At 36.6% G+C, this 211,221-nt stretch overlaps 11 protein-coding genes across 23 annotated transcripts; 7 read left to right on the top strand and 4 right to left on the bottom strand.

Moving 5' to 3' along the window:
- Positions 1–6,458: 6,458 nt before the first annotated feature.
- On the bottom strand, positions 6,459–13,118 carry LOC131942228 (uncharacterized). Of its 2 annotated transcripts, none has more exons than XM_059301976.1 (3): positions 13,064–13,118; positions 11,055–11,390; positions 6,459–8,938 (listed from the first exon to the last, which is right to left on the bottom strand). In XM_059301976.1, the coding sequence occupies exons 2-3, from the start codon at positions 11,222–11,224 to the stop codon at positions 7,132–7,134; spliced, it is 1,977 nt and encodes a 658-aa protein (XP_059157959.1). In that variant the 5' UTR covers positions 11,225–11,390; positions 13,064–13,118; the 3' UTR covers positions 6,459–7,131. The 2 variants fall into 2 exon arrangements, with proteins under 2 accessions (XP_059157959.1, XP_059157967.1); XM_059301984.1 differs by having other exon boundaries at positions 13,054–13,110.
- Positions 13,119–22,119: 9,001 nt separating this feature from the next.
- LOC131942201 (protein arginine N-methyltransferase 1) lies at positions 22,120–32,239 on the top strand. The gene is made up of 10 exons (XM_059301933.1): positions 22,120–22,233; positions 28,827–28,982; positions 29,083–29,238; positions 29,445–29,508; positions 29,659–29,807; positions 29,910–29,997; positions 30,289–30,404; positions 30,623–30,773; positions 30,858–30,982; positions 31,079–32,239. The coding sequence occupies exons 1-10, from the start codon at positions 22,216–22,218 to the stop codon at positions 31,160–31,162; spliced, it is 1,107 nt and encodes a 368-aa protein (XP_059157916.1). The 5' UTR covers positions 22,120–22,215; the 3' UTR covers positions 31,163–32,239.
- A 1,397-nt stretch (positions 32,240–33,636) lies between these two features.
- LOC131942178 (CD82 antigen) lies at positions 33,637–68,588 on the top strand. 3 transcript variants are annotated; one of them, XM_059301909.1, is made up of 9 exons: positions 33,637–33,742; positions 58,354–58,441; positions 59,957–60,169; positions 60,970–61,044; positions 61,427–61,519; positions 61,798–61,866; positions 64,144–64,239; positions 64,597–64,680; positions 65,189–68,588. In XM_059301909.1, the coding sequence occupies exons 2-9, from the start codon at positions 58,382–58,384 to the stop codon at positions 65,255–65,257; spliced, it is 759 nt and encodes a 252-aa protein (XP_059157892.1). In that variant the 5' UTR covers positions 33,637–33,742; positions 58,354–58,381; the 3' UTR covers positions 65,258–68,588. The 3 variants fall into 3 exon arrangements, with proteins under 3 accessions (XP_059157892.1, XP_059157900.1, XP_059157908.1); XM_059301917.1 differs by lacking the exon at positions 33,637–33,742 and adding an exon at positions 56,820–56,838; XM_059301925.1 differs by lacking the exon at positions 33,637–33,742 and adding an exon at positions 58,202–58,221.
- Positions 68,589–77,022: 8,434 nt separating this feature from the next.
- On the top strand, positions 77,023–78,210 carry LOC131942243 (golgin subfamily A member 6-like protein 22). Its single transcript, XM_059301997.1, has one exon. It carries the CDS (start codon positions 77,023–77,025, stop codon positions 78,208–78,210), a length of 1,188 nt encoding a protein of 395 aa, XP_059157980.1.
- Positions 78,211–93,396: 15,186 nt separating this feature from the next.
- LOC131942165 (ferredoxin-fold anticodon-binding domain-containing protein 1 homolog) lies at positions 93,397–99,161 on the bottom strand. Its single transcript, XM_059301901.1, has 6 exons — positions 99,110–99,161; positions 96,703–96,923; positions 96,245–96,398; positions 95,927–96,130; positions 95,099–95,257; positions 93,397–94,873 (listed from the first exon to the last, which is right to left on the bottom strand). Exons 2-6 carry the CDS (start codon positions 96,896–96,898, stop codon positions 93,454–93,456), a joined length of 2,133 nt encoding a protein of 710 aa, XP_059157884.1. The 5' UTR covers positions 96,899–96,923; positions 99,110–99,161; the 3' UTR covers positions 93,397–93,453.
- Positions 99,162–99,252: 91 nt separating this feature from the next.
- Positions 99,253–106,712, top strand: LOC131942149 (peptide chain release factor 1-like, mitochondrial). 2 transcript variants are annotated; one of them, XM_059301885.1, is made up of 8 exons: positions 99,253–99,409; positions 102,023–102,646; positions 102,864–102,946; positions 103,622–103,805; positions 104,121–104,284; positions 104,367–104,484; positions 105,515–105,590; positions 106,321–106,712. In XM_059301885.1, exons 2-8 carry the CDS (start codon positions 102,088–102,090, stop codon positions 106,613–106,615), a joined length of 1,479 nt encoding a protein of 492 aa, XP_059157868.1. In that variant the 5' UTR covers positions 99,253–99,409; positions 102,023–102,087; the 3' UTR covers positions 106,616–106,712. The 2 variants fall into 2 exon arrangements, with proteins under 2 accessions (XP_059157868.1, XP_059157876.1); XM_059301893.1 differs by having other exon boundaries at positions 99,268–99,413.
- A 6,457-nt stretch (positions 106,713–113,169) lies between these two features.
- LOC131942091 (tetratricopeptide repeat protein 17) lies at positions 113,170–135,078 on the top strand. 3 transcript variants are annotated; one of them, XM_059301807.1, is made up of 30 exons: positions 113,170–113,351; positions 115,718–115,862; positions 115,988–116,102; positions 116,264–116,375; positions 116,605–116,721; positions 116,856–116,965; positions 117,149–117,296; positions 117,431–117,570; positions 117,853–118,019; positions 118,755–118,882; positions 119,037–119,138; positions 119,265–119,395; positions 119,717–119,912; positions 120,022–120,099; positions 120,237–120,461; positions 121,055–121,309; positions 121,395–121,539; positions 121,867–121,896; positions 123,347–123,406; positions 124,196–124,293; positions 124,841–124,942; positions 126,733–126,804; positions 127,576–127,674; positions 131,301–131,637; positions 131,869–131,995; positions 132,382–132,541; positions 132,885–132,959; positions 133,384–133,503; positions 133,896–134,039; positions 134,631–135,078. In XM_059301807.1, exons 1-30 carry the CDS (start codon positions 113,238–113,240, stop codon positions 134,766–134,768), a joined length of 3,990 nt encoding a protein of 1,329 aa, XP_059157790.1. In that variant the 5' UTR covers positions 113,170–113,237; the 3' UTR covers positions 134,769–135,078. The 3 variants fall into 3 exon arrangements, with proteins under 3 accessions (XP_059157790.1, XP_059157800.1, XP_059157806.1); XM_059301817.1 differs by lacking the exon at positions 121,867–121,896 and having other exon boundaries at positions 113,171–113,351; XM_059301823.1 differs by lacking the exon at positions 124,841–124,942 and having other exon boundaries at positions 113,171–113,351.
- A 31-nt stretch (positions 135,079–135,109) lies between these two features.
- LOC131942136 (lipase maturation factor 2) lies at positions 135,110–181,083 on the bottom strand. Of its 2 annotated transcripts, none has more exons than XM_059301863.1 (16): positions 180,904–181,083; positions 178,597–178,647; positions 177,781–177,989; positions 177,129–177,157; positions 176,580–176,782; positions 176,121–176,146; positions 175,480–175,632; positions 147,200–147,320; positions 146,213–146,371; positions 145,565–145,670; positions 141,142–141,241; positions 140,004–140,119; positions 137,433–137,566; positions 136,694–136,922; positions 136,097–136,196; positions 135,110–135,867 (listed from the first exon to the last, which is right to left on the bottom strand). In XM_059301863.1, the coding sequence occupies exons 1-16, from the start codon at positions 180,995–180,997 to the stop codon at positions 135,709–135,711; spliced, it is 1,989 nt and encodes a 662-aa protein (XP_059157846.1). In that variant the 5' UTR covers positions 180,998–181,083; the 3' UTR covers positions 135,110–135,708. The 2 variants fall into 2 exon arrangements, with proteins under 2 accessions (XP_059157846.1, XP_059157855.1); XM_059301872.1 differs by lacking the exon at positions 140,004–140,119 and adding an exon at positions 138,639–138,754.
- LOC131942108 (malignant fibrous histiocytoma-amplified sequence 1 homolog) lies at positions 150,086–175,251 on the top strand. 4 transcript variants are annotated; one of them, XM_059301851.1, is made up of 8 exons: positions 150,086–150,210; positions 156,966–157,182; positions 160,217–160,348; positions 160,735–161,003; positions 161,171–161,373; positions 163,376–163,577; positions 164,717–164,945; positions 172,606–175,251. In XM_059301851.1, the coding sequence occupies exons 2-8, from the start codon at positions 156,984–156,986 to the stop codon at positions 174,783–174,785; spliced, it is 3,414 nt and encodes a 1,137-aa protein (XP_059157834.1). In that variant the 5' UTR covers positions 150,086–150,210; positions 156,966–156,983; the 3' UTR covers positions 174,786–175,251. The 4 variants fall into 4 exon arrangements, with proteins under 4 accessions (XP_059157834.1, XP_059157841.1, XP_059157826.1 ...); XM_059301858.1 differs by lacking the exon at positions 150,086–150,210 and adding an exon at positions 151,259–151,564; XM_059301843.1 differs by lacking the exon at positions 150,086–150,210 and adding an exon at positions 155,237–155,326.
- Positions 181,084–187,521: 6,438 nt separating the features above from the next.
- LOC131942063 (di-N-acetylchitobiase) lies at positions 187,522–198,854 on the bottom strand. 2 transcript variants are annotated; one of them, XM_059301769.1, is made up of 10 exons: positions 198,724–198,854; positions 192,397–192,555; positions 191,877–192,033; positions 191,237–191,466; positions 190,795–190,972; positions 190,450–190,544; positions 190,205–190,357; positions 189,661–189,748; positions 189,085–189,228; positions 187,522–188,598 (listed from the first exon to the last, which is right to left on the bottom strand). In XM_059301769.1, exons 2-10 carry the CDS (start codon positions 192,538–192,540, stop codon positions 188,432–188,434), a joined length of 1,356 nt encoding a protein of 451 aa, XP_059157752.1. In that variant the 5' UTR covers positions 192,541–192,555; positions 198,724–198,854; the 3' UTR covers positions 187,522–188,431. The 2 variants fall into 2 exon arrangements, with proteins under 2 accessions (XP_059157752.1, XP_059157760.1); XM_059301777.1 differs by having other exon boundaries at positions 198,776–198,853.
- A 294-nt stretch (positions 198,855–199,148) lies between these two features.
- LOC131942076 (elongator complex protein 4) lies at positions 199,149–206,427 on the top strand. 2 transcript variants are annotated; one of them, XM_059301795.1, is made up of 12 exons: positions 199,149–199,316; positions 202,789–202,824; positions 203,204–203,325; positions 203,680–203,781; positions 203,964–204,023; positions 204,324–204,451; positions 204,615–204,736; positions 204,996–205,159; positions 205,315–205,423; positions 205,560–205,666; positions 205,844–205,977; positions 206,194–206,427. In XM_059301795.1, exons 1-11 carry the CDS (start codon positions 199,160–199,162, stop codon positions 205,949–205,951), a joined length of 1,215 nt encoding a protein of 404 aa, XP_059157778.1. In that variant the 5' UTR covers positions 199,149–199,159; the 3' UTR covers positions 205,952–205,977; positions 206,194–206,427. The 2 variants fall into 2 exon arrangements, with proteins under 2 accessions (XP_059157778.1, XP_059157770.1); XM_059301787.1 differs by having other exon boundaries at positions 205,844–206,427.
- Positions 206,428–211,221: the final 4,794 nt, after the last annotated feature.

Below are 211,221 nucleotides of genomic sequence, written 5' to 3'. Positions count from 1 at the left end.
GAAAAAAAAACTTGTGATCAATAATTTAAAATAATTTGTTTTCGTTATTGGCCAGTAAAATTAATTGTGATGAATAATTAAACAATCGTCGTCGGCTAGTAAGACAACGTGTGGTTAATTAATTATAATCAAAGATAATTTTTTTTTCTCGTTATTTAGAGAACTAATTGTGATTGAATGTACATCGCCAACATAAGACAAATGTCTTGTAAATATAAAGGTATGACTTTCAAATAAAACGTATAAAATAAGATTGAAATATTGGAGGTTTTATTTATTTTTTTGTAAACTTGATGAGTACGCGACTGGATGAGTGTGAGACTGGATGAGTATGTGACTGGATTAGTGAGCAACTGGATCAGTGCGCGACTGGATCAGTGTGTGACTGGATTAGTGAGCAACTGGATCAGTGAGTGACTGGATGAGTGTGCGACTGGATGAGTGTGTGACTGGATGAGTGTGGGACTGGATCAATGCGCGACTGGATGAGTGTGCGACTGGATCAGTGTGCGACTGGATCAGTGTGCGACTGGATCAGTGTGCGACTGGATCAGTGTGCGACTGGATCAGTGTGCGACTGGATGAGTGTGGGACTGGATGAGTATGTGACTGGATTAGTGAGCAACTGGATCAGTGCGCGACTGGATCAGTGTGTGACTGGATTAGTGAGCAACTGGATCAGTTAGTGACTGGATCAGTGTGCGACTGGATCAGTGTGCGACTGGATCAGTATGTGACTGGATCAGTGTGCGACTGGATGAGTGTGCGACTGGATCAGTGTGTGACTGGATCAGTGTGCGACTGGATGAGTGTGCGACTGGATCAGTGTGCGACTGGATGAGTGTGCGACTGGATCAGTGTGCGACTGGATCAGTGTGCGACTGGATCAGTGTGCGACTGGATCAGTATGTGACTGGATCAGTGTGCGACTGGATGAGTGTGCGACTGGATCAGTGTGCGACTGGATCAGTGTGCGACTGGATCAGTGCGCGACTGGATCAGTGTGCGACTGGATCAGTGTGCGACTGGATCAGTGTGCGACTGGATGACTGTGTGACTGGATGACTGTGCGACTGGATCAGTGTGCGACTGGATCAGTGTGTGACTGGATGAGTGTGCGACTGGATGAGTGTGCGACTGGATGAGTGTGCGACTGGATCAGTGTGCGACTGGATCAGTGTGCGACTGGATCAGTGTGTGACTGGATGACTGTGCGACTGGATCAGTGTGCGACTGGATCAGTGTGCGACTGGATCAGTGTGTGACTGGATGACTGTGCGACTGGATCAGTGTGCGACTGGATCAGTGTGCGACTGGATGACTGTGTGACTGGATGACTGTGCGACTGGATCAGTGTGCGACTGGATGACTGTGTGACTGGATCAGTGCGTGTCTGGATGAGTGTGCGACTGGATCAGTGTGCGACTGGATGACTGTGTGACTGGATGACTGTGCGACTGGATCAGTGTGCGACTGGATCAGTGTGCGACTGGATGAGTGTGCGACTGGATGAGTGTGCGACTGGATGAGTGTGCGACTGGATCAGTGTGCGACTGGATCAGTGTGTGACTGGATGAGTGTGTGACTGGATGAGTGTGCGACTGGATCAGTGTGCGACTGGATCAGTGTGCGACTGGATGAGTGTGCGACTGGATGAGTGTGCGACTGGATCAGTGTGCGACTGGATCAGTGTGCGACTGGATCAGTGCGCGACTGGATCAGTGTGCGACTGGATCAGTGTGCGACTGGATCAGTGTGCGACTGGATGACTGTGTGACTGGATGACTGTGCGACTGGATCAGTGTGCGACTGGATCAGTGTGTGACTGGATGAGTGTGCGACTGGATGAGTGTGCGACTGGATGAGTGTGCGACTGGATCAGTGTGCGACTGGATCAGTGTGCGACTGGATCAGTGTGTGACTGGATGACTGTGCGACTGGATCAGTGTGCGACTGGATCAGTGTGCGACTGGATCAGTGCGCGACTGGATGACTGTGTGACTGGATGAGTGTGCGACTGGATCAGTGTGCGACTGGATCAGTGTGCGACTGGATCAGTGTGTGACTGGATGACTGTGCGACTGGATCAGTGTGCGACTGGATCAGTGTGCGACTGGATGAGTGTGCGACTGGATGACTGTGCGACTGGATCAGTGTGCGACTGGATCAGTGTGCGACTGGATCAGTGTGCGACTGGATGACTGTGTGACTGGATGACTGTGCGACTGGATCAGTGTGCGACTGGATCAGTGTGCGACTGGATCAGTGTGCGACTGGATCAGTGTGTGACTGGATGAATGTGCGACTGGATGAGTGTGCGACTGGATCAGTGTGCGACTGGATGACTGTGTGACTGGATGAGTGTGTGACTGGATCAGTGCGCGACTGGATCAGTGTGCGACTGGATCAGTGTGTGACTGGATGAATGTGCGACTGGATGAGTGTGCGACTGGATCAGTGTGCGACTGGATGACTGTGTGACTGGATGAGTGTGTGACTGGATCAGTGCGCGACTGGATCAGTGTGAGAGAACGTAGGTATGGGGTGCTTGCGTGCGTTGAATAGCTTTTTAAAATGTAAAGTACTCTTTCGAACCATATGGTTAATTTGGGCAGGAAAAGTAGAGTTCACCTGTTTCAGTGACATCGGAACACGTAGTGATACACACAGACAAACACACGGACAAGATTGCAAAAAAAAAATTCCGACCCAGTAAGGTGTTGTCCGTCCAGATTTCTCAAAATCTGGATTTTAATTTTTCGCACAATATTTTTTTAACAATTCTTCATACAAGAAGGTAAAACTTCATCTCTCCATATATTAGTTTATAATCTATTGTCGCTGCCTTATGATCAGTTTGACATTTAAAATGGCGTACTGCACCATGTGGCACAACACATCACAAAGAAGTGTTGACATGCTATAGAGTATAGCAGGGGTCTCCAAACTACGGCCCGCGGGCCGGATGCGGCCCGTGAGGTCCTCTCATCCGGCCAGCGGAGATCTTTTTGTCCACAGAAAAATCGTTTGTTGGTGATGGCTGAGGAACTTTGCCCAGAAAAATCGCGACATGCCTGGAAGAAACTGGCCCCTGAACTGAAATTTGATAGTTAATGCGGCCCTCGGACTGAAAAGTTTGGACACCCCTGGAGTATAGAGTGACGCTGCACTCGACGCCAAGGTCGGGTCAAGGTGGCTGGTCTTAACGTCAACAGTTTTTATTTCCCCTGCAGAATGAATCATGAAGTGCTTGAATTTCTGAGTTGCTAAACATATCCATCGCCGAAATAAGTCTATACAAGTTTAACCAGAGGCGTAGCGATGGGGGTGGGGGGGCAGGGGGGTACATATGTTCCCGGGCGCCGACCTTAGGGGCGCCAAAATGGGTTGTAAAGACAAATTAAAATGTCATTTTAGCTTCATTTTTGCATTATAAATAGTTTGAGGGGAGTTGCAAATCGAAAGTTTGCTCTCGAGGGGGGCGCCAAATTAAAAGTTTGTCCCCGGGCGCCGGGAAGGGTCGCTACGCCTCTGAGTTCAACTAGAAAACTTGTTTTTTTGTGCTTTATGGTGTTGTCGATATCTTAAAATCTGACGTCTATGGCGAGAGGGATTTGAAAAAAATTGATAAGCCATACATGATATCCGCAGAGTTGATTCCATTATTAGCCTAAACACAAGATTGCATTGTACATGACTGACATAGATCAACCTGCTAGATTGCTATACACGTCGATATAAGCGAAGACAGAGAAATATTAAACATTGATTCTCTTTGTTCTTAATTCCACACAAAAATAGAACGGTCAGATGAATGAGAAGACACCGCTGTTGTTACGTTATACGGATCAGGGGTGGATCAGACATGTCCTGCTTTTGGCTTATGTATGTAATTAATTTACATATACATTTACATGTGTTATATGACTCAGTGAGATGGTGTTACACATGTGACCTCTAAGCTATACTATGAGATCATCGCAACAGCACACCTGCGTGTCACAAACAGTTTATCACGTGATCCAAGTTTGCACTTACAAGACCTTCAGCTGATACCGGTACAAACAAAAAATTACGTAAAAAAATATAAATAGAACATCTCGACAAAGATTTGGATTTAACCGGTAAACCACTAGAGCGTGAAACTGTTCTTGCATAACATAGCTTTGCTTTACCCAATGATTCTTCCAGACTTTTTTCTCCGGGTGGGGGCACTTTATATTTTCGGGGGGGGGGGGGGGGGGGGGACAACATTTTCCGGGGGAGGACACTGGTAAAAGTATATGTTTTCTATATAAATTACATTTCTTTCGGGGACGGTAGACTTTCTTCGGGGGGGGGGGGGGGGCGGACCACCGAAGAGATGCCTGGAAGAAACTCTGGCTTTACCTGCAAACACGCATTAACGGGGTTATGCACTGGACTACGTGCGACGTGCAGTTCCGGCAGGTGACCACTGGTCACGTGAGACAACAAACTTTCAATAGTTAAATGTGTTAACCGGCGATTGCTGCTGTCAAGTTGTACGGGTACCTACTCTTCAGCCCTACAGTAATAATAAAACACGTATAAAACCCTTTGTCATTACAAGCTTTTTAATGCACTGAAAACAAGAAAATATAAAACTGTCATTACAAGCTTTTAAATGCACTGAAAACAAGAAATAAAACTTTTTTTACGGAATAACTGATGTATTGTAAACATTTCATTAACGATCAACGCTTTGGGGTACTTTCAAGTAATTTGTTTTATTTTGTTATGGTTTTTTTTTTTCAAGTTTTTAAAAACATTTTTCTAATCGAATAATATTACTAACATATATAAACTAACCATTTCAATACGATGTGCGGGCCAGTAACTAACGGTAGTTGCTGTTTATCCGGTGTCCTTGACACGGGTTACACCTGACTGGGTACAGCTACAACACTGCCATCTGTCACGTGCTTCGCGCTCTACTTAATTTAAAAATGTACGCCCTCTCTCCCCCTACTGATCTACACATATATATATATATATATATATATATATATATATATATATATATATATATATATATATATATATATATATATATATACACTCACTCATACATACACACACACACACACTCAAAGAAGTTTTTGAGGTAAACGAAACCAAGTACTTGATTACTTAAGCATATCGAATTGCGAGGTGTCTTGCGCAAGGTTAAACTTGATCTCAGAATTATGTCAGGCACTGCCCCCCCCCCCACCCTCCTTGTACGAAATAGATTTTAAAAATATACATTTATATAGTAAATATTCACATTAACCAGTGTCCACCCCCCCCCCCCCCCAACTCGAAAATTTTAGTGCGCTCTTTACCGTAAACTTTCAAATTTCAACCCACTCCCTGGAAAAATAATGCCTGAAAGAAGCACTGTGGCTTTTTACATGCATATGGGGCACTTTCAAAACTAATCTAACAGTGATTTAAAAGTTAATGTATCCAATTATCACCAGCGGGTTTAATGCTAGATAACGCATTTAGTGTATGATATAATCCACATACATGTTCAACTGAGCTTACTCACAAACAGTACAATACAAACACAACTAACGCCTTTAGTGTATGATATAATTCAGATACTCATACAACTGAGCTTACGCTCCAACAGTACAATACAAACACAACTAACGCCTTTAGTGTATGATATAATCCAGATACTCGTACAACTGAGCTTACACTCCAACAGTACAATACAAACACAACTAACGCCTTTAGTGTATGATATAATCTAAATGAGCTTACTGTCAAACAGTACAATACAAACACAACTAACGCCTTTAGTGTATGATATAATCTAAATGAGCTTACTGTCAAACAGTACAATACAAACACAACTACCGCCATTAGTGTATGATATAATCCAGGTAATCATACAAATGAGCTTACTCTCAAACAGAAAAAACAACTGAATATGAAGTCGAGTGTGTAACAGTAATGTACACGCAACACCATAACACAACACACAATAAAGATTTTACAAACGATAAAATACAGTTACAGAATTTAGAATTAGGAATATCACACTGAAAATAAATAAATGTCACTCAAACTATTGCGTCACAGTAGAAACTATTAGCATAAGAGTATATGTACAAGAATAGGCTTACTTACAACGAGCCGGCCCGCGGCATAACATACGCCGCTATTTAGTTGTTTCTAATTTTCAATAATTCATAATTTGTGAATTCGACAGTACCAACGCTGACACTGAAAATATTTCTTTAAAACACTATAAGTAGCTCGTTAAGGACCATAACCCCCCCCCTTCCCCCCCCCCCCCCCCCCTACGTTTAAAATCGTTGGTTCTGCTTGTAAACATTTAGAGTGAACACAGCTCACTAAAACCATGTAGGGGTGGGGAGGTAGGGAGAGCGTTTGCAGCTTGTTTTCTAACGGCTCGAAGAGGAGAATTATATATATAGATATTTTAATATGGCGTCACAATAGCAGCTATCAGCATATAGAGCCACAAGTACACTATTTTAACGATACACTGCAGACAGCCAACACTATAAACAGACCAATTACCCGAGTTTAGTCCTCCCAAGTTTGAACTAAATATCTGAAGTCCTTCTTCCTCTTAAAAATTGTCTTTCTTCTATGTTCAATATTTTGGTTGGAAAAATCCAAAATGAAATACCCTTGCCGAGCTATTATTAGCTTTGTCTCATATGCAGGGAAGCCACTCTAAATGTCTTAATTTGTTTACATTATATACAAGCAATTTGGTCATCACTAGGGGGAGTCTCTTTAATTATTTCATAGGATAATATGATAAAATATTGATGACATTCTGGTTTACTTATTTATACATTTTAGCAACATCAGTAGACAGGCACTAGACTGGAAAGTAGGTAGGCCAAAAACCATGAAAAATGTCAGTTGTCAGTGAAACAGAAGCTGCCGGAATGACGTGGGTCCAACTTTAGAGAATCGTCATGAACCGAGTAGGATGGAAAGGTGTGGTTGCGTCCCTTTGCTCCACAAGCACTGACGATGATGTTGATATTTACATATTTACACATTTACATGTATACACATTTACATATTTACAGACTTAAATTGTGTAGTGTCAAATACACAGTCATACCGCTATTTCCTTCAGAACTCGATTTGTTGAGGCCAGTCACTAGTCCTTACTGTCACCTCATCAGAAGACCCATCTGACCCGGGGTCATACTTGCGGCCTTTAGCAAAGCCCCATGTCTGCTTACCGTCACTACTGCTGTCAGTAACGACTGACAATGGCGTTATGTACACGTCATCCTTGGAAAAGTCTGATCTAACTGATAGTGGGATCGAATCCTTGCTCCATCCAGCCTGGGCCGATTCTTTGAAGCTGTAATCTAAAGGCGGCCTCTGATTAAAAAATGTATTTGGAGTTAGAGAACTGTTGGGGTCTGTGAGTGACCCGTGGGGGACCCGACTTGACCTTGAGGGAACTCTGGGAACCAGGTACCCAGACTCGTCCACATCAGACCGCCCTCGTCTGGCAGACGACTCTCTCATAGCACACGCCGGCGTGAACACAACCTCTCTCGTCGTCATGCGGTCAAGGTCGTCCACCGTCTCGTAGATATGGCTGGAGGAGCTCACGTGCACCTGGACCCGCCCGCGTGAGTACTTGGTTAACCTCCTAACCACCAGAGAAAAGATGAGCACCAAGATGACGTTGATGAGAACGATCCCGAGCACCGTGGCCACTGTAACAAATGACGCGTCCATGCTGACACTGGAACTGGTCATTGTGGTTCCAGACACTCGGTCAGCAGACACCATGATGGTCAGTGTTGTGTTTAGGTACACGCACATTGATGCATACCCTGCTGAACATGTGCAGGTGGAGCCGTTGAAAATTAACGAACCGTTGACGGGTACCGCAATTGAGCTGAACCCGGAGGATGAGCTGAGAATAAGGGCGTCACTCGACCAGCAGATGACTTGTAGTGTAGTGATGGTAGGGTTATCTCCCATACATGTCACGGTGGTTACCTCCCCATACATTAGGTTTAAAACGTCATTTATGACAGAATTCCTCGCGTTTCTATACTTGGGTGACGCAGGTACACTGACTCTCATTGACTCCTCGATCGAATTCTTTCCAACCAGACATTTGACTTCTGCCATGGTGTTTCCTTTAGTTCGGTCGATGAAAAATTTAAAAGCTGACGTCACATCCGCTAATCCATCATTTTGTTTGACGTCATACTTACCTTCTTTAACCATATCGCCATTTAAAAACCAGACTAAGTCTGGTTTGGTTTTGAACCCGTGTGTTTTACAAACCATCACGACTGAGAAGCTATCGTTTCTGTCCGTACAATTCCTCTGCATCACATTAAGAGAGATGTATAAAGGGGGCATCACTTCGAATGTTTTGTTATGAGTTATATTAAATTGTAATGTAATTATCTCAGCGTATATAGATTGGATCCCAACCGTGAGATTTTTTAACACCGTATTACAGGTCGAATTTAGGAGTGAAATATTCCTGTAAACAAACCCAATTACATTTTTCGTTTCGGCGTTGTTTATCCAGTTATTGTTTTTATACTTGACTCTACATTCCTTGATAGACTGCAAAACCCAGCAAGTTAGGTTGACGCCCCCGTATCCTAGAATCTCCATTGAGCATCCGGACTGAGGCTGCCGTTGTACCTCACCTACCCGCGACACGCAAACGACTTCCTGCCTGCCTGACTTGATAAAGCTGAGCACACACTGCACCTGCCAGTGTGAGTAGCGTGGTGCCATGTTCTCGAACACCAGCCAGCTGTCGAAGTGGGATTCTGTCTCGTTTATCTCAGCGTGGATCTCCCCTCCACACTGTGACGTGTCGTAGTCCGTGCAGGGCTTGTAGTAGCTTCTCTCCCCTGTAGGCCGCACCAGGATCCAGCGCACGTTGCTTCTGAAACACGAACAGAGATAAGGGGAGTTACAACAGGGTGCGGACAAGACCGGGTAACACACCGCCTAGAGACGCCATTCAGCGTCACACGAACAAAGCAAATCGATAAACGCGTTATAAAGGGGTGCGGACAACACCAGGTAAAGCACCACCTAGAGACGCCAATAACTGTTATACGAACGACGCAAATCAATAACGTTACGAAATGACATAGGCGCAAACTAATGAGAGGTCGTTAAAAAACCAACCCAGACATATCACCCTCTAGTGTAGCAGTGGGTCTGGGTAGTGTACGATTACTGGACGTGTGTATATTAAGAGTACGTATCACACTGAAAAAATGTGACATTTTTTTCACTACACAGTGTGCTACAACTGCATTACAGAGGGGTGGAACAAGGGTATATGTTAACACAGGGATTGAGGAGCCTTGTGACTGAAGTGGCTTTGTATTGGGGTCTTATAATAGCGTTAAGAAACAAGAAGTATAAATCAGTCAAGGTCATCGTGAAACAAAAAAAAACAGGTTCAAGGTTGTCACAAGACAACTGGTAGTTATATTTTTTGGTTGTTTATCTCCACTGTACACGGGAAAACCAACTTAGTGGGAACATTTTTAAACAGTACTAAAACAATGCTAAGGCCTAGTATCTTGAATAAACTTTTCAACTAATATCTATAAAAGTATAAAGTTTCTTCACTATAATAAAGTCACATCAATATATCTTTAATTTTTTTATAAATTTGTAATGCAAATTTAACACAATAAGAGTTTCTTCCAGGCATCTTCCTCCCCCCCCCCCCCCCCCCCCCCCCCCGAACGAAATGAAATTTATATAATTTATATAGAAAATATATACTTTTAACAGTGTCCGCCCTCCCCCCCCCCCCCGAAAAAAGTCTACCGCCCCCCCCCCCCCCCCGAAAATTTCAAGTGCCCCCCCCCCCCCGGAGAAAAAAGTCTGGAAGAAACACTGAACACAATTCCTAATTTGCTCATTGATTAAACATCAAAACATGTTCCATCACGAAAAAAACAAACTTTTTTTTATATTTGTTTTTAAATTATTACTTTTTAAATACACTGAAAAAAAATTAAAAATATTTTGATTTGGTTTATAAAAGCATTGCGTTTTAAAATATGTGAAAGATCTCATGCGCGACCAATGCTTAAATTAAGAAAGCAAATTAGCTTTTTTTATTATTTTTTTCAGCGCATTAGAAAGCTCATTATTTTAAAAGTTTTTATATTTGTTTTGTTTTCCACTTTTTGCAATTCGTTCTAAATGAAGGAACCTTAGTATTTAATCCTGTTATCTCCCTGTTTATTGTTGAATTTAGTAATTTTCTAATCTAAATTTAATCACTAACCAAAGCTGTAATTAAGGGACGGGGTATTCTAATGGTTAAGCATTTGAATCCGGTTTCAGTAGAGTTCACCCAGCTCTGGTGGGTACCCAACTTATATTAGGGAAAGTAAAGACGACTGGGCATAGTGCTGACCACACTGTCCCTTCATATGCCGAGGTCACAGAAACAGGTGAACTCTACTTAATTTGCCTCTTGGGCTATCAGGTTCGAAATGGAAATTAACTTACTTTAAATGTTTAATTAAATTTAAAAGATATATATTCTAGTAGTGTCCCTGAGATGAATATATCTGGAAGTTTTGACGAAATTGCTGCAATAGATGTGGGTCAAAATTAAGTTATAACATTTGTCACATCTCACAAACAAACAAACAAAAAACAGACATTTTAACTAAATAAAAGCTTATATAAACAGCAAAATCTACAGGACAACAACAAAAATATGTTTATATCCAGGGGGACAGCAAAAACTAGTGGCGTAGCGAGGTCGGGTGTCACCCGGTGCGGCACCTGATGGTGTCACCCCCCCCCCCCCCGTAAGAATATATATATATATATATATATATATATATATATATATATATATATATATATATATATATATATATATATATATTATATATATATATTCCATATACACTTGTAAGTATGTGTATATCATGTGTATATGTATTCAATTTTTTTTTCTGCTGGATGTATTTAATATATTCAGTAAGACAACAAGAACAAAAACCAGTTCTACTCACTGTGAATTGTCCCCAGAACACATGTAGCTGTATCTCCCACCCTCAACCAAGCCGTACCCGACACCCATACTCGGCGAGCCACAGTCGGGGTAGGTACCTCCACTCCTTAACAACGTTAATTGAAAACAAACAAAAGTGAGCGAGAAAATCCTCAATTTGTCCTGTGCCATATTTTTACAGTTTCCAGCAAAATTCTTACTCCGAATGAAAATCACCAAATACTACTCCAATGGAAAATGGCGCCGTATTGAATGTGAATCAGAAATATGTTAATCTATTCATTGATCTTATTAAGTCTAATGATACATGTTTAAGAATTAAAAAAATTCACATATTCTGTATTCATAATAATATATAATGTAAAAATAGTAGCTTTTTTAATTGGTGTAGTGAATATTTTTTTTCAACTTGGTCTTTACAAAGAAATAAATGCTCAATCGATCAGACGCTGTCTCACTTGAGTAGCTAGAGATAGCTGTCGCAAAAATAACTTCCCGGAAATGTATGAATATCAAATTTTTTTCGCATTATTTCAGTTTCAGTTCTTGAGTAATTTCTCGGTAAACAGATTCAAAGAGAGGGGTGTGTGTGTTTGGAGGGGGGGGGGGGGGGGTTAACACCAGATACTAATTTTAAATTTTCTTGCACTAGTTCTTATTCTTGATCTATGCATAATTCTTGATGTGGTGCCTTGTTTACTTGTGTTGTTATAAATACAAGTAACAGAGCAGGCCTAATTTAAAGTTTATCGACAGTCTACGTCATGTTTTACCCGAATAACACAAGAAATATTGATGGATTTTCTTTCAATCGCGCACTTTCTATTTCAGGATTCACTGAACGATTTCTAATTCATTTTTCTTTTGACACAACCAAGAACACCGGATGGCGACAATATCGAATACTCTAGGCGATGTATTGTGATTGGTATCGGAGAGATGAAATCGGTCGATGTTTGGATACAAGTTGTGGGCTGGGGCGTTCTAAACTCGGGGAGTACCACACCTCCTACATGGGGGGGGCACTACCTTTATATTTACACACACATACACACATTCGTCGGGTGTTACTATGAGTAACATCGACCTAGTGCGATTCAGCCTTATATGGCGAGAGAGCTATACGTACAGTGGGTATAGGTAATAGACAGGTAAGAATCATATAGGTATATACTGCTATTTTACAGCTACACAGTTATCTGTAATGTCATCCTTAAATACCAACGTCCACTAACACACTCTAAATGTAAACACTACACACTCTAAATGTAAACACTACACACATCAAAATGTAAACACTAAACATCCTAAATGTAAACACTACACCAGAGGCGTAGCGACCCTTCCCGGCGCCCGGGGACAAACTTTAAATTTGGCGCCCACTTGGGAGCAAATTCTCAATTAGCACCCCCCCCCCGCCTCAAACTTTCGATTTGCACCCCCCCCCCTTAAACTTTCGATTTGCAACCCCCCCCCCCCCCATCTATAATGCAAAAATGCAGCTCAAATAACAATTTAATTTATTTTTACAACCTATTTTGGCATCCCCTAAGGTCGGCACCAGGGGACATATGTACCCCCCTGCCCACCCCCCCCCCCCCCCCCATCGCTACGTCTCTGCATTACACATCGAAATGTAAACAAAACACATCTTAAATGTAAACACTACACATCAAAATGTAAACACCGCACGTCCTAAATGAAAAAACTACACATCAAAATGTAAACACTACCCATCCAAAATGTAAACACTACACATCACAATGTAAACACTTCACATCAAAATGTAAACACTACACCACACAGTATGAGATGTCAACAAAGTCGATTGTATGGCTAATGTAAAGAATATCTGACTGCTTTACATCAAGTCGTCAAAGAAAAACAACCCAATAGTACACCAGGTTACAAAACATTACACATCTCCACAACAAATTGAAAAACTAGTAAGCACTCTAGTCAGCTGTATCTGTTTAGTGGAATCAAACGGAAAAACAAACCGAAAGTCACCTTTACTACAGTTGTAACGAGTATGTGGCTATAAACACGGCCATTTTGTTCTGTAACTAGGTCACCAATGGTAAACAAACATGTTACATAACCTTCTAGCTAAGGCATAGAAACGAACCCAAAAAAATTGTTTTAAAGCAGCGGTTCTAAAAATGTAAGTGTCTACATCACGCTTACATTTTTAAATAGTAATAACAAAATAAAGACATTAACTATTAACAAGTCGTTTTTTTTTTTGTAAAAAAAATACGATTTGATAAAAAAGAATTGTAGTGTGAATGTCATAGTATTAAAGCGGTAATGTTGGTATCCTCAACAATTAATTTATAGACCATTACAGGTAACTCGGTCTTTAATTTGTTAGGATAACAACAAGGTTAGTTTTTGAGGGGTATTTTTTAAAGTTGTTTTTTTTTTTACTATTTGCATAAACCTCACTGCTACTAATACTATACTGTCACCTTCATTTTGTGTGATGGTGACACTCAGGGGAACCTATTCAGGTATAATCACATAAATTTTACAGATTCATTATTGAGTTACCCACCATTACTCTCATCTTAGCATGCGGTTAAGTTTTTCAACATTTTAAGAATATCATCATATTAGTTGATCACACCGGACTAGTGTATTCTTAATTTTTCCATAAACACTGTCTAGAATAGTGTTCTCACTCCTCAGACTATAAAACTTTGTCTCCGAAGCTTCATTCTGCTTTAAGTATAACCAAACACGCAACTCATATACGTGTTAATTGATGTAGTAGAAAAAGTGTGTATATTATTCCTTGTGATATTCCACCGTAGTAACAGGAACAAAAGGGTTAAAGTTAAATGCGGTTCACAAATTATTTTGAGCAAAAGAAAAAGCCTTCATAAAATAATATTTTACTTCTAAAAGGTTGTATGTCATGATATGTCTCAAATATTTGATAACATTTTCTTTTTCTTTTTTTTATAAAAAGTATAGGTTTTTTATTTTATCATTTGAGTCAATGGAGGGACAAAGACAAAGGAAAATTGCGATATTTGTCCTTAACATATAAACCTAATTTAACATAACACATGAGGTTATTTATTTATTCAACTACGGTAACAATAGTAGGCACGAAGGCCTTTTTTTCACATTGGCCGTTTTAAAATAAACAAATAAATAGATAAAAAAAGAATATAATAGATGAATGAGAAATGTTTCAATGAGTCAGTTAGAGAGTTCTTTACCTGAATAACTCTTGCACTATAAAAGTAAAGTTCCCCTTCCAAACCTGACGGTCTATGGGGCAAGTGAAGTAGAGTTCGCCTGGTTCTGCGACCTCGGATTATTAAGGGATAGTGTGGTCAGCACTCTGCCCAGCCTCTTTTACTTTTCCTAACGTGTTGGGTGGATTCAAGGACGATCCAAATTATAAGCAATTTAATCTCTTAAATAAATCAAATTAAATAAACCAAATAAACCTCTTTTTAACACGGATCCCTTTTAAAGAATCACTAATGTAAATCTGCTAAGTGTAGAAAAAACACAAAGTGACTCAGATGATATGGGTATATCACTTGGGCCAACGGCCAATCAAAAACAATGATGCAGGGCAATGTGCCAGGAGGGAGATGACGGGGAAGGCGAGGACATTGGATGGGGGACATCAAGGCTAGGACATTGGATGGGGGACATCAAGGCGAGGACATTGGATGGGGGACATCAAGGCGAGGACATTGGATGGGGGACATCAAGGCGAGGACATTGGATGGGGGACATCAAGGCTAGGACATTGGATGGGGGACATCAAGGCTAGGACATTGGATGGGGGACATCAAGGCGAGGACATTGGATGGGGGACATCAAGGCGAGGACATTGGATGGGGGACATCAAGGCTAGGACATTGGATGGGGGGGGACATCAAGTCGAGGACATTGGATGGGGGACATCAAGTCGAGGACATTCGAATGGGGGACATCAAGGCTAGGACATTGGATGGGGGGACATCAAGGCTAGGACATTGGATGGGGGACATCAAGGCTAGGACATTGGATGGGGGACATCAAGTCGAGGACATTGGATGGGGGACATCAAGTCGAGGACATTCGAATGGGGGACATCAAGGCTAGGACATTGGATGGGGGACATCAAGGCTAGGACATTGGATGGGGGACATCAAGGCTAGGACATTGGATGGGGGACATCAAGGCGAGGACGTTGGATGGGGGACATCAAGGCTAGGACATTGGATGGGGGGGGGGACATCAAGGCTAGGACATTGGATGGGGGACATCAAGGCTAGGACATTGGATGGGGGACATCAAGGCGAGGACATTGGATGGGGGGGACATCAAGGCTAGGACATTGGATGGGGGACATCAAGGCTAGGACATTGGATGGGGGACATTAAGGCGAGGACATTGGATGGGGGACATCAAGGCTAGGACATTGGATGGGGGACATCAAGTCGAGGACATTGGATGGGGGACATTAAGGCGAGGACATTGGATGGGGGACATCAAGACAAGGACTTCTGGGATGCACGGTTACAGCAGCAGAATAGTGGCGAGTTGGCAACAAATACAGAGGGAGGGGGGGATAACTGTAGTGCTTCAAAGACCTCCCCTCTCCCCGGGGAGATGGGATGATTTATTGATTGATTTTAACAAAATTTTGTTTTGACCAACGCAGGGTTGAAATTATTTAAAATGTTCTGACTTCTAATTCTAAAACTTCAGTAAGATCAATATCATTGTTTAATATAATATGTTTTACACTGGCTTTAGTGTCTGTATTAAAATTATTCCACCTTGGCGAAATAAAGCCTAAAACTAAGAAAGATAATCAGATTAATTTTTTGCTGAGGTATTCCTATACAGTGTTGTCTGCCCTGAAAGTCATCAGTGTCACATTAAAATTATATTGAAAAACAAATTTAACCTTTATAATCAATTATGAGTCTTAACTCAATTTTTTAAAGAATGTTTTAAATTAAATTATATGCGCTCAATTAAAGTAGTGAATCAATAGAGCCCTGACATTAGATAGGAACGAATCTGTATGGTCGGAAATGGCTCTGCCTCATAAAATAAAATATCTTAATAAACAGCAATATAAAAATATCACACACACCCCTTCCATTCCCCCCCCCCCCCCCCCCCCCCGGTGTTCGAAATCAAACTATTAAAAATCAATACTTCTACTGGACGAGACCCGATGACAATACAATGTGATTTACCTTTTGACTTAATTAGATGTTCAATTAATTATTTTTTAATTAATTAAAGCTAATTTACCCGCATTGTTTGCGTTCATTTAAAGTGCACAATTCTTTTTAGCTATGCAATTATTTTACATCTTGAATTATTTGTCTAAAATGTCAGTCAACTTTCTATGTCCACACAAGCATTTCTACTTGTGCCGATGTTATTCCCTATTTCATGATAGCGTCTTACAACATGCCTTTGTCACTCTCACCTGTATAAACTTGTTTCTGCCTTCTAAAGCACCTCTAGATGTCTTCTAGTGAAAGGTCATCTGATCTATCATAATTTTTTGCTATCACAATCACAGCATTCAATTCACAGATTAAATTGTAATTGTACAAAATTGTTTTTTTTTTTAAATACAAATCTTATACCAGCTTTTCATGGCTACATGTAAAACAAATAAAGGTCCTGAAATTAGCAACAGTCTTTCATGCTATCAATTATTTTTTAGCAGAGACCATTCCAACAACTTTTTTCATATGTGTTTGTTACTTCTCATTTAAAATCAAATTTCTACTCCACAAGCTGGATATCTTGACTGAACAAAGAATTTTTGTACCAGTCCTATTCAGTCTTCTGTTTTTTAAATACAGAATTTTCAGGTAATTTTTTTTTTTTATCAAACATTCTTAAAAATAGGATATTTTGTTTTTAAGTATGAAGGAAGTCTGAAGGAAGTCAATTTTACAAAAAAATCAATCTAAACTGTTGTAATAAAAATGCATGTAGGCCTACGAAGCTTGAATTATTTGGGATGTTTTATAAAGTAAGGTATTTGTTTTCTTGAATATCTGTGTATAGGATTTATTATTTGTTTCATTTGGTGATGGCCTCTCTACTGGATGTGTTTATAATTTTTAATTAATCCAGCTGACTCTTTGAGTTATGTTTCTAGCAAGATTTCCTTTCTTACGTTTCAAATATTCAATGCATAGAAGGAAGCAGTTTAGGTGTATTGTTTCTACATTTTTAGACAAAATATTGTTTAAAAGTATGCTTGTATACAGTGGCGTAGCCAGGAATCGATCATGGGACGGGTTCAAGATGTTTCCATACGTATATAATCATATTTGTAAATGTATATATATATATATATATATATATATATATATATATATATATATATAATATATATATATATATATATATATATATATATATATATATATATGACTACCAGTACATATATATATATATATATATATATATATAACTATATATAACTATTATATATATATATATAACTATATATATAACTATAACTATATGACTACCAGTATATATATATATATATATATATATATATATATATATATATATATATATATATATATATATATATATATATATATATATATATATAACTATATATCTATATATCTATATATATACATATATATATATATATAACTATTGTATATAGTTTATATATATATATATATATATATATATATAACTATATATATATAACTATATATCTATATATCTATATATATACATATATATATATATATAACTATATATATATATATATATATATATATATATATATATATATATATATATATATATATATATAACTATATATATAAAACTATAAATATATATAACTATATATTTATATATATAGATATGACTATATATATATATAGGCTCAGGGTCCATGGGAGGGGTTATAACCCCCCCCCCCCCCCCTTGCCTACACCATTGCTTGTATATGTTCACAAGTTGGTGTAAATATATGTCTTGTGGTCCCTGGTTCAGATATTATTTATTATCTATGTCAGAAACTTGCTTGTTTTTTTTTAAATTGGTATTTTCACCTGCAACAAACATGCATGAGGAAATGCATCCTATGAGAATAAAAAAACCAATGAATTTTTTGGGGAATTTGACCAAAATTAATTTTCCTCACTATTTGTTTCTTAATAATGTGATATTTTTGTGAAAAATGGAGAAATTTTCAATTCAAGAAAACATTACCAGGATCTATATTTTTGCTGAAATTATTTTGTATTGATATAATTATAATAATTTGTTTTAAATCTACAGTAGTAAAATATTAAATACTCTTTCTCTCCTACTAAATTATTTCTGATAAGTTGTTTCCCTTTACTTTATTAAAGGGAAGATGCAATGAAATAAAACTAGGCAGAGAACTAAATGTTTGGTTATCTCCCTTCTAAGTAACAAAGGAGCTGTTTTTATACATTGTAAATTTGTTCACTTAAACCCTCTGTAAAGTTAAAAATTTGCAGCTTTAAAAACAACAAATTAGTTTTGTAAACTATGTTATGGAATTATTTTATGTTAACAATTTTAATAACCACATTTCAAAATCCATTTAGACAAATTTAGGTGTTTATTTTCCTTCAACAAATCAAGATGTAAAGTTTTAAGTACTATAAATAGATGAACTAACACATCAATTCAACTCTGCTCAAAACCAGCATGTAAGAACTTCACTGGCCAACACAGAGAAAAAGTTACAGTAAAACCCATGTTTTTTACAGGTTTTTTTATATGCAGAGTTTTTTCCAGGCATCTCTTCGGCCCCCCGAAAATTTTTACCACCCCCCCCCCCCCCGAACGGAATGAAATTTATATAATTTATATAGAAAATATATACTTTTATCAGTGTCCGCCCCCCCCCCTCCACCCGAAGAAAGTTTGCCGCCCCCCTGAAAATATCAAGTGCCCCCCCCCCCCCCCCGGAGAAAAAAGTCGGAAAGAAACACTGTTGATATGTCCCCATCAGAAGGTAGATTATTGGACACAGCTGGTATTGGTTGGCTTGTTTTAGTTATACTATGTTCATTCTTCATATGATTTTCTGGGGACATGGCCTCTGCCCTGCGATAGTCTAGGCCACACCGATCCACTGCCCTGCGATAGTCTAGACCACACCGATCCTCTGCCCTGCGATAGTCTAGGCCACCGATCAACAGCCCTGCGATAGTCTAGGCCACACCGATCCTATGCCCTGCGATAGTCTAGGCCACATCGATCCACAGCCCTGCGATAGTCTAGACCACACCGATCCTCTGCCCTGCGATAGTCTAGGCCACACCGATCCACTGCCCTGCGATAGTCTAGGCCACCGATCAACAGCCCTGCGATAGTCTAGGCCAAACTGATCTACAGCCCTGCAATAGTCTAGGCCACACCGATCCACTGCCCTGCGATAGTCTAGGCCACACCGATCCACTGCCCTGCGATAGTCTAGGCCACCGATCAACAGCCCTGCGATAGTCTAGGCCACACCGATCCTATGCCCTGCGATAGTCTAGGCCAAACTGATCTACAGCCCTGCAATAGTCTAGGCCACACCGATCCACAGCCCTGCGATAGTCTGGGCCACACCGATCCACTGCCCTGCGATAGTCTAGGCCACACCGATCCACAGCCCTGCGATAGTCTAGGCCACCGATCAACAGCCCTGCGATAGTCTAGGCCACACCGATCCTATGCCCTGCGATAGTCTAGGCCAAACTGATCTACAGCCCTGCAATAGTCTAGGCCACACCGATCCACAGCCCTGCGATAGTCTGGGCCACACCGATCCACTGCCCTGCGATAGTCTAGGCCACACCGATCCACTGCCCTGCGATAGTCTAGGCCACACCGATCCACTGCCCTGCGATAGTCTAGACCACACCGATCCTCTGCCCTGCGATAGTCTAGGCCACACCGATCCACTGCCCTGCGATAGTCTAGGCCACACCGATCCACTGCCCTGCGATAGTCTAGGCCACACCGATCCACTGCCCTGCGATAGTCTAGACCACACCGATCCTCTGCCCTGCGATAGTCTAGGCCACCGATCAACAGCCCTGCGATAGTCTAGGCCACACCGATCCTATGCCCTGCGATAGTCTAGGCCAAACTGTTCTACAGCCCTGCAATAGTCTAGGCCACACCGATCCACAGCCCTGCAATAGTCTAGGCCACACCGATCCACAGCCCTGCGATAGTCTAGGTGACACCGATCCACAGCCCTGCGATAGTCTAGGCCACACCGATCCACTGCCCTGCGATAGTCTAGACCACACCAATCCTCTGCCCTGCGATAGTCTAGACCACACCGATCCTCTGCCCTGCGATAGTCTAGGCCACACCGATCCACAGCCCTGCGATAGTCTAGGCCACACCGATCCTCTGCCCTGCGATAGTCTAGGCCACACCAATCCACAGCCCTGCGATAGTCTAGGCCACACCGATCCTCTGCCCTGCGATAGTCTAGGCCACACCAATCCACAGCCCTGCGATAGTCTAGGCCACACCGATCCTCTGCCCTGCGATAGTCTAGGCCACACCGATCCACAGCCCTGCGATAGTCTAGGCCACCGCTAGAGCTATGCTGCGTCAGACCAGACGACCCCGTCCACCACTAAGCCAGACCAGTAGACCCCGTCCACCACTAAGCCGGACCAGACGACCCCTTCCACCACTAAGCCGGACCAGTTTGAGTATTTAAAAAATGGATTAAAAATCATGTCTATATCTCGAGTTGCCATCCCCCGTAGTGTTATGTAGAGCAGGGGTCTCCAAACTACGGCCAGCGGGCCGGATGCGGCCCGCGAAGTCCTCTCATCCGGCCCGCGGAGATCTTTTTGTCAAAGGAAAAATCGTTTGTTGGTGATGGCTGAGGAAGTTCGCCCAGAAAAATCAAAGACATGCCTGGAAGAAACTGGCCCCCGAACGGAAATTTGATAGTTAATGCGGCCCTCGGACTGAAAAGTTTGGAGACCCCTGTTGTAGAGGATACGCGTATCGTGTTTTAAACGTTCTATGATGCGACAAAATCACTCTACTTCGATAATTGCGAAAGTGAAGCAGAAATCAGTTAGTAGTTAAACTTGGTAAACGAGCAGAAGCGTAGCGAGGGCGGGGCGTGGGGTGCGGACCGCACTGGGTGACACCATTTAGGGGGTGACACCAAGGGAAAAAATTGCAAAATTTACAGAAGAAAAATGCTTTTAGCCAGTTCCATTAACGATTACTTACAATAAAAAGTCTTTTAAATACAAATCGAAAATTATTACAAGAGAGTGGGGTGACACCATGACGTAAACGTGCTATTTATAGAGAAAACAGTGCTACACCCAACAGACTATAGATAAAATTGTTATGCAGTGATTAAAGCTTATACACACATACATGTACGCTTATATTTGAATTATAGGTCTATTTAGGCCGACACAACACACACAAACACACACACACACCCACACATACATACACACACACATATATTATATATATATATATATATATATATATATATATATATATATACATACATACATACATATTCCGCCACTTTCAACTGTATGGGCTGTATGGGCAATTAAATGTCCAGGCTAATTATAAGAATAGATATACCAGAATTACATACTAGAGCTTACGTTTATTCGTGGTGGGTGCAGTTTTTAGTTCATATTCCTCCCGGTGGAGGTGGTGGGCCACTTGAAACTTTCCGGAGCAATTCCAGAAGCTCTGTTGGGGGGGGGGGGGGTCTGCCTTGATCAAGAACGATCGGAATCAATGGAATATATAAATTGTAGGGCCTAGATCTATATGAAAGCCTGACTTACTATTACATTATTTAGTCTATATTTTTATTACAATTTCTAGATGCTTAAAAGTAGATTTTAAAAACGTGTAGCACAACCCTACCCCATGTTATACAACAGAATGTAAGAAAAAGAGAAACAAAGCAACACTTCTGTTCTAATAATATAATAATAATATTATTATTATATTTTTTAAAACACGAAATCTTCAAATATTGATTTTTCAATGCTAGTAGTAGGCCTAGTGTGTAAATAGCTTCTTCCGCTAAAATTAGGAACAGGCGCCGATAACTTGCGCAGTTCACTTCCCATGTGCATTGGACAAAGATAAAGATGGCTGACCAAATGGAGGTAAAAAGTGTTGCGTTAAAAATATTTAATTTTACAAATGCACCCTTTTCTGTTTTGTTATTTAAAAGACTAATACTTAATTAAGAAACTCCATACTAAGAGTGATGGATGAAAATACTAGACTACATATTACAGGAAGAATGATTTAAAAGAAACTAAGAATTAAAAACCAAATTATTAACACGACCAACGCTTTTAAATTTGGGTAACCTAAATTTGTTGGGGGGGGGGGGGGGAAGCTCACGTGGATAGATCTGCTTTAACTTTTACTCTTTTAAACACGATATAAATCTAGGTAAAATCTTAGTTTAGCGTCGTAAATTCGGCCAAAACTAGTAATGTGGGAGAGAGTGAATTAATGAATATGTCATTAAATATGAGTATATTTTCGTATATTTTGATAAAGTATTATAGATAATTGAATAATAGATCACCATTTATGGTTAAATCAATTTAAATATCCTGAAATTAATTTTTATCAACCCTGTTCGAGATAGTAAATTTGCTATTAAAAACAGCAGCCATCTTAAGAAAATGTTATTGAGAGTAGCTTCCCTTTCATTTCTATTCGTATGAAAATGTATTAAAATATGATTGTCTTGTTGTATAGTCCGTATTACAAAGCATTTTTTTTTTAAAATGTGAATTTCCTAACAAACAACTTTATTAATTCTAGAAGCATTGTGAGATGCAACTTGTATCCATGTATTAAATCACGTTTTTTTACTAATGTTTATTTGATCTTACTATTACTATATAATTTGAGTTTTTTCTTATTGTTTGAATGTTCACTATTTTCATTTCAGGTTTTTCTTTTCATCAATTAGTAATTCTATTGTAACTTATGACATTTTTTTACTTCTCTTTACCTTAATTAAACCCCAACCTCCGTCATATTTTTGTCGTAAATGTCACAACAAGTCATAATGTAAAAAAAATTACGCTTTCCTCTGCCTTATCTAAGATCTCTAGACATAATTTTGACAACAATAAATGTTTGTCATCATTTATATATACAGAGAGACAAAATGTATTATCCACCAGCTTCCCTCGTAAAACATCATCTAAAACAATGAGCCAGTCCACCCCTTAAGTGAGTGTTGTCATTATGGTCGATCGCAAGTCTCAACCTGCCAGACACATTTTGGTTATCCTTTGTTGTCAAAATGTCAATATCAAGTACCCAAGTGAGTGATATGGGGTTGTCCCTAAATGATGTCACATATGATTTGCTACGGAAGTGAGTGAAGATTTGTGACGTCAACTCAGGCGGGTCCACAATTTATGACGTGTCGGTCTCATGAAAGGAGGTGAACGGGGTAAAATACCTAGGTGGTTGATGGAGAACCTCTGTAATGCTTTGTTCAATCAAAATAACGATATAAGCATAAGTATAAGTAAGCATAAATAAGCATTAGTATATGTATACCTTGCTTAAACGAATCATCACAAATGTTGCAAGCCTGCTAGTTTAAGACATTTGGCAAAACGGCCGCAACACATTATCCCCGTCAAAAAGTCTTTCCACCAAATGCCTGCCGACGAATAAGCCGCGTCTAATGCGGGGCGTTAGGAATACGGCCATTAGCATGGGCCGCGTTGGAGCACCAGTAGGCTATCGCGCTGTATAAGATGACGTAAATACTTAAATTCAACTTCGCTATACTGCGGCGAACATTTAGTAATGTTCCATCGTTTGAGGAAATTTATTTTCTTGGACTTAAATTGAAATATCATGTTGACTGTCTGGCTCTTAATTTCCGAATATCACTTTTAAAGTATCAAGATTCAGAACTATAATTTACTTTAATATAAGTGTCATCTTATAGTTTATTGTGCTTTTTATAAAGCGCAGAGCAGCTTCAAAATCGGACGCCCATCCTGTTTTCACCCAGCTTCTTTTGGAGCTTAATATGGGTAGTCTAGTTCTACACGGTGAGAGCTTAATACATTTTTAAAGGGCCGAAAGTCTCAAGACAGCAAGCTTGCTGAAATAATGTTTAATGAACACCAACTTATGTAATCAAATTAAACGTCGCAAAAGCGTCAAAAAGCCAGTGTTTGTTGTTTTTTTTTTTTCTATAAAATTAGCCTAACGGTCGGCGGTACCGGTACATGACGTCACGTGCGAGCGTTAACTCGTTGACGATGTGCTAAGTGGGGGAATGAAAAAGGTGGGGTTCAAGAAATGCGACTAGGCAAGCTTTTTACATTTCTTGACCCTTCTTAATAGTTCTATCGTCCCCACCGAGAAAATGGATCACCAATGAATGACGCGTCATACTTCTACAGCTGGTCTTTCTCCCACAAACCATCCCCTGTTTTCACGAGAAAAAAAACCCTGACCCGTCTCCAAAATCACATCGCTGAGTTCTACTCAACCTCTCCCCGCCACAAATCACAATTTCTATCTGAAACAATATGTTCATATGTTTGCTCTGTAATAATTCACGCTGTCATTAATATCATAAGAGCGACGTCATTTATGTGCGATCTAATATTGATTTGATTACTGCAAATAAAGTGTTCAAAAGTTCGACCTCCCAACAATTGTTGTGGTCTTGGATGCACACTATTAAGTCTGAAAAAGTCTATTAGTCATTCATGTCAACTATATTTAAAAAAAAGAAAAATTACTATACAGGGGGTCATCCATAAATGACGTCACGCTTTTTTGACGATTTTTACCCCCCCCCCCCCCCCCCCCCCCACCCCCCCCCCCCCCACACGTCGTCACAAAAAGCCAGACCCCCCACCCCCCTAAAGTGACGTCACACCTCAGCCTACAACCCCCCTCAAAATTGCAGTTGAATTGTTTTTTAAACAGCTATATTTTTCCAAAATCTTGTCTGAAACTCTGTCAAAATAGAGTATTTTAATCAATTGTTATTACAATGTATTAAAACAGTTTTCTAAAACGCAAAATTACGTCTAAAATTCGTCACACCATGTGAACCCCCCTCCCCCTCATCACACAACGTCACAAAATTACGGACCCCCCTCCCCCCTACGAGTGTGACGTCATTTATGGACGACCCCCAGGCATGTATTAAAACAATACAAAGCAATCATATTAAACCACAAAATCAACACAAAAGACATGCGAATAGACAATTTATTGTTTTTGAAACATGGCCGCTGCTTGAATTTACTCATTGTTGTCTCGAACGGGGTAGTTTTAAGTTTATTCCAGGATATTTATGACTGGTTTGGTCTTGGATTGTGATTTGTTATTCAATTATCTGTTATATTATGTAAAATATGACATAAATATGGCCAAATGAAAGAAATATTCATTAGTTACCTTCATCGCACATTACTAGCTACGTTGGAATTTACGACGCTAAACTAAGATTTTACCTAAATCTAGTAGTTTTTCTTACTAAATCTAGAATTTACTCAAATTTCAAATTAAACATGACTACTGAATGATAGACATCCATATTTAATCCATTAGGCACTAATTTTGAAGTTTTTAGTTCATTTTAAACTAAATTACTTAATTTAATATTTATTGACACTCACTGCCATGGCCAACACACCTCTCCATGACAACTCTACTTAAGCTTGAACGTAAAGAAAACCACAAATAGGTTAGACTTTTTAAGTGGCCATGTACCCAGAGTTCCCCACTAGTGATCATCAAATAGCGGTCACGTGGTTTAAAAAAATAAATAAATTTGGTTGTCATTCAAAAGTCGTGTCTTATTTTAAAACGTGCATGCAATATTTGATTTATTTCTTCATATAATGATAAAACTAATAATTCTACAACCTCCAATTCATTTTTGTGACCTCCGGGCTGATATTTTAGAAGTTCTATTAATTTGAATGAGACCGACTTTTGAATTTAGCCTCCGTTCTCCAAACCAAATTTTAAAATGCTTTTCTGGCATATCTAACCCTGCCACTTATGGTTTGTTGTTATGACACGGAATCCCCGCCATTTTGCGCGTGGTAAACATTTTTAAATGTAATTAGTTGAAGGTCTCTGGAATTTGGCCGTAAAATCGCCGGAAATCAAACGTCCGGTCCGGGCGCCATATTGTTGTTAGCAACCGACCACGCTTCCAAGTTAGCGAGAAATACTAAAATCTAGATCTAGTTTGTTCTGCATTGCATATATAAGCCTATGCTTATTTCGTTGTGTATTTATCTAGATATGATAGGCCTGGACATAATTTAATTTAGCAAAGTTGAAGCACTGCATGGTTAGGTCAACCAGATCCTTTTAAAATAAGGGGGGGGGGGGGAAAAGAACTGGTTGCATGGACCAGTAATACCATTCATACTGTCCAATAACGCCTACTTTAAAAAGGGTGCTATTGGTCCAAATAGATTGGATTTTCTTACAAAATTTAAAATTTACTCAATTCTCAACATGACCACTGAATGATAGACATCCATTAAATCTTGAAATGACCTAAATTATCCTAAAAAGTTCAACATTTGTGGGGGAAAGACATGCATCTAAAAGAAAATGCATTGCTATTTACCAGTAACGCCTTGTTTAGGCCTCGCATTTTGCCTCCTCTTTGTTTTGCGTATCGCATTTTGCCTCCTCTTTGTTTTGCGTATCGCATTTTGCCTCCTCTTTGTTTTGCGTATCGCATTTTGCCTCCTCTTTGTTTTGCGTATCGCATTTTACAAAGTCCTGCCGTAGCTCTAACCATAATTGCTGACTCTTAAACTAAACCTGAGGTTACAATACTGCTTACACACCTATTTTAGAGTAGTTGTTGTCCACATTTGTAATAGTAATACCAAAGCCCATAAAGCTGGAGGAGTGGAAATGTCCCCTGACCCACATATGTCATACACATTTTTCCTTAATGTTTTTCTTGTCTAGGGAAATGGTTTCTTAACTGAACTAAATGAAAATCCTGCTAGTCTCACAAAATCTCATTATTTAAATGTGAGGCCATTGAGAAAAATGGTCCACATTGCACCACAAAAGGTGCAACTTTTGGGTTTTTTAAACAGATGTCTGCCTCCTGATTACTGAAAAGCCATCTGGTATTAGAGTAACTAATCAATATCTTCTAGTTAGGATGTAAGCCAAGCCTTGTATCCATCAAACAAAGCCTTTATTAGTTTTGTCAATAAAAAATTTAATGATAAAAATGTCTCATTATGTTTTGGCATGCCCAATCATTGCACGAAAGACATAATCAACGAACTAACACTACTTAACCATAGCCACAAATATGTTGGTATCTGTATATACAAATTTATTTAGGCTACAGATTTTAATTAAAATTAAAGATCTAATTCATATGTAAAAGCACTTTAAATTAAAAGACGACGTGTTAGGCCTAACACACACTTTATTTTTAGTAGGCTACATAGATTGAAAAGTTTAACGCATTATAAAACTAGATTTACTGTCTGCTATAGCTTTCATATGTCTGCATATTTTTCGTACGTTCCAACACAGTCATCATATTTTACTAAATATGTCTTCTAGTTTGAGAATAAATTGATTTTAATTCATATAATCTGGGACTAAGGTCACTGATTTGTCTGAGAAATGTAAATTCATTTTTAAAAATGTATAAACTGTGGAAAAAAGATAATTTAGGTGGGTTTTTTTTACTAGACTATTTCAGGCCGTAAAAATATCAATTTTTTGTTTCTAAGCAATGGAATAGTGAATAGGTAGGCTTAATAAAATTAAATTAAAATATTTTGCATAGTTTTACTTCATTGTTTGGGGTGCTCTTAGCTGAGAGTATGTAAAATAATTTCCCCTAAATGGCTGACTTGCTGGCTGAGATGATAGTGAATTAGCTATCCTGTCAAGTGGTATTGACTCGACATACATGCAGTGTTGTTGTTTTTTTCCAACATGGGGGAAATCTCAATGCCCGTGAATGGTTCTAATTCATTATTATTTTGACATTAGCTTTTATAATTTATTCATTCGTTATTCAGACTAGGTTTGAGCTTAGATAACATGGACTAAAATTGATGTTTTGAAAAGTAAAAGCATATGAAGGGATGGTGTGGTCAGCACCATGCTCAGCCAAAATCAGTGTTTTTGAAAGACAAAAATACATGTTAGTTTAGGTGTGACGTCTTTTTTGATGTGGGGTGATCTGGCTTTTTGTAGCAATGTTGGGGAGATAAGTCATCTCAAACAAGTGTGATGCCATTTTTGAATTACCTCTAAACCAACAGTTATTTCAAAGATAATGGGTGGTCCACTTAATAACCAAATCAATAAGGACTGAGTTGGCTTGTTGCAGCACATGAATACTACATCTTTTTTTCTAGTAAAGTAGAAAAAGTACATGTACAGAGAAACAGTTACAATTTTTCTTCAGCTACTATAACTTAATTAACAAAAGACTGATTTCTTGCTGTCTGTTATTTTTTATCTACGCATTTTTAGTAGGTCTGATCTTAATATAACACTTCACTTACAGAAAATTTTTGTTATTTTAGATGCCACAACTAAAAGTTTCAACAATACATTAGGGAGTTTATCGTTTAGCTTAGTCTAAATTTGTATTGTGGATATGGTCTACTGTGGGTTTTGTTGTTGTTGTTTTTTTTTAAATAATTTTACTAATGATCGTATTTATTTTCAGTCTGTACCTACTAGCAGTAGTGGTGATATCAACACAAATGCTCAGGCAGAATCAAATTCAACTGCTGAGCCAAACAGCAATGGACACCTAGCTCCTGATGAGATGACATCAAAGGACTACTACTTTGATTCTTATGCACACTTTGGTATTCATGAGGTAAATTAGCCTTGTCATTTTTTAAGCATGCAGCTTATTTCTTTGATGTTTCATGTGGGTTTTTTTTTCAATTAACAATTTTAATTCCTGTACATTTTAGGAAATGTTGAAGGATGAAGTTCGAACCCTGACGTACAGGAATTCCATGTATTACAACAAACATTTGTTTAAAGACAAGGTTGTTTTGGATGTTGGTTGTGGAACTGGTATTTTGTGCATGTTTGCTGCCAAAGCAGGAGCACGTCGAGTTGTTGGGGTATGTAGTTTTGTAACTTGTCCTTTGACTGCCATGTTTTATGCAGTAATGTCTAGTGAGTTTATCTCTCAAATTATTGTGCTAACTTTTTGTGTGTGTGGAGTTATTTATGTCACTTCCAAGTAAGTATAACACCTCTATAAAAGCATTCTGTTTTAACTAATTTTTTTTGCAAAATTTAATATTTAACTGTTTTTAAATTCTAGATTGAGTGTTCCAGCATTATTGATTATGCTGAAAAGATTGTGGCTGCTAACAGATTGGACAAAGGTATTTATAATACAAGTCATGTTTTTAACTTATCTCAGTTTTAACAATTCTCAAAGCAGTCACAATAATCTAGGTTAATGTTATATGCAAAATTATTTTCCAGAATATTTTTATTTTTGGTGCTAACTTGTGTTATTATTTTTGATTCAGTTATTTCCCTTGTGCGCGGCAAGGTTGAGGAAGTTTGTTTGCCACCAGACATTGATAAGGTTGACATTATTATATCTGAGTGGATGGGCTACTGTCTTTTTTATGAATCAATGTTAAACACAGTTATCTTTGCCAGAGATAAATGGCTGGTAAGTTTGTTTTGTATTTTTATATGATTTGATTCAAACAAGAACTTATTCTACTAATAAATTTTATCAAACATGGTTACACTTGTCAATTTTTCCCCTCAGAAACCAGATGGTCTCATTTTCCCTGACAGAGCCACTTTATATGTGACTGCCATTGAAGACAGACAGTACAAGGATGAGAAAATTAACTGTGAGTATTTTAAAATATTCTAATAAGTTATAAAATGACACAATAGTAGTCTAAAGGTTAAATCAAAGTCCACCCAGTTCTTATGGGGAACCTGCCATAGTGCTGACTATCCTCGTGTACTGTGGTCAGAGAGACCTATGGTATCTGCCCCATAAAGAGTTGGATTTTAATATTTATTACTGTATTCCATATAATAAAAACTTGATACCATATCTTTGTAAAATGTTAATATAATTGATCTTTAATAATGTTTAGTTTTTTATTTATATTTATTCTCATCTATTCTGATAGGGTGGGATAGTGTTTATGGCTTTGATATGAGCTGTATACGTGATGTTGCCATAAGGGAACCACTTGTTGATGTTGTTGACCCGAAACAAGTTGTCACTAATTCCTTTTTGGTCAAGGTAATGCTTTTTGTACTGAGTGTTTGATTTTTTTATGCCTATGCAGAGGGACTTGTCATTGTTTTCTTTGTTCTCTATGTATTATACTCCCTGAATTATTAAATTGGTGCTAGCTAGTGTTAGGGATTATTTGAGTACTTTGTAGTACATCTATTAAAAATTTACTCTCTTGGATTCTTGTTTGACTTGAAATTGATTGAAATGTTTTTCTTTTTTAGGAAGTTGATATTTACACAGTAAAGGAAGGTGATATTGCATTTACTGCCCCTTTCCGTTTGACCTGTAGACGTAATGACTATCTCCATGCATTGGTTACATTCTTCAATATTGAGTTCACAAAATGTCACAAGCGCACTGGATTTTCCACATGTAAATATATTTTTTTATCACTTTTTTTTTTCATATCCTTACTTTATGTTTATCTGTTTGAATATAATGTGTTTGTGTTATTAGCTCCTGATGCACCTTACACACACTGGAAACAGACAGTCTTCTATCTGGGTGATAATGACCTGACAATCAAGAAAGGAGAGGAAGTGGATGGAGTCCTTACCATGACACCAAATAAACAGAACAATGTATGTGTACTTTTAAAAAATAACGTATCATTATACCTGAAGTGTATTTTAGAGTAAAATAGGTTACTAATACATTGCTTTTTTTTTTTGCTTCAGAGAGATCTGGATTTCACAGTGAGCATTGACTTCCATGGAGAGCTGTCAGAAGCATCTTGTTCACTCAATTATAAGATGAGATAAAGATTGTCTTACCCTACCATTGTCCAGGAGAATGGTCTCTTTTTTTCTCTAAATATAATGCTTGCTGAGTGTATTAGGTTTACTATTACTACCAGTAGTTAACTTTCTGAGTTATGTTATTTTTTAATGTAGTAGTAACTAATATGTGGTCATTTCAGTTTATTAGTGTACTACATTAGAATTGAGTTCAAAAAGCTTAGTAACTAATAATGTTGTAGGTTAATCTCCATGAAAATGCTTAACCTCTGAATGGTGTTTCATCTAAGTTAAGGCAGCTTTTTATTTTCTTTTATATTCTTGTGAACTGTTGTGTAACCTATCTTCTGGACATGGTCTTTTTAAACTGAGTTGTAAATTGTTGCCAGTTTTATAAACCTACAAATGGGTAATCAATATTGAGTTTCTTGCAAGATCAATTACATTTCTGCAATACCTTAAAAGGAAGAGACTACAGACTGTGAATGTATTAATGGAGCTAAACAAGATTTGGTGGGGTTGGTCCCTAGTTGGATATCTCTAGCTTGTTAATTGTTAGGACTCTTTAAGATTGTATAGTATAATTTTTAACTTGTTACGTCTCATGGCTGCACATCTATATTTTTTCTTGCTGGGTTTTTACAGTGAATGCAAGCTTTGGTCTTTGTTTCTGCCATTATGATCAAGGTGTCAGTTCCACATTTAGCCTAAGACAGTAATTGCATTGTCTACATTTTTTATTTATGAGATTAAACAGCCAGCTTATTTAGATAGTTGGAGAACTGTGTATGCTGGAATAATTTACTTACAAGCATAAGCTTGGACTAGTCAATATTTTCTAGCACCGCACTATCAAAAAATATTTTAGATCTGACAATTTTATCTCTAGGTGTTGCAACCCAAATTTACATAACTTAAAAGCTGACTGACTGTTCTATTTTATAATGTGCTCCATGCTAATGGTTTCATGTTGATTTTTATTGAGCTTAATTTGATGCTGTTGTTTATGCATCCTTACATGTCTTGTAAAGAGAAAAAAAAAGTTCATTATCATGTTTTGTTGCATACGCATCATCATTAAACATTTGTATTCATTTGTAAGATGAATTGTTTTTAAGTGTTGGTAAATCTTAATTTAAAAAATTGTGCTTAGTTATTGAAAGCTTTTTTCTTAACACTTTTTGTGCTCCAGGTATTAGAGCTGTGATAATGCTTTGGCTTGTCTACAGTACAAATATATAGGCCTTTTTAGCACACATATGACTAAAATTTCAAATATTTTTTAAATTTAAAAAATATATTAAAATAAAATTATTTTATTGGACCAGAGCTATATAATATGACAGCTTTATAAAAAATAAGAATTAGCTAAGACAATTTTCCCATGGTTTAGGTTATTTTATTACATGGGAAGCATTTGTAAATACCTATGACTTTTCTTCGGTGGAGTGACGGGCTCTTAGTACAATGTGAAAATCATATTTCAAATGCTTTTGGCCTAAGTATTGGACAGGGTAAAAAGTGAGTGCAGTTTCAAGTCCCCGTGTGATGTGCTTTTGAAATTAAAATCATGATCGCTATTCATAGACAACTGTTGCATGGAGCCCTGGTTATTGAGCGTTATACTTAAAATACATTAATGATTAAAAGTCGTTATGAACTAGTCTGCTGTAAATAAACGAATGTTTCAAGTAGTGTAGTATCACCATGAATTTTAAGCTAAAATTTGCAGGAGGGTTAAATAATGCTTCCTGTAGTGTTTATCGTCTCTGTTAAATCAAGAGAGAAGGATTGTCATACGATGTAGGTGAAGTAACTCATGTTGTCTCTTTACCTCCCCTACCATTAGTAATAAAACAGATACTCAGTCAGATAGTGTTAGTCTGTTAGTTACCTCACACGTTTAAGAGTTACAAGTACTATGGACGTTTCGACCCAAGGTCTTCGTCAGCACACAACAGAGTGGTTACAGATTGGACAAATAAAGACAAACAGTAACACATTTTTTTACTTAGCTCGACAGTGAAAACACGTCTTGTCTGCTAGCCACGATATCCAAAAGAAGATACGTGTGAGAAGAGAAGGACGCTTGGACACCGTATAGGGGTGGGGTTGGGGGCGAGGTGTATGCGGGAGGGGGGTTGGTTAGGTGAAAGATACCTGTTCATTCAAACCATCGGGAAAAATGGGTCAAAATCAAGTTTTTAGACCACCATACGTTATATAATAATAACCTACTGTAACACGAATAGTACTTGCCTTCTTGATTTATGTATTTATTTCTATAAAATCATTGTTCTAATAGTCCATTTCATCTAAACCAGAAGGATAGGATTACATTTTTGTGCTAAAAGTGAGTTGCCTTCCCCCTCCTCTTATGGGGGGAATTCTCAAACCAAAAATAGATTGAGACTAAAAATAAATATCCACAACCAATGAGAGCAGTTGTTTTTTTCATCCAGCCAATGAATGGTTTGTTAGGGGGCGCTACTGGAATGTTTTTAGTCTGGCGATCAACATCGCGTATATTCGTATTCTACCAACAAGTTGTTGAGCATTCGATAATAACTAAATCTAGAATAAGACATCTTCGACTGATTTCCTGTAAGTTGTCATTCTCACATTCTTTTTACTTAGATCTATTATTAATAACGCCTTCTATTTTTAAATAATTTAAAAATAGTTCGATACATAGGCTACCACTCTGTACGCAGCAGACAGTTGAGTCAGAGTGTGCATGAGTGAGTTTGATTTGAGAACTAGAAATCTAAACCTAGATTCTGGATCTAAATCTAGATCTAGATCTAAATCTAGATTCTATATCTAGTTAGTTACAGTCTAGTAGATAAATCAATCATCTATCTAGAATCTAGTAGTTATCTAGATCTAGACTTATTTAATCTATTATATTATTCTATTTCTGGTGTACACACCTCAGTTTCAGAGTGCCATCGAGTTTCATTGACTGATGGCACACTCACTCAAAAGTCTAAATGTAGATCTAGATCTAGACTCTAGTAGTGTTGTTGTTGACTAGTAGACAATAAAGTCTACCGCCCCCCGAACGAGATGGAATTTTTATAGTAAACATACACTACACTTTTACTAGTGTCCGTTCCCCCGAAAAATGTTGACCGCCCCCCCCCCCCCCCCCCGAAAATATCAAGTGCCCCTCACCCCCACCCTGAGAAAAAAGTCTGGAAGAAACTCCGATTATTAAGTAAACTACATAAGAAAGAAGCATAGGCACTCGAGTGCCCTTAAGACTTTAGCTAGGGCTAGGCTTATTTAGGGTTAGAAATATCTCACTTAGTTTATTACTATTAATTTAAATATACAATTGTTAGTAACATTACCAATGAAGGCCTCCCAGTTAGGTATTAAATTACTATTTTATGTATGCCTATATGTGTTATATAGTATGTAATTGTAATTTAAGTATAGGCCCTAGAGGCCTATGGCAAACTGAAAATGAAAAGTAAAAAAAAACAGCTTTTTGAAGTAACCTACTATAAACTATCTATGAGAAGACCTACTCTTTTTTAATATAGATCTAGTTGTAAATCTAAGGATGATGACAGGCCTTCTATGTATTAGGGTTTATATAGAAAATATTTTACGGTGCTTATTTATTTATTATTAAGTTAGGTCAGCGATTTCCTTATATTTTTGTTGTTCTTTTGAAATCACTTTTTTTCAAATCGGTATTGTATCTGTACTACCCTTGTATGTAGAACTTTTATTATCATCACGTTTATGCATCTACTACCCACCCCCAGTCTCTTTCTATCCTCTCCCACCCCCTTTCCCCTATTGCTTCCCTTATTCCCTCCTTAGCACTGTTTTCTAAACCTAGCAGAGTGCTTCGCATCTTCTCCCCGTTGGGCTGACAACGCGATCAATAATCCAGCCGCGCCAACAAGCCCCTGCACGTCTGCATCTATGTTTTCATCCGACCTTTGAGATGGCCATTTTGTTTTTACAGATTTAATTTAATTAAATTAAACCCGTAACTCCATTAGCGAAGGCAAAGTTTCTTTATAATTTCCAAGAAAACGTTAACATTTATAAACATTTGGCCCAAATGTATAATAACGTATGTGGCCTTCATGTTTTTCAAAATAGTAATTAACCGTAATTGTTTGTAGTACCACAAGCGGCTATCAATCGATGGCCTTGAAGCAGCCATCCGCGAAGTAACCAATCGTCTACCACTAACCCGCTACGTCACATTGGGTGCCATTTGAATTTCGATGACAAGCTTCATTCTTGTAAAGATTGTTCCTTATGAACAAGTATTCTACACACTAATATGTGTGTAGTCTTAAGCAGCCAATTTTCACCCCGCTTACCATTACTCCGCAAATAGTATATATCAACCTCAGACTGAATTCTAATCCTAAAGGCTAAAGCCTGAACTATCGTGAAAAAATATATAACAACAAACTATACCCGGTTAATTTATTAGAATCAAAATATATGTGTGGTAGTAACGTCTCTGTCCACACTCCCCAAGAGAACCTCTCTATTCCAGTATACAAAGATCACGTTGTTTAAAATGGAATGCTTCTATTGATCGGTTTAAACAGGGTGGAAACCTCGTCTCTACCCTAGTTGTACATACATTCGTACGATCATATACAGATCTCCCGCGTGCATCTGGGTAATGATGTTAGACGGGCACGTGATTTGTTTAATTACTGGGCGCCGCAGGCCTACCGACTGGCTGTATTGTTTGTTTTGGTACATGACGTTTTAGTGTGAGTACCGGCTCATCTCTGATTATCTCCCCGTCTGTGTGGTACCATACGCGCGTATGTTAACAGGATGAGTACAAGGGTAGGTTTTGGTACACATACATCTAGTATGTACACATGCATTTAATACAAGGGTAGATTGTACATTCAAAGGTAGGGTTCATACACACGCATAGCTTGCATGCATACGCACTAGTAAAGCTGGTACCGTCTCTCTCTCACGAAGATCAGACGCATATACACACACGAAGATCACACGCAAACACACTCACACACACACACGAACATCACACGCATACACATACAGGAAAATCACTCACACACACTTGCATATACACACGCGAACATCATACGCACACACACACACATACATATACCGTCTCACAAATTGCCTACCCATCTCACCTCATATCTACCTGTGCCGTGCATATACCTAACCTAACTACAGGAAATGCAGAAACGTGTCTGGTAGAGACTTTTACCCCCCCCCCCCCCCCCCCCCATCATCCATTACCCAAACTCTAAACATAATTGTATCTTGAAAAGAATAACATGCCAGGTGTTTGTAAAAAAAAAAAATAATTTCACCTCAAGAAAATGTAATTTCGCCTGAAGTCTAATGTGCTGATGTAAAATGTACAGGTAAATATTTGCAGAAAATGTGTTATTATTGTTATTATTTTTGCTAGAATTCAGAACTTTTAAGTTAAATATGCAGACTTCTGTTTTCTCTCTTTGCTGTCATTTCGTTATGTTTTTCATCATTTCCGGTGATTGTTTCGTGATTCTATAGCATTTCCGTTCTTCTGTTTTACTTTCTTCTTCCTTTTACCTCTCTATTGTTGCTTTGGGTTTCCTCTAATATTGCCCCCCCCCCCCACACCCACCCACAGCATTGTTCTGGTTGTGTTGTCGTCTTGGTGCCGCATGGGAATAATTGGTCAACAGACACCGTACGGTGTCTACCTTACGGTGTCTACACACATAGCATCTGATTTAGTTTTACATGGTATTTAGACACCCGCATTGTAAAGTGTGTTATTTCAGCAGACAAACCTACGTAGCCTACTTAGAAGATTAAAAGACGCAGTGGCTGATTATGGTAGGACCTCTAGCTACACACGCCGTTAAATTTCGTGTCCATTTGTTTTTCTTAATACAAATCAGCCTACTGATACCATGAAAGTCACACAAGTTAAAAGTTTTTATTTGTCAATTATTGAACCAGGTCATTTTTTTTTCTTTATATAAAGATAAACAGCTAGATTTTAACATTTGTGAAAGATCTGGACATTTATTTTAAGGGTCGTTTGGACAAGTAATCGACCACATGTAGTGTGATAAACTTTACTGAAAATATTAAGAAAAACTTTTGCTAGAAATAATTCCAGTGTGCAATATAAAACATCTAACTCTCTACAAAATTCACTTTTTTACTATGGCGACACCACACCGTAGGTAATTAATCAAGATGAAGATACACACGTTTTAAACATTACGCACAAAAAAAATTATTTAAATTGCTCTACTACGCCTGCTAAAACGTTAAAAACCTGTTTCTAGAATGCATCTGTCTATGTGACATCTTTATGGCATGACATGTGTCAGGTGCCATATGGCAATAACATACACGAGAAACAATGGGAAACGTTTACAATTGTCACTTTTATTACACAAAATTAATAGGATAATTTGTTATACAAAATACAAGGTCACTCGTTTTACATAATACAAGGACACTTTGTTACACAGTACAGTTCCACACCACTATAGCTTCACACCGCATCACCACACCACAGTACAACTATACACTAGAGCTACAGCACACAAATACGCACCACAGCTACAGGACACAACTACACACCACAGCTACACACCACAGCTACACACCACAGCTACACACCACAGCTACACACCACAGCAACAGGACACAGCTACACACCACAGCTACACACCACAGCTACACACCACAGCTACACACCACAACTACACACCACAGCTACACACCACAGCAACAGGACACAGCTACACACCACGGCTACACACCAGCTACTGGACACAGCTACACACCATAACTACACATCACAGCAACAGGACACAGCTACACACCACAGCCACACACGTTAGCCTTGAGTCATCTTGCCCTTTGTAATGTGACTCTCGATGTAATGTGACTCTGGATGTAATGTGAATCTAGATGTAATGTGACTCTCGACCGATGCCTAACATTAACCTATAACTTTTTTTTTAACGATAACTTTTTCTGTACATATCTTGCTATAGCAATAAGGCTCACATGTCTAACTATTTTTATAGAGAAAAATCTGTCACCACGCCTACGTGTGAAGTTTTGTAATTCAATTTTACGCCGGATTGGCAATCTGTATAGTTTAGCTCCAGGTTAGCGGGTCTATGGCCATCTGTATAGTTTAGCCCCAGGTTAGCGGGTCTATGGCCATCTGTATAGTTTAGCCCCAGGTTAGCGGGTCTATGGCCATCTGTATAGTTTAGCCCCAGGTTAGCGGGTCTATGGCCATCTGTATAGTTTAGCCCCAGGTTAGCGGGTCTATGGCCATCTGTATAGTTTAGCCCCAGGTTAGCGGGTCTATGGCCATCTGTATAGTTTAGCCCCAGGTTAGCGGGTCTATGGCCATCTGTATAGCTTAGCCCCAGGTTAGCGGGTCTATGGCCATCTGTATAGTTTAGCTCCAGGTTAGCGGGTCTATGGCCATCTGTATAGTTTAGTCCCAGGTTAGCGGGTCTATGGCCATCTGTATAGTTTAGTCCCAGGTTAGCGGGTCTATGGCCATCTGTATAGTTTAGTCCCAGGTTAGCGGGTCTATGGCCATCTGTATAGTTTAGCGGGTCTATGGGCATCTGTATAGTTTAGTCCCAGGTTAGCGGGTCTATGGCCATCTGTATAGTTTAGCCCCAGGTTAGCGGGTCTATGGCCATCTGTATAGTTTAGCGGGTCTATGGCCATCTGTATAGCTTAGCTCCAGGTTAGCGGGTCTATGGCCATCTGTATAGCTTAGCTCCAGGTTAGCGGGTCTATGGCCATCTGTATAGCTTAGCTCCAGGTTAGCGGGTCTATGGCCATCTGTATAGCTTAGCTCCAGGTTAGCGGGTCTATGGCCATCTGTATAGTTTAGCGGGTCTATGGGCATCTGTATAGTTTAGTCCCATGGTAGCGGGTCTATGGCCATCTGTATAGTTTAGTCCCAGGTTAGCGGGTCTATGGCCATCTGTATAGTTTAGTCCCAGGTTAGCGGGTCTATGGCCATCTGTATAGCTTAGCTCCAGGTTAGCGGGTCTATGGCCATCTGTATAGTTTAGCGGGTCTATGGGCATCTGTATAGTTTAGTCCCAGGTTAGCGGGTCTATGGCCATCTGTATAGTTTAGCTCCAGGTTAGCGGGTCTATGGCCATCTGTATAGTTTAGCGGGTCTATGGGCATCTGTATAGTTTAGTCCCAGGTTAGCGGGTCTATGGCCATCTGTATAGTTTAGCTCCAGGTTAGCGGGTCTATGGCCATCTGTATAGTTTAGCGGGTCTATGGCCATCTGTATAGCTTAGCTCCAGGTTAGCGGGTCTATGGCCATCTGTATAGTTTAGTCCCAGGTTAGCGGGTCTATGGCCATCTGTATAGTTTAGCGGGTCTATGGGCATCTGTATAGTTTAGTCCCAGGTTAGCGGGTCTATGGCCATCTGTATAGTTTAGCCCCAGGTTAGCGGGTCTATGGCCATCTGTATAGTTTAGCGGGTCTATGGCCATCTGTATAGCTTAGCTCCAGGTTAGCGGGTCTATGGCCATCTGTATAGTTTAGCCCCAGGTTAGCGGGTCTATGTCCATCTGTATAGTTTAGTCCCAGGTTAGCGGGTCTATGGCCATCTGTATAGTTTAGCGGGTCTATGGCCATCTGTATAGCTTAGCTCCAGGTTAGCGGGTCTATGGCCATCTGTATAGTTTAGTCCCAGGTTAGCGGGTCTATGGCCATCTGTATAGTTTAGCGGGTCTATGGCCATCTGTATAGTTTAGTCCCAGGTTAGCGGGTCTATGGGCATCTGTATAGTTTAGTCCCAGGTTAGCGGGTCTATGGCCATCTGTATAGTTTAGCTCCAGGTTAGCGGGTCTATGGCCATCTGTATAGTTTAGCTCCAGGTTAGCGGGTCTATGGCCATCTGTATAGTTTAGCGGGTCTATGGCCATCTGTATAGCTTAGCTCCAGGTTAGCGGGTCTATGGCCATCTGTATAGTTTAGCCCCAGGTTAGCGGGTCTATGGCCATCTGTATAGTTTAGCGGGTCTATGGCCATCTGTATAGCTTAGCTCCAGGTTAGCGGGTCTATGGCCATCTGTATAGTTTAGCCCCAGGTTAGCGGGTCTATGTCCATCTGTATAGTTTAGTCCCAGGTTAGCGGGTCTATGGCCATCTGTATAGTTTAGCGGGTCTATGGCCATCTGTATAGCTTAGCTCCAGGTTAGCGGGTCTATGGCCATCTGTATAGTTTAGTCCCAGGTTAGCGGGTCTATGGCCATCTGTATAGTTTAGCGGGTCTATGGCCATCTGTATAGTTTAGTCCCAGGTTAGCGGGTCTATGGGCATCTGTATAGTTTAGTCCCAGGTTAGTGGGTCTATGGCCATCTGTATAGTTTAGTCCCAGGTTAGCGGGTCTATGGCCATCTGTATAGTTTAGCGGGTCTATGGGCATCTGTATAGTTTAGTCCCAGGTTAGCGGGTCTATGGCCATCTGTATAGTTTAGCGGGTCTATGGCCATCTGTATAGTTTAGTCCCAGGTTAGCAGAGTTTCTTTTAGGCATCTCTTGGGGTTGAGTGGGGGGGGGGGTGAGACAAAATAGACATTATATACAAAGTACATACTACAACCAGTGGTTTCTTGTTCACATATGCCCAGCCACTTGCAAAAAATGCACGCGTGAAAAGTTAAGCCCCGCCACTTTTTGCCAGCTCCAATGTTTAATTTAATGCACGCATGCAACATTGAGGGTTTATAGGGTTAAAGGTACCAAAATACACACCTTTTCATACAAATTATTAATGACATCCCAAATTCACCCTAAAGCCTCCCCCCTCCCTTCAAAAAAATAAAATGTTTCAAGTGCCCCCATCACCGGAGAAAAAAATGAAAGAAACACCTGTTGTCAGACATAGTGCAAACCCTCGTCTAATCATGCCATACGAGCACAATATACGCACGGCTGTCCCAAAAGTATACAGTGTTTCAGTGTAAAAACAACAAGTGCAACACGGCCTTAGGTCAGTATGTCTCGCCTTACACAATACACAAGCCCAGGTCACCAACACCAGACACGACACACAATGGGACTGTAAACCGTTATTTTTAAAGCCAGTAAATGTGTCAGTGTTTGTTTCATTCTGGGTCACCGTGACATACACCCCCCCCCCTAAGTAAAATTGCGTTACGTTCAACCATTCTACCATTCCGTAAAGAAGAATGACTTCCCCCCCCCCTCCCTTAAGCCTCAAGTTGAATGACATTTATTTCAATGAGCCCTCCTACACACAACACACCGACCACCTTGTGTACGCGATCGCCTAACACCAGTGGCGTAGGCAGACCCCTCGGTATATATAAAAAGTATGAGGGGGGGTGCAAATCGAAAGTTTGAGGGGGGGGGGGGTGCAAATCGAAAGTTTGAGGGGGGGTGCAAATCGAAAGTTTGAGGGGGGGGTGCAAATCGAAAGTTTGATGGGGGGGGGGGGGGTGCAAATCGAAAGTTTGTCCCCGGGTAAAAATTGGAACCCCCCCCCCCCCTTGAGACGATCCTGGCTACGCCACTGCCTAACACGTTCAAGTTTTTAAACAAACTCAGCCTAGGCCTAATGTAACGTGGTCTTTACAACGGTGTTTAGCTTACGTCACGTTTTAAATGGTATCGACCAGGAATCGGGCGTGAAGCCGGCCTGTTAGTAAGAAGAAGAATATGTATGTATGTATGTGTGTGGAACAGACGGTTCTCAAGACGCAGAACACAGAGGGGGTCGTCACACAGTAAAGATATAATGAATAGAAATATTGCCTTAAACTATTACTTTCATATATGTTCAGCTGCAGATATAATTTCTACACAAGGCCCAGCTGCAGTTGTTAATCTGGCAGCTGGCCCAGCTACTAGTCATTAAATAACTCTTGAGAACTGTGCGTGAAGACAGCCTCGTTTCATTGGAACGGTGTACCCGGAAATATAAGACATTGGTCTGACTCAAGCTAGCAATGGTACCCGGAAATATAAGACACTGGTCTGACTCGAGCTAGCAATGGTACCCGGAAATATAAGAATGGTACCCGAAAATATAAGAATGGTACCCGGAAATATAAGATACTGGTCTGACTCGAGCTAGCAATGGTACCTGGAAATATAAGACACTGGTCTGACACGAGCTAGCAATGGTACCCGGAAATATAAGAATGGTACCCGGAAATATAAGAATGGTACCCGGAAATATAAGAATGGTACCCGGAAATATAAAAATGGTACCCGGAAATATAAAACATTGGTCTGACTCGAGCTAGCAATGGTACCCGGAAATATAAGAATGGTACCCGGAAATATAAGACTGGTACCCGGAAATATAAAAATGGTACCCGGAGATATAAAACATTGGTCTGACTCGAGCTAGCAATGGTACCCGGAAATATAAGAATGGTACCCGGAAATATAAAACATTGGTCTGACTCTAGCTAGCAATGGTACCCGAAGATATAAGCGAGCTAGCAATGGTACCCGGAGAAAAAGACTTCGATCAGGTTCCAACAGAAGTCTCGAGCTAGCCGCTGTACCCGGAAATATAAGACATTGGTCTGACTCGAGCTAGCAATGGTACCCGGAAATATAAGACATTGGTCTGACTCGAGCTAGCAATGGTACCTGGAAATATAAGACACTGGTCTGACACGAGCTAGCAATGGTACCCGAAAATATAAGACATTAGTCTGACTCGAGCTAGCAGTGGTACCCGGAAATATAAGACATTGGTCTGACTCGAGCTAGCAATGGTACCCGGAAATATAAGAATGGTACCCGGAAATATAAGAATGGTACCCGAAAATATAAGAATGGTACCCGGAAATATAAGATACTGGTCTGACTCGAGCTAGCAATGGTACCCGGAAATATAAGATACTGGTCTGACTCGAGCTAGCAATGGTACCCGGAAATATAAGAATGGTACCCGGAAATATAAGAATGGTACCCGGAAATATAAGAATGGTACCCGGAAATATAAAAATGGTACCCGGAAATATAAAACATTGGTCTGACTCGAGCTAGCAATGGTACCCGGAAATATAAGAATGGTACCCGGAAATATAAGACTGGTACCCGGAAATATAAAAATGGTACCCGGAGATATAAAACATTGGTCTGACTCGAGCTAGCAATGGTACCCGGAAATATAAGAATGGTACCCGGAAATATAAAACATTGGTCTGACTCTAGCTAGCAATGGTACCCGAAGATATAAGCGAGCTAGCAATGGTACCCGGAGAAAAAGACTTCGATCAGGTTCCAACAGAAGTCTCGAGCTAGCCGCTGTACCCGGAAATAGCCCATTAATAGCTCGGGGAAGAGCGCTAATTTTTTTTTACAACCTATTGTGGATGGGGTTGTGTCGGTGTTGATGACGTTTATCTGTTGTTTTCCTGAGGTTATCGATAAACGATAAAGTGTGTGTGTGGGGGGGGGGGGAATCTGTCACGATTTGATATGGTGCAATGGCAAGAGTGGAAGGCCCGGGGGTGGGGAGGGGGATGCTATGACATACCGTGTTTGTTGAAGCAATCAGCAGATAATAGCCACGATCCCAGCTTTGTTGGAGAGCCGTGAAGTCGGCGCTGATATCAAACAAAACACTGGTCGTGTTTGCTGCCCACTGCATAAATATTGGGCCGCTGCCGCGTCGGGGGGATTCCACGTCACTTCCGGAGAACCGGTGGCGGCGGCGAGTTTTACGCAACAGGGCAGAAGGTTGGGGGGGGGGGGGGTGAGTGAGGGTGGGGGACCATTTTGTCCAGTGCTTCGCCTCAAAGAGCGGTCCCTGCGTTGTTTTACGCAACAGGGCAGAAGGTTGGGGGGGGGGGGGTGAGTGAGGGTGGGGGACCATTTTGTCCAGTGCTTCGCCTCAAAGAGCGGTCCCTGCGTTGTTTTACGCAACAGGGCAGAAGGTGGGGGGGGGGGTGAGTGAGGGTGGGGGACCATTTTGTCCAGTGCTTCGCCTCAAAGAGCGGTCCCTGCGTTGTTTTACGCAACAGGGCAGAAGGTGGGGGGGGGGGGTGAGTGAGGGTGGGGGACCATTTTGTCCAGTGCTTCGCCTCAAAGAGCGGTCCCTGCGTTGTTTTACGCAACAGGGCAGGGGGGGGGGGTGAGACTGAGGCTGGGGGACCATTATGTCCAGTGCTTCTCCTCAAAGAGCGGTCCCTGCGTTGCGTTTAGCCAGCCGACCATAAGCGTCGTGTTTGCTGAAACTAGCAGTACTAAAACCTTTTAACCCATCAGCGCTTTGGTGTAATCTGCTGATTAGCAATAGATCAATACCCTAGACAGCGCGTTCATACAATCTACTGATTAGCAACAGATCAATGCATTCAGCGATCTGCTTTCGTTTGATGTCGGGGTCGGTGCCTTGATCGTCCCAACACCGTCACGCTATTCCGTTGATCCGGTGTAATCCGACATCGCTGAAGTTTTATCTGCTGATAATCCGGCTTCATCCTCCGTTGTTTCAATGTTTATAACGTGGCCAAAACATACATTTAATTTAGTAATGGAATGCGGTATACACTAATTGAATTAAGGGTATGCTGGGCTCATTAATAAAATAGTGTGTGGTGGAAAGTTAAATGCGTGAGGCGAGATTAATTAGGGTTGTAATGATTTATCGACCACTATAAAGCGGCTCGCGTGTAGATATTTAAATTTTCAATCGTGTGCAGCGTGTGTGTGTAGCTGTATTGTTCTCCTACACACACGACGTGCAGATATTTAAATTTTCAATGGTGTGCAGTGTGTGTGTGTGTAGCTGTAATGTTCTCCTACACACACGACGTGTAGATATTTAAATTTTCAATCGTGTGCAGCGTGTGTGTGTGTAGCTGTAATGTTCTCCTACACACACGACGTGCAGATATTTAAATTTTCAATGGTGTGATGTGTGTGTGTAGCTGTAATGTTCTCTTACACACACGACGTGCAGATATTTAAATTTTCAATGGTGTGCAGTGTGTGTGTGTGTAGCTGTAATGTTCTCCTACTCTCACGACGTGCAGATATTTAAAATTTTCAATGGTGTGCAGTGTGTGTGTAGCTGTAATGTTCTCCTACTCTCACGACGTGTAGATATTTAAATTTTCAATGGTGTGCAGTGTGTGTGTAGCTGTAATGTTCTCCTACTCTCACGACGTGTAGATATTTAAATTTTCAATGGTGTGCAGTGTGTGTGTAGCTGTAATGTTCTCCTACTCTCACAACGTGTAGATATTTAAATTTTCAATGGTGTGCAGTGTGTGTGTAGCTGTAATGTTCTCCTACTCTCACGACGTGTAGATATTTAAATTTTCAATGGTGTGCAGTGTGTGTGTAGCTGTAATGTTCTCCTACTCTCACGACGTGTAGATATTTAAATTTTCAATGGTGTGCAGTGTGTGTGTAGCTGTAATGTTCTCCTACTCTCACGACGTGTAGATATTTAAATTTTCAATGGTGTGCAGTGTGTGTGTAGCTGTAATGTTCTCCTACTCTCACGACGTGTAGATATTTAAATTTTCAATGGTGTGCAGTGTGTGTGTAGCTGTAATGTTCTCCTACTCTCACGACGTGTAGATATTTAAATTTTCAATGGTGTGCAGTGTGTGTGTAGCTGTAATGTTCTCCTACTCTCACGACGTGTAGATATTTAAATTTTCAATGGTGTGCAGTGTGTGTGTGTAGCTGTAATGTTCTCCTACTCTCACGACGTGTAGATATTTAAATTTTCAATGGTGTGCAGTGTGTGTGTAGCTGTAATGTTCTCCTACTCTCACGACGTGCAGATATTTAAATTTTCAATGGTGTGCAGTGTGTGTGTAGCTGTAATGTTCTCCTACACACACGACGTGTGGTTGACGACAGGTGCAACAGTTGTAGGACGTGCTGATTCAACTGGCTGTATTCAGCTGCTCAGTCTTCAACCGCACAGGTGTCATTGGCACGGCAACAAAATCTGGGGGGGGGGGGGGGGGGGGAATCAAATGTCTGCCCATAATTATCTACCCACATGTAACATATCTGTCATAAAGGTATAAAGCCTTTATTCTCTATAGTTTCTTAAGTGTATATCTTGGGGGGATGGGGGGGCAGTCCCCTAAAACGAAATAGAATTCATCCACAAAATATATACTCCAATAAGTTTCCGCCCCGCCACATCCCCCCCCCCTCCCTGAAAATGAATGCCCCCCCCCCCCTCTTCTTCCCCCCCCCCCCCCCCCCCCCCCCCCGGAGAAACATGTGGGAAAGAAACACAGATCTTCTAGCACCTCCCTCCACCGATCACGCCCCCAACCTTTGTTGTTGTTGTTGAAGGGTTGCTACTCATCACTTGACCATCAGATAATCCAGCCATTAACTGACGCCGCCACAGAGCCTGACTAAACCAACACTCGCTACTTCAGCTAATCCCTGCTGTTGTTCCCAGGTCTCGTGGCGGTGGTAGCCGGGGTGTGGTAGGACGGGCTCGCACCCCACCCACAACCTATGCGGTATTTAATACACTGGACAAACATTTAGTTTATAACTAGACGCCTTACAAAAGTGTGAGTGTAGCTTACTGCATAACTTACACGCACTGTCAATTAGAGCACCGCAGGTAGGTGTTTGAGAAATTAGCGCACGTTTTTTTACCTACCTAACGCCGTGCGCTGATCAATAGTAAACCCACCTTCAGCACCTGTTACATTGCTGGCCCGGGGTAGCTCAGGGTGTCTAGTGTAACTGTCAGGTCGAGATGTTTAGTGCTGAAAGTTGTGTGGATAGTGGCTTGTGTGACTGTAAAGTTGTGTGGATAGTGGCTTGTCTGACTGTAAACTTGTGTGGATAGTGGCTTATCTGACTGTAAAGTTGTGTGGATAGTGGCTTGTCTGGCTGTAAAGTTGTGTGAATAGTGGCTTGTCTGACTGTAAAGTTGTGTGAATAGTAGCTTGTCTGACCGTAAAGTTGTGTGGATAGTGGCTTATCTTACTGTAAAGTTGTGTGGATAGTGGCTTGTCTGTCTGTAAAGTTGTGTGGATAGTGGCTTGTCTGTCTGTAAAGTTGTGTGGATAGTGACTTGCCTAGCTAAAAATTTGTGTGTATAGTGGTTTGCCTGACTAAAATGTTGTGTGGATAGTGGTATGCCTAGCTAAAAATTTGTGTGTATAGTGGTTTGCCTGACTAAAATGTTGTGTGGATAGTGGTATGCCTGGCTAAAATGTTGTGTGGATAGTGGTATGCCCGTCTAAAAGTTGTGTGGATAGTGGTATGCCTGGCTAAAATGTGTGTATAGTGGTATGACCAGATAAAAGTTGATGCCTGGAACGATGCGAATGCGAGCTTGCTGGCGTGTATATAAGTGTGCGAGCGAGTGAGCGACTGTGTGTGTTAAAGAAAGCGTTTTAGTTTGTAATTATATATACATAATACATATATATTATATAAGCGCGTGTGTGTGTAGTTTGTGTACAAGAATGTGTTCGGATATATGTGTATGTGGCCGTGTTTAAGTGGGTGCGCGACTGTTTTTGCCTCTGTAAGCCACTGTTTATTTCTGCGAGTGTATATGCGATTGCGTGTATATATAGACGTCTGTGTGCGTGCACTGTGTATGTTTACGTGAGCAGAATAACACGTGTTGTGATAACGTAGACGGGTGTCTACAGCCCCATCTCATGGCTTGATTGTTGACAGGACGGCATCGATCGTCCAGGCTTAGACGGCTATCTTATGTCAGGACCAGCATAATGTCCACTCTTACAGGATACCCGATGTTATAACTGGTCTAGGCTTACAAGGGTACCCGATGTTATAACTGGTCCAGGCTTACAAGGGTACCCGATGTTATATCTGGCCCCGCTTAGACGGGTATCCGATGTTATATCTATCTGTCCCAGGCTTACAACTTACAAAGGTACCCGATGTTATTTCTGGCATAATGTACAAACAATAACATACTACTCTTGTACCCGCGGTTATTACCAGCACACTGCCCAAGATTACATACCAGAGTTTTTTGGGAAGGACACTGAACCTCCCCCCCCCCAACCTTCCCCCGCTCCGAACAAAATAGAAAAAAAAAATATAATTTATATAGGAAATATTTATTTTAACCAGTGTTCGTCGTCCGTCCCCCCTCGGGTAATAATTTAAGTCTGTTCCGTAAGTTTCAAGTGCCCCCAGGATGTGCCCCAGAAAAATGTCTGAAACACCGTAAGGTTGTAAATGTGTAACGATTCTTCCCGAGTGGTCAATACAAAGCTGTAGCCCGTTTCTCTTGTGTTTTAAACAGTCTGTTCCAAGATCTGATACCTACAATCTCACTTGCCTATAGCAATCTCCTTTCATGGCATTTAACTGCCGTTGGTAATCTACCATCATGGCATTTAACCGTCGTTTGTAATCTACCTTCATGGCATTTAACTGCCGTTGGTAATCTACCATCATGGCATTTAACTGCCGTTGGTAATCTACCATCATGGCATTTAATTGCCGTTGTAATCTACCTTCATGGCATTTAACTGCCGTTGGTAATCTACCATCATGGCATTTAACCGTCGTTTGTAATCTACCTTCATGGCATTTAACCGCCGTTGGTAATCTACCTTCATGGCATTTAACTGCCGTTGGTAATCTACCATCATGGCATTTAACTGCCGTTGTAATCTACCTTCATGGCATTTAACCGCCGTTGGTAATCTACCTTCATGGCATTTAACTGCCGTTGGTAATCTACCATCATGGCATTTAACTGCCGTTGGTAATCTACCATCATGGCATTTAACTGCCGTTGTAATCTACCTTCATGGCATTTAACTGCCGTTGGTAATCTACCATCATGGCATTTAACCGTCGTTAGTAATCTACCTTCATGGCATTTAACTGCCGTTTGTAATCTACCTTCATGGCATTTAACTGCCGTTGGTAATCTACCATCATGGCATTTAACTGCCGTTGGTAATCTACCATCATGGTATTTAACCGTCGTTGGTAATCTACCTTCATGGTATTTAACTGCCGTTGGTAATCTACCATCATGGCATTTAACCGTCGTTGGTAATCTACCATCATGGCATTTAACCGTCGTTGGTAATCTACCTTCATGGTATTTAACTGCCGTTGGTAATCTACCTTCATGGCATTTAACTGCCGTTTGTAATCTACCTTCACAGTCGTTAGCTCCCGTTAAAAATAACTGCAATTCTTTATGATCCTGTTTGTCATTGTGTGTTCAATATCTGAAGACTTCCCGAGTCTCTAATAGCCAGATTGCCGACAGTGTCAATATTTCTTGTATCGATCCCTTATGTTTAAACCTGGCTCTGTTTCTTATGTATCGCATACATCTAGCCCTAGATCTTACACACAGTGATTATCGCATACATCTAGCCCTAGATCTTCAACACAGCGAACTTCCAGCAGTAAACTAAGTCCTCGATAGTTTAAGCTAATTCTCTAGGTACCAAATTACTAATCCAGTTTTTTAATCACCTGCAATGAAATGGTCAAGTTTATCACTCAAATGTGTTTTTCAAGAGAGGTGATTGTTCCTATGGCAGTCTGAAAACATGTGATGTTGCCAACGTTTTGAGAACCTCTGGGATAAAAAAAAAAACGATGAGAAGCCGCCATTGAATACATCCCAAAATGCCATTTCCCCGTAGCATTGGTGATTTGACAGTTGCTATCCCGGGGGATTGGCTATTTGTATATACAGGCCTGTGGGGGGGGGGGGGTGGATATAGATGATGGATCTTTCTAGAAGATCCGTCCTGCTGGAGGTCTGTGATTATATTTTAGTTATATTTTGTCAGTCACGTGATTCTCTTCAAGTTGTTTTAGTTGGTCATGTGATTCTGTTTTAGTTGGTCATGTGATTCTGTTTTAGTTGGTCATGTGATTCTGTTTTAGTTGGTCATGTGATTCTGTTTTAGTTGGTCATATGATTCTGTTTTAGTTGGTCACGTGATTCTGTTTTAGTTGGTCATGTGATTCTGTTTTAGTTAGTCACGTGAATCTAGCTAGTCATTGCCGATTCTGTAAGCTCATTTTTTAAAATAGATTTGTATATGAAACAATTTTAGCATCAAACATTAGAAGTGTCTCAAGAAAGGCAGGGATGGGCTGCAGTAGCTGTGGTACCTGCCCGCCATTTCCCAGCACCTTGAAGCGAGATGTTTAGACTGATGAGTTAGCTACCTAACTACAGTTACGGTTCGAGTCCTAGCTGCTCGACCCCAGGCATGTATCCCGTAGCGGCAGTTAGGGTTAGGGTTAACCTAGGAACGTGCCAGGGGCTAATCACGGGCTGGGCATCAAACCTCGCGGCACTTAGGTCGTCCGGTGCAGTCAGACCAGGCAGTCTGTGCAGGAGCTGATTGGAAAAGTTGACTCGGTTATTTACTTTTTCAAACTAATTTGACCGTGTACAGCGGTGTACCTTTGCGCGTATTTAAAAGGAAAAAATTAAAGAGCTTTTAACACTAGTTCTGGCCTAGCTGCTCACTCTACACGTGAGTTAACTAATCCTAGGCTAGCTGCTCACTCTACACGTGAGTTAACTAATCCTGGTCTACCTGCTCAATCTACACGTGAGTTAACTAATCCTAGGCTAGCTGCTCACTCTACACGTGAGTTAACTAATCCTAGGCTAGCTTCTCACTCTACACGTGAGTTAACTAATCCTAGGCTAGCTGCTCACTCTACACGTGAGTTAACTAATCCTAGCCTAGCTGCTCACTCTACACGTGAGTTAACTAATCCTAGGCTAGCTGCTCACTCTACACGTGAGTTAACTAATCCTAGGCTAGCTGCTCACTCTACACGTGAGTTAACTAATCCTAGGCTAGCTGTTCACTCTACACGTGAGTTAACTAGTCGTGGCCTAGCTGCTCACTCTACACGTGAGTTAACTAATCCTAGGCTAGCTGCTCACTCTACACGTGAGTTAACTAATCCTAGGCTAGCTGCTCACTCTACACGTGAGTTAACTAATCCTAGCCTAGCTGCTCACTCTACACGTGAGTTAACTAGTCCTGGCCCAGCTGCTCACTCTACGCGTGAGTTAACTAATCCTAGGCTAGCTTCTCATTCTGCACGTGAGTTAACTAATCCTAGGCTAGCTGCTCACTCTACACGTGAGTTAACTAATCCTAGGCTAGCTGCTCACTCTACACCTGAGTTAACTAATCCTAGGCTAGCTGCTCACTCTACACGTGAGTTAACTAATCCTAGGCTAGCTGCTCACTCTACACTCTACACGTGAGTTAACTAATCCTAGGCTAGCTGCTCACTCTACACCTGAGTTAACTAATCCTAGGCTAGCTGCTCACTCTACACCTGAGTTAACTAATCCTAGACTAGCTGCTCACTCTACACGTGAGTTAACTAATCCTAGGCTAGCTGCTCACTCTACACCTGAGTTAACTAATCCTAGGCTAGCTGCTCACTCTACACGTGAGTTAACTAATCCTAGGCTAGCTGCTCACTCTACACTCTACACGTGAGTTAACTAATCCTAGGCTAGCTGCTCACTCTACACCTGAGTTAACTAATCCTAGGCTAGCTGCTCACTCTACACCTGAGTTAACTAATCCTAGACTAGCTGCTCACTCTACACGTGAGTTAACTAATCCTAGACTAGCTGCTCACTCTTCACCTCAGTTAACTAATCCTAGGCTAGCTGCTCACTCTACACGTGAGTTAACTAATCCTAGGCTAGCTGCTCACTCTACACCTAAGTTAACTAATCCTAGACTAGCTGCTCACTCTTCACCTGAGTTAACTAATCCTAGGCTAGCTGCTCACTCTACACGTGAGTTAACTAGTCCTAGGCTAGCTGCTCACTCTACACGTGAGTTAACTAATCCTAGGCTAGCTGCTCACTCTACACTTGAGTTAACTAGTCCTAGGCTAGCTGCTCACACTACACGTGAGTTAACTAATCCTAGGCTAGCTGCTCACTCTACATGTGAGTTAACTAATCCTAGGCTAGCTGCTCACTCTACATGTGAGTTAACTAATCCTAGGCTAGCTGCTCACTCTACACGTGAGTTAACTAATCCTAGGCTAGCTGCTCACTCCACACTCTACACGTGAGTTAACTAATCCTAGCCTATCTGCTCACTCTAAACGTGAGTTAACTAATCCTGGCCTAGCTAATAACTCTACACGTGAGTTAACTAATCCTAGGCTAGCTGCTCACTCTACACGTGAGTTAACTAGTCCTAGGCTAGCTGCTCACTCTACACGTGAGTTAACTAATCCTAGGCTAGCTGCTCACTCCACACTCTACACGTGAGTTAACTAATCCTAGGCTAGCTGCTCACTCCACACTCTACACGTGAGTTAACTAATCCTAGGCTAGCTGCTCACTCTACACGTGAGTTAACTAATCCTAGGCTAGCTGTTGCTACATTGCCTGAGTTAGCTGTACTGCCCTGGATAACACAAAAACGTCTCGTTAATTTACGACATTTGGCTGTTCTCACGACCCCGCCCCCTTATTTCTGTAATCCATCTCCAAGGTAATTTGAATGTATGCCAAGGTAAGGCCGTTATGGCGGCACTCAGGTAGAGAGCTGGCTCATAGGACCAAATTCTTTGAAATCTTCAAAAATACTTAGATCTGCGTACATCTGCAGTATTTCAGCTGTCTGCTTGTTCTCCGTGTGATCTCGTGAGAGCCGTGATGTCTCGTGTGATCTGTTTAACTGTGGTGTCTTGACGGTAACTCCTATAGTCGGGAGGGTTTGGTCATGGATATTTAGTACTTTTTGGAATATGTGGGTTGGATTTGTCATGGATATTTAGCACTTTTTGGAATATGTGGGTTGGATTTGTCATGGATATTTAGCACTTTTTGGAATATGTGGGTTGGATTTGTCATGGATATTTAGTACTTTTTGGAATATGTGGGTTGGATTTGTCATGGATATTTAGTACTTTTTGGAATATGTGGGTTGGATTTGTCATGGATATTTAGTACTTTTTAGAATATGTGGTTTGGATTTGTCATGGATATTTAGCACTTGTTAGAAAGCCTAGTATGAGTAATTGCCAATTAAGTTTTCAATGTTATTGTAAATGAGCTGTGTTTTATTTTGTTTTCAAACTTTGAGCCATCTAAAATAATATATCTCTGCTCCCCCAAACACCCCAACACTATTTCACCATTATCTGACCCCCCCCCAACACCCTAACACTATTTAACATTTTCTACACACATTAATTACATGTACACAAAGCTACACAAAAGCGGGATAGGCCCATTAGACTTGCATACATAATCAACCAGCTAGGCAACTAAAAGCCATTACGCTGCAGACAACATGTAGACCAAGGCCGACTAAAATCAGACCATTGAAATTGTTTATTTTAAATTGCATGATTATATAAGCATGTTGGCGCATAGTGTTCTTTCAGACATATTTTCCAGTGAGGTGGTAGGGGGGGGGGGGACACTTGAAACTTTAGTGAGGGGAACAAACACTGATTAAAGTAAATATTTTCTCTATATATCAATTATCTATTTTTTTTTTATTTCCTTCGGGTAACAAACTAGGTTCAGTTCTCTACCCACCCCCCATACCCCACCCACACCTTTCCTGTTGGTCTGCCCAACAATCATACACTAACCATGCCCAGGCCAAAAGTGTGTGATTGTTGGACGTGGTCAGTGTGTGATTGTTGGACATGGTCAGTGTGTGATTGTTGGACGTGGTCAGTGTGTGATTTTTGGACGTGGTCAGTGTGTGATTGTTGGACGTGGTCAGTGTGTGATTGTTGGGCGTGGTCAGTGTGTGATTGTTGGGCGTGGTCAGTGTGTGATTGTTGGACGTGGTCAGTGTGTGATTGTTGGGCGTGGTCAGTGTGTGATTGTTGGGCGTGGTCAGTGTGTGATTGTTGGACATGGTCAGTGTGTGATTGTTGGACGTGGTCAGTGTGTGATTTTTGGACGTGGTCAGTGTGTGATTGTTGGACGTGGTCAGTGTGTGATTGTTGGGCGTGGTCAGTGTGTGATTGTTGGGCGTGGTCAGTGTGTGATTGTTGGACGTGGTCAGTGTGTGATTGTTGGACGTGGTCAGTGTGTGATTTTTGGACGTGGTCAGTGTGTGATTGTTGGACGTGGTCAGTGTGTGATTGTTGGGCGTGGTCAGTGTGTGATTGTTGGACGTGGTCAGTGTGTGATTGTTGGACGTGGTCAATGTGTGATTATGGTCAATGTGTGATTGTTGGACGTGGTCAGTGTGTGATTGTTGGACGTGGTCAGTGTGTGATTGTTGGTCAGTGTGTGATTGTTGGACGTGGTCAGTGTGTGATTGTTGGACGTGGTCAGTGTGTGATTGTTGGACGTGGTGAGTGTGTGATTGTTGGACGTGGTCAGTGTGTGATTGTTGGACCTGGTCAGTGTGTGATTGTTGGACGTGGTCAGTGTGTGATTGTTGGACGTGGTCAGTGTGTGATTGTTGGACGTGCTCAGTGTGTGATTGTTGGACGTGCTCAATGTGTGATTGTTGGACGTGGTCAGTGTGTGATTGTTGGACGTGCTCAGTGTGTGATTGTTGGCCTGTCGTCACATGTTTATGATTGTATTCCTTCACTGCCCTCCCCCGTTAATCACAGTGTGGCCTAAACAAATGTTGGCTATGCTAATCACCTCCCTTGACGGTACTATGTCGCAATACTAACTCGCACCCCGCCCCTCCCCTAGACTACACAACTTGATTCTACCGTCGTTCAGATCATCCCTGGTCTCTCACGGCCTTGTGACCTCACCAATTTGACGTCATCCTGACACCGGACCTGTACTTACCCAGCACGTTTATCTACATCAACACACTCACAACTTCCGGATACGAAATGGTTGTGACGTCATTATCATCCCCCCCCCCCTGTAGCGTCAAGTGGCTTGCTCATCCCAGTCGGTTTCTTTCTTGTGGTGGCGATACACTACAGTAGGAGTGTCTTACAATAGGTAGTCGTGTCACACACCTCTAAAGTAGCACCCCTTCCAAAGGTAAACATCTCTCTTACTAGAGCCAGTGTGTCACCCACAACCTCTAGTGCCTAATCTATACTTAGATACACATACCCTTCCCTCTCCTAGACATTTACATTTTACAATCAGGGTTTCTTTTAGACATTGTTCTCCTTTGCACTTAGAGATGAGGAAGAGTGTCAGACATTGGTTAAAGCATCTATTTTCTACATAAACTATATGATTTTTTCTATTGGTCCAGTGGGAGGGGAACTGCTCCCCAGAGAGATGCATGAAAGAAACGGCTTAAAATACAATCAGTTGAATCCACAAAACTTAATTTCTTTTAGACACTTCAAGACAGCAATCCCTAGACAACTTAAAGCTACCCTAAGATAGCTTTTGATTGCATCTACACCTTACATGACCTTACTCCATAGCACATCTAGACCTTACATGACCTTACCCCATAGCACATCTAGACCTACATGGCCTCACTCCATAGCACATCTAGACCTTACATGACCTTACTCCATAGCACATCTAGACCTACATGACCTTACACCATAGCACATCTAGACCTACATGACCTTACTCCATAGCACATCTAGACCTACATGACCTAACTCCATAGCACATCTACACCTACATGACCTTACACCATAGCACATCTAGACCTACATGACCTTACCTCTATAGCACTATACCTACATGACCTTACTCCATAGCACATCTAGACCTACATGACCTTACTCTATAGCACATCTAGACCTACATGACCTTACTCCATAGCACATCTAGACTTACATGGCCAACCAAATCAACTTACCAACCAACTCACCATCAATCACTTTAAAGAACTTATCAACAATGAAAATACACACAGTTGCTTCATAAATCTTGATCCACCCTAAGAATAGCCTGAACCTTCTACCTTTCAAATCTTGTTCTAAAAATAAACAGCCCAAAAATAAACTCAACAAAGTTTAACAGGGTCAAAAACTTGTGTCTGATTCAATTCATTTTTTATTCTAATTTTTAATTAGAGAACAGAAGCTCAAAGTAGACTTTGTAGATCTTAGGGCAGGTTGTGATTGTGTTTAACTAGGTGTTTAAAAGTGTTCAGGAGCTAGGTGTTTAAAAGTGTTCAGGAAATAGGTGTTTGAAAGTGTTTACAAACCTGTAATGTGAGAGTTTTTGTATCTCATTATAGATTTGGTCTCTGGTTATCTATGTTAATGTAGGCTTTAATTTCTATGAAGGATTGTAATTGTATCCTATGATACAATAGCAGGCTGGTGTCAGATAAGTATTGGATAAGTCCACTAGCCCTGGTCAAAGTTTTTAAATCCAATCAGTTGATTTACCACAAGCAGCTCTTGTGCTGTGCTCAATGATTTGTGTCATGTGACCACATGTTACCTCACCATGTTACCTCACCACCTGGGATGTAAATGAGGTGGACCTGGTTCATTACATTCTGCTGGTATGTGGGTTGTAACAACTCTCTCCAGGGTGGGGACTGTTTCAGGCACAGCTTTAGCTGGGGGGTGGGGACTGTTGCATTGTTGGGTTTCAGGCACAGCTTTAGCTGGGGGGTGGGGACTGTTGCATTGTTGGGTTTCAGGCACACGTTTAGCTAGGTTTACTCTCTCATTTGTCAGTTTTTGACATCAGGACATTCTAGTTTTGTGGACAGGTGGTTTCCTTTTTTAAACCGTTGTAGTATTTAGTTTGTTAGAGTGCTACTTTCTTTAGAGTGTTAAAACATATTAATATATTAAATTCTAAACCTAAAAGTTGTTAATGTGCTACGTTGTTTAAAGTATTAAAACATTTAGATAAATTAAAATCTAAACTAAAGGTTGCTGTTTACTCTATGAGATCATTAAACTTTTTTTCTGAAAACAATTTTCCACTTAGTGTAGCATGTGCAATCTCTTTGCACACATGTTTTAGACATATGTTGTATCCTGTGATATAGTCACGTGTTGTATCCTGTGATTTAGTCATGTGTTGTATCCTGTGATTTAGTCATGTGTTGTATCCTGTGATTTAGTCACGTGTTGTATCCTGTGATTTAGTCATGTATCCTGTGATTTAGTCATGTTGTATCCTGTGTTTTAATCATGTAGTGTCTGCCGTGATTTAGTCACGTGTTGTATCCTGTGATTTAGACATGTGTTGTATCCTGTGATTTAGTCACGTGTTGTATCCTGTGTTTTAGTCATGTGTTGTATCCTGTGTTTTAGTCATGTGTTGTATCCTGTGATTTAGTCATGTGTTGTATCCTGTGATTTAGTCACGTGTTGTATCCTGTGATTTAGTCATGTATCCTGTGATTTAGTCATGTTGTATCCTGTGTTTTAATCATGTAGTGTCTGCCGTGATTTAGTCACGTGTTGTATCCTGTGATTTAGACATGTGTTGTATCCTGTGATTTAGACATGTGTTGTATCCTGTGATTTAGTCACGTGTTGTATCCTGTGATTTAGTCACGTGTTGTATCCTGTGATTTAGTCATGTGTTGTATCCTGTGATTTAGTCACGTGTTGTATCCTGTGATTTAGTCACGTGTTGTATCCTGTGATTTAGTCATGTGTTGTATCCTGTGATTTAGTCATGTGTTGTATCCTGTGATTTAGTCATGTGTTGTATCCTGTGATTTAGTCATGTTGTATCCTGTGTTTTAATCATGTAGTGTCTGCCGTGATTTAGTCATGTGTTGTACCCTGTGATTTAGTCATGTGTTGTACCCTGCTATTTAGTCATGTGATTTAGTCATGTGTTGTACCCTGTGATTTAGTCATATGTGGTCAGCTGTTGTTTTTGTCCTTATTGTGGGAATATCCTGTTATGGAAAGTGTGAACTTTGTCACTAGCATTGGGCTATTTTTAGACTTGTTAATGAGATGTGTAACTTAGCTGGAGACATGAGTCACTCAGTTTTCTAATATAGGTCATTTACCTTTTTACTTGGGTCACTTGCATTTAAACTTGGGTCACTCACCTTTTTACTTGCCTCTCTACAGGGTTACAGGTGTTTTGATTGTGTTAAAATATTTCAACAAAGATGTTGGATGTATTGAATTATTATAACAAATATCATATAACAAAGATATTGTTGTTATAAGTTTTGTAACAAAGGTGTTGGTTAACGTTAAAAAAAAAAAGATGTGTATGAAGCCTGATGAATTCTGTCTTGTAATTTCAGAGCTTAGCAAGCAGGTGAACAAATCAAAATGGGTTTCTTCTCAGGGTGCGCGCGCATGCTGTTGATTATCTTCAACTTAATCTTCTGGGTGAGTACTGTCTTGTGACCCTGTTTAGATATTCACACGAACCTGTTTAGATATTCACACAACTGTTTAGATATTCACACAACTGTTTAGATATTCACACAACTGTTTAGATATTCACACGACCCTGTTTAGATATTCACACAACGACACTGTTTAGATATTCACACGACCCCGTTTAGATATTCACACGACCCTGTTTAGATATTCACACAACGACACTGTTTAGATATTCACACGACCCTGTTTAGATATTCACACGACCCTGTATAGATATTCACACAACTCTGTTTAGATATTCACACAACAACTCTATTTATATATTCACACAACTCAGCTTAGATATTCACACAATTACCCTGTTTAGATATTCACACAACTGGCTGATTAGTTTATTTGCAGCATCCTGATAACGTTACACTTTTTAACTGTGCTATGAACGCTGTGGTACACATAGGATGTGTGATTCATTTGCTTATAGAGTGGATTGGAAACAGTTGAAACAAATTATTCCCAGTGTGATCCAATCACTTAGGCATCCCTGCTTCAGTTGCTTGTGACCTCTGAACTTGAAGTTGGCTTGTGATTTGGGTTGTGTCTAGTCTGATTATCTCCCCTCGTGATAGTCTATGAGCTCATTTGAAAGCTGCATATTTGAAAGATAACGCTGAAACATCATCACTTTACAAGAAAATTTAGGAGCTAACACTGAAACATCATCACATTACAAGAAAATTGAGGAGCTAACACTGAAACATCACATTACAAGAAAATTTAGGGGCTAACAATAAAACATCACATTACAAGAAAATGTAGGAGCTAACACTGAAACATCATCACATTACAAGAAAATTTAGGAGCTAACACTGAAACATCAGTTAAATAGAGAAAAGTAATAGGTGCAAGCCCTAAATAAAACACATTCATGCAAAGCCTTAATACAACACTCATACAGAGCCGTAATACAACACTCATACAAAGCTGTAATACAACATTCATACAAAGCCGTAATACAACACTCATACGAAGCCGTAATACAACACATCCATCCCACCCATCAAACAATATGACAGCTAAAGCTACCCTGCCCATCAAACATAACACCAGCCTGTATTTTACAGCTCTAACTGAGCTTAACCCTTTTGTTACATATTCATACAATTTCACTTCAAAAACCATCAGGATGGTAAAAATTACCTATAAAAAAATATTTATATTGCATTACTAATTTCTTAAATAGTTTAGTTGACACAAAAATTGTTTGACTAATCTCCCCCCCCCCCCCGCCCCGTGACAGCTGGTACACTGAGGGATGTAGGTGTTCTAGTTCTAAGGTGTACCTTACACTGGACCTTATTTTTTATATCTATTGAAATAAATAAATGCCAAAGAAATGTATACATATAGGATTAATTGAAGCAAAAAATAACATCAATAATTTTAGATAATGCTACCCTGAGTAGTTGTCTAATGCTAATTACAATACCCCCCCCCCCCCCACCCCTCTTATCTCACCAGCTGTCTGGAGCAGCCATCTTGGGTGTTGGGATATGGATCCTGGTGGATCCAAACTTCAAGGACTACATGAAAGTCATCACTGACGGCACCAACGACACGGAGTTTCTCAAGGTGTCCGCGTACATTCTCATAGGCTTTGGGGCCTTCATCTTCCTGGTGGGATTCTGTGGCTGCTGTGGTGCCATCAGGGCCAGTAAATGCCTGCTGGGATTTGTAAGTAGGAGTTGTTGCTCTTTGTGTATATCAGGGGAAGTAAATGCCTGCTGGGATTTGTAAGTAGGAGTTGTTGTTCTTTGTGTATATCAGGGGAAGTAAATGACTGCTGGGTTTTGTGGGATTAGCCTGACAAAACTGGAATACTGAAATTATTCTTTTAATTTTAGTGGTGCTCATACTGGCGAAATTCTTTTTTGTGTTAAAAAAAAATTTATTATTGAATAGAGTTAGGGTTACGTTTAAGGTTAGACTTAGAGCTATGGTTTGAATTAGGTTTAAAATCAATATTTGAGTTTTTTAAAACACAAAAAAATACCAGAAATGTGTAAATAAGAGTTATTACATACATACATATATATATATATATATATATATATATATATATATATTTATATATATATATATGTATGTATATGTATGTGTATATATATATCTATATACCAAAAGAAGAAGGGAGGTAAATCTCTATTGAGTTTTGCAAGATTCAAATTATTATTAATTGCGATTGTATCAGGGGATGTAAATCTGCTATTTTTTGTATGTAGGAGTAGTTTTTCTTTGATTGTTGATGTTTTAGGTTTGAAAATAAAAGTAGTTTTTTTTGTTCATTGTTAAATTTTATTTTTTAGTACATTTTTTTCCAGGTGGCTGTGTTAGTTAAATGTTATAAAATCTGATGCACCATAATGAAATCAACCACTACACTATTTCAGTACATTTTCTTCCTGGTGGTTGTGTTAGTGAAATGTTATAAAATCTAATGCACCATAATGAAATCAACCACTACACTATTTCAGTACATTTTCTTCCTGGTGGTTGTCTTTGCTGGAGAGCTTGCAGCTGGTATCTATGTGGCTGTCTTCAGAAATGATGTAAGTGTCTCTAAATGTTATCTTTTTTTTTTCAAGAATTTAAAATGCTATGTTTTAAATTAATTAGAATTATCTTTTTTTCAAGAATTTAAAATGCTATGTTGTAAATTAATTAGAATTATCTTTTTTTCAAAAATTTAAAATGCTGTTTTAAATTAATTAGAATTAATTTTTTTAAAGAATTTAAAATGCTGTTTTAAATTAATTAAAAAATATATTTTTTTCAAAAATTTAACATATATTTTCAATGAATTTGAATCTTGCAACTACTGTATTAATTTTGTAGCGTAAGACTTTTTAAAAGATCACATTACTGGTTCAAAGTAATTTTTTTTAAATAAAAAAATGTGTGTAAATACAAGTTTAACCATGACTTTAACAGATTGACAACAAGCTTAAAACTGGCCTCAAGACCTCCATTGAGAAGAATTACATCGACAAAATGAAACAAACCTGGGACTCCTTACAAAAAGAGGTTTCCTTTTTTTCCTTCTTTTATTTATGACACAGTTGAACTATACCTGATGTAATTTGTATATGCAAAAATTCAGGAGATTTTAATTTTTTTTTAAATTATTTTTGGGTTAGCTGTTTTTCACTGCACATTTAATTTACTCTCAAAAAGACCATTGATGCTGTTATGTTTCCATGTGTGGGATAGAAGATAAATCGATGACATGCACTTACAGTTTGACCAATTCTGTGTAAGAGTTGAAGGTTTGTGTTTAACAAGAGATTTCACTTTTCCCTCAGCTCAAATGCTGTGGAGGCAACAACTACACAGATTACGAGAACAGTACCTGGAGACAGAACCAGACTGCGGTGAGTGGTGCATGAGATTTTCTACGTGTACAGTACTGTACTTGTGTACAGGAGTGTACTTGTGTATAGGAATCTACTTGTGTACATGAGATTTTCTACATATACAGGACTGTACTTGTGTATAGGAATCTACTTGTGTACATGAGATTTTCTACGTGTACAGGACTGTACTTGTGTACAGGAGTGTACATGTGTATAGGAATCTACTTGTGTACATGAGATTTTCTACATATACAGGACTGTACTTGTGTATAGGAATCTACTTGTGTACATGAGATTTTCTACATATACAGGACTACCTGTGTGTAGGAATCTGCTTGTGTATATGAGATTTTCTACGTGTACAGGAGTGTACTTGTGTACAGGAGTGTAGTTGTGTACATGACTGTACTTGTGTACAGGAATCTACTTGTGTACAGGAGTGTACATGACTTGACTGGCACAGCTTAAATAAAATCCCAAATGTCAACTTTAGCCCAGGAAAATAACCTGAAAAAAATATGTTTCCTCCTGATGTATGTAAAATATACATTCCCACCACTAAGTACAAAAAGACTACCACATTGTAAAAAGGAACACTTGGTGTTATTTTCTCAGTAATTGACTTTAATAACTATTTTTTATTATTGTATGTTATTAAGCAAAACTAATAAATGGGAATAGAAGGTTACTTAAATCTTTATTTTAGCAAGTCTTGCATTCAATTAACATATGGTTTTTACATTAATACATACAATATGGGTATCTAATTAAAATATAAAAAGTTCAGTTTTATTTTCATCAGAAGTTCTTTAATTTTAAAATATACCTAAAAACATATTAGACCTACCGATTACATGAGATTTATAAAAATACAGAATCAAGCAGATATCTCAGTAAAGGTGCCCTGTCAAAACAGCCCGGGACAAATCGGCCCCGTCAAAACGGCCCCGTTAATATGACCCCGTCAAATCAACCTCCAACAAAACGTCCCCGTCAAAGGGCCCCGTCTTATTGGCTCCAGTCAAATGGGCTCCCGTTATATTGACTCGCGACATATAGGCTCCCGACAAATGAGCTCCTGACATTTAGGCTCCCGACAATTGGACTCTTGACATATTGGCTCCCAACAAATAGGCTCAGGACATACTGGCTCCCGACAAAGTGGCTCCTGACTTATTGGCTCCTGACATAAGGGTCCTTTTGTCTGGAGCCTAATTGACAGGAGCCTTTTGTCGTGAGCCAAAATGACGCTAGCCTATTTGTCGGGAGTCGTAATGACGGGGGCCGTTTTGTGGAAAAACTAAATGACGGGAGCCTATATGTCGGGAGCCAAAATGACGGGAACCTACTTGTCAGGAGCCTTATTGACTGGAGCCCTTTTGTCGGGAGCCTTTATAACGGGAGCCTATTTGTCGGGAGCCTAAATGACGGGAGCCTATTTATCGGGAGCCTTTATGACGGGGTCCATATGTCGCTGGCCATTTTGACGGGGTCAATCTGACGGGGCTCTTATGTCGGGGTTGTTTTGTTGGGGCCGTTTTGTTATTGGCCGTTTTGTCATTGGCCGTTTTGACGCCGCACACTCAGTAAAGTGGGTCACCAGGGGAGACAATCTTTTATCACTGAGAATTGTATTTTTTTATGTAATGGAAAAAAATATAAAACTAACACTAACAATATTCTAAAACCAACTGTTCCCATGCAAGCACACAGACTGTGAAGAGAAATGGCCAAGGGTTACTGGACACAGTGAAGACTGCTCATCTTTTTTTTTTTTAAAGACTGACTGAAGAATTTTATAAATGAAATACAGGGAGGGATTTAAAGACTAACAAATACAGGAATTTAAAGACTGAATTTATAAATTATATACAGGGATTTAAAGACTGACTTTGAAGAAATGTATAAATGAAAGGGATTTTAACTGAGATTCATAACATGCAGTCATCTCCCACAACACTCGGATAATTTTCATGTCCTTGACCGTAAATCGATGTATCAGGTGTTTATTGTCCAGTTGGTCTCTACCTCACTGACTGTAAGGTTTAAAAGGGTATTTTAATGCATACATTGTAAAAAAAATTTGTTATACTGGAGGCATTCAGTAATTTATGTCTCCATGTGTGAAGGATCCACTGGATGTTAAATATTTCTAGCAGATGCAACTGAAAGTTCTGTATTGAAAATGTCAACATGGGAATTTTTGTGATATCTGAAGCGAGAAATAAATGCATGAAATTTGTTTTATAGTTATTGGTTTAAAATAAAGAAATGTTCACCATTTGTGTGTTCCAGAATGTGAAGGTTCCCATAAGCTGCTGTGTTCTTGAAAATGGAAAACCTAAAGATGAAACTAAATGCCAAGAACTTGAGGCTGACTACTATGACAAGGTTTGTAGCTGTTTTATGGTCAAGGTTCTATAACAAGGTTTTTAGCTGAGTTTTGTGTTTTGGGGACTGGACTAGATTTTCATCTGTGAAATAAGTTAGCAATTAAAATACAATCAGCTTCTCCAAGTAGAAATTCTAAAATTAAATCATGTCCTTTTTTTGTAAATTATTTCTTTTTTATTTTATGGTGTTTTTGGAAATTCATTTTGAATCAATATAAAAACTACGATTTATAAAAGAATTTATTTGAACATTATGTTGCATCATAAGATTGTTATCTGTTACAAAACGTTTTCAAATTATTTTTTTCTTAAAGAATGCTAATTCATGTCTTTATGAAAACTCTATTGATCTCAGGGCTGTCGTGGTGCTTTGCTTGACTGGGTCAACAGTCACAGTTCCATCCTGATTGGTGTTGGCTGCGGCATTGCTGGACTTCAGGTCAGTTTTTAATTAGCCTCAGGCTGTAGCGTCACTAGGTCGGGTGTCACCCAGTGCGGTAACTGAAGATGTCACCCCACCACACTCCATCAATTTAGAATTTTTGGTGTGGTGTCACCCCTCCCCTACTACTTTATAAATTTAAGTAGGTAAAATAGTCAGTTTTAAATTAGTCTCAAAATTTTCTTTGATCGTGACTTTTTAAAATTAAAAAAGAAACAGTCCCAAATACAGTTTCTAATGCATGAGCGAATAATAATTCTTAATTTCTACGTTAACTTTTTGTTTATCTGATAGTGTGATGTTGTTTGTGGGTGCTATGTTTTTTAATCCAAAATTGTGAAACAATTTCAGTATTTTTTCCCCAACCACACCATTCCATCACCCATACATACCATACCAAAACAGGAGCTTTATACAAAAACATTTATATTATCTTTTTATTTGTAACTAATTGTTATAATTGTTTTATCTCATCAAATTTTACAAACATTTTTCTCTGTTCTAGATCATTGGACTCATTGCTGCCATTTGCTTCTGCCGCCACATCGACAGAGACAAGTATGAGCGCAGTTAAACAGGATGTAAAGACCTTTTGTTTGCCTTTATTTAGCAGTGATGCCTTTTGGAACTCTTTTGTCATGTAGAGGTTAAAGGTTAAATTCAGCTCTGGTAATGGAAGAAATGACATGTGCTGGTGCTTTTCATTTTGTTGACATGGTGAACATGGCATTTTCTTGTCATTTGATTTTTGTTAACTAAATATACTGGGTTTTTTTTAGATTTTAAAAAACTTACATGTTTTATTCCTTATCTTGTAAGATGTTTTTGTAACCGAATTATAAATTTTAAGTTTAGACATTGAAAAAATATTTTGTGTGATTTTTGAGTCTCATAAAAGGCTGAAATTTGAAAGGATGAAATTTTAAAATGATTAAATTTTAACACAATGAAATATGTAATGCCCGTAGCACAATGATCTTCCTATACGTTGCCTACTTACCAAATTTTGGAACAACGTAACATCACTCTCTATTTAAACTTGGGTAAACAATCTGCAACTTTACAGTTTGATGAAAATTTTGTGGCATCTAAAAATTGTAACATACTGATTTCATTATATATCTGTTTTTTTCCATTATTTTTTAATAAATATTTTAGCAATATATTATATACATATATATATATAATTATGCTGTCTGTATATATAAAGTTGACTATCGTTAAAAGATTTGTATTGTATCTGATTTAAATAATCAAACTTAGTTTGCATGAATCTCAGAAGTTTTCTCACAATACTCCTGGTTGACCAGAGATTAATTTTTGTCTTTAAGCCTAGAACATTACTGTTGATGTGACCACTCAAAACAGAAAGTGAATAGTTCTAAATGCTACAGGTTTTGCCAGTGAATAGTTTTAAATGCTGCAGGCTCCACCAGCGCTGTTTTAGTGTTGTTTTGTGAACTCACTAATATGTGGCTATCTGAAACTTCAAAACACAACTTTCATGAGCTCAGATTTTTTTTTTTCTAACTTCCATGTCAGGGTTGGTAAATGAGATTAATGCAGTGTTATTAATCAAATCTTAAGTCAAAAATATATCTCAGCGCTTTAAAATAAAACATAAGTATATTTTAAATTAATCTGAATCAGATTCTTGTTAAATTTGTTCTGTAATAAGTTATAAGCCTTATATCTATACATATAATTTTTTAGAAGGAAAACAAATAGTTCTGGATATTTTATTATAGAAATATTCATATATTTATTACTGTTTCTCGGTGATAAAGTTTTAATTAAGTGCTTAGCTTACATGTTATTTATGTAGTCATCTGTTTAAGCTGTTCCAATATATGCCAAGTCATTGTTTAAATATCTGTGGTCAGTTTTTCATGTATAGTTTATATAATACTCTATTATGTGAATATACAAAACTTAATAAGATCAATTGGCTTTAATTATAACTAAGTTTTAAAACCTTTTTATTTAACTCCTAAGATCTTTGATGGGAAGTTATCTCTACTTAAAACTTATGCTGAATTTTTTCTAGCTTTTTTAAACTTAACTGTTAACACTTATAGTTAGCTATTAAAATGCTCAGTAGTATTCAGAGCATTCTAAGATTTAAATTTGAAGTTTACTTTGTGAATTAAAAAGTATTAGCCTACACAAGAAAAAAAATTCAGAAACCAAAAAAACTAATTTTAAATAGTATTTCTACTTTTTGCAAAAAAAAAAAAAAAAAAATTGTCTTACTTAAAATGCAATTATTTAATAATACTAAAAGGCTTTAAATTTTAAAAAAAACTTTTTATTGTTTTTGTATACATTTAAAAGAAATTTTGAACTTAATTTTCTAACTTTTCTATTGCAATTATTTAAATCTATTTTTTAAATAAATTTTACCTTTGTAATTCTAAGCATTCAGGTGGTGGCATGTTTTTAGAGCTGTTTATCTGGCCATTGTTTTCATGTACTTTAAATCTCTATCTTTATTATGTTGGAGTTATCTGTATACTACTTTATTCTTAAGCAGTCATCAGAAAGTATTATTAGTGTACTGTATAAACTGTTTACATGTGCAATTCTAATGTGCTCTGTATGATGTTAAAATTGTATTATGTAAAACTAGTCTTTTTTCTTTTTTTTAAATGTTTCTTTTTTTTTACCTTGAACATATTTTTGTGATACTTTAGCTGACTTAAGCTACAGATTTAGTCAAAAGTTTTAAATCATAAACCTGTCTCAGTTAAATTAAAGACAACCTGCGCGGTTTTAACCTCTTGCTCACATCACCATCCAGTGTTTGGCTAATCTCTTCTGTAGATGTGGACACGTTGCATGCAGCCTCCATGTTAAGTTGGTCAACCTTTCTCTCTGACTTATAAAGTAAACAGAAAACATTTGTACATAAATATTTGAAATTTTAAAAGATATGCCTTATTTTTTAAAGTAGCAGTTTTACAGGAACCCTACTTTTTATGGGCTTGCATAATATGTCATGCTTTTGTACAACTCAGGGCAAGTATAAAGCCATACAGTTATTTTGTAGAAGACAGGAGCCAAAAAAAGTGAAATTTTCTAATTAAACAGCACTATATAAATGAACAAATGTGTAATAAGATCAATAAAATGCTTCAATAACTTAGGTATGTATTGTGCTTACATTTTTTTAATATGCAGTTTTATACTATTACTTTTTCTTTAGCTTTAAAGCATATTACAACTATATTGCCTAATTGATAAACATAGCTTCATGAATATGGTTGTTACCGATGAAAAAATCTATACACCAAGAATTTAATTTAGAATTTTTTTTATGCAATTGTATGAAGTCTTCTTTAAATGCTTTCACATGCTTTGGGGGGAGGGGGGGGGGTAAATTTGAGGCTGCATTTTATTAGTTATTTTGCATTTTTTAAACACAGAAATAATGTAAAAATTAATGAACACACTTAATGATAACCAAGGTCAGTTAATATTTTAGATAATAACAAATAATGAGTTTTAAAAACTACAAACTTCAAGTTTGAGAGGGGTGTAGGCTTAGGTGTGTAGTCTGAAATGTATTGCCATTTTGGGGGTGGGTGGTAAAAATCTTTAAAAAATTTTGTGACAACATGTATGGATGACCCGTTATTGCAAATTTAGTTACATAATATTCTAATGAATAATAGAACTTTAAAAGGACCTTTCCAAATTTGATTATATTGTAGGTCTACTAAGGTCTTGTTGGAATTATTTTTATCAAATGAAAATTTAATATTTAATTAATAATGTAGGTGCAATTTTTTTTTTTGATTAATTAAAATTCTCCAGGCAGATTGGTCTACCTTTGCAAATATTGTTTAACAACTTTTTCCTAACATTTGATGTGGTTTGGCTAAATAAAAAGTCTGTGTCCATAATGGTGTTTTGTTACTATATTGATTGATTTTAAATAATAACAAGAAAATGTAACTATTGTAGTTTAGTCAAGAAAAAGAACTATCCTTTTTATATTGTAGGAATTATACATCCAATCTGGTGTTAATTTAAGTAAGTTATACCTTTAATATAAATCTTCTAGTGTCTAGGTGCTTGATGACTGATAGTACTTTGTTTAAAAATGGAAAATCTTCTGCAAACTTTACTAAATTTGATGCAATTTGTTTGTAGACAAGATAATTTAACGTAGGTGAAAACATGAAGTGTTGGTCAATGACAGTTGGTTGTCTATTTACTAGTATTGAGTTTAGTCAGTATATAGTCACTCGTGCAGGGCCTTTATTAGTGCTTGCTATTGAATAGAAGGTATCTATTTAGAGTGTAACTAGAATCTGCTTGTCATGATACATAACGTAGGAGCAGAGTTTCTTCCAGGCATCTCTTGGGGGGGGGGGGGGGGGGGGCAAAGCCCTCCCGAAATTTTTTTAGCGCCCCCCCCCCCCCCCCGAACGAAATGAAATTTATATGGAAAATATATACTTTTAACAGTGTCCGCCCCCCCCCCCCCCCCCGAAGAAAGTCTACCGCCCCACCCCCACCCCCCCCCACCCCCCGGAAAAAAAAGTCTGGAAGAAACACTGCATAGGAGCCTGTATGGGTAACGTAGGTCCTCAACTGCCCAGTAGAACAAAGCAATCATCAAGTCTAAAAGTGTACTTTGTACAATGATTCAAACCTAAATGAATAGATTAGCTTTATCTGACAGCAAGGAAATAATCCAGTTGAATCTCATCCGCATCAACTATATGTAAGGTACGCATTAAACGCCCTCCACACAATCTAGGAGTCAAGAACACTGTCTACATTATCTAAGATACTAGATCTACTATTTAACAGCAATGTGAAATCTGTTCTCCTCTTTGATTCTGATTCGTGGAGAGCAACAGAGACTAATCAGTGTTTCTTTCAGACTTTTTCTATATAAATTCCATTTCGTTCGGGTGAAAGGGAGGCTACCCCCTCGAAGAAATGCATGGAAGAAACTCTGACAATGATAAAAAAAAAAAACTTAAGAATTTCGTATAAAGATTCTCGTGTCGCTTAGAGAATATCAACTGGCATGAGAAAATAACCAACACCTCCAACTTGGAGGAATCGCCCAAAACCGACAAAAAGATATCCACAGGAGATACACAGGAATGATGTTGTTGATGATGATCTGTTAAATAAAATTAAACTGTTCATTTGCAAAGCATAGCGGCGGTTAAGGTAGTTTAATGAAGTCATGGATCCCACCCTTAACGACTGCAGCCGAGTCGGCAACCATCTCTATCGACCAATCGGACGAAGAAAGACCTGACCTCTCTGACACCCAGTCCGGACCCGTTTAAAATGCTGGAAAATGTTGGATAAAAAATTCGTTTTCAATTACATTATGCGTTTCAGGTTATATTTGAAGTTGTTGTGATTTTGGTTTCAGTTTAGAGAAAAAGCCAACACTATCTGCCTAGCGCCCCCTCAACGGACCATTTATCTAGTGTAATCAACAGTTTTCATACCTTTTACGGCAGCTAGCTCTGAAAATACCAGGAAAATAAAAGATTCATAGAAGGCAAGCAGTGACACATCCCTGTGACGTCAACTGTAATAAACGTGACTGAGAGTTTTTGTTGATCAACGATCCCACAACAATAGGCCTAGAACTACCGGTTGGCCAAACCCCGAAACTATAATGACGGTGGAGGGTGGGGGGGGGGGGAGATGCACAATGCAGCAGGACTGCAAATGTGTGTGCGCGTATCTTTATATATATATATATATATATTTATATATATATATATATATATATATATATATATATATATATATATATATATATATATATATATATATATATTTATATGGTGCCCTGTCAAAACGGCCCGGGACAAATCGGCCCCGTCAAAACGGCCCCGTTAATACGACCCCGTCAAATCGACTCCCGACAAACCGACCCCGTCAAAATAGCCCCGTCAAAAGGGCCCCGACTTATTGGCTCCCGTCAAATGGGCTCCCGTCATATTGACTTGCGACATATAGGCTCCCGACAAATGGGCTCCCGATATTTAGGCTCCCGACAAATGGACTCCCGACATATTAACCCCTGACAAATAGGCTCAGGACATATTGGCTCCCGACAAAGCGGCTCCCGACATATTGGCTCCCGACATAAGGGCTAAAGACAAATGGGCTCCCGGCAAATGGGCTCACGACATTTTGGCTACCGACAAATGGGCTCCCGACATATTGGCTCCCGGCAATTGGGCTCCCGACATATAGGCTTTTGACAAAATGACTCCCGACATATTGGCTCCAGAAAAAATGAATGATATGACCACTATTGGCATAAAAGTAACCATTGTGTCCTACCTCCAATACCACCATAACCTCTTTTTAATGCCCGAATGAAATTATTTTTTCATGAACCAACATTAATTCACAAACAAATCGAGCCCTAAACAGCTAAATTCTACCAATTCTAAAGTTTTGATAATGTTTAATTTACAACAGAAAAGATCTGTTGCTTAAAAGCGTGCACAGAAGTGTAAATGTATGATATACATGATGTTAACATGATAACAGCATTTTGTTTTGATAACCTACAAGCACAGTGGCGTAGCGAGGTCGGGTGTGACCCGGTGCGGCACTTAATGGTGTCACCCCCCCAGAGGCGTTGCGACCCTTCCCGGGGACAAACTTTCAAGTTTTCGATTTGCACCCCCCCCCCCCCAAACTTTCGATTTGCACCCCCACCCCCTCAACTTTTTCTCTATATATTTTGCTATTTTTTGCCTTTGTGTCACCCCCCTAAATGGTGTCACCCGGTGCGGTCCGCACCCCCGCCCCCCCCCCTCGCTACGCCCCTGTACAAGCATATTGCAGTTAGGAAGGTACAGCGTGGACCCTTCTCCCCACACAATGAGTTGGAACAGCCTATAACCGACTCAATTATGGATGTCATAGATAGATGACCCTTAAATTAAAACATACTATATTTTATAATAGATAAACTAATATAAAAATAAGGCCTGCCGAACAAGAGATGCATACGTTGTATTACATAAGAGTGTTGGATAAGCTAACTCTAAAGAATATTGATGAAGGGGTCCCACTGGCAGATGTCATATTCAATGAGACCGCTTTGCCGGGAGACTTAGTCTCTACAGAAACGGTATTGTCAGTGCAATGGCGTAGCTAGGATTTTTGGGCCCCTATGCAAAAATTATCAGTGGGCCCCTTCGTCAGCCGTTAGGCCAGTGGCGTCGCTAGGTCGGGTGCGGCACTTCGTATTGTCACCCCCTCCCTGGAAACAAAGCATATATATATATATATATATATATATATATATATATATATATATATATATATATATATATATATATATATATATATATATATGTGTGTGTGTGTGTGTGTGTGTGTCGGCCTAAAATTTATATATGTGCCACATACTGGTACACGTACGTGTTCAAGCTTTAATCACTGCTGACTTAATAGTAACGATGTTTATCTACAGTCTGTTTATAATTCAGTTATACAGTTGGATGTAGCATTGTTTTCTTTATAGTTTACGTTTACGTCGTGGTGTCACACCCCCCCCCCCCCCCCTCTTGATATAATTTTCGATTTGTACTTAGAAGACTATTTAACTTTAATTAATGGATCTGGAAAATGGCATTTCATTCTATAAATTTTACAATTTTTTGCCTTTGGTGTCACCCCCCCCCCCCCCCTAAATGGTGTCACCCGTTGCGGTCCGCACCCCCCGCCTCGCCTTCGCTACGCCTCTGCGTTAGGCTACAGAGGAGTTAAACGAAGAGATCAACTTCTACTTACGATGGATATTTTTTAATATATAAATATTCTGAAGGCAACATTTTGTATTTTATATGTCCTAATTTTGTATTTATACTATATTATTATGCTTGCCTACTACTGCTAAAAAGTTTATTTATAGGCTGATTCTCTCAATGTCTTGCACGACAAAGTGATATAGCCTGTAGTGTTATTATATCGATTGGGCTCTGTTTGACTCACAAACACTGAATCCCATTGCCGAACCCCCCCCCCCCCCCCCCCAGTGGGGGGGGGGGGGGCTTTTTGGAACTTTTAACCTTTTTCTTTTTTAAAATTATTTATATGTAACAAATATTAAAATTCCATTGTAAAAGTTTTAATTTTTTATGAGGGAAAAGGGCCCCTATGTGCCTTGGGCCCCCATGCCTTGCTTACGCTAGCTTTACGGTAGCTACGCCACTGTGTCAGTGGTCCTTTTGTCTGGAGCCAAATTGACAGGAGCCTTTTTGTCGGGAGCCAAAATGACGCTAGCCTATTTGTCGGGAGTCGTAATGACGGGGGCCGTTTTGTGGAGAAACTAAATGGCGGGAGCCTCTTTGTCGGTAGTCGTAATGACGGGGGCCGTTTTGTGGAAAAAACTAAATGACGGGAGACTATATGTCGGGAGCCAAAATGACGGGAGCCTATTTGTCAGGAGCCTTATTGACTGGAGCCCTTTTGTCGGGAGCCTATATAACGGGAGCCTATTTGTCGGTAGCCTAAATGACGGGAGCCTATTTGTCGGGAGCCTATATGACGGGGTCCATATGTCGCTGGCCCTTTTGACGGGGCCGATTTGACGGGGTCGTTTTGACGGGGTCGTTTTGTCGGGGTCGTTTTGACGGGGCCGTTTCGTCATTGGCCGAATTGACGCAGCACGATTTATATATATATATATATATATATATATATATATATATATATATATATATATATATATATATATATATATATATATTTATATATACATATATACATATATACATATATATATATATATATATATGTTACGGTCAAAGCCCGAAGTCGGCCAATGCTAGGATTGGCCGGCCAATCCGCGCATTGGCCAATATCGCCTCCCATAGGTCGGTCAAAGTCCGAAACTTTGCTTGATTTCGGCCTTTGGCCGGCCAATCCGCAGACTGGCCATGGTGGACCGGCCAAAGTCTGAAATAGTTCTTCATTTCGGCCTTTGGCCGGCCAGTCCGCGGACTGGCCATGGTGGACCGGCCAAAGTCTTAATTAGAAGATCATCTGGCTAGGGACGACTGGCCAATGTCCGAATTAGAAGATCATGAGCAGATTTTGGTTTTTTTTTTATGCCGTAAGGATCATGAAATTAAGTCTTTATTGATTGTTAATTAAAGTAAATGACAGAAACATTCAATTTTTTTATTGTACTAAAGTCTCAATCTATCAATATCATCATTTGTTACAACAAGTTGAACTTTTATGGCATTTAGAATTACATAGCAGCTTGTTTTTTTTACACTTGCAGCGATTTGTTGTGCACTTAGTTGTGCAATAGCAGCGAGTGTAGCCTTGGCCCCCCAGTCAATGATTGTGAAGATGCGATGGTTCGTAGTGATTTTTCCTCAGTGCCAACTGACGACAATAAGAGCAGTTTTTCGTGAAGAATTGAAAACTCACTTCTAGCATACAGTTGTTTTAGAACACCATGTTCCGTTCATAATTTGTAGAAACCGCCCTCGCCGCTCATGACAACTGCAATGACGCTTCTGGGATCACCGCGACCTCTGTCAACATCTGGAACACGGATGCGTACATTGTCACCCACTTCACCATCTTTAAATTTTGTATTTGATGTTTTAAGCATCTTAGCACCTTGAGTTTGCAAGCCAGTATGAGCTGCTGATCTGTATTCCATGATGTCTTGTTTGTTGTGACACAATCAGCAGGTAATATTTCCTCCGTACCCTTCGTCTGCTTCATTGGGTATTCCACAAATAGCATGGACATCGTTGCCACAGGATCCAAAAGAATGAGCTGCACTACAATGTTTTTCACAAACTATATAGAATCTGTTGGTCACATTATTGTCACGCAACTGGTCTGGACGTTCCGCCACGGCAGCAGATGTGTTAGCTGAGGATGTCGTTGCATTTATGACAACCTCTATTTCTTGTTCAATGTTCTCAAGATCTTCCTCAGTAACTATTTTATCGAGAGCCCATATATGGAAACTAACATGGATTTACATTTTTTTTCTTTTGACAGCCATCTGCTATGTCTGTCTCATGATCTGACGGCCCTTTTGATCCATGTCGCCTTGCATATAGAATGCTATACAAACAAGAGCTAAACAATACGTTACTCTCAATGAAAACGCACCCAGAATAATGAAAACGCGATCACACCTCAGTCTAGATAGAACATTGGCCAGGACATCCCGGCCAGTGCGCGCATTGGCCGGCCAATGTACAAAATACGCTCTTAGTGCTTAGTTCTTCGGGCTTTGGCCAAGAGAGCCGGCCAATGCGCGGATTGGCCGGCCAATCCGCGCTTTGGCCGCACTTCGGGCTTTGACCGTAACATATATATATATATATATATATATATATATATATATATATATATATATATATATATATATATATATATATATATATATATATATTTATATATATATATATATATATATATATATATATATATATATATATATATATATATATATAATGTATATATATATATATATATATATATATATATATATATATATATATATATATATATATGTATATACATTATATAAATGCTTATATATATATTGGGGGGGGGGGGAATGCACAATGCTGCAGGACTGCAAATGTGTGTGCGCGAGTCTATATATATATATATATATATATATATATATATATATATATATATAGTCTATATATATATATATATATATATATATATATATATATATATATATATATATATATATATATATATATATGTATGTATATACATTATTTAAATGTTTATATATATATATATATATATATATATATATATATATATATATATATATATATATATATATATATATATATATATATATATAAGGGATCGTCCATAAATCACGTCACACTCGTAGAGGGGAGGGGGGTCCGTAATTTTGTGACGGTGTGTGATGATGGGGAGGGTGGGGGGGGGGGGAGGTCAGATGGTGCGACGTCACACTTTTGCATTATAAATAAGCAATGTTAGAAAACTAATTTTAGACGTTATTTCGCGTTCTAGAAAACTGTTTTAATAAATTTTAATAGGAATTGATTAAAATACTCTATTTTGACAGAGTTCAGACAAGATATTGGAAAAATAACGAAGTTTAAAAAAAAATTCAACTGCAATTTTGAGGGGGGGGGTGGTGGTGTAGGCTGAGGTGTGACGTTATTTTAGGGGGGGGGGGGCTGGCTTTTTGTGACGATGTATGACGGGGGGGGGGAGGGGATGTAAAAATCGTCCAAAAAATCGTGACGTCATTTATGGATTACCCCTATCCACGTTTGAAACTGTAAACACAAATCATTGAATGAACTCTATAAACTTTAACATAGTTTTAATATTTATTTATTTAAATAAAAGAATATTCGACGTAATGTCAGTTTCGTCACGTAGGACTAAACATGAGAAGGACCTCTAGATTCATTCTAATTGGACGGGATTCCGGTAAGCTGCACGTTTTGGTAACCAATGAAATTGCTGCAACTCCGCCCACAAGCATGACGCGCCACTGTAACTCTATAAAAGATCGCGCTCTGTATTTTCAGGCCAAAAAAATGGACAACAAAACACTGAACGACACTATAAAAATAATTGATCTACTGATCAGCATTCGTGATTCAGTGATATATATTAAACGTTATTTTCGATTTCGTAACTATTTTTTTATTTTACCCATGCTAATAATATTCGTTTTTTTGTATTTTTTAAAAATGTATATTTATGATAACACTACATTTAATTTAGACCATGATTTCAATATTCGTAATATAATCCTAATTGTTTGGGAAAATGTTATAAGTATTCTAACATTTATCTCGATGATCTTAAATATATTAATAAGGTTAACTAACTGATTTCTTAAAATTTAAGTTGTAGTATGCCTACATTAATTATCCTGTATTTAAAAAAAAAAAATTCTAGACTATATGATATTTTGGTTGGAAACTGTTAACTTTTGTTTGGTTTAAACTCGGAAAGGTAGATTGATTAGGAAATGGGGTATAGGGGGCTCTAGAATGGGGTAGCACCTGTAATGTCCCTTCTATCCCCCAAATCTCTCACATGTGGCTCCAAGCGCCATACCCCGGCAAACTGCTTCAGCTAGCTGGCTAAACCATGTGAGGGGATGATATTAACAGAACTGGAAGTGCCTGCCGCGGATTCGGTGAAATGAGATGGAAACAGAAGAAGTCGGTCGGTGAAATGAGATGGAAACAGAAGAAGTCGGTCGGTGAATAGAGATGGAAACAGAAGAAGTCGGTCGGTGAAATGAGATGGAAACAGAAGAAGTTGGTCGGTAAAATGAGATGGAAACAGAAGAAGTCGGTCGGTGAAATGAGATGGAAACAGAAGAAGTTGGTCGGTGAAATGAGATGGAAACAGAAGAAGTCGGTCGGTAAAATGAGATGGAAACAGAAGAAGTCGGTCGGTAAAATGAGATGGAAACAGAAGAAGTCGGTCGGTGAAATGAGATGGAAACAGAAGAAGTTGGTCGGTGAAATGAGATGGAAACAGAAGAAGTCGGTCGGTAAAATGAGATGGAAACAGAAGAAGTCGGTCGGTAAAATGAGATGGAAACAGAAGAAGTCGGTCGGTGAAATGAGATGGAAACAGAAGAAGTCGGTCGGTGAAATGAGATGGAAACAGAAGAAGTTGGTCGGTAAAATGAGATGGAAACAGAAGAAGTCGGTCGGTAAAATGAGATGGAAACAGAAGAAGTCGGTCGGTAAAATGAGATGGAAACAGAAGAAGTTGGTCGGTAAAATGAGATGGAAACAGAAGAAGTTGGTCGGTAAAATGAGATGGAAACAGAAGAAGTCGGCCGGTAAAATGAGATGGAAACAGAAGAAGTTGGTCGGTAAAATGAGATGGAAACAGAAGAAGTTGGTCGGTAAAATGAGATGGAAACAGAAGAAGTTGGTCGGTAAAATGAGATGGAAACAGAAGAAGTTGGTCGGTAAAATGAGATGGAAACAGAAGAAGTTGGTCGGTGAAATGAGATGGAAACAGAAGAAGTTGGTCGGTGAAATGAGATGGAAACAGAAGAAGTTGGTCGGTGAAATGAGATGGAAACAGAAGAAGTTGGTCGGTAAAATGAGATGGAAACAGAAGAAGTTGGTCGGTAAAATGAGATGGAAACAGAAGAAGTTGGTCGGTGAAATGAGATGGAAACAGAAGAAGTTGGTCGGTAAAATGAGATGGAAACAGAAGAAGTTGGTCGGTAAAATGAGATGGAAACAGAAGAAGTTGGTCGGTGAAATGAGATGGAAACAGAAGAAGTTGGTCGGTGAAATGAGATGGAAACAGAAGAAGTTGGTCGGTGAAATGAGATGGAAACAGAAGAAGTTGGTCGGTGAAATGAGATGGAAACAGAAGAAGTTGGTCGGTAAAATGAGATGGAAACAGAAGAAGTTGGTCGGTGAAATGAGATGGAAACAGAAGAAGTTGGTCGGTAAAATGAGATGGAAACAGAAGAAGCCTCCACATTGATGGGTCACACACTTTACTACAGTGGATGAGAGGACGAGATGACAGACACAAACACTGTGAACTACACCATGAGCTGCCAGGCTGTTTTCATAAGATTAATTACTGTTCTTTTGAGGGCATTACCGCCATGGAGTCACATGTTACAACTTCAGACTTTGATGGTGCCGAAACAGAAGACTTCTAAGAACAGCTTTAGGACGTACTGATCTGATTTTAGAAAAAGGAAATCCTTGTGGTATACCAGGCTGGAACGCCAACATAGCGAGGATGCATACAGTAGCTGAGCTAGAAAACAAGTGTAGTAAATGTTGCAACACCAAGTCAAACAAGAGAAAGATTATTTGTCAAAGATAACAACCTAAAAGTGACTAGCAAAGGGAAGGTCGTGGACGAGCGTTAGAACCAGTCAACCAGTTCAAACCCGATCACGAGCTCGGAAGATCAATATCGTATGTCGTCCTTCGCAGAACTACCACTCACATCCAAACCAGGTGGTGCGACGTGCTAGGAAGGAAGCAAAAGCTTGGCGAAGACCCACGGCCTTAACAGCTAGTAACATAGTTGAGAGAAATGCTCGTTTCTTTATCCTGGTCCGATATGCCTGGCTAATGAACATTGTTTGATCTGATAATGCCCAGAAAGAGAGAGACAGAGACAGAGACAGAGAGAGAGAGAGAAATGCTTAAAACTGTAGGACTTAAAACAACAAGAAGAATCTCATAGCAAAGCCCGAGCACTAGCATGGGATAACACACCCTGATTGACCACATCGTGGCATTGATCTACTTCAGACACAGCCTACAGTCCGCCAACACGCTGAGCTTCCCGAGAATGGACTAGGGAAGTGATCACAATAGTAACTACACTTACTTAAGCCTTCCTTTTTTCTGGGTGTGCTTCATAGCACCTGTTCGCCCAAGAAGATCTGCAGGGCAGCAAATGTTGGATTTCTGAATTTTCTTGGAATGATAACATTGGAAGAAATGGGAAAAAAAGTCCAAAACAAAAAACAAAACAGTTAACTATTATTAAAACTATTAACTATTGTGTGTCAACATGTTTAAAGCATTATGGCCAGAGGATGCTTACTTCAGCCTTTTTTTTCTGGGTGTTATTCATCGTCGCTGTTCGCCCAATAGAATCTGCAGGGCAGCAGCTTTTTTTAAATTTCGGAACCAAAAAAACGATAAACTATTCTGTGTCAACATGTTAACGCCCTACAGCGTAAAACTTCCTTCAGCCATCGATTATTTCTGAGTGCGTTTCTTACCATGTGTTAGCCCAAAAGCAGATACAAGCCAACAAGTGTTAAAATTCGGAGGTTTCTCTTATAAATGTGGTGCTGTCCCCAACTCTGTCAGTGGCATATTCGGCTCGAGCACGGCTCATTAGCCAGGTATATCGCAACAGGTGAGGATTCTAGCCGTTGTCAACAAGGCCAGCTGTCGGACCCCGGGGTTTTCAACATACTTTCTTCTCCCCAGGTGCATCGCACCACTTGGTTAGGGTGTGAGAGGCAAGTTCGGTCGGGGTGGATCTATGTTCTTGAGCTCCGGTTTCGAACTCGCGTTTTGCGGGTTAGCTGGTGTACGTGAATGCCCTGTTCCCACGGTTTTTTTTTAAATGTTCCGCATTTTGTTGTCCATAATTTTTCCAAGGAAATCTGTATACTTTTTTTTTTTAAATTTACTCAACCACCATTTTGATATTAAAATGTTTTGCTCCAAATCCCACAAAAATTCAACAATTCCAGTGCCCAGTAAATTGCATCCAACAAGAGTAAGTCATTTTGGTAATTTTGAAATTTTTGTGGGCACGCATTTAGACCTCAAAAAAAATTTTTAAAAAAGATTTCCTTGAAGGCGCCTGTCATTGAGTTGACAGAGGGTCCCAAGTCCCTTGAGTCGTCAGACTCTAAATTTGCCGAGGGGAGGAAATCTTTATTTTATTTACTTTGAAACTGAGATAAGAGATGTTCAGTCTTCAATGCAGAATGCTGTCCTTTACAGTTGGCCACATGACCATCCGGAAGTAAAGGTTACATGTTGTTTTTTTTTTTTAATTTTCGTTCAATTTTATTCTGAAAACTTTTTCACAGATCCATTTCTATGTGACGCACGTTGGGAAAACTGCTCACATTGACAGAAAACGACACCATATTGTTATTCGAGATTAAATAGAGATTTTTGCAGATTTTTGCAAATCTCGACGTTTTAGGGCTCTCTGAGTCGGAAAAACATAGTTTTGCAATCTTGTCCGTATGTCTGTGTGTGTATGTGTGTGTATGTGTGTGTGTGTGTGTGTGTGTGTAAACACGATAACTTGAGTACCGTTACAGCTAGGTTGATGAAATTTCATAAATAAGTATGATATCAACTTTTGAGCGATTTCCGATAACCGGAAGTGGAACTTTTTCTACTTTCAATTTTTCAAAAGCCTATAATTTGAGTAATATTTCAGATTGATAAATCAAATTTCACATGTAAGTAAAAGATCTAATTCACTGCCTTCTATCAAATTATGAGTAATTTCCGTTGTCCGGAAGTAGTAATTTACGCTATTTCCGATTTCTCAAAAAACGAAAGTGAATTTATACAGTACTATTAATATCCTGCACTATTATGCACATTTTGTTTTACATTCACTTGGTGCGCAATTCTTTATTCTACGAGATTCTATTCTATTTTTTAAAAACTTTAAATAATGAAAAATGGATTTTAAAAAATCATAAAAAACGTTTTAATAACAAGCTTTTATGTAGCCTACTAATGCACTAAAAAGTAGAAACTAAATTATAGACTACTATTTAAATAACTATAAAGAAAAGCGTGGGCCACTTTAGTATCTATTGGATACCTTTAATAATATTTAGGAAAAGACCCACTTTTTTCTTTATAGTTATTTAAATAGTAGTCTATAATTTATTTTCTACTTTTTTTGTGCATTAGTACATAAAAGCTTGTTATTAAAACGTTTTTTATGATATTTTTTTTCAGTACTTTACATGTTTTATTTACAATAGGGTTACATGACTAAAAACCATTGCGCGCCTACTGAACGCGATGTCGCAGCCATTGAACCTGATGGCGCAGCTATTGAACGTGATGACGCGTGCGGTGTGGTTGGATAAGCATGCCTACTGATTCGGTCCAAATTTTAATTAATTCATAAAAAATTAATTAGGCATCGAATTAAGTCAAATTTAGTTTCAGATTGCATTGTCTTCATGTCTTGACCCACGTGCCAAATGTGAATCGTATCGGTCAAGTAGAAGTTTCCGAATTTTCACTCCTGCGTTTCGATCTAGACTGACGACAGACAGACTGTCGAGGAAGTGAGTTAAATAAAAGCTTGTAATAAAAGCTTGTAAAAAAAATTCATTAAAAAACGTTTTAATAACAAGCTTTTATGTACTAATGCACTAAAAAGTAGAAAATAAACTATAGACTACTATTTAAATTACTATAAAGAAAAGCGTGGGTCACTTTAGTACCTATTGGATACCTTTACCAATATTTGAGAAGAGACCCACGCTTTTCTTTATAGTAATTTAAATAGTAGTCTATAATTTATTTTCTACTTTTTAGTGCATTAGTACATAAAAGCTTGTTATTAAAACGTTTTTTAATGAATTTTTTTTAGTACTTTACATGTTTTATTTACAATAGTGTTACATGACTAAAGACCATTGCGCGTCTATTGAACATGATGGCGCAGCTATTGAACCTGATGGCGCAGCTATTGAACGTGATGACGCGAGTGGTGTGGTTGGATAGACATGCCTACTAATTCGGTCCAAATTTTAATTAATTCATAAAAATTAATTAGGCATCGAATTAAGTCAAATTTAGTTTCAGATTGCATTGTCTTCATGTCTTGACCCACGTGCCAACTGTGAATCGTATCGGTCAAGTAGAACTGTCCGAATTTTCTCTCCGGCGTTTCGATCTAGACAGATAGACAGACAGACAGGAAGTGAGTTAAATAAAAGCTTGTAAAAATCATGTCTATATCCCGAGTTGCCATCCCCTGTTGTTTTATATAAGAATATTAGAGAAAGTTTAGGGGAGATGATCATTCCCGGTTTATTTTCTGTACTTTTTACACTTTAATATCTGAAGCCTTTTGAATACTTTTACCATGTTAGGCACATGAAAGGAAGTATTAAACAGCAAAAAAAAAAAAGGTTAAAACAATTTTTGTTGTCATGTAAACCCGAAAAAATCTGCGCGATTTTAATGTTTCGGTACTTATAAATCACTAAAGGTTTTTTTTTATTTATGCATTTATAGCAATCAAATTTAAACGGCTTATATTTCAGTATATATTACAACTTTTATCACGACAAATCTTAGTAAGAGCTACTGGTCAGAATTTTACAGTCTGAAAAATAGTAGCTTTTTAGTATGCACAAGTTTCAAAATTTGCATATTATTTACCATAAACTTTTTTTCTATGAAAGCCAGCGCAATTCCCTCGTGACAAAAGTTATATTTCTATATAAAGAAGAACTACCGAAAATATGATGGGCTTTGTTTAGTAAATTCAAAACTAATAGGCTTTTTGGTTTTAAAAAACTGCGAACTGAGCAAAAAGTAACAAAAAGTAGGTCACGAAAATACCATATCTGTGTAATTTGTAAAGCCGATTGTAATCTTTGAGATTTTGGAAAATATGATTATCAAATGTAGGAGAAATCCATTTTTTTCATTGAGGCCAAATACAATATGATTACGGATATGAAACTTTTCGTAGAGAACTTGTAAGATTGGAGGAAAATGATATGTTTTTAATTAATAGGGTAATAAAAAATGGTATTTTAAACACAATGATTATTTTTCTTCGTTTTAATTTTTATTTTCTTAATACAAAAATGGATAAAGTATCCAACCGTGCAAGAAACCCATCATGAAGAAAAAACAAGAATTTGGTGATTTTATAAGGAGCATATCCTCTTAAACTGTAATTACACTGTTGAATATTGAGCTGAGAACTCAGTAGTTAAAGAAAACAACTTTGTTTTATTATTTTTTAAATTTTCAGTGCATTTAAAAGCTTATTATTAAAAAGGTTTTTATATTTCTTTTATTTTCTACTTATTAGTAATTCGTTCTTTAAAAAAAATCAACATTTCATAAGACTAAAAATATTTCATTTAAAACACAACCAATAGCTTGCGATCTATAAAAGACATTTTGTAACCTTTTAATATAATTTTTAATGACTGATGTAATGTACAATAAGATTAAAAAATAAGATATTCTTACATTGTCAACCTATACAAATGTTTGGTGGAAAATTAAACGAAATCGATCCATTAGAAATCGGTTAGAACTGGGTTATACGATATGCCACAAACAGAACAGAAAAACAGAAGAACAAACGAACGAATGAGCAAGCTAACAAACATTGTTAACTCATTCAAAACTTTTTTTTTTTAAATAACGAGGATGCACCTGGGGTCAAAGCATAATACAGCCCTACACGACTGAAAAGAATACAACACACAAAAAAAGATAGCTTTTGGCAATGGACGCTCTATCAACCATACAGAGCCAAATTTAGATATATGTAAGCCCAGAGGCGTAGCGAGGAGGGGTGCGGGGATGCGGACCTCACCGGGTGACACCATTAAGAGGGTGATACGAAGGCAAAAAATAACAAAATATATACAGAAAAAATGATCATTTTTTTTTTAAATAACGAGGATGCACCTGGGGTCAAAGCATAATACAGCCCTACACGACTGAAAAGAATACAACACACAAAAAAAGATAGCTTTTGGCAATGGACGCTCTATCAACCATACAGAGCCAAATTTAGATATATGTAAGCCCAGAGGCGTAGCGAGGAGGGGTGCGGGGATGCGGACCTCACCGGGTGACACCATTAAGAGGGTGATACGAAGGCAAAAAATAACAAAATATATACAGAATAAAATGATCATTCCAAATTTTATAATTTACTACAAAAAAAAAAGTTTTTTTTTTCATCTGAAGTAATAACTGTTAGAGTTATAAAAGCCCCCCCCCCCCCCCCCCGAAATTTTTTTTTCCGCACCCCCCCCCCCCCCCGAACGAAATGAAATTTATATAATTTATATAGAAAATATATATTTTTAACAGTGTCCGCCCCCCCCCCCCGAAGAAAATTTACCGCCCCCCCCCCGAAGATTTCAAGTGCCCCCCCCCCCCCCCCGGAGAAAAAAGTCTGGAAGGAACACTGGTATTTACCCATTGTAAATAAATTCAGTTAAAAAACTTAAGGAATAAAAATGAATAATGGACACTAAACATTCTCGAATATTCTTATATAACACTACGGGGGATGGTACCTCGGGATATAGACATGATTTTTAATCCATTTTTAGATACTTAAACTTTTCAAAATAGAATAGAATCTCGTAGAAAAAATAATTGCGTACCAAGTGAACGCCAGAAAACTGTGCATAATAGTGCGGAATATTATTAGTACTTTATAAATTCACAAGCGTTTTTTGAGAAATCAGAAATAGCGTAAATTACTACTTCCGATCAACGGAAATTACTCAAATTTTGACAGAAAGCCGAGAAATAGATCTTTTACTTACATGTGAAATTTCATTGATCTATCTGACACAGTACTCAAGTTATAGGCTTTTGAAAAATTGAAAGTAGAAAAAATTCCACTTCCGGCTACCGGATATAATACTTATATATGAAATTTCATCAACCTAGCTGTAACGGTACTCAAGTTATAGGGTTGCCAGGTGTCCAGTTTTGAACTTGACAGTCCAGTATTTGAGCAGACTGTCCAGGATAAAATAAATATAAATACTGGACAAGTATATGTGTTACCCCCCTTCTTCTGCTTTGCGGCATACCTGAGAAGGGAAGGATGGAAAGGTGTCCAGTATTTTCGGAAAAGGTATCTGGCAACCCTATCAAGTTATCGTGTTCAAGGACACACATATACACACACACACAGATATACGGACAAAATTGCAAAACTATGTTTTTCCGACTCAGTGAGCTGTAAAACGTCGAGATTTGCAAAAATCTCGATTTCTTATTTTTGGACGATTACAATACTTCCTCTATATACGCGAAAAAAAAACTAATTTTTTCGTAGAAAGGTTGTAGGATTGGGATATTTTTAAAATTTGATTTCATTCAGGGGGTCATAATAATTGTATTTTCGACACCTTAAAAAAAGTTTTCTCATTGAAGTAATTATTTTCTTAATACAAAGAGGGACAAAGTATCCTAAAGAGCAGGAGACCATTATGACGAAAAATCAACATTTTGGTGATTTATTTTAATGCGCAAAAGCCCTTAAAGTTAAAATGCCGATTCCGAATAAAGATCCGTTTTGATTTAAGTTCGTACAAGTTAGGGCAGGGGTCGGCAACCTTTTGAAGCGAAAGAGCCAAAAGTTACAATTTTCAAAATTTCCCTGGTTTTAAAGAGCCACTAACATTTTTTTTTTATTTCAAATATTTTATTTTTTTATTAAGATTATTAGTATTTGTTCAAGGAGCTGGAGAGCCGCATCTTGATATCAAAAGAGCCGCATGCGGCTCGCGAGCCGCAGGTTGCCGACCCCTGAGTTAGGGTTCTTAATTTCCGTATGCGGTTCATTTTTCATTAAAATTTCGTATACTGTTTTATTTCTGTTTCCGCCTAAAATGCCATATCCTTCCATTAAAACTCCAAGATCCGTTTAAAAAACCCATTCTAAATATTTTTTTAAAAATCCATTTTCATTGAAATTTCGTTAGGTTAAAATTTTCCCGCATTTGCCTGAATTTGCGTAGCCGGCGAAATTTTTCGGATCTGGTTAAAATGTCAATTCTGAATAAAAATCCGTTTTCAATAGGATTTTTCGTTTCGTGTTAAATTTTAGGTTGAGGTGGTGATTTTGGTTTCGGTTTAGAGAAAAAGCAAACACTATCTGCCTAGCGCCCCCTCAACGGGCCATTTATCTAGTGTAATCAACAGTTTTCATACCTTTTATGGCAGCTAGCTCTGACAGAATACCAGGAAAATAAAAGATTCACAGAAGGCAAGCAGTGACACATCCTTGTGACGTCAACTGTAATAGACGTGACAAAGCGTTTTTGTTGATCAACAATCCCACAACAATAGGCCTAGAACCAGTAGCGTACGCAGGGGGGGGGGAGCAGGGGGAGCGGCCGCTCCCCCTCTGGCCATTTTCAGCAAAGTGGCGCCTTTTTGGAAACTTTTTAAACTCAAAGTTTTAAACAATGATATTTGTTAAAAAAATATTTTTGGTCGGCACATCTATGTAAATCACAAGATTTCTTTTCATGCAGCAATTAAGCATTATTGTACTAGTCTAGTAGTGTCTACGTTTACAACACGTATTAACAGCTGCATCAGTTTGCCATTCTAAAAATAACCATTACGATGCATTGCAATGTTTAAAAAACCTCTACGGGTAGTACCACTTGGCAAGAGGGGTGTTAAGTTTAAGGCAACTGTATAATGTATTTGCTTACGAATAATTGAATTAGCCCTTTCAGGACCACAAGGATTACAGGCATAATTTCAAATATCTGTGCATACATTTAGTAGTAAAACCACACGCAGATTTCAAAAATGTTAACGGTTTTCCGATATCTTAAATAGTTTTTGAGATACAGCATGGGACATATGTGTCCCTACGGTCCTCAAAGGAAAATTATCGAAAATAGGTTATGTTGTGAGTTATGTCAATATGTTTATTCTAAAAGTGATCTAACTTGTGTTAGTTGTTCTGGTACATTCGAAATTGAAAATATCAGTATTGAGAACACATTTATGTCCTTTATGAGTGTATAGTCATCTATGAATTGAGCTTATGAAAGCACTTACGTGATGTTATATAACATACACGAACATGGTAGATATAATACATATTGTCCGCTCTGTTCTCAATCTTTTTTGTTGCACATTGTGCATAACTCCTGCGTTTTTCTTCCTTTGATTTATCAACTTGTGGTGGGGTTGAATGAAATTCTTGCCTCTACGAACAGGTCTTGAGGTGATATCTCTTTGATGTAATCCCTAAATGTGAGCTCTTGCTATAATTTGCTTATATTCAAGCTTGGTTTTGCATTGTAGCCAGCGTTGAATTCTTGTCAAATATAGGTATAAATGGCTATTTTACTCCAAATCATTATCTTGGCAACAAATTATCGATGTATGAAATATGGATTTAATAGCCTAAAATCATTAGAATGTTCATTTCAATCAACATCTATTGTCAATTTCCTATAACCATAGTCAATAACTTTTATTGGAAACTGTGTTTTCAGAAGCCTCTAGTTGAAAATAATATCTTGCTCCATTCTCCATGTTCACTTATCACAAAAACGTTTGGTTGTTCATGTTTTAGCAAGTCTAGTTCTATTGATGATAATGATATGTGTCAGCTTCGGGTCTAGGACATTACCACCCCGTCCAAATTCCCCTTCCCCCCCTCCCCCCCACCACCGATGCTGAAGACCCCTGATCTTAGCCCCAAACTCCAAACCTATAGCTAACCCTAACAAAACCCATAACTCCAACTCTAAATCTACATTATACCCTAAAACTAGCCCTAACCCTAACCTTACCCTAGTCCTAACTTATCCATAACTGGACGAGGGGTAATTGCTCGGAGGTGGTAATATCGGGTTGGGGATGTCGGAGGGGTAATTGTAACTATTAACGCTCCCTCTGAGGGGAAAACTCAAGTGTACATCGTATATTTTTTGTGCGCGGTGTTCTAAAAATCTCATACAAGGTAACATGTATATTACGAAATGACAGCGCGGCATGTTCCCAAATACTGCGCGGACCATGCAGATTTGAGGGAATATTAGTCACTATAGCATATGACATTGACAATGTATGCAAAACAGAATGACTAGAATAAGGTGTAGGCCTTATCGTAGTAGTGACAATCTGCTCTGGGACTTGAACAAGTCTTTTGATTATAGCTTCTACGCTTACTTTGTCGGCATATTTCTACAGAAAATTCACATCTTTTTCATAAAGAAGCAAGTTGTTTTCATCGTCTTTATTGTAAATAAACAGTATTTGCACAGCATTTTGTTCAGTTATAGTAAATCAAAGCTCTACTACTATTTGTATTCTAATGCCAAAACTCATGCTTAGCAACATTGTAAAAAAAGTTAGCTCCCTTCCGGACCGTAGGGACATATATGTCCCAAGCAAAAAAATTACTTTTTTAAAAAAAAACAAGCAAAGCTTTTAGGAAAAAAACAAATGTAAATATAATACCTAAATAGTAAACCTTTGAAAAACCGCCAGTAATTTCTTTCTGTTACAGTTTTATTTTTTATATAAAAATGTAAACTGTAGTTTGCGAGTGGTCTAAAAATGTTCCCATAATTATGACAACAAAACTATCTAATATATACTGAAAGCAACTTTATTTATATTAAGTCTATCATGTAATAAATGTTTTAAAGCAAATTCAACAACTCTATGTTATTCCAATTTCATTTGGTGATGATTTGAAAATTTGGGACACCGGTGTCCCTTGGTCCTGAAAGGGTTAAAAACTGTTATACATACAACTTCACACATAATTACTTTATATATACAGTTTGAATCGTGTGATTAATTTAAAAAAAAAATACAATACAGAAACAAATACAACTGATGTGGCACCTATATTTAAATTTAGTTATGAGCAAACTGCGTAGCGGTGTGGAAATTTTGACAAAGTCAACAACGTCATCACGATGAAGTAGTAGTATTCTTACAGTTTGGGCGATAGTGATTACAATTACAAATGATTTGAAACAGTTACAACCCCCCCCCCCCCCACCCCCATGGACCCCGCTGTAAAAAATATTGTCATAATACCACTGCTACTTATTTAAATCTATTTCTGTAATATATATTTGTGTAATATATATTTGTGTAATACATATGTATGTTTAGAACAGTCACCTAAAAACTGACGCTATGTTCACTCTGAGTTGGTTATCTCCCCCCCCCCCCCCCAACCTCAATTGTGTAGAGCGACATTAATGTCACACCTAGATATACACTGGGTTGGATAATTGACCTAAAGTGACCGGACAGTGGTGAATGAAGTTGAACCCACACCCTCCCCCCCCCAAACTTATATGTAAGTACATGTAGAAAAACGCGTAATGATGTACCAAAGTACCATGCCGCCAGAAAATTAGCTTTTTAAACGTAAAACTCTGTGAATATTGTTTTTGCAATTACCAGTAAAAAGGTTTGTGACCAATACAGTGATCTAACCCATACCAATCACTATGTTAAAAATGATCTTTAAAGAACACAAAGAAGCAGTCGTTAATTAAATATATATGATCTGAACTAAAAGACCAATATCTAGTTAAATGTAGGCTGTTATTCCGAGTGTTTTTCTATTGATTGAATAGCGTGGTTTTATACCATTTCTGATTTTAAAAAACGTTCATTATGCTGTAATACTTTAGCATTTATGACAACGATATATTAAATTTTGACTATAGACAAAAATATGTTGTAAACACGAATAGTGTTAAACAATTTAATTATATTTATATTCTTAAGTAATTATTTATTTGTTTTGACTTTTATAATAAATGTGTAGATATATACATATTTATATTAAGAGAGTGATTATTTCCCCTATTTCACTTGTCTTAAATAATTTCCCAGTAATTATTATGTAAGAATTTTTTTTACAAGAATTACACAGCAGATTGTGTAATTGTGTTACGTACATTGTTTTGGTTGTAGTGTGTGTATATATATATTTTTTTTTGTTGTTTAGATTGATACAGTTTTTGTTTTGTCGGCCTACATTGTGTGTTTTTTCTTATTTCTTCAGAGTGCTACTTTCAATTTATTTTACACCATAGCGCAGTAATGACATGCAGCTAGTAATTATATATATATATATATATATATATATATATATATATATATATATATATATATATATATATATATATATATATATATATATACGCGTATATAAAACGTGTTAAAAATTCGGCGCCTTTTTTTGCTCTTTTCGCTCCCCCTACAACGAAAACCTGGATACGCCTCTGCCTAGAACTACTGGTTCGCCAAACCCCGAAACTATAATGACGGTGTGGGAGTGGGTTGGGACGAAAGCGCTGTGTGTTGTGTGTGTCTATGTGCGTGTGTGTTTCTGAGTGTGTGTCTGTCTGTATATGTATGTGGAGGGGCAGAACCAATCATGGGGCTTAAAGTCGGCACGCATGTTTAATTTTAAAATTCATAAATGTAAGCTCTGACTGGGATTTCAAATATACGTCCCTAGGCTCATCTTTAAACTATCTGGGTCAGCGTTGAACCCAGACTGGTTAAAATTATACCCTTAGTCTTAACTAAAATAAAACAAAAATAATCTGGGAGTGATCTCCCTAAACTTTCTTGAATATTCTTATATAACACTACGGCATCTCTTAGGGGGGGGCGAAGCCCCCCCCCCCCGAAAATTTTTTACCGCCCCCCCCCCCCCCCCCCGAACAAATTGAAATTTATATAATTTATATAGAAAATAGATACTTTTAACAGTGTCCGCCCCCCCCCGAAGAAAGTTTACCCCCCCCCCCGAAGATTTCAGGTGCCCCCCCCCCCCCCCCGGAGAAAAAAGTCTGGAAGAAACACTGCGGGGGATGGCAACTCGGGATATAGACATGATTTTTAATCCATTTTTAAATTACTTAAACTTTTAAAAATAGAATAGAATCTCGTAGAAAAAAGAATTGCGCACCAAGTGAACTCAAAACAGCATGTGTATAATAGTGCAGCATATTATTAGTACTTTACACCAAAATCAAAACTGTTAAGGGACAGTAAAAAGCGCCCCCGACCAGTGTTTCTTCCAGACTTTTTCTCCGGGGGGGGGGGGGGGGGCACTTGAATATTTCGGGGGGGGGGGCGGACACTGTTAAAAGTATATATTTTCTATATAAATTATATATATTTTATTTCGTTCGGGGGGGGGGGGGGCATCGAAGAGATGCCTGGAAGAAACTCTGCCCCCGACTTTCAAATAACAGGAAAAGAGCGCTTTTTTGCCAACATTTAATAACCATTTATAATTTGCTTTTGGGGGACTAAATTCATGAGTCAGAATATGTCACACCGCTGAGTTGCCCCTTCCCTTCCCCCCAAAGAAAAAGTGTCTGAAAGAAACCATATTCTCCTATCTTGCTATTTTTAGCTCCAATCTTGAAACGTTGACTGGGGTCCTAGGCACCCTGCCAAGAATAAGGTGATTGATGAACCGCAAAACAGGCCGAAACCAGTTTGAACTAGTTCTTAACAACTGAATAGGCTGTATGCATGGGGAGGGGCGGTTAAAATAGATGTTATATATTTACCACTATAGTGTCATGGCTTGTGTGTTGGTTGTGGTGGGGGGGGGGGGGGGGGAAGTTCCTTGAAATGTTAATTAAAAGAAAAAATACCGAGAACCGCTCTACTATGCAGCCCTCGAACACCCGGACCTATACGATTCAGGGGGCCTTCTTTGTATTCTTTGTTCTATATTGTGCTATTCTGATATAGAGTAATGTGATAACCTATAACAGCTCGTTTATTATTAAAATTTTTAAACATTCTGACATAGGGGATAGTTTGATTAACAGACAGGCTTATACGTTATTTCTTCAAACATATTATTAGGCCTATTAGTTACCCCATGTGATTTTTTAAAAATTCCTTAGTAAAATTAAAATAATATAAACATAAGAAGTAGTTGACACGTCGTTGGATTTAAGAAGAATGGAAAATTATCATTCATTGTAATATGGAAAGCATTTTAAGTGTCTTACTCCTTCAGTATGCGTGTGCAACTACAAAATAACATATCCGCCAAAATTCATTAAGTAATTTACTAACACCGGCGTTAAATTTAAATCCAACTTCAGTGTGAGGGGTCGTTCACCACGGGGTATCAAAATGCACTATCAGCTATTCCTAGAATTTTTTTAAAAGTATACTTTTCGGTTGTCGTCACGTGTTTTATTTGGACCATTTAACCCCCCCCCCCCCGAAAATTAGCACCCTGTGGGGCGCAGGAGGACGCGCCTGATACTATTTACTGAGCGACTATAGGAACACATTGTATCCATAGCCTATCGCACTCTTAAAAACGAACGTAGGCACCATAGTGCTCACGGGTGAGCCTGGGGCTCACACCCGGAGGACGCGCCTGATTCAATATAGGCAATGTTTGATTATTGTTGCCCATTGTGTCTTAGGTGTATAGACTTTTTTTCACGGGTCACGCCATTGCCTGTTGCAGTTTTACCGCTGAATGTAGTAGTACACATTATTATACGCTACGCAGCACGGCAAATCAACGGATACCACGCCGCTTGGGAACTCTGGGCGCCAAACTGTGTATTGACAAAAACCGCACCCTTCCGGGCGCCGCCCATTACTCCCCAAAACTTCACGACGAGCGGATGAACGGTGTCAAACCCCAATCGACTTTAAATTGTATATACCGCATGTAGAGAAACAATCCCATCACGCCCTGCGAAATTGAATTTTTTTTGCAAAAACCTCCTCAGGAGTATTCTGAACAACTTCCTGAAGTTTTATGGATTGTATAAAAGGTGTAGTCATGCATAAAGGACAAACTTACTTTCACTTATCTGCAAAAAGATCTTTTTTTTATTCTATTTCTAACATATATATTGATCCTTCTTTTACCTACTTTGAGAGTTAGTGAGCTAGTTTATGTAACAGAACATACTCTGGAAATATTTTTTTCAAAATTTGATATGGTAGAATACCATTAAAAATAATGCTCTTTATTGGTATTTCACCATTCAAAATTTTGAAGATTCTAAAAACAATATTTTTCAAGTGTTTTTCGTCATGTTTCGTTGTAATGTCCACTAGATAAATCAAAAGCCGTGAACATCTGCTATGCCCATCACCTCAGATGCGTAGCGACTCCTCTCTGCACCTGGGGACAAACTTTCAATTTGCCCCCCTCCCCCGCCCATTTTGTTTATAATTCAAAACTGCAGCTTAAATTAGCGCCTCTGCATCACCTTTACCTAGACAGCATCATTGACCAACAGAGCAGAACAGAAAATGCTGATGTTAAGGCAATGATGTATAGCAAATGTTAGTTCAGTAAGTGAAGAAAACTGAATATATTTTAAAATGCAGGTGGTAAGAGAACAGTTTTATTAAAAAACAATACATCAATGCTCAAGTGTGGTCATTCTAAAACCTATCTTAAACTCACACCCAGTTTGTTAGCAACTTCCATTCTGATAATACTTTGTAACTTCCATGAAATCAAATAAGAAAATGCCTGGTCATGTGACAAGAAATGAAGCCTGTAACACCTACTTCTGCGGCCGCTGACAGGGTCAGTGTAGACATCCACTAGAGACACACTGACAACCAGATTGCCAGACACATAGCGAACTATGTCGTAAAAATCATTATCAGGGAACTCCCCATTTTCCCAGAAGCTGAGATCATGTGAGAACTTCATGGGAAACAAACAAAATGGCTGCCACTTGTGAGGGAGACCACTCTCAAATTGTTTTAAAAATTTACTGCTCTGTGAATGTAGGAGTCTAGGATCATTTATCTGGCAAACAGAACAAGCAATGATGTCCAGTTTAAGCAAACACACTAAATACTGTTCAGTGTTCATGTATACATTAAGCAAAACTACTCCAGTTTTGGGACTGTTGTTTACATCAGTAACTGTTCCGAACATTTTCAGTTCACATTTATCAAATCCAACAACTTCAATGTTTTCAGAATTAGCATGGAAAGTTAAAGCCGTCAATAATTCAAATTTTGTCAAGCAGGAGATTAATTCATTAGATACAGTGTCAAAGTTGGACTGTGTGCAGTGGGCCGAGATGGAAGAATTGTTGACGTCCTCATCTACTTTTATCACTATCATCATCTCGTGTTGTAGGGGCAGACAATCAGCTGTAATAGGACAAACGGACATGCACTGCCCAGACACAACAAAAGCTGGCATAGGGGAGACAACTCTGATTTTCTTATTTTGACTGATGGTACAATGTCCACTTTGAGAAGATAAAATCATGCCCAGAGTTTCAAGCATGGATGTTCTAAAATGAAATATTCTGTCAGAACAATCTATTTCTAATTCTTCATTATGCAAATTTTGGGTCACATCTTCCCCATTACAACTTGTAGGATGGTCAGTTTCTCCATCAGGATCTCTACATGCTGGGCTTAAGTTTTTAATAAGAATGTAAACAAGTTCTGAGTCTTCTAGCACTAAACTTGAACCAGCATGAATTTGACTAACAGATGAATCAGCAGCATTAGAAACACCCTCTACCACTCCATGCTCAAAATTATTTTTCAATGTTTGTTTCTGATCTTTCCTAACTGTATTCAAATTGAGCTCATTTTTCCTTTCTTTCACTTTCTCCAACTCTGCTGTGCAGCTGTTATACTCAATGTTATCACTGATTTCTTCACCTCCTAAACAAGAAGAGTTCTGGTTCCTTTTAGAATAAACAGCAGACCTCATCCCACTAACAACTTGCCATGCCCCCTGATCTTGAATGACAGAAATGTTCATGCTGTCTTTTAGAATGTCTTCTATACTTATTTTCAACAGATGCAATGGTCCCTTGCCCTCCAATAAGTTTCTGTTAAAAGTGTCATTTTAAAACCAATAATTTTAAAGCAAAAATATATTTGTTTTTTTTGAAAAGATAAATTCTACTTCATTTGTCCTAAGAATATTATACTGTCATTACATTTAATAAAAAAATGTCACTACTAATCAAATTCTTAAAGAAATGAAATCCTTGGTAATATGATCAAATGATAATTTATCAAATGTATTTAGGCTTACAGAAAAGCTTTAATACCTGCTTAAAGACTGAGCTACATAGCTAGAACAGGAATATGAGATGCCATCCGTGGTGAAGGTTCCTCTGGCTCTTGTATCATCTGGTACACTAACACTCTCGGCTCTCTCAAATATGTGAGTCAAGGCACCATCAGTGTTAAAACTTTTGTCTTGAAACCTGATTTAAAAAATCGTAAATACTGTCGTTAAACATTTAGAGTATTCTCCCTGCAAACATGTAGATCTAACAAAACCTGGATTAACACAAGTTTCTCTTAATTCACATTGTAATATAGATATAAATGGCTATAGGGAATTAATAATTTAAATATAAATTGTTATTGCTGAATAAAATAAATACCAAATAATTGATATTTTTACCTAAAGAAAACACTGTAGACCTGAACCACATCAAAAGTTGAGATTGGTGTGGGAATAAAGATTTACCTGAAGGCCACATCAAAAGGTAAGATTGTTGTTAATTAAAGATTTACCTGAAACCCACACTGTGGTAATCTGGATACAGTAGTGAATCAGGTAAGATTGTGGTTGAATAAAGATTTACCTTTAGCCCACATCAAAAGGTAAGATTGTGGTTAAATAAAGATTTACCTGAAGCCCACATCAAAAGGTAAGATTGTGGTTGAATAAAGATTTACCTTTAGCCCACATCAAAAGGTAAGATTGTGGTTGAATAAAGATTTACCTGAAGCCCACATCAAAAGGTAAGATTGTGGTTCAATAAAGATTTACCTTTAGCCCACATCAAAAGGTAAGATTGTGGTTCAATAAAGATTTACCTGAAGCCCACATCAAAAGGTAAGATTGGGGTTGAATAAAAATTTACCTGAAGCCCACACTGTGGTAACCTGGGTACTGTAATGCATCAAAAGGTAAAATCTGTGTGAGGATAAAGCCAGAGTTAGAGGCCATGGCTTGCACCTGCCAACTGTCATGCCATGATCTCATGGGGTTGTCAGCCGGGGTCCCACCTTGACCTTTGCACAATGTCACAATCACCTGACCCTCTTCAGTGAGTATTTGAGATGAGCTTTTGAGAAACATTAGAAATCGTAAGATTCAAATTTGACATGGAAAAATGGTATGCATTGGTCATAAAGTTGTTTGTAGCAGCTATAAGTTGCATGAATAAGTTAAATATTACCTGGAAAAGAAGTCAGCAAGCAGTGATCTGTTTTTTTTAATGTTATGTCTGTCAGCTAATGGAAAGTTAAAAATAATTCTTTCATATTTTTTTGAGCTAATTGTAGGATGGACATGTAGTTCACAAGCATCAACTTCAAGCAAGACAGAAGCACCTGCAAAGATTCAATTAATTTATTAATCAGCTAATTAATTAAATCTTCTCATTGAAAATAAAATTTGATTTAATTTTAGATACATGCATTCTTCGTTCTTTCTAAAAAGTCATGTACTTAGTAGTTCAAACAGTTTCTGGATGTATGTTCCCTTTAAGAGAGTAGAGGAAAATTAAGGAGATCCTTACACACATTTATTTTTAAAAATACAGGCCAGGGTGTTATGCCTTTTTTAAAAAAATAAATCAATATGATACAGAAGATGATGGTAAAAAAATAAAATGTATTTGTGCAGCAATTTTACCTAGCTGTTTCAATGTTGTCATGTTATCTGCTGCCAATTTATGCTGCTCAATTGATTCTAAAGTATCAATGTTGGATGTAGTCATGTGAGATGCACTGAAAGTACCATTGTTTAGCAGTGAGACTGAAAAAGAGAAATCCCCGTCCCCAACCAGCAGCACATGCCCAGAGCAAGGGGCATCCATAACTTTACTCATGTACGCCTCGTTCACAGTATAATATCTGAAAAATTAAAATTTCAGTGACAACCAATTGTGATAGCATTGTTACTTAAATCATTCTATTAGTTGGTTTTCTTTTTTAAATCTATTTCAATAGCCTATTTACTATATTTAATAATTAATTTAATAATTTTTCGTGTTATGCCTTAACTCTTAACAACTGCGGCTTAAGTGATTAACTACCAACTGGAACTGCTCAGACTGATACTTTAAGTCTTAAGTGACTAATCACTAAGTCAGTTAAGTGTAACTTAAGGGTAAGACTGATTTTATATTATATTATAGGCCGCATCTGCGCGGTTCGCTCAGCGTTACGATAAAGGCCGCATTTGCGCTGTTTGTTTCGCATTTAGATAAATCTTTACCCTAGGTGTAGGGTTGCCAGGTGTCCAGTTTTGAACTGGACAGTCCAGTATTTGAGCAGACTGTCCAGGATAAAATAAATATAAATACTGGACAAGTATATGAATAATACTCTGTTACCCCCCTTCTTCTGCTTTGCAGCATACCTGAGAAGGGAAGGATGGAAAGGTGTCCAGTATTTTCGGAAAAGGTATCTGGCAACCTTACCTAGGTGACATGCGATTTAAAAAAATAGATATCACTGATATCTAGGGTTAGGGTTAGTCAGGACTGCCCGATTTTTTTTTGTGTTAGCAATTTAATGTTGACATAGATCTAGTTTAAGTGTATTATTTCAACACCTAAGAATCTAGATCTAGTCAAGTACTTGTAAAAAAACAGTAGAGTACTGTCAGTAGTGGGTCAAATGATAGTCCTCAATCTAGCAGCAATCTAGCTAAATCAAACTGCCCTTTATATACTATTATAATATTTAATATAGAATTAGAGATCTAGCTGGATCTAGATCTACTGTAATCTATCGTACATAAAATCGCCAGCGGCTAGTAATGTACGAAAAAGTTACCTCATTGTCAAGGCTTTAATAGATTGTGATATATTTGTGTCAAATATTATAGATAAAGGAATAATAAACCAAAATCAATATATCAATATAGGCCAGAATTAACTTTAAACAGCAGTGTTTGCGAGCAAGATTTGCTATATAAACAGCAGCAATTTGTAAAATAAAGTGGCTTCCCCTGAATCTCGCGCTATAAGTTTACCAATAAAACTTAAACAAGATGGCTGCTATAGCAAATGAGCATGGTTGCATCTGTTGGAAACAAAGCTAGTCTTCATTTATTACTGAAAATTTTTAATTCAATTGTTTAAAAACAGGTACATAAATGAAACAAGGAAACATTTTTGTATTTTTCAAAACATAAATCCTCCTCAAAATGTGAAATGATTATCAAAATTTAAGGAGTCACCTGTTTTTCACATTACTAGTCGCGGGCGATTTTACGTACCAAAAACTAAAACAATAGGTTACCAGATCTACTTAGGGGTAATCCTGCTATAAAATGACGTCATGCTTTTTTGATGATTTTTACCTCCCCCCTCCCTCCCATCCGCCACACGTCACAAAAAGACCCCCCCCCCTAAAATGACGTCACACCTCAGCTTACAATCCACCTCAAAATTGCAGTTGAATTTTTTTTATAAACATCGATATTTTTCCAAAATAGAGTATTTTAATCGATTCCTATTACAATTTATTAAAACATTTTTCTAAAACGCAAAATAACGTCTAAAATTCATTTTGTAACATTGCTTTTTGGCTTTTTTATAACGAAGTGACTACTTGGAAGAAGATTTTTCTCCCCAACGTCTCCACTTAGTCGGTAAAAGATAGCTCTGCGAATGCGCAGTGACCTATAGCTAGGGTTAGGGCTAGAATGAGGGTTAGGGGTAGGATTAGGCATTAGGGATAGGATTAGTTAGGGCTAGGGTTAGGAATAGGATTAGAATAGGGATAGGATTAGGGTTGGTATTAGGGTTCTGCGGTTGTAAACACACGCATGCGCAGTACCATCCAAAACATCGCCGCGAAGGCAAATCGTAATTTCTCTCCATTGCGCATGCGTATCTTATTATTCCGGCTAGCATCGGCCTTTTTATAATGCAAAAAAATAAAAAAGTGTGACGTCGCACCATCTGAACCACCCTCCCCCTCATCACATACCGTCACAAAATTATTAAGGACCCCCCTACGAGTGTGACGTCATTTATGGACGACCCCTTCTTTGATTGAACTTTGACTACTTAATACTTAGAACTTACTTAAGAATTTAGAATACTTAGACAAATTTAGATCTAGACATCGAGATCAAGATCTAAATCCAAAAACGAAAGTATACCAATTTAATGTAGACAAGCTCTAGCAGTAAAAAAACAAATATTTTACTGCTAGGTTTGATCTTGAGTAGTACTAGATCTAGAACTAGTAGATCTAGATCTATCTCTAGATTCTCTAGTAGATCTAGATCTAGATCTAGTATTTAGAAAATATACCAAATAGTAAATATCTTGTCTACTGATTCTAGAGTCTAGATCTAGAAATATAGATCTCTAGATTTAAGTGTAAGTATTAAGTAAGTGTTCCATGATCCTAGATTGACCTAGATCTAGATCTAGATGTCAAATGAAGAAAGAAATGGATCTAGATCTAGAATTGTACATGACATCTGTAGGCTACTCTGAGTGTACTGTGTAGGCCTATCTTAAATTCGGTAATCTATCGTTTTAGGTACGTAAAATCGCCCGCGACTAGATCTAGTAATGTGAAAAAGAGGTGACTCCTTAAATTTTAATAATTATTTCACATTTTGAGGAAGATTTATGTTTTGAAAAATATAAAAATGTTTCATTTATGTACCTGTTTTTAAACAACTGAATTAAAACTTTTCAGTAATAAATGAAGACTAGCGATGTTTCCAACAGATGCAAACATGCTCATTTACTATAGCAGACATCTTGTTTAAGTTTGTTTTCATGTAAACTTATAGCAGATTCAGGGGAAGCCACTCTATTTTACAAATGGCTGCTATATAGCAAATCTTGCTCGAAAACACTGCTCTTTAAAGTTAATTTCTAGCCTATATTGATATATTTAGCCATTGATTTAGGTTTATTATTCATTTATCTATAATATTTGACACAAACATATCACAATATACTTCTATTTAATTAAAGCCTTTACAATGAGGTAACTTTTTCGTACATTACTAGCCGCGGGTGATTTTACGTACCTAAAACGATAGATTACCCAAAATTCTAAGATTCAAGATCTACTAGATCTAGAATCTAATTCTAGACTAGATAGATAGATCCACGAGATCTGATTTAGCTAGTGTAGTGTAGAGTGTAGGCTAGCCTAGTGTAAGACAAGTGTAAGTGTAGTTAAGTCAAGTAAAGTGATAAGTCATAAGTGTAGGCCTAGCCAAGATAATTAATTAATATTTTAATTGGTAAAACTCCATTTTAGCGTATTTTATTCGCTGCTTCACGTTCACCTCCGATTGAGCGTATTTTATTTTACGAAGTGACTACTCGGAAGAAGATTTGTCTCCCCAATGTCTCCACTTAGTCGGCAAAAGATAGCTCTGCGCATGCATGCGCAGTGACCTATGGCTAGGGTTAGGGCTAGAATTACTAAATTTTAAAATTAGGGTTAGAGATAGGATTTGGGCTAGGGTTAGGATTAGGGTTAGGGTTAGGAAAAGGGTTAGGGATAGGGATAGGATTAGGGTTGGTGTTAGGGTTCTGCGGTTATAAACACTGCATGCGCAGTACCATCGAAAACATCGCCATGATGGCAAGTCGTAGTTTCTCTCCATTGCGCATGCATATCTTTTTCCGGCTAGCATTGGCCTTTATTATATACACCACCAAAACACATAAAAAACGTTAGGAAAACACTAGGATTAGTAATTTAGATCTAGTAGGTGATAGATTAGATATGGATCTACTTATTATTTTTTTTATTAATGTGTGTTTTAAGGAAAAGGTAAAAAAAAAAGATTATAAATTAAATAAGCATTACAGTTTCAATTAAATAGCTTGTGATCGTCGGCGGGAAGAAAATCCCTACATGGTCAAGGGTTCACAGTGAGTTCACATTGACTTTAATTATCAGCATACGTATCATAGCTTAGGGTCATTGTGAGTTCATGTAAGTTAATTTATAGTATCCTGCCTTGCAATTACGCGTTTCTACTTTACCCATAGCCATGAAAATCTTATTATCCGGTAATGTTTGTTGAGTTTCATAAACATTAGAAAAAGTAAATTTAAATCAAAGTCAAGTATAATAATAGGCCTAATTAGATTAGTAATTAATTTAATGTTTTTTTTTAAGCGACACTAAAATATTTAATAAATAAAAACTAAAAGATTTTATCTCTAGGCCTAGATTTTAGATATAGGCCTAATAAAAATTATTTCGAAAATAATAAAAATTACTAGATCTACAACAATATTTAATGGCAGCAATAATTATCCAGAATCACTTAAAAATAATTAGCAATACAAAATGAGTAGTAAAATAGTATTTAACATGCAATTTAACGTTCTGTATTTTTAAAAATAGATGATGCCAAAAAAGTATTGTTTTCAGTACTTACGGTGGATTCGGATACAGCGTGACAGACTATGTCATCGTTTTACTGTTTTTACTGCTATACTATTGCGGAATATTAACCGACGCTATACTGGGGGATTACCCATCGTAGATCTAGAAATCTAGATCAGAGTTTCTTTCAGTCTTTCAGGCACCTTTTCAGGGTCCACCATCACCACCACCTCCTACCCCACTAGGAGAAGAAAGTCTGAAAGAAACACTGATCTAGATTCTAGTGTATCTTACGAAAAGAATAAAAGTGAAAAGTTCTAGTAGTAAAAGTCAGATCTAATCAACCACTTAAGTTTTTTGGTGAACATTCATTTGAAGATTTACACATATATTTTAATTTTTAAAACCATGCTTATGTCGGGGAGGGGGTAAAGAATTCAAGAAAAGTAATATCACAACAAGTGTGGGATAATTCAATACTGCTTGTGATCATATAGCACCTATGATTCAATATATAGTATATATTATAAGTTCATAAGCCAGTATATAATATATATGGAATATTGAATTTGTTGTTAATATCGATTTTTTAGTTTATTCAAATATTATCTTTATTTCTTCAGAATTTTCACTGCTTTTTTTACAAGTCGACAAAGGACTGAAGCTGTACACTGTATTGAAATTAAAAATGCTGAACAATATGTCTCCAAATTTGAAAAATTTCATGAAGACTTTATATTTATGTTCTTGGAACACTTGTAAAATTCAGACGCCTCAAAGCTTAAGGCCCTTTTGCTACCATAGTCAGCCTTCTACAGTACAGTGGACTACAAATAAACATTTCAGTCTTTTACATTGCAACCACTTTCATAAATCTGGCAGCTCTGTGTTCTTTAATATATATCAAAACAAGATTCAACACTGCTATTACTCAACCAGCAGCAGATGCTATTTTCAGCACATTAGTTTATACAATAATGTCAAGAAAATAGTGTGTTCAGAGGATCATATATTCAGAACAACAAGAGACAACCATACTCTAAGTAAATTCAGCATCAATAACCCTGTGTATGCCTCATATTTACGTCATCTCACAGAGGAATATGAAACATTACGTTCAGCCATACAAACAGACAGTGATGATCAGCAACATTTAAGGCTAAATTTTTTACAATCTGTTATGTATATAATAAACATCATCCATGAGAAACAAAAGGAATTACAGGAACTTGGTACTATGTATAATGGTAATTTTTAAATGCATTTAAAATTTTCAGTTTCTGTTCACTTTAATTATTATTTTTATCACAGTTGATTTTAATTTTACTCAGTGCAAATTATTTTAATTTAAAAAAAACTGATTTAAAAAAAAATATTGACGTTTTTTTTGTTCCTTTCATTTAAATTAATAGTTGATTGACTTTACATTTATTAATTAACTAATCCTGATGTTTTTTTTTTTAGCTGAGGAGGATTCTGAAATGAAAGTATTATTGCAAAAAGAGATTGATAAGTATACAAATGAAATTGAAAGTGTTGAAAAAGAGGTACAGTTTGTTTTTATCTTAAAATACTACATTTCAATGAATAAGTAGGGGGTCGGCGTGGTCGAGTTGGTAAAGCTCATGGTTGCTAAACCGAAAAGTCTCGAGTTCGAACCCCCGGGCAGATGAGGCTTGTTAGCTGGGGACAGCCACTCTTCTAGGAGAGACAACTCCAAAATCAAACAACTGCTGCCTTGTAGTTTGTTCTTGGTTGGACAAAGGCTATGGAAGCAAAATCCAAAAAGAAAAGCAGGCTGAAATCGGAGTCAATGGCCTCGATGGCGCATAACCAGTTGACACGTAACGCTTAATTGTGTTGGAGGCGTGGTCGAGTCGGCAAAAAGCTCATGGTTGATAAATTTGAACAAAGTCTCGAGTTCAAACGCACTGGCAGATAATTCTCGATCCCCTTCAACACTAATAATTAAGAACGAAGAAGAAGAAGAAAGAATGAATAAGTTATTAGTGTAGAAATATGTGTACCTAATAACTTTTCTTTTTAGTCACAGTTTTCAGTATTAACTATAGCAAAGAAAATATTTTGACTAGTGTCTGGTTTAGAGTTAGGGTCTGCAGTAACAACAACTAGGATTAAGTTTGGGCTAGGTATTGATTTGACAGTATAGGACTACATGATTGTTTCTTTTTTTTTTTACTGAAAAATTCTTAAAATTTCAGTTGGTTGATGCTCTAGTGGGTGTAGATCCAGCCGACCATAACGACATTGTTCTTGAAATAACAGCAGGTGTAGGTGGTCAGGAGGCCATGTTGTTTTGTTCTGAGTTGTTGCACATGTACTATAAGTACGCTACTCTCAAAGGCTGGAATATATCAAGTGTAATTGATGATAAAAGTGAAACAGGTATTTTTTTTTCCTGAAGAAAAGTATATTTATTAAAAAATTTAAAATCACCCTTTGCTTTGTTGAAAGCTAGTTCCTGATTGCCTTTTTCTTTCTTGTCTTTATGTAATTGATGAAACAACTTAAGATCAAATGTAAGATAGTTTTATGAAATGAGTAACTAATAAAAATTCATTGCGTTTGGAATGACAGTATGTAGCCCCTAATGTGTGTTATCTATGTAGGTCCCCTAAAATTATGGAGTGATTTATTATATATAGTTAACTCCCTAATAATTGTATGTAGTAAACGTTTGTCATGTATTTTGTTCCCTAGGTGGTTCACGTAAAGCTACTCTAGAAATCAGCGGAGATGCAGTGTACAAGCATTTGAAGCATGAATCAGGAGTACATAGAGTCCAGCGGATCCCAAAAACAGAAAAGGCTGGGCGTATTCACACGAGTACAGTCACAGTGGCAGTGCTCCCTCAGCCCTCAGAGGTAAATTAAGTTATCCCCTGCACTGTAAGGTGAGGTCAAGTTTTAAACCACAGTGGTGTCATCTAAATTTATTATTTTTCAGATAGATATTGACATCCAGCCTGAAGATTTAAAAGTGGAAAGTTTTCGCGGCAGTGGTCCTGGTGGACAGTCTGTCAATACCACAGACAGTGCAGTGAGGATAACTCACATTCCCACAGGTTTGTCTTTTTCTTACCTCCCCTGGTTATGAAGCAGTTAAGAAAATATTCCTTCAGGTTTGTCTTTTTCTTACCTCCCCTGGTTATGAAGTTAACATCAGTTAAGAAAATATTCCTACATGTTTGTCTTTTTCTTACCTCCCCTGTTTATGAAGTTAACATCAGTTAAGAAAATATTCCTACATGTTTGTCTTTTTCTTACCTCCCCTGTTTATGAAGTTAACATCAGTTAAGAAAATATTCCTACATGTTTGTCTTTTTCTTACCTCCCCTGTTTATGAAGGTAACATCAGTTAAGAAAATATTCCTACATGTTTGTCTTTTTCTTACCTCCCCTGTTTATGAAGTTAACATCAGTTAAGAAAATATTCCTTCATGTTTGTCTTTTTCTTACCTCCCCTGTTTATGAAGTTAACATCAGTTAAGAAAATATTCCTTCATGTTTGTCTTTTTCTTACCTCCCCTGTTTATGAAGTTAACATCAGTTAAGAAAATATTCCTACATGTTTGTCTTTTTCTTACCTCCCCTGTTTATGAAGTTAACATCAGTTAAGAAAATATTCCTTCATGTTTGTCTTTTTCTTACCTCACCTAGCTATTAAGTAAAAACAGCAGAAAATATCCCTTTATGTTTTTCTTTTTTGTTACAAATGTTGAAAGCGCAAACTCAACCTGTATTTCTCCAGATATTTATTATTTTACCTCCCTTGTTACAAAGTTTTTTTTACAAATTTACATCAGTAAACAAACAGTAACATTTTAGATTTGCCAGTGTTAAAATTTAATAAAGCCTGTAGTACTAAAATAAATCGTAAAATTGTTTCACTTATAAAGCTGAAAAATTAAAAATAGTAATTTGATACCTGCAGCAGTAAGATGACCAGTTTCATAAAGATAAAAATTAAATTCAAAACAACAGAAACTGGTATAGTATACAAAGCTGTGAATGTTTAATTTTAGGGTAAAAAAGGGATGTAACTGTGTTTTCATTTGATGATCTTCTCTTGCTTTGAATGTTTTAAAACATTAGGAACAGTGGCAGAGTGCAGACAAGAGCGTTCACAAGCTAAAAATAAAGAAATCGCACTAAAGAAACTCAAATCTAGGTATGATTTTATTTATAGCCTTATAATATTAGTGGCACAGGGTCAGGGCCATTTTATTAACTTATAACAGCAATAAGTTTCTGGGTGCAAAGAAACTTTATAGCTCTTGTACTCAGAGGCGTAGCTATGGGGGTGGGGTGGGCCGCCCCGGGCGCCGACCTTAAGGGGGCGCCAAAATGGGTAGAGAAATTAATTTGAAATCTCATAATAAGCTGAATTGTCGAATCATACACTGTCAAAGCTGTGAAAAATAAACGACTACAAGGCTTCACACACTGATTTTATAACTTTGTGAGACCAAAATAGAAATTGTTACAGGATAGTAACTGGTAAGAAACGCAACAAACCTTTCCAACTGGGGGGGGGGGGGGGGCGGTTTTCACACACAGGAATAACTATATATAGAAATAGGGGGGGGGGGCAAAATTGATAGTCCGCCCCAGGCGCCGGATTAGGTCGCTACGCCTCCACTTGTACTTTGTCATCATAGTTTTTAAACTTAGTCCTTATAGTTCTTATACTTAGTCATAATAATTGTACTTTTCAATTGTAAGTTTCAATGTGCAAATAATGACAAGTGAAAATAATGAAGCCAGCTTGCATGAATATTTAAATTGATAGAAAATTCAACTACTTTGCTTGAATTTTGTTTTCACTATCAGTTTTCATTAAGAGTTATCTAGACTGATTGTTTGATAAAACATTGTTTATTTTCTACACCTTTCAATAGGATTTACCAAGCACAACTTGAAGTGGAAGAGACTAAAAGAAGGACAATGAGAAAAATGCAAATAGGCACCAAAGGCAGATCAGAAAAAATTAGAACTTACAACTTCCAACAGGACAGAGTGACTGATCACCGCGTGAAAGAGAACTATTCAAACCTGTTGGAGTTTATGCTGGGAGGGGAAGGTTTGGATGGGCTTATAAAAGCTTTAGACTACCATGAAAAAATGTTGAATATTGAATCAATGTTGGACTCTTACCAAATGGAGTTACAAAAAAATAAATCAGGAAAGAGTTGATATGTGGCTTTTAACTTATTTATACAATTTTCTTTTACCTTATAAAATAAAAGTTACTGGAACTTACATAGTTGTGGAATAAACCCAAATCTCATCACTGTTATTGTTTTTATTTACCTATGTGTTGTTTGTCTGGTACAAAAAAAACATTACAACAGTGTAGATATACCTCAACACTGGTTGCCCTGAACCAAGTTTAAGTTTTTATTTTATTTTGTTTTCACCCTTACAAAAATTGTTTCAGTAGTTATTGGCATAAAAAAAATGTCAATGTGTTATAAGTAGTAACATATTATAAGAGATTTGAGAGTCAAATGGCTTGTGGAATTTGTGGCATTCTTCACTACAATAAAAAGTAATGATAAAGGTCGTTTGCATAAAAACAGAATTATGATATTCTAAAAATAGGTTTAAAATACATGTTTTTGCGTCTGGGTGAGACTGAAACAGCATTCAAGATTATTAAAAATCAGTAACTTAATCCTTTCAGCCAACAACACTAATGGCTTTCATCAGAGAGAAGATAAATTCTAGGTCTAGGTGGAATCATGATTTTTTTTACCCTTTAGAATATAATATAGTCTAGATAATTTTGTGGGGAAAAGATCCAGCTCCTTGCTACACCTCTGTACTCACAACAATTTTGGTAAAAAAAAGATCCTTCTAGAAACACTTCTGAGAGAAGAATACATTTTTATGTCTTGTGGGAGAAAGCCATTTATTTAATCTGTTCTGTAAGAGAACAAAACAGCAACCAAACAATCAATACGTGAGTTTATTATGCTAAAAGAAATTACCAATTTAAGCAGATGTTCAATTTACTTTGAGAGTAAAGCGAGGCAACTCCATTAATATTTTGACATAATCCACTTAGCATAGTTATATCCCCTTAAAACGTTGGTTCGTGGTTGGTTAGTTTAGTTTAGAGTTATGTATGATTTTCTCAAACGTCCATATTTGCACATAGACATTTTATTGGAAAAGTAATATATTTCCTATACCCGGGCAGTTGCTTAACAAACACACAAGTCACAGTCCTTTACAGATAGGTTTTTCATAGAGCCTAGCGCAGGGCTTTACCGGGACGGCTAGTATATATTTGACTATCTAATATATAAAGCTCAGTTCTGTAACGTGTGGCAAAAAAGTTTGTCGTTGACAGTTCTATGGATTTAAGTGTTAGATTTTTTATCGTGCTCATAGTCTAAATGTACGAGTCAAAAAATTACCATTGAAAGTCTTTAAAAACAATTTTCATTCTATTTACTTAGAAGAATAATTTTCAATTATGAACGCGACATAAAATTTTTAAAAAGTGTATCGACGTTTATAAAATTTCTAAAATTGTGTCGGAAATGTATTGACTGCACAGTTACTTCCCTTTAATAAAAAAAATTCTTAAGAAGAAAGAATTTACATTTTATTACTTTGTTTTTGGTGTTAAGAAAAAAAAAATAATTACATAATTAGCGGGGATTGATTAAGTGCAATGTCGTTAGGTATTTTTAACACTGCCTTTTATTTATTCTATACACTGAACATACTGTTCAATAATTTTTTTTTTTTTAAATCAATAACATTTAATAAGCCAGGTCCTACAAATCCTATATGTTTATTTCTTTCCATTTACGGATAAGCTTGGAGTATTATCATTTTTGTTCACTAAATTGAAACAGGCGCGTCCGCCGGCGCCCTTGCACGGTTCGATTTGGCACCCTGGGCTATCATGTGAGCGCTATGCTGCATAGTTTTGTTTTTAACAGTGCGATAGACTATGGGTAAGAAAGGTTACTATAGTCTTTAAGTGAATCAAATCCGGGCGTCCTCCGGCACCCCGACAGGGTGCTATTTGGCGCCCCGGGCCTTCCGGTGTACGCTATGGTATATACGTTCGCGTGAGTTCAAAAGACTATGAATAAGTTATGTACTATAGTCGTTTACTAAGTTCAATCAGGCGGTGACGTCATGGTGCGTCCTCTGGCGCCCAGACAGGGTGCTATTTGGGGTCCCGGGCCTCCCGTGTTCGGTTTCGCGCCTACGTTCATTAAAGTGAGTGCAAAAGACTATGAATAAGTTGGGGTACTATAGTCGTTTATTAAGCTGAAACAGGCGATTCCGCCCCGGGCTAGACTCGGAGCACTGTGCGTTTATGTTCGCGTTAGTGTTTTCTTTGTGTTTAGGTTGGGTTTGCGTTAGTGGTTGCGTTTTGATTTGGTTCGTTTTTGTTCTTTCTTTTTTCGTTTTCGTTTGTGTTTTATCTTCTTTGCGTTTGTGTTTGTGTTTGTGGTTGGTTTTGCGTTTGTATTTGGTTTGTTTTCGTTTGTTTTTTCGTTTGTGTTTTTTTCTTTGGGTTTGTGGTTGGTTTTGCATTTGGATTTGGTTTGTTTTCGTTTGCTTTTTCGTTTTTTTTTTTCTTTGTGTTCGTATTGGTGTTTGTGGTTGTGGTTGGGTTAGTTGTTAGGTTTTTGTTTTCGTTTGTATTTGTAATTGTGTTAGCGTTATGTTTGCGTTTTGTTGTTTTGGTTTTGGTTTGGGTGTGCAATGCCGGGTTTATGATGATTACTAAACACACAGGTAATGGTCTTTAACAGAAAGGTTTTTCACACAAGCCAGAGCAGGGCCTGGCCGGGACGGCTAGTCTAATATATAAAGCTCAGTTCTGTAACGTGTGGCAAAAAAAAAGTTTGTCGTTGACAGTTCTATGGATTTAAGTGTTAGATTTTTTATTGTGCTCATAGTCTAAATTTACGAGTCAAAAAATTACCATTGAAAGTCTTTAAAACAATGTTCACTCTATTTACTTAGAAAAATAATTTTCAATTATGAACGCGACATAAAATGTTTAAAAAGTGTATCGACGTTTATAAAATTTCTAAAATTGTGTCGGAAATGTATTGACTGCACAGTTACTTCCCTTTAATAAAAAAAAATTCTTAAAAAGAAAGAATTTACATTTTATTACTTTGTTTTTGGTGTTAAGAAATAAAAAAAAAATTACATAATTAGCGGGGATTGATTAAGTGCAATGTCGTTAGGTATTTTTAACACTGCCTTTTATTTATTCTATACACTGAACATACTGTTCAATAATTTTTTTTTTTTTAAATCAATAACATTTAATAAGCCAGGTCCTACAAATCCTATATGTTTATTTCTTTCCATTTACGGATAAGCTTGGAGTATTATCATTTTTGTTCACTAAATTGAAACAGGCGCGTCCGCCGGCGCCCTTGCACGGTTCGATTTGGCACCCTGGGCTATCATGTGAGCGCTATGCTGCATAATTTTGTTTTTAACAGTGCGATAGACTATGGATAAGAAAGGTTACTATAGTCTTTAAGTGAATCAAATCCGGGCGTCCTCCGGCACCCCGACAGGGTGCTATTTGGCGCCCCGGGCCTTCCGGTGTACGCTATGGTATATACGTTCGCGTGAGTTCAAAAGACTATGAATAAGTTATGTACTATAGTCGTTTACTAAGTTCAATCAGGCGGTAACGTCATGGTGCGTCCTCTGGCGCCCAGACAGGGTGCTATTTGGGGTCCCGGGCCTCCCGTGTTCGGTTTCGCGCCTACGTTCATTAAAGTAAGTGCAAAAGACTATGAATAAGTTGGGGTACTATAGTCGTTTATTAGGCTGAAACAGGCGATTCCGCCCCGGGCTAGACTCTGAGCACTGTGCGTTTATGTTCGCGTTAGTGTTTTCTTTGTGTTTAGGTTGGGTTTGCGTTAGTGGTTGCGTTTTGATTTGGTTCGTTTTTGTTCTTTCTTTTTTCGTTTTCGTTTGTGTTTTATCTTCTTTGCGTTTGTGTTTGTATTTGTGTTTGTGGTTGGTTTTGCGTTTGTATTTTGTTTGTTTTCGTTTGTTTTTTCGTTTGTGTTTTTTTCTTTGGGTTTGTGGTTGGTTTTGCATTTGGATTTGGTTTGTTTTCGTTTGCTTTTTCGTTTTTTTTTTTTTTTCTTTGTGTTCGTATTGGTGTTTGTGGTTGTGGTTGGGTTAGTTGTTAGGTTTTTGTTTTCGTTTGTATTTGTAATTGTGTTAGCGTTATGTTTGCGTTTTGTTGTTTTGGTTTTGGTTTGGGTGTGCAATGCCGGGTTTATGATGATTACTAAACACACAGGTAATGGTCTTTAACAGAAAGGTTTTTCACAGAAGCCAGAGCAGGGCCTGGCCGGGACGGCTAGTATAGTATATATAATATGTAGGCCAATGTAATGTATAAACGGATCGGGGGAAACAAATTGATAGTTCACGTCGAGCGTCTGGATGGTTCGCTAAACCTCTGTGCGCGTAGCTCAGTCAAGCCAATTTATTCAAGTACTTTGTGCGAGCTAGAGGCTTGTCTACAACAGCTGGTAAATAATTTAGATGCAACTTTAATACATAGTTTTACATAATTAGTCTATGTCTGTTTAATAAAATCAATCGGCTTAGATTTGTAATTTGAAAAAAAAAACACAGAGGACAAAAATTTAAATACTGATATCTCAAGTCAAAAGGACTATTTATTTTTCAGGAAGATATAGGTCTATATGCCTAATATAGCCTAAATAAATGAAGAATTCCGAAAAATATTTAAAATGTCATTAATCTTAACCAGACACTTTGGCTCTAATTAAAAATGTTTTTCTAGCACCGATAAAAAAAAAACCCATGACAATTGTGATTTGAAAGTAGACTACTGTCAATGATAACCTTAGTGATTCTTCCTTGACGAATAGCCCAATGACGTAGCGAGGTCGGGTGTCACCCAGTGCGGCACTTAATGGTGTCATGGGGTCATCCATAAATGACATCACACTCGTAGGGGGGAGGGTCCGTGATTTTGTGACGATGTGTGATGAGGGGGAGGGGGGGGGGGTCAGATGTTGCGCCGTCACACTTTTGCATTATAAAAAAGCAATGTTAGAAAACGAATTTTAGACGTTATTTCGCGTTTTAGATAACTGTTTTAATAAATTGTAATAGTTTAGACAAGATTTTAGAAAAAATATCGATGTTTTAAAAAAAATTCAACTGCAATTTTGAGGGGAGTTGTAGGTTAAGGTGTGACGTCATTTTAGGGGGGGGGGGGGGTCTGGCTTTTTGTGACGACGTGTGACGGAGGGGAGGGGGGGGGGTAAAAATCGTCAAAAAAGCGTGACGTCATTTATGGATGACCCCCACCCCCTTCCCGGGGACAAACTTCCAACTTTCGATTTACAACCCCCCCCCCCCCCCCCGTCAAACTTTCGATTTGCACCTCTTAAAAGACTATTTAACACTCCAATTAATCACTTAATTAAGTGGAATTATCATTTTTCTCTATATATTTTGCTATTTTTTGCCTTGGTGTCACCCCCTAAATGGTGTCACCCAGTGCGTTCCGCACCCCCACCCCACCCGCTACACCACTGGAATAGCCTAATGTAGGTAGGGCTACATCTTATTGCTGATACTAGTGGCGGGTGGGTTAGGGGCCAGCAATGGTTTTTGACCGGCGGAAAAGAGCGCAGGTGTCATCGTGTGCGGCACTTCGTGGTGCCCTCCCCCCCCCCCCCCCCCCCAAAAGAAAGAAAGTATATATATATATATATATATATATATATATATATATATAGTGTGTACCGGTGCGGTCTGCATCCCCCGCCCTCACCAAGCACCTGGGCAGTAGGGGTGATGACACCAACTAAACGTTGAAACATTAGCCTGAGAAAAAAGGTTTCGTTGAGAATTGTAATAATTGTTACGTCAGTCGACTGCTGGGATGGGGGTGACACCAAATTTACTAACTTTCTACAAATGCAATGATTTTTCCACTTGAATTAGCAACTGTTAGAATTAGGCCCCTTCTAGGTGGATTTATATAAGTTGACGCTGCTCGACAAAAAGGTAAGGCGGGGGGGGGGGGGTTTGACTCCTGACTCCAAATACACCGTACACTGAAGTTGATTGGGGTGAAACGACATTGAGAATTTACAAATCTACTTATCAATAGGCAATAAAAAGCGAGCAACAGATACATAGAACTATGTGACTTGTAACACTGACACATTTTGACGCTTTTCGTCAGCTATGAAAGGGATGCCAAACAATTAATTCAGTTAGTAAATCAATTTAGGAGGGGGTGACACCATTACGTACCGCACCGGATGACACGCTACCTAGTGACGCCACTGCTTTAACTATAACTATAAGCTTAGATTATAGAAATTAGATAGACATATTTGCCATATTACCCACGCCCAACGCATGTGCAGCCCAAACTACCACCACGTACCAATGTAATTAATTTTTAAACAATCGCGCAAATTGAACTATAGACCGCCAATCAAATGCATGCACGCTAACGTAGTACATGGTGAGTGGTTAGGCAGCGGCTTGCGAGAGAAAAAAAATTATTTTTTTTAATTGTGTCATAAGGGAGGGAGCTCTGGTACTGTTATATAAACTGTGCAATTATTTACGCCTGTAAAAAAAATACCAAGAACATTGTAAACATCAAATAGCCTATGGAAGTTGCTATCGTGGGTAAAGGTGAAAAAATTCAACGACTACTCCCTATCGATTTGATGTTTTATTTCCGCCCCTACGGCTATAGTAAAGGGGTAGAGGTCATAAATATGTAATGTTTGTTTAGAAAATGGCGTCTACTATAAAACGTATATTACTAGTAATATTTATCATACAAAAATGCACAATATCAAATGGCTCTACACATTGGATTGTTACGGAGGACGGAAAAATACAAGCACAGGTAGATTCTTTAATCTAGATTCTAGTTAAATTTATTTATTTTATTAGGATCTTTGAAAAAAAAAATGCATTTCTCACTGTGCTGAAGTGTGCTGGAGCTGGATTCATACTCCTAGCTTTAGAAGTTTAGATCCTAGAATGTCCTCGATCTCGATCTAGAATCTAGATATTATTCTAGATCTAGAATCAAGTAATTCCCCAGTATAAAATACTGTGTACTAAAGAGTGTGCTGTATAGTCAAGTGAAAATTTTGTTGAGTTTCTTTAAGTGTGGGGGGGGGGGGGAATTAAAACTTCATTTTAGCGTATTTTATTCGCTGCTTGACTTTCACCTCCAGTGAGTGTATTTTATTATAAACACAAGGACTCACAAGAAAAGGGGTAGAAGTAGTTTGTTATGAAAAACGTTTTAGCCGGGAGTGTTCGCAAGGTTCAGTAAAAGTAAAGTGACGTCATTTTAATTTGACGAATTATACCCCAGCCCCAACTGCCTGCAACCTATGCTGACTACTTTTATGAAAAATAGTATGTATAATAGAGAGTTACACTGCGTCCATGTGCTATCACTCTTTCAATATAGAACAATTTTAGATAGTCATCGCACATTCACACGGTAAGTTTACATGCTGTAGACTAACAGACATCATGGAATAGTAGTATTTTTAAAATTAAAGTCCTAAAAGTTACCAGATTTTTTTAAAAAGTCGTCCCGAAAAATAATGGTTTTCCAGACTTTAAGGTCTAACATTTACTTTTCTAGCAATTTTTTTGACTTTGCAATTTAGTAATTTTTTGGGATAAAATGAGAATCAAGTAAACATCTTAGTGGTCATGAATGAGGCTACTACTTACAAATGTTATGATTGTTAAGCTTATAAGGCATCTACCAGTGCATAAAAATAAGTTTGTAATACTTTGCAGTATGTTTGTTATGGCAAAAAAAAACATTTAAATGAACAAGCGCTTAACATATAGGACCTAATTTATACTAAAGTGTTGAGAACTGTTATTTTTCCAAATTTTTGTGGACATCATAAATGGATGACACTTAACATTAATTAGTAAAGTTATTAGTTACTTTAATCTAGTGTAAACCATGTTTTTTTTCGTTTGAAATATAATATTAATAATATCAATATAATAAAATTGATGATCTAAATTAATGTTTAAACTTAATTTTAAGTTTAATCAACACAAGGGCCTAGTTGATCTAAATATAAATCATAAAGTCAAGTGTAGTAATTAGTTTAATGTTTTTTTGAGAAACACAGTAATAAAAACCTGTAGAGTATTTGCGACAATCAGTTTAGAATCAGAGTCTAGATCTAGCCTAGTAAAAATGACTAGAATAATGTTTAGTAATCAATCTATCCAAATTTTTTAATGTTCTGTATTGAAAATAAAAGATGCCGCCTATTTAAGTATGGTTTACATTACTTAAAGAATGGCATGACAGATTTTGTCATTGTTTTACTGTTTTTTACTGCTATACCGTTCCGGAATAATAACCGACGCTATGCTGGGGGATTACCTGGTCCTGGCATACACACAATACCTACATAACCTACACTTTGCAAATTAATGTTCATTTTTTGAATCTTACCTCATTACTTTATATAACTACCTAGATCTATTCTACTTCTACTGGCCTAACAAAGGCCCCACTAAATTACTGAGGGTCTAAAATAATTCAATACAAAAGTTTTAAAATGCTGCCAGTAATTTTATGGCATGAAAATCACAAAAAAAGTACTTAAGACACATCTGACAAGCATAAACTAATCTGGAATTCTAGATCTTAAACAAATGTGACCTTTAACTAAACATAAATTACACAAGCTTGTTGTTTTTTGTTATGATTTTTTAGTTTCTTGAGTTTGTTTTGTCCAAATGCAAATTGTCAACCAAAATAGAATACTACCATCATGATTTTTGTGTGTGCCTTTTTTCTCATGATTAATATTTTTTTATAAAAGCTACAAGGCCTATTATCCTTTCCAGTATCTAATCATCCCTATCTTTATAATTTTGCATTGAGAAGAGGATCTGCTGCACTCAAAATTAATATTTCATTTACACAGTGAGGCTAAATTACTTCCTAGTTCTAGTGTAATTAATAGATCTATAACTAATACTATAAATTGTCTCCCTGGCCTTGTTTCCTTATTTTAACTTGACTACATTGTACATATGTTAATTGTGAACTAAATAGTTCAGACACAAACTGAGTGAGGTACCAATATTTACTATAGATAGTTTGAAAAATGTATACAGTAGGTAGATTAATAATGCATTTTGTGTTCCATGGTAAAGAAATGTGCTAATTTTTACAATCAATTTACAATCATGTTGCTTTATTATTTCCAGGCTGACTCTGTTTACAACCTTAGACGCCCTTATGACTTAGTTGCATTCATGAAACAAGAAGATCGTGCAACTATGCTAAACACCCTGAAAAAAGAATTGTTAAGTAGAAAAGATGAAATAGACAAAAATGAAGATAGAGATACAGGTATAATGCTTTTTTTCCAATTTATTAAGTATAAACTAAATGACTTTAGCTATTTTATTTTTTATTTTTATAAAAACAAACATTGGTGTTGCTGTTATTTTGTAATTTTACACTTTTTAATTTAGGCTTAGAACAAAAATTTTACAAAACCAACCCAGACTGTATAGAGGCAGGAAAACCTTTACCAGAGTTTGACTTGTACATCAGCACAGTTCTGCCATTAGAAAATAAAGGAATTAGGTAACTTCAATGCATTTTATTCCATCAGAAATGATGTTTGAATGTTCATTCATAATTTTACAACTTCAATATAGTATATAGTTCACAATATTGATCAATAATACAATGCTTTGTTTAGATTACATGATACATGTGCTAATAGTTGTTGAATATTATCTCAGGCCAGATGAACACATTGATATAAATCTCTCTCCAAGTCCCTATCCGAAACCTCCAGAATGTACAGCTTTTATGGATCTAGAATTTAGTATTCATGCTTTTGAACATCTTGAGGTAAAGCATTTATATTAAGGACGAAATTTAATTATTGTTTTAAACATAATTTATTCAGCTTCTTTCTAATTATTGCATAAGCCTTTACTTGTATATAATTTTTTAAAATATTCTATGTAAGTTATTAAGTTCTTTAATATTCAATATTAATTTCATTTTAAGTATTGAGTTCTTAAATCTTTGAAAAGCCTAAAGAAGCCATACATTTAATCTTGTGTACATTCTTTAGGGAATGAAATCCAGACATAACTTATCTGGCACACCAGAACTTGGACTCAAAAATGCTATCACTCATAAAGAAAATGTGGACGACTATGGCCATTTGGTGTATGAAGCCTTGAACAAAGTATGATTCTTGTGATGATTCCCTTATCTATTTTTCTTCATAAACATCCAGTGCAACATGTATAATGTTATGAAAGCTTCAGTTAGAATCTAGTACTTACAGCTAATTGATGTTCAATTTTACATTGCTTCTAGAATAAAACTTCCTGGATACTCTACAACATGGCTGCTTTTTATTGGAGAATAAAGGGTAACCCCTTTCAAGCTGTGGAGTGTATTAGAAGAGCTTTGCATCACTCCCCAAGGTGAGTGTTTAAAGATTAATTTGCGTAGAATCACTTTTAGAAAGAGTATGGAGCATGGATAATTTTCAACATCCTTCCATGCTTTTCTATCACTGGCTATTTTTTCCATTTCTTTTCCTACTTTTTTCAATAACTTTTATGTCCTTTTCACCAAAAATAAAACTAAAACTTATTTACTTACAGACAGCAGAAGGATGTAGCACTGATCAGCTTAGCAAATATTCTCCATCGTGCTAGATTTTCCAATGAGGCAGCCATATTAGTCCATGCAGCTCTGGAGATGTCCAAAGAGTTGAATGTAAACCATTTCACACTTGGGAATATTTACGCAGTAAGTCAGGTTACTACTGCTCTTGAAGGAAATGATATTTTAACATTTTATTAAAAGTCTATTTTCTCTCTTGTTTTAATATGAACTTGCATAATTTCATTTGATAATTTCAATTATTTTATAATTATTTTCAGGTTTTGGGAGAGTACAATAAATCAGTAATTTGTTTTGAAAACACATTAAAAATTCAGCCAGATTTTGAAGCAGCCTCTAAAAGACGGCATGCAGTTCTTTGTCATTCAAAGCTAGAGATGGCCTTAGAGGCCCAGCACAGGTTAGGTTCATTCTTGATTCTTCTTGTTGTACATGGCTTTAAGTTGATCAAGGCTTTCTCAAGTACTCAACATTAGTTGGAAAGTTTTATTCAACCCTCTCACAAGTATAGTCACTGTATGTTGCTGATTTTGGGTTGTTTCGTAGCAAGCCATTAAATAGTCCATTTCAGCTAATGAAACTTAGGGTTAATCATTTATAATGAGACTGCTTGAAGTTTTACATCAGAAAAATTCTTTTTTTAAAAAGGTACAGTTGAATGAAATGTTTTGATTCCCACCAGATCACTACAGAGGACATTGAAAGATCTGAAAGACTATCAAAGAAAACATGACCTCTACCAGACTCAGAGTGATAAACTGTTGGCAGAGCAGGTACCCCATGAAGTCAAAATCTCCCAACATTTGGCGTATGAGCAGCTAAAGATAAAGGAGAGATCCTCCGATATGGGTAAGTTATTTTGATTAGAAACATTAGTAGCTGTTTTGTAGTTGACTTAGTTTTTGAGTAGCTGACATCAGTTAGTAGATGCTTAGTTTACTAATATTGCAAATGTTTTTATAATGTATCATATGAAATCAAATGAAGCTATTGTTTTTGTTAAAACAAACAATAAGTCTAAAATGTATTGATGAATAGAAATATTGTTTGAGCAAATAGGTTGAGCATACTTAAGCCTGGTGTAGGGAAACTTTTTTTTTTGTTTTTTATCCTTTAATATCATTTTTTGACCACTGACCTGTGGGTGAAGGTTTTCCTCCACCTCCCGCCTGCTGTATATGCCTGCTTCAAACACCCCAACTATTCTTTTTTTTACTTACGTGTTTTGTTGTTTCTTGAAAAAAATATCAATTTAAATTCCTTTGAATCATAATTTTTTAAATTGATTTAGTTACAACATTAAATTAACACATTTTTGTTAATAAGGCTTATTTTAGTTTTATAATGTGTTGCTTTTGTTAATTTTATATTACATTTTTCTGATTTAATTTTTTTTTTAGAAATTGAAATTGTATTCTTTTCAAATCTGTAGATTTCTTATTTAGATTAATATATTTCAATAAGCCAATTTTATCCATAGTATTCAAAATATGGCTTGTTTGTGATTAATTTTTAAACTAAATCTGTTTTGAGAAGGGTAGAAATGTTTTTACCCCCATTGGAAGAAGAGTGTGACATTTTCAGATGAGTTCTGCAGGATGGTAGATAGAGATGGCAAACAAGTTCTATTGTGTACATGGAGTAGGAGGTCCCCCACTCTGGACTTCAACTTTGCTTTTTTGGAAGATACCCCAGAAAAAGCTAAAGAAGAGGTGAATATTTGCAGTAACTTAATTATCATTCAGGGTCGTGGGATTTTATTTCTTTTTTTAGTTTTAACCTAAATTTTCCTATTTTTAAAAAATACATTAATCATTCATTTAGAAGTTGTTTCTTATATTACTAACGTAAGTTAAAAAATGTCAGAACAAATCAGAGCAAGTGACGGAAGTTAAAGACAACCCCAAGAGTCCAGACTATAGTCAGCCTGTAAAGGCTCCGATCTACTCCAAGTACAAAAAACATAAAGTAAGTGAAACAACAAATATTCTGGGCCATAACCACCTGAATGTTTCCTAATTTCCATCTTTTCCTTTGCATGCTGGTGATATTTATGAACATGACTATTTAACAGTTTTTATTCCCCTGTTTCAGCCATCAGAAGCAGATGTGTACATGCAGCCCAACTGGCCCAGGAAAGATGAATGTGACTCTATGGTGAAAAAGGTCCCTGACCCAAGGAATTTAACAACAGTCTACTTGTCACCAGAAAACAAAGGATTTGAGTAAGTTCTTTTCAGTATACTTTTTAAAGGGACATATCAAATACTGCAGGCCACAGGGTGAGCTTTACTAGTCTGAAATATTGGTTTTAAAATTTTACTTTGTTGTAGTATAAAAAAATTAGTTAGGGTTTTATTAAATTAAATTATTATCATCATCAATATAGTCTGTTACTCTAGCTTAGATAAGGTAGCAATGAGAGATCTCCATCGTTCTCTTACCTGATCCTTATTTTCAACTGATTTGAGATGAATCCCATCTTTATGATGTCTTGTGTTTGTGTTGATCACATGATAACAGGTTGACATTTGCTTGAACTGTAGGGTCAAAGAACTGTTGACTGAAGCTCAGGGCCTGGAGCCTGGCGGGGAGCATCCACTGCCCTGGTACCCACCATCTTGCGTGCCCTTGATGGAGCTGGCTGAAGGCAACCCTGCAGTGTACGACCACCTCAAATCTGTCAGCTATTCTGAGAGGTCTAGGATTCCACTCAAGTACAATGATCTTTCTATGAAAGAGGTACGGCACACACTGTTTGACAACTTCTGTGTTTCAGTTAATAGGTTTAGCACTTAACTAAAGGTTTAGATTTTTGTATGTTTTATCAATACCATTCAATCAAAACCAGATTTTGCTGAAACATGTCAATGATGGTGTTGTCACTGAGGAAGAAGTGGGACAGAGAATTTTGACTGCACTAAAGCAGGTACAGCAGATTTTTTTATGTCATTCATGTTCAATATGTGTTCAGAAACAGCTAATTTGTGAATTGTGTGTGATGTGGTCTAGACTATCCCACATGTTACAAATGATAATTGCTGCAATGTGTTTGTTTCTCCACAGAACATAGGCCCACAGTGGATCCTCTACAACTTGGCTGGGCTGTACTGGAGAATCATTGGCAACAACTACCATGGCATAGAGTGTATTCGTAGGTCCATCTACCTTAGCCCTGCCCAGTATAAAGATGTCCCTCTTGTAAATTTAGCCAACATCTTGTACAGATATGGACGCTATGATGATGCTATCATTATCATGAGGGATGCTCTTCATGTGAATGATGCAGAGGTAATCAGAATTTTGTACCGTCAGGGCTGCCAAATAATCTTTGACACCCAAGTCTCATTGTTATGCTTTTGGATTTGCCTTCTTTAAAAAATCAAATTTTGAAAGGGCAGGTGGTATCATTTAGCTGAAACATTTACATAGGTTATAAAGTATAATTATGTGAACCTGGTTATTTATTGGACTTTTTATAGGTAAAATAAAAATATAAAATTTTGATAACTGGAGCAATCTTTTACCGTAATTATGATTTGCCTATTTCATAAAACTAAACGAGAAATAACACCACTTGTTACGTTGTCTACTGTGACAAAATTTTTTGATAATTTACTAGTTAAGTAAGTTGTGTAATACTTTTCACACATAAATTATTTTTTTAAATTAAATTATAGTTATTTTGAAAAATACATTTTTGAAGGGTTACAATTGGAAAAATGTGTGAAAAAGTGAAAAATCTTCTTTTGTAAAAATATTTTATTTAGCGTTGTAGCACCATTGTTTATGATCACTCAAGGCTCATGTTAATTTGTTTGTGAATTCATATCTTAAATACCTTTAAAATAAAAATGTCTATAGCAGATTTATTTATGTTCCAGCCTTCATCTCATTTCTTTTTGGGCCATCTGCTGTGGGCAACACGCAACTACACTGGAGCTGCCCACCACTATCACGAGGCCCTGTCAGCTGACCCCACCTTTGTTGGAGCACTGGATGCTGTTCGAGCCATGAAATGCTACCTCAAGTTTCACCACGCTGCGCAGAGTGCTGCACCTCAGGAATCTCCTGCCAACAGCCAGACCAACTGTCAACAAAAACCAGCGGAAACAGAGAGCCGAGTTATCTGTAAAACTGTAAGCATGTTTTTTTTACTGAGTGAACTAAATGTTGAACTATATTCAGACATAATTCATATCCATAAACGTATGATTTTTACAGGAAAACAATGAAGAGAAGTGTATCATTGAGACACGTTCCCGCAACAGGGTTGCAGATTGTAATGGCCAGTGTACCCAAACATGCACAATCACTCCAATCAAGGTTGATGGGTGCAGTGGTGATGTTAATCTAGAGAATACCATTAGTAAGTCTAGACATTTATTTAAACTTTACATTCATATCAAGTTCCTTTTTTATGTTAGTAGTAGGTACTGTCATAACTAACTTGTGCATTTCCAACTTATCTTTGTATGAAGTTGTCAGATCAAAGGAAAAAAGCTTGTTGAACTTAAAGCTAGTGGTAGCTAGTGTAACTGTTGTATTTGACTTAACCAAGATGTTGAATTTAAAGCTAGTGGTAGCTAGTGTAACTGTTGTATTTGACTTAACCAAGATGTTGAACTTAAAGCTAGTGGTAGCTAGTGTAACTGTTGTATTTGACTTAACCAAGATAACATTGAACCACTTGCAGGGAAAAGTCTGTGTGGCTGCAAGCTGAAATGTAATGTGATTTACTGTACACTGTTTCTACCTCTGAACCATGTTCTGTTATTCAAGTTGTTCTTTGGTTTACATTCTTACAAATCTTTTACTGTTAGATATCACTTCAATATATACATACACAAGGTACAAGCCTACCTGACCCATGACCTGTTTGTCCTAGTGCCTTTAAGTGTAGTAGCCTATAATATCCTGGTTGAAACAGTTGATTTTCTAGGATATAATATTTGACAAGATGGCAAAGGAAATAACTTTAAAAATAAATACAAAATTGAAATATTTTTATGCTGGGTGGCAACCATTATATCTACCTCTCTCTCTAACAAAGTTGTTTTCAAATTAATTAGTTGTGTATGTAAATATATACATATTGATATATCTTACAAATTTTAAATTATGTTATTTTAAGTAAGATTTTAATGTTAAGATATTTATACTTACGTTCTCCTGTTAACCATTGTATGTGCTTTTCTAAATTAACTCTTTACTTACAACGCATGCAATAATCTTTAAAATTTATATGATTATTCCTATCTAAAGTAATCAGTCAAATTCCTTTTCAGAGACAACAAGTTAAATTGGTTGTGGTTTGTAATGGAGGAGATATTTTTTTTTCTAGAACCTCAGCTATTATTGGTACCCCTCTTTGCTTGAATCATGTTGAAAAAAAATGTTTCAAAAAAGGGATAGTCTCAATTTAACCTGTGTAGTGATTTACTAATTCACCTTGCAAACACACCAATTTTAATCTCATTAGTTTGTAGACCAGGTCTTATAATGCTGTTAACTTCTTATAAAGAACAGTTTTAAAATTTGATTACATTTGAAAAATGAATGTGATAAACTTAAGTAATGATAAAAATATTAAATATACTTTAAATATTTAAAAAATGTAAATTTTAATTCATTATTTTAAAGCTGAAGAAGCAGATTTTTAAATTATTTATTAATGATGTTCACTATTTGTATCAAATTTTGTTTACATAATTGTTTTTTACTGTCTGATTTTATGCTTGGCTCTATATAAAAAATTTAGTTTTTAAACTTAACACCTGGTTTGAAAATGGCTTTTTAATCATGGTCTATTCACTGGCTCTTTATTCAGTCCAATGTGATTGCTATATTTTTAAATATATTTTTATGCTGTTTGGGTCAACTATAATTATGAAATAAGGGATATATGCTTATATTAGGTGGGAAATGTTGAAGGTAAAATTGATTTATTTATTGTATGATACTAACATTCTGAATGAAAATATTCTTTTTTTGTATTAAAAATTATTTATACATCTTTGTTGTTCTATAGTTCTTTCTGATTAAAGCAATTCCAATTACTTGTATTCTGCAGTATAAGTTGTGCTGATGGTTGCCATGTTTGTGTTGATTTCTCATGTTACATTCCATGAACTGATTGCTTGATGTCACAACACAGCTTTTGTTCTTTCTTCCAGTTGGTCATTGTTCTGGCAAGGGAGGTAAACCATTCTCAACAGACCAGGAAGACATGCTTTGTAAGTTATTCATATACTTGATATACGATTATGTTTAACCCATTAAACCCGTGGTTAAATTTGAGTTAAATCTCCGTGCCCAGGCAGACCAATCTGAGACACCCTACCTCATATTGACAGTCAATACATAAAAATGCTAAATTAAATAAGTATGTAACTAGTACTGTTCTACTTGTGGTAAGTTCTTGTCATCGCTGCACCCATAAAGTAATTTTTAAATTCTGTTTATCATTTGCATTGCAATTTACTATCAAAATACAATTTGAAAATGCCAGTTACCTGCATTATTTTTATGTCCGCACCTACTTAAGTTGGAAAGAAGGGTCTACTTGCTAGGAGGACCAGCATACTAAGTCAAAGTATTGGCGATAATACATGTACAAATGTTCATTAAAATAATAGTTAGCTTTGTTGTTATATTCAGTCTTCAATTTTTTTGGGCACTGGGGTTTTAGGGTCAGGAGCTAAGGGTTCAAAGGGTTAATGGTTGTATTAGAAGCAGCTAAACATATTTTTAAAATGTTGTGTTAATTTTAGAAAGTATATACATTTTTGTACATGCTTTTATTCAGTTTAATAGAAATGTGGACAGTTAAAATAATTTTAATACTTCTATTCTTGCTGAAATTTAAATTTAGATAATAGTCTATTCAAACCTGCTAAAATCTTCAGTTCAAAATTTAGAAAGACTTCTGAATTTTTAATTGTTGAATAGTCTATATAACTGTAATAACTATAACAACTTTTTTTGTCTGAATAGTCCACACAACTTTTGTTTTTGTTGAATAGTCTCAACAGATTTCACCAGTAAACTAGACGAGGTGAGCCAGTACTATGAGAAGAAAGGGCTTTGTGAAGGAGATGAATGCAGCCACCTTCGTGTTCAGGTAAAGATTTTATGTTTGTTGCATGCTGGCTGAATTGGCTTCTCAGTTGTAATTGTTTCATAACTTTTCTTGCCTCTTTAAAGGCTACAGCATACAAATAATAAAGTTAAAAGAGCAGAGTTAAATGTCAAATCTTGGTTATATTTTTTGCTCTAAAATTGGTGGCACATCTACACATAAATAAATGTTTTGTTTCTTAAAATTACTCTTCCTATAAAAAAACTTGAAGAAAAATTGTGTTGTATTATAATTTTTGAGATTTCAAACAGGTTTATGTTGAAAGTTTTTTGTGTATCATATGGTTACCTAAAGTATTTTACCTATTATTGCCAACCTCACACGCTTGAGTTTTCACTTGCTACCCGCTGAAAACACACTACACAAATTTTCAGGATGTCCATATTTAAAAAACTAGATGAAAGTCTAGTTGCATGTAAATTATTTATTCTGCCCTCCCCAAGATCCTAGTTTAACTTGAAACAGGAAGTTGATTTCTGGGAATTTATTTGTGTTTATTTGTCTGATGGCTCAATACCTTTTCTCACAGTGCCTTCTCCCTATGACAACACACTCTGGGCTCATAGCACATGTTATCACTCCTCCAAAACTGTTTGTACGACCTGTTGCGTACCATGCTGCGCAGTGCCCGGTAGGGTCAACCACATGTTTGCATCTAGTGTTTTAGTCTGTAGCAAGCCGGTTTTGTTTCACTCCTTTTTTTTGTTAGTGCATTTAGTAGCTTGCTCAATTTTCTCTGTCATTCTAGTTTCTTGTAGATTTACCCTTGCATAACATTCTTAATCCTCATTTTTAAATAACCATTTTTTTTTTTAAATAACTTAACCATGACAGTAAAATTTGAATGCACATTTTGTTTACTATTAATTTTTTCTTGTTTTTGAATGCCTTCAGTCTCGTACAAGTTTGTGTTCATTAAATGTTATAGACTGCATGATCATGCATTGTTTGATTTATTCAAAATGTTTGTGTTTGCATCCTGCGTGGAGCAGCCAGTATTATGTACCTGAAATACCTCCCAACACCATTAAACCATTTTGGAAGTAATGCATGGTTTGAGAACCAGAAGAGCCAGATTTATTAATACAATTATTTTTTATTTAGCAGTTGGGAGTTTAAAAAAACAATTGGCATATTTCTAGTTAAATCTACAACGTAGACTTATTTTGGACTTGTTAGCTAATTAGTTTTATTAACTGTGTCAAAACATACATTTCCTGAGCTTGGGTCAGCTTTGAATATAAAAATGCTCTAGAAGGGTATTTTATCAGGATAACAAATTGCATGGCCTTACTATGGAAGTAAATCCATTCAATATGCCAGTTTATTTCAAATGTTCAGATGCCATGTTTATTTGATCTATAACCTTTCTATGTTTATTCTGTACCATTGTCAGCCTGTATTATTTGATCTATAACCTTTCTATGTTTATTCTGTACCATTGTCAGCCTGTATTATAATTATTTGATCTATAACCTTCCTATGGTTATTCTGTACCATTGTCAGCCTGTATTATTTGATCTATAACCTTTCTATGTTTATTCTGTACCATTGTCAGCCTGTATTATTTGATCTATAACCTTTCTATGTTTATTCTGTACCATTGTCAGCCTGTATTATTTGATCTATAACCTTCCTATGTTTATTCTGTACCATTGTCAACCTGTATTATTTGATCTATAACCTTTCTATGTTTATTCTGTACCTTTGTCAGCCTATATTATTTGATCTATAACTCTATGTTTATTCTGTACCATTGTCAGCCTGTTTTATTTGATCTATAACCTTTCTATGTTTATTCTGTACCATTGTCAGCCTGTTTTATTTGATCTATAACCTTTCTATGTTTATTCTGTACCATTGTCAGCCTGTATTATTTGATCTATAACCTTCCTATGGTTATTCTGTACCATTGTCAGCCTGTATTATTTGATCTATAACCTTCCTATATTTATTCTGTACCATTGTCAGTCTGTATTAAGTTCTTAGTGTCACACCTGTGGCTTTTGTGCATGTTGAACTCCTGTTGTTACCAGACAATTTAACTATATGCATGATATACACATTGTACATGATTGTAGTTGACTTATAATTATTTATTCAAAATAATAGAAACACTGAAAAAAATTAATTTTGTGGTCACTGTTTATGTACTATTGGTTAATCTATCTTACAGTAAAATAAATCAAGTAATTTTTTTTTAGTATAAAAATTTTCAGAACCACAGGCTAAGTATGAGCTAAACATGTGTAGATTGTCCCACCAATTAACTCCCTTTTTATTTAACCACCATTAGGTTGTAGAACCTGGCTCTCCACTAGTTAGGGAAACTACCCTCATTAGAATTTCTTTAATCAGTTGACTGTTTCTACAAAGATTGATGAAAATATACTTACAGATCAAACATTTGTTGATCCACAGGGTAACCAGAAGCCTCACACCAAGCTGGAGTATGTGGAGGGTGTCCTCAAGCATCAGTTCATATTCCTTCAAGTTGGTACATCTTTCTCTCTCTCTTTCACTCCAGGCTTACATCTTACACTTTTACCTTTAACTCCAGGCTTACATCTTACACTTTTACCTTTAACTCCAGGCTTACATCTTACAATTTTACCTTTAACTCCAGGCTTACATCTTACAATTTTACCTTTAACTCCAGGCTTACATCGTACAATTTTACCTTTAACTCCAGGCTTACATCTTACACTTTTACCTTAACTCCAGGCTTACATCTTACACTTTTACCTTTAACTCAAGGCTTACATCTTACACTTTTACCTTTAAATCCGGGCTTACATCTTACACTTTTACCTTTAACTCAAGGCTTACATCTTACACTTTATCTTTAACTCCTGGATTACATCTTACACTTTCTCTTTTACCTTTATAGCTAAAATCTTACACTTTTACCTTCAACTCAAGGCTCTCTTTCATTTTTTACTCATGGCTTAAAACCTTTGATGAAATAATTCTGATAAAAAAACTTTTTTTTTAAATTGTTAAATTAGTTTCTTGTTAAATAAATCACTGATTGTGTTTGTTAAATTATTTTCTTGTTAAATAAATCACTGATTGTGTTTGTTAAATTATTTTCTTGTTAAATAAATCACTGATTGTGTTTAATTAGTTTTCTTATTAAATAAATCACTGATTGTGTTTGTTTAATTAGTTTTCTTATTAAATAAATCACTGATTGTGTTTGTTTAATCACACATCTTACTCAACCAATCGCTGGTCTTTAAAAAAAAAACTTTTTGTTTTCAGGTTTCTCCATCAGAGATGCAGATTGACGCAGATGACTGTGTTATCTTTAATGATGGCACCAAGTCTGTGGGCTGTAACAGAGAGGAGTTCAGGACCTATGTAAGTGTGCCCAACTGATTGCCACATGACCCACCTCATGCCATTTACCACCCACATGTTTATTTTGCCGCCGCTTCAAACAAGTGCTGTTAAGTATAAATCTTGTATGCCAGATATTCCATGCCTGTCAGATGTCTAGCTGCAGTGCCAGACAGTTCTTCAATAATTCTCTTACACCATAAATGTATTGACTTCTTGAATGTAAAAAAGGGGATGTAACTCTAATTCTACTGGTCAGATCTGATGACTGTCTCCACTCTTTTGTTCTGTGTGTTTAGAAATGAATTGTGTGACTTGTATGTATTAAACATGAATATAACTGTAACAGCTAGATATAAAGTGTAATAAGTTGGTCAACTTTTAAAGTAGTTGAGCTAATGACAGAGTGACACTGGGTAGAAACTATGCACAATTGACATGCAGGATTTGTAACTTGAAAATTATTTGAGATAAAGTTTACTATAAATATTTAGTACTTCAGTATTTTATGGGTATTCTTAATAGGTTATTACTCATATTGTATTTCAATTGTTTTAAGATCTACTCAATGTTAGAATATTTTTGTTCTAATGCTATGTGAACCGATTGGTTTATATTTTTATCATTGAAGTTTTAAAAAAAATGTATTAATTAGTTTAAAGTTGGATAGCATGGTTTTAAAAAAGGACATTTTTATGATTAACCAATGTACAAAGGTTAGATCTGTACCCAGTTTGTTTTAACCCTTTACAGTCAAACTTTGTTAATAAATGGCCTGAGTAATTTTAAAGTTTAATTTTTTAAGAGAACTGAGCTGTTTAAAGTAGCACCATACTGATATCAACAACTGGACTTTGTCACTAAAAATAATTATGTGAACTTTTTTAATATGCAACCCTTTTTTAATGACATGCAAATTGTGCTCAAACCTATTCAGCTTCTGTACAAATCTTTTTCTTGAACCACTGAATGTTTCTTGAAGAATGATTTTTACACTTGTGAAAGAGGGAAATTTGTGAATGTCAGGTGCTGTTATTTTACACATGTAGATCCCACGCAAAGGATTCGATCAAACACTGGGACCTGAGTCTTCTAGCACATTTTACAATGTTGATGTTGTAACCAATCCAACTCATTGATGAGTTCATATAACCTAAATAAATGTTTTTTTTCTGATCTCACTACGATACAAAAAATTGTTTACGTGTAGACTACCTAAGTTTGTTTAGGAAACCCAGGCTGGTGTTGATATTCTTTGCTAGGATTGGTTTAATTTGTCTGAGTGTTCATGGTGACTTGATTTCTATTTTAAATTCCAGATTTTATTATTTTAAGAAAATGTTTTTAACTATGAGAATTAATTTATGATTGAGTAACTATGTCTTTCATTTGTTATGATTCGCTCCTTGCTTAATTTACTGCCTTTAGTCCAACTTGGTTTTGATCACACCACTTCCCGTCCATTGCACTCATCTCTATTTGAATTTTACCTTTAATGGAAAAAAAGAAAGATTTTCAATTTTAACTAGCATGTTATTTTTTTGTTATCGCTTAAAAGATAGAAATATTTTGTTTAAAAAGATTTGATAAATAAAACGTAATTGGTGTGAATGTGTCTCTACTTGATGAAGCACCTCCATAGATCTGCAAGTGTCAGATCTGAACCAGAGTCTGCTTGTGTTTCCAACCATTCCATGTTTTACCATGTACTTAATGATCATGATCCTTTCTGTTTGCTCGTCAATGTTTTACAGCCTAGAATTGGCTAAGTTTTTGTTGCTTTTTGAGAAAAGGATTTTTTTAAAATAAATTAATTTTTACCTTTCAGAAAGATTGTTTTAAGTAGTTGAATTAAATTTTTTGGTATTTGGTTTTTTAAAGTTCTGAAACAAAAGGAGAGCACTCTTATTTTTCTTTCAACTTTTAACTCACCGTTTAAATAATTCTTTGTAGGTTTGGTCAAACCTCTCACCACCTGATATTTATACAGCTTTTAATTGTATTATTATTGTTATCTTATATCAGTTGATTCTTGTTTCTTGAACTGATAATAAAAGGATACATATTTTCCATTGTGCAAACTACTGAGGTTTACTCTTGACTTTGTTCTGGTGTCTGTTGTTGCTGTTCCCATTGATCAGTGTACTGGTGTCTTGTATGTGTGTCCCATGTCCATCAAATCACTGCTGATGGGAGTTCCACCAGTTGGCAGAATGAGAAAAGTTGAAGAAAGAGAAAAAAACAGAAAAAATGTATATGTGGGAATAATAAATAACCTCTGAGAATTTGAAGTGAACCTGAAGCTATGAAGTCAATTTTAATGAAAATATAATGAAAGTTGCATCTTTGACGAAGGGACAATTGTTAATTGGAATGGACCTGGTATAATATGGGGCAAAGTTTCCTGAACTGGACCAACTGTATAGCATAGGCAGCAGTTTGGAGTAGCAGTAAAGGGATGTAACTCTGATAATCCTGAAGCCAGTTCCAGCATGTAAGTGACTTGTTGTTTCAAGATTGGCTTCATTTCTATTGCTAATCCAACTGTTTTAACGCTCACTGTGAATGACTTGATGTTGCATGTGACTTGCAGGGCAGCTCTTGGCATGAGGCGCTATGTCCAACTTACTGTTCGGCCTAGTGGATTACATGTATTACAATTGAATTCTGTTGATGCTTTTTAGAAAAACATATTTCTCTAACATCTCATAAATAAATTACTCAGTTGTGTATTTCTATTTATTCAAATCTTCCTAACTGTTTAATAAGTTGTGATAGATAATAAAAGATTTTAAAATGTCTCACAAACAGTCAATATTTTTTAGGCTTGTTTTACTTTAAAGTTTAATCAGGTAATATTTTATTACCTGCAGTTTTATAACTTACCAATTTAGGGTACATCTGCAACAAAACAAAAAATTAACCATGAACTATCCAATTACAAAATCATCAATCATTGACCAGAAATTATAGCGCACAAGCTTAGCTGTCTGTAAAAATCTTGATTGTAGTCATTTTTGTTTGCAAAATTGTGTTTTTAATTTTTTGTAAATTTGTGTTTGATTGGTTTTAGTTCTTAAAGTGTGTATTGAAATTGTAGTTTTTCAGAGACTAAAATTAAAAGAAAACAAATGTTTAATTAATAGTTAATGTTAATCCAATTTTAAAGTCTTTCTGCTTTTCTGAAATAAAGTTGTTTCATCCTTTGTGCTTCATTAGTCTGTATTTAGTTACATTGAATGCATCCTCAATCCCTCTTAAGTAGTGCATGGCAAATTTTTAAAAATGTGTATATTCTAACTGATGGCTTGCTAACATGGAGTAATATATTGTTGTTTTTAAATTGTAAAATAACTATCCTTTACTAAATGTTTAGAATTATTTTTTGAAGATTTACAACTGTAGAAATGCTTTGATATGTCTAAATATTTTAAAAAATCTAAAAATACACATTTAGTTTAGTTTTTGAAAAAAAAATTATATTTGAAAAAATATTTATGGTTCTGGCATATTAATACATTTTATTCTTCATCACCTTTTTACTTGTTGAAGAACCAAAATAATTAAGATTAATTCATTAATTAAATATAAACATTCTTGTTTTTTTTTTCTAGTTAACTTTTAATTCTACTTGAAACAAATTTCAGGCTGATGAAATTGAAACTGTGTGGGTGGAGCCGGGTTCCACGATTGAATACTATGAGTATGAAGAAGAAGAAGAGGATCGGGAACTTCAGGCCCTGAGGGAGTGGGGGCTGGATTATGATAAGGAAACACCTTTAGAAGCAACACCTTTAAAATCAACACCTCTAGAACAGAAACCAACGCAGGAGAAACCGCAGGAAACGTCAGATTCTCTCACCCAGGCAGTCAGAGAAGATGCTGTCCAAGCCCCACCGTTTTTGTCTGATTTTAAGTTTCGAAGTCCAGAACCACCTGCCCATCATTCAAAGCATTCCAGTGTTGAAGACTTTGAGTTGCCAGGTAACAGATACATTGTTGTCATTGAGTTGCCAAGTAACTGATACATTGTTGTCATTGAGTTGCCAGGTAACTGATACTTTGTTGTCATTGAGTTGCCAGGCAACTGATACATTGCTGACAGGCTGACACCCCCCCCCTCCCCACATGTTTTAGCTTGTGCCCATGTTTGGCTATAAAATTAAAATGTAAATAAAAAGACATTTTACTAAGCCAGATTTTTTTCCCATTCAGATACACAGGTTAACTTAAAAAACCTAGCACAGCTAAACTGGCAAGTTGAGGACTGCACTGGTGAGGAGTTGGTGGACTTTGAACACAGCACAAGTACCTGGCTATGTCCAACAGCTAAAGGAATAAAGTGAGTGAAGACTTTTATAATCTTTATACCATTTTGTTCTATATTTCTTAATTTAGTTTGATAAAATTCTTTTTTCCTTTTTTTGTTGTATGAAAATTACTTGGTGATAGCCTTGAGCTTTTTTTTTCACAAGCTGTTTTGCATAATTTTTAAAAACTGATTAGTTCAACATTGTATGTATATTTTTTTAGCAAAAATTGTTTAATTAAAAGATAACTTCCCCAGAATCAGATTTAAATGAAAGGGCAGCACCTATTAACATATAAATGTATGGTTTATTGCTATATGTAAATGATTGTTTAATATAAATACTGATTGCTAGAGGGCATGAATTACTTGTCTTCTGGAGAATGTAGGTGTCAACTTTCTTGTGCCTATTTCCATAGCATTGGTGAGCACATAGATTTCAGCACCCTGTTGAAACATGAACACAAGGATCCATACTGCCAGACAGACCAGGTTTCCCCCATCAGGTCCTTTGACCATTTGCCTGGTGTTACTCTCAAGGCGGATTCTACTCTGTTACCTGAAGAAGCTTTAACCAAGGTAGGTAACACTGCTGACATTCAGCCATAGAAACTATTCATAACATTTTTTTACTGAAGTTTTGATGTCCCAGATGTGTGGTTTTAGATGATGAATAAGCATTAATTAAAGTGACTGTTACAAACTGGTTATAATTTGAGGTTAACTTGTTGTATCACAACAGAGCTAAGGTTGATGACTAGGTGGTGTTGAAGGGTTAGCCATGTAGAGATTTGATATTAGAATAGAATATTTGATTATTATTTTTTTAATACAATGTTGAAGGGTTAGTCATGTAGAGATTTGATATTAGAATAGAATATATTTATTTATTTTTAAATTTTTTTAAATACAATGTTGACAGGTTCTTCAAACAATTGGAGGTGAGATGGAACCAAACACTGTCATTGGTACCCGTATAGCGGAAGCTATGTCACGGGTAAACTTTTATTACACGAATAGGGCTTGTCTATTTTAGTCCCCCAATTAAATTTATATATTAGTATTCCAGAGTTTTTTAAAGTAGAATGGGTTTGGTAATTATTTTAAAAGCTCCTATAGATTAGATGTGTTGACTAGTTAAATAAACTTTATTAGGTTATTCTAGAAACTGTAGTCTCAGTGTAGATAATCAATATTTATAGTAGGGGCTAATGTAGTAGTGGCAGGGTATATAATCAGGTTAACAGTAGTGGCAGGGTAGATAATCAATGTTAACAGTTGTGGCAGGATGGATAATCAATGTCAACAGTAGTGGCAGGGTAGATAACCACTGTTAAAATTGGTTATCTACCCAGTGTTAACAGTACAGTCTGAGCTCTAACCTGTGTGTTTAAAGTTTGTTACCCTATTTTCCTGACCAGAACTCAACATCTTGGGTGGCCTATATCTTAGCCTCTCTCTACTGGAGGGTGGAAGGAGAAGCACAACAGGCGCTGGACTGTATCAGAATGGCCCTCACCTACGTGCCACACCAGTTCAAGGTGAAACATCATTCATATCTTTTATTTTATTGGGCAGTTTCAGCAAGATTTTAGAATCCATGAAATGTTGACTCACCATTAGGAAAATATTTTTTCTATGTCACATACCTGGCTAATTCACCAGAATACTTCTCTGACTAACAATGTTATTTTATCCTCTGTAGGACACCTGCCTGATAAGTTTAACTAACATTCTCCAGCATACATCTTAGACTAACAATGTTATTTTATTCTCTGTAGGACACCTGCCTGATTAGTTTAGCTAACATTCTACAACACACATCATAGACTAACAATGTTATTTTATTCTCTGTAGGACACCTGCCTGATAAGTTTAGCTAACATTCTACAACACACATCATAGACTAACAATGTTATTTTATCCTCTGTAGGACACCTGCCTGATTAGCCTGGCTAACATTCTCCAGCACACATCTTTCACCACTGATGCTATTTTAGTGACCAGCGCAGCTCTGGGTGTTGACAACAGATTGTCTGTGTCCCACTTCACCATGGCCAACCTTTATGCCACCAAGGTAAAAACTGTCTCATTTGTTAACACTATCAATTTTTATAGTGTGATTAATTTTAATTTTTTTTTTTTTGACATTTTTATTTTACCAAATTTGTTATTTAATGTTTCTATATAGTTTTATAACAAGTTTTAATAAACAACCACCATTAAAAAGTAACATTTGAATGAAGCACTGTTAACAAGTATAGATAAATTTGGTGTAATACTTTTAACAAATTGAATTAGTAAAGTAAAGTTTAAATGAATACTGTTAACAGTGTTTCATTGAAACTTTACTAATTTTATTTAGTACAGTAAGTTTGAATTTAAGAACTGTTAACAAGTATAATAAAGTTCGAATGAAGCCTTGTTAACAAGTATAGTTTGAGTGAAGCACTGTTAACAAGTACAGTAAAGTTTGAATGAACCACTGTTAACAAGTACAGTAAAGTTTGAATGAAGCACTGTTAACAAGTACAGTAAAGTTTGAATGAAGCACTGTTAACAAGTACAGTAAAGTTTGAATGAAGCCCTGTTAACTAGTCAGTTTGAATGAAGCCCTGTTAACTAGTAAGTTTGAATGAAGCCCTGTTAACTAGTTTGATATTTCCAGTCTGACTGGGACCACGCCACCCTATTCTACCAGTCAACACTTGGGTTACAGCCCACTTTTGAGCCAGCCAAGGAGAGACTCAAAGCCATTTTGTGTAGGGGATTGGCTAAGCAGCAATCTGGAGTTATCATAGACTAAATCATTCAAATACTTTTTATTGTCATGTGAATTACCAAATCAGAAATGTGTATGCATGATGAAAAAAAAATGTGCCAAAATGACATCAGTTTTTAAAAATAATTTTTTTTTACTTTTTAAATTTTTATGGGAAACCAAGGCTATTTTTAATTTCTTCAATTATTTACATGTTTTAAAAGTGTGCACAGCTTGATCATAGTTCCATCAACATGCCAGAACAAATGCTGGTAGCATCCATCCACTTTTTCTTGTGATAACTATTTATTTTTTTTACCTGTACTAGGATTTTAAAATAAATTAATGAATTTACTTTGTTGTTTTCCTATAATTAAAGACTTGACTCAAGTTTTGTGATAGAAATTTATTTTTTTCTAAACAAGAACAATTAAAGCATGCCAAAAAAAAAAAAGAATTATGTGACATATATCGGTCTAGAAAGACACAAAAAATGAAGGGATATTGTTAGATATGTACATAAATCTGTACAAAATGGCAACAGCTTAGGGCAACATGATGAAAGATGGGCAGCCATGAACACATCCAGTCAGTAGACCACAATTGGACAAACACTGTAAGGCACTTGTGATCATCTGATTGGTGCGGCAGGTCACATGTCTTTTCTAGCAACTGCTCACCTTTTAGGCAGATAATTTTTTTAAAAATCTGAGACAATCAGGTTCTTGCAGCAGATCTTGTGGCTAAATTAGGATTTGAACAACAGTGAGATCATCTGTTGGGTATGGTACATGCTCTAGGAAAATGTAACAAGCAGAAACTAGTTTAGATCAAGCTTTGAAATAAAATGTGTGCAGGGTGAGACTGTGTCAACATGTAGAACAAGGAATTGGGAAAACTAACATACAAATGTATGAGCTAAAATCTTATAAGAACCATACTGGTACAAGGTATAATATTTAATCATGACCGAAACAAAAACAACCTATCTAAAAAGTGCCCTGTTTAACATAATGACGAGGATGGCTGAGGCTAAGATTGAGACAATAAAACTGAAGCCTTCAGGCTGGCCAATCTTTTCTCTAAACCACTTAACAATTCTGGCTACAATGTTGTCCAGCTTTAACTTCTTGGGCTTCTTTTCCTGAGAGTAATTAATTGAGTAAATAAACAATAATCTGATAAATAATCAAAACAACTATTTAAATAAGCCTTGCCCATATAATCACTCCTTTTATACAAAAGCTGATTTGACTTCAGTATAAATCAATTCTATAGAAAATAAAATTTCATAAATCATTTTTTCTTCTAAATGTTGCTAATGTAAAAGTAATTTTGTAGGAGAATAAAAGAAAAAAAAAGTGCAAACAAACCTGCAGTAGCTGGGCATGTTTTAAATAGTCAACAAATGATTGGTCGGTTATAGAAAGAGCTGGCAAGTACTCAGCCTTGATCTCTCTCTTCCACCAGGAGCTGCAAGTAGCAAATGTAAATCAGCTTTGGTCAGTCTTTTGACAACCACCTCAAGACAGAATGTATTGTTAAGGGGAATAATTCAATGTATCATGTTTTTTGATACATGACAATTAGCCAAGTGCATTTTTTCTTTATAAAGTGGTAATTGTAGATTTTCTGTATAAAGTGGTTATTGTAGATTTTAAGCTCTGCTATTCGACCATAGTGTACATTAAGATCTCATTATTTTGTGTGTGAATAGAGCATTGAAAGACGTCTCCAGTAAATTTATGAATTGTAAATACTAGCAACACTTTAGAACAACATGATAACACAAGCAGTATAACTATAACACTCTCCCCCCCCCCCCCCATGATAGATGTGGGCTGGGGTGTACTTTAGGCTAATCAATGAGACCAGGCTAGGCAACAGAGATAACTGTTGTTAGGATTAGGCCAATGGCTAGTCAGGTCCGGGTCCTGGGTTGTGATATGACAAGCATGTACACAACTCACCATTTCTCCACTCCACTACAGTCCTTAAGACTGGTATAGTGGTAATGATAGAGGGTGGCCCTGATGTACTTGGGTGGTCTATCAGGGAAAGGGTTGCTGCTGATCAGGTCCAGGACATCCGGCTGGTTCTGCAAGAGTCTGTAGACCAAGTTCAGGAACCAGGGGTTGTTCTGGTAGTTGCCCAGAGCTGCAAACCACATTTGCCAGTCCAGGCGGGGCTGGTGAGGGGCTGAGGAGGAAAAGGTTATCTCAGAGTCTAGTATTTGATGAAGAGCTCTTCTACAGTCAGAGGTAGGAATAGACTAGCCACACTACTTAAAGCTGCCTTGGGAAATTCCCAATAAATGAATGTAAGGTTTTTAAAACAAATGCTAATAGAATTCATTACATTTTTATATTAAACAAAATGCTGACAGATAAGTGTAGATTATCTTTATTGGCATAAATTTATAATACTAAAAGATTGAACTGACCAACTATGGGTGGGCCAAAACTAAAAGATTGAACTGGCCAACTATGGGTGGGCCAAAACTAAAAGATTGAACTGACCAACTATGGGTGGGCCAAAACTAAAAGATTGAACTGACCAACTATGGGTGGGCCAAAACTAAAAGACTGAACTGACCAACTATGGGTGGGCCAAAACTAAAAGACTGAACTGACCAACTACGGGTGGGCCAAAACTAAAAGATTGAACTGACCAACTATGGGTGGGCCAAAACTAAAAGATTGAACTGACCAACTATGGGTGGGGCCCATGATACGTTGCCAGGTTTGTAGAAAAAGTCGTAAGGCTTCCATCCGTCTACTGCTGACCTTTCACTAGCATGACCTTCTACAACAATCTCAGGTCGACCTCCTACACCTGTCATTCTAATGTTCAAATAAGAAGAAAAAGTTAAGTTATCCTCGAGGACTAAGAATTTTTTATTTGAACAATTGACAACCAACCAACAAATTAGAAAAATAAATCTTGATAATTTAGACAAATTTACATATAGTTTTAGAGGTCAGATGAATGAAAATTTAAAACTGATCTTTAAAAAAATTAATTGATAATCTGAATATAACAAAGCTAGATTATGAAGCATTTACAAGGTCAAATATTTACTCTACAAAACTAAGTTAAGAAATATTTTTAATAAATTAGCTAATGTAAGTATGGAAGAAATAAAAACAATTTGAAACAAAAATAAAAAGTTGTTTGCATGAAAAGATAAGGAATGTAAAAACTTTAGAAGTATCGGCAAGCAATAGCAAAGCTGAAGCAAATATAAAAACTGATATAAAGTTGATCTAAGCTAGAAAAAGCTTAAATAAAACCTGAAGGGTGATGCCACAAGTTTACCATTTACCTAACATCTCTCCAAAAAATTACAAAGACAAAACACAAGACTTACACACACACAAAAGTACCCAACTAGAATAAGTAGATATAGAACCAGTTAGTGTGAGGAACCTCACAACTAACAGATATCCTTTATCTAGTGAGGTGAATAACACTATTAGTTTTTTATATTAATTACAATAATTACATACACATCACTGCATCTACAATTTTAAGTTACCTAACTAGAATGAAAGTCATTGATAAAATATCTAGCATTAAAGTCGCTCTTCTGTAGTTCCATAAATGTTATGTTTTATCTGTGTGTTTATTAAATCTACATTTAAATATCAACCCATACATCAGATTGTGTGAGTAAAACAATCATTTCTATAATTTCTAATTTATATTAGAATTTAATTCACATTTAGGTATGCCAAAAAATAAAAACAAGAAATAAAAAATAATACTGAACACAAGGAATAAATGTTCTGAATATTCTAGAACTTATCTTACAAAACTTTGAGAAGTCTGAGCTTCAATACAACTGCTAGCAAAAAGTTTTAATTGAGGCAAGGTTTTAAGACCGAACTAAAAATCTCAACCATGTCATCTTACACTCTGAACAGGCCGTAGGAACTGGTTATCTGAAAGGGGTCAACTTTACTATGCCAGGACTTGGCATACTTGGGCAGACTACGGTACGCGCTAGTGTCCACATAACTATGGGGTACCTGTGAGACAAGAACAAAACAAACTGACTGAATATGCAGGTTCTAATACCTCTGGCACCCTGGGTTCAGTGTCCTAATATAGGAGGGGAGTGTGGGGGTGAAGGGGGGCAACATTTTATTGGAAGAAAACCCCAAACCTGTGCTGTCATGTGATTTAACTAGGGGCGTGCAGCGTGCGGTGACTGAGAGAAGATGACATGCAGCATATCTACAATATCATTAGCATGGACATCTTTTAACATTCAGGCTTGATGATATCAAAAGGACATTGTGAAACATGATGACTTGAATACAGCAGCAACACAACTGATGGGTTCCCATAATATGAGAGATTTTTCTGGATGTTTGAACTGATTTGATTGGATTTTAAATCATGTTACATGATTGGATATTAGAACTAATATGATTGGATGTTAGACCAGCTTATTCAATTGGATGTTAGAATTAATTGGATTGGATGTTAGATTACCATATACGATTGGATGTTAGGGGTCGGCGTGGTCGAGTCGGTGAAGCTCATGGTTGCTAAACCGAAAAGTCTCGAGTTCGAACCCTCGGGCAGATGAGGCTTGTTAGCTGGGGACAGCCACTCTTATAGGAGAGACAACTCCAAAATTAAACAACTGCTGCCTTGTAGTTTGTTCTTGGTTGGACAAAGGCTATGGAAGCAAATCCAAAAAGAAAAGCAGGCTGAAATCGGAGTCAATGGCCTCAATGGCGCATAACCAGTTGACACGTAACGCTTAATTGTGTTGGAGGTGTGGTCGAGTCGGCAAAAGCTCATGGTTGATAAATTCGAACAGTCTCAAATTCAACCACACTGGCAGATAAATCTCGATCCCCTTCAACACTAATAATTAAGAACGAAGAAGAAGAAGAGAAGAAGATTGGATGTTAGAATTAATTTGATTGGATGTTAGACCAGAAAATCCAACATGGCAGACAACAGAACAAACCCTGCAAGGCAATCACCACAATGATGAAACAGCATACCAAGTTGTAAAAGAGTTTTAAAATTGTGATTTTACTTCACAGTTAGTAAGTGAAGATACACTTGTGTGCAATAGAAAACAATATTAGTATAAAAAAATACACGAAGAAAACACAAGTCATGCTAGAAATACACTCAGGAATTACATCTAAGGTTTTTAGTGCTAAACAATAGTGTGAACAACATTATAGTTTTAGTAACAAACAGACTATGGGTTTTCTTCTAATAAAAAAATTGCCATCTGGCCCTATAAAATACCTTCTGAAAAGCCCATAAGAACTAGTGATGTGAAAGGGCTTAGCCAGTCCATGGTACTTTAAGAAATCTTTAGGCAGGGCTGTCTGGGTGGGTTTGTGGACTGTGGTGTGGGGTACCTACAAGGATCAGAACAGTTCCGTACACTGGCTTTTTTCTGTCACAACTTTCAGTGGCTTTTTTCTGTCACAAGTTTCAGCAGCTTTTTTTTGTCACTAGTTTCACTGGCTTTTTTCTGTCACAAATTTCATTGGTTTATTTGTCACAAGTTTAAGTGGCTTTTTACTGTCACAAGTTTCATTGGTTTATTTGTCACAAGTTTAAGTGGCAAGTGGCTTTTTACTGTCACAAGTTTCATTAGTTTATTTGTCACAAGTTTAAGTGGCTTTTTTCTGTCACACGTTTCATTGGTTTATTTGTCACAAGTTTAAGTGGCTTTTTTTTGTCATTAGTCAACATACATTTATGTAGCTTTTTTCTATCCCTAGTTTCACTGGCTTATTTGTCACACATTTCAGTGGTGTTCTGTCACAAGTAAAAATGGCTTTTTTTCTGTCACTAGTTTCACTGGTTTTTTGTTACTTTGTTTTTGTGACTAGTCAAAGTTTCAGTGGCTTTATCCTTACCACAAGTTAAACTGAAAAATGTTTAGTTTCAAATAAATAAAATGGAATTGCGATTTCATCCAATTTTAGCTTTTATATTAACTGCCATAAAGATGACAGTTTCATATTTTAAAAAATTGTTGATAAATTATCCTTAAATCAAGCCAGCAGTACAAGGAATCATTTTAACAAAAGTCTGTTATGACAAACATTTTAACAAAAGTCTGCTATGACAGACATTTTAACAAAAGTCTGTTATGACAAACATTTTAACAAAAGTCTGCTATGACAGACATTTTAACAAAAGTCTGTTATGACAGACATTTTAACAAAAGTCTGTTATGACAGACATTTTAACAAAAGTCTGTTATGACAGACATTTTAACAAAAGTCTGTTATGACAGACATTTCAACAGAAGTCTGTCATGACAGACATTCTGACAAAAGTCTGTTATGTAATGTCAATGAACATCTGTCTGATGTCTGAATGATCAAAGACATGGAATAAAGCAGCATCTGACAACTGATGTACTCACCAAGCTAATGATGAACATGAAGGTGGCCATCAGAGCAAAAAACACAGTCCCAGCTGTGCTCAAACTCTTGCGGATGATACCTCTCTCAGTCATCACACTCCTGTAGACACAACACAGACACATGGGGTCATGTGACTTATAGAGACACAACACAGACACATGGGGACATGAGACTTATAGAGACACAACACAGACACATGGGGACATGAGACTTATAGAGACACAGACACATGGGGTCATGAGACTTATAGAGACACAACACAGACACATGGGGGCATGAGACTTATAGAGACACAACACAGACACATGGGGTCATGAGACTTATAGAGACACATCATTAGACACATGGGGTCATGAGACTTATAGAGACACAACACAGACACATAGGGTCATGAGACTTATAGAGACACAACATAGACACATGGGGTCATGAGACTTATAGAGACACAACACAGACACATGGGGTCATGAGACTTATAGAGACACAACACAGACACATGGGGTCATGAGACTTATAGAGACACAACACAGACATATGGGGTCATCAGACTAATACAGACACAACACAGACACATGGGGTCATGAGACTTATAGAGACACAACACAGACACATGGGGTCATGAGACTTATAGAGACACAACACAGACACATGGGGGCATGAGACTTATAGAGACACAGACACATGGGGTCATGAGACTTATAGAGACACAGACACATGGGGTCATGAGACTTATAGAGACACAACACAGACATATGGGGTCATGAGACTTATAGAGACATAACACAGACACATGGGGTCATGAGACTTATAGAGACACAACACAGACACATGGGGTCATGAGACTTATAGAGACACAACACAGACACATGGGGTCATGAGACTTATAGAGACACAACACAGACACATGGGGTCATCAAATTTATAGACACAACACAGACACATGGGGTCATGAGACTTATAGAGACACAGACACATGGGGTCATGAGACTTATAGAGACACAACACAGACATATGGGGTCATGAGACTTATAGAGACATAACACAGACACATGGGGTCATGAGACTTATAGAGACACAACACAGACACATGGGGTCATGAGACTTATAGAGACACAACACAGACATATGGGGTCATGAGACTTATAGAGACATAACACAGATATATGGGGTCATGAGACTTATAGAGACACAACACAGACACATGGGGTCATCAAATCTATAGACACAACACAGACACATGGGGTCATGAGACTTATAGAGACACAGACATATGGGGTCATGAGACTTATAGAGACACAACACAGACACATGGGGTCATGAGACTTATAGAGACACAACACAGACACATGGGGTCATGAGACTTATAGAGACACAACACAGACACATGGGGTCATCAAATTTATAGACACAACACAGACACATGGGGTCATGAGACTTATAGAGACACAGACACATGGGGTCATGAGACTTATAGAGACACAACACAGACATATGGGGTCATGAGACTTATAGAGACATAACACAGACACATGGGGTCATGAGACTTATAGAGACACAACACAGACACATGGGGTCATGAGACTTATAGAGACACAACACAGACACATGGGGTCATGAGACTTATAGAGACACATCATTAGACACATGGGGTCATGAGACTTATAGAGACACAACACAGACACATAGGGTCATGAGACTTATAGAGACACAACACAGACACATGGGGTCATGAGACTTATAGAGACACAACACAGACACATGGGGTCATGAGACTTATAGAGACACAACACAGACACATGGGGTCATGAGACTTATAGAGACACAACACAGACATATGGGGTCATCAGACTAATACAGACACAACACAGACACATGGGGTCATGAGACTTATAGAGACACAACACAGACACATGGGGTCATGAGACTTATAGAGACATAACACAGACACATGGGGGCATGAGACTTATAGAGACACAGACACATGGGGTCATGAGACTTATAGAGACACAGACACATGGGGTCATGAGACTTATAGAGACACAACACAGACATATGGGGTCATGAGACTTATAGAGACATAACACAGACACATGGGGTCATGAGACTTATAGAGACACAACACAGACACATGGGGTCATGAGACTTATAGAGACACAACACAGACACATGGGGTCATGAGACTTATAGAGACACAACACAGACACATGGGGTCATCAAATTTATAGACACAACACAGACACATGGGGTCATGAGACTTATAGAGACACAGACACATGGGGTCATGAGACTTATAGAGACACAACACAGACATATGGGGTCATGAGACTTATAGAGACATAACACAGACACATGGGGTCATGAGACTTATAGAGACACAACACAGACACATGGGGTCATGAGACTTATAGAGACACAACACAGACATATGGGGTCATGAGACTTATAGAGACATAACACAGACATATGGGGTCATGAGACTTATAGAGACACAACACAGACACATGGGGTCATCAAATTTATAGACACAACACAGACACATGGGGTCATGAGACTTATAGAGACACAGACATATGGGGTCATGAGACTTATAGAGACACAACACAGACACATGGGGTCATGAGACTTATAGAGACACAACACAGACACATGGGGTCATGAGACTTATAGAGACACAACACAGACACATGGGGTCATCAAATTTATAGACACAACACAGACACATGGGGTCATGAGACTTATAGAGACACAGACACATGGGGTCATGAGACTTATAGAGACACAACACAGACATATGGGGTCATGAGACTTATAGAGACATAACACAGACACATGGGGTCATGAGACTTATAGAGACACAACACAGACACATGGGGTCATGAGACTTATAGAGACACAACACAGACATATGGGGTCATGAGACTTATAGAGACACAACACAGACATATGGGGTCATGAGACTTATAGAGACATAACACAGACACATGGGGTCATGAGACTTATAGAGACACAACACAGACATATGGGGTCATGAGACTTATAGAGACACAACACAGACATATGGGGTCATGAGACTTATAGAGACATAACACAGACACATGGGGTCATGAGACTTATAGAGACACAACACAGACATATGGGGTCATGAGACTTATAGAGACACAACACAGACATATGGGGTCATGAGACTTATAGAGACATAACACAGACACATGGGGTCATGAGACTTATAGAGACACAACACAGACATATGGGGTCATGAGACTTATAGAGACACAGACACATGGGGGCATGAGAGACACAACACAGACACATGGGGTCATGAGACTTATAGAGACACAACACAGACACATGGGGTCATGAGACTTATAGAGACACAACACAGACATATGGGGTCATGAGACTTATAGAGACACAACACATGGGGTCATGAGACTTATAGAGACACAGACACATGGGGTCATGAGACTTATAGAGACATCATTAGACACATGGGGTCATGAGACTTATAGAGACACATCATTAGACACATGGGGTCATGAGACTTATAGAGACACAACACAGACACATGGGGTCATGAGACTTATAGAGACACAACACAGACACATGGGGTCATGAGACTTATAGAGACACAACACAGACACATGGGGTCATGAGACTTATAGAGACACAGACACATGGGGTCATGAGACTTATAGAGACACAACACAGACACATGGGGGCATGAGACTTATAGAGACACAGACACATGGGGTCATGAGACTTATAGAGACACAACACAGACACATGGGGTCATGAGACTTATAGAGACACATCATTAGACACATGGGGTCATGAGACTTATAGAGACACAACACAGACACATAGGGTCATGAGACTTATAGAGACACAACACAGACACATGGGGTCATGAGACTTATAGAGACACAACACAGACACATGGGGTCATGAGACTTATAGAGACACAACACAGACACATGGGGTCATGAGACTTATAGAGACACAACACAGACATATGGGGTCATCAGACTAATACAGACACAACACAGACACATGGGGGCATGAGACTTATAGAGACACAACACATCATAGACACATCAAACTGTCAAACATCTGTGCCCAACAAACTGTCACACATCTGCCCAACAAACTGTCACACATCTGCCCAACAAACTGTCAAACATCTACCCAACAAACTGTCACACATCTGCCCAACAACCTGTCACACATCTGCCCAACAAACTGTCAAACATCTGTGCCCAACAAACTGTCACACATCTGCCCAACAAAGTGTCACACATCTGCCCAACAAACTGTCACACATCTGCCCAACAAACTGTCACACATCTGCCCAACAACCTGTCAAACATCTGCCCAACAACCTGTCAATGAAGACAAGCAGAAGATGAGTGTAGCACCAGTTACCTGATCAAAGAGAGCAGCACCTCAATGCCTAGAGAGCCAGCACCCAGGTAGATTGTGTAGGGCATGACCTTCTCCAGCCACTCCATGAAAGACGACTCAGAGAAAGCTGTTCACAAATTCAAATTAAATACAATTTAAATACATCGTCATAACAACAGGATGTTGCTGGTGTGTAAACCCATGTTAATTATGAACATTTCCTCTTTAAAGCATTTTAAATTTCTTTGTTTAAAAAGTTTTAAAATGCATTTTGATATATTTATTACATTTTCTATTAAAAAAAAACCAAACAGCAAATTTAGTTACAATAATGATGTTGTCATAAAAGTAGTTATAATAAAAACATAATTAAATTGCATTATTACACAATTTTCTTATTGAAGAAAAGATTGTTGCAATAGCAACATTTTAAATAAAAACCATCATTTGTATAGTAGCGGCAACTTAACAGTTTTACATAAAGAGATACACAGACTTATCAAGGCTAAAACAATATATGATACAAAGACACACATACATATAACATGGTACAGACATCAATACATCACAATGACACCCATCAACCTAATGGTGACACCAAACAACACAACACAATGCCACCCATCAACACGAGGATACCACCCATCAAAACACCATAAAGAATCTGACCTATCTTAGAGTGGACGGTCCAGTCAGGATTAAACTTGAGACTGAAGTACTCCTTGCTCTTGTAACCCATGTAGCCCAGCACCACCAGGGGGAAGATTAGAGTGGCCAGGCCACTGACCCCTGCCCAGGCTAGAGATTTCTTCTTCTTCTTGCTACTACCTGTAGACAATGACAGTACTTTCATTCTCAATTCTATACACAAATGTTCAATGTTTAATATATATGTATATAATGTATATATGTGTATATATATTTATAGGCTATATGTATGTATATATATATATATATATATATATATATATATATATATATATATATATATATATATATATATATATATATATAGCCTATATATACACACATATATAAACTAAAATCAATCATCTTTATTGTGTGAACAGAAATCTATAGTTTCACAAAAATCTTTTAACATCTTGTAACTTGTATAAGAAGAGACTATTAGAAAAGTTGCAGGTATTTTATTTCTATATGTACCTAATGAGGTTTAGTTTAAAAGGGCATCAGTTTTATAGACCAGGGGAGTTCACTGTTTAATTATGTGTGTGTATGTGTGTAGGGAGATAACTGCTTACCATTGAGTGTGTGTGTATGTGTGTGTGTAGTTCACAACTTACCTTTGAGAGGGTGTGTGTGTATTTATATGTGTGGGGCTCACAGTTTACCTCTGCATGTGTGTGTATTTGTGGAGTTCACAGGTCACCTTTTTTTTTGTGTGTGTGTATGTATGGTTACCTTTGTGTGTGTGTGTGTAGTTCACAGCTTACCTTGTGTGTGTAGAGTTCACAGGTTACCTTTGTGTGTGTGTGTGTATGCTTACCTTTGTGTGTGTGTGTGTGTGTGTGTGGAGTTCACAGCTTACCTTTGTGTGTGTGTGGAGTTCACAGCTTACCTTGTGTGAGTGTGTGCCTACCTTTGTGTGTGTGTGTGTGTGTGTGCCTACCTTTGTGTGTGTGTGTGTGTGCTTACCTTTGTGTGTGTGAGAGAAGAATGAGCACGAGTCGTCCAGAAGGGCCAGACACAGGGTGATGGTGAGCAAGTTGAAGAAGTTGTAGTTGCCAGTCAGGATGATGGAGATCTGTAGCAGCACCTGGCAAGGTAAACAAGACTCATCAGATGGGTGCATCAAGTGTGTCACCATCTACTGGTGTGTTGCATCAAGCGTGTCACCATTTCTTGATGTGTTGCATCAAGTGTGTCACCATCTATTGATGGGATCGTTTAATCAAGCATGTCACCATCTACTGATGAGATGGTTGCATCAAGTGTCACCATTTCTTGATGTAATGGTTACATCAAGTGTGTCACCATTTTATGATGAGATGGTTACCTTAAGTGTGTCACCATCTACTGATGAGATGGTTTAATCAAGTGTGACACCATTTCTTGATGTAATGGTTGCATCATGTGTGTTACCATCTACTGATGAGATGTGCCCAGTATCCACTGGTAAACAACTGAATATGTGTGTTTATACCCTGCAAGTCAACACACCCACACCACACCCACACCATCATCTGTTAAGTTCTAAGATTGAACAACCTCTAATGTTAGCTTTTCTTTAGACCCTCTCAATTAACCCTGCCTATACACCTCTAGCTAGTACCTATGCTAACACATCAAGCCTCAACAATACCCTAGACCCAATTGTTGTGATATCATTATCAATGACAACAGAAGTACCATGAAGTGGCTACGGCTATTAGGAAAAATTATTTTTGTTTACGTACAGTCCTGTTGCTACATTTCAGGACATTTATTTTATGGGCTGTATATTTTCTTCTCGTAGTTTGAGTCGGATAATGTACACCCTGTTGTGTACACCACTAGACCATTACATGTACACCTGTACACCATTACAGAGCTGTGTTAACATGTGTCCTGTATTACACGCAAGCATAGTTTTGATTGGGTGAGTTTAATCAACCAGTCGCATGGAGAAACAGAACCAACAAGCCAAAATTAATTTTTAAAGTAAAAAAGTGTTCAATATATTGATTTCATTTCTTTTCAGACAAATTTTATCATGAAAAATTTAAAATCCTCATAGATCCCACTTTAAAAAAAATCATACTTAACCCACCCCTTACCTCCCCTACACACACATACACACACAAATCCCAATACAATATCTGGAGTGTAAAAATCTTGTAAGAGTGTAGTCAGTCCATGAGGATTACCTTAAGACCCTGCTTTTGATAAGCTTCAACCAGGTATGACATTTATTTGATTACAGGTGATCAATAATTAATTGAAATTACACCAGCTTGATTTTGTGCCAATGCAGTTATTGTATGGCAATGTGTTTAGGGTAGTTCATGGTGGTATCTCACAATTTACTGATATAGTGTGTCACAATGTAGCCAGTGATTAAAACTGTCAAAATGTAGCCAGTGGTTAAACCAGTCAAATGTAGCCACCGGTTAAACCAGTCGAATGTAGCCACTGGTTGAACCAGTCACATGTAGCCACCGGTTTAACCAGTCAAATGTAGCCACTGGTTTAACCAGTCAAAATGTAGCCACTGGTTAAGTCAGTCAAAATGTAGCCACTGGTTAAGTCAGTCAAAATGTAGCCACTGGTTAAGTCAGTCAAAATGTAGCCAATGGTTAAACCAGCCAAATGTAGCCAATGATTAAAACTGTGAAAATGTAGCCGCTGGTTTAACCAGTCAAATGTAGCCAGTGGTTTAACCAGTCACAATGTAGCCACTGGTTAAACCAGTCACAATGTAGCCACTGGTTAATCCAGTCGAATGTAGCCACTGGTTATGTCAGTCAAAATGTAGCCACTAATTAAGTCAGTTAAAATGTATCTACTGGTTAAGTCAGTCAAAATGTAGCCACTAATTAAGTAAGTTGAAATGTAGCCACTGGTTAAGTCAGTCAAAATGTAGCCACTGATTAAGTCAGTTAAAATGTAGCCAATGGTTAAGTCAGTCAAAATGTAGCCAGTGGTTTAACCAGTCACAATGTAGCCACTGGTTAAACCAGTCGAATGTAGCCACTGGTTATGTCAGTCAAAATGTAGCCACTAATTAAGTGAGTTAAAATGTAGCCACTGGTTAAGTCAGTCAAAATGTAGCCACTAATTAAGTAAGTTGAAATGTAGCCACTGGTTAAGTCAGTCAAAATGTAGCCACTGATTAAGTCAGTTAAAATGTAGCCAATGGTTAAGTCAGTCAAAATGTAGCCAGTGGTTTAACCAGTCACAATGTAGCCAGTGGTTAAACCAGTCGAATGTAGCCACTGGTTATGTCAGTCAAAATGTAGCCACTAATTAAGTCAGTTAAAATGTAGCTACTGGTTAAGTCAGTCAAAATGTAGCCACTAATTAAGTAAGTTGAAATGTAGCCACTGGTTAAGTCAGTCAAAATGTAGCCACTGATTAAGTCAGTTAAAATGTAGCCACTGGTTAAGTCAGTCAAAATGTAGCCACTGGTTAAACCAGTCGAATGTAGCCAGTGTTTTAACCAGTCACAGTGTAGCCAGTGGTTAAACCAGTCACAATGTAGCCACTGGTTAAGTCAGTCAAAATGTAGCCACTGGTTAAGTCAGTTAAAATGTAGCCACTGGTTAAAGCAATCGAATGTAGCCACTGAATCATGCACCAGCCCACCCCAGCACGCTACCCCCAGGTGACGTCAGTACATACGTCACAGTTTAGCCGGCGTGAATGACTCTATGAAAGAAAAAAAAAACAGACGTCGACCAATGTATGTAAACAATACTCCTCTGTCTACGGCTTATCGACCTGCGTCTATAGCCGGCCAGCTTTTGGACGGCCAGGCTGTTTGATCATGTCACACTTGATTTGTCAATGATTTGTTGGGTTGTAAACCCCAACTGTGTGTCTGAGACTTTGTGGTGGCGGTGATTACAGCATTGAGTTGTGTCCCTCTACCTGGTAGTGTCGTGCTAATGGATGTTGCGTAGACTTTTCCGTCGTGGTCTAAAATACAGGACTTCAGCCCTCTACAGGTGAGTGACTGGTGTGGTCTAAAGCACAGGTGAGTGACTAAGTAACGTGCACTACACCCACCCACGTATGATGTAGAGATATATTTATGCCAATATAGATATCAATTGTGTTTTTTTATATAAAAAAACACTAATTAAACGTTGGAGTTTGTTTAAAAAATACACATTCAAATATTTTTAAAGGGCTAATCTAGCCTCCGGTATGTGCATTAACTATAGACATGTCAAGAAGTCATTAGTTACACATACGGTTCCCAAACCAGAAAAATAAAAGAATTTAAAAGAAAAGAGAATTAATTGGCGATGTAGTAATTTAATTTTTTAATACGACAAAAGTCTACCCTCAAATCAACATACCCCACTCACGCTACGAGTGTGTCTTTCAGATATTTTTCATCCTTGGGGAAGGGGCAATGAATTTCCAGAGGGGGGGGGAGGTGGATACGTTTCAGTGCACTGCCCCCCACCCCCCAACCCGATTGACATGACACGAAGTATAAGCAGGACATAAAGTAGGCATGCATCGACAGGAGATAGGCCTACATCTAGAGGACATAATTTATAGGCCCGCGTATCATTGATAAGACATGATTGCCCGCAGGACAGTATATTATAGCCAGAAGACTATCAGAGTTCAGCGAATAAATCAATGTCTCGTTGGTGTAGAGGATCAGTCTAAATTACCGGGTCGTGTGAACATTTGGGGATCGTTGTTAGCTGGATCAAATTTTAAACAAATCGTGTACACATTATGAACATTTGGGGCAGTGGCGTAGCGAGGTCGGGTGTCACCCGGTGCGGCACTTAATGGTGTCACCCCCCCAGAGGCGTTGCGACCCTTCCCGGGGACAAACTTTCATGTTTTTGATTTGCATCCCCCCCCTCAAAACTTTCGATTTGCACCCCCCCCTCAAGTTTTTCTCTATATATTTTGCTATTTTTTGCCTTGGTGTCACCCCCCTAAATGGTGTCACCCGGTGCGGTCCGCACCCCCCGCCCCCCCCCCCCCCTCGCTACGCCCCTGATTTGGGGATCGTTGTTAGCTGGATCAAATTTTAAACAAATCGTGTACACATTATGGACATTTGGGGATCGTTGTTAGCTGGATCGAATTTTAAACAAATCGTGTACACATTATGGACATTTGGGGATCGTTGTTAGCTGATCAATCAGATTTTAAACGTCGCAGTCGTATCGAGGGTCTAAGGCTAGATCAGATTTCAAACATTCAAGTCGGTCGTGTTTACACGTGGGATAATCTTAGGTTTTAGTGCAGCTGTTTCTTAACTGGGATTTGTGCTAGGAATTGTGAATAATCGTGAACAAAATGCTCTCTTAAAATATACAGATACAGGTAAAGATATTAATTTCATCGTAATACTCAATACTAAATATCAGAATATATTACATTGGTTTTTTAATAAGTTAAGACACATTGCATTATTAAAAATTAGTTTTACATTGATTAATTCATATAAGTTAGTTGCTTCCCATTCGTAGAAAAAACAAAACAAATAAAAAACACAAAGGGAAATAACTTATTACTATGTAACTAAAAAGTTTTAAATAGATTGAAATTCAGTACATATCTAACAGAAAGGCAACTTATTGTTTATTTATGTATACAATTTCTTACAATACAGTTAGTCTATTCTTAAAATTATTTACGTTTTTTTTTTAAAATCTTTGGACTGTAATCTTAACATGGAAAAATGTTAAAAGTATTAAACACTTATTTTTTAGACTTGGGACAGTTCAAATCAATCTACGTTGAAGACGTTAAGTTAATTTTTAAAGGATTTTTAAAAAAATATAGATCTACTAATTATCGAAAAGTTTGTATCAACCCATTTAATCAACAGGCTAATCATAGGGGGGTTGAAAAGCACATATAGTATGGAAAAGTATGGTTTTATAAAATAATTAACTTTTTAACTTCATTGTAGCTAGGTGTTCATGTTAGTGTGTTTAAATATACATTTGTGTAGTTGTGTTTAAGCACACCTCTGTGTAGCCGTGTGTACATCTGTGTAGCCGTGTGTTTAAGTAAACAACGTCTCCCCCCCCCCCCCCCCCCCCGATCAGCCAAGTTGTAAACGTGCTGGCCAATGACTACGAACGCTTCACTGTTTCTCATTACATTTGCCCCATGTTTGTTCTTAATAATGTCAACAGCCCATACGACGTAGAATATTTGCTCTGCATTAAACCCCGATCACTAGCTTGCGATCTAAAGGACAATAATTTGTCCCTATTATTAAGGTCCATTGAATGTTTCTCAAGCGTATAATAAACGTGAACATCGGCTCCTCTCACCCCCCCCCCCCCCCCCCCCCCGTCAATTGGTTGATCCAGCGAGTTAATAATTTACCCCGTCATTTCCTGTTGTTGTTTTTACTGCACATGGTAATATATTTGCTACTTTAAAGGACTATTTTATAAAATTAGATTGAAAATTAAATATACTTGCGTTGTCATTCGGAAAAATTGAACGAAATCGCTGCATTAGAAGTGGGTCAACAGTGAGGTTCATTATGTGACCACAAACCCACAGACGTTGTCACCTTAGTTAAATCTTGTCAAAATAATAACCGGTGTAACAAGACGCTATTTTAAAGAAAGGCTAAATGGGGGCTTAAAATAGGAGGTAACTCGTAGACTAATGATTGAAGTTTGGGTATTGCTTGATTGCTTCCCTTGCGTATGGGATAATAATGGTTTAATATCTATAATGCCATAACTCTATCTTTATTTACTGTATTTTAAAAAAAAACCGCTTAGTTCTAACTTTTTAAAGCATGAGACACAGGTGAGCGGGCCACACGAATCCTAACCCAAAAATCTAGCGTTCAAAGTCTGACGCCTGTACATACTATGAACAAACTATCCCGTCATATGCCGATGTCAGTGAAACAGGAGAGCTCTACTTCATCTGCCTCAATTACCTAAGCGAATATAGCGTTACGAGCCGGCCCGCGGCGTATCATACGCCGCTATTTAGTTGTTTTATTTTCTACTTTTCAGTAATTCATAATTTGTGAATTCGACAGTACCAATGCTGCCACTGAAAATATTTGCTTTAAAATACTATCAGTTGGTCGTTAAGGACGATAACCCCCCCCCCCCCACCCTCATTTCCCCCAACCCCTACCCTACTCCACCCCCCGTGAAAGCAGCCTCCTCTTAATTACCTCCCCTAAGTTTAAAATAGTTTCAAACTAAATTATCTGCCCCTAATAGGAGTCCCTAAACCCGGCTCTATGATTGTAAACATTTAGCGTGTACCACAGCTCACCAGACCATGTGGGGGAGGTTGATTTATGCCTAGTGAAGAAGAGAGGGGACTGTAAGAAGGCGCGCTTACAGCTTGTTTTCTAGCGTCTCCCAGAAGAGAATTATATATATAGAAGATAGATAGATATGAGCAAAAAAAACGTAATAGGAACAGTAACTCGGTATATACATAAAGGCCTTTGTCCGCTATTTGTTTGGGTTAAAAGTTAAAGCTCCAGCGTTTAGGGGTAATCCAGTTACGGCCACGCCGTACACGCTAGCTTGTGTGGATTTGTGTGAACAGGGGTGGGGGGGGGGGGGTCCGTGTGGGTATCCTCATGTTACATCAAGTATCAACCCACATAAAGGTTAGCACAAACACTACACGTCATTTATACCGCATACTAAATGTTTACATTTAAAGCCAGCGCTGCTTTAAAAAAATATAACCGACGTGTGATTCAGGCACTATAGCGAGATCTATAAGATAAAGCTAGTCTACCAATATTTACATTTCTTTTAAGGCAATAGATTCATTAAGTTGTGCAAATTGTTAGAAACCAAATGTAAATTTTAGTTCAATATCGTGTAATATCAGTAAGGTGGTGTAAGTGTCGGTACGGTGGTGTAAGTGTCGGTACGGTGGTGCAAGTGTCGGTACGGTGGTGTAAGTGTCGGTACGGTGGTGTAAGTGTCGGTACGGTGGTGTAAGTGTCGGTACGGTGGTGTAAGTGTCGGTACGGTGGTGTAAGTGTCGGTACGGTGGTGTAAGTGTCGGTACGGTGGTGTAAGTGTCGGTACGGTGGTGTAAGTGTCGGTACGGTGGTGAATATGTGGATATTATAGGCAGTACAATGTAGGTATATTGTAATGACGTCAGTACAGTGCAGGTATATTGTAATGAAGACAGTATCGTGTATCTACATGACGTATCTACCAACGCACTATAATCTCCTTCATGGACCTGTGTTGTGTGCTATCGCCGATTATGCTTTATCAAACCTAACCGTGTAAACCCCCCCCCCCCCCCCATACGCTTCACGCCTGTTCAACGCAGTCATGGTTAGATTGATTTTATGAGCTTTATTGAACCATAAATGGTCTTCGATCCGCGGGTCTATCAAGAAAACCCACACCGGTGGTGGAGGGGCGGGGGGACGACTGAATGCGACAGTGTAACTGTGTTGATCAAAGGGAGATAAGTGACTGCTCCAATAAAACGGTGTATTAGGACAAATGAGAAGTTTCAGTTTTTCACCCGTGTTTTAGATTTTAGAAATTTCGGGGGGAGGGGGGCGGACACTGATTCAAGTATATATTTCTATATACATTTTTTCTACTCCATCAAGGGGACGAGATGCTGGAAAGAAACAGTTTACATGAAATACTAGGTTAGAAATTAATGAACAACGGGGTTTTATGGAGACGTGGTTTTAAGTTGCAGTACGTACATACACGTTTCAGGGATTAAGTAGCTCATTATTGAGCCGTTAATGTCTATAAAACTGTAAAACAAGTATCTTTGTAAGAACATTAGGATAGACGCGTTATGCCCAGTTGATCACATGACCAAATACACAACAACAAAGTCACATGACCAAACAACAAATTTATGCCCAGAAGATCACATGACCAAACACATCACAACAAAGTCACATGACCAAACAACAAATTTATGCCCAGAAGATCACATGACCAAACACATCACAACAAAGTTACATGACCAAACACCACAACAAAGTTATGCCCAGATAGCCACATAACTATACATACCGCACCAAAGATATAAGATATAGATACCTAATAGATGACAAGACAAAGACCGACACGTCACAACAAAGGAGTAGGTCATGACATTATTCTAATACAAGTTTTTTTTTAAAACGCATTAAAAACGTTTTTTTTTTTTTAAATATGAAGCTCAATAGTAAAACGATATTTAATTAGCTTATGTCAAGCGGGGCTAAATTTTTTTCTGCCTGTCAACATGGTACCAAACGTATGAGATTAGTCACACCACGACCTACCGGGTCTATATACACCGTCTTTAGACTGTAGGTAGCGCTGGAAGGGAAAGCACAATGAAAGCAGTAACAAGCTACGGGGCCCGACAGGTTCCACAACTCTTCTGTGTACACAACAGCGGGGTTGTCGGACCTGAAGGGAACAGTCTAATTAAAGTTTGTCTCATCGATTTATCCCGCCTGTCAACAATACGCCGGTGCCTAGTTTCACTGAGGCACTTTCTGTAGCACAATTGTCCTGTAGGACGCAAGTATAGGACTCTTCTTGTAACTGACCACTGTGTTTTAGGACAATTTCGGGTCGTGAAAAACGTGAGAATGTCCAAGAGGTTGAAGCGGTTAGTGAGGTCGAATTCGGAGGTCTCTTTAACGCGCAGTGTTAAAGTAAGTTCTAACTTTGTTCATGTCTACCGTACGTTTTGAGAGGTAAAGAAATACGGTAAACACCCTGTCACTGTGCTCTATTGTTCTGTCTATACAGTTCCGTCAAACATTTTTTTACCTGTGTCTCTTTACGGCAGTAAGATAACATTGTCTGACTAACAATGTTATTTCTACAACAATGCCTGTCCCCCCCCCCCCCGGTCTACGTTTAGCCAAGTTATTTTAAATAATGGGTTGATCTATCTACCTATGAAAATGTAACGTTTCTTTACAAATATACCCTAGGCTAGTTTAAGGCAAGGAGAAACAAAAGGTACGGGTAGTGAGTGTTAAAAGTGTGCTGTTTAAGAATATAATGATATAAGCACTTTTAGCCAAACACTTTCACACTAAATAAGGCAAGAATATTATAAATAAAACTTAAAATAGTATTTATATTCCATTTATTTTAGTTTTAGAACTGTGGTTTGATTTTTTATCCTAAAAATTTTTCACTTTTCTATTGTTTCTGGCACTTAATTAAATCTCAGTAACTAATATTTCACTGTTTCTCTGTCATCTAATATTTCACTGTTTCTCTAAGATCTAATATTTCACTGTTTCTCTGTCATCTAATATTTCACTGTTTCTCTAAGATCTAATATTTCACTGTTTCTCTGTCATCTAATATTTCACTGTTTCTTTAGGATCTAATATTTCACTGTTTCTTTAGGATCTAATATTTCACTGTTTCTTTAGGATCTAATATTTCACTGTTTCTCTGTCATCTAATATTTCACTGTTTCTTTAGGATCTAATATTTCACTGTTTCTTTAGGATCTAATATTTCACTGTTTCTCTGTCATCTAATATTTCACTGTTTCTATGTCATCTAATATTTCACTGTTTCTCTATGATCTAATATTTCACTGTTTCTCTATGATCAAATATTTCACTGTTTCTCTATGATCAAATATTTCACTGTTTCTCTGTGATCAAATATTTCACTGTTTCTCTAAGATCTAATATTGCACTGTTTCTCTATGATCTAATTACTCTATGCCCTAACATTTCACAACTTCTCTCTGCCCGTAGTTTGACCTCACCCCCACCATGTCAACCAAGTCACCACGCAGGAACTCTACCAGGGACAACTCCCCATCCAAAACACCGAAGTTGTCCCCCACAGCCCACAGAAAAAGTATCTCGGGTGACTCCCTGCCCCCCAGACATCTCAAGTCACCCCCCAAGTCTGGTAGAAAGTCTTCAGCCTCACACACTATGACCAAACTACAGACCAAAGCTGCTCAAGGTATGGGTTAGATCAATTCTTGCATTAGTTGACCAAACTACAGACCAAAGCTGCTCAAGGTATGGGTTAGATCAATTCTTGCATTAGTTGACCAAACTACAGACCAAAGCTGCTCAAGGTATGGGTTAGATCAATTCTTGCATTAGTTGACCAAACTACAGACTAAAGGTGCTCAAGGTATGGGTTAGATCAATTCTTGCATTAGTTGACCAAACTACAGACTAAAGGTGCTCAAGGTATGGGTTAGATCAATTCTTGCATTAGTTGACCAAACTACAGACCAAAGCTGCTCAAGGTATGGGTTAGATCAATTCTTGCATTAGTTGACCAAACTACAGACCAAAGCTGCTCAAGGTATGGGTTAGATCAATTCTTGCATTAGTTGACCAAACTACAGACTAAAGGTGCTCAAGGTATGGGTTAGATCAATTCTTGCATTAGTTGACCAAACTACAGACTAAAGGTGCTCAAGGTATGGGTTAGATCAATTCTTGCATTAGTTGACCAAACTACAGACTAAAGGTGCTCAAGGTATGGGTTAGATCAATTCTTGCATTAGTTGACCAAACTACAGACTAAAGGTGCTCAAGGTATGGGTTAGATCAATTCTTGCATTAGTTGACCAAACTACAGACTAAAGGTGCTCAAGGTATGGGTTAGATCAATTCTTGCATTAGTTGACCAAACTACAGAACAAAGGTGCTCAAGGTATGGGTTAGATCAATTCTTGCATTAGTTGACCAAACTACAGACCAAAGCTGCTCAAGGTATGGGTTAGATCAATTCTTGCATTAGTTGACCAAACTACAGACTAAAGGTGCTCAAGGTATGGGTTAGATCAATTCTTGCATTAGTTGACCAAACTACAGACTAAAGGTGCTCAAGGTATGGGTTAGATCAATTCTTGCATTAGTTGACCAAACTACAGACTAAAGGTGCTCAAGGTATGGGTTAGATCAATTCTTGCATTAGTTGACCAAACTACAGACTAAAGGTGCTCAAGGTATGGGTTAGATCAATTCTTGCATTAGTTGACCAAACTACAGAACAAAGGTGCTCAAGGTATGGGTTAGATCAATTCTTGCATAAGTTGACCAAACTACAGAACAAAGGTGCTCAAGGTATGGGTTAGATCAATTCTTGCATTAGTTGACCAAACTACAGACCAAAGGTGCTCAAGGTATGGGTTAGATCAATTCTTGCATTAGTTGACCAAACTACAGACCAAAGGTGCTCAAGGTATGGGTTAGATCAATTCTTGCATAAGTTGACCAAACTACAGACCAAAGGTGCTCAAGGTATGGGTTAGATCAATTCTTGCATTAGTTGACCAAACTCGAGACCAAAGGTGCTCAAGGTATGGGTTAGATCAATTCTTGCATTAGTTGACCAAACTACAGACCAAAGGTGCTCAAGGTACAGGTTAGATCAATTCTTGCATTAGTTGACCAAACTACAGACCAAAGGTGCTCAAGGTATGGGTTAGATCAATTCTTGCATTAGTTGACCAAACTACAGACCAAAGGTGCTCAAGGTATGGGTTAGATCAATTCTTGCATTAGTTGACCAAACTACAGACCAAAGCTGCTCAAGGTATGGGTTAGATCAATTCTTGCATTAGTTGACCAAACTACAGACCGAAGGTGCTCAAGGTATGGGTTAGATCAATTCTTGCATTAGTTGACCAAACTACAGACAAAAGGTGCTCAAGGTATGGGTTAGATAAATTCTTGCATAAGTTGACCAAACTACAGACCAAAGGTGCTCAAGGTATGGGTTAGATCAATTCTTGCATTAGTTGACCAAACTACAGACCAAAGGTGCTCAAGGTACGGGTTAGATCAATTCAGGCATTAGTTGACCAAACTACAGACCAAAGGTGCTCAAGGTAGGGTTAGATCAATTCTTGCATTAGTTGACCAAACTACAGACCAAAGGTGCTCAAGGTATGGGTTAGATAAATTCTTGCATTAGTTGACCAAACTACAGACCAAAGGTGCTCAAGGTATGGGTTAGATAAATTCTTGCATTAGTTGACCAAACTACAGACCAAAGGTGCTCAAGGTATGGGTTAGATCAATTCTTGCATTAGTTGACCAAACTACAGACCAAAGGTGCTCAAGGTATGGGTTAGATCAATTCTTGCATTAGTTGACCAAACTACAGACCAAAGGTGCTCAAGGTATGGGTTAGATCAATTCTTGCATTAGTTGACCAAACTACAGACCAAAGGTGCTCAAGGTACGGGTTAGATCAATTCAGGCATTAGTTGACCAAACTACAGACCAAAGCTGCTCAAGGTATGGGGCAGATCAATTCTAGCATTAGCAGATTTTGAGCAAGGCTAATTTGCTTGTATAGTTGAGCAGTTTCTGTGGTGAATGTGTGTGGAGGGGGGGGGGGGGGGGAGTGTGACCAGTACAATACACAGCCACCTTTAAACTCTCTTTTTCTTCACTCTGATTTGCATTGTGATATTAAAGAGGATTTCCTCTTACACAATAACATGTTACATATTACATGTTAGCAGACATATGGCCTGTTAACAGCCTGCGTTTCTTTTTGGATGTGCTTCTATAGCCCATGTTCACCCAAAAACAATCTGCAAGGCAGCAGTTGTTCAATTTTGAGTTTTTTCTCCTGGATGGTTCACTGTCCCCAGCTACTAAGCCTTATGTGCTTGGGATCTCTCATACATTAGTTAGATAACCGCAGATGATAGTCAATGCTGACTGGGACTAAGGGTCAGGTAAAAGTCCACTGACAGACTAGAATTGAGGAGTGATTGATATTCAGGCATTGAACTCCAGATATTGTAGTCATTTTGGGCATAGATCCATAGTTTTGTTTTTTTAAAACAAGTTAATTTTTGTAAAGAAAGTATTGTCCTAACATCTATAAAAAGCTATAAATAGAAATGAAGGTTAGCATTAAAGCCTAAGGTAATCACCAATTATTTCTGAAATGACTTTGTTTAACACCAAACAAATAAAAATGATTAATCTGACATAACTCTTGTCAATACAAACTTTAGATGAGAGAAAGAAAAAAACAGCCCCTGCTCCAGAAAAAGTTCCAGAACTTCCTAAACTGACAGAATCCGGTCTAAGGATAGTGGACATGTCAGGACAAGGGATGACCAGTGTCCCATCCTCCCTCATAAACAGTGAGTCCTTCACCTGTTTCCTTTGTCATCATCATTTACAGAACTTCCAAAAGTATACAGAACGTCAATATTTTCTAAAGCAATCAATACAAATCAGAAACCATTGGAGTTTTTAGTCTAGTGTTTAGCAGACAGTCCAGGACAGTAGTCAAGTTGTCAGAAGTAGCCTGGGACAAATACAACATAACAGAGGGTAGTTGAGCATAGTCTTCTTTTTTACTTGTGCTTTAACATGAAGAGACTTTATGTCAGTTATTTAACTTCAGCACTCAAGACAGGTAACATTATTGTTACCAACACACTGGTTAAGTATTTACAATGCTTCAGCAAGTTTGTAATTATTTAAACAGTTACTGATCTTGACTACTGGTCCTTACACTTTCCAGGCAAAGACATCGGCCACCTGATCCTGTCCTCCAACAACCTGCGCTCCCTCCCCCCTGAGATCAAACAGATGACCACCCTGGAGAAGCTTGACCTCTCAAAGAACGGGCTCAAATGTTCCAACAGCAACGACTTCTCTGGCCTCCCACAAGACATGGCCCTGCTGACCAACCTGACAGAGCTCAACATCTCAGAGTGTAATCTCCCTTTTGTCCCACCTGCCATCTTCAAGATCTCCAGTCTCAAGGTGCTGGACCTCAGCAGGAATAAGGTAAGGCTGGTCACTTACAAAAACCTACAACATAAGGCTGGTCATATTACCTGTAAGGTAAGACTTGTCTGCTACTTTACCTTTAAGGTAAGACTTGTCAATGACACTACCTTTAAGGTAAGACTTGTCAATGACATTACCTATAAGTTAAGACTTGTCCATTTCAGGTGAACATCCTTCTGCCTGACATAGGGCAGCTGAAGCAGCTGACCAAGCTGAGCCTCCAACAGACCAACATCACCTCCCTGCCACCTGAGCTGGCCTACTGCCAGGACCTGGAGGAGATCTACCTCTGGGGCAACACCATAGAGACACTTCCTGAGACTCTGCCAGAGATGCCCAGGCTCAGGGTGCTGGCACTCAACTACAGGTAAAACATTCGCTCTGCTGTATTTGGAATGGTCAGCTATATTTGATCTGGTCAGCTATATTTGCAATGGTCAGCTATATTTGGAATGGTCAGCTATATTTGGAATGGTCAGCTATATTTGGTCTGGTCAGCTATATTTGGAATGGTCAGCTATATTTGAATTGGTCAGCTATATTTGGTCTGGTCATCTATATTTGGAATGGTCAGCTATATTTGGAATGGTCAGCTATATTTGGAATGGTCAGCTATATTTAGAATGGTCAGCTATATTTGGAATGGTCAGCTATATTTGGTCTGGTCAGCTATATTTGAAATGGTCAGCTATATTTGGAATGGTCAGCTATATTTGGAATGGTCAGCTATATTTGCAATATCAATGGTCAGCTATATTTGGAATAGTCAGCTATATTTGGATTGGTCAGCTATATTTGAATTGGTCAGCTATATTTGGAATGGCCAGCTATATTTGGAATGGTCAGCTATATTTAGAATGGTCAGCTATATTTGGAATGGTCAGCTATATTTGAAATGGTCAGCTATATTTGGTCTGGTCAGCTATATTTGGAATGGTCAGCTATATTTGGAATGGTCAGCTATATTTGCAATGGTCAGCTATATTTGGAATAGTCAGCTATATTTGGATTGGTCAGCTATATTTGAATTGGTCAGCTATATTTGGAATGGCCAGCTATATTTGGAATGGTCAGCTATATTTAGAATGGTCAGCTATATTTGGAATGGTCAGCTATATTTGAAATGGTCAGCTATATTTGGAATGGTCATTTATATTTGGTCTGGTCAGCTATATTTGGTCTGGTCAGCTATATTTGGAATGGTCAGCTATATTTGAATTGGTCAGCTATATTTGGTCTGGTCAGCTATATTTGGAATGGTCAGCTATATTTGGAATGGTCAGCTATATTTGGAATGGTCAGCTATATTTGGTCTGGTCAGCTATATTTGGAATGGTCAGCTATATTTGGTCTGGTCAGCTATATTTGGTCTGGTCAGCTATATTTGGAATGGTCAGCTATATTTGGAATGGTCAGCTATATTTGGAATGGTCAGCTATATTTGGTCTGGTCAGTTATATTTGGTCTGGTCAGCTATATTTGGTCTGGTCAGCTATATTTGAAATGGTCAGCTATATTTGGAATGGTCAGCTATATTTGGAATTGTCAGCTATATTTGAAATGGTCAGCTATATTTGGTCTGGTCAGCTATATTTGAAATGGTCAGCTATATTTGGAATGGTCAGCTATATTTGGAATGGTCAGCTATATTTGCAATGGTCAGCTATATTTGCAATGGTCAGCTATATTTGGAATAGTCAGCTATATTTGGATTGGTCAGCTATATTTGAATTGGTCAGCTATATTTGGAATGGCCAGCTATATTTGGTCTGGTCAGCTATATTTGAAATGGTCAGCTATATTTGGAATGGTCAGCTATATTTGGAATGGTCAGCTATATTTGCAATGGTCAGCTATATTTGCAATGGTCAGCTATATTTGGAATAGTCAGCTATATTTGGATTGGTCAGCTATATTTGAATTGGTCAGCTATATTTGGAATGGCCAGCTATATTTGGAATGGTCAGCTATATTTGGAATGGTCAGCTATATTTGCAATGGTCAGCTATATTTGCAATGGTCAGCTATATTTGGAATAGTCAGCTATATTTGGATTGGTCAGCTATATTTGAATTGGTCAGCTATATTTGGAATGGCCAGCTATATTTGGAATGGTCAGCTATATTTGGAATGGTCAGCTATATTTGCAATGGTCAGCTATATTTGCAATGGTCAGCTATATTTGGAATAGTCAGCTATATTTGGATTGGTCAGCTATATTTGAATTGGTCAGCTATATTTGGAATGGCCAGCTATATTTGGAATGGTCAGCTATATTTGAAATTGTAGACACATCAGATCTAGTAAAAAAAAAAACAACCAATACCAGCACTATGTGACATTGATTGCATCCCCCCCCCCACCCCCAGGAGTTTCTGCAGTGTGGTGGACACCCCCTACATGGAGAACCTACTGAGGAAAGGTCAGATCAAGTCTGAGCACATCCCCAGCGTGGTCTTTGAGCTGCCAGCCATTCAGATCTTGGACCTGGAGAGCACCAAGCTCAACACACTCCCAGAGATCTCCAACACACAGCTGCAGGAGTTTTATCTCTCCAACAACTTTCTACAGGTAGAACAACTTTCTACAGGTATAACAACTTTCTACAGGTATAACAACTTTCTACAGGTAGAACAACTTTCTACAGGTATAACAACTTTCTACAGGTATAACAACTTTCTACGGGTATAACAACTTTCTACAGGTAGAACAACTTTCTACAGGTATAACAACTTTCTACAGGTAGAACAACTTTCTACAGGTATAACAACTTTCTACAGGTATAACAACTTTCTACAGGTAGAACAACTTTCTACAGGTATAACAATTTTCTACAGGTATAACAATTTTCTACAGGTATAACAACTTTCTACAGGTATAACAATTTTCTACAGGTATAACAACTTTCTACAGGTATAACAATTTTCTACAGGTACCTACAGTGCTTTAGGCTACATGTATTGTTTTCTTCAAGGGGATAGAAGTTAGTCTGTGTTGCTGGGGGTGTCTGGTTTCTTCAAGATGTTAGAATGAAGGGCTAAGTGCTTGTTACGAAGCGAGTGTAGGACGGGGTCGACCATACATAACATTTTTTAACAACGTGGGTTTATAAACAATGATGATTTAAAATGAATGACTCAATGGGATCACATTGGTTCATTCCATGGTTTATTGCACTAGCTAGACACGGACAACTTAAACAAAGACTTGACTACAATTCACGACACTAGACAAATACCTTCACACCCTAGTAAAACATGACAAAGACTGTTCTAACCTATTTCCCCCAGCAACAAGAGCCTACTTCACATCTTTACATACTTTCTCACACAGTCACAAACTTTTATTAATAGAAATCATTTCACAACACACATACTCTAATACCCTTGCAATACTTAAAATACCATTCATAAAAATGCTCATTGTTTTATTAGCTAGGTATTATCCTTGCTCTAGTCTAAATTGGAGCAGAGTTTGATACAAGCTTTCAATGGATAGCGGCAGATCTTTGTATTGATTACAAAAACCTCATATAAGTTTTAAAAATTAATTAAATATCTTTAGTTAAATATATAATGGCTCGTTAAAATTTAAAAACAAATGCTGAGGATGTTAAAGAGTAGAGAAAGCAGCCTGACCCAGTGGTTCTAATGTTCTCATAAAGTTCCCAGCTATGAATGTGTAGCTAACTATTCCTCTCATATCCCCAGACCATCCCACCTGGTATATTCAAGCTCAGACAACTGCGCCTGCTTGACCTGTCCCACAATTTACTGACAGAGCTGACGGACAGCATAGGTGACCTTGTGGGGCTCAAGGTCCTGAGACTGGCCAACAACAGCCTGGAGGTCATCCCAGCTACCCTGGGAAATTTAAGCCTGCTGGAGGAACTCAATCTAGCCAAGAACAGAATAAAGGTCTTGCCAAGAGAAATCAAAGGTAAACAAAACATACTTAAATTATACAACAGATCAACTTATGTTGCATTCACTAGGAAAAGTTATTACTATTTAAAGCAGCATATCCAAACTCACCCCCCCCCCCCCCCCCAAATACATATTTAAGTCAGAAATGTTGATTTTAGAAAATCTATTGTTTCTGAAACTACATTCAATTTTGAACATTTTTGTATAATCGTTTTGCAAAATTTCGTATTGCTAGTATTTTTTATAATTTTTTAATTAATGAGACTAATGACGTAATTCACCTGTATTAAGCAACATTTAACAACATAAAAATTAAAAACTAACTAAAATAGATGTTCTTATTGCTGAGTAAGAGGCTCCAGATGCAATTTATGTAACTGGGAGGTTTTAAAAATGACTCATTTGGTATAGTTTTTGCTTTTTCTTGTTTTTTTCAAATTTAGTATATTTTTCACTATTTAGCGTTTTTCTCAAAATGTTACTTTTCAACAAAATAGTACCAGTTAAATCACTATAACTCAAAAACTACTTGAGATATTTAGCTGAAATTTTGCACACATGTTTACTAAACACTGTTTGTAAAGGTGAACTAAAAGAATTTCTATATCTTTGAAACTTCTCATTGTATAAAAAAAAAGCTAAGTCTACTCCCTACTTTTTGGAAAAAATTTAGGTCTCACTTTTAAAAAACTTGGCTAAAATCCATTTTTTATTATTTTCTAATTGTTTTAGTTCATCTTTTTTGTAATTGCGTATATTACACTATATTAAAGATTTGTGTTATTCTGACAAACAGAAGCTGTGTTATTTTGATTTCAATGAGAGTTAATTTTGAGCTATTTTACCCTAAAAATGACACTTTTTAGAAAATATTTTCTCAAAACCATAACTTTTTAGTGATTTTTTTGCATTTTTACTTTCTCGTATATACGAAGTATAGAGAAAGTCTTGTAATCGTGCAAAAAAAAAAAAAATCGAGATTTTTGCAAATCTCGACGTTTTGCATCTCACTGATACGGAAAAACATAATTTTGCAATCTTGTCCGTGTGTCTGTGTGTGTGTGTGTGTGTGTGTCCGTGTGTAAACACGATAACTTGAGTACCGTTACAGCTAGGTTGATGAAATTTCATATATGAGTATGTCACAGACTGTATAATTAGATATGTTTATATTATTGTGTTTTACATGAAGTTGCATGAATGAAGAGTACCTGGCTAGCGGAAGGACTGTTTGAGCGATCGTCATGTGTTTTTCCATGTTTTTGGGTGAGATCGCTCATGTACGTAAGGGGAGAGAAAGGAGTGAATAAAAGGGAGAGCAAAAGGTGAACGGGTGTTGTGTGCTAGGACTTGGGACTGGAACGAGGGCAGTGAATGTAAGATGTCTCCATGACTTGGAGTCGTGATTATTATTTGTACCTATATCAGTTGATCTTCAAATATGGATGTACCACGGATTTATCTGTACATAGTGTAAATAAAGTTGTCATTTCAAGTTGCCACTGTTGCTCGTGTTCCTGTATGAAACCCACAACAACAAAGAATACATGTTGTTACATATGGTGTCAGAAGTGGGGGCAACAACAGTTGCTACATTATGAGCGTCTACTACTACTGTTACATATGGTGTCAGAAGTGGGATTGCCACAACTAATAACTACAGTAGAAGCATGTGGGCAAGTACTTTGCTGAGCAGGCTCACAGGTGAATGTTTAAACATAATTGGCACGCTTACTGATATTCAAAAAAAGGACTATGACCATATTAAAAAGAAACTACTCACTTGTTATGGGAAGTCAGAGGACGAATATAGAAAAGCCTTTGTGGCGATGAAACTGGAGAGCCACCTGGACACAACGGCCACTTTATTTAAAATGAAGGAAAACTTGCTAAAATACTTTGAACTAGCGGAGATAGACACAACTGATCCAAAGGCTCTGTTAGATCAGTTTCTAATCCTCAAAATTTATGATGAAGCGGGCAAGGGCTTATTCAGCTTTCTAAAAGAAAGGAAAATAAAAACGGAAGATCAGCTTAGAATAGCGGTGGCAACGTTCAGGGATTCACACCCCCATGAGCAGTTGTCGGCAGAGGAAACCGTACTGGCACAGACAGTAGCGGGCAGATACGAACAGCTACCGAGAACACAATCGCCGACAAGAAAAAGGCGTAACAGCCTGCCTAACATTGGAAAGAGTAGACCAATAAGGATAACATGTTATCACTGTGATAAAGAAGGTCACATGCGAGCTGAATGCTGGAGGCTGAACAATATGAATGACAGACAGCGACAAGGTCCTAATAGCAGTGGGAGGTATAAGAGCTGGGGATACCAGCACAATAGAAACAGCGGTGACTATACTAACCGTAGGGAATATTCACCACCGAGTCCAAGCAGATACTATAGTGGTACCAACAGAAACCCGCAAGACTACAGGAATAATTCTTTCAACCAAGGAAGTAGGCTGTCATTTAATAATATTGAAAGGCAGAAAAATAATAACGGTGATACGGAAGCGAAACAAATAGTAGCTACTGCCCGTGATGCTAATGGAAGATTATTTTATTTCCCAGCGGTATTGAATGGGAAAAACACACTTTGCCTAAGGGATACAGGCTGTACAACATTGATTGTTGACAAAGCAATGGTAAAAGAATCAGATTACACCGGAGAAGTACAAGAGGTCAGGTTAGCTAATAGGATGTCTATCCATTGTGATATGGCGAAGATTGAAATAGACTGCCCATGGGTTACGGGTTCATTCACAGCAGTTGTGATGGAGAACCCTATTTGTCCTCTAATAGTTGGCAACATCCCGGGTATTCCGGATGACTCAATGAAATTTTTAGAAGCATGGCAAGCCAAGAAAGGTAAGATGGTTGTAAACGCCATTATACAGGATGATAACGCAGAGAAGCTAAAACCTATAGTACAAACGCACTTAACAGCGCCTGAGATGGCAAGGCTACAAAAAGAGGATGAAGTCACAAAAAAACTGATGAATAACATCAATAAACGACAAGGAAAGTACAGAGGCCACTGCTATGAAATAAAAAATGATATACTGGTTAGAATATTTCAGAATAACAGCATTAAAAGGACACAAATAGTCATTCCAGAGACACTGAAAGGTCTAGTCTTGGAGACAGCACATGATAGTCCTTTGGCTGGGCACATGGGAGTCAGGAAAACTATAAATAGAATCCTTGACAACTCGTTCTGGCCGGGAATCCATCAGGATGTGAAAAGATACATTGGTAAATGCAAGCAATGTATAACTAAAAATCATCTACACAGCAAACATATTGCTCCTATACAGCCAACTGATAAAATAGGAAGGGTGTTTGAGAAAGTGGCTATAGACATAGTAGGACCTCTACCAATTGCATCAAAAAAAGGTCACAGATTTATTCTAACTTTAATAGACATGGTGTCCAGATGGCCAGAAGCTATACCCCTAAGGGATATAAAATCCGAAACTATATGTTCTGCATTATTAGACATTTTTTCAAGATATGGTTTTCCTGAAACTCTGCTGTCAGACAACGGCAAACAATTTACCTCTAATGTGACTAATGCATTAACAAAGCTGCTGAAGATCACTCAGGTACACTCGACCATCTACAGACCGCAAGCAAACGGTATGTGTGAACGGTGGAATAAAACACTCAAGGTAATGCTAGCAAAAGCTACAGAAGATCATCCTAAGGAGTGGAATGAGTATATTCCGGCGATACTGTTCGCCTATAGAGGAACAGTGCATGACGCGACGGGGTACTCGCCATTTGAATTAATGTTTGGATCAAATCCAAGAGGGCCGCTTTCGTTGCTAAATGATAGATTACTTGGCACTCAAATCACTGAACAAGATGCTTTTGAGTTCATTACTGAAAAGAAAAGCAAAATGGTATATGGATTACAATCTGCTCAACAAAATGCGGAGGGAGAGGCAAGTAGACAGAGAAAATTGAAAAACAAAAATAGATACCTCAGGCAATTGAAGGAGACAGACAATGTCTATGTTTGGCTACCTACCTGGAAAGGGGTCAAATTATGGCAGGGACCATTTGTGATTAAAAAGAAAGTGAACGAAGTAGATTATGCTGTGGACATCAAAGGCACAATAAAGATAGTACATGTTGATCTACTGAGGAAATACGATAACATGCCTGATCAGATAACTCAGGTGATGGAGGACATTAATACACATGACACTGACATAAATGAGGAAGTTGGTCGTGATGAAGAACTGCCAAAACGTCAAATAGAAGAACAATCTAGCGTAGTAATTATAGAGGAACAACCTACCTTAGCGAACATAATTCAAACAGAAGAAGAAATCCAGCAAATTACTCCGCTGAAGTACAGAAAAGAACTACAGCAGTTATTGAACGAATTCAAAGATGTCATTACTGAAGATACTGGCTACACAAGAACGATTACTCATGTCATAGAATTAAACAAGGATGCTAATTTCAAAAAGAAACAATATGCAGTACCTTATGCATACAGAGAAGCAGTGAAGAAAGAATTAAATCATTTGATCGAAACTAACAAAATACAACGCTCAAATTCATCTGTAGCTTCACCAATGGTGATAGTAAAAAAGAAGAATGGAAAAGTAAGAATTTGCTGTGACTATAGAGATTTGAATAAAATCACGAAAATAGACGCAGAACCACTGAGAGATACTAATGAACTATTGGAAGAGATAGGGAACTCAACAATTTTCACTCATCTGGACTTAAACCGAGGTTTTTGGCAAATAGGTATGGATGAGGAATCCAAACACTACACAGCGTTTACAACTGATGAAGGATTATTTGAGTGGAATGTTATGCCTTTTGGCCTAGTAAATTCAACAGCAACATTCTCCAGATTTATGAGAATAATGCTGGCAGATATAAAGAATGTAGTACATTTTGTTGATGACATATGTATTCATTCTAAGGATATCAAGACACATATGCAGTCAGTTAGAGAGGTACTAACAAAATTAAGGGAGCATGGCGCGACTATTGCACCTGAAAAGTTAAAATTTGCAAATGAAGAAATGGATTTTTTGGGATTCAAAGTAGGCAAAAATCAAATTAGACCTACTGACGGAAATAAAAATAAAATTCTCAACTTAGAAATACCTAAAACCAAGAAAGAAGTCAAAGGTGTATTGGGTCTATTTAATTTCTACAGCAAATTCATACCCAAGTACTCAGATATAACTCTACCTCTAAGACAGCTAATTACCAAGGACAGCAGTAGAACAATAAATTGGTCTAAAGAATGTCAGGATGCTTTACAGCTAATAAAGCAGTACTTTGAACATGAAGTAACGCTTACTGCCCCTAACTTTGAGAAGACACTAACACTGGTAACGGATGCTTCAAATTATGGATTGGGTGCATGTTTAATGCAAGAAGTGGACAAGGTACTACGGCCTATATTTTATCTGAGTAGATCACTAAATAAAACGGAACAAAACTACTCAACCGTAGAGAAAGAATGTCTGGCCATTGTATGGTCCATGACCAAACTGCAGAAATACTTATTAGGAACAAAATTCATTCTCCTCACCGATCACAAGCCATTGTTAGCTATGAACAACAAATGGATAGCCAACAGCAAGATAAACAGATGGTTATTGATTCTGCTGGATTTTCAGTATGAAATTAAGTCTATAAAAGGGAAGGATAATGTAGTAGCAGATTTTTTGTCTCGGCAAAATGTTGACAGTACAGAAACTGAGCCTACCCTAAACCACATAAGTCAACATTTATAATAAAAATATTGGGATAATAATACATTATCAATTTACAGTTTATTAATATTATACAGTCTGTAACTGTAGAATATGGATATCAAACAATTTGTATCAGTAATATAAAATGTGTACTATTTCAAAAGATTGTAAACTGTATTATGTTAAACCTATTCTATACTATTAATTAACAGTGAATAAAGTAAATAAATAAAAGTTAGAGACTATTTATTCCGCATAACAATAAGACGGAAGTCTCAATGATGTATTGTGTATTAGTCAATACCTGTGTAAGGCAAGAATGTGATTGTGTTGTGACCTAGATTTGTCTGAAATGGGTCAACTAGGGGAGACAACAAAGTATATTAATCATGAGTCGTAATAACATGCCTTGATGATAAGGAAGTTTTTTTTACCACATAGGATATAGTTATTTAAATTATGAGTTGAATCAAGTCTTTGATAATTTCAACTATGTATTATAGTTTGGTAATTTACTAAACTCATTGATCTTGTTTATACTACAATTACTGGGTAATTGAAATGTTTTTCCTTCTCATATTTGAATATATTACACATAATGCTTGTGCATTAATCTACAAAGAATGTATTTTCCATGTTTTTGAGATATATAAAAATTTTTGTTGTCTGGCACATGGTCCTGCCCTACCAATATTGTATTTATAAATTTTGTTACACAAAATTTTATTTGAAGGGGGGACGTGTCACAGACTGTATAATTAGATATGTTTATATTATTGTGTTTTACATGAAGTTGCATGAATGAAGAGTACCTGGCTAGCGGAAGGACTGTTTGAGCGATCGTCATGTGTTTTTCCATGTTTTTGGGTGAGATCGCTCATGTACGTAAGGGGAGAGAAAGGAGTGAATAAAAGGGAGAGCAAAAGGTGAACGGGTGTTGTGTGCTAGGACTTGGGACTGGAACGAGGGCAGTGAATGTAAGATGTCTCCATGACTTGGAGTCGTGATTATTATTTGTACCTATATCAGTTGATCTTCAAATATGGATGTACCACGGATTTATCTGTACATAGTGTAAATAAAGTTGTCATTTCAAGTTGCCACTGTTGCTCGTGTTCCTGTATGAAACCCACAACAACAAAGAATACATGTTGTTACATATGGTGTCAGAAGTGGGGGCAACAACAGTTGCTACATTATGAGCGTCTACTACTACTGTTACAGAGTATTTAATCAAAATCGTAGATCCGTATCAACTTTTGAGCGATTTCCGATAACCGGAAGTGGTACTTTTCCTACTTTGAATTTTTCAAAAGCCTATAACTTGAGTACTATTTCAGATAGATAAATGAAATTTCATACGTAAGTAAAAGATCTAATTCTCTACCTTCTATTAAATTTTGAGTCATTTCCGTTGACTGGAAGTAGTACTTTACGCTACTTCCGATTTCTCAAAAAACTAATGTAAATTTTAAAAGTAATAATAATATTGCGCACTATTATGCGCTTTTTTATTTCGCGTTCACTTGGTGTGCAATTAATTTGTCTACGAGATTTTATTCTATTTTTAAAACTTTAAGTATTTAAAATGGATTAAAAAATCATGTCTATAGCCCGAGTTCCCATCCCGTTATTTTATATAAGAATATTCGAGAAAGTTTAGGGGAGATCACTCCCGGTTTATTTTCATATACTATGCTAGTTACAACTTCCTTATCACTCAAAAAAGTCCTAACACCTAAATTTCAATTTGGGGGTTTAACCTGCCCTTAAAAATTATTTTTTTTTTGCAATGATTTTAGCTAAGAGGATAGAGAAACAAAAGGTTCTAAAAAAAAATATTTACATAGCTACCAATATGTTACACCAAGCATAAAAACAACCTTGAATTTTAAATAATTAAAAAAAATGACAAGTTACTTTTTCTCCCCCCAGATCTGAAGGCACTGAAGATTTTAATTCTAGAGACCAACAGGCTGGAGGTCCTGCCAGAGGAAGTGTGTGGGCTAACACAGCTCCACACTCTGGACCTGACCAGCAATGAGATCAGGTCGCTGCCCATACACCTCTTCCAGCTGACCAACCTGACCAAGGCCCACTGCTTTCACCAGATGACCAAGTCAGGGCTGTGGCTTTACAAGAACCCCCTGGAGCAGCCACCCCCTGAGGTGTGGCGCACCCAGCGCCCGGAACATATATTTGAGTACCTCAAGAAACTCCTGATAATGAACACAGTCAACCTGCAGAGGCAGAAGATTGAGGTGCTGGGGGAAACTCAGAGTGGGAAGACAAGTCTGGTACAGTCAATGACACAGAGGAAGTCCATGCTGACTGGAGGACTGCGGGACAGGACACGACTTGTACAGCACACCAAGTGGGAGACTGAGAACAAAGTCAAGTTTGCCATCCATGACTTCGGGGGGGACAACACGTACCAGATGCTTTATAAAACATTCCTAGACAGCACGTCTCTCAAGCTCATAGTCTACAACGCAGCAACATTCAGTGAGAAACATTTCTACCACGCAGTTGGTCAGTGGCTGGATCTGTTGAGTACATGTACACCTGGCGCTGTGGTCAAAATCATCGGGACACACGTTGACCAGCTCAACTTTGAGGAAGACGACGACGAAACAAAAACATTCTTTTCTTCAGAACATGAACTCAAGCTGTTGTCCGCAGCGTCAGTTGACCTTGATGGAGAGGAGGAAAATGATGCCTTCTCTGAGAGTGTCAACGACCAGAACAGCACAAGAATCACCAGCACGCCTCTGGTGCCTGACCCCCCTCACCATGAACTGGTGCGGGACATGGTGGCCAGACACTTGAGCCAACAAGAGGAACAGTACCAGCAGCAGTTAAAAATCATTGAAAAAGACATCGCCAAGCTGGAGAAATCTGGCTCGTCTGAACTAACAGACATTGAAGAAGCTGCTCTGAAAATGTTGCGAGTCAGGCAGCAGAAAATCAAAGACATTCTCCTCCACCCACTGAGAATCCTCCCTGGGGTGGCATCAGTCAGCTCAGCAGACACACTTGAAGGCATCCTGCCTCTGATTGATGAGCTGGAGCATATTGCGATAGACAAAAGCTTGTTCCCACATGCTCAGTCCCCAGTGCCTGGTCGCTGGAAACGTTTTGGGGCAGTGATCAAACAAAGCAAAGGCTTCTATGTTTACTGGGAGGACATGGAGGTGACAGCACACAAGTTTGATATACAGGGGGATGAACTCAAGGAATGCATCAAGTACCTCCACAATACTGATGAAGTCCTTTGGTATGATCAGCTCCCTGGGCTCTCTGAAATCGTCTTCCACAAGCCAAGGTTCCTGGTGGAGATCTTTGCCAGCCTATTCAGGCATGACATAGCTGAGTTCTTGCAGTATGAGAACAAAGTGTTCCTCAGCAGAGGGCGCCTCAAGCTGCACCAGTTCCAGGACACAGCAAACCTCTTCATCCAGACTGGGCAGATCTCCCGCCCACTGCTCAACTGTCTCTGGTTTGACCTCAACTTAAACAACGACAGTGTGGCGGAATTATTAGAGTTACTTCCCCTGTTTGACATCTGTTTTGCCGTGCCAGAACCAGACGTGCCAACTGGCCCGCTGTACGCGCGTCCACTCCTTGTGCTGCCCTGGTACAACAGAGACACGGACACCTCCCCACTGCAGGAGGTCTGGCCTAAGGTCAGCGGGCACAAGGAACTAGCGGTCATCTACGAGTTTGAGTTTCACTTCCCCCCTGAGATCTTCTCCAGCGTGTCCGTCCAGCTGCAGGACGTGGTGGACGAGAGGATGGACTGGAAGGACCACATCTACGCCTGCAGTGAGACAGAGAAGCTGCTCCTTCAGCACTCCACCCAGGGGTCAACGACCCTCCTGACCGTGCTGGTTAGAGGGCCGGAGTTTGCTGGGGTCCAAGATTTTATGGAGGAGCTTGTGGACATGATCAACACACTGCTGCTCAAGTACCCCGGCCTCTACTGGAAGCTGACCATACCCATGGGGGCCAGCAGTCTCCAGCTGCTCAAACTGGGTGACAACGACGGGGCCAAAAACTACACCCCAGGACGCAGAGGAAGCCGACTCATTAAACCAATGTCTTTCAAAAGTTAACATGCCAGGTGACATTTACTACACTAACCAACTTGGTTTACAAAAATTTCATCAAGCAAACTAAAGCTGAACAGTATTTGTTTAGTTTTAAATCTGAAAACACTAAGTTACGTAATATATTCACTATTTATAAATGAATATATTTTCTAAAGCCCTGGGCATGATTCTGAACTCATTTTTCTTACTGCTAAACTGTGTAACAAACTCTGCAATGATTTGTGGAGTAGATGACACTGTGTTGTGATTTCATAAGATCAAATAAAAGACTGTGATAAGGACATGTACATAAAACATAGCAAACTGTGATAATCTTTAAAAAGGCAACTGTTAAGGTGTTTGTAATTTAATGTTTCAAACTGTAATTTACTGCAGTATTGTTTCTAAATATTTATTCTAGCAAAATGTTTTAATAACCTTGTAGCTTTGTAAGTTATAAATTAACAAAGTGCATATAAAAATTAAAAGTATGAGGTGTGATTGTTTTTCATTTTAATAACATTCTGAGACAACTCAAAACATAAAAGACATAGATTTTTGAGGCAATAAAAATCAACATTAAGACTTGGCAATCAAGCAATTGGTTATTTTAAATTTAAATTTTGGCAAATGTGAAATAATAAAATGAAGAAAAAACTGTGTCAGACATTTACCAATATTATGGGTTATAAAAATGAAAAAAAAATTGTTTTCCTACCTGAGACCAGAAAGCAAAGAGACGGAGAGACTTGACAGGTGAGAAAAACAGGAATGGGATGGGTATCTCTATGATGTACGTGGCCACACAGCTCAGCTTGAGGAACCACTCAGGTAACTGGTGCCAGTACCAGGCGGCAGGGGTTGGGATACACTGTGGGTTAGAGGAATCACATTTTTACACTGGTGGTTAGAGAAATCACATTTTTACATTTGTTTACAAGGTCAGTGATGAGGTGATAGAAATCACATTTTAACTTCCATACAGAGACAGGTTTTTCTGAGATGATGTGATTTTAAAAAAATTACATTTAAGTTTAATTTACAGGTTCTGTGATAATTTGCTTGAAATCACATTGTAACTTGGTAGAAATCATATTGCAACTTGGTAGAAATCACATCTTAAAATTTTAACATTACAGATTTTTCTGAGAAAATTAGATAAATAATCACATTTAACTTCAATTTACAGGTTCTGTAGTTATTTGCAAGAAATCACATAGTAACTTGTTAGAAATTTCAACTTAAATTGACAGAATCTGTGATAATGTGGTGGAAAAATTTTTATACTGCAGGTTCTGTTACAATGTGAAAGGAATCATATTTAAAATAAACACTAATCACTAATATAAAAGAAATTACCTGAGACTCAAAGTGGACAGTCAGAGCTGTAAAGAAAATAAAGAAAACTTTTAAAAAATCTATCTTATAAAGCAATTAAAAAAATGTGTAATGTTGATTTTAAGTTTAAAATAACAGAAATCCAAGTCTAATATGTTTTTATGGACAGAAGTAAGCAAACCATGGATATCAATCTACGCCACCCTCATATACAAGTATATTACTAAACCTGTAGATGGTACAAGAATTGGTCCTGGTTGAGCCCTGACCTGAGCCAGGTACCCTTTAGGGCTGGGTGAACTCAGGGATGTGCTAAAGATTTGAGGCCAGTGACCAAACTCAAGTTTTTTTGTAATAAAATCATATGCAAGGCCAGGTAACCACATCAACTCAATAACAAAATAAAAATTAATATTTTTGTAAGCACACTTCTAAATGAGAGATTTTCTAACGTGGATGATGTAACCACTAAAAACATACCGGTAAGTCCCCACCAGGTAGGACATTGACTGGTCAGCTTGACAACACCTGAGGCAAACATCAGCCTAAAGAGTAGCCAGCGCACAAGCCACAGTGTGATACCATCATGTGGGTACCCAACTGGCCAGCGTCGCCCCAGTAGCTGGAGGTTGAAGGGCGCTACCAGCAGCGTCAGAAAACCTGCCTCCAGCAGCAGAATATCCCTGTCAGCAAAACAATTAAGTGTGGCTATCATATACATGTACTACAATTACTATACAACGGATTGAGTTTTTAGCATCACAATGACATAACAGACTGCGGCTCAAGGTTTTGTATCAATACAAGACTTTAATCACTGAGTTGGGAGCTGATGATGGCTTTAGAGTAATAATACATCAATTGTAATTATCTTTACAAGATGAGTGTCTGTTTTCTTTAATACTTACCAACAAAATATAAGCTCTTAAACCAATGATTAATTAATGTGATTTATGAACACAATGTTAATGTTTTGTTTGTTTTCTTCTAATTGATAATTAAACAGAGATAATGAAGTGTTTTACTTACCATTGGAACCATAAAAATGTTTGCCCAACCTGTAGAAGTAGTTTTAAGAATTCGCTAAACTTTTTTATTAGAATAAAATAACAGTGTTAGGATTAGAGTATAATAACATAGTTAAACAATACATCTAATTACTAAGAACCATTAAAATTATTTACATTATATATAAAACATTATTATTGTGTATTACTCATTAGGCCAGTTCCAAAAAATGTTTTGACCAAATTAAATAACTTAAAAATGCAATAACCAGAATGTCTATAAAATCTCTTTACGGATTTATCACCCCTCTGTGATATAGATAATATCATGTACTGAACAAAGTTACAAAACACTGCCAATCTGATGCAGATGTCATAATTGTCATTACTTGTAATAGTGAGCTACTGTATATCATAATGTACTTAATATAACTAATGGTGCTTATATAGAGATGTATTTAATAAGGCAACTTCACTTCAATGTATGAATAATTCTTTTATTTCCCCTCTGCAATATTTTTTTTAAAAAAAGGATATGTATTTGCTCTGTTCTGTAATAATTTTCACATCTTTTTGTTTGCCTTTGTAATAATGAATGTAAAAAATGATATAGGGACTTTATGTAGCTCTTGTAAAACTTTGATGAGTGTGTAGTGTAAGGGAAGTAATCAGACCTGGTAGAGTGAGAGGTAGAACATCCAGAGCAAGGTGAAGGAGATGAAATCCCTGGCTGTCTGTGAGACGACACAGAAGAAGGAGACCAGCATCCCTGCCAGACACAGCAGGTCCATGCCCGTCTGCGTGTCCAGCCCTATGTTGGGCATCAGCTTCAGCAGGGTGGGGCTGCCTTCCATTAACTGCTGCCATGAGTTGCTTTTTTCATCTAGACACAAGTTCAGGTTTTTTAGTTAAATGATTATAATGGCAAAATCTTTAGCCCAAGCTATTGTTTTTTTTTAATTTAGTTAAACTTTAAATAGGCTAACTTTAATGCTAACATCTAGTAAATAATAAATGCCTGGTAATACAAATATATTCAGTCTAACTCTATGTTTGCACATAATTCAACATCCTACTTTTGTATGATTTAAAATTTGTATTAAAATTTTTATTAGATGTAGTACTGTAAAATGTAGATAATAAAAGACTATAATGCCAGGACAGGAATTAGTTTGACCCCCCCCCCCCCCCCCACCCCAGCAAATAGAAAATGAGTAGGCTTAAACAAAATAGAAAAGGTCAATTGACACTGCAGCAAATATGGATAGAATGTTGTGGAGCCACCTGTTAAGGCAATATTATAAAATTGTTATGTGTACTCCCCAAGGAATGAAGAAGAAGGAAAAAGTTATACAGTTAAGTTTCAGTTTGTCAAAACTGTTTATGATTTGTTTTTAATAGCTTCTCATAAGATAACGTGATGAGATGGTATTAATTGATTTTCAACATTTTATAAGTCACAAGTCTTAATCATCTATATGATACTGTACCTTCTTTCATCACTAATCTTGCTGGCAACAATCCATTGTCTCCATACAATCCTAGAGAAAAACAAGGTAGAACAACATTAAATAATGATTTGAAATTTTTTTTATAATAGGAGATTGTTATTTGTAGTTGCCAGTAGTAATTTAAATTATTACCTGTCTAGAACTAGATTTTAATCAAAGTTAAAGTTAATTATTTGTTAGTAAAAGTAGTTCACTGTGGCTCAAATTGTAAGTTATTTTTTTACAAAAAGATGTATGTGTATTGTATGATATAACTGTAACTGTGGAATGAATGGAAGTTAACTAAACATCATTAATGTGAATAAACTTGAAATACCCACTAAGGTTGTAAGTTGCAACTTAAGTGAAATAAAACTTAAGCTTTTAAATTCTGGTGTAAAATAATTCCTAAAAATGAAATAATAAAATAATATATTATTTTTGAAGCTAGTAGGCCTATCTAATTTAATTAATTGTAGGCTGATTTGTGACTGGAACCTGTTTTACTTAAAAACTGACCTGCTTGTTTAAGTTTTAACAAGGTTCTTTTCTCACAAAAAATGGTGAATTTATCTGGCATAGAATGGACAAACATCCCGTTCTAAAATCTAATATTAAAATATTAGTGAAATTCAGTGAGAGCAGCAAGGTTTTCATTTAATCCCCCCCCCCTCTTATGATAAAAAAAAATGTAAATCCACACAAGCACAAGCCACTGTTTGAGGTTAGATGTAATTTCAATACTAAGAGCAAGTTGAGCCAGTCAAGACCTACTTTTTAAGTTTTTAAACCTACTAGGTCGAGATAAAAAATCTAAATCTCAAATAAAAGCCTAAACTATACATTCATTATACAGAGCCTAACATCCATAAACTTGAGTTGGATTTCGAGCCTCAACTACCTGTAGGTTTGAACCCAAGACTTTTTCGGTTTAGCGACCATGAGCTTTACCTACTCGACCACGCCATCCCCATGATCAGCATTTAAAATCGGCACCCCGTCAAAAGAGCGCACGACAAAAGAGCGCAGACAAAAGAGCGCCGACATAAGAGCGCTGACATAAGAGCGCACTAATTTCCCGACAAAAGAGCGCCGACATAAGAGCGCAAACTAAAGATCGAAAACCATAGTTAATGGTTAATAAAAATTAACTTAGATCAGAAGGCATCGTTTGATGTTAACTCTTTATTGTTTCATTAAAAAACTAATTGTTCAGTTTCTTTAACTAAAAAAGTGATAAAATCAACGTGAAGTCCAATTATTCAAAACGCAATTTAATAACACATACAACGATTTTAAATGTTAGGCCTAAATTTAGAATATAAACTGAAATGAAATGTAACAAAATGAAAATATATTTCAAATGAATAAAACATTTATTTATAGTTGCATTTATATTGTTTCCACCAGCATTTGCTCTGTCCTTTCCACATCTGTAGCCTTCGACCAATATAATAACCTTCCCTTTCTGTGATTCGATCTTCTCCATGTTACTTGGGTTAGAAATATTTTCAAACTGCATTCATAACATATTAAACATAATATATAAATAAACACGTCGTTTTATCGTACCGCCGATTGTTTAATTAAAACAAGTGCTAACCATGTCATATTCGTTTAGCGTACAACATGTGTTTTTTTAATTGGCTGCGCTCTTATGTCGGCGCTCTTTTGTCTGCGCTTTTATGTCGGCGCTCTTTTGTCTGCGCTCTTATGTCGGCGCTCTTTTGACGGGTCACCTTTAAAATCATTAGCAACCAAGAGTGTCAACATGCTAAATTTGCATGATGATTTGTAGCATATTGGTGTGCCCCACAGTAAATTAAACCATTTTTTACCATGATGACATCTTGTCTCTTTCTGTTGTACTGATTTAGTAGTATTAACTACTGATTGCAGCATAAAACAATTTTGTAGTAGATCTAGCTAGGATGTTTGCAAATGTTTATTTTTTGTAGACCCCTATTATATTATTATTTGTTTTAGCCACCACCATGAAATAGTGTGTGGACTGTGGACTCAGCTGACTGAGTATCAGTAGGTGAGTAGACTCGTAGAGGGTAGGGTGAGTCTCTACTAACTAATCAATTATAAATATAATTAGGCCTATACTCTACTTTTAGTCAGTGTTGAGTTTGAGTAAACTCATTTTACTAAGTCAAGACTGCACAAAATGAAAATGATGTCATAAAAATTAAAATAAAATGACTTGGCCCTAGGCCTAACTTTTAAAATAAAAATCTAAAGTTTAGATTTAGAAAAGTAAAAGCAAATTTTTTTTGTAGGCCTATTTATTATTTTATGCACCTGGAATTTGTATGTAGAGCGATGAGAATGCAAATAAATAAATTAATGACATAAACCAAAGAAAACAATCCTTTGTTCTGGTTATTTCTCCCATTTTAATAAAAGGCCGAAAGCCCAAAGACTAAAAATGTTTAATTATTTATTTGCGAAAACGTCGATTTCTGAAAATATTTAGGGTGCTGGCCCTTTGTTGAGCATTTTCAATTTATATTGCCAGTTTTTTTCGTTGCCGGGGTTTTTTTTTTTTTGAGTTTATTTATTTTAGTTAATTTAAAATTATAAATATATGACTCAAAAATTAATTTTGAAAACATTTTGATAACAAGCTTTTATATAATTATTTACTAAAAAGTATATAATAAATAAATTTTCTTATTTTCTTAAAATACATAATAATGAACAACAATTTAAATAACATAATATAGTTTAAATATAGTGTATCGATACTAAATGTATGTACGGACATCTCCCCCAATACCCATTCCACACACATTCTACAGTGGCTTAGGCAGCCTCCCCCCCTCCCCCCACCACCCCATGGACCCCAAGGCAAAATGACTACTTTTTTTACGTTAAGGGGTCGTCCATAAATGACGTCACATTCGTAGGGGGAGGGGGGGTCCGTAATTTCGTGACGGTGTGTGATGAGAGGGAAGGAGGGGTGGTTCAGATGGTGTGACGTCACACTTTTGCATTATATAAAAGCAATGTTAGAAAACGAGTTTTAGCCGTTATTTCGCGATTTAGAAAACGGATTTAATAAATTGTAATAGGAATTGATCAACATACTATGTTGTCAGAGTTCTGACAAGATTTTGGAAAAAAATAACGATGTTTAAAAAAAATTTCAACAGCAATTTTGAGGGGGTTGTAGGCTGAGGTGTGACATCATTCTAGGGGGGGGTCAGTCTTTTTGTGACGACGTGTGATGGAGGGGAGAGGTAAAAATCGTCAAAAAAAGCGTGACGTCATTTATGGATGACCCCTAAGTTACAGCTATTGACTTGTGTCGTTATTATTTCGTCACTTAAGTGATGAGAAGCAGGGGCGTAGCGAGGGGGGGGGGCGGGGGTGCGGACCGCACCGGGTGACACCATTTAGGGGGGTGACACCAAGGCAAAAAGTAGCAAAATATATAGAGAAAAACTTGAGGGGGGGTGTGCAAATCGAAAGTTTGAGGGGGGGGGGTGCAAATCGAAAACTTGAGGGGGGGGGTGCAAATCGAAAACTTGAAAGTTTGTCCCCGGGAAGGGTCGCAACGCCTCTGGGGGGTGACACCATTAAGTGCCGCACCGGGTGACACCCGACCTCGCTACGCCACTGATGAGAAGTGCCTGTAGAATTTAATACGATTTCTAATTTATCACACAAATTTAATGTATAAAAAATCTTGAACGCAGTAGGCCAAGGGAAGGCTGGCCAAGGTTAGACCAGTTAAGGAGTGTCGGAGGGGAGCGGGGAGAGGTGAGCTACGTGGGTGTAGGCCTAATGTTTGTCTAATTAATATGTATGTAGCGCATCCGAAAAGCGTCTAGATCTAGAAACAAAGGAATTTATTAAGGAGCGATTTTATTATGGCCAAGGCTATTCACAGTCGGCTGTCTTTTCACGCTAAATACGACTGGGAATAATATCTTACAATAATAAATTAAAGCATTTATTGTGACTGGGGAGTGAGGTATAGATTAAGATAGCAGTGCTATTTTTTAGCGCAATTTCCATACTGACAATTGCGATTATTAACTCGTCATTTCTGGTGATGGATGTGTGTCCGCAGCTTTAAGTCGTATCTCCTCCTCAACGAAGCAATATCGAGGACTAGTTCCAAAAGCAAATATGTTAAGCAAGTTCCGAGGATGATTGTGGGTCAAAAAAATTCCCGGAATTCCTTCCTGGATTTCCCGGAAAAGCCAAAAAACCTCGAAAAAAATGCAGTTTTTGGCCCATATCTCGGCAACCAGACCACTTAGCGACTTGAAACATTTACCAATCGATTCCTGCCATAATTTAGAACAATATTGCCGAAGAAAGTTTTCAAAAATATCCTTTCGTTCGGTCACAAAAAATTAATTAAGGAAATTGCGCTTAAATTGTCAATAGACTTTTTATTAACTTGTTGTGGTATTTTTAATCATCCAATATTTTATTTTTAAAATATGATGGTTTAAGTTTAGTTTAGCATTAGCTTTTACTTATTTTTAGGCTCATATCTGCATCATAGGTAGATGATCAATTAATTATCATTATGCACTCTAAATAAATCCATACTAGTCTTATAGATCTAGTAATTTTTAAATAAATAATATTAATTATGCATCAGTTTAGTTGGTAGTTCACATTGCCAGAGGCGTATCGACCCTTCCGGTGACCAACTTTCAATTTCCCCCCCCCCCCCCTCCCCGGAAACAAACTCTCAATTTGGCGCCCCCCCCCCCCCCCCCCCCCCCCCCCATATATTTTTATAATGATAGTGCAAAACTGCAGCAAAAATGATACAACAACTTCTTCAACATCGGTTCAACTTTTAGGAGCAATTATGATTTTCAAGTTTCTCTTAGACCTTAAGAGTTATTTCAAAAATCTTTGCAATAACATTTCCTGACAGCAGAATACTCAAAACAGAAAACTTTGATCTGCAGCTCTAAACTTGACAAAGATTCAAATAGCCTACTAGTGATATATAGCTACTGGTGAATATGCGGAAGGATGCTGAATCAGAATTTACTACTGTGTTTAATGAAATCAAAAACATTTGTGAGGAGTAAACATGATAGATTCTGAAAATAAAATGTATAAGTGATGTATATCTTGATACTATTAATTATTATGATACAATGAAGATATTATGTTTAAAATAATGAAGAGACTGAATATATATTTTTTAAACAAAGAACAAGAAACTATATTTCTTCAAGAAAGCACTTTATTCACTTTAAAAAACCAAATATTTTGAGTGCAAAATTTCTATATATAAGAGCTATAATTCAATTTATTAAATGAAGTTGAAATTACTGGTATTTAAATAATTTCTATGTATAAATAACAATAATACAAATACAGTTAAAATATAACTATCTGCTATAAGCTATGTTTAAATATATCAAGTATTATATGGAATGTTCTCAATTGGAAAGAAGAATATATGAAACCACAATATTTAACATTAAGTTACACTTAATAAAATTTTTAGCCCAGGTAGCTATTGATAAGTATTAGATAATAGATATGCAGGAGCTAAAATAGTAAAATAAGTCATGTTGGGTATACCAAACTTATTTCAAGTGGGGTTATTGTAAAGTTTATCCTAAAAAACATCTGCTTATGCTAACATAAAAAGTACACCCAAACAAAATACATTCAGAAAACATCCTCAAATAGTGATTCTATATTTTTTTGTAAATATATCAAGCAATATTTCTGAGCCTTTAGGAAAAAAAAGCATATAAAAATTTTACTGTGAGAAAGGTAAGCACTGACATTTCAATACTTATGTTACAAACTGAAAAGATTGAGACAAAATATACTGTCATAAAAATATATTGTTAAAAACTTAGAAACCAGCAGGTAAGATGACCACATAGATGGCGCTTCCATCAAGGATCACTAAGCTTTAGAATATATTATCTAACAACTAACAGAAAAATACTTAGCTTTCCGTAACTATGATTTAGACATAGACACATAGAAATTAATTGAGCTAGATTAACAGAGATAATAGGATAAAAAAAATTGTAAAAGATTTACATTGTCAGTATTGGTAGCAGACAGATATGATTGTATACACACAAAACAGGTTGGTTTCTATAATGAAAATAATTGTCATAAGAAGTAAATGTAACAAAGTAAAATGTTATGTGTAATCTCAAGCCACACAAGGTAATACAAAGCAGATCTAGTTAATCTATAACAAAGCAAAAAAAAAACCCATTTCCAATCAGAGATTACTGCTAAGATGAATACAAGAAAATATATTCAGCTCATTGTTTTTTGGAATTGATACTGTGTTTACTTCTTTCTTTCTCCCTGGTAAGATTTATATTCCCAACACACAAAAATAATTTTTCTCTCCTCTCGGTGTTTGTGTTTTGAGGCTCAAAAAATATTTTTATTAATATTTCATTGGACATTAATATTTGGATTTCAAGCTATGTATATTTCTTAAAAATGAATTAATCTGTTTTATTTATTTTTTTAAAACACTTATTTTATGCAAACTGGTAGTAAAAAAAAATAAGTTTGGGAAAATTATTAGGTCTTAATTGTTTTTTGAAGCTTTTTCTGTTTAAATACATTATATTTATAAATCTTTCAAGCCAATGCAAAAACTATTGACAATATAAGATGACATGAATGCTAAAAACTTACTTTAGTTGACAAACATTAGTCCCTTAATGTTCAAATATTTTTTCTTTAATAAAAAGAATTCCTTTTAAGTTTAACAAAACCAATAGTATCCACCAAAAAAAAAAAAACAACCTTTAAATGTTCATTGACAAGAAAACATTGGTCAAAAATATTTATCAATAAAGTAAATTAAAAAAAAAAAAAATTCACTCAACTTTGCAAAAAAATAATAATATAAAGGCACAAATGAATATCAGTATATATATATATATATATATATATATATATATATATATATATATATATATATACACACACACACATACATATATATATACACACACACACACCTTTAGCAATATATTTTACAATTGCTTTTTGTAATAATGGGTTGGTTATTAGGGTGGAAAGTATTTTAAAATATAACATTCAATTTAAATTTGTTTTGTTGTGAAAGATTAAACATTTTAATATCTCAACAGCAAAAACTAATATTTGTTCCAGCATATTATAACTATTTAAATATAAAGGTAAGAAACTATAACAATTTAACAAATAACAGCAAGAAAATAAACAATAATATATTGATCACATTTAGATGAAAAAAGTGTGAGCAGACACATTGTATTAGAAGCAGTAAAAAATCCTGTAGAAGAGTTTATAAAAGTATAACCTGTTTTATTTTTGTGTTGATAATATGATATGTACTGGTAAATTCAAATAGATCAGTACAAAATAGTACAAAGGAATGTAAAAACAACCTTTAACAAGCATCAATGATAACAAAACTATGTACAAATAATTTAGGGTAATTGCTGTGACTTAATGCATGCTTGGAATAAATAATCATAATCAAATATAGAAGCTGGTGTTCGCACTGATTTATATCTCTACAGTCGGATAAAGCATTGGTTTTGTTTTTCAACAAACTAAACATACAGTAATTGACAAAAAAAAGTATTCTTTCAATTGAGTTCACGGCTAAAAAAATTTTTTTTTACCAATTTGCAGAGATGAAAATAATTAGAAATCCATTTGATTAATACATAACTACATTTACCAAAAGCTACAAAAAAAATCTCTACATCTAGGATACAATAAAAAATATTAATAATGAGTTAATAATATTTTTCTTATAAGCTATAACAAAAAAACGTAACTAATAACTTATGCAAATGCATAGAGATATACAATAAAATGGATTAACAATCTGTATGCTATTATAAAATATTGGTATAATTGTGATGTCAGATAAGTTTGTTGTTATTATAAGCATGGTAATAGTCTAAGGACATTAAAGCCCACAAATGGGGATGGATTGGGCCTACCCTGAGAAGGGATGAGGATAATATTGCCAAGAAAGCGCTAGACTGGAATCCCCAGGGGAAGAGGAAAGTAGGCCAGCCTAGAAATCACGGAGAACAGTAGAAGATGAGGTAAGGGCTGATTGACTTACATGGGCACATATAAAGAGAGCAGCCTAAAACTGAGTCGGCTGGAGAGGTGTGGCTGCAGCCCTTAGCTCCCCAGGGGCCACTAAGGAATAATGAAAGCGAGAATAGTAAAAAACTATTGCCAGCACTGGAATTTTACAATAAATGCAAGTTAAAAAAAAAAGCTTTACTGGCTTGATCCATGTGCCAGAGGAATTAAAGTTCACCAGTTTCTGTGACTTAAGCATATGAAGGGGTAGTGTGGTCAGCACAGTGCCCAGCCACCTTTTCTTTCTCTAGTGTGGGCCAGGTAATTTTATTAGAGCCCAACCATCCAACACACCATCCCCTGGATTGTTACAACAAACTTTTGGTTTACTGTCCTCAAATTATAGGTTGGAGTTGTTGGTTTTTAAGACAAAACCGGATATAGACCACTTTTTAAAACTTCAACAGAATAAATAAAAAATGTCACAGTCCAGGAAAAAAATTATAAATTTTTTGCTAAATATAGATCTTTAAGTGGTTCCCAGAAAAACGTGCAAATGGAAAACTGTGCAAATACAAACTAATTATACTAATACACTTAAGTGTGTCATATTTTGTGAAAAGTTTTTTTATTATACTACAATGTATGTCTACAAATGATCGAATTAAGAAAACAAAAATGAGCTCTCACACTTTTTTGTGTGTAGTTTCCCATTGCACATCTTTCCAGTCACCCTTTAAAGTTATTCAAATAAAATTTTTTAATCAAAACCTAACTTTTTCACTTGTGACTTCTGAAATTCTTTTTAACAATCACAAAATGAATAAGACATCAAAATCTTTTAAAAAAACATTTTTTTTTAAAGTTCAAATGCAAGAATTTTATCATAATCATAGGTCAAAATAATTAAATAATTATTTTACCATAGAATGTCTAGGAAAAGGAAATCGATGGTCATTTTACTACCAAGATTACATTTTTTAAACATGGTATATAAATTATGGTTGTTGGTTAGTTTACCCCTTACTACTGTATATAGTTTAGCTTTAAAAATAATAAAGAATGACATATTTAGCAAATTCTCTCAAAAAGGTTTTAAGTGTGTTACAAAAAAAGAAATTCATAGTTGAGTCAAGATACAGTATAAAGATGTCAACTTCACTATTATTTTAAATAATCAATGTTAACTTATTCCAAAATAATTTTTTTTGAGTAATTTACAAAATACAATATTGTAATCTAATATTTGAATTAAAAAAGCCATTTTTGGAATGTTTGTATATACAGAATATAATACAACTTACTCATTTTTGCTTCCAAGTCCAAAAATATTCCTGAACAGATAAAAATTTAACCCTTTACAGTCCAGAGAATATACAGTTTTACTTCCCATATGGCCGGCGAAAAGACGACACATTTTTAAAATGAAACTATTTTAAAATATCCACGGAAGTTAAAAACATAAAACAAAAGGTATTATACTGGAAAATGTTTGAATTTTTTTTAGTGAGGTTAAATAGCCTAATGAAGCTACTAGGAATAAATATATTTATAAATAAATGTTATTATTTCCTGCTCCTGCCATTATTTTTAAAATCTTGTAACCACTTAAGACTTTTATTATTACATTGATATAAATGTATTGTACATAGTTTAGGCAAATATGGATGCATCGGACTGTGCCACTAAAGAAAATTTACGGGCTATAGCAGGAACATAGGACTGTAAAGAGTTAAGTAGCTAAAGATGTAGACACTAAAATTTATAAGTTGGGATCTTCATCAACAAACTCTTCCACTGCCCCATTTCGATCTCGAGAAAATGGTGCTTTGGGTTTTCTAACTTTATTCCTCAATGCCAGGCAAGTGAAAGTAACTCCTAACAAAGTCCCCAAGAGAAGACAACCAACAGCTGCACCAGCTACAGTCTCTGAAAAATGATGAGTATGTTTTTTTTTACTAAACATTCTTACATCTTGATACTTCATACAGATTCATATACATACTCTTGAAATAAAAAATTGTATTTTCTTAACATGAAGTGTGAAATATACCCTTGCAATGATATATAGACTGAAATATTTCCCTTCAAAGGCCCTTGAAATTACATTTAGATTGATATAAACCCTTGTAATTGCAAAATGATTAATTTATACTCTTGACATTACACAAAGGTTTAAGACACTTTTAAAATAATTAGAGATAAGGTTAAGATCCTTACATCCTAAGAATTCATATTTTTGCATCCAAAATAAATACTGGGCCACTAACCTGAGGTTTATTATGAATACCAAATGGACGAAACTTTCAAAAATATTTCAATGTAGTTAATTCCTATTTAATGTGTAAATTAAGATTACTTCAGTATAAATGTTATTAAAATATGAGTTTTTTTTTCCAATATTTAAAAACAAACCTGCACACTGGATACCATTAGATGATTGTTGACTTTTATGTAGAAGTAATTCATGTGACAGCCAAGACCACATGAACAGGTCATTGTTTAATATGTTGATTGATGTATGAGGTGACAAATCATCCCCATACATAAGGGCTATACCTGAACATTCAGAGGAAAAGTATTAATTTCCAGTTAATTAAACTGATACAATGCAAAATTAGCAATAAAAGTAGAATAAATAACGGAGTGATCTCCCCTAAATTTTCTTGAATATACATATTTAACACTACAGGTGAAGGCAACTCTGGGCATAGACATGATTTTTAATTTCTTAAACTTTTAAAAATAGTATAGAACTTCGTAGAAAAAAGAATTGTGCACCAAGTGAACGGCAAATGAATGAATTTTACTTCTTTTTTTTTTACTTAATGAATTAGACAAATGTTACATTTGTACAATTTAAGATTTCCTTTCTTTTATGTAGGATCTACGTGTGTAGACTTTAATGAATGTCACTTTACTATTTTTTTTTATAATATTAGAAAGCTGTGCCTCCCACTTAGAAAATAACTCATTTAGTGCAAGGATTACCTCTCAGTTGGAATTCTTTGACAAGCCTGTACTTTGCAACCAGACTGCGGTCATCTTCAAACCAAACCTGGTGATATTCTGCACCGGCCTATATATGTGCACAATACAGATTTAAATTTAAAAAATATAAAAATGTTAAACCTTAAAGAAGTTAAATTGAGGAAGATTTTTATCACTATTTCTAACAGGCAAACAGCTTGATAGAAATTGTGATAAAATCCTAAAATTTTGCAGACATCATAAATGGATGACTCCTTAAGAAGAGATTGTGTGAGAAGCACAACCGCAACCTATAATATTCTAAAAATAATCAGTACCTAGTAAAACATTGGTAGGACGTAGCTGAAGCTATACTTTTGCCATTATTACTAACTCGACAAGAACCAGGAACCTAACCTTCAATCACTGACACTAATGACAATAACAGCAGGAATTTAAAAAAAACAACTTCTGTATATGAAAGTATAACTTTGCTGTTTCTTACACAAACCAAATTTTTTTTAAATATGAGAAAAGAAAAAAATGAGCTGAGATTTAAACTTACATTGTATGTGAAATATGGGGCCATGTACATCTCACTAAAATCATGTTTGGCATAGTGGGCTGAAAAGTTGGATACTATATCACCATAGGTCAAGCGCTCTCTTTCACTGAGAAGGCATGTTTCACCTAATACAGGGGTGCATATGTCATTTTTCTGAGGAATAAAAAGTACTCTTTGTAGTAGTGAAACAAAACATTAATTTAAAAAAAAAATTATCATTGCATACATTAAAAAAAAAAACTTACTGGAGCTTCAGAACATTTATAGTCATATCCATGCCATGGAACCCCTAAGATTATTCTGTTGTTGGCAACATGGTGTGAGTTATAATCACTTATGCCTGAATGAATGAAAATATTAAATATGGTAAACATTGTTAAAAACATGTCTATCAATGTATCTTAATTTTCTAAGAATGAGGATAAAACATTCAATTTTAAGAAATGCATTTTTTAAGACTGTTTTTAAAAAATATTCAATGAAGCATATATAAATATTTGTGTTTTTCATTGTCATCATTCTTGAAGCAGACAGCTTATTAACTTTTATATCTATATTCCAAAAGAATGTCACCACAGAAGAGAACTCACTATAAAAGAGTTTAGAAAATGGAATTGTAGCTCGTGCCCTGCATTTGGCGCCATCAAGATCTGTAAAACTATCAGGGTTTAGGATAATAACGTCACAAACATCCGCTGCATGAGAAGTAAAGTAGCAGGTCTCATCATCTTCAGTACAAGGGGGTTTCCATGGTAATATACATGCCAGCTAGGGAAATAAGAGAAACTAATAAAAAATATTCATTTAATAATATTAAATAGTAATAAAAGAAATTAATAAATGCACAACAATAAACTAACAAAATAGCAATGAATGCCATACACCCTTATAAGATGAAATCTATTCATGCAAATAAATTTCCCAGTAAAAATAAATATTTTAACCATAATTGTATAAAATAAATATTTTTAACGTAGGCTAACTGTATAAAATAAATATTTTTACAGAATCATATAAAATAAATATTTTTACCGTTATTGTGATGTTTTGAGCTTGAATCATTTGACTTTTTAAATTATGTAGGATTTGAACTAAAACCATATGATCCTCCTTTGTGCTTGAGTTATCAGAATGGAAGTATGGCAGAAGATTTACTACCATTACTTCAGCATTCCATTCTTCCCATTTTTTAAAAGCAAGTGAACTCCAACTGATTGCATCAGTTGAAGTACTATTAATTGAACCAGACAGATTAAAATCCACTGAAAAACAAGTACAGTTAATAAGACAAGAGACAAGCTGAAATTATATTATAAATGATAAGTTTCTGTCAAATATAAATTTATTTCCAAAACTGTGAATAAAAATAGTAGCTGCAGTGAGATTTATGCAAATAGTGATAAAACGGGCATGTCACACCCCATTTTGTCTATTCAAGACAATAACAGGTACAATGGACGTTTTGACAACACAGAAGAGTGTGGTAAAAGACTAGAAAAAAAGGACAAACAGTAACATAATTTTGGACTTAGCATGACAGTGAGGACACGTCCTGTCTAAATGCCACAAATCCAAATGAAAAGACATAAAGGTTGTTTGGACAAACGTCCATTGTACCTGTTATTATCTTATTATTGTTTTATCACTATTTTTCAAAACTCTGATAACCTACCTGTAAAACCAAATTTTCTCCCCTTATCATGTGCAACACATTTAGTATTGTAATGTGATCTGTTGCTCGGATTGAAAGAGGATGGCACTATCAATGTTGTTAATGTATCCCAACTCCATAACTCAACTTTGGTTGATTCATAGGTAAATCCATAAATCTTTTAAAAATAAAATAAAATAATTTACGAATTAAATTTGTTTAAAATTTTCTTAGCCTATTAGAAATGTTTTTTCTTAATAAATTTCATTGGTCTAGGCCCTATGGGCTGTGTAAAATAAATTGAAACCCTAAACCTTCCAAAAGTTTTGTTAAATCATTCTATAATTCAGAATTTGCTGATGTTGGGAACTACCATAGTGAAAAGAAGAAAATAAAAGTTGCTTTAAAACTGTGGGGTGCTGAAAATAAAAAGCAGGGGAAGACAAGATCTCTGACTAATTACAAAAATGTTACTATATATAATTATGTATCAAACAGCTGAATATTTGTTCAAACATTTGCAGTAGTTACTTGAAAGTACCTCTTGATTGATTCCCAGATCTTTTTTTGGATGTTTGCAGCTTTCTGTGTTGCTGCATACACACTGATCTTGGGCTCGTTTTTTTCTTGAATATGCTTCACCCATTATCACAAGAAGGCACAAGAAAAATAAACACCTATTCATGATGAATCCACTGTTCTGCAAAAATGTATTCAAATTAATTTAAAAAAAAAACAAATAATGTCAATGAGCTAAATTAATAAGTTAATTAATTTTAGGAGCTTACTTTTTAAATCAAGAAACATAAAAATAAAACAAAAGCTACTTGAAAAGCTACATTACAAATTTTATTGCTCGTAAGATTGGTTTGACACCTAATAATACCTAGAAGAATTGCTATCACCATTGGGCTTGACTAACATATTTTATTTAAAAATTATTTAAATATTATAATTATAGGCCTATGCTATTGAAATCTTTTGTCAAACATAATCTGACTACACATGAATAAAAAAAATAACACAAGTATTATTTATAATCACATTTTTAAAATCTATTATGCTTAAAGGTGTGGCTGCTCAGCAAAAATCTGTGTTTTTAAATGACAAAAACATGTCTGAGGTGTGACCTCTTATTTAAATGTGTGGTCTGGATTTTCGTGACAATGTGTAGTGGGAAGGGGAAAGATAAATATTGTCAAACAAAAGTGATAACATTTTTATGGATCCACCGTTTGTTTGACCCCCACCCCCCACAAAACCGTTATCCAAGGATATTTTAATATTTTTAGTATTTTAATTTTTAGGCTTTAGGTTTAGGATAGTTAAACAGTTAAACCAGGTAGTCTAGTTAATTAGTAGAGATACTCACTAATTTTAAATTTCGTTATTTTTCGATTTAAACATTACCAATGGAAACTAGAGATCAATCTCTAATCAATCAAATACTTAATTTGTTGAAAATAAACTCATTTGGAGGTTAATTACTGATTTTTATTAATTGGCCACTCCAAGCATTGCAAGCCAAATAATCCGTGACAACCAGATCGCCATTACTTTTCTGAAGAGACGAACTCTGCAGGGTTGACCTTGCAGCTGATTTGATTTTAGCAGAATATGCACAGTACATTTGATTTTATTACCACATTTCTATTCGTATGGACACTGTCTTCGTCAGAATAAAAAATCACATAATGGAATTAGATCTAGATCTAGAATTTTAAAATATTTTTATTTAATTTTTTTTTAAAATGGAAGGGTGTTTAAAAAGGAAAACTAAATTCAAATTAATGAACAACATGTTCAAGAATATATAGTATAGATCTAATCTTTTTAAAGATATTCAATCCCATGCATGTTTTATTAACTAGTGTAAGTGTTTTAGCAATGCTTAATTAGGGCAATTCATAAAATATAGCGATGTCATTGTAAAATTAATCTAACCCTCTTCTCTCACTTCACTTGGGACAGGTGTGTTATTTACAAAGTTTTGTCTATGCTCAGTTTAAAATGTAAAGATTTGTAAGTATTTGATTTATTTTAAAAAAACACTGCAATAGCATTCAAATTCATCAAGTTAGCGAGAAATACATTCTAAACAGCGTCACGGGCAGTGCGCGTGACAGACATCTCGCTCGCTTAGTTTTGTCAACCAGAAAAGTTAGCCTATCAAATACAATTAATTAGGCCTATAAAATAAAAAGAGGCCAATCGCATTAAAATGATCGCCTGTGAGCGAAGATATATGCAAATTACAAACATCGCTAGCCCGCCTGCGTTCTTTTGTCAACCAGCGAGAGAAAACTCACAGCACAGTGTGCGCATGCGCTAAATCTAGTCCAAGTACTTTGTTATCCCAAGTTATAGGCCCTAATTAGTATTATAGGTCTAGATTAATATAAAGTTCAAATTAAATGTATTTAATTAATATGTGTGTCTATTTGATTTTTCAAATGTCAGCGCATAAAAATGAATCACCCGAGAGCGAGAATTAGGCCTATGCCTATGCATTCCAAACATCGACACAGACCACGTGTGTCAAACGACTCGCTCGCTCGCGCTGGTTTGTCAGCGAGAGAGGCATCGCCCGCCACACGCGGGCACAGCACACATGTCCTAGTCCATGCGTACTTGGTTTACTAAGTACTAATTAGTAATGTAAACTTAGACCCAACGCTAAAATCATTTAATTTATCTATCAGGCCTCTAAAATCGTAATAATATTAACATTATTAAGCCTAATAAATGTATCAACGAAGACCAGTGAAAATAATATTATAATTAGCCTAATTAAAATTTATGAAATCAATAAGAATTAAGACAAATTAATTAAGCTATAACAAATTTGAAAACAAATTATTAGGCCTAAGTCATTAGCCTAAGTAAGCACACAAAGACCAACGCTCACTACTAGATCTAGATCTAATTCCAGGGATCAACAAAAAAAAATAAAAATAACAGATCGTTGTGGTTTTAGGGTTTTTAGAGTCATAGTATAATCCAAAAGTCAGGTGAAATATACATAATTAGGCTTAATTAGTCTAATTACGCTAGCAAAATAAGCTGAAAAAGAGTGTCAAGTGAAAAGAAAACACAATTATATAAGCAGCGAGAGGATACTACTGTACAGCTTCCGTAACAATAGCGATGACGTCACAATAAAAAATAACGTGCTTTCAGTGACCTTTTTGCGATGCCGATTTCTTAAAAGGCGAACATAATATTTACAATTTTTTTTCACTAAATGATCAATCTAATAATACTCGACCTAGGCATGCAGTTTTGACACCTTAGAGACCATTATTTAAAGTTTTTGAGCTACTCAAACTGTACCCATGTTTACGTTTGACCTTTCAATGTCGGAAGCAAAAAAAAAAAAAAAAAATCTGCCAAAAATTAGCTAGGCCAATGCAAAAATTTAATTTCAGTAAAACAATATAATAGTTACATATTTGGATAGGGGCTGTCAATCTGATTACAGATCAGTTTGAATTTTCAAAATCTGACCATAAACAAAAAAGTTATGAATCTTTTTGTCATTAAAAAACAGCAGTTTTTTCAGACAATCGGGGTAGACCCTGAAAGAGGAAAAATACTGGGAGGGTATGGACCAAATTTTTAAGAGTTTTTCACTAAAAGTGGTATAAAAGCAAGCAGACTTCACCAATTGATGTCATTTTATGATATTTTGTAGATTTTTGTATGCCGAATCCAATGATGCTATTTTAAAAAATGTTTTTTGATTACATAACAGACTTATTTCATGGATTATGTAATACCCCCCTTCAATTTTTTTTTTACAACATCTGATAATCCGTGTGATAAGAAGTCATTCTTTAAATTAAACACTGTTTTAAACCATAATATGACATTTGTATATGCTGAAGCTAATGGTGATATTTAAAATAGTCGAACATTATTACAAAACTATAAAGGTCAGGTTATGTAATTCGCACCTTTTGCTCATAATTTACCATGTGTTTATTTTAAAATCTCTTTTGCTCATTGTCAGTTAACTTAAGTGAATAGCCTACTTAAAGAAAAGATAACTAATACAGTTTTAATACAAAGAGAAGGATGCTATAAATAATAGTATATTTGTGATGATGTAACTTCTAAAAATATGTTATGTAATCTATGTGCAATCCTACAGGCCTACTCTATTCCAAAAATATAGGCATATCTTATTATATTTATATTTCTTGTTACTTTAAATGTCATACCATTGATACAACTTTCTTCTATAGAATTAGCCTAGTTACAAATGTGTCCTATCAGAATCAGTGTGCTTTATGATAATTTTGTAATATTTTTAAACACAAAAAAATTGCTCATTTTTACAATTTTAATAACATAAACATTGGAGGAAAATTGTTTTTTTTTATAGCTTGTACAAGGTAGTGTAAGTTATAGGTCTATAACATAGATTTATATATGCTCAATGTTTATGCTAGTTGTAAGCTTGTGTATTTTGTAGGCCTACCATAGGCCTATTACATTGGGAAAAAAGCACATGTTTGAGTGCTTGACTGTGTGTAGTAGATGCTAGGCATTTTTTAAGTTTCCGGAGGCGTTTATCACCATCAGCATTTGCCTAGATTTAGTGAAATCAGACATGGTTAACCAGGTTTTCTGACCAACGAATTTTATTGCCGTTTTACGTAAACACGAGGCTAGATAGGCTAGTCGGCCAACCCGATGAACGTGTCAGACGAATATTATGTAATTTTAGAGACAAAAGTCTGGGAAGATTTCCTGATCTATGCCCGAGGGTTAGTAACATCAACTCCACAAAGTGAAGGGGGAGGGAGGTGGGGTATGAAACCACCGCGAGCCGCTCGGGTACCGTACGGGTGTTATACAACATCAAAGGCGCCGTCACTCGGCTTGTCGCGTCACGGAGTAGAGGGGGCGGGGTGAGGCTATGGATGTTACATACGGTGTTACAATAGTTACATACCGTGTAGGATGGTCAGTGACTCCCCATACCCACCCCATCCCATTTTGGTCGATTTGGCAAGCTAGTAGCCTTCACGTTGTTAAGGGTTTTAAAAATTTTTAGTCAACCGAAAAAAAAAAGAGCCCGGGGTTAAATTTAATTTATTTTTTAAAGCCATTTTTACGAAAAAGTAATGTACACAATAATGAAACGTTACGCGAATCACGTCAGCATTGTTTGGTCGGGTCGCAGCTATCCGGATTAATTTCTAAAGAAGATTAATTTTGACGATTAGTAAATACTATTACGACTTTTTTTTTTTTGCCGTTTCAATGGTTTAAAACAAAGTTATGAAACATGCCTGTCTACTTAAATATAAAATAGCAATACCCGACGAGTCAAACACGGGAAACACGTATCTATCTTTAGAAATTGTTTATAGTCTCATCCAATCGGATCAACCGCCTAGCGTCACGTGACCACACACTCGGCTGTGCTACACGATGTGTAGATCACGATTCAGTCGGACGGCGGCCGACGCGTTAATTTTTATTTTCGTTCCGTCTTAAAATGTATGGACGGCTTTATTATGAGGTGTTATAATACATGTCATACATTAAAATAATCAGCGGGATTTCAGGAATACAGCTCAAGGTTCAAATGTAAAATAGGTCAAATAATAGACCGGGAAACTTAGTTCAACTTTGCGGTCCGATATCTCCCGAAGTATTTAACTTATTTTGACCACGAACCTTGAGCGTTGTACGTCTACATTTAATCTGTTCGTCTGCCAAATTTGATTGTTGTAGTACGTAAACTCGATACGTCTATAAAAAAAATTGTAGCGCGTCATATTTAAAACACAGCGATTCGAAGCACAGCCGAGCGGTTCAGTCGGACAGCGGTCGGCGCGTCATGTTTTGATTTTCGGTCCACTTCAAAGTCTATAGACGTCCTTATTATAGGGCCTAATATGACATATCATACATATTAATAAACGTCGAGATTTCAGGAATACAGCTCAAGGTTCAAATTAAAAATCGGTTCATTAATAGCCCAAATAACTTAGTTCAACTTTGCCGTTCGATATCTCCAAAAGTATTTAACATATTTTCCCCAAGAACCTTGAGCGTTATACGTGAACATTTAATCTATTCTTCTACCAAGTTTCACTGTTGTAGTACGAAAACTCAAAGAGTCTATAGACTCTAAGTAACACCCATCTTTTAAAAAGGTGAAAAAGCCTCCCCCTAATCGGCACGTCGCCGCGGGGGGTAAAAAATGCGATTAAATCGGCGATTTCTTCAACGTCTGAAATAATACAGAAATCAAACTTATACAGTTAAAAAGGTTATTCAATTACGAACAGAATGATGTATAACATGTTAACATAAACACAATAAAAGCATGCAAAAAACAGAGTTAAACATGCAGGGGGTAGGGAAAAGCCGATTTGTCCGATTTTCTCGGCAGCAGCATTGGCCTAGCTACAAAAATAGCTTTGTCATCATTAGATTGCTTAAAATACGCGAAAAAAACGCCATTTTTCGCGTGATAATTATTTTTAAAATTAATGTTAAGGTGGTCTCTCGAACAAAGCAGAAAAAATTGCCCAATCGTAGGCCAAGGTGTGGTAGCCATGTTCTGGTTAGCAACCAAGGACGCTTTTAAGTTAGTGAGTCTCGCTATTAATTAGTATTAGTTATTAAACTAAACTAAAATTATTAATATACTAATATTAAGAGGCCCAATTAAACTTTATATTTATATTACTATATTATTATTAGGGCCTAAAGAATAAATTTAATAATTATTTTTTTATTATGTTGAATGTTGAAGTACTTTTAAGTACAACTTTTAGTGCAAGTCAGAACATTGGTAATATTGTATTAGATATCTAGATTATATTAGATCTAGTTTACTTTATACCGCAATAGTTAGTATAGTACTATAGTACTAGATCTAGAGTCTAGTAGGCTACCGATAGATTCAGAGCTTGACTAATAACTGGGATAGGCTTCCGACTTAAAACATTCACTTGAGTCTACACTGAATCCTAGATAACATTGGCCTAGGAATGCCAGATCATTTTTCTAAAAATGTTCACTAAAATATTTGGTTTACTCAAAAAAGTCTAAGTAGAAATATTAGAGTTATTATTCAGTTAAAAAAATATTTATATTAATATATATATGCTCAAGTTTCTGATGCATTAGCTATATAAATATATATTTATATTTGCTTTCAATTTCTAAAATTCAGAATTTCGATCGGCCTAATTTTTATTTAAATGTGGGCTTTTATGTCTCTGTCTGAACACTTTTGACAGAATCTATGAAAATATATCTGGCATCTGGCACCCTGGATGAAAACAAAAAAAATGTCATATGCTACACAAGCACCGTCTAGCTTTCACAAAAGAGCTAAAATAAAGATAGGGCAGATTCTGGGAACTAGACCCTCGTTATATAATAATCAGTTACTAATATCAAGTGGGATACCATCACTTGATAATGTCATTGGTAAGCACTAGATTTAAATCTGTGTTAAAAAAGTAGATCTACTACAGATAGGGACTACGATATCCGTCAAATCTCGGGCCGGAAACTGCGCTACCGCCGCCGTATCAAACTTGATTCTGGTTTCCGTCAGGCAAAACATAGCTCACTGTATAAAGCCAGATTCTCATTTAAAAATCATTCACTTCACTCAAATCGTCATGAATATCGACCTAGGAATAATCCACCTTTCTATTGATTAAAACTTTTTCTCTTCACCATCGACGTATCTTCGAGTAATTCACACTTCTCGGACAGGTATGTATAAATATTTAATTTATTTAATATCTAAACGAGATAGTCATTTTTTTTTTTAAAGATACACCTAGATTTTTGTTTTAAGTTTCTTATAAAGTCTTTATTTTGTAAATTTAACCCTCGCATGAATTAGATAATGCCTCACGAAGTGAACATGGTCTTAAAATTTAAGCCGACGATCGGCAAATGGCGATAGTTACCTGTTTTCGATAATGGCCGATTTGGTTAAGAACAATGATACCTATTATGTATCTATTGAAATCTCAACTAATTCAAGGCATCTGCAACTGATATTTATATTTTAACAATGTTCAATCATTATATTTTATTAAAAAGACAATATTTTTTTTTCAAAATCTTTAGTGTTGGACCAAAACTGAATTAGCATTTCGTTTTCTTGGAACAATATAGAAACTTGAGTGTACAAGTTAACAAATTACTTTATAGTATCATATAATAAGAAAAAAGAATGCATTCAAAGCTTTTATTTCTTGTTATTTCAGTAATTCAAATGGAGTGGCCTTCCAAATCTCTTCAGGACTTGGAGCTTCTTGTTAGTTCACAGAAGGACAGAATTCTGATGGCTTTGCGCTCTACAATTTTGCCAGTAACAAGAAAAATGCACAGAAGACAGCAGCATAGGTTTTGCAATAAGAGAACAACTAAATTATAATGCTACAACTTGTTGTAAGTCATCTTCATGCCAGAATAACTTCAGGATAGGATGCTAGAGACAGGAAATTTTATCTCCTTTTTTGTAGAATGGAGGGGGCGAGGATTAAACATAAGTGGAATGTTAAAGGGGGGAGATCTGTTTTAGAAGTATAATTTTTTTAAGTTAAAGAAAAAAGTCAGCAGTAAAGTGTAGATTCACTTGGAGTAGCCTATTGGATTGCAAATAAAAGAGGAGTAGGATGACAATGTTAGCGCCTCTATTGACAGTACATTACTTATTAGTTATTAACTGATGTTGTTCAAGGCGATTTGTTATTTTGTTAGTGTTGTGGTCATAAATTACTATGTAAATTACTATGTAATTTATATTAAAATATGTTTTTATTAATACCATTAATGGAGTCATTCTTTTTTAACTAATTTAGCTGTCTATTTATTTTTGTCTAGATTTATGTTTGGCGATATCCGAACCTTTACCGGTTGGAGAGAAATGAGTCTAAAATTACATTACAAAGCTCCAGGTTATGAGGTCCCTTAAAGTGACTCTTAACACATTCAGATTGTGGCATAATATTGATATTGATAACCTGTTAGATTTAGAATAATGATAAACTTGAAAAAAGTCACTTTACAAAATTAGGGGGGTTGCATCACCTCAAGGCACACATTTTGTCATCCCTTTCATATTTTTACAAATATGTTAAGTTTAATTGCCTCATAACATATTAATCTTGAAACTCTGAAAATTTGAATACAAATTTCCATGTAATAGAGATTTGGCATTGGTTTATATGAAGAACACACAAAATTTGCCCGCGAAATTTACCACCAAATCCTATAGTAACTTTTAATTCAGTAAAAAAATCATAACTTTAAAACGGAATGTCCAATTTTGAAAAAGTAAACTGTTTTGTCTTAATCTGATGTAGCTCTTTAAGATGATATGCTTCTTAACCTAGGTAAATCATTTTGAAAATTTTCTCAAAGTCCCTACTACAGACTACTACTACATAGATCTAGATTCTAGATCTAGAATCTAGTAATATTATTTTGTATTTTTTATAAAAAAGTTTAAAAGTCAAAGTCACTGAGATTAGTGCAGTAGTGAGTGTTGGACTACTGTTGGACAGTGTTGGTAAATTGCGAAATGTCAATGGTGAGGCAGGAGGCAGTTAATTCAAATTGCAAGAAAGGTGCAAAAACTCCCGGTCATGTGACATTTTTGTCTCTCATCTTACCTACATCCAATACTTAATTACTAGGTTAAATAATGGATTTTTAAAAGAGAACATTTGACACCACATTTAAATATCTAGCTTACTCGGTTGACGAGAAAAGAGAGAATTTGAAAATTAATCTAGAATGGAAAATGAACGTCGAAACCTCGTTCTTCCCCCTCGACCGGCTTAACATGACGTCGTGGACTTGTGTACACGAGCTTTTAATTCCCGCCATGGTAATTGCGTCAGCTTAGGTTATTTACTCACCGGAAAATAACAAAAAGCAACTGGTTGATAATAAAACTAGATCTAGTTATTTTATTATTTATTAAATTCTACTCTACGTTATTCATACCATTTTATGAAATAATGAACACCTGCATAAATCATATAACCATAATAAATATTTTTATTTCAAATTCTAATTTTAAATAATAAATATGCTTAAAATAATATGATAGTAATAGTTCTGATAGCTTATAAATACAAATACATTTTACACTCAATTCACATTATATTGAGTCAACAGTGTGGCAGCTGAGGTTCATACATGGTATTAGTGTCTTTTTTTTTTTTTTACATTACATTTTTTTTCATCTTGAAAACATGACGTATGTGATTTTAAAAAAAAAATCTCCAAACATCGTCACTCACGTGATTGCTTGCTTACGTTTTACTATCCTGTGGATGAAAAATCACATCATGGTCGCGGGGTTACCGTGAGTTCAGCAGGCCTATAGAACACGTCATAGAATGAACACGCGTACACGAGATGGTCGGTGTCTTCACTTCTCTCTCTCTTTCCCCCCCCCCCCCCCCCCTTCTTCTAGCCAATTGAAAAACAGACCTACTTCTGGTCATTTTTTTTAAAAGTTTGGTCATTTTTTTTTAAAGTTCACATATCAGGCATGCAAGACAGCCAGCTGTATAAAAAAAAAATTTTTTTTTAACTAGATCTACGTGTAGCTTAAAGATGCGAAGATGTCACCGAAAGTTATACCACAACCTTTGAAGTCTGAATCAAATTCTTTGATTCAGCCGTGTTTGTATAATGTAAATTTAAATTGAAAATTAATGTAAAAATGTAAAAAATGTAGGCTCTAAAAAGGAATAAAGTTAGTCAGTACTATTTATTATACACTGTGTCAGTTCTGAATTTTATCAAGATGATATTGATTTTTGATTGCATAGCAACACTCTGGCATCACAATTTTATTATACTCAATTTTAATTATAATTTAGAGCCTATTGACTAATGGTTTAATGCCAAACTTCCGTTTCAGGTGGTGGATTGGCAGTTGGAACAGTTCTTTTAATAGGTATTATGCTTTTACTTTGGATTTTTAGCTAAAATTTTAGGCCTAAAATTTGTAATTGTTTGATTCTACCTGTTTTGAATTCTTTGATATATATCTGATGTTGCAAGTTAGTGATTCAAGGGAAAAAAATCAGTCCTTAATTTTGCTGGAGTGGTATTCACAAAATCAGAAGTTATTTTACAAACATTTATTAAAGTAGTGACTTTTTAAGATTTACTGTACATAGTTGAAAGATTGACTGAGTTATATTTAAGTTTAGTTTTTCAAAATCCTTTTTTTTTAAATTTCTGAAAGTAGTAAAGAAATAATCTATAAAATGAAATTTGAATCAACTTATTTGTTACCTTTCCTAAACTTTTAAAATATCTCTAAACAACAGAGGAAGATAAATATGGGAGTTATGCAAGAATAATGCTCAAGTACTTTGTTGCTGAAGGTGTGATGACAGATCAGTCCATATTTTTATCAAGTGCTAATGAAGTACCCCAGCACTTAGTGAAAGTAAATTATTTTTCTCTTCAAAACTATTTATCCTCAGTTTTAGTATATAAATGTACAGCTCTATGAAACTGAAACAAACCTTTTTCTCTTTGAGCAATAAAATTACATTGTGTACTCATTCTAAAGTAGATTATTTCTTAATTCATCCCTTTAGTTAAACAATAGTAATAATAATAACCTGACCCCATAAAATAGTCAGCATTTGTATGAACTAAAGTCCAAACTTCAGCTTACCCCTGCTAACACAAGTATATAAAGGTAATTCATACTAGGTTAATATATCAAACGGTTAATGAGGTAGTGTTGTGCCACACAAGTAATCTGTTGTTAAAGCTATGTAATGTTTGTTTACAGGAATTACCGGCACCTTTGGATGATACAGGTCACACAACAGTAAACAGTTCACAGTCCCCATCCACTCAGCAGTCACCACAGAAAGATGCTTCAGCTGCTGAAGTGAGTTTTATTGTATCAAAGAAGCATTTTTTTCAATAGACTTCTTAATGTATAAAAAAACAATGAAGATATGGAAAAACCTTAAAATGCAAAAACACCTTTGTGAATTATTTCTGCCATACATTTTCTACATTATCTGTACTCTCGTCCTAATACATCTATCTATTTCTTACCACTTTTAGACCACTAGTGATGAAAAACTAAAGATAGCCTGGCGATATCAAAGCAAACCCAAGGTTCAGGTACTGTACATAAATTGTATCCTTTTATGAATGAACCTAATTTGTTTAACCTTAAACTTTACTTTTTTTTTTTACAGATTTTGTTTTTTCCTTCATTTATTTAATTAGCCTTGAGAAAAGCTTTTTTTAAATTACTAATTCTAAGATATTTCAAATAAAAAAGTATTATTTCTAGCAAATATTTGACATCAATAAATGTTAGTTTTATCTTACATGTAAATGGCATTTAGTCTGTATATCATATTTTACAATAGATGTGTAACCAGAAAAGAATACAGTAATTTATTTTTTTCTCTCCAGAGTGCCCCTACCTCTAACATCAGATTTGGTCATTACTATGATCTTACTAAATCAATGAATGATGAAAAGATCAAGGCTGCAGATATTTCCTTTGAACATTATTTATTGGATGTTAATCCATTGTCAATGTAATGACTTTACTATCAAATAATTGGTTTATTTTGGTTTATTGGTTTATTTTAATGTTGTTAAAAATGGTATTTTTTAGCCAAGACCCTCATATTCATAAATTGAATTTAGGTATTGTAGAAAAATGTATGGATTCATAGAAATAGTCAATATTTTTGACAGACCTTCCATTCCTTGTATGAATCTCAAATACCATCAACTACTACAACACATCAAGTCCAGGATTGAAAGAGGCATGTTCAGCACTACTCAACAAGTTGAAAAGCGCAGAATTCTACGAATAGGTTGTTCATTTTAAAAAAAAATTCGAATAGTTCTAAACTTTCTGTTAAGCCAATGGTTTAGAAACTTGTTTTATAAAATAAAAAAAAACTCCAAAGGTTCAACATTTCAAAAATGACTTTTGGTGAAGCAAACATCATTGATATTTATTTTACATTCAAATTAGTGTTGTTTAATTTGAGGTGGGAAATATTTGTATTCAGGTTTTTAAATTCATCACATATTACAAATTTGAATCTAAATTTATGTTTCTAAAAACAGGTATTCATTCCCTTGGATCCCCACTGTGGGGTGAGTCTGGTGGCAAAAGGTCTGACAAGGACGGGTTTGATCCTTCTCTGTCCTTGTTCTTGATTGGCTTGAGAGGCATCTTGAGGTCAGCTTTTGCTGTAGCTATGATAACTCTTCCTACTACTCTTTTCCATGTAATTATTTTTTATTTCCCTTTTTAAGCAGTTCAATCTTATACATATACCAGTTAATTTTATGTGTATATTACTAATTTTACCAGATGCTTGTTAATGTCTAGTGTAAATCTACATAGCATTACTTATAATTGTATACATTTTGATGTTGTTAGGATAAAGCTTTTATTAAGAGAGTAGAGAGAATGTGTGATACAGTCATAAAACTGGAAAGCTTTGCTGGGTCACCGAATGAAAAAAATCCTTTATTCAAAGAATATCATGGTAATTAATTTTAAATCATACACTTAAATATTACATTAAAAATTAATTTGTTCTTTTTTAAAAACATAATTTTACATATTTGTGTCTGAAAAGGCAGATATTAATTATAAATTGATTAGGACTAATGTCATTTTAGGCTTCCTTCATGTGGTACAATTACCTCATCTGAACTCACTAATTCCTGCTCAACCAACCACAACAGATCTTGCTTTTAAATTAAGGAGGAAGAAGTTTACAATTGAGGTTTGATATAGCCTTCCCATTGACAACATATTATAAAAACATTCTATTAATAATTGTCTAAAAAAATATACTTATACCGATCAGTAGATGTCTAACTTAAGTACTGGTAATGTAATTTACAGTTACAAATTCTCTGTTATAAAAGAACATTTTTTTTAATGTGTGATATAATTTCAGAAGTTTCATTTACCCCCGGAGCTGGCAGATAATGTTTCAGAAGACAAGACAAACAGTGGAAGCAAGTCAGGGTGTGGGGCATCTGAGAACTCTAAACTGTCATTTTGATCTGTAACTCAGATCTTAATGTTTAGGTATGGGTGTGGACAGATATTTGAGTGCTGTAAACTGTCATTTTGATCTGTAACTCAGATCTTAATGTTTAGGTATGGGTGTGGACAGATATTTCAGTACTCTAAACTGTCATTTTGATTTGTAACTCAGATCTTTATGTTTAGGTATGGGTGTGGACAGATATTTGAGTGCCCTAAACTGTCATTTTGATCTGTAACTTAGATCTTAATGTTTAGGTATGGGTGTCATTTAAATAGTGTGAATGGTAATAAAATATATGAATATGCTGAAGGGCATTTTACATATCTGTTTAAGTGATTTGTAACAATTAAAATTGGTGTATTTTTTATTCTTAAACAAAATGTAAAAAAATTTGGCAAACTGACAGCTAATTTTTTATGTTGGCATTTTAATGTCTGTATGTAATGCAAAATACAGACAAAACTGGTGCAATAAAAAACAAAACAGAATAAAAGTACTTTATTTTTTTTATTGTCTACTCATTTTCAGTAATTTGTCTTGTAAGAATTGCAGAGAGAATGTCAGACACTGTCAATATTTCAAGTATTGTCGAGAGTGCTAGGAGTTGGTCTTCTGCATTTCTTACTAGACAGCTTGACTATCACAGTGGGAAAATGGTTACATTATATACAGTGATGGAACATACTAAATTACAATATACTTTGTTAACTAGCCAAAAACCACATTTTATATGCAGAGCAGATGGAGTTAGGCAAGCTAAGTATTGTCTAACTTAACACACAAGCTGGTAATCTGAAAACAGTTTCTTGTTTAACCATTTTATTACCTAGTGGAGTAAGGGAGCTGATGCATAGTTTGTTACCATTAATCTCACACTACGAACTTTAAATAGGACTAGATAAATGATAAGAAAAAACAATCCAGTTTAAATAGGCCACAACCTAAAATGTTTTCTAATTAATGCACCATTAGCATATTTAATTCTTTTTGTGATCAGTACTCAATTTTAAAACGGTTAGTTAGATATTTTTCATTTTAATCTCCCTTTAGCATAAAAATAAATAATAAAACACCCTATAGTTACACTTTATAAATAAAACTAGGTCTTCTAAATCTCAACTGCTTTGTTGTACATACATTTGTATATATAAATATGAAAGGTAATGTTACATTTGAACAATATTTATCTTTTGAGTGACAGAACTGTAAATGAAGTCACATTTTTACAATACAGAAAATATTGAACTAAAAGATTGAGAAGCTTTACATTCTTACAACAAATCTATCCAGGCAATACATGTTTAGAAAACTTGGAATTCTGAAAATTGAAAGTCATGAGCCATCATTGAATTGTTCTGTAAAACAGTACTTCATATAGTCTGTTTTTATTTTAAATATTGCTGAGTTGGTTAAAAAAGTAGGGCAATAAGAAATATTTTTTATAAACAACACTTTACAAGAGACAGATATCCAACACAGTGACAACAACTAAAAAGTTCATTCAGCTCAAAGTTTGAGCACTTTGTTATTTTTAAAAAGTGCAAAAAGTACATAAGTGTCGAGGACTTTTCTTTAAGCAGTTTAGAGTTTGTGATGAATTCTAGACTAGGCAAAAATGTTTTTTTTTATGTACAGTTGTAAAATAAATTACATGATAAAATCATTTTCATGTAAAGGCTCATCATACAAACTAAAATAAGGTTAAAACTAGCTGCTGTTCCTGGAAAATATACATGGTGTCACAAGTTGTTGTATAAAATAATAACATTGTACACTTTAAAGTAAAAACTTACATTTTCTTTAAGAAAAACAACAAAAACCCAGCTTGTATATGATTGAGACCCATTTATATACAGTAAAAAAGTTAGATTAAATGTTTTAAAGCTAGATGTTTTTGATTTCAAAGTATTTAATAATCACATATGTTACCGAGCCATTTTTACTTCAGGTATTGAGGTTAATCTACAACATAAATAAAAGAATACAATTTTATGAATAGCTGCCCCAGACAGGACAACCTTTTTTTTTGTTTTTTTTTAAATTGTTGCTTTATTATTTAGTTCAGCTAATTATGTAACCCAATGCCACTATTGGGTTACAAATGTGAAGAAAATCTATCTGCAAACACTCAATATAATGATGTTACTGTTAGTTATACATTTAAGCAGTAGTATTATAAAATGTTTTCATCTAAAACTGTTCTGTTGTTATTCTATGGATTTTAATCTTTAGTTTCAGAACTGTATTTATTGTTTACAGTGTGATATGCTGAATAAGTGAAATTTTACGGTGAACAAAAACTGACATTATTGAATGTCTCAGATGATGCAATCTCAATTGATTATCAACTTTTTAAAAGTGGATAAATATCGGCTAAATATAATAAGGAATTAAGATATCCTTTATCACATACATTAAAATATTACACACAACTTACGAAAAATGAATTTAGTAATTTTTCGCATACACATGACAAAAACTGCATAATTTTGTAGCACATGGTTTCAACTATAAAAGTCCTGTGATGAATCAGGAGACTAGATCACAACCAAAACAATACCCTGTAAGTAAAACAAAATGTAAGGCCAGTCAGTAAAGCCATCCATATTTTCTGTTTATCACTTAGTCAATGTAAAACACTTTTATAAATAATAATATGAAATAGTTGTGTTTTTTTTAAAGCTGTTTAAAAAAAAAAAAGGAAATGTAAAAATTACACAACAGTGTACATGCTCCAAGTTGCCATTACGTAGTCTATGGAAATTCATTCTCCTCATTAGTATTAAAGGAAATATGAAGCAAGAAACATTATTGATCTCACTGTGTGATCTTAAAGAAACAAATATTTTCAGACAAATCTATTTAACTGGAGAAATTAGTTAAAATACATAACAGTTGACATTTTTCAGAGTTTTTAAAACTTGTATAAATTTTTTTTGCTTACACATATCTTTTATTAAAATGTATAAAAATATTTTTTGAGCTTGTTTATTAGTATTTAAAAAAAAACAACCTCTAAATTATTGATCATTTAATTTAAAGAAGACTAACTTTTACATCTGTTAATAATAAACAGATTGTAATTAACTTACGATTCAAGACTCATAAGTGTTAATTTAAGAATTGGAATAAATTCTGAACATTTACAATCAAACAATTGCTAAAAAATAAGATGAGTAAGTTCATAGATGAGAAGGCATTAGAAATATGAATTCAAATAACTTCCATTTCACAAATAAAAAAAAATTATTTCAGATTTTTATTTACCTTGTGTTAAAAATATGTTTTAAAGAACTATCTATATGCTTAAAATAACAGAAACTAAAATCTTAACATTTTTATAATTTCTGAGGTGTTAGTAGAACTGCATGTAATCTAGTTCATCCAACAATAGAAAACACTTCATTTTTCACATAGGCCTACAATATTTATCATTAATTGGACTATTACAGAAAAAAATCTGGAACATGGGTTCACTTGTGTATGTACAGGTTATGTGGTCTATTTACACAGAGGCAAGATTAACTAAGGGAGACAACATAATAAATTACAAGTTTGACATTTAAAACTGATAATTACATTAGAGAAAAAAAATGTTTAAATTTAATGCTAACTAACTGACACAATCAAAACAATTAACACTGGTTATTTTAACTCAAGAGTTGCCTTATCCTTTGTGCAACTGCCATCTTTAAACAAACCACTTCACCCAAATCATAAATCCTTTTTTTATCTTATATGTTATTCAAATAAAAAAATCACAGAAATTTGAGATGTAACAACCTAGAAAAGCCCTGAATAATGTAAATGAGGATAGATCTAGATCCAGATAAATCAAGTAGGCTGATGTATGCCTATGCATGAAAAGATGGATCATGATGAATAATACCAGGCAAGGCACATAGAGTTTATTTTTGTTGACATTAAACTATAGTTGATTTTATTTGTTATTGACTATATTCTGTGGAATTTTGTCTTATTAGGTTATAAGCCTCCATTAAAATAAATTTGGATAGGAAGGGCAGATAAGATTTCATGTTGAATAAAACAAAAATATCACAACAAATAAGTCTAGAAAATATAAATTATTTTCATTTCTAGTTATTTGTAACGTAGCCTGATTTTCATTAAATATTCGTAAGACAACAATTTAAAAAAAAATTAATTAATAAAATTCTGATAAAGAAAATTATCTCAAACAAACATTTCCAGTTTGTAAGTATGAAAGAGAACATTTTGTTAAGTAGAAAAAAATTAACAGATAACAGTTTTGATAAGTAATGTAACTATTGCTTCATCCCAAGTGTTGTGCTTCTTATCTTGGTGGCTACTAGCTCTTGAAGCTTAAACCAGAATAAGAATCTATGCTTACTGCAGTTAGTTAAAGCTAACAACTAACACTAACTGCTAAGCAACCAGAGTTTCTTCCAGGCATCTCTTCGGGGGGCGAAGCCACCCCGAAAAATTTTTACCGCCTCCCCCCCCCCAACCGAAATTTATATAATTTATATAGAAAATATATACTTTTAACAGTGTCCGCCCTCCCGAAGAAAGTCTAACGCCCCCCCCCCGAAAATTTCAAGTGACCCCCCCCCCCCCCCCCCCCCCCCGGAGAAAAAAGTCTGGAAGAAACACTGTAAGCAACTCTAAACAAACAATTAAAAAACTGAAGCTAACCTTTTTTTTCTCTTTTACTTTCTTAGAGCTAGCCACAAACACATCACAAATTGTAATGGAATAAAGCTGCCCTATTTCTTTTTAACATTAATCTAATTATATTTTACATATTCATAGCTGATCAGTTTATAGATCTATCAAGGATCTATATTTTACATTGTATTACATAGTTGTTTATAGGCCTATCAGGAGACTATCTCTGAAATTGAATTCATTCCTTAAAACCTTTGCACTAATAAATCTAGCCATCAATAAAGATGTGGTATCTCTATGAATGAGCACTATGGAAGTTTGCATTATGGTGTGGTGACACTTTCTGTGGTGAGGGCTGTGATAGACTGGACTGATGGTTCACCCAGCTCTCTTTCATATGCTGCCAAAGCCTGATGAACAAAGTCATACTGTTCGTGGGTCTGTATCATGCCACCTCTGAGGACAATTCACAAATCATTAAAACATTATTTTTTAAATGCTTATCATAAAATATATTATTAAGTTTTATTACTTTTCTTGAAAATAAATAACTTAATTTTATTTTTCAAAAGATAAAAAAGAGTTTCAGTTAATATTGTATATTTAAAAATTATAATTGTTTCATTATAATA

This window comes from Physella acuta, unplaced genomic scaffold, assembly GCF_028476545.2.
Source record: "Physella acuta isolate Inbredline_101_S28 unplaced genomic scaffold, ASM2847654v3 ptg000033l, whole genome shotgun sequence".
NCBI classification, from domain to species: domain Eukaryota; kingdom Metazoa; phylum Mollusca; class Gastropoda; family Physidae; genus Physella; species Physella acuta.
This window is presented reverse-complemented; position numbering and strand designations above follow the sequence as displayed.

Excerpts from the sequence above, each read along its gene's own strand:
- LOC131942228 (XM_059301976.1), bottom strand. The coding sequence starts at position 11,224 with ATGGCACAGGACAAATTGAGGATTTTCTCGCTCACTTTTGTTTGTTTT. Across the intron at positions 8,939-11,054 it reads TGTTCTGGGGACAATTCACA|AAGCAACGTGCGCTGGATCC; the intron begins GTGAGTAGAACT and ends TTCGTGTTTCAG.
- LOC131942201 (XM_059301933.1), top strand. Across the intron at positions 29,239-29,444 it reads GAGCACGTCGAGTTGTTGGG|ATTGAGTGTTCCAGCATTAT; the intron begins GTATGTAGTTTT and ends TTTAAATTCTAG. Across the intron at positions 29,808-29,909 it reads TTGCCAGAGATAAATGGCTG|AAACCAGATGGTCTCATTTT; the intron begins GTAAGTTTGTTT and ends TTTTCCCCTCAG.
- LOC131942178 (XM_059301909.1), top strand. The coding sequence starts at position 58,382 with ATGGGTTTCTTCTCAGGGTGCGCGCGCATGCTGTTGATTATCTTCAAC. Across the intron at positions 61,045-61,426 it reads TGGCTGTCTTCAGAAATGAT|ATTGACAACAAGCTTAAAAC; the intron begins GTAAGTGTCTCT and ends TGACTTTAACAG. Across the intron at positions 64,240-64,596 it reads AGGCTGACTACTATGACAAG|GGCTGTCGTGGTGCTTTGCT; the intron begins GTTTGTAGCTGT and ends TATTGATCTCAG.
- LOC131942243 (XM_059301997.1), top strand. The coding sequence starts at position 77,023 with ATGAGATGGAAACAGAAGAAGTCGGTCGGTGAAATGAGATGGAAACAG.
- LOC131942165 (XM_059301901.1), bottom strand. The coding sequence starts at position 96,898 with ATGAGTAAAGTTATGGATGCCCCTTGCTCTGGGCATGTGCTGCTGGTT. Across the intron at positions 96,131-96,244 it reads CTTGCTGACTTCTTTTCCAG|CTCATCTCAAATACTCACTG; the intron begins GTAATATTTAAC and ends GTTTCTCAAAAG. Across the intron at positions 95,258-95,926 it reads TACCACAGTGTGGGCTTCAG|GTTTCAAGACAAAAGTTTTA; the intron begins GTAAATTTTTAT and ends TTTTTAAATCAG.
- LOC131942149 (XM_059301885.1), top strand. The coding sequence starts at position 102,088 with ATGCTGAACAATATGTCTCCAAATTTGAAAAATTTCATGAAGACTTTA. Across the intron at positions 102,947-103,621 it reads TTGAAAGTGTTGAAAAAGAG|TTGGTTGATGCTCTAGTGGG; the intron begins GTACAGTTTGTT and ends TTAAAATTTCAG. Across the intron at positions 104,285-104,366 it reads TGCTCCCTCAGCCCTCAGAG|ATAGATATTGACATCCAGCC; the intron begins GTAAATTAAGTT and ends ATTATTTTTCAG.
- LOC131942091 (XM_059301807.1), top strand. The coding sequence starts at position 113,238 with ATGGCGTCTACTATAAAACGTATATTACTAGTAATATTTATCATACAA. Across the intron at positions 116,722-116,855 it reads TGTATGAAGCCTTGAACAAA|AATAAAACTTCCTGGATACT; the intron begins GTATGATTCTTG and ends CATTGCTTCTAG. Across the intron at positions 131,996-132,381 it reads CCAACAGCTAAAGGAATAAA|CATTGGTGAGCACATAGATT; the intron begins GTGAGTGAAGAC and ends CTATTTCCATAG.
- LOC131942108 (XM_059301834.1), top strand. The coding sequence starts at position 155,826 with ATGTCCAAGAGGTTGAAGCGGTTAGTGAGGTCGAATTCGGAGGTCTCT. Across the intron at positions 155,892-156,965 it reads CTTTAACGCGCAGTGTTAAA|TTTGACCTCACCCCCACCAT; the intron begins GTAAGTTCTAAC and ends CTCTGCCCGTAG. Across the intron at positions 161,004-161,170 it reads TGGACCTCAGCAGGAATAAG|GTGAACATCCTTCTGCCTGA; the intron begins GTAAGGCTGGTC and ends TGTCCATTTCAG.
- LOC131942136 (XM_059301863.1), bottom strand. The coding sequence starts at position 180,997 with ATGGGAGAAATAACCAGAACAAAGGATTGTTTTCTTTGGTTTATGTCA. Across the intron at positions 147,321-175,479 it reads TCTTTGCTTTCTGGTCTCAG|GTGCTGCTACAGATCTCCAT; the intron begins GTAGGAAAACAA and ends TTACCTTGCCAG. Across the intron at positions 136,197-136,693 it reads TGTAGTGGAGTGGAGAAATG|CTCCTGGTGGAAGAGAGAGA; the intron begins GTGAGTTGTGTA and ends TGCTACTTGCAG.
- LOC131942063 (XM_059301769.1), bottom strand. The coding sequence starts at position 192,540 with ATGAATAGGTGTTTATTTTTCTTGTGCCTTCTTGTGATAATGGGTGAA. Across the intron at positions 190,358-190,449 it reads ATAAATGTTCTGAAGCTCCA|AAAAATGACATATGCACCCC; the intron begins GTAAGTTTTTTT and ends TTTATTCCTCAG. Across the intron at positions 188,599-189,084 it reads TAATGGTATCCAGTGTGCAG|AGACTGTAGCTGGTGCAGCT; the intron begins GTTTGTTTTTAA and ends ATCATTTTTCAG.
- LOC131942076 (XM_059301795.1), top strand. The coding sequence starts at position 199,160 with ATGAAAACAAAAAAAATGTCATATGCTACACAAGCACCGTCTAGCTTT. Across the intron at positions 203,326-203,679 it reads TACCCCAGCACTTAGTGAAA|GAATTACCGGCACCTTTGGA; the intron begins GTAAATTATTTT and ends GTTTGTTTACAG. Across the intron at positions 204,737-204,995 it reads GCGCAGAATTCTACGAATAG|GTATTCATTCCCTTGGATCC; the intron begins GTTGTTCATTTT and ends TTCTAAAAACAG.